This window comes from Aulonocara stuartgranti, assembly GCF_965226115.1.
Source record: "Aulonocara stuartgranti genome assembly, chromosome: 16".
Lineage (NCBI taxonomy): Eukaryota > Metazoa > Chordata > Actinopteri > Cichliformes > Cichlidae > Aulonocara > Aulonocara stuartgranti.
Window position 1 is genome coordinate 10,609,920 of NC_138952.1, and position 288,358 is coordinate 10,898,277.

A 288,358-nucleotide genomic window follows, 5' to 3' on the forward strand; every position below is an offset into this window, starting at 1 on the left:
GGCTTCACATTTGGCGCTGGTTTAGGCTTTGCGGATGTGTCAAGGAGAATTTTCCATAGGTAAATGTTTGGTTTCTCAACCAAACTTTACAGCTCCTACAGTGTATCTACACGTTTGTAGTGTAAGCAAAGTGCTACTTGTCTGGTGAAATCTACAACCAGACATTAATTAAAACCTAAAGCAAAGCAGTATTTTGTCGTGCATCTGAAACAGTATTTTGTCATAAACCGTTTAGCTTGTTTGCATCCATCTATTAAATTACTGCCATCTAGTAGGAAGTGTTGGCTGTTCTCCCTGGAAGCAAGATTAATTCTGTTTGACTCTGACCATGACCATGTCCCGTTTACACTGGCTTGAGCTTTTCAAGCCAAGTAGCATAGACAGTATAAAAGTAAGCATAGCTACCGTGATATCACTGTTTCCATCTTGGTTAGAAAAAAAATGATGTGATGAGAAGAGTTCAGTGTGAATGTGAAACCACTTGTGCATTGGTTTGTCAATGAGCATACCACAGATAATTATCCTGTAAAATGGTAAATGGCCTGTATTTATATAGCACTTTACTAGTCCCTAAGGACCCCAAAGCGCTTTACATATCCAGTCATCCACCCATTCACACACACATTCACACACTGGTGATGGCAAGCTACATTGTAGCCACAGCCACCCTGGGGCGCACTGACAGAGGCGAGGCTGCCGGACACTGGCGCCACCGGGCCCTCTGACCACCACCAGTAGGCAACGGGTGAAGTGTCTTGCCCAAGGACACAACGACCGAGACTGTCCAAGCCGGGGCTCGAACCGGCAACCTTCCGATTACAAGGCGAACTCCCAACTCTTGAGCCACGATCGTAAAGCCTGTATGACCAGGATTTACAAAATTGACCATTTCCACCCCCCCCCCCCCCCCCCATTAGTCAGAATCATTTTTCTGCAGAATAAATGCTTTCATCATTTATGTAAAGTTTGCCAGTGATATACTTTAACGTCGAGTGAAATGCTCTAAACGGTTCTAAAGACATTCGTCCATCACTCGTCAGTGTCAGTTAATAGTAAGCACTTTGATGATCCACACCAAGAAGACTTTCCATGAGGTTTAGGAGAATGTTGATGGGAATTTTTAACCATTCCTTTGGAATGGTCAGACACTGATGATAGGTGAGAAGGCCTGACTTGCAGTCGTGGTTCTAACTTATCCCACATATTGTATCAGTTTGGGTTGAGGTCAGGACTCTGTGCAGGCCAGTCAAGTTCTTCCACACCAAACATGCTTGTCCATGTCTTTATGGACCTTGCTTTGTGCACTGGTGCGCAGTCTCGGTAGAAGTGGAAGGGGCCATCCCCAAACTGCTACCCGAAGTTGGGAGTATGAAATTGCCCGAAATGTCTTGGTATGATGAAGCATTAAGAGTTTCTTTCACTGGAACTTCACTGAAAAATAGCCTCACACCATAATCCCACCTACACCAAACTTTACACTTGGCACAGTGCCAAGTACAGAGAAGACAAGTACCCCTCTCCAGGCACCCAAACTTGTCCATCAGTTTGGCAGATGGAGAAACGTTTTTTGTCACTCCAGGTAACACATTTCCATTGCTCTGGAGTCCAGTAGTGGCATGCTTTATAGTGGCATGGAAACCCATTCCACGAAGCTCCCTATGCTCTGTTCTCTGCTTGTCTTTATATAAAACTCAGCCCATTTTACTTCATGTTGATATACATAATACACAAAGAATGGAAGCCATGGTTTTTCCTGAGTGGACCTGAGATACACAGGGTGAGTATAAACAAGAAAAGGGTGTAGCCATTTAGGGAGCACACAAGTGAGTCAGGAATAAGAAAACTTTGTCATTTCATCTGTGGATTTGTTCTGTTCATTTGCAAAAGTGAACCGCACAACAGGAAATTGCAAAGAACAACTCCGATACGCAATTTTCACAATCATCAAAATGGTATTACAAACAATGCAGTCGTTTTTGAGTCCATCACTGATTGTTGCGGTAAATGCTCTCCAGCACCTAATTCGTTGTATTCCTGATTTGGATCCTTAGCTGGCCACCTACCACGGTACCTGGAATAGAGAGTCTAAAGCAAATATAAAAACATATTTTTTAAGTGCAAAAGTTTTCAGTGTAATGCCAGATGTTGTTTCTTTAAACATTTGTAGTTTTCATATGCAAATACAATCAGTTAATTGTTTTTTTTTCTTTGGTTATCATTGGAATGACTGCCCAAAACCATCTTCTTAAAACTGTAGTTGATGATTTGGACATTTCTCACTCTGTTACTCAGTTGACATCAAAGCAAACACTGAGTACAGAGACATCCAATAGATGGAGCTTTTTGGACAAAATGATAAAGCTGTCAGCCTTTTCTCTAAGGGAAGGCATCATGTATCCACATCTTACAGCTCTGCAAACTGCTTTCATTTCTCAATAAACAGACCAAAAAGAGCGATTTTCAACAGCCATTTTGAAGCATTTTCTGTCTCAACTGTACCTTGTATTTGAAAAAGAGAAAAAGCACTTTGTGTATGACTTGACCGTGATGCCCTACAAAAAGCCCCTGCTGATGTTGTTGCAAAATGAGACATTATTCATAGTGTCAAAAATAACTTGAAGGTCAGTGACATTTAATCCATTGTATCTCATTTTTAGGGCATCAGACACAAAGCAGGCCTGGGGTTTGGAGTGTAATTGACTCTGACAAACATCATGACAAATGTAATGCCATCTACTCCATGAATAGTTTTCATGTGCCAGATGTGTCTGCATGTTTTTTATTCACATTTGGTATTTAGTCATGGCGTGGACTGTGAGCCTTCATTCCCTCTGTGAGACAGTAAATAACCCCAGCATCCTCTGGGAGTGACTACATAAAACACTCTGTGGTTAGAAGGGCTCTGTGCCTGCCAGAGGCATAGCTAAACCGTGGATGCTTAACTTGTATCAAGTAAAAGCAATATTCTACATATATCTGTTTATCTAGCCGAAAAACACAACAATAAAAACAAATGTCTAAAGATCTGAAATGACAAAACAAGACATAAAGAGAGAAAATGGCAAAATTGGGAAATTCTTCTTTTTTTTTCAGTGTCTAAAGAGGAACATTGTTTTTATAACCAGCCAAACAGATTACAATTTTATTTTGATTATTTCTAGAATCTTATGTCAAAAATGATTCTTCTGTTGGTTTTCACATTTTATGTGAATCACAAGACCTCTTTAAGCTGATTAAGAAAATGCAGGGCATTTTTCTTTTCTTTTTTTTTTTAAGTCCCCTTATTTGCTCCTTTTGGTCTCTGGTGCTCTTTCAGACTTGACTTGGCACGTGTGTTTAGAGCGGTTGAATTCACTTTTAAATATGCCTTTTCTCTAGAGGTCCCAGCCCCTTGTGATGTGACCCGCATGACTAATTCCATTTAAAGGGGAATAACATGCATTAGGGCTCTCACTTTTCTGCCTTCCATTTGCATAATTTTGTTTGGCAACTTGGAAAAGGGCCATTAACAGCACTGAGACACGCACTGTAAAGGGTAGGGACGGAGGCAGATCGATACTCGATTTCAACGTCTTTAGCAGCATCGGGGTCCAGATCAGGATGCATTCACTAATTCAAATTCGTGCTGGAGTCTTGTGATGCTACTATTAGTTCCTGATAAGGAAACACCGTTGTACTGCCTCGCTTAATCTCTGACAGACACATTCGCTCGATCGATAGTCTTTTACTTTTTTGTTGCAAAGACAAGATTGATTGCCAGGGGTTAGCTCGTGCTCAATTCCACTGCTTGCACCGCTCATTATTGTTTCAATTAGGCATTCTCTAGAGACCTTATTCAGTGTGGCATGAAAATGCCGTGACCCTCTGCAATTCACATCAAACACCAGATGTTTGCCAGGAGAACCTCTGACACCAACTTTATTCAGGTTGAGAAGTGAAAGCACCATCCAAACAAGTGGATTAAGCAGGAGGTGGTCTGTCAGCGGGGAAGCATGGGGATGACCGGGGGAAGTTGCGACTCGCGCCAGTGAGGAGGAAATAATGACAATGTTACCTTCTCGTGAATTATTAAGTGCCCTGTTCTTATTTTAGCCCGACTCAAAATGCTGCATTTTCATCTGTGGGTCTGAGGCTGTGTGCAAGGGTATTTATTTTTTTTATTTATTTATTTTTTTGACAGCTGTATTACTGCTGATAAGCGAGACTGTGTGAGCTGATCAAGTAGTGAGACAAGCGTTCAGAGCAGTAGCAGCACAGCAGCAGCAGCGCTGTAGTCACTAGGAGCCGTGGCAGCAGAAGCAGCAGCAGCACTATCAGTCACAGCACAGGCAGCAGCGACAGCAGCAGCAACAAACTCTCTCCCGTCTTTTTCTTTTTGGAGTTGTTTCCTGCACAGACGACAAAAGGCGAGGAAGTGGGAGAGAAGTGATCCAGGGCTTATAGCTGTCATCAAAAACAAAACCAAAACGCAGACCTGGCTGCCCCCATGCCTATCGAATTTGTTTGCAAAATCAAATTTGCAGAGGAGGATGAGAAGCAGAAAAGCAAGCAGGATGGGGACAAGGAGAGCCTGATCGAGGAGAGCTGCACACCTCCGGCCAAGGACCTGGCCGGGTTTGCTAACTCCTGCTCCCTTCATGGGATTAACCATATCTTTGTCTCTGGTCGGCTGGGCATCCGGCAGACTCTCTGGGCTCTTGCCTTTTTGACTTCACTGGCACTCTTTCTGTACCAAGCAGCTAAGTGTGCCATCTCTTACCTGGAGCACCCTCACGTCACAGCTCTGAATGAAGAGGCGACCCCCGAGATGGTTTTCCCCGCTGTGACCATCTGCAACATAAACCGCTTTCGCTTCTCAGCGCTCACCGATGCTGACATCTACCACCTGGCTAACTTGACAGGTCTGCCCCCCAAAAACAGGGACGGGCACAAACCCACTGATTTAATGTATCCTGCTCCTGACATGCAGGACATTTTCAACAGGACAGGACATCAGTTAGAAGAGATGCTCATGAGCTGTAATTTTAGTGGACAGAACTGCTCAGCCGAGGACTTCACTGTGGTGAGTGTAAAAGTTTCCCAAAGTTTTGTGTTTTGCTCGCTCTTACAAAGTGACACCACTCAGTTGTGATTTATTGGCTTCAGAAAAAAGCTTTTATTGTTGTTGTTCCTGCAAAAGCAACCTTGTTAAACAAGTATTTGAAACATTAAAGGGGCCACAAGTGTGTAAGTGAACAATATCCTTGTTCACACAAAACTACCTGTAAGGATGAAAGCGGTAGGATCTCGTTAAGACGAGCGGTTTAAATTCTCTTTGTGTTTCTACTCATCTCTTGGGGCCATGTGGTTCCCACGGTACAGTTCTGCATGCAAGATTCATGTCTTTTGTTCAGTCATCGAGCTGTATCTCTTCTCACTAAGTTCTAAGCAGCAACAGTGTTTCTCTTCAGCCGTGCCTCCACTAGAATCTATTATGTCAAAGAACAAAGGCTGCTCCCAAAGAAGAAAAACAGAGAGCTGTTGTATGTGGTTGTGTACTTTTCCAAGGCAAACTGCGCTTTAGTGCTGCCTCCAACCCTACTAGCTGAGAGTGCATGGCAACAAAATTGCCATCAAAAATAGCCGAGTCTCTTCTTCCTCTCTTTTCCATCTCTCCCTGTCGCTTCCACTCTCTCTTCCTGACATTGCAGAGCAGCTCCCTGCCTCTCTCTCGCTCTCCCTCTCGCTGGGCTCTTGTACCTTTCAGGAGGGAAGGAAGGAGTAATGCTTCTTCAACGTTGTATTTCAATCTCGCTGCTGTTAAGATTAAATATTTAAAGACTGACATACATGATTTTTGCATTAGCCAGATTGACTAAAAGGAATGAAACAATTTCCATGAGAGGGAAAGTGTGTGTGTGTCTGTGTGTGAGAGAGAGAGAGAGATGGAAAGAGAGAGAGGATCAGGTGAAAGAGGGAGAGTTTGTGCCTGTGTTCTGTGCACTATTTATTAAAGGCACTGTCCTTGCAGGAGATGGATTTCCCCATCTCTCCTGCAGGAATAGGAATATGCAATTGCTTTAGTGATGATAAAGTGGGGATGTCAAGTCTTAATAGGGTATGTTGAACATTGATATGCTCACCTTTCTGAGACCTGAAGATTCTGTCTTATCACAGAGATGGCACTACATTATGTCTGATGTGCCAAATTACGCTGAAGAAATAATGACGTCTCTCTGCTTCTCATTTGATTTCTCCGACACTCTAGCACGGTATTTATTTTTTCTTTATTTTGTTGGCAAGGCAGCCTTTTACATATACACATAAAATTACCTGTGACATGAGCGTGGATTCCCCTCCAGAAAATGTTCTCAGTTGTTCTGTCGAGCAAAAGAAAATGTTGTGCTCCTCAGGGTACCCAAAAAGTTTTGCAGTATTCAGTCTGATGCAGCATCGCGACTCTAAAAGTTTGTAACGTGCTTCTGGCAGGTTTGACGGCAATATCCTCTGACACTTTGACACTCACTCCTCTCCGAGTACATTAATTAGCAGACAATTCTGACATCCAGGAAATGTCTGTTCCATGTCGATGAAACGTCCTGTAGCTCTCTTTGGACACTGGGTGACTTCATCACAGATTAGGATCCTGTTGGAAGTTCCCTAAGCTGCTGTTTCCTCTCTGTCAACTATGTGATCTGCATTTTCAGGGGCTGTCAGTTAGATTTGTTACAGACTACTTGCTGCCGCCACGCATGAAAAATCACTTACTCTGAGTCCTGGTGGGAATCTGCACTGGGAGTGCAAAGAGAGGAAGGACTGGGAGTTGTGGGATCAGACTGGTGGGCAGAACGCAAAACAGGACAATGCCAGTGAAGCTCATTTACATGCATGCGTGCCTCTGTTTTTATTTGTGCACGTGTATATTTCTAACTAGAAATTGCATGCAGCAAGAAGGCCATTATTACAGGTGATGTGCTATTAATCACATGCAAGCATGTTCAAAAAAACTAGAGTCCTGCACAAACTGGTCATTATTCTTCCTCGTATAGGGCCCTGCTTCAGGATCGAAATGTATTTTCTTTTGATTGATCATTCTGGGAGCTCCAGATGTTATATTTTGATAAAAGCTTCATGGATGCGGGACTCTTGGGAAAATTGTATGATGAAAAATAATTGTGACATTTTCTGACATTTGAGCTTTTCTGTAACCAGACCGTGTTCTGTGTAATAGACCTCCGGTTTCCAGTTTTCCTTTTATTTTTCTCTCAGAATCTTTATTATATCTTTTAGTTTTTTTATTTGAATTACTATAAAATCCCAAATCTAAATAGCCATGACTGAAACGGTTTCTGCAAAAACACTAAAATCTCAAAAATATATCAATATTTTTCTCTCTTTTTTTAAGTTTGTTTATTTCAGAAATCATGACTTGCCCTCTGTGCATTCACTGATGAAAGAGTCAAATAAATATGAGTCTCAAGGCCAGGAAAAAAAAAGGTCTGGCTTCTCTAATTCATGGCAGAAAAATACATAATCACGTAGCAGAGAAATTTGTTTTCCTCTTTCCAGCATCGTGGACCGGCGTGATTATTTGACGTAGGTAATAAGGCCATTCTTTATAATTAAAGATTACATTATTGACTTGGATTAATCACAGAAGATAAAGCTGATTCAACAAGCCATGAATAAATAGATTAATATTTTTCTTCCAGTCTAACTCTGAATAATTGTTCATCTATTGTGTGGTGCTGTCGCACAGATGAGCAGCGAGCCCTTTGGCTTTTTTTAAACAGAGCTCTGAATTGGTTTGCTCTGACTCTCAGCTGTGTTTGCTGCTGCATTATCAGATTTTGCTCTCAGCAAGGACAGATCCCTTCTGCATATATTCATGGAGATAACTAAACAGCTATAGGGTGGCATGCGAGGTGATCTATAAAAACCTGGGTTAACGGGGACAACACTGAAGAGCTCTCCGCCTGCAATTTGTCATTTCACTGACTGAAGCCTCCATTGTGTGTTTTATAGATAATTGAATGTGTAATGGTGTAAGCCACAGATGATTTTCACCCCCTTCCCCCGTCATATCCTTCATAGTAGAACAAAATCCGAAGCCGCATTAATGTAAATCAATATAATGTAGAAAATGGCACAAAAGAGACATAATTGGGAGTTGATCTCAATAACTGTACTGCTCCTGTGTGGGTCATGAGAGAAAGATGGGAGGCAATGAAAAATTATAGTGAGAGCGTAAATAGGGAAGCGAATTTAAGTCTCGATGGTAACAAGCTACAGAACTGGCATACACCTAGACTTAGAGTTTTATATGTAGCTGGCGTGGATTCACATAGAGCCGACTTTCAAAACAAGTTTTTACATTTTTCTGATATGCTGAAGCCGTGCACAGTCTCCACAATCTCCTACTTGGGCCTGATGTGTAAAATGTGTCTCCTGAGCCCTTGCATGAGTGTGACATTCCATGTTACAACAAGAAATACATCCCCGACCTTTGGCGTTGTCTTTGAGCCCCGCAAAAACTCAGTTACAGGATTTCATTCTCACTTATATATACGTGTGTGTGCATGTGTGTGTGTGTGTGTGTGTGTGTGTGTATGTGTTTGCGCTCGTGTGAAAATCTGTGTATATGTGCAGATAACTGTAGGAGTGACATCCGCTTCCCTAGAGGCTCCAAAGTGTAACAGCACATACACACACAGACACACACACACTCTTCTCCCCCAGCCTGCCGTCTTCCCTCCTGGTGGAGAGCGAGGAGTGTGGGAGCGTGAAAGTGACTGGCTATCTGGACTGGCTTCGTCTTCAACAGCCTGTCAATTAGCCATCTACAGTTCCACTGCTGTGGGAGTCCCTGCAGCCTAACATGCTGTCTGATATCGGATTCAACCCTAGAGGCCAGCGGTGAGCGTTATTACATCCTCCACCACCCATAAACAAACAACTCTTTTCTTGTCTTTTTTTATCATCTTTTACTCTTCTTGCAAAATGCAGGAGGGAAAAAAAAAACAAAAAACTGATCGCATATTTTTTCGAGGCTAAAGGGGGGACTGCTGCTTTTGCAACCCAATTCAGTGCCACTGCACTCCTTTCCCACCTTCTCCTCCTCTTCCTCCTCTTCCTCCTCCAGTGTATCAGAGGAAGATGAATTACAGTGCATTTGGTCTGTTGCTCCTCCTGATATGCATCACCACTGTCTAATCAGATTAAACCCACCTGTGACCAGCCAATGGATAACACCAATATGCAAACTGTTTATATTTGGGAAGATTTACCTTTTCCATCGCTCCCTGAGCTGGTTTTAAAACCTCTAACTGTGCCTCGGTTTAGAGCGCTCGGCGTGATGAGGAGAATCTGCGGCTCAGGGATGGCGGTGGCTTTTAACTCGACGATAAAGGCTTCCGATGTTGTGGTACAGCTAAACCCCCTTTCTCTAACCCCTGGGAGTCTTTTACTCACACAGACATTTGTCTCTTTCTGACAAGTCATAACACTGAGCTGTTGGTAGTGTTAATGTGGCTGCACACAACACACGCATGCACGTAGGCACCCACACACAAACATGTGTACCAAAGGGTGTATAGTGTAGATGGAATACTTCCCCACACAAACACACACAGGTCTCATCACAGATTGAGAGAGTTGGCTTGCAAGATTGATCATGACTCCTGACTGGGTGCCCCTCCCTCTCTAGAGGATCAATACATCCTTCAGTCAGATTGCTTCCCTGCCCTTCCTACTCCAAGCCTGGTGTGACTAATTATCTTGTGCTTGTGTTTTGGGCCCAGTCTCAGCTGCATTTGTTAATGCTGCCAGAGTTAGTGAAGAATCTGATCTTTGGAACAAGATATCTGTTTGTTTTAGCAAATATCCAACCCAAATCAATCAATATACACTGTCTACCTTTCCCCTAAAGGGCGCAGAAATTATCGAGCAATATAAGATGACTCACGACTAAAGCTGAGCTGAGATGAGGAGGAAAGAGCGTTTTGATAAAGCAATATAAAATTTACAGACATATCTGAAAGCCAAAATGCATATTTTTCATACAGCTATAGGACTCCCCCCCCCTACAAACGGGTCTTAAAACGGGTATCGCTCCTCAGGCTCCACCAGATTAAATGGAAGTCTTTTTCTTGAAAAATAAACCATGTGTTTACACGTTGTGCAGGTGATGGAGCATCTAAGCAAAAATCTTTTTCTGTCTACCCAATTTTCATATCGCAGATGTTCTCCATATTGGCAGGTGTGATATTTTCAAGTTGGGTATGTCCACATTACCAATTTAAAAAGTTTCTCTTGCAGCTCTTCTGCAATATGAACACGGTTTGCACCATCGATTTTTGAAAAAATGCCACAATTTGTGTAGTTTTTCCTCAGTACAGCACCACAGTGGTTTTAAATCAGTTACTCGAGATATGATTCAAATGCAGACTTTCGCTCTTGGGTTGATTTTGTGGTATGCTTTGGGTCTGTCAGATTAATTTTATAGCATTTGTCTGAACATGACAAGAGAGTGTGCTGCTTCTATCAGCAGTCAAATTCAAATTCAAATTCAAATTTTATTTGTCACGTACACAGTCATACACAGTACGATATGTAGTGAAATGCTTGGACAACTGCTCGTGACCTAAAGAAAACAAAACACTAGTCAATAAACACTAGTGGCCCAATTAAACTGGAAGCCATACATACCGATGCCATAACACAGCCTCTACCATGTTTGACAGTGAGGTATGCGTTAGACCATAACACTGCCTTTCCTTCTCCATACTTTTTTAATAAATTTCTTTTTTTTTTAAAATCGGCTAGAAGTTGATTCTGATTTCACCCGCTCAAAGAATTTTTCCCCTGAAATGTCCAGGCTGTTTTTAGATGTTTTCTGACATCATCTATTCTGGCCTTTGTGTTCTTCAGCGTAACCAGAGGTTTGCACCTTGTTGTAAACCTGCTGTATTTAAATCATGTAGACCTTGACACCTACCTCCTTAAGAGTGTCCTGGACTTGACTAGATATTGTAAAACGTTTTTTTTTTTTTTTTTTTTTTTTTAACCTTGGAAACAATTCTGTGATCATTCACTTTAGTTGCAGTATATGGTCCTTCAGGTTTGGTTTTTGCAGACCTGGTTAGTGCATTACTTGCTTTAAGAATTTACAGACTGCTGATCTGAGCAAGGTTTTTTATTTTTTTTATTTCAGTTTTTGTTAGTGCTGTCAGCGTTATTCTCGTTAAAATGACGTTAACGCCGTAACTGCATTAACGCGGCAAATTTCCATTAGCGAGTTAGCATGGATTGTCCAGTGCATGCACGGTGTCAACGTGTTAGCGTGGTTAGCTCATTAATGGATTAGCCCCGTGCGTTCGGTGCGAACTCGCTAACTGGGGTTTGCCCCGTTAATGCGGGTATGGCGTTAACGTCATTTTAACGAGATTAACGCTTACGGCACTAGTGTTTTGGTTTGTTTGTTTGGGGTTTTTTTTTTTTTTTTTTCCAGCCTAATAATGCTTCCTTTATTTGCATCAACATCGCTTTTTGGAGATCCAGCTACCAAAAGTTCAACACTTAAACTCCTGCTCTTTGTCTACTTATTTTGTCATGGAATAATGTGAGTACAGGCCTCACCAAAAATTTCCAATTACTTTAGAGCAGGGGTGCCCAATCCCGGTCCTCGAGAGCTACCGTCCTGCAGCTTTTAGATGCATCCTTGTTCCCACACACCTGAATCAAATGAATGGCTTGTTGTCAGGCCTTTGACAAACATGATGGCATGCTGAAGAGATCAAACCATTTGATTCAGCTGTGTTGGAGTAGGGATGCATCTAAAAGCTGCAGGACGGTAGCTCTCGAGGACCGGGATTGGGCACCCCTGCTTTAGAGACTCTGAAAATGTTGACTGTGTATAAAAGTAGCTCTAATTCCTAAACAGTTGATGCAATACTTTTGTTGAAACCCTCGAATTAAACCTGGGAGTCTGCACTTGAATTGCATCTTGATTGATTGTTGTAGTGTACAGAGGTAAAATTACAAACATTGTGTCACTGTCCAAATACCCATAGACTTACCCATACAGCTTAACCACAGCACTACCCTCAGTACTGCTGCTGCTGTTCCTCTGGGTTTTTTTTTTGTTTTTTTGTTTTTTTTTAAAGAACCCTCATTAAGTAGTGATTTTGGAAAAAGTTAATCAGTTATTTAAGTATGCATTTTCTTGAGTAAAGTTTAATGAAGTATTTTTGCACATGTGTCATAATAAGGCTTTTTAAAATACATTGCAGTAATGATGAATGGCATTCACTGTGAAGATAAGTATGATTATGAAAGTCTTTGGCCGAGACACTTTAAATCTACACTTGTCTTCCTAGCTGCCAATGTGAGCCTTTTATTTTGTCATGTTTCCTGGGCTCTGAATACATTAGTGGAAATTCCTCTGAAAAATTAACCAAGCTTGCTTTTAGGCCACCACATAATGGGTTGGTGCTTCTTCATCCCCCCAAGATTTAATTACTTTGAGAGAGATAGCACATGCAGGTAGACAAAACAAACAGAGACACCTTACAAAGTAATTCTGTTTTATACACTTGCATTATTTTAATCAGTAGAAAGTAACGTAGAGTTCTGAAAAAGAAAACATTGGTTTTATGAAAACTGCAATGCTACAGTGGTGGTAAAATAAACAACACAAAAGTGTCTTGGTTTTCTCTTTGTTCTTTTAAAGCCTCATCCTAAAACACTGGAAAAAAATGTCCCATAGGACTGATATTACTTGAGATCATGGGCTTGAGCTACCAAATTAAAGGTTTCAAAGAATTTATTTTTGTGGGATAATTTTAGTATGGACCAAAATTTGTATTTAACATAAGAGCATGCCTTCTGGCAGCCATTTGTGGATTGTAATTTAAACTGAAAGACTAACATAATATCTTTTAAATGCATCCCCACTCCCCCAGTAATGAGGTCTTAAAAGATTTTAGGAGGGGAAATACAAGACAGAAAACAGCTGTAGTGACTTTCTGTATAGTATACCATGGATGTCTAGCAGAATATATGAAATAATGCACACTGGTGCATTGGTTTAATGTTACCACTAAAGTGTAGATGGTATTTCAACCAGAAATGCAATTCAGTTTTTACTAAAAACTATTCAAAGTTTCCATTTCACTGTCAAATGATTGTGCATAGATATGGCAAACCTACTTTTTAATATAATTTAATAACTGTTTTACTATTTGAAGCCATCCTGACTTCAAAATGAAGTAAAACTGATGTATTTCCGAAATAAAACTTCATTGAAACAAGGGAGGAAAACTAAAAAGTAAATTAGATGAAATCTTTGAATACTAAATGAAAACTGCGGCTGTTTCTGAGGCTGTCGTTGCATTGCTACTTCTACTGTTAGGTGGTCTCGATGTGTGCAGTCCCATTCTGTCTGATATTTTAAATAGACAGAAGTGGAGAAATCGTGGCCAGCGTTACTTGGATAAAAATGTCAGTCGGCTACAATTCAGCCGATGGAAATCGCACGCAGCACAAATGTCATACCGAATATTTACCCCTGGCACAGTCTGAACATGAGGGCCTTGTCTATCCGCTTGGCTGGACACTTGGCCCTTATTCTGAATTATGTCTAATGTCACACACTTGGCTGTGCCCCTTGCTGCTTTTTAGAGTTTGCGTCCACATATGCAATGTTTTCTCAACAAGCATGCTTATTAATATCCTTTTGCTTTCTTTTTTTATTCTACACTCAGTTTCCCTCGTTACTGTTTCCTACAGTTAATGCAAACAAGGTTAGAAGTCTAGTACATAAACGCTAAGGTGTTATGACAGGTGTGATATTTTGTCAGAATCTGAGTTTGTTTTGTGCACCACCTGAGCAGCCCTTCCAGTATGATGATTTTTGGTATACCTTGTTGTTTCCTCTCAGGAGACACGAGCAATGATTAGTCAAACGGCTTCGGGGCCGGCTTTCCAGCAAAAGCACTAAATGCATTTTTTAACCTCGGTTAATATCGGTTCCTTACATTGTATATTGCTTAATAATGTACGCCCTGCCTATAGAACAGTATGCTCTGATAGAAAATGCTGAATTATTCAAGCTAATGCTTTCCTAATGCCAATAGCTCCTGGTGGCCATCTTTGAGACCATTTGCTGTGGAGGGACCTTTGTTAAGTCTTTATGCAGTTTTATAGGCTGCAGCTTGGAGGGAAAGATTAAAAAATTTCCACCAATATCACCTTTTCAAGAGCAACTGCACTGCTGTAGACACAGCTTAGACAGCTAGAACAGAGCCACTCGATTCATAATATCCAGAGATGAGAAGAATTCATCTGTACCCTGGTTGTCCAGTCGGCTACAGAGCCGAGTGGGAATCATCTGTCTGCAAATATGTTCTATGAAGTGAACCAGTGCACATTATGTATAAACAACACATTTAAACCAAATTTATTTCTGGATGAATATGATCAACTAAAACACCATAATTGCTGTTCAGATCCTCACAACCTCATCTTTTATGAACCAATCAGTCAACTTCTGTGCTCACAACCTTCGGATATAGCACTATACAACCATATTTGCTGAATATCATAATGGAAAAGCTGTTGGTTTTGCTGACAACTCACTGTTGACAGGTCTGCACTGTAGCCGGCTGAGCTGGCGTTACCTTCACACACTGACAGGAGAAGCTTTTTCACAGTTCCTGGAAGTCCTTATTCAAAACTTTTAAGAGGAGATGAAAGAAGGATATGTTTTTAAAAATTTAACTGAGATTTTCAACACAGTTCAGCTGTCACTTACACTTGGGAACTCAAGCTGGTTCCTAGCTGCTCAACCGTAATATATGTAAGGCCATGATCGATGTTGTTTACATTGTTTATGTATGCTGTAACAGAAAAGATACGGCTTTTATCACTTTGTTTTCTTTGCCTTTATCCAGTTGTTTATAATGCATGCACCAGCATACTGACAGAATGTTAATCAAACAACACCCAAGATTTCTATGGTTTTAAGCTAACTAGAGCAGTACAGTGTTTACATTTTCATTGGGTACATTTTGTGAAGATAGTTATGTGTCCTTATTTATATATAAAATTACAGTTACTGTTGCAGTGGTTGATGCCTGTTTTAAACATGGACAAAGTTTCAAATATTGAGGGCTGGTAGTCAAAAACCATTCTCTAAAAACACTTCTTTTATAGCTATTATCAGTTATATATGTGTATGAAATCAAAGCAAGGGGATGTCCTTAATATGATCAATTCAGACACCGGCTATTAACTTGTAATGACACTTAAATTACAATTAAATTGCAAGTTTCAATATAAAAACAAGGCATTGCCAATTTAATGTAAAAGAAATTGTGAATGCAAAGGGCAAAAATACAGTCATTCAAACATTTTCTCCACTTGTAGCACATGCTGCACATTAGTATGTACCTTGAGCATCCCCTTCTTTTTCCCTCAGTGCAGAAAAAGCAGCCGTCACCCAGCCAGGATTTCTTCTTAAACACAATACTTTCACGCCCCTGTTTTGGTAATATGACGACATCAAATCTTTCACCTGATGTTGGCAGCTTTATCATCTGGGTCTGTCCTCTGCTGACAAAACACTTGACCTTCAGGTGTGGTGAAATGTCATCTGATTTAGCACGGCCAGTTTGAATTGCCACCACTCGTTTTGTTATCCAAGCGTTGCTTTTTGGATTGCAAGTGTCAGAGCAAATGCATTACAGTGAAATAAGCCTGTTTAAAAAGGAGAGTCACGCCAATGGGGATTTCTAGTATCATTTCAACGTAGCATTTAAATAGCTGTTACTGTATATTTATGCATCTGCTTCTGTGTAATTTTAAAGAATGCGATGATGGATATTCAACTCACATTGTCTGGTAGCTTTGGTGATTTGTAAGTCAAGTAAATGTTGAAACAGCTCGACCTCTTTTTTTTTTTTTTTTTTTTTTTTTCCCCAGCACGACAGAGACACTAGATTTATGCACTACAAATCTTTGAAGTGGCGTTCAGGCGGAAACGCGTGATTTTATCCAAAATGACAGAGGGGGAAGCCATGATGCACTCAGGTCTTGAAACATTGAAGATGATATTGTGGATGGCGTGTTTTCTAAATATAAATGAAACATCGCTGCCTGTGCTCGTCCCTTTTTTCTTAATTTATGCTTCTCCTTCAGTTGGCACAGTAGTAGCTTTTTGTCCAGTATAATGTCTGTCAAGCTGCTTTTACCGATATTTTCACCTCGCCATCACCAAGTCACTCTTAGGCGTGTTTGCTTAAACAAGCATGTAACTGTCGTCATGTTATCCGATGGTGTTGTCAAGATTAATTCTGTTTTCTTAATGCATGCTAATGAGAAAGTTGTGTGCATTTGATTGTCAATAAAGTGAAATACGGCTCTGCTCCCTAAATGCTGGCTCCGTTCAATATCCTATTAAAGTTGAATCACAGATAACTTGGCGCGCATCAGGAAAGCAATCTGAAATTTGTGCTGACATTGATCCAGCAGGAAGGAGACCTATTGCTCCGATTAACACTGCTGCCCCAGGAGAGGAGTCCCTTGGCCATTAATAGCCCTCTGTCCTAGATTTTACTTAGACCATATAAAATGCTTTTATTTATGAGACAAATACTGCAAAGCATTATGGATGTAGAAGACGAGTACCAACCTTTTTGGCTATCCCTGGGAGCTCTGCGTTTCATTTCCAGGTAATACTTTAGCCCATATTATTTTTCTCATCTGTTAGCATGACATCTTTGCTGATTGTACAATGTTTTAAAGATTACTCTGGAGCACACATATAAATCTTAACCATGCTGTTATTGTAGCATTGGGAGTCATGTGTATTCTGAAAAATCTGTTGTGCTACCATGTTTGTCTGGTGTCGGTATGTTGCTGTTGTTCCTACAAAGTCATATTAATGTTGCTTCAGCACCTGACCAGCTTGAAAACTCGGGTGTGTGTCCCATTTGGTGACTCGGTGAACCTCTTATTTTCTGTTTACAAAAATATTTTCATTTTTCAGACGCATGTTAGTTATGCATAGCTACAAAAAACTACTTAACTTTTTATGAAATGGTTTGTGTTTAGAGAGATCCACAGTGTTTTTGGCTTGGCCTTCTGGCACAAAGCCCTGAATGCTTTGCGTGTGTAGTCTTTTTTTCTACCAGGTTTCAAAGCTATAACAAAAGCATGGCTGATCAGTTGTAGTGATGATACTGGGGCAGCATTGATTACGTTGCAGGGAGAACACCAACACAGGGATGAGCTGACATTTGGTGTAGCCTTATCCTCACAGTCAGAGTACGAGGCTGACCTCAACATAAAGCTAATGGCTCAGAGGAAAAACAGAATAGCAACCATCGTGGGACTAGGAAAAAAAAAACAGTGATTTCCTTATGATTGAGTTGATTGGGGGGTTTTGCATGTAGTGACCAATTCCAGGGGAGTTTTTGCAACCAACTGGTAGACAATAGGCAAAGATTTTAATTTTTGGGAACTTTTTTGTGTGTGTTTTGAAATTGATTACATTATGCATTATCAGATTTGTTTATAAACTCTTTTTTTTTTTTTTTCCTTTTTTTTTTGTCTCTATTTTTTATTATGCTTCAGAAATGTGGAATTGAAGGTGTGGTTAAAAAGGAGGCTGAGCATTTGCAGACCAGGATTTCTTTAATTCTCAAATAGATTTATTTTTCACGTTTAATCATCTCAGATCCAACTAATGGGTGTCTCGACAAATTTTAAATGGTTCACGAGAACATCTGTAAAATGCCACGCACCCTTTCTAAGTGTGCCAATTATTTGAATACCAGATGTCTGCGTGCGGCTGTAGTCTAATGCCAACTCAGGGGAGGCTGCGATAATTACACCCACTCATAATGTGATTGTCTGATCTTACGACACGACGAAATACATGTAACATGCATCGTGGCAGAAAAAGACAAATAGCTTATTCATTAGGCAAACCCCAGGAGCTTGGAGACAGAAAATGACACATCTTTGTCTTTCTTCTTTCTTTAACTGTGATCTCATCTGTTTAATTACAAACACTGTGATAAGGGCAGCGTCTTGGAATAAATATGACCAGTAATGAACTATGGCATCGCTGTTTATGCATGTCCTTGACATTCACTTGGAGAGGGGGGGGAGGGGAGAGGAGGGGGGGGAGGGGGCTAACAGCATCCTTCTAAACAAATCTTAAAAGTCCACTGGAAGGGATAAATGTCAGTGGGCCTCACTGAGAAATCGCCGTGCTTTTTTTCTTCTTGTTTGACCTTCACTTTGTCTACTCTAAAGAGAATTAGCAGGATATTAATAAATAATTGGTATGTGGTATATGAAAGTGATCCCCAGAGACAGATTGAATATGTCTTCCATAAAAGCATGCCCTTAAACTGACAATTAATTAGTGCGTTTAGGTAATGATAAATAATTAATTAGTATGACATTGAGGGACTTCTGGGACAGCGCGACAACTAGATAAATTACCAAGCTCCAAGATCGGCTAAATAAGCCTAAGACGTGAGGCCACACCACATAAATCCATTGTGTATTTGAATATCAGTGTAATCTAATTGGTGTCATCATATCTCTCTTGGCAAGTGCTTCGCCTAAGGATACTATTTGGCTGCTTCAGTGGAAGTGTGCTGTGAACAGATCAATAGATGTAGTGGGCATGATTATGTTACGATTATACACTGGAGAGAGTGAGAGAGAGAGAGAGAGAGAGGTGATTTGAAGAGAGGTGCCACACCTCTTGGCACAGTTCCTTCCGCTGAAAAAGCTCAGTGGGAAACAGAGCGGTCAGCGAGCTTGGCTGCAGCCCTGCTTTAGGACCAGCTGGCTGGAGAGCAGAATTAGAGCCTCCCCCCTTGTTTCCACCTGCCGTATGCTGCTCAAGTGTTCCAAATCAAGCCATTATTTGCTTCATTTCCTTGCTGTCTGACTCAGCTTGCAAGTAAGTCAGCTGCCCACCCCGTGGCATGACATGTGACTATTCTGAAAGATAAGTCTAAAAGAAATCTAAAGGCAAAACAGAGCACACTTATTTAACTACAAACAACAGGAAAAACAGCAGGATGAAGTGTGTTCTTTAAAGTCTGGGTAATAAATGTAATTCATGTTTGTCATGCCTCGAAAAAAGTATCGCAGCCTAATTCTAATGATTTAAAAAACTGCTATAAACTGTAGTTGGTGTTCAAAATTCTGCTTTGAGGCCACTGATCGACAGGTTGCAATCAGCCCAAATGAACAGCACTAACCTGCAAACCTGCAATAAATGTGCAATATTTGCAGATGTTTTCGAGTGTGGGACATGCAGAACCCTGAAAAATTAACTGCTGATGATGTCACTGGAAGATTTCTTGATATTTAACATTAAATGCATAAATTCTTATCAAAACACAGTTACTGAACCTAAAGAGCCACCGTGGACCTTGTTCCCTATGATACTGACTTCATGACTCCATAATGTGGTGGTTTACAGATTCATCTAGCTAGAAAAAAAAAACCCTGGTCGATCTTGGAAAGAGACACAAATTGGAGTTCATCAGGAAGTTCAGCTGACACAAAAATCTGCCAAATTAAAGCTGTGGCACATTGTTATGACCTCTTGTGGATAAGGGAGCAGCTAAAAGTAGCTTTTAACCTATATTTAACAATAAGGCGTCTTAGACTCATTAGCAGATGTGTAGTTTGGATGACAGCAGATAATGGCGGGATATCAGGATGTCGTTCAGTTTGTCCTGTTATGAAGCAGCAGTGGATTATTGATCAGTATCAGTATAAAATGGGGATGCTGGTGGAGATTTTCAACTCTCCATTAATTGTCTCATTTTTGGGAAATTCAATTCAGTACATTGAGTTGATGCAAATTCTAGCGTCATGAGAAAATGCATTTGCATTAAGAAGGCAAAGCTAGCAAGCGAAACTATATGTTACTGTATAGCACCAGTAGGTGTAGTAAGCAAGGACCAACCTCCAGAGCTGCAATGCGAAAGTAGCAAAAACTGCAGTGGCAAGGTGCCAGATGAAGCTACGCAAAAAGGAAAGTCAGCTCCGCAGACTTCTATGTAAATATGTGCAACTTTATAGCTTAATGCATTTTTACAGCCTGGTAAAAAATATAGTTTTAGCCTCTGTTGATAGTTTTCCCCTTTTATAACATCTCTACTTGGGCTATTTCTTTTTAAATAAATCATCCCCCTAATTGATTTATTTAATTGACTAGTCACTGGAGCAGGCTTTGTTTTCATGTTCAATTTTGAAGCATTTTTAATTGATTTCCAGACTAATATGTGGCTTTCTGTGTGGTACAGCCCACCCAAGTTTGTGCTACAGATTTGATTCAGTTCAGTTTTATTTATGCAATGCCAAATCACAACAACAGCTGACTCAAGGCACATTATATTGTAAGGTAAAGACCCTACAATAATGCAATTAAAACAGAGAAAACTCCAACAATCATATGGCAAGTGCATTGGCAACAGTGGGAAGGAAAGACTCCCTTTTAACAGGAAGAAACTTCCAGCAGAACCAGTCTCAGGGAGGGGCAGCTGTCTGTCCAACTGGTTGTGAGTGAGGGGAGGAAGATGGAAGAAAGACAATCTGTAAAAGAGAACCAGAAATTAATAATAACTAATGATTAAATGCAGAAATTATTATTGTTATTTTTGTTATTTATTATGGTTTGATGCTACAGTTCAGCAAAGTTGAAAGCCCATCAATTCCATTCACACAAGCCTTAAAGTTCTTTTTTTAATGGGACCACAACAGAGTCTGTTTTCATTCCTACGTCTCTGAATAATTGAAATCAGCACTCCTAAAAGCTACGGTGTGGAAAAATGAACCAGACCTGATCCTCACAGAGGTTGCGATGATCCTCGGAAGAGGTCACCTTTAACTGTGGCTCTTTCTCATGGCCAAACTCTGGTCTGATCTCACCAGACATCGCCTTTGTACAGAGTAGATGCCACTGAATAAATAAAACCCTCACTCTTTGAAACGAGAGTGTAAGATTCCCGGATTAGCATCTCATTAGACAGAACTTGCACTTGCACTACGTGGACAAAGAAGTGAGAAAAAGCGACTGTTTGTGCCAGTGTCTTTGCAAAAGATCAAATTTTTATGTCGAGCTTGTTAGAGGCTTGATCTCCTGTTCTGTTATACCAGCTGCATTATTTCAAAAATGCTCTGGGAGAGTTGTTGGCTCGGGGTACGAACCATTTCACAAAAGGAAAATTCACCCTTGTCATTCTTTAAAAGTGCAAGATTATTGCTTAAACCCAATCAGCTAAGAAGACAGTGCAATCTAGTTGATACTTGCGCTGAAAAACTTAGTGACAGTTTGCTTCTGAGATAAATTGGCCCCGGCAAAAGTGTCTCCTGCTGGTGGCCAGTCTGTGTTATCTGTGCCATGAACATGCAATTTCTCCTTGATTGTACTCCCCACGGATAAGTAAACACATTCAGCAGAGCAGTAAACTACAAAGGACAAGCATTCAAAAGACAGTAGTAATAATCTGGCTGAGGAGACAAATTCAAACCCTAATTCACAGAGATTCAGAAGATTTCAGGTACTCGGATTGTCAGCCGGCAGTAAACGCGATTTTATTTTTTATTTTTGGGACGATTCATTTATTAAGATAAAACTTGCTGTCAGTTTGTTCTTCCTGCATGGCTGCAGATTACGAAGCAAAGAACTTTTATATCGTTCTGATTTCCTAGATGTCTCTGAGAGATGGACTATACCTGACAGATATGAATGAAATATGAAATGCCTTGGCAGCCCGGACTATCCCAAACAGCACCTCAGTTTTGCAGTACAAACAGCACTTTGCAGTTTTACATGGCCGGGTTAATGTTGCAGACTTGCATGGAAAAAAAGTGCAAGAAGAAGGTTAATGCTAGCATGTAAGTCCCAGGTGTGCCGTGCAGCAGATTTAACCGGAGGGGTTTTGTCCCATATGGATTGTGAAACATGTATTTTCATATCAGAGGGGAAACGATAGTTACGGCACTCTATGTTGTAGCGCGTATTTAGATTGAAATGGCAACGGCATGTTTACCTCTGGCTGTTGATAGAGCCATAATCTCTTTCAAACTGTGAGGACTGTTCCTCGTTAGTGTGCAACAGTATCATAAAAATCTTTATGTCACCACGAGCAGCACAAGAATCATACTTTGAATTTCACTGAAGTTAAACTGCCTTCTCTTGTCATCCTGTAGGCAGTCTGAAATTAACTTTTTTGCTCACTTCCAAAGGCTGTAAACTAAAAGAATTACCTGCCAAGAATACCACCTCTTATCAGGCAAAATAATTATTTTTTTTTTTTCATCAAAGTACATCACCCTGTAACTTCTTTGCCTTTTTGAAGCGCAGCTTTAATACACACTCACATAAGCACTTGTTTCCTCACTTATTTTCCCATAATAATTTAATGTGTCAGACCTGCCACGAACAGTAATCGGTGGGATACTGTTAAGCGAGAGATGACATTAATTTAATAATATGACATTTGTACTCGATGGTTCACTGAACAGTAGGCTTTCAGTTGTTTTGATTTACTAAAATATGTCACGAGTTGATTTCGCAGAGAGAAATATTAAACCTCCCCTCCTGCTGACGGGTTGGAAAGGGTTTTGTTTGAGCACACAGTGAACAGTCCATTAAAGATTTTTGAAGCTGATACAAAAGGGCAAATGTGGCGAAGAAGAAAAAACCCCAGAATTACACAAAACACTGGAACAGCAGTGTGCACACTACTGTGTCTACCATGGAAAAGACATATGTGGTGTTTTAAAAATGTGTGCCATTTTATTTGCCTTGTAGTGAAAAAAAGATGATGTTCAGGATACGTTGGCTATTACTTTGTCTCTTCTGTTTGGTTTCTTTGGGCTGGAACAAAGGTTCAAAATAAGTTGTTTTTCACCAAAGACAGTTTTAGCAAATTTCCCTGCATCATGGTTGGTGCTGTGATGCAGGGACTGTTCCTAGGAGCCCGTTCAAGGCTGTTTTCAGGGGAGAAAAAAGTACCTACAGCAGTGTAAGTGCTCCTAAACAGCCCTGAAATTTTTCCAAGCAGGACTTTGTGTCACGGGCTGCGATGGCAGACCGTGGAGTGACAGTGAAAGCAGGGCCCAAACGCGAGACTCTAAGTGAAGGACAGTGGATTTATTTACAGGAGGTGAAAAACACACAACTATATACAAAATCCCAGCACTGTGGTCCCGTGGTGATTCTCCCTGAATCCCACACAGTGCAGATGTCCGTGAGAAGTGAAAGGTGGCGACTCCAAAAAACTCCAATACCCACACCGTGACTTTAGAGGCGTACTCCGCTCCCGATTCCTGGTAACACAAAAGGCAGAGGGTTAGCAGGGGATCTGTTTCCGCGGAGGTTACGTAAAAGCTCACGGCAGTACTGACGAGTTCTGACTCAAGGATCCAGCGTCGGCCTCAGCTCAGCTGCAGTCCTAAATGCCGTTCCTAGACGAGCGTAATCTGCTGCAGCTGGCAGAGGACGATGAGCGGCAGGTGCGGCCGTCTCTCGAGTAGACCACTTCCGGGTTCGCAGTCTCCTCAGCGAACCCACACCTCCGGAAGCTCACACAGAGACACATGGAGAGATGGAGAGCAAACCAATACAACACACGGAAAACATAAACATAAACATACACTGAAAATGCCTGAGCCCTGGGTCCCTAGACCCAGGCCATGACACTTTGTGCTGTATTATGTTTTTTTTAAAAAAAACACAACCCAAAAAACAGTAGCATATCAGAAACAAGATGAAAAATAGCAGACTGCTGGTCTCTCAAATAACTGCCATCAAAAACACAAAATTTGCCATGCACACCGATGCCAAGGTTTTATTTCATTCATTGTATCAAAGCAGGAGCAATTCAGAAGCTGAGAGTTTAGTCCGGAAAGGGTCTTTTATTTAGAAAATTGACCACATTCTCCATGCCTCCTCCCGACTTCCTCCTCTCCTCGTCTGTTTTGTACAGTCTGACCTATCTCCTATCAAAAATAGATTAATAGACTCGCTGTGTACTTTTAGCGACACAGAGCAGAGAGCTCTTTCTGAAGCACTTCCAGGACACGCTGTGGCACTTCTGGTGGAAAAGTATTGTCTTGAGTGGGAGCAGTCAGCCGTGTAGCAGCGGTTTTACGTCCCCCCCCCCATTTTCACAATTGTTTTGGTCTCAAATTAGAAATCCTGCACTGTTTTGGGATGTCCTAACTTGGTGTCGTGGCAGAACCTATTCGAATTATTCCACCTCACCTCTGGAACGCAGTGGATCCTTCATTGCCATGGAAACAGATAGCCTGAGAGGTCCGTAAATGTTCTGGCCACCGAAGAAGGCGGCTGCACTGTCGTCCTTGAGTTGTGTCCATTCTTTGGGTCATAGTGACGTATTACAGACCACATGAGCTAGACAGGAAGATACGCAGACTGCAGGTGACTCTTTTATTTGATAGTACTGGTCACTAATCACCTCGCTTTGTTAGGACCTGCAGGAAAAGCAGAAAACACAGTTTATTCTGGTGACTGACAGCGAGCCTGCACTCCATGGCTTCATTAATCTTCTGTGGTATTCGAGGAAGAATGGCAAACATACTAGAGCTTACATCTGTGACATGAAAACCACAACTTGCATCGTGTGTCATGTCAGCTTATTTGTAACTGGGGCGTCTTGACATCAGCCAAATAGTTTTTGTGCTTTAAAGTTGAACATTAGCAGCGTCAGAATAATTTCATCTGAATTACATCTGTAACAGTCATTTCATGTACACGGAAAATGAGTTTTTTAAGCATTTTTAAATAATCAGTTGTCTTTCTAAAAAATTGTCTTTTATCTTTTTTGATCAATATAGCTGAATGTTTCCTTCCTGTTTTTCATGTCCTCTTTCACTAGCAGCAAGTAACCAGTTACCAATTTCAGTTTAATCTTTTTTGTTTTTGTTTTCATATCTGACAAATACTGCAGGATCATCATGGAAATGCTGGAGATTATCCGTGGAATAAGCATCTCTTAATAACTGCTCTATTTTTCTTCTGTTTTGTATCCTTACCTAGAACTGTCTATTATGTTACTAATTATTCATTTAAAGCCTCTTGAGATGCACTTATTTTATGAAAAAAAAACATGGTTGCGTAAAGGCCTCATTGAAATTGTGCATCTGTAAGATTTCCTGTAAATGCAAGAAAGCTCTGAAGAAGAAGAATTACAGTGTAAAACTAGTAATAATTATCATCTCAGGTAGGAATCAAGAACGCTTTCAGCCTCTTACTTGTAACTATTTCACCCATTTTATCAGCTAATATTTGTGCCATCAGAGATGTAGAGATGATAATGAAGTTCTCCGCTTGTTTATGTGGTTAGTATTACTCGGGATCATGCTAGCTGGAAAATGTATTATTGTCATAACTCAAAAGGAAAGAGAAGGGCCATGATCATATGATGGGAAAGTGGTGGGAGGCACTATCATCCTCTCTCGAGGCCAGCCATGTAATTTCTTTTTTAGATTCACAGGCACAGTGAAACATTATCAAAGGGGACGGAACTGAAACCAAAAGGCTCCAGTTGCCGAGCAAAACCAGGCGGTGGAAAAGCAGAAGTTTAAACGTTGCGGTTTTGTATGGACTGAATAATAGAAAGCCACTCGGAGTCATTGTTTTGCTTTGATGTAACTAGCAGACAGTGCATGGAGGCAACGAAGAACAAAGAGTGAGAACAGAGACATTCAAATGCTGCTGTTCTTTTTACCAAGCGGTAATAGATACACCAGTTAGAGCTTTTAGGGTCATGATTAGCCATAATTGGCTAAAAAAAAAAAATTGACATTTTTGAATTTGTGTTTCCAAAAAGATAAAGGAAAAAAAAACAGTGCAACAGCATGGAGGTTTTAAATGAGCTGAAAGAAATGTCACTGTCTGTGCTTCTGATATCTCTTTCTTTTATGCAAGAGTTGCACATGAACACAATCTTTAAACATTTATTATTATATAGTAGAATTGTGTAAAGAGTCTGTATATATATAATATAATCTTCAAACCTCACTTTAGTGGGATCAATGTAGCAGGTGAGATTTAAACTATCTTAAAGCTGCACCATCCGCCTGTGAAACATTGATAATTGTGTCTGGGAACTGCTACTCCATCAGTCTCCCCATGCTGGAAAGTTAAGATCATTTGATCACCCACCTCAGAGACATCCCCGGCAGTGATTTACTCCCTGTATTTTATTTTATATTTTATCCGGCCGATCATCTATCTTGGCCTGGCACATGGAGCTTGGATTTGCCCTCTGTATTCTGTCTTCCAGATTACACCAGGTTCAGCAGCCTGTCTGCTGCCCACTGCTCAGCTGAAGCCTTCTGTGGGGCTTGTGGCACATGGCTTGGTGCCGATGATCCTGAGATGTTGCTTGAGGTTTAATCCCCGGCACTGTGAGAAATGAGGTTCTCTCGCCTCTCCTCCTTGCTCCTGCAACTTTGATCAAGCTCTAATGTGATTAGGCAGTGACCCTGACATGACTGGCCCAGCAACTTGTAAAAGAAGTGTGGAGAGAAGGGGAGAGGGGGCTGGGAGAGCATATGATATGACCAGTAAACCAGGAGAAGAAAGGAATTATTCTGAAGGTGTCTTTTCTCTGTTGCTGCTCTGCCTTGTGGGTAATAAAGGTTTCATGTATTCGTTTTACCCTGGCAAAAATTGCGATCTATAATGACCTGACATTTCTTTTTTAAAACTAGCCAAGAGGCTCATGATTTGAATGTTAACAGGGCTTTACTTGACGTAAGGTGCAGTCTACTGGGAGGAAGCTTCTTTTGAATTCTACACAATCCGGCCCCCTGTCAGACGAGTCGTCATGGACACTGATGTAAATCTCCCGCTTTCTGTATGACAGAGCAAAACATTTGCGTTCACTTCTTGTCACGAAGCGTAAATAACACATTTCAGCTACTCGCATAAGATTGGCCTTCGCTACACCCCTTACAGACATGTCTTGTTCCGAATCATGCACTGAGCCTGTTTACTGTGTCGTGTACTGGACTGCTCCCATATGTGCCGAACATTATTCTTGCCGTCAACTCGCTGATGATGTGTGGGGTGAAATGCAGTGCCTTAACATCAGAGGCCAAATGTGTCAAGTCTCGATATATTAACTTCACTCTAATGGACTTTATCAGCCATAGTGCAGAAAGTCATGGAGATTAGAGTGAGAGGGAGTGGATGCTTGATTATTTTTGCATTCTGTTTGGTTCCCTGCACCATGTCAGCAGCTGCATGCGGATAGTTAAAATGCCTCTTGGAAACAGTTGAATGCAGCATTACCTGCATTTCATCTGCTGATACAGAGCTGGGCCACAACCCCGATTGACTAAAACTGAGTTTGAAACCTGATACAATTTTGTGTATATTTTATTACAACTATGGGAAATATGTCAAGCAATTTATTGCAATGTGAGTTTCTAGAGTTCTTATGAGCTTAAAAGTCAATATTTGGTATGATCACCTTTATTCTTCAACACAGCCTGAACTCTCTGAGCAGCTTTCTTGTAATTTCTTTTAATGGTCTTCAGGAATAGTTCTCTGGGCTTCTTGAAGGACATTCAAAAAGCTCTTCTTTCGATGTTTGCTGCTTTTTGTTCTGATGCTCCCGCACTGCTTGAATAATGTCGCGATCCGGGCTCTGGGGAGGCCAATCCAGGACTAATAGTGTTCCTCTGTGTGTGTGTGTTTTTTTTTTTTCTATTCTGGTATGCTTTTACTGCATTGGCTTGTGTTTGTAATCATTGTCATGCTGAAAAATGAAGCCACTCAGATGTTTTCTAGATGATATTGCTTGGTGGATCAAAATCTGCCGCATTCGTAATTTCTTAAAGTTTGGAAACTAAACTGAACTAAAACAAAACTATTTAAATATACAAAACTATAAGAACTCGACACCCCCTCAACCTTTACATGCAATGGGATCACTGCGTTTTTCACTTTCAGTGTGCGTATACAAATGACTGTGTTCGAGAACTGTATTAATATTAAAGTCAAGGTAATATATTCTACATGTACACTTTTCCTTAATATGTATTTCAGTCAGACAGCCTAGCTTGCACCTATGTATTGTGCATTTCTTGCTTTCTTTGGCAACTCCAAAGGGACAATGTCAAAGAAGAGACAGAATGTGAAAGATGTCCTGTACAATTGGCAGTGAGATGGAAAAAGATGCAGCACCACCAGGGATCCTTCGCCATTAGTCTAGAATGAGAGAGCTGGTGTAGAATGGAAATAGGCTGATTTACAGCCACGATGGTGCTTTAGATCAAGAAAAAATGTGTCAGATAACTCCCACTGGTGATTGCATTCAGTGTCTAATTTTGACCAGGCATAAAACAGTAAACAGTATTTGTTCAACAATTAAATATGGACGCAAACCTGACAAAGGCCCATTTACTGAAATACATACAGATACAGCATATGCAGCAACCCTGTGGCATGTTTGGATTCAGTGCATTTATAATCTAACAGTGGTGTCTAAATTAATGCACAAATATCAATTATAATCATAATATGATGTGTATTTGTGTGTGCATGTGTAAACAGAAAGAGTAACAGGTGCATGTAGGACTCTGTTTTCTATGCATCAAACTAACTGTAATAGTTTTATTTTGACAACGGTACAGTTTCATATTATGTATGTTATTGAACTCTGGGGGAACCTGTGACTATAATAAACAAGAGCAGTCAGAGAGCACAAGTCCTCCCGAAGGGCAGTGACTTTACTAAAACTTTGATGTTTTAAGCTGGTTTTTATTAAAACATGCTGACTTCAGCCTCTTTTTATTATAGTATGATGACATAGATATTGTGGCATCATTGTGAGATTGTTTGGCATTATATTGGAAAAAATAGAAAAAATAAAAAGTGTGTTGTATATCTTATGCATCTGCATGTCTTTTTATGCTAAATGGTTTCTTCATATTTTTTTCAAGGCCAACTTTTGACCTTGTGGGCTGACGATGAAGGTCAAAGTCAAACGCTTAGTCACCTTAGGTACTCGTGTCTCTCAAGTCCTAGTAATATTGGTGTGGAGTTTGATGACTTTCCATAAAAACTGTGGGTAATATAAGGGCTTTACTGATTTTCACATTTGTGTGACCTTGACTTTGACCCAATTTTCAACAAAATTAAATCAGCTGAAGCTGTTATTGGTATCTTCAATCACACAAAATTAGAAAATCATATCCTGAAAATTCTGGATGCTAGACTCAATGTCTTTGTCTCATGTCTTGTTGCCCTCACTGAAACTCACTGTGCAACCATATGGCAGTCTGAAAACTTCATTGTGGTATCACTGCATGTTATAAAAAAAGAGTTGCGGTGCATTTGTTTGAGTAAAGAACATTGTGGATTTTGGCTTCTCAGATGAATTTGCAGTCCTGATATGTAAGCCTTGGATTGCATTGGCTCTTACACTTTGTTCACGTTGTGTTGTTCATTTCTTTACCCTGTACACACTTTATTTTCCATGTTGGAGCTCTGAGCTAAAAAATGAAATGCATGGCAGCTTTCCTTTTCTACCCAGAATAGAAAACTCGTTTACATCCCACACAGAGTGGGCCAGACATTTCACCTTCTCCTGTGTTGGCCTTTTGTTACTTCTATTCTCCAACATTACACGCACACACACACAAAAATATATACCTGCTTTAGCTGCATCATGGACCAGTATATAAACAGAGACCTCAAAGTAGTCCTAAGTCAGTGTCCTCCCCAAGGTAAGTCAATCAAAGCCTCCCAGCAGTGAGCCATTTCTCCTAGCTGATCATTTTCCCTCTAATATCCTCGGTCCCAGCAGCTCAGAGGCTGATCAGTGTTGTTGAAAACAGAAAGCTGTCCATTCTGAAAGTGAAGTGAAAAACACACTGAATTGATGACTTTGTAAATGAAAGCTGGGGTAGACTTTGTGAGACCAATATGCCCCCCACCCCCACGCCTCAAAACACGTCTCCCATCGCCCTCATCACAAACAAATTAGCAATTCAGAGCGTTGCCCTGGGGTTGCCAAGTGTTTATGTGGATGCCTAGTGTGATGAAGCCTCACATTTGTTTTCTGTCACTGACCTGTCACTCACTTGGCTATTAGACCCAAAGGCTACACTGATTTTAACCTTAAATAGTTAGAAAGACATTGGTAGTGACCAAAGAGGGGAGGACGGAAAGATAGAAGTGAGAGGAGAAATGTTTACCAACCCACTCCACTCCCCCTAATCATCCCGTCACACACAAACAAAGCGGGCGTTATATCATCAAGGCTTTCAGGGAGAAAATGCCCTTCACAAAACTGGTGAGCTGGCACACTTTCACACTAAATTATATGGTGTGAGACTTGCAGCCTGTTTTGTTTTTGTCTTTTTAAATATTGTTATATGGGATCAATATTTTTAATTAACACATCTAAAGAAGACTGAAGTACTTGTCAGGTTTTTTTTAGATTATGGTTTCCAGTGAGTGGATCAGTTAGCTCTTTGAAGTGCCATTTCACCTTGTGCATCGTAGTCTTTTAAAAGGCTGCTTAACTTTGCATTAACTTTACTGTAGTCGAATATGTGGCCCAGCCCCGACGCACGCACCTCTCATTGTGAAGTTTTGATTAGCTACATGAAAGTGGAATTTAATGCTGTACGTCAATCTGATGCAAATACCACCTACAGGTGTTAAATGAGATTCAGTGTGAGGAATGCTATAAAGGTATCGGCTTGTGTTATGCAGGAGGTTATTTTATGCATGCCATACCGTCGTTTTACAGTGTCTGCTCAATGTATGTTGGTTTTTGGCCAATAGTATGAATTCAAATGAGAGGTTTAAGCTTACGTGACAGTTGCCTCCCTCCTCTTTAATTTTTGTCCATTAAACCTGTTCATGATTAGAGGTAAAGCAGAGTCTGTCCACACACAGATTTTTATTAGTGCGCTTTTTTGACCTGATGGAAAGAAATCCATGTGAACAAAACAGTCTATATTTAGTGTACAATTAAAACAAGACAGCTACAGCAACAATTATACAAAATTATACACAAACAACATATTGCCTGCACAGAGAAGACGAAATACAACAAAATATCCTATAAAAAATGGAGAAAATACACGAGGACCATAACTAATTAATAATTGCTCTAGGTCCTGACATGGGAGGAGACATATAATTAAAGCAGGAAAATTTTAAAAGGGCTTTATGGCATATTATTAGTATTTAAACAGTGTGGCCTCACTGTGTGTGACTTGTATGAATCCAAAAAGAGTTTCTTTTCCTAGATTACAATCTTTAGGAGACTTTTTTCAAAAGCCAGTATAACTCTGGCTGCTGATTGCCGGGCCCACCTACTTGAACTGAGCTGTTTCTGATGACGGCAGCACAGCTGCAGCTCTGTATGCCCTGAAGTTTGTATTTTTGCACCCATAATGCAATGTACTATCCAAACAATAGTGTAAGCGCCTGGTTACTACTCCCAGCACAACAGTGTAGTAATATCGTCCAACAAGGAAAAAAATAAATAAATGGGAAATGTGTTTTCACAATCATCTGTATTTTGTATTAATGTTATGAAAAGAGCCAACAAACCAAAGTCAAACACATAAACCTGCAAGGCTGTGTGTTATTTATTTATTTTTCAGCTCAGTTTCTTGAGATGTTTTTAAATGTGTGCATAGAATGAATATGTAGTGTAAAAGCACGTTGAGTGCTCGGTAAGAGAGGGGGAGTGCAATTTATTTAAAAAAGAAAATTCAACATCGCGTCGCTAGTAATGACACTAAAAATGGCGGTTTCGGTCTCTTTTAAGACCTCTGCAAAGGATGGTCTCCTGTATTCTCACGCACGCCTCCACTCGAGCAGCCAACCTCTCACAGGACTGGAAATGGAGACATCCCTCATTGTAGCAGACCATATTGATTTCCAGGCCACCCGAGGAGCAAGGAAACGTGAAATAAAGCAAATTAGGAGAAGCGATTGTTTACATCCATGATTTCTTGCTAGCGGTTTTCTTCATCCTCGCCCTTCTTCCATGTTTTGCCATTTGTCGTGTATTACTTACACATTTCCATCTCCATCTTGCAGTGGAAATGCGTCAAACGAACGACGGGCCTGCATACTCTGCCGAGCGAGAGAAAATGCGTGTGTGCACGAGATATAAGAAAACGATTGCTCCACAGGGCTTTTAACCTGCATTAACAGCATATTTAGGCAGGATATGTGTGCAGCATCCGAGGCTTTAAACACATTTTATCACATGATAAAATATGCCGATGTGTTGAATTAGTTCTCAGAACTCTTACTCATCCAGCATATGACATTAGCAGATATTTACATTTCTTTTATTTCTTTTGTGTTTATTTGATTTTTGTCTCATGTCCTCTAACACTTAAAAAAAAAAATAAAATGCTGAAAACAGGAGGAAAAAATGAAAACACATAAATGGGCTCAACTTTTTAATTGTACAGCTTAGTTATTAAATGTTTCACCAGCTGGCCAACCGTTTTCAGCTTCCAGAAACATCACACGAGAGAGCAGTAAGAATTAACCAAAGCCCTTAGGTTAAAGCAATAAAGCCAAAATAATTAGCTGAAAGAAGCTAAAGCTCTGTAGGAACGCCTGTAGAAATAATAGGTGGGCAAACAGGGAGGCAGATGTGTGATTTTTCGTGAACAGTGGGACCTTGAGCTGTGTGTGCTGCTTAAACAAACTCTGGGGGAAGAAGGGGTGAACAGTGGGTAGCTCAGAGGCGGCTGTAGGCTGCACAATTGCATTTTTTTTTTTCTATTGGCTTAAATCGATCTTTTTAAATTTTGTCACTGAGACTCGTAGGTGGGCCTAGCTTGCTTGTAGCAATCTCTGGCTTAGCTTACGCATTAATTTGATCAGTTTACAAAACATTGATTTCTTTGACCACTTTAGTTGCTGTTTTCTTAAATCATTAACTGCTGTCTACCACACTTGCATCACCAGTTGTTAGTTAAAGGTTTGCACTCGTTTATTCACATTATAATAACAGAGCAATCCTTTTGCTTGTGTTCTGCTACTAAGTTATTGTCTGATAAATAGAAGGCTTTGCTGCTGAATTATTATCATATTAGACACCTTTAAGATTGTGTTCCTTTTAACATTCACTTGTATATTAATGGGATTCAGTATTTGTGGATCGTGATAAAACAGAGTGCTGCTTGCTGCAGAAAGAGCCTAATCAACATGTTGTTTCCTACCTCATTTTTATCCACCAGCTCCATATAGGATGACAGCTCATTGTGGCTGCACAGTCTTATTAAATTCAATAGCAGTCATATCAGCTCAGGGTTTATATATGTGGTGTTTGTCCATTGCTGACCCTAATTATTTAAATGTAGCATTAATCCTCAGAATCCGGGGGATTGTGAAGCTGAAATAGGGTCAGCCAGAGGTTAATGATGGTCAGAATTACCTGGGTGGTTCTCTGCACAGTCTTCTAAAAATCCTGAATTTAATGTGGCTGCTGTGTGATTACACCCCGCAGACTCGCTTTTCACCACTTTGTGTATGTCTCGTTTGTGTCCCTATTGTGTCTGTGTGGCCATTTTTAACCTTTACTTTGTTTAAATATCAGCTGTATTTTTAGGCCCACTTCCAGATTGTTCTTTCTGTGTTTGCCAGATGTTATCTGCCAAACAAATAGCCCGTTTAATAGTATAGATCTCTGTGGGCAAAGTGTCAAGGTTTGACTGTTTTTGATTTCTTTGAAAGCGTTGTGAGTGTCTGGTGTTTCAGTACGCTATTGCCTAATCAATAAGAACTTGGGTGGCCACTTACATGTTCTGCATGAAGCCATTCACTCGGCTACAGCTCTTTGAAAACAAAGCACCAAACGAATTGAATGAATTTTGGTAGGAAGAAAAAAACAGCTGCGATCCTGCAGGTGAAAAACTGTGAATATTAATTCAATATGCCTTGAAAGCCCTTTGATGTGATTTTGATGTGAGTTTTTCTTCAGGCCACACTTCACTCTGCGTGATTAGCAAGTGTTACTGGAAGGTGAGCAAGTCTATCAAGTGCTCCTTATGCAAGGTTTTTATAAATAATACAAATAATGGTATAAAAGACCTTCCAGGTGTTTTTCCATAGTCTGCTATCAGATAAAGTGGTTGTTTGCCTTTTGTTCATTCAGTATTAGTCTCTCGGCAGTGGCGAGATGTGCCTGTGTGTTGGTCAGATTACCACGAGACATAATGATGATGATAATAGTGAAGTTTTTATTACTCTGTGATGCATTTTAATATTCCCAGGCCGTGCTGGCTTAAAAGACTCCGCTAATTAATATAGACTAGATCGAGACTGCAGTGCAGCCATTTCTTACAGAAAGCAGCAATTTCCTGGACTTGATGTGTGCAGCACACTTCACTATAACCTATGGAAATGTAACCTGCAGTAGTTTTAGTGAAAGACTGCATCCTGCATTCATTTCTGTTTCTTCATCCCGTGTCTATTTGCCAGAATCAAGCTTTGGCTCGTCTTTTAAACTCTCAGTCTAAAGTCGTACCGCGGTTTGGATGCTAACAGGTGCTGCATGAAACCAAATTTCAATTGGAATATCATTACCCTTCATGTTTGTTTTTCTACTCATCTTGCATGTTCTTTTTGGCGGTTTCACCTGCACTCCTGAGTGTTGACCTGCTTTTAAACACTGTACAAAAACAACAATTACGTGACTCAAATATGCAAACAGAAGTCTGGATTCTGGGCTCATTATGGCAATACTTTAAAAAGTCCCCAAATCACTGCATTTTGAATTAAATTAATTTAATTCATTTTTTAATCTCCTACATAGTGACATTTTCATAAAGCTCAATACATTAGCTCACTGCACTCACCACTCCACGCTCAGAATAGCGGAAGCAGCCTGAAGCCTCACCTGTTTGTGATCCTAATAAGGCGATCTGGCAGCCTGACAAAAAAGGGCTCTAACTTAATTAATAACATGTCATAGCGTAGCTGGCATACATGTTGCATTAAGCACCCTACAGCTCCAATCAAGTCTAACATGACAGCGCTGGTTACCCGTGACTTGGCATAAGCAGTATCTAAGGAAGAGTGCATGGGACCCAGGGGTGCACTTGATTTGGTCATCAACATAATGAGGTAATTTTAAACAGATTGCCGCTGAGACAGATAATAGGCACATCATCAATGTGCCAGCCTGACCTTTACTAACAAACCATAAAACTGTCTTACTCTGGCTTGATATTCATGTTCTCAGTTAAGCCTTCAGACCAAGTGATGAAGCTTCAACGCGGCTTTTCCTTCTTTGATCTCTACCTAACGAATATGGTGATACTAATTAGTATGTTCTACCCAGCGATCGTACTTTATTATTTTGCTTTTTTTCCACAGTGAATTACGTTAAAAGTGTAATCTTTGATTTTTATGGAAACTCGTAAACGCTGACATTCCCAAATTGCTTTTCATGATCCAATGCCAAAACAAGCTTGTGTTTTTAGGACTTTTTTAGCAGCTGAAATTATGTTTCCAATCTGTATTCTGGGAGGGTTTTTTTTTTTTTTAAAGTTGCATAAACCTATTGATGCTTTAAATAACAACTGAACACTGTGCAGATTTTTTTTCAGAGATCAAATCCAGCTATTGAGAAGGAGAACAGGCTTATACAGTCTTCCATGTGAGTGAAACTTTGTTTTTCAACACAAATTGAATGCAGCGCAGAAAGCTGAGGAAAATTTCATTGAAATCTGTCCAATATGTGACAAAGGTATTTGAGTCCACAGAGAATTCCTGGTTCAATACACCAAATGAGTTTCAAAATACCATTTTTTTAAAGGTTTGTTTTATCCGACAATAAAATGTATTTGTGAGTCTTTTAATAAAGGTCACTGTTTCGTGATTGTTTGAAATGATTACATGTTCAGCGGCGGGAAGGATCCGGCTTCAGTCGAAGCCGCAGCACATTAAACGCCGGAGCTAGTGGTGTGTGAGCCTGTTATTTACTTTGTACAAATTGACAACCTCAAATAGAAACTCTGCTCTGACTGATGTTCTCATCTCACCGTCCTGCTCAGTGAAAGATGCACACTCTATCTCTGGTCAGTGAAAAATTGTGAGTGTTTTTGCATAGATATGTTAACTCTCAGCAGGGCTCCGACTGATCTGGTGCAGCTGTAGACTTTCATTTTGAGCGCACATGCGATTCTGTGTGTTTTCTTTTTTACCTGCTGCACTGACTTTCCACAGCTCTTGGGGACATGAAGCCTTCGCAGCCTGTTTTTCTGTTTTAGGAAGCAAAATGTCACACAGAGACAACGTGGCACTATTTGGGACGGACAAAGCGCAGGTTGAAACCAATCTGCCAATGAAGCAGCTCTTTGTGGCATTTTAACTGCGTGGGTAATTGCAGCTTTGACTTGAGACTTTTGAGAACAATAATCAGCCCATCATCTTGTAAGAAAATGTCAAATGCAGAGCAAAAGAAATACAAATGGACTAAAGAACAAATGTAATAATAGAGCATAATAGTCCCCATGCATCATGGCTTGTTATGATGCCTGTTATCAACATTCATGGCATTAGTCATCATAGACAAATGCTCACAATAGCTGGCAACAGACATTACAGAGATGGAAGCCGCCAGTGTGATGAAGAATGTGTTGTCCATATTTCTCTTGCATCCAGACCCTTGAATGATTTGTTACACTTTCTGTGACCAATTAAATCCGTTTGCATGTAAAAGCTGTGACATGTTTATGGCTTCCTCTTTATAAATCTATTGTGGCGTGTGTTTTACATGCTAAAATCTCATTAGATTGGCATGTTTTTCATAGAAGCAGTGAGTTATCTTGTGGTTTTTTTTGTTTTTTTTATCACTTACATATATTGGACAAAGAAAAAAAAGTTTTATGATGGGAACTAAATGTGTTTTCTTTAGATTAATGTCTCCCCTACCTCTCAGTTATTGTCGACAGTACAGTAGATCACATCACAGGGAGAGGCACTGCAGATTAAAAATGTCAATTTCAGACGTCACCCTCTGCTCTGTGATATACAGCCCAGGATTGGAAACGCACACAGGAATTTGAGCAAGGACTCTTCACTCGGATGTCACAGAGAAAACACCTGCTGGAGCCACATTCACTTGAGCACACACAGGACGTGACTGTCTTGACTCCTCGTGACACGACTATACACTCTAATCTCCGTCAGGGTTCGCCCAGCGTGCTACGCGCCTCAGCCTGAATAATGTTTCTCCATCCTCTGCCTCCTAAGCCACGCTGGCCTTTGACTTGTTTACACAGATTAAAGATGTGATGTTGAAACATGTGCTGGCTCAAACAGCGGCTCTGCCGAGGCGTAACAAATGTCAGCATGATGAAGGTGAGGACTCTAATGCTGTATTATCTCTGCTGCATTGGGAAGCAGGTGTGATGAATGTCCAGCAGAGACAGACGCACATTTCTACCTGTCTCCACCTGTCTCGGGAGGGGGAGGGGGGAAATCTATTTAGCCGTTGGGGGAGGGGGTGTCAGGCAATCCAATCTGAAGATGTTTGCTGGTTGACGGGGTGGAAGTGGTGAGCGGACATGGCACGGTTTGGCCCTGGGAGATTTCTGTCTGACACGGCCAGGGAGGATGGACAGGAGAGGGTCAAGAACAAAATGGGAAGGTCAGCACAGGACAGGCAGGTGTCACCTGATGTATTGTGGGTTAACAGCTTCCGAGTAATGTTGCCATCGGTTCAGACCACAACAGAGACATCAGTGAAACAAAGCTGAATTCCTCTGAATGCCTCTGATGTTACGGGACTGATTCTAGGAAATCCTGTCGTACTAATTTTCTGTTCGGCCGATCTATGTCCAGGCTGCAACGCAAGGAAACAAGACAACAAATGATGGCAGTAATTTACCGATTCATCTGGCTATTATTAAATAATCTGTTTTAAGCCATATGGTAAAGACATTAAAAAAAACAACCCTGTGTTTCTGAGAGTAAATGTTTCTGTTTCTGTCACTTGTCAGTCTCAATGTAGCATCAGTTTTGTGAGCTTGTGTTTAAGGTTTGATTACATTTATTGGGTCATTGGTGCAATGCTTAACAGTAAAAACGACATCTTGCCAGGACTGAAAACAGCCGATGTTTATTATGTCCGTGCTGGTCTGGTGGGAGGGGCTTATATAGGGATTGAGGAGCTGCAAGAAGACTCTGAGCTTGTTTTTAGCTAGGGGCCACCCAAAGAGGCATCTTGCTCACCCAATAAAGGAAGTGACCAGCAGCAATGTGGCAACCAGACACCACTGAAAGTTAATGACATTTGGTGACCTCAAGCGACTTTGGGTGAAATATCCACTGGCAGCACAAAGCGCGCAGGTCCCGAGTGAAACTTTTCACAGCTTTGAAACGAGCGATAGCAGCGGCCGAACACAGCGCAGGATGCATCTGATATATGACTGCTGGTTTTCAACCCGAGTAAACATAAAATATAGAACAGGAGAAACACTTGACCCCTTAATGCCTAGCGTGTCTTAGTTTTTGAAACATTATCAGTGTGATTTTTTTTATTTTATTTTTTGTATTTTAGCAATAAATAGTAAAAAATGTTGGACTTGGCAAATATGAGAGAAACTAAAAAGTTATAAATGTATTTTAAATTATTAATTACTATTATATACGTTAACACTTTACATGTTTTGGTAATTGTTTCATGGTTCAGGGTTAACAGAGTTAAGTCATGTTATTTATTGCTGATTTTTACCGATGATAGTTTAGGATCGTTCACAAAAGCAGTGATCTCAGAGAGAGGAGATGAACCTGCAGGTTCTCAACCTGATGCTAATCACAGGGCTTCATCTTGTTTAAGTTCCCCACCTGTTATTTCCAGGTGCTCTTTACTTTCAGTTCTGCTGTTTTTTTTTTACATTGTACGTTGCTTGTATTGCTTCTCTCTGCACCTTTAAGTGTGGCATTTGCAGCTGATATTTTCTGACCACTAAAGTCGTAGTGGTCTAACATAAGGAATATGGTGGGCAAGTTTGGTTTATGGCTTCAGCTGATGACAAGAAACTTTAAGCACTTGCTAATAGCGTGCTGTAAAACCACAACTTGTCATTTTTACACTTAGATGAGGTGGGATGAGTTTGCTATTTTGGGATAGAGCCATTCACGGGGTTTGCTTAGAGCAACGAAAGTGGTAGATTACCACTTATTGGTGGTTTTTGTTTAACCACCAGTTAGGATAAACCTACTGCTTTGCATTTAAAATAAGAGCTTACTTGCTATAATGACCATCTCCCCCTTACATTAACCTCCTTTGTCCCACACGCCATCAGACTGTTTAACTCCTCTCTGGAGGGGAGAGGGAGGGGAAACAGGAGGACAAAGGAGGGGGGAACAACTAAGCTGTAGTGCCTCTGCACCTCACTGTACAATACCTTGTGCAATACTTTTTGTAAATAGTCAACAGTGCAATAGACTCAATACTTGAAATGTGCAATTCACTTGTATTTTTATTTTTTATTCCTATTTATTCTATTTATCCCCTTTGTATATTTTATTTATATTTGTCTCTGTATTTATATATATATATATATATATATATATATATATATATATATATATATATATATATATATATAACAGTTCTGTAACTGTAACTTCGGTCGTTGCTGTGCTTTTTTTGGAAGTCGAATTTCCCAGAGGAACCCACCCGAGGGATTAATAAAGTTCTATCTTATCTTATCTCTTATCTTAACCATGCTGTAGTGGCCCTGTGCTATCTTTTTTTGCAGAGCTGTCAAATATCTTTGATCTTCTCACTGGGTTTTACCCTCCTGACCTCTACAAGTGTTTGTGACGCTTTGAAAATGCCTTTGCTCCAAACTGCCAAGGGTCATGCTTCAAACGGCAGCTGGAGGCAGGTTATATCGGGGCTTCTGAACGAGTGATAAATGCTGTTGTTTTTCTCTTAAGGATAATAAAATGAATAATAAGTTTCCATCAGTGGAATAATGAATGATGAATCCCATCGTGTATCGGTATACAGCTAATGTTTTACTCTCACTGAAAAGACATCAATCACTATGGCTGCATGAGTCAAGTCAGTCAACAACAGCTTCTCAGCCTCTTCAGATTCAGATAATGAATCGCGGAGCTTTATCAGCAGTCAGTGGTGGTGAAGCTTCCGTTGTATCAGATCATAGTGGTGTCTTATTCCTGTGGGTGAAAAAAAAAAAAAAAACAAGCTCTGGTTTCAACATGTTAAATAATTATAAAGTAGCACACTGACCTTTTCTCTGACCCTTTTTTTTAAAGGCTGTTCTGCTGACAGGCTCTAATTAACATTAGCCTCCAGAATCTGACTGCTGTCTTCTGGGAAGCGGAGAACAATCCTGGCCAGGCTGTAGTCCTGTAAAACACAGCAAAAGGCCATCAGTTCATCTGTTCATCCCCCACCACTCCTCCTCATCTCTTCCCACTCCCCCTCCTCCTTCTCATCTCCCACTCAAGTGAAAGAAACAGCTGGAAAGATGCTCGTAGACGCTGCCATTAGAGAAGCTTTCTATGTGTTGCGTTGCATTTAATCTTTTCACTCAGTTATGTAGCTGACTGGCAGCTCAAAACATGCTGATCATTTTGATGATTTTACAGCCTGACAAGCAGTAAATGTGTAAAATGCGACATGATGCTCACTGGGATTTACGACCTTTTGGACACTGGACGTCTTAGAAATGTCTTGTCAGTTTGGAAAGTAGATTTTGGCACCTGTTGCTCTCTTAAAGCCCCAGGCTGCCAACAGTCTGAGAGCCCAAATGTTCCAGAAACTTCAGTCTTTTAAAGATGTTTATTTAACTCACCACAAGCAGAACAAGTCAGCTTGTGAAAACAGTGCTATGACATATTTTATGGAAGCTTATTTCTGCCACTGAAGAGAAAAAAATGCCATCCATAACTTGTAATTTCGAGTTAATAAGTCAGAATTTCGAGTTAACTCTGCCAATTAAGAATCTCTGTGAAGGTACTTTATTTCCTTGTTACCCGAAAGCAGAAGGCAGAAGACATCAGCTCCCAGTGCGACAGCTGCAGACCATGATTTAAAACTGCAGAGCACGTTCAGCGGGGTTTTACAAATGATGGCATCCTTGTAACTAGGTGGATCGTGTGACATTATCTGGACAACAGCAATTTGTTCATGTTCACTATACATTGGTATCTCACTGATGCCATCTCTGCCTGATTTTGCGTGCGCCTGTTCCTGTGCAGTCTGCTTCTGGGTAACAAGGATGATGTTATTCACGTTGATTCCTGATTATAGTTAGAAAGTAACTAAAATTTCAAGATATGCATGGCAATTTTATTATTGTTTTTTTCCAGTGGCAGAAAAAAGCTTCCATCCTTTCCTGAATCTAAAGGTTTAAAACATGGCTATTGTATAATGATGTAATAGTGATGTCATCAGGGTCCATTGAGGCTTGGATTTGAATTTGTCAACAGAAATCTTCTCTTACCTTGAGGCGTAGGAACAAAATGGAGATGCATTAAGGCAATGATTTTAAAATCTGCATTCAACTTTCTGGCAGATGAATTCCAAATAGCTTAATGCGCCTTTTTTATGTCTTGTATCGAGAGTTGTGTGTAGTGTGCTGATGGGAAATGAAGCAGCATTACGCAACACACTCAGTATTTGTCCCTCTCCGGGCCCTGCTGCTAGCAGAGCAGGAGCTCAATTAAAGCTCAAACAGTGAGAAATTGTTGAAAGTGAGAAACAGTTAATGTTCTCTTTATACATTTTTCTTTATACATTTTTTTTAGTATTTTTTTTTAGCATTTTGTGTATAATGAATACCCAGAAGTGTGGCCAAAACTAGCAGAACTAGAAATCAATGAATGCCCTCCACTCCCTATTCTCCCTGTGAAGTTTTCTCTCCTTCATCTCAGAAGCACCTGAATCAGCGGCACATTGCTGGAACGTGGCCCCTTTCAACTTTTCGTCCTGATATTACCAGTCTTATGACAGTTGAGGCTGACATCACATAAGTGCTGTTTGTGTGCTGTATTTACTCAGGCATCAGTTAACCCTTGCTCGTGCCGCACTCTCTATATCGATTTGTTTTTTCTTCTCAGCTCTGAAGCTGTCGGCTAAATCATCGTCTCACTTTAAACACATTTACCTCTCCAAACATGATTTTCTGGCTTTTTCCCTTTTTTTTAAGTTCTATTTTTCCAGCAATAATTGCCTCTCTGAGTGTGTTTTCTAATCTGTGACTGGTTCAGATTTTTCAGTCAAGGTCAAACCACTTCTGCTCCTGAAATCTCAAAGCTTACAGTTTCCCCTCATTCTCCATGATAAATTCAGGTAGCATGAGAATACGTAGTGAAAACGATTCCCCATTCCTTCTGCGATTCGTGTAGTGCCGACAAGTACTCCCCACGCACCTGCCATTTTTCACTGAAAAAAATCAATCAGCTGCATCTGGGGGCTCGTTTTCATCATCACTTCATTGACTTTCTCCCCAGCTAAATTTTCTTTACAACTACCTAGTGATACTGCTGGAGGCCAGGGAGATCATAGCACGTCTTAATGAGCTTGTGTGTGCAAGCATTGCTTTTTCCTTTAGCCTTGTTAGCTGACATTTAGTGAAGGCGCTCATGTTGCTGACAAAAGCATTCCCAGTAATGCTCTTGGAAGGTGAGGCACGTATAGCTCTTTGTTTGATCTCGACAGCTCAGAGCCATGATCATCACACAAGCGGTCAGAGGAGCAAACCAGGTGAGACGAAAGCACCATGCTAGGATTTTTTGTTGATTTAGCAGTTTTGTGGTTTACATTAACGGGACATATTTCTGCTGGAAAAGATAAAGCTGCAAAAGGTGTTTTATTTAAAACTTTCATGAAAAAGCTACAGAAAGTGTTGATTTTCCCCATGCCGTGCCCCAGCATGATCTGGTATTGATCGTACGCATCTCTGAAGCTCTACTCAAGTCTCACAGGTGTTTAGTAGACTGAGATCCGGTGACTGTGAAGGCCACAGCATATGACTAACACCATTATCATCCTCATCAAATCTTTCAGCGACCTGTGTGCCCCGTGGATGGGGGCACTGACATCCTAGACCAGGCCCCTGCTATCAGAATAGAAATTTTTTCATCATAGAGTAAAGGTGATTACTCAGAACAACTCTGTATTGATTTGCAGTGACCCTTTCACCCTTTCACTTTTGCCAGCAAAATGTCTCCCCACAGCATAAAAGCGCCACAGGACTTCTTAATGTAGGGGTCAAGGGTCAAGGTTTTTCTTGGGTTATAATTGATGTAGTTGGGACAATAAATATTTGGCACATTTACATTTAATCGTTATTATTTTGCATCCTGTTTAGTTTGTTTGGGGACGTTTCAGGCCTGTAAATCATTAGAAATGTTTCCTGAAATCTTTTCAAAGGCCTCATATACCTCATGTACAGTCCTGTAAACGCAGTTTGAGTTGCCCCTCATTTCTTTATATGAAACTGTAAAAAGTCAGAAACACGTGCAGCAAGTTATGGTTTATAAGGTAAAAACTGTTTGCTTGAATGTATTGAATGTTAAGCTTGAAAGTTAGTTTTTAGTAGGGCCTCCTTTAGGCTTCACACAGCCTGAACCCTCTTTTCCAGGCTTCCTGAATGACATTTAAAGCTCTTCTTTGGATATTGGCTGCCTTTAAAAGGCTGGCATAGTAATAAAATATTACTATGCCAGTCAAACTGTGTTATCCTTTGCATGTTTCTTTTCTTTTATTTCTTCTTTTTTTTGTATATTTAAGTAAAGAAATTGGGGAGGGGGTGACAGGGTACTTGTAATGAATTACCTAAAATTTGTTGTGCTTAATTTCTTTGTATTTTTAACCCAAAATTACAAATTTGGATTACTAATACCTAGTAATGAGTCAGTCCTATACTACTAAAATTATTTTATAACCTTTGTTCATATTTCTTGCTCTCTTTCTTGTATGACTTTATCTTGGTTCACCAAGTCATGCAGCAACTGCATGGTCCAGAATAGCCCTGTTTTGTCTTGCGATCACGATAATTGCGAGAAATAGCAATGTTTGACTGTATTTTTTGTATTAGCAAATTTGTGTATTGTTAACTGAGCCGTGAAAGTGAAGAAAATCCCCTTTTTGAGTACATCTATATTTGGGAAGCTGCTGTGGTTTTCTAACAATAACCCATTTCGAGTCAGCTCCATCCTTATAGCTGTTCAGTTCTTCCGTGCTTTTCAGTGCTGACCTTACTCCCAGCATGTGTGATGTGATCCAACATGACATCGAGTATGTCTCCTCGACCATCGAATGGCTCTTAGTGCTGTGTGCCAGAAGAGGCCCAGCTCTCCGGTTCCCTCCGCTGTCCTACAGGGAACCAACCGATCGTCTCTTCTTTTCAAATGGAGCTCAGGTTTTTCACTGTCGCAGCAAGAGTGTCCCTACAGAGCTGCTACTCAGCTACTCAGGTATGTGGAAAGGTGTGAATGAATGTCACTGTGGGAAACAAACACATGTTTCACCCCTCCACCCCCGCCGCCCCTCCCAAAAGCACCCAAATGACTGTGCACAGTTGCTTATGCAGCGTTACCTGTCAGGGTTTGTAGTGGAGCTTATGTTCAGTTTCTCTCTCTGTTGTTTCTACAGCATTATTTCACCACACCCCACACATTTCAGTGGAATTATTTACCTGAAACCTGATTTGTTCTAGACATACATACAAAATATAGTTCTTCTTGGTCTTACCTTTCACAATAAAAGCCCCAGAATTTTACTGTGTGACTGTTATACTTTTGGGGTTCTAAAGAGAACTCTTACTAATATATTTAGAAGTATGTCAAAACAATTTAGGATTTATCTATATTTTTATGATTGTTTATAGTAGTTTTATATCTAGTAGTTGCTGTGACTGTAATTTTTAAAAATATATGAATTATATGATTATTTAAATTACTACAAATACATAATGTAGAAATGTATACAATATGATTTTTCTGGCCTTTTGCTTCATGACAGAAATTCCAGCCTCTTCTGAACAAATAAATGTATATTTTTCACATTAAGCATATTTTCTCCAACACATGTAGTCCATTTAGTAAATGGGCTGGTAGATATATAGTGTCCTGTTATATAGTCCTTTTCTACTCTAACTCGGCACTCAAAGCACTTTTCACAAGCATCAGTCACACATTCAATCAGGTCTTTATTCAACACCTTTTAGCGATTTCTAACTTTGATGCACACACTTATGAATGGATTTAGGGGTTCAGTATCTTTCCCAAGGACATGCAGACTGGAGGAGTCAGAGATTGAGCCGACCTTCCCATGGGTGGGCGACCCAGTCTGCTTCTGGAGTCACAGCCATCCCCTAAAAATGGCCCTGAGGCATTTATCAACATAAAGTCTGGCTTTGATTCACAAAAACAAATACATACACCAACACAAAGAGAGAGAGGTCTGCTGCAACAGCAGAAAACAACTATAGTAGAGTATGATGGGGGAAAAAACATATTTAAACAAATGAGCAAAAATATATAGCCTACATGTCTATAGACCACCACTTATCTAGCTGAGGGGTGCAGCTCCCACCGAGGCATTGTACACCATGGACAGGTCATTGCTCTATTGCAATTTAAGTCTCACTAATCAAGGTTCAAGGTTCTTTATTTGTCACATGCATAGTTATACAAGTATAACACACAGTGAAATGTAGTAATTATTTAACATATCAATATTAAATTATTACAGGTTTGCAGTATTTGATTTGACAGTGACAGTTAGTAATGGGCTCTTCTCCTTTTTTGTTCTTAATCGAGATGGAACAACAGCTTAAAGGTGCATTAATGGCACCTACTGTAGCATTTGTAGTGCCTAATATACTACAAGATATGGGTAAAAACAAGGGGAAATGTGTTTTCAAAGAAATAAATTACATTCATTGGCTTTTTTAAAAACTTGACATAATAAAGTAATGTGTACTATGACTCCTATGAGAAGGGAGCACTGAAGGTCACCATGACACAGTATGCTTACTCATGTCTAAAAGCACTGGTATCTATCCTAACCAGACTGATTATTGCCTCACCCACGGGATGTGAACTGTGTTAATGGAAATCAATGATATCAGTGGCATTTCAAATGTGACTTGATGACATGTCGGAAGTTACTGGGAGAAACCCATTGATCACGTGAATATTGCTGGCACTGGAAAATGTTTCGCAAAGGCAGGAGTTTGGTGACCTTTAGGCCACCTTCATCCAAACACCATTAAAGTCAAGTCCCAGCTTTAAATATTACCATAGGGAATTCCAACCAAGAGACATGGAAGACCAGTGCCTCAGGGTTAATAACAGGTAAATAACCATCGGGAAGGAGGAAAAACATTAGGCGAGAATCCTTAAAATGTTAGTCTATGATAGTACTAGTTAAAATACAGATCCCAAATTGACGTTATGTGGGTGTTGGATGTGTTTTAGATGGTCCCCCTTGAGGTTTACGGTGAGAAATGTTCTTTGCCGAAGGAAAGGTAGAGAGAAAATGCATTTCTGCTTCTTTGCTCCATGATACACAGTTCAAAGGTGAGCTGCCAGCCTCCTCATCCCACTTTCTCATTATTTTAGAACAAACAACATTCTTGCTATGTCAAAACACAAAAATAAAACATCTTATCTCTTGCTTCCTTCACGTTTGTGCCATATAAAACCAATGATCTGCATGCATGCGATGCAAACACTTGTTTGGTCTTTCTCGGCAAATAAATGACACAGAATCAGCCGAGACAAAGCTCAGGCTCAATGCCTATTTCCACCTGTTTATTTTTCAAATATACATTTCCTAAAGGCACCATTTCTATTTGTATTCTCAAGCAGAAGTATTATAAGAGGATGCAGCGAGTCTCATACATATAACTGCAATGTTTTGCTTTGCTTAGATAAAACCTTAAGTTATTTAAATGTAAATACAGTGATGTCTTGTTATATTTGCAGTCATTCATAATTATTGAAAACAGCTCTTATCAGTAGATTACTGTGAAGGAGATAACTCCTGATAAGAACAAAAAGGGGCATTAATGCATTTCATTAGCTTAATGTGCGTTTTGCTTGACTGCATGTTGAAAGCATGTCGGTGTGACTCTTCAGTCCTCTCTCATTGACAGGCCATGAAACAGTGAACGTCAGGCTTCTTGAGACCACTTTGATAGAAAAATTATGTAGTGGCTTCGTGTTCTTTAGATATTCTTTGCCATTAAATGAGGATATTGTTCCACTGGACAAAGAGAACGAAGTCAAAAAGAAACAGCGGAAAGAACAGAAAGCCACCCATTTGGCAGACAGACAGTTTCTGCAGCTCCCAGCAACTCTCTGTGGACTCTGCCTCTGACAGTCAGGGATAAGTGGCCATTAAAATCCCATGATCACTTAATACACCTGTCATTAGCCATCAACTGTGCATTAACACTGCAAGCCGGGACTTACTACAGAGGAAGAAATAGTCTTGCCTCAATTAAAAAAAAAAAAAATCATCCCAAATTTGTCGGCATGTCTGTATAATAGTGTGCACTGTTAAGTGCGCTCAGTAAAGTTAATTGATTTATCTGACTATAGAAGTGATTATGTAATTCAAGTTATTTTTTTATTTTTACTTTATAATATGCGAACACAAAACAGTTTTTATTACAAAGAGGATGCTGAAAAATGGTTTAGCACTCTCAAAGCAAATCTCTTCACTGCTACATCATGCATTTATTTAGATTGCACTGCTGGTTGTTAGTGGTCATTTTGAATTCATCTAATCTGCACTTTACCAAGAAAGACATTAAGAATTTTGGGTTGCAGGAGATGCACTTCATTCATGAAACAGAAAGGATGAAGGGGAAATGACTTGCTGCCTAACAAAATAAGGTCCAACAACTCATCTTCCACAAATTGCTAAAATTACTACTTTTGCTCCTTTTAAGGCAGACCTTCCCAAAGTGTGGGGCCCGCCCCCTAGGGAGGGCGCAGAGCCATTGCAGGGGGGCGTGGGAAAAAAAACAAACAAGGCTTGGACACTGCTAGCATGGGGTGCCCACAAAAACGCAAAGCAGGAGATGAAGCATAGCTGAATATGTTTCCAAACCAACTTCATTCTAAGCCAAAGACTAGAAAATATGGTGAAGCATATCTTCCCTTTGGTTTCACCTGCACAAGTGCCAAGGTAGGTCTCCCCTCCAGAATTGGTTTTCCCTTCGTCGGGAGCACACGCTGGGCTCTCCAAATCACGGACAAACAGTATCCCACATTCTTGATTTTTAGTTCACAAACATTTGTTGTAATGACTAACTACTCCTGACATTTTGGAGATGTTAGCTCTTTATACAGTAAAGTTACAGCGGGATACAAATAATATCAGGCTGATCCTGCCACGATTTGTTCCCCTGTCTAAATCACGGACAAACGGTATCCCACAGCTGTTTATGTTTTTAAACTCATTTTGCACAGAGAGGCATTTTTTGAAAAATGTATTGATAGCAATGTTGAATATTATTACACAGGAAAAAAACAACTACATGTAAAATAATCACACCGTGACGCCTCTGCCTTTCTAAATGAAGGGACAGTAACTGCGTGTGTGTATGTAAGCGTTTAAAATCTGAAGATAGTCAGATTAACAGAAACAGTATTTTGTCTCTATCTGCCATTCTGCAACTCATCTCATGTAAACAATAACGTGGCGCACAGCGTGACGTGAAAAAAGGCACATACCTTTGACGTTGCGTGACGAACTCTGTATTCCTCGTCCACAAGTAAACGCAAAAAAGGAGTTTTAAAAAATCTCAGTTTTCGGGGATTCGAAACGCCGTTTACGTGTGGACGAAACTGCTGCGTTTTCAAAAATACTTGTGTAGGTGTGGACGTAGCGTAAAAGAGTTAGTAGTTTATTTTCTTACTACCTGTAATTTATTGCAGATTACTTGTATTTGCTTAATTGTTTACTAAATGTTTGAGGTGTGAAAAAAAACGCAATGGAGCAAAATATGGGTGTGTGTGTGGTTGGAGGATGTGTTTGTGCGTGCATGCGTGTGCGCGCACGGGGGTGGGTGGGCGCGAACATTTTTCATGTAAAACAAAGGGGGGCCCAGCAAAAAAAGTTTGGGAACCACTGTTTTAAGGCAACCGATCATGCAGTGGGGATGTGCAGGGTAACCAAGAACAGGCAGACGGTTGTAATGTTCTGTATTAATGTCAATTAATACCCATCTAATAATCCCACACAGGACTTCAACCTTCTTTTCTGGAGAAAATTCTTGTCTTTTGTGCAACCACCATGACATTTTTTCTCCCTATGCAGATTTCAGCAGAATGAGGAGCTCTTTGGAGTTGAATTTCACATGAAATGTAATTCAGAATAAAGTTCAGTTGTATGCAAATGCAATCTTTTGGAGACAAGTTTGAATAAACATTAAGAAATCGAATTGGGTGATCGAACTGGTAGAATATCAGACACAAGCTACCACTGGTTTCAATGTCCCATGATTTGAACAGCCTATTCGTCCTTCTCAGTTTCCCTCCTATGATACATCGCAGCTGTGTAAATACTTTTATCTCTGTTGCATTAGAGTATCTGATTGGCCTGTGTTTTAATTTTTCTGCAGTCTTAGTCTTAGTGTTTTTAATCTTTCCAGCTTTCTTCTTCTTATTTTTGGAGATGACTTTGTGCTCAGAACTCAGTTCTCCTGATTCTGGCATTTAGATAACACAGACAAGTCATCAGTGTAAACAAAACCGGTACCGGCTTCAGCTTTCCCAAATCCCAGACATTTTGATGCACAACTTCTGTTTTAATTGCAGTTTCGTCTGTAAGCACAATTTCTGCCAAAACAATGTTTTCTACCATTTTACAAGGGGAAAAAGAACAGCAACAAAGCCGGGACCAAGGCCAGTCAATGAAATGTTATCATTAATAGAGTCATTAAAAGAATAGCAAGCTGTCTACGTATTAATGGATTTTCTGGTAATTGGTTTTGTTGCCTGAGGCCTTGGACGTAGATTTGTTTTGTTGGTCTGTTTGTTTCTTTCAGTATCATAGCTAAGGGTCGCCCATTTTCTGCATGGATATACTATTTGAAAAGGGTAAGCACCAGGCCATTTTAATTAGGTCCAAATGTCCAAAACAGGACTTTTTTTCTGCCAATATTTCCTGCAGATAGAAGAAGAGTCACAAATTGAGACTCAAAATTGGACTGTGTCAGAAGCTGCCCATTTAACCACCTTCTCTACCTTCTACTAAGTCATATCACTGGTTACAAGAAAAAGGGTTGCAGAAACGAGTTGTACAATATCATAATATTCACCTTAAATTGACAAGAAAAAACAGAAAATACTTTTCTCAATCACAACAAATGGCATGACAGAAATATTCTGGCATTAGTCTTGCAATGCCCATGCAAGCATCAGAAAATTGTGAAGAAATTTTAATGGTTAGTGCTAAGAAGTCTTTGAAGCCCTGTTGGCAAAGGATTTGTATCACCAGGAGACTTGAAGTGATTTGGAAACCGTCACAGTTTGTGTCCCGCACTCACAAGCGAGAACCCAGTTGAATTTATTTACATCTACGGTTGCCTGCCACAGACCTAAAATCATTATAAATAGACCGCAAGATAATAAGTTGAGCCAGTTGAAACACCCTGTGCTGCAATGGATCTTATCCATCTCATCATCTTTTGAGATTTGAGATTCTGAGATGGATCTGCACACTCCTGAATTTGCACCCAAAATGCTGTCCAAACTGTCATTTATAAATGCCAACGCAGCCCCCATAGCTCATGTTGGAAAGACACAGGAAAAAAGCTGTTGTGGGATTTTTACTAAGTTGCGTAGATGGCAGAGTCACACGAGATTACAGACGACATGCGCATTTAGTACTAATTGCTAGAGATCCCAATCGAGTAGGTCTTTGGAATGCAAAAGAAAAAAACAAAGAAAAGAAACTCAACAGTTTAGTTTTCCCACAAATTAATTATCTATGAGCTGAATGTAAAAGAGCTGCAGGGTTACTTGTTGGTGATTTTTTCCAAACAGGCAAACAATATAAGGTCACTCTCCATTTGCGGCCATCCAGGATCCTGTTATTATTTGGAGCCCTCCAGAAAAGTCTGCTGAAGCCGAAATGGTGGTTGTTAGGTCAAGTGGAAACTATCGTCAAAAGATTTTGAGATCCGAGTTCCTTTCACTCTTCCTGAAGGCAGGTCAGTTGTTTCGTGATGTTTTGTTGTGGAGATGAGCTTGCGGCAGACCTGAAGTAGTAGCTGAGATAAACTGTGGTGAGATGCTTTTGGTCTAACATGAATATCCATGTTTGAGTTAGCTAAAATGCAAGCCCATGTGGGATATTTTTGGTTGCTTTGCTGCCTGAGGGTAGCTGACAGCTGTTTGGTTTGCCAGCAGTGCTGTCAGATAACAGGCCAGCGAGTTCCAACGTTTCTTCGTCGACTTTTTCCCTTATTGCAGTTTCACCAAATAAATGTGAAAACGAGGCTTGTCGGCGCTCAGTCCCACAGGAGCAGAACTGGCGGCATCGGGCTCTCTGTGGTCGTCACAAAGCCGCACGACAGGGAGGGTGGGAGGTACGGCGTGTGCTTGTGGTAGCGCTGGCTCTTAATGTTGCTGCAGTTAGCTTGTGCTGTCTCTCCCCCTTCACCCCAGCAAATCCCCACCACCTAGCACTGAGTGATGTCAGACAGTCAGGAATGCTGGATGCTGAAGGAGAGCGCAACGGCAGCAGGCGGCAGAGATAAGGTCCCCCATACCTCCACAGATTAAACAGCAGGATTAACCTCTCTACTCCACCACTGCCACCACGGTGTCTTTCAGCCCCTTATCTACCCCCCACCTCCTCCTTTTCTCCTCCAACATTTGCCACCATACATTTATACAGTTGTCATGATGTGGGAAATTGCTTTTTAACCCTATGTGGCTTCGCTCTGTCCTTGCCAATTGAAACATAAGAAAATGGAGCAGGCCTTGCCAGGAAAAAAAAAAAACATTACTGTTTTGCCCCAAAAGGCTTTCTGGTCTTGTCCCAAGCCAGACATGAAATAGTATGTCTGCAGGAATATGGAGAAAAGGAAGAATCTGCTGAAAATGTCGAATATTACATCAATTTTGTCAATTCCTGTCAGCGTCTTTTCTTTGAGCCAGACTTAATAACTTGAAGATTCAATTGCTGCTTTTGAGTTATCATGTTCAAAGGAGTAAGGAAAGCACCAATAAATAGTCCAACAGATAATGTCCTCAGCAGTGGCACCCTGAAGCCACACTACAGAAACGATTTGCAGATATTTATTTCATGCTCCAGTGTTCAGGGCTCCAGCCACACTTCTCACAAAACATGTCCAGTTCTCAAACTTTACGGTTATTGGATAGCAATCAGAAAGTGTATATGTTTAACGAGTCCACTAAAATGGAATGGTGTATATTTACATAAAGTGTACGGCGCAGTATTGCTTCACCCAGTATCACCCAGTATCAATTCAGAAGACAGTGCATCTCAACTATCCTTGCCCACGGCTTTTACTCCAGTTATATAAAAACTACATTTGAAATACTAATAGTTTTGTTATTCTTACACAAGAGTTATTATGTTTTCTAATCTAATCCATTTTCTTTGTTTGTCCCAGGTTAGCCTGTGGGTTCCAAGTTGAGCTATTCAAAGGGAAATGAGATAGTTGGTATGCTCTGCGTTTTGCCTGGACATTTTGTCATGATAATGAATGCATGTTTACTCAAAATATAAAAGAATGCTCATAACTCGATATGTTAACAGTTTTTGTGCCTTTAGCCTTTTGTTCGGCTGCCAATAACTATCATCGGTCATATCAGATCTTCTTTTTGGTTTGGGCTCAGAACGATGGAGGAAATGTAGATCCCCAGCTCTCCAAACCAGGCAATTAGCATTGCATCCCCCTGTGTTAGGTACCTGCGATAAGAGGGCTAGTGACCAAGTGAGCTATGACATTCCATTGATCCAGAAAATTGCTGCGGAGCCAGCCTTGAAATTAGTTTAAATTGCTGAATCAAAAAATGTTATCCTGGGTTCTGGCAAGGCCAGCGTAAACCTCATGCCTCTAATCCCCAGACTGATGTGAAAAGTTGTCAGGGATCGTGTCACCCACCACCACGATTGATGGGGGACTTTGGATTACGCGTGACAGAGAGAGACACATGCAAGCAACTGGGATTTGACTTGGATGGCACTTATGGCTACCAGGGTCGTGACTTGGTTCCAAATCTGCAGGCTTTGGGAATTTCCAGTGTGATCCAACACTGGCTTTGTGCTTTTCAATTCAATTACACGCCATCTCTTTACTCTGTGACAATGTCAGATTGCAAGCTCTCTTAAATGCAAGTTGAGTCATAAATCTAAGCTTTGACGCTTGGTTCAAGGATTGGTGGGGGGATAATTTACCATCAGTCAGGTGCCTCATTTTATCCTCTTCGGATACTCTTAAAATAGCAACAAACAGCCACATTGGAGTTGCAGACTGATGGAAGGAGGGCGCAGGCAGGAATATGTCAACTCTAAACAGCTTTAATGTGGAATAACTTCTGGTAAGAGGATCACTGAAACAAACACAGAAGTGGATTAAAGTCAAATATATTCTGTAAGTATAATCACAAGTCAGTTAAAAGCAGGGTGTTACCCAGAATAGTAGTGTTGTGAATTGTAGGTGATGCTAAAAGTAAATAGACAATGATTGCTCACAATGGCAAACACAGCAGCATGTTAAACTTAGAGCAAAGTAGTGATTTGAACTTTAAGAACTCACTTGCGCTCCGGTTAGTGTATCATATGTTTTACGCAGTAATTAAACAGGGAGTAGACAGTCTTCTAAAACAATTTGAGCTCACTGCTTGGCTGCAGTGTGCTGCTGCCGCCGCTCAGGTGTGCTTCAACTGCTCACTAATAAACGGCTGAAATATGATTTTACCACCACTGCACAGCAGCCTGCCACAGTCAGATGCAGCAGATGCTGTTTTAATCAGTTCTTACAGGGAAAAACGTGGAGCTGTACAGTCGGTGCTTCCTCCAGCTGACATCGCTACACTCGGCGTGTCTTCTTCCCTTCTTTGCCACAATTGGCTTGTTGTGTATTCACTTTCACTGTTAAAGAAATTCACCCATCTTCACCACTTAGTTTTGAAAATGTCAACCACCAAAGAAGAAGGCATTTTTTTGTGCCAGTTTGACAGGGCAATCTTTGCACCACTCGTGTTTTTTTTAGGTTTGTTTATCACATCCCACAATGTCAGCAAATATAAAACTGGTCTCTGTTTCACTTTCTCTTTTTGACTTATGTGAAAAAAAGTTCTGCTCTAAGTGGGTGAAGCCTTAAGTATCATACATAATCCCTTTTGCTTCTGACAGGAATAAGAAACTTGCTCTAAAGACCACTCAACAGAGTTTTAAGTTAGTGTGTGAAAATCCAGCAGGATAAGAGAATGCCCCACTGGATACTCCCGGATTAGTATATCTATTGATTTGTGTCATCATGAGGAACACAGAGTATATTACAAGCACATTAAAAGACAGTATCTCCCCACATTAAAATGTGAAGCAAAGGGAACGAGGCAGGGGCACTTCAAATGGCTGCTTAGAAGCTTACTGATTTGCTGAGTGTGTTTCTTCCCAACAGGTATGTATTAATGTGCTCTCATTAGAACTCAAAGCCACAAAAGAAAAGAAAAGCTATTCTTTACTAGGAACAGCTGGGGACTTCTTTGCTTTCATTATAAAGCTCAAGAAAAAAAAACTCTTCTAACTTTAAAAAAAATAAAATAAAAAAAGAATGTAGGATGATGAAGAAAGTGCTACTGCAGCAGCCATTTCTCTACCTGAGCAATCATCAGTGATTTGTGTGCTTACAATCTCCCATTGGGCAGTGAAAAACTATAAGGCCTGACAGTGTGTTGACTCTGCAATGTGTTAAACCCGTCATGCATGTCACATCAGTACAGAGGCTGATGTGGTGCAAATATAGCCAACTATAGCAAAGTCAGTATGTGATGGTTGGCTATAAAGCTAAACAATGTGTGTGCTTATCCAAGCTGCAGCTTAAGACTTTTTATTTTCATTCAGTTTAAGCCACTTTTATTGAAATGGCTCCAGTTGACAACAATAGCTCACTGTAAGGAAGCACTTGGCAACAGTGGGAAGGAAGAACTCCCTGTTAACAGGAAGAAACCTGTGTGCTCAGCGGTAAACATCTGCCACAGCTCATTAGGGATGAGGAGAAAATGCTGAGAGGATGTAAACTATGGTATATATTAGATCACAACTACAAAAACTTAAACTAAAAGTAGAGACAGGGTATCGAAACAGGGCTCTGGTTCCAAGGGAGTGGGGGCTGTTACCTGAAGCCTCTGGCTCCCATTCTACTCTTGTAAACTCTATGAACTAGAAGGATGCAGGCTGAGTGTTCTATGGTCGTTAAGTGGGGCGATCGTGGCTCAAGAGTTGGGAGTTCGCCTTGTAATTGGAAGGTTGCCAGTTCGAGCCCCGGCTTGGACAGTCTCGGTCGTTGTGTCCTTGGGCAAGACACTTCACCCGTTGCCTACTGGTGGTGGTCAGAGGGCCCGGTGGCGCCAGTGTCCGGCAGCCTCGCCTCTGTCAGTGCGCCCCAGGGTGGCTGTGGCTACAATGTAGCTTGCCATCACCAGTGTGTGAATGTGTGTGTGAATGGGTGGATGACTGGATATGTAAAGCGCTTTGGGGTCCTTAGGGACTAGTAAAAAGCGCTCTATAAATACAGGCCATTTACCATTTAAGTGATGATGTGACGAATCCTACTTCCGGGCCTGAAGTAGTCTGTGTTTAACTCATTCACTGCCATTGACGTCTATAGCCGTCAATTGCAGTGAATGAGTCAATGGGTTTAACTCATTCACTGCCAATGGCTGGCAGTGAATGAGTTAATATGGCTTTTGTGTTGTTAACATGTTTAATGTTTTGTATTTTCTTCTATTTAATCTAAAAAAGCTCCTAAAACAGTCAGTGATCACTGTTGACCTCCCTCGGCTTTTATTACCGCTATTTATTTAAGCTCAGTTTGTAAAACCTTAGGATGTAACTACAGCCCAGCCCATGCAGCAGTATATGAATGACTAATCTCGTATTGTGGATGGATTATCTCAGTTGTTCTCCTGGCTGAAGTTTGGTCCTTTTACAGCATCCTGCCATGCGATTACATTTGTTCCTGACCACCGAGAACACTCACGGTAACTTTTATTGAGTGGAAAAAAAGTTAGCTTGTTTATATTATGCTAACATAGCTGTGTCGCTAGCGGTCACGTAGCACATCATTATATACCAGCTAGCCCAACTTCAGTAACCCTACAAACATCACTGCTGTTTAGTTTTCTGTCTTCATTTATGCTGGAAGTGATAGCAGAGCTGTACGTTTTAATTTGTTTCCAAAACCCCACAGTCAGGACATGCTATATTGTATTTAGATAGAAGCTAGAGAGCTAACTCTCTGCTAACTTCTAACTCCGTTAAATGTCATAAATTCCGTTTTCATGGATGCCTGGATGTTAAACTCAATTGTTACACCTGGTAGAGCAGAACGCTGATCATTTTATTAAAGATGAAAGACTTTAGACCGTTTTTCAACTCTCAGTAATGCCATAGTGATCGTTTGATATATGGACCTGCAGCGGAGTTTAGGCCTAGACACGGCTAGTGACGTCAGACTTAATGACCGGATTGGGATAATATGGTAATAAAAGGACTTTAACATATTATTTTAACAGCCACTATCATTGAAGAACACAAACATAACTCAATTGCAAGGCTGTTATCATAATGCATATTGTGCACTAATACATACCACAGGGAGTATCCCGCTGGCTTGTTGTATAATTTGTAACACGAAAATTGCTAACCATAAATAAATATCATGCAAGCAGACCAGCCCAGATGCTAATGTAGATTAATGCAAGAGCTTTGGCTGAGGTAGTGGATGCAAACACTAAATTGTTTTTGCACAGTCCTGCATTTTGTTCTGGAGGAAAAGATTTAAAAGTGCAGTTTAGAGTCTCAGTTGTTTGAAGAACAGCGTCTTTGACTAGAAATCTAAAAGGCTGAATAGTCATAATGACGAGAAGAGTACATGACCTTCTGGGTTATTTTCAGAGGATGGAGAACGGATAAAGTGCATTGCTCACCTCCGTCATGATGGACATCATCTAGTTCAAGCCTGTGAATCACAGTCTAATTTAAAGTCTTTGTCAAGACACTTGATCAGAGCTACTCATCAGCTGCTGCTTTGTCAGGCGGATTTTGGCCTTAGCACTGACGTGTACACTTTTCTAAATGAGCACCGGAACCTTCTTGGATGACAGTGTTGTTGATGTAATTGAACGACAAGGACAATAAATCCTTTTAGGTCAATGGTTTTACAAGCAAAGGTCAGACACTGAAGAGGAGATGTAAGGACGTAAATTTTAGGTGGTTCTTATTGGTTGCTGCTGTCATGAAGATGTGGGAGCTGAACTCATATTTGAGTGACATTGAGGAGACGTGTATTATGGACAGGGTGAGGACTGAGAGCAGCAGCTGCAGGCTTCCCATCACACCGCAGTAACAGATTATGGATGTGTCCTCAAACTGTGAGCTGAAAATGAAACAGAAAAGATACTGTCACAGCGTGAGGACCCTAATGAACCCTTATCCTTTGGATCTAACTTGACGTGTGAACGAACGGCAGAGCAACTGACTTGGTATCGAAGCATCAGTGTTAAAGCTTTCAAGGAAAAATAATCTAAGATGTCTTATCAGAAAAGGAAAAAAATGTCTGCGGATTTTTTTTCTTGTTGCTTATTATATTGATTGCAGCTTTATTGACATTATCAGCAATGCAAAATGAAAGCGATATTAAAGTAAGCACCTTGGAAGGCCCCAAACAAAGCTTCCACTGGAATTGACACCAGTATGAATACCAGATTAACTGGAGAGCACTTACGTGACTAACCTTGAATGTCTTTCAGCTGTTTTTCTTATTGGCTTGAAAAGATTTTAACAAATTCTCAAACTGAAACCTTGAAGGGGAAAATAAAAGTTCTATCCTTTTCTGTTTTGTTTTGTTTTGTGTTTTTTACTTTCAGCTGTCTGTTCATAGCCTGACCCTCTGGGAAATAGACTTATAATACACATCCATCTCCACATATTGAGTATTCTGATTCTGATCAGGATTATAATACTCTGAACATTCAACTATGAAAATCTTAACAATACCACTGTTCACTATAACAAAGTTGAAGGAACTCAAGGCCACCAGACTAAGGCTACTTATTACTTTAAAGTTCATTATGAAAATACACACCTATTCCTTTAGCTTTACATTATTAGCACTTGGAAAATGTGCTTGAAAACATTGTAACTAGTACAATTTCAACAAGAAAACAGCATATTGAACACTGAAAACTTGAAACTAGTCATGAAAGTTATATTGTAAACTTATTTTTCGTTTGTTTGTTTGTTTGTTTTAATTGCATTTCTTTAGTTGATGTAATGCAGACTTAATGGATTGGATTGCATTTATATAGCGCTTTTCGAGACCCTCAAAGCGCTTTACAATTCCACTATTCATTCACTCTCACATTCACACAATTGGATGTTAATTCAGTATAACTATTTATGGGATTGCCTAAATAGAGGTTTTTAATATCATTTTCATTAACCTTCCACACACACACATTAACACGCAGGAGAAAACAATTGAATTATCTCACAAAACGTGGCCTGTTTATACTACATAGTATATAACTAATATGGAATGCCTCCGAGTTAACACATTTGACCTGGCACTTGATCAGAAAGTTGTGTGAATAATGAAGTGAGCTGGGGATATTTGCTTTCTGCAGCCAAAACAGAATAAACTGTAAATTACAAAAACATTATGCAAATAAATGACATAATTTTTCTATGCTTGGATATTTCGGCATGAAAATGCATGAAAACCGCTACTGAAACAATACTTGTGAATTTTCAATGAATACATACATCAGCCACAACATTAAAACCGCTGACACATGAAATGAACAGGCTTGATTATATAGTTACAAAGAAGTATTCTGGTGGGAAACTTCGTGTCCTGTCATCCATTTGGATGTTACTTTAACTTAATATTTAATTTAATACCATCTCAGACCAAATGCAGAGCCGCATGGAGCGACATCCCCCGCAGAACAGTGCATGTTGTCTGCTCCACAATGTCCCAGAGAACATGACAAAGAGTCACTGATCCAGCCATCAATCTCCTCAGATCTCAATCTGATTGAGCATCTTCAGGATTTAATGGAAGAAACCTGATGCGGCACACGCAGGGGATCCCAATAGAACATTCCCAGAGGTCTCATATCCATAATTTGAAGGGATCAGTCCTCTTGGTGGTTTTGAAGGAATTATTAAGGGTGATTGGTGGACTGTAGGTAAGATTTCCAAAAGACATTATTAAGAATGTAGCTGATCATTATGAAACTATTGTTTACAAAGAACACAAAGACTTAATAAACAAAGTGAATAATAGTATATTTGATTTATTTTGTGGGATTTAAGGCGGTTATTTTATTTTTTTTCATATCACCTCTGTTTTAAAAAATGAAACCTACTTTTTGCATGAATAAAAGACTAAAATAGTTCAGAACTGCACTACGGTGCTTGTCCCATGCAGAGCTTCGAAGAAGATCAAGTGAGGACTGTGCATATAGGCAGATTATTTCATGCTAAGGTCAGTCATAACGACAATAGGAAAAAAAGCATACCTTTTAGTTTCATTCAGCCAAGCTGCTCCATCGTTAAATAGTTGCTGTGCAAGGACCTCCTGGGAAATTAAAAACATATTGTGCCACAATTTCCCTGTGACTCAGAACATCCCTCGGGAGAGAACTTTTAAAATTTCTAATAAAGGAGACTTCAAATTACAGAGAGGGGACCTGGCATTAATTAAACTGGGGATTTCAGTAGGGTCAACCTCTCATATTTATCTGTTTATATCCATGGTTTGGTGCTCTGTGAAGACTGTTTGGTGTATTGAGGTCACAGCTCATGGGTAAAACAAACATGTGGATGTTGTCACATGTGATACAGAGATTATTTATGTGTTACAATAAGCTAAAACCACGAGGTTGTAAAAATAAACTGTGCGTCGAACAGAAACGTGACAAAGTTTGCTTTTCTGTGAGCCACGCTCCATTCGCTTTGTAAAATTCTGCTGTGTGGGCCATAATTGTCAGACTGTAATGTTATCAACTCATCTGTCCAGCTAACCTTTTAGGAAGGTGTGCAGTGAGAGTCGTTTTGATGAGGCTTGCAGCATGCATCGCTCTGAATCTGTCTTTATTTCTGCTGCATCGATGATCCCTCATCAGCTACCTGCGCTTTCACAAAACTAAAAGCAACATTTCTTTGTGTCCTTCTGCTGAATATTTGCAGACTAAACTTGTGGCTGTTGTTGTTTCCAGCCTTGACCTAACTGGTTGAATTTCTGGCTGTCTGGCAATATGCGAGGAATATAAGATGTTGTTTTTCTCTGTGTGTTGTGGGTCCGTCTGAAGCAGAGCTGTGGTCGTGCATGACTGATATTCTACTTAACTGTTTTAAGAATGCCTTCAGCTTTTTTTGTCCCATAGCCGTTTAAACACAGCCATGTCAGACAGATTGCTCAAGTCTGATGATGTAAAATGAAGTAAAGCCAAACTGATGGAGACGGGTGGTGACATTTATGGTTCCACATGATTTAGGTGATTTACTTTCCCGAGGACTAAATTTCCTCGAAAGCACTAAAACTAAAGGCCGAGGCTGAGAAATTATTTGTCAGTAATTATGACCTTCAGAGGTTAAATCCTAGCACGTAGCAAATCCCTGACCTTTCCTGTAACAATGAACATCTCTCAACTTAAGAGTTTCAGTGCTCCCTGAATGAAGTGTTTATATTCAACATTGATGCCAGAGAGAGCATTGATACTGGGCGTTTCAGGGGAGGAAAAAGCCTGATTTACATTCAGTGACATTTTTAGAGCATTTCTAATCAGTATTTTCATATTTACAATGGAACAAATAAATGTCTGTAAAGTGAAAGGTGGCATTTGTGGTGACAAATCCTGGGAGCATTACAGGCGGACTCTGTCGGCTCCGTTTGGTTCTTTTATCTCTCTATTTTTATTTAATTCCCAACAACTTGACTTTTGGTTCATTCTCACCGCTCCCATCAGTGCCTCCTTGTTTTCAGCCACAGCAGGCAACAGAAAATAATATAATATGATCTATAATAACAAGTGACCTGCTAAAGGGACGGATACTTCCCTCGGGAGCTAGCAAATAGCAAAGCTGAGCTGAACGAGGGTTAATATTGCCCTTAATTAAACAAAACAATATCAAAAAATGCTCCATTTCTGCAAATCCAGTTGCTGTTCTTTCAGTTTTCTGAACCCTTTTATCCAGCTACAATCTGACCACAACCCACTGCCTACACTGTTACCACTGCTCTCACATTACATTGCAAATAGATTCATAATAGAAAGAGAAAAGAGCTTTTAGTGCAGCAGCTCAGTGCATGAATGTAAACACACTTGACAGGCGCATCAATAGCCGTATCAGAAGCTACTCGCTATCGGCCTCAGCCTTTGTAAAGAACCGTACAGCTTACTCAGGATCTTTTAAGAATTGTTTTTGAAATAAGAACACCTTTTATGTTGCTGTAAACAGTGTGCTGCGTCAAAATCCTCCTTATGATTTCTTTGGCTGCTCAACGATTGCTATTTTCAGCCATAGTTTGTATGTTAAACACCGATTTGTGTTCAAATACTCACCAAGTTTAGTGAAATTTAAGAGTGTAATGCAAATTGGAAACCCTGAATACTCGCCGTCAATTAAAAGTTGTGCCTTTTGAAACATGTTACCTGCTAAAGATTTATTTTGAAGGCGAATGGTCTCCCTTTTCTGTCTGTACTACAGTTTCATTATTACTCTGAGAATAGTTGGCAAGTGTTTGTGGACAAGTCGGCGTCTTCCATGTAAACTACCGCCTTGCAATCTGCTAACAACCAAAGCAATTGCAAGGCGGTTTTCGGTGCTGTATAAAGAGTATATCTTTATGACCAGTTTGACCTTACGACTTGCAGAAAATCCAGCAAATGCGAAATACACATCTTTCCCTAGAAATTCCCTCAGAATTTAACAATAAGAAATGAGAAATTAAAGCTTGTTGCGGTGCCCCCAAGTGGCCAAAGCAATAATCTTTTTTTTTTTTTTTTACTGTTGCTGCTATTATTGCTACTTGTATTTGTCTGTGATTAAATACATACATTTGTTAATAATGTTGTTAACTAGGTATTTTAATCTGTTCTTTAACTAGTGACTCCAGTCTTTTATTTCCTGTTTTAGCTTGTTCCTTCGTAATGTTACTGTTTATACTGAGTCTGGTTTTACTGATGTTCTAGTGTACTGGAAACAAACTATGTACTATGAATTCTTAAACTCTTTAATTAGTGCACCTTAAACTTCACATTAGCTGACTGGCTAAATAATCGATGGATACAAACTGACTCAAAAACACTGTCTCCTGGGGGGTAATTAGCTGTAAATGTTGAGATTACACAAGCATGTATTTGCAGACACACTAAAAACAAAACTATGTTAGAAGTCTGTGTCAGCACAGAATCTGAGAAGAAGGATGTGGCTACATGTGCTTCAGTTCTGGTACAAACCATGGTTGCATGACTTTAATTACATTGCCTGTTTGGCAGAGCTGTGGCACATCAATCTTATCTGCTCAGCTGCAAGCAACAATCCCAGATCTCAACAAAAACCTCTCAGCTGACACAGGGCCTGAAGAAGTACAGCAAACATTGTAATCCTCTTCAGTTTGAATGATTTTAGCATCTCACCTTGCCTTAAGATCTGTCATATTAGGTATGCTGAAACAACAACAAATGTTGGAAACCGTTTCCCCCGTCGAATCATAAATCATAGAGTAGTAAGGAAAACTGGAACAAGCTGATGATCGATAGTAGCACTAACACGACGACTGATGCAGAGGACATGAATGAACCTTAACAGCCTTACTGTGTACAGTTGTTATCATTTCATTATTTGATTTTTGAATTCTATGGGCATCATGTTCATCACTGCAGAATAATAAAGTGGCAATTGTCTGTTAATCAATATTGCAATGAAAATGTCTTGTATGCCTTGTGAGCCTATTTGTTGTGTTTAGCATTTCAGATTAGGTTTTAACAATGTTTGATCAAGCTTAATTGAAGATAAGGCCAACTTTATCTCCCCTTCAACAAACAGCAGGGTAGAGCCAAGTAGGAGTGATGGATGGCTCCTCCTAGCTTCTCTTGTTGTTTGTTTCATCCCTCGCTGTGTTTAAAAATGACCCTTCAAAATGGTACCAAGGGTGGAAACTAGTGTTCTCGTCTGCACCGAAGGAGGACATGCTTGCTTGGGTAATCCTTAACCATGGCTTTTACAAGGGCCTTTCTTGGCACCACGGCGCACTCCTTCAAACATCAATATCAGCTGCGTGCTATCCCCTTTGGGTAGGTTCAGTTGATGGCTTTCCGTCTTTGTATGAGGGCTTTCTGGCAGAGATGGAAGCGCCATGGGAGTGGACTGACATTGATTTCTTCATCCCAATGCACACGCTGATGTATTGACTGCCATGCTGATCAGTTAGAGACATTGTTTCTGTTTGGTGGAGCTGAAAGATGAGAACAGAATTGTATCAAACTATGCCACCATTCAAAGGCCATATTAATTTCTTTTTTACTGTAGCACTCTGATCTTTTCTGTTTCTTTCACGAGGAAAAATTCGACTTGTGTTTGTCTGTGAAATGCTGTCGGAGTCGGTTTAGAAAAGAAGCTTTGACTTACTCTTCGAGCTATGGCACCCAGTGTGATTATGATGAGGGTGTCAGGCACAAACAGTAAGGTCCCGATTCTCTCTGTTGCATTTTCTGTCATTCAATTAAAATCTGCTGCTCGTGTTTAAAATTTCTATAGAGTCTCTGAAGAGGAAAAAAGGTATCTAGAGTGGGGTGGGCCTTCCCTCTTTTGTCACAGCGAAGAGCCTGTGATTCATTTCAATTTGTAATCATAATTTAGTCATCTCACTGGAGCAGTTTCTCACTAATGATGTAGTCATGCACAACACAGAATTCACAGAATTCAGGATGTTAAGGCTTCTGATGTGTTCAGAGGTATATTTTGCAGCCTGTTGTCACAGTGCAGCTAAAATAAACATGCTCTGTTTCTGACATCTGTCAGAGTGAATTATAGATCTCCAGAAGAGTTGCAAAAGTCACAATTCTTCTTCTTGGTGTACGGCTTTGTTGTTTGTTATAAAAAAGAGGTTTTCAGTGTGCCTGACTTGCATCTAACTGATAACACATACTCTGGAGGCAGAATACGAGAGCAAAGCGCACTGCAGCTGCTTCCCCACCTTCAGGTAACGAAGCTGATTGTGTGCATGTGTGTTTGGTGGAAGAGTGCAAATGACCTTCTAGCAAGATAAATAATTCTGCACGCTTGTTGACCTAATATAAAAATGTAAAAGCTGAATTAATTGCATCTTAAATTCAAATAGCTGGTAATTTTCCAAATCCATCGCTTGCTAGATATGATGGATATGTAAAATGCTTACAGTGCGTCACCTCCGTCCTCAGTTCTGCCACTGAAAGTGATTGTCACTGGAAGCATTCGGGATGTCTTTGTGTCTGTTAAATCCAATGAAATTGCTCTGAGTTGTATTAATGGAACTCAGTCACAATTTGAGCAGCTAGGGACAAGGTCAAAGTCGAGCCCACCACCTTTGAAATTGATTTGACACCGATTCATCCATGTGGAGCAAATGTGTGTTAAAAAATGCATGCCTCTTGATATTTTTGTATTATAAATGTTGAAGCCACATTCACCTGTGACATAGAGGGGAAAAATATATCAGTTTCCTTTCTCTGAGTTAGCAATTTATCAGGCATACCTCAGTTTTCACTGGAAATGATACATAAATGTTTTTCATGACTAATATACAGGATTTTATTACGGATGAAAATAAAGTAATTTTCAGTCTTTCACCCAGCACAGTCCAACTGACTAAATAAGTATAAACACCAAAAGGATTGTTTACGTAGTGAAGCCTGCGTAACAAATGGCCAAAGTTCAGTGTGATTTTTATTTGTCTCTGAGTGTCTGAATCACAAGAGTCTTTCAAAACATTCTTTGCCCTCCATAAACATGAAACAATAAATCTGAGTAAAATGCAGCTGAGATATATATTATCAGAGTTTTATTTATTTCAGTAAATAATCATTTGGAAATGTTCTTGATATAACCTGAATATATATAATTCAAGTGAAATTCCCATCAGATTGCATTACATTTAGAGTTTTACATTGTACTCATGTAACAACATTACATGTAAAAATTTACATGTAATCAGATTATTTAAAGTCAGCGTTTTTAGGTTCAATTTCCTTTTAGTGTGTATCATGTGTGTTTTCTGATAGTGTGCTGGCTGATTAAACGTGTGAAGAATTGTGCAGGTCATAATAAATTACATATCCGTAGCTGTCATATATGCACAAATAGACTAATCATGTTTTCACTGTTTATGAGTGTTAGGGGTTTTGTTTACCAAGCTATAGAATGAATCACTGAGATTCATTGAGCAACAAGAATGTCAAAATCAAATTTCATAGCCATCCATCTCTTAGCTGAAAAAGAACTCCTAACTAAAAGTTGAAAATGCCAGGAGATCCCTTTAGAAACTTTGGTTAAACTTTGTTCTGTTGTTATTCTAGTGAATTATGTTGTTTAGGATCATTATTATTCTCATTATTATCATCCTATTCAAAGGCACAGGAGCTTGCTAGCAATGTTTAGCCTGTTGGTGACTTTAACAAAATTCCACCGCAGATAAATATTTGGATAACTATTAAATTATGTAAACTGAGAACGTAACACTGCATTTACAGGTCACTAGGCAACGTGATGACATCATGCATATAATGCATAAGTCAGCTTTTGTGGATATAAATAGGACGTTACTATCATGAAATTAAAACGATATGATGCTTCCACAAAGATGGTCTAGATGCATAAAGGCAAGAAGTAGGTGGTTGCTCGGCAACCTGATGATGTCATAACATCTGATGTAGATAGGTACCCCCAGGGGTCTATGATATATCTGTGTGCCAAGTTTTGTTGCTCAACCTCTGACAGTGTAGGAGGAGTTGGCGGACAAAGAAACAAACACACGGAGAGAGATTTGGTGTTTTATAGTGAGATTATAGTGATTATTATTAATGGTATTTCTAGTAGTAGTAGTAATTGTAGTAGTAGTGATGATGGTGGTAGTGGTAGTAACATAGCTGTATCTCTTGTGGATGTGTTTATTTGGTTTTAATTGTACTCTCAGCAATATTTAAAATGGAAGAATACTCTCATCCCTTTGTTTTAAGTTCTAAAATGCTAAATAAAACATTGAGTGTATGAATGCATAAAATCTGCCTCTGGGGACCAAAGCTCAGGGAAAGAGTTTAGGTTTTAAACAGGGAATGGCTCATTCATTGGTGCGAGCTGGAAACATTCATTTTTATTTCTTAATGTATGCAGTGCAGATGTTACAACATGTTTAAGTCATATTTAATTCATGTTTTTACGCTTAGTAAGAGGAATTTGCTTTCTTTGTAAAAACATTTGCACTTGTTTGACTCATTGTGAACTCCTAAACAGGGGGTTTAGATTTTCCCACCCAATGCTGTGGTATAAAAACTAGAAACACTTTAATGGAAGACTCAGTGGATCTGATCTAGGAGATTCTGAGAGTCGTAATTATCTATAGACACTTAATTGATATTCCAGCACTTTTACTGACATCACTGGGTTACTTTCATCTTTTAAATGCGTGGGATGTTTTAAAAAAAAATTAACTGGAAAGTTGAACATTTTCAGTAATTGTTTGATGTTACAGTAAGAGTAGGAGTGTCTTTGTCTTTCTCCCAGACTTGGTCAAGTTGTGGCTTTCCTGGTTCCAAATGTTTACTGTCAGAAAAGTCTGTTTATGTGCACATATTTAAACTCCAAGAATAGAAATCTTAAAATGTTTTGGCAGCTCACCGGTTGTTATTTTTTTAGCTATAACATGCTCATAGCCAGTCCAGTCTGAGCATTTTAATCAGCGTTCCGACATGGTGGGAAACTAAACTTCCCTGCTCACACTGTACAAGTCAAGACACCATGTGGAGCTCCTTCCGAACATAATCAGAAACTGTAGCCTTCTGAACCTTGACTCTAAAACTGAATTACATACAGAACCGAGAACTCCCGTTCGAGACTGCGGCCATCTGTCCACTTTGTGTGTCGAATGTTGCATATCTGTTGGTCTTTGTTCTAATTTAAAAACTGAGTAATGTGTTTCAGTAATGCACCACATAATTGCAGCAATCACCTTGGCCGGGTGGCACAGACTTACTCTGAGGCTTTGGCTGTAAATAACAACAAACAACTTCAGTGTGAATAAACTCCCTGGAAATCAAATGCACATTGACAGTCAGGGCTTTAACAACAGGAAGCCTTCCAATATTCTGAGGCCCTATCACAAGCAAGTTCTTTAACTGACAGTCAGAACCCAGGCAGCAGGCCTGGGATTGTCACGACTGTGGGATATACAGAGCCCAACATCAGCTCTTTCTAATCCACGCTGAGCTTGGTGGTCCCTGAAGCAGGATATCAGGAGAGCCTGTTAAGTTCACAGAAAATTAAAAACGTAAATGTGAGGCAGCCGTGGCATCAACCTTTTAAAGGTGTCAGGAGCAAAGTAAATTAGCTTGTTAGCAAGATGTGAAATTGATTTTATGAAAAAAAAAAAGATCCATTTCAAATTGATTAGTGTATAAAAAAAAAGTGGAAAGTTTATGGAATATTCCATAAAATTGCAACTATTTGCATTTAAAAAAAAAAAAAAAAAAAACTATGACTACAGGTTTGTCCTTGATGTTTGGGAACCTCAGATGCTTCCTGGAAGGCATCCTGTGGTCCCTTGATCCCCATTTGGCATAACTGGACTCCGCATGCCAAACATCTGGGCAGGTGGCAGCCAGCCACTCTGCTAATAGCAAGCCAGATATCTTGCCTGTCTTTGATGTGCAGACAGGGATTACTGTGGTTCTCAGCACTCACATTTAATAACCTGGTTTAAAAAGAGCATCAAATCATCTGTAATCTTTATCGACCTCCATTGACAAACAAAACGTGTCACAGCAGCAACGATAAATCAGCCCGAGGCACGGACGTGATAGTGAGGCAAGCGAACTAACCGATCAAAGATCGAACAAAAATGTCAAAAAAGAAGTGATGGAAACTGAACTAATCACACTGCGGAGTAATGTTATTTCTGAACGCGTTTAATATTCAGGAGTGAAATGTGTCGTTGGTGCTCATTTGTACTTCAGTGCTGCTCTGTGTGTGCATGTGGGTGGGTGGGTGGTTAAATGTGCCTGTGGAGTTTTTATTCCAGAATAGAATAAGTAGCGGAAAGCGAGTTTATAATGCCAGAAATGTCACCACCTCAATTGTAATCATTAATTCGCTGAAATTAATCATCAACTCTATCAGTGCCCTGCAGGTCCACTGTGCAGAAATATGGTCCTTTTGTCATGTAAAAAAAAGAAAAGGAAAGGAAAAAAATTTGACTTTTACTTTGATCAGATGCAGTCAAGGACAGAATCCATGGTCCAAGGTTTTCAATTCCTCTTTGATCTGCCTGCCCTTTGTTCCATTGCTGCATTATCTCCTTCCTTAACTCAGCCATTTGAGAGGCCAAATTAAACCGGGTGTGTTTAGGTGTGCAGTTTAAAACTCTGTGTCTGCCAAACTTCCTTGGGCTCCGGCTTTAGAGCCAGCTTAGTCTAACGGACTGTGAGATCTGCTTTTGACTCAGAACAAGCTCTTTCGCCTGAGCAAAAACACTAATCAGACTTGTTTACTTGAATGATTTATGTAGCATGAAAAACTTGAATTCCCATGCTCATAAATGTTACACGGTTGAAAAGGCAAATATTGTTTCACTGTTGCGCACACAAAAGGAGAAGGTTTAGATAAGTGAGGCAGTAAGTAGTAGAAGTGACTAAGTGCACTTATTGCACCATCTTGTGAATGAAGCAAGTGTTGCATGTCATTAAAGGTTCGACGACAATAGGCTTGTCACACTGGTGGAGGGAAAAAATATCTCATGCATAAGCCACGTTTCATAAAACATGTGCAATCACAAATATTTGTATATGCTCATATAGTTGCTCGGTTATGAATAACTTGTCACAAACTGACAAGAGCTAGCAGCTGATATTTATTTGCATTGCCATCACTCTCGTATCCCCGAAGGGACACCGTATATTAAATTGATGATTCACGTCAAGAGATAGTAGATCCTGCTTCTCCTTTCCGGAAGTTTCATCAACCCCAACATGTGGCTCCAATCCAGTAGATATCATTTCCCCCGAGTCGCCGGGAAAGAAAAACAACCAAGCAGGTGTCTTGGTTATGATGAATACTAAATAAAAGGTAGGCCAGGGAACTGTGCTGGCGTTTCTTCAGTGGCAATTGGGTGGGAGTGTTTGTGCTCTGGAGTGGGTGCCAGAGTCTGAGAGAGGCAGAGTGGCGTGAGATTGAGCGCTTCGGAAATTAAATCATGTGTTAATGACAGAGTTACCTAATTAAACCTGAATATCTAAATGACTGCAGAAAAACAAAGTCGACAGTTAGACAAATGCCTAAGGTGGGTCTGTGTGTCGGTGCAGCGCCCAGAGCAGGCTTCTCCTCGGCTTTATCAATTTATAACACACAGGAATGACTGATCCGAGCTGTGGGCAATATGAGGTGAAGTGGAAAAGTAAAGCACACTCTGCTCATGTATAGTGGGCAGTATGGTCCTTTTCCATCTCGAGAGCACCATTACACTTCACGTTCAGTATGACTATGCTCTACTCCTCTATTCTGAGCTGTGCCCTCGAGCTTTGCTGTGAAATATAAAGCCTAGAATTTCTCCGGAGGTCAAAAAATAAACACATTGCTTAAGCAGAGGTGCGGTTAAGGTGTGACAAGGAAGACGCTAAGTGACTCGGACGACTTTTGCAGGACACCTCGAACTTGTTCCTAGGAGCTTAAACATGTCGTGACTTAAATGGCATCAATTAGGCTGACCCATTTTAACGGTGATACATTTCAAATAGTGATAATTGTTCCCAGGAAAGCACAATTAATAGGTCCTATTTGACTTTTAAGGACAAGAATTATCTGTTTTTGTAGGACCCAGGCACAAGCTCTAGCTGCAGGAAATGATTCATAATTACGTGTAAAGACTGATTAGGGACCTGTCTCACTGTGGTGATCCAGATGAATTATCTCCCATTATGACAGTACTTTCTAATCACATTTATAAAACAAGGTCTTTATGGGTCCATGGCTGTGATGTTAGGGCAGACTGTACTCACAGGAAGCTTTCATGTCTCTGAGAGTGCTGGATGTTGTGGACTGCTCTGTTTGCGAGTTGCTGTATTGTGCTGGAGAGCCTGTCCATTTTCAACCGCTTTTTCAAGAGCATCCCTCACCGCTCCATTAGCTGAGTATGCTTGGATATGTGGAGAATTGCAGAGTGGGGTGAGTGGAGGGGTGGCGGGGAGGTGGCTGAATGCGTAGCTCCGGCTTAGGTGCTCAACTAATTTTTGATGCTCTGTCAGAGGCAACCAGAAAGAGGAGGGCAGCAAAGAAAGAGAAGAGATTAGTCAGAACTCCTACACTAATAACTGAAACAAGCCCCGCAGGTTTGCATCACAGTTCATCATTTTAATCTATGTTCTTTAGTCAGAGTGAAGGGCAAAAGATGCAGGCAAACTACTTAAAATGATCAAGTAAGATCATTAGTTTATAACGTAAACCGGCCTCGGTGTTTGCGAACACAGCGTGTAATCTGAAACCCCTCAAATTCCTTTTATCAAACATTCATTTGCATTTCTTTACAGAACTTGTCACATTTATAAAACATGCTATTCTACCCAACCACGGAGTAAGCCCAACCATGATGACTGAGCAGTGTTTACCTCACTTGAATGGCTGTATTAAACTACCATTGAGATCTCAGCACTCAGTTGTGTAATGAAGGTTGGAATTGATACACAATAACTGTAATGTGTTGAATTGCAAGCGAGCGCGGTGTCTCTGGTGGCGCGTTTACAGACCGACATTGCGATGGAGGTTAATGATGCAAAACTTGTGCGTTTCACATACCACAGCACTGTTTGGGCTTCATGTCTGAGCTCTGCCTGTGTTTAGTCAAGCTGTGATTCCCTCATATATAACTGAAAGGGGGGTTATGATGGGGCCAGATTTGTATTTACCCCCAATGGTTGAATGTAGAGATCTTAAAGCGCTGACCCTCGATAAAAGTAATCCGTCTGACATTTGATTGAGGATTATATATAAATTATACAGCTTAACCACAGCGCATGAGAAGAAGAAAGGTCTAGCAGTGAGTTCTTATCACTCCATGTCAGTTTTTCCACAAATCACTATCATTTTTCTTTCCTAATCTTGAGCTAAAATATGTTTAGAATTTCTGCAACCTTGATGTTAGCCTTGCTCGCGGCTTCTGAAGTCTCTTTTAGGCTGTGCTGCAGTCATGAGAAGGTACTCCCATCACATGAGCTGCATTTCTAAAGGAAATTGTTTGTTGGGTTTTGGATTAATTAGAAAATACAGTGAGATAAAACTTGATGTCCATGTCAGTGCCATGTGTTGAAATTGCAATAACTGACAAGGAATCATATTAAATACTGCATACTGTCATAAACACTATTGTGCATTTTTAAGCCAGCCGTTGTTTCTTTATATGTTTCTAGGAAACTAAGAAAATAGGTGCTGCAAATTACTGTGAAAAACATGTGGAAATGCAGTTTATGTTTCTGCAATTCTAGCAAGCTTGAAAGTCAGTATTGGTATGATCATCTTTATTCGTCAACACATCCTGAACTCTCTTTGCTTTTCCTGTAATTTCTTTAAGTAGTTCTCAGGAATAGTTCTCCAGGCTTGTTGAAGGACATTCAAAGCTCTCGGTAGCCTTTTGGTTTGTCTTCTGTCCCACAGTGATCAATAATGCTGAGGTCCCAGCTCTGTGGAGGCCAGTCCACGACTGACACTGCTCCATTGTGTTTTTTTCTATCCTGGTATCTTTTTGTATTGTAGGGTCTTTAATACTTTGCAATATAAAGTGCATTTAAGCAACTGCTGTAGTGATTTGAATAGAATAGAATAGAATAGAATAGAATAGAATAGAATAGAATAGAATTCAACTTTATTGTCATTGCACATGCACAGGTACAGGGCAACGAAATGCAGTTGGTGCTATAGAAATAAAAATTGAATTGAATCATTGCTTATGCAGTGCATTTGAAACCTGTGCCAATCCAGATGCTATTGGGTGGTGGATTAAAATCTGTCTGTTGACTCTTATTGTTGTACGTCTGTCTTAACCTCATCTGTAGATCCTAATGATGATGATGATGAAACATTTCTAATTGTCAGTCCAGTTCTTGTGTAACTCAGTCTTTTCTCCCCGTTTCCCTTCCTTAAGCTTGCATTCATGACAGTCACCCTTCCACTGCGATCATTTCAGGCTTTGGTGAACGATAGATGGATCAACTGAAGGGCCAGATGTGTTTCTCGGGTCCTGTGTCAGGTCTTTGCTGCATTTTATGTCTGTTTCTTAAGGACGTGGCTTTCAGATAGCGTTCATGTGCTGTGGACAGTATTTAGGCCTGCTACTTGTTCCATTGTCTTGTTCAGTTTCCTGTTTTTGTGATTTTTTTTTTAACTATTTATTTGTTTTTATGGCAGGGTTTTAGTAACAAAGTACCTAAAGATAAGAAAGAACTGCTTTTTAAATTCTAAGTTGTCTGTTATCTGTTGACAAAATACTGGTTTATCCATTGTCAGAGCTGCCTTTTTTATATTTGAATGATTCACACGTACGTGTTGAGTGACTTAACGAAAAAATAAAAAGATTCCTTTGAAAATAGTCACAGAGGAGGACCTGGGTGAAAATGAGTGAAAAAGCAGACAATTTCCAAAGAAAAACTTTGAAAGACCTTTGGAGAGCCTCAAAAGCTACTGCTCAAGAGCAGTTAAAAATGACAAGTCTGCCTCTTTGGAAGCAAACTACACTTTTGCACAGTATTGTTATTGCTCTCATAACTGGCTGCACTATAGTGAAAAGTCTTTTGGGGCAATCATGATGAACTCTGGGAAATTGTACAACTGCATCAAGAAGTATTTGGAAGAGCAAACAGGTGCTGCAGAGCATCTCGTTGAATTTTAGTGTGGGGACGAATTTCAGCAGGCTGTAGTTTTGTCCGTTATTGAATTAAACCAACACCAGAAAAGATCAAGACAACAGATTTTTCTTCCACTGTTCTTACCTGTGAATTGCTTCCCTTTTCTCCCTTTTGGGGGGAAAAATACAGAAAGCATACCAAAAAAATCCTTTTGTGTCACATAAGTGTTTTTTTTTTCCCGAGCAGTGCAAGACGGCAGGTGAAGGGTAGAGCTGAAAACTGCTTATACAAGTGATAAAGCCGTGGAGATAATCTCTTTTTCTCTACCTCTGAGTCGTTTAAAAGTAGATCACATACAATTTAAAGATATGTCACTACCCTTTACTGTTCTTTTCCATGCAGTCTGGTGGTGAGGGCTCCGTCTGTAGTGACAGTGGGAGACGAAAGCAGTTAGTTCATAGAGAAAAGTTTTGTGTAGGAAGTCCAAAAGGAACAAATGGGATGCTGCAAAAATGTGGTAGCTGGCTTTGTGCCCTGCACTTAAAGGCTATGTTCACTCTGTAAATTGTGTTTTATTTTTTTGAAGACTCATTCCTCACATTCTTCTTTGCTCTTCTGTGTTCAGAAGGAGCCTTGAGAATAAGACATTGCATTTCTAGTCTGCCTTCTGATGGCTGTTTACAACAACAGATTTAAAAGAGCTGAGTGGTCGCCACAAAGGCTTTTTAAAATGGCTACGTGACTTTAGCCTTTGACCATTAAAACACATCGCAGCGTTTGTAAGAAGGTGATAAAATGTGAACCGTTTGTTGTTGTTGTGCTGCACCAACATGTAACTTGTGTTGGTTGAAATAAATGTTGTTTTTCATCCTCTCATTTTGTAATTAGACTGAAAATCATTGAAATAGGATTTCATATTCAGCTTAAACTAAAATTATCCTTGATCCCTTAGTCCCTTCTGTACTTCTCTTTACAGGTCGAGAAACAGATTAAACATATAACATTTTAAGCTGTAGATAGACGTTTACATACACTCATTATATAGAAAGAAGCTCAGATTTATACATAGACTAAACCTTGGTTGAATGTCTTTTAGCAAGTTGCATCTCAACCAGAGACTTTTGGTAGCCATTAACAACCATCTGGTATTTTTCTGGTTGGATATTAGAATGCTTTTTAGGTATAATTCATTCAAATCGTTTGATTTTTGTGGCACAGATCCAGTTTTTAAGTGTAGTCCACAAGTTTTCAGTAGGCTACAGGTCGGGCCTTTGGTGAAGGCCATTCAAGACGTTTAATGTTCACCAGCTTTATCCACTCCAGAACCAGTTTTGATTATCTTTGTTATTGCATCCACTTTGTACAATGTATCAGTAGCAATGAGAAACAGAGCATGATGCTATCACCGCAATTCTTGACCGTTTGGTTTCAAAGCCTGAACTTTACTCCTCCAAAAATACCTCTTGTCATTGTGGCCAAATAGCTCAATGTCTTTCTCATCTGACCATAAAATCTTTCTTCAGAGGTAATTCGGTTTGTCCATGTTGGCAAACGTGGACAAATCTGAGTCAGTCTTGAAGGTTTTGGAGCTGGTGGCTATTTCTTGGTTGACACTTCCTCAGCTCGATGTAAAACTCTCTTCTCTGTGGACAGTGACACTGGTGTTCCAACAGTTTCCACTTCATGGCAGGCTTGAGCCTTGGTTGTTACGGAATATCATAATCAATTTCCTCTCATCTGAGGGTGACACTTAGGGTCTTGACAAAGTGATGACACAGCTGAATAACTTATACTTACATCTAACAGACCTTCTCAACTTCTCCTTGGAATTTTAAAAGAGTTCCTTTGACTCGCATTGTTCTGAGAATTGATCAATCAAATCAGTGCAGTCAAACAAATCCTTTTTATACTGGCAAAGAGAAACTCCTAATTGTAGTGAATCGTGATAACTAATGAGAATTTAACGTTTAACTGAGTGTATGTGTATATTTGAGCCTATATGGATTTTAAAAAATCCTAAATAAATTGTATTTTTTCCATTATAGATGTATTCTGTATAATTATTCCACCCTAGAAAAACAACCGTTCAATGAAATCCTTGAACTCCCCAAATTACTGTGACGTTCATACACACGATATATTTAAATGTCTGATCACAATTTTAGAACTATAGATGAAAATACATGAAAATATACACTGAATATACACTAAATAGGAGGATGAAAGAGAGAGACTTTTGCAGTGAACTGCCAGCCCTGTTGCATATACCATTTTTCCTGAAAAAACATTTTGAAATATCATGTAAATATTCAGTTTATGCCACACTGTGATCCAAGTCTTTCTGCTGGGAAGTTGTAATGAAGCCATTAAATCAAGGATCGCTCTGTCTCAACCTTAAGCCTTCATGTGCCAGCCTTAATGGTTTTCAACTGCCAATCAGCGCTCTGGCATATTCTACCACCCTGCGTAAATGAATTCAAATCCTCCTTCCTCGTACTCAGAGAGCCACCCGATGACACGCAGCCTGCCTGGAAATGGATGTCCTCTGGAGAAGCACTGAAGTGACTCCTGTGGGTTATTTAAAAGGAAAAGTTGGGACTGTCAGATCACAGTCATAAAGAGGGTGTTTAAGGGTTTAGCCCACCGGGGCTTATGAATTACATGGTAAGGGGTTGGTCTCTTAATGCATTTAGCATGGAGAGACGGAGACAGAAACAAGGCACTCTAGGCGGAAGAAAAACACTGGCAAAAGACACATAATGAATTGACATTTAAAGCAGATGCATTATAATTGGTGAGATACAGGATAAGCAAATGACATGATGACGGGAATCTTTCCAAACCATGTTGCAACTTCATCTTAATGCATTTGTACTTTTAGTGCTTAATCTATTCAAGTTGAGACAACTTTTTTTATTTATGTTGCCAAGAGAAACAGATTTGTGTCAAAGCCTTTATGGTGTGAACATAAGACAAACTATCCTAGAGAGAAAAGAAAACACAAAATCCACCTTTAACAGAAAACATCCCTCCTGTACTGGATGGACAATAGATGTTACATATATAGCCAGAGATAGTCAATGCAGAGGGTAAATATAGGGATAGGACGCCATATTCTTCCTGCTGTCTTTGTACTATTGATGTGTTCTCGTGCGCACAGCAGGCTCCACTTAATAGCTTTATTAAATTTTGCACAGAGACTCAGAAATGAGCCATTACTAATGTTCTGTGATGCTTTTCATGTCCGGGTTTGTGACCTCAATAAACACAATGCAACATGTATGGATAATTTCATTTATTTACTTTTGATCACAAATGTGGGATGAAGACATTAAAACGTGTATTTTTCAAGTACATTAGGTGACATCACTAAATGTCTTAACTTTATGCTTAAAGTTTGCTTAAGTATGAGGTTTTTGTGCCTCAAGGAAGAATATAGCTCGCTTTACTCAGTTGGTAATTCATCTCTGAATAGTCCAACTACTATACAAAGAAACAAGTTTAGGTTTCTCGCAGACATAACTGACAGGATAATGCAGAAACTGAGCACATGTTTTGATCAATTTTTCATTACCATCTAAAACACTGTCACATAGGTGATATATTTTGAACAATGCTGCATTGAGTGCTGCAAAATTTAGCTCCTGAGCTACTCAGAGGAATACAACGCTTCTTTTCATCTGGTTTGTAACTACAATGCCGCTGCACTGTTTCAGCTTGTCAACAGCAGTGCCAGGTCCCCACTTGGGATTTGCCCAAGTCAGTCCTGTTACCTTTACTAAATTTGGTGCAAGATTTAACAAGAGAAAAATGCTCCATCAATCACGTTGTGGATGCAGGAAGAGGAGATGGAGAAGGAGAGGGGAGGGAGAAGGGGTAGGTGGGAACTGAGAAATAAACCAGTGGAAGCTCTGCCAACATCCATTTCCTGGGTGAGATGATGGGAAAACTTTCTCATATTCTCTGGGGGATATCATTTGTGAACACACGGCGTCCTCCAGAGCCTGAAGTTTTAGAGCGTAACCCAGGCACTTGGTCTGGGTGTTTTGAGCATTTCTGAAGTGAAATCCTCCTTTGCCTCTGTTGCTTGCTCCATCAGATAAAGACTGCCAGTCGAGGCTTAAGTGTGTCAATGAACCCAGGTGGGGGCGGGGAATCAATGATAAGTGCAGCTTACCTCCTCAGCCGCACTGCACCAGCCAAACAGAGATTAAACCATTTCAGCCTAATAGCACATGTCAGTCAAAAGTCACACTTGAATACTTGAACCGTCTCTCCCACGGGCCTCCGCCCACACTTTGCCACGTCCCATTATCTAATCACACCAGCTGAGAAGATGCTGCAATTTACAAAAATGCATATTGGCTGCTAGAACTAACAGAGAAACCGTTTATACCACAACAGAGCGCGAACCGAGATCTGTAATTGTCCAAAAATTGTCTGACTCCTCAACCAAGATGCACTTTGAAGGTAACTATTTGAAATTCATTCAAAAAAGCACACACACACACAGACACTCAGTGCAAACTAGCATGTACAAAGAGCCAGATCAAAGGCCCCGAGGCCTATTACTGCATAAAATATAGCTGTCCGTCTAAACAGCTTTTGTAAACAGTACTCATTTCTTGCTCTAATCACTGTTGTGGACATTGCAAAATTGCCAACTGTTCCAGCGAATTACTTGACTGAACCCCACAACCATGGCTTTGAGTTGTTGTTCAACCATCTCAAATGTGGGTACACCCTGTGGTCTGTAAATGAGAGCTTGTGTTGTTCCGTCAGTGTCCCTTATTTAGACATCACAGCACTCATTAGGTGGATCAAGCTGATATCAAAGTCAGATCACAGGCATTCTATGTTTTTGTGCATGCAGGGACCGTCACTGTCTCTTTAATGATATGTCTGCTGTCTGCTCAGCTCAATTGTTATTTCACTGTCATTTCTCCAGTGCCTTGTCTGTTGACCTCTCCTGCCATGTGATTTCCTAAGCTTGAATACTTTCATCACTGTCCTCTTTTATTTGATGTTTGGATAAAACGAATCCAACAGATTATTTTTCGGCACTCTGAGTGGGGAAAAAAATGGGTGTTTTTCAGCGGGGAAAGCTGTAGTCTGAGAATTTTTTTTAGGGATCTGCATACACAGCAAAGCTTATATTACAAGTGCTGTTTGAATCCATCATTATTTCTTCATGAAACATTGAGTTCACACAAGTAGACAGAGACAGGCCTCTCATTTTTAGCTTGTGGTCTCCAGTTTTACTGGATGAAATGACAGCTGTGGTGAACATTTTCATCAGCTGCAGCGAGCTGGTTAATTTAAGAGCAGCTGCATGAGTTGGTAGGAAATACTGCTTTTAAATATTTCTAGCTGGCTTATTTTAAAAAAAAAAGGTCACTTTAAAGGATTCTCCCATTATTTGTTGCATACACGAATAACAGGTTTAGTGCAAAACAACCAAAGACTGTATATAAAGATGGATGTAGCCAAACTTTATGTTAGCGAGCGGTTTGTGGTGGTTTGAAGCCTTGAGTTTCCATCTGAATCTTTTAAAACCAAAAGATGTCATTAACGGAAAAACCGAAATTTGAATGTATTTTTGTACAACTGAGTGCTAAATTAGTGAGGCGTAGATCTAAATGAGAACCCAAAGACACTGAATGCTCGTAAGGTAACAGTTTATATGCCACAAGGTTGCCAAATCCTTAAGCATACCTTGCTTTACTCTAAATGAGACTTAAAAGTATATAATGATGAACCAAATTAAATTTCAAAAAAAGATGTATTAAAATCATAAATGAAAATCTGATGAATCCACCTCCTTCTGGCTATTAAAAAATGCAACTTTGAGCTACTTCTACACTGGCTTCAGTTGTAATAAGTAGCTTATTAACCCTTCATATGTCATGCTTTCACTGTATGGTAATTCTTAAAGAGCGCTTTATATAGCATGTCTCAGTCACCCATTCATACAAGCTCTCTTTTTACACCTAAGAACTTCACATACATTCACACATTTAGATGAGCACATTTGAAGCACCTCAAAGTTCAGTATCTTGCCCAAGGATACTTTGGCATGCGGAGCAGTAAAGTCAATTTTTCATTTTTGACTCAGGCCAGGAGTTAATATCTATATTAAATTTTCAACCACAGATCTATTTAGACTGTGGTTCAGATTTTTGAAGAAAAACTTTTATGAACACACATTCTCATTATGCCTAACATATGAAAATATAACATTTAAATATATTTTATTGCAAGTGAAACTGGGAGGAACTGTTGGGATTTATTATATAACTTTTAAAACCATTAAACACTGTCCTCACTGCTATACTTAAAAATCTGTATAGCTACCATCTATAATTATCAATATTAATTCAACATTTATTAACACATAGAACACGTAGAACACACTATCCCATGTAGTTTAATCTCCCTTAACTCAGAATAAATTGATTATTATTGTTGTATTATTTAGAGTTTTCTGTTGCATTGTGGGTGCTTCTGCTTGCACATCTAGGTGCAAATGTTATGTCATGTTCTTGTATTTCTATAGCACTTTTCTATCCTTACTAACCACTCAAAGCACTTTTAAATAGAAGTCACACTTTAACCATACATTCATACAGCTATACACTTGAAGCACTTTATCTGCCTCACATCCACGGTCAATTTGGAAGCACCAGTTAACCTAACATGCATGTCTATGGACTGTGTGAGTAAGCCAGACTGCCCAGCAGACATCTACACACACACGCAGGCATGACGTGTACAATTTCACAGTTTCAAGATTCCCTAAAACCAATCGTTTTCCTTGATTTGACCTACACTGGTGGATCTAAAATCCATCTGAATGGATACAACATCAGTTTAAAAAGATCAGTGTGAAGTTTTACAATATTTAATTTTGTGTATTTTGGGCCACTTGATGAAAAGCCGTTGAGATTTGACATTCAGAATATATGTACGTAGGGTTAAGTGAAAAGGTGCGATCAGACTGAATGTACCAAATATCACAAGTATCACTACCTTGGGTAGGATTAGTCTTGGTTTCTTACGTTTACCATTTTTTATTTATACAGATAAATGTTCCGTATCTTTTTTTTTCTTTGCCTTGGAGACGGCAAAAATTAGCCATCCTCAGCTCTCTTGACAGTTTCCCTCTGGCTATCGAACTAGAGCTTGACATCCTCTAGTTGAACGTGAGAAGAAATCCAAAGCTGGACACCTGCCATACCTGGTGACAGAGTTTAAGCTATGATTGTATCATCATTGTTCAGATGAAGGACTCAGCTTTTCAAGGAATAAACTGCCTTTAGAATCAAACCTTAATCAGTGTCTGTGAAAGACTTACAATCCTGGATATTGGTGGTGCTGCTACAGGACCATTTTCTTTGCATGTGGATCACGGATTGTGCCTTTAAAACTGGCTTCAGATAACAGTTAAATGACTGGTAAGAATTATATTTTCCACAGTGCAGCAGTTTAGATGAGAGGTATAAACAAAGAGATGATGTGTTCCCTACTGAGACAGCTCCCCTGATAGGTGGTGGTGTGATATCTTACTTAAAGCAGCCTCTCTCTCATTGTCTTTTGTTTTCTTTTGAAGAGAGATTAAAGAATCTCTTATGCCATTTGATATTTCAGTGGGATGGTGCTACTACTGAGCAGCATTGTGCAGGTTTTGTGTGGTGGGTGTTGGAAATTGATTCAAATACTGCTTATCAAAATCCGCGAGGGACTGAGCCGTTCACTGCATCCAGAGGTTTGTGGGTAATATACAGCGACTTGTCCAGGCAGAGATGCGGCTTGTTTATTTTTTGCTCCATATCTCTGATTTCATTTCAGTGCGCCTGTATGAGCGCGTCACGTGCGGCATCTGGACTTTGTCACGCTTATGGTGATGTTCATGATATCAATCTGTTCTCTCCCAGGTGTACACCAGATATGGGAAATGCTACACTTTTAATGGCAACAAGACTACATCCAGGAAAACCAAGCAGGGTGGAATGGGAAATGGGCTGGAGATCATGTTGGATATTCAGCAGGATGAGTATCTGCCAATCTGGAGAGAGACAAGTAAGCTTCAGAACTATTTGTCTATTGTAATCCTATCCTGTGCAATGCTGTGACATACCCTCTGCTGCAGTTTAAATCAATAACCGCCTGCATCTATTTGTCTTGGTCATGTACTGTAAATAATGCATTTCCTGATTGTTTTGCTCCACCTGCAAATGTGATTTGTAAAAGGGAATTCCTAAACACAGTACACTTCCTTTGATTTGTGTATGCATTGTACTTGTCATATAAAATTAATCCCTACGGGCCTATTTTTTAAACATGACTGATAAATGATTTGCGGTTAACATCAAACCGAGCCCTAGCTGTCAGATGAGGCAGCCATCTGAAATTCCCTTGTATTTTCTCTTTGCAACGATCCGTGCTCCATTTCATCCTGATGAGAAGATGAGACATCCCTGGAGGCCGGCATCCGTGTTCAGATCCACAGTCAGGACGAGCCTCCTTACATCCACCAGCTGGGCTTCGGTGTCTCTCCGGGCTTCCAGACCTTTGTTTCCTGTCAGGAGCAGAGGGTAGGTCGTCTTCATCTTAGCGCACCATCCCTGCCCCCGCTGACCCGCTACCACCACCCACCACCAGATTACTGTTCTCCCAGCAACCCCGGTGGCTCAGACTGGGTCTAATAAATCTTTGTGTGCTTAGCTGACCTACCTGCCCCAGCCCTGGGGGAACTGCCGCTCCACCAGCAAAGAGAAGTTCCCAGGATACGACACATACAGCATCAGTGCCTGTCGCCTGCTCTGTGAGACCAACGAGGTCCTACGAGTGTGCAAATGCAGAATGGTGCACATGCCCGGTAAGATCAGCCCCTACATTATCTTTACACAGAGCGGCACATGTTTCAGGGGGAAAGAGGATTGTGTGCATCATTTCAAATGGACACACAATAGTAATTCATTCTCTGACATGTTGTATAAGGTGCCAAACTGTGAACCGTAATGACTAAATGTATGATTGGAACTTAAAATAGTCATTCCAGGTCATGAAATGGCACACGACAACAATATGCGGAGGAAAAAATACTAATCAGAGTTGGTATTTTCAAGTATTTCCTTCTGTTTTTAAAATTGTTCGCCTTGTTGACCTGCTGTAATTGAAAAGCCAGTCTGCCCAGTATTTGCCTGAGATTTGATGAACCATTGTGCAAAACAAGTCATAATTTTTGGCCCACTTGAATCACTCCAGCATAGATATAATTTGGACTGCCACATGCCTGACCTTGATGCTTGATATCTGGAGTGGTATGCTCTTCTCTGCTGCCAGCACTTTGGCTACAGGCACATCAGACTAAAGTCTCAATGAGGTTTGGATACTTTTGCTCATCCATCTCCATCTGTCCTGGAATTGTTCTGTTGTCCTCCCACAGCCATTATTAATTATTATGATTGATTATTATTACTGGTATTGGTCCTGTTTGGTTTCTACTGGTAGGTTGCTTACAAACTGCCCTTAGTACTGCTGCTTATATTGAATTATTTGGTTATTTACTTACATCATGACATATTGCCTAAGGAGCACATATCTAATTTAAACTCGGTCTTGACTTTAATGAAGCACAAATTAAAATAAAGCTCTGTTATTTTTGTGTATGATTTTGTCTCTTTATTTTATCAACATTAAAGAAAAGAGAAAAAATTCCTGAATGTGTATGTCACTCAGAAATAGCTGAATTTAGAACTACTGTTAGTGTTTTAAGCCAATAACAAGAGTCTAAAGCCAAGTTAAGTTATCTGCATAACTACATAGTTCCATAGTGCAATTTTTCTTTTCTCTGTTAAGCACCCCTATACATCAATTGCAGACAGCTTCTGTTGAATGGGATTAATAGGAAGTGGCCAAAGTTAGCAGTTCATCTTGTAATTAGTTGTTTCACACAACACTTTGACACTGGAGGGAAAGCAGACCATGAATGGATGTACAAAACCTACAAATTTTTGAGACATGATGTAAAAATAGGTCTATCAGGAAACCGAGAACACTGGTTAGTAATATGTCACCATTTGAGCAGTTTTCCTCCCAGTGTGAGGATATGTCATAGAGTTGAGTACCAGAAACACAAAATGAGCTCTCTGGACTTTTTCAGAGTGTGCGTCATCATGGCTAAAGAGCAGGAAGTCACAGAGCTGAGTCACTGGATGCTGGCTGTTTGATGTGTCTAGCAAGTAGGCATGCTGAGAGTGGTCACATTTAAAGTTAAGACAAGAAACTTATCATGTATTCTTTTTCATTTCCACTTTTGCATTGAGTGCAGCTGACATTCAGAAACCGATTAAATAAACAAGTATGAGACAGCTGATTCGAGGCCGATCTGATTCATCACATTTTTTGACAGAGCGATGCTGTGGTTATCAGCCTACACATTTACATAGCAGTCACACATTTTAATCTTGGATTTGCAGACTGAAATGGCAAGACCAAAGCGGTGGTCTGATCTCGGAGAGATTGTGTGCCTTAAAGGAACTTGCTATGTCATGATTTGGGAGGAACCTGGTTATAATTGTTCCAGAAACATTTGCATTTGCATTTGCATACACTCTGTACTCTGAAAACCCAGCAGATGAGAAATCCACAGAAAAAAAAGTGCCTACAGAAAACTGTAATATACTTGGATAACACTGTGAGAAAACAGCTTTTTCAATTATTTATTGGATGCAATATTCTCCTGTTGGAATAGTAAGCATAGAAGCTGTGTTAGGACACTTGCAGGGTCTTTTTTTCATTTGTTTTTCTGTTTTTTACACTTTTTCTATTAAGAATTTTCAGTAGGATTTCAATCAGGTCTTTTTAAAACTTTAAACCTTAAACACTATGAGTTTCCCAGCTCCTGAGGCAGTAAAATAACCCCCAAATCAAAACATTTCCACTACCATGCTTCACAGCTGGTATGAGGTTCTGACCTCTTTTGGTCTGTGCTAAAAACATCTGCTGTCTCTGCGGCCAAGCAGCTCTATCTTTGAATCGTTTCTCTGCCACACAGGCCTGTTATTTGCTTATATGTTCATTGACAAAAGCCTTTTCCTGGCAAACCCCCCAGATTCTCAGATTCATTTCAGGTTTAATTTGTGGAATATGCGGTTGTAGACGCATGCACTGACACTAGCAGCTGCAAGAGCTCCCTTTAATGACGTTTTGCGGTTCTTAGACAGTCCTGGATAAATCGTTTGAAATCTCCACAGTTTGGTGCACATTGGAATTTCAAATGCTGCACTCAGCAGCATCTTTTTTTCCAAAGGCCTCGGAGAGCTCTTTAGATCTTGGCATGATGACACTACACACATCATTGGCAAAGACAACACCTGGCTGTCAGTGTCAGAGGTTTAAATAAGACAGGTTGTACCTGTCACTCTCTGAGGTGTATCTAATCTTTGGCACCAAATCTGGAGCCCCTAATTTCTGCTGTAATAAATGCAGCACGTGTTTACTTTTCTCACGTGGCTATTTTATTAATTTTAATAAATAATTAAAATGGGAATTAATATGCATTATATCGCCCTTTGTAATGTTAAATGTTTGGCCATCCAAATATGTAAAAAAGCAAAGAATATCCACATGAATTCTACTTTTTTTAAACTGCCAGAATAGCCCATATATGCAATTTAATGAATGACAACAGCAAAAGGGAAATCTTTAAATCAGTGAACAGGAAGGACAGAGCAGAGGTGGTTAGAAAAACCAGCAGAATCACATTGCTTTCTGTGGTGATGTATCACATCAGATATGATATTTATTATGTCAGAAATAATAAATGTGGAAGCTTTTCCAGGTCATTTGCTCTCAGAAGAGGCAGATGAGAGCTTTGCAAAGGTAGCGGCTAGCTCGCATTAGTTCACTGCACTTATCAATAATGAATAACATTTATTGTTGCTTATTAAATTTAATTCTGGGGTTGCTGGTTCAAAACTCATAAGGGAAGCTGAGGCGGTTCAGTGAACACACTCTGCTGTATCACTGAAAAATAAACAAACATGGCCACCATCTGTTGCATTTTGAGGTGGTCAAGTCGTGGCCAATTTTAAATCTCACGACTTTTGAACTGTGAACCGTAGAAGCAAAATTGTGTTTTGCTTGGATCTGTGTTAATATTTTAGTCTTTCAGTCTACTTCTATATTTAGAGGACCTCCCAAAAAAGCTATTAAGTTGTTCTTGATGTGACGACAGGACTGCTTTTGCTTTCAAAGTCAGAGCGTCTGAAAAAATTAAATACACAAGGCAGTTAAAAGGATAATGTTTAACAATGAATAATATTTAATGATGTTTTTTGATATTTCTGCTCCTGGAAAAGAGGCATATCTGTGAAAGTGTGTAAAAACACACTCCTCAGATCATCAGATGTAATTTTGCTTCCTGTCAATGAACATTTCTTAGCGTCTGGGAAGGAGAATTCCACAAAACATTAACCCCATGAACATTTCACAGACAGACAAACACACCTCTGCTAATTAATTGTGCTGCTGATGAATACCTGTCATTAATGGCCTGGGCAGCATGTTTTTCTGCCAGGAAGTGACTCATTGATTGGTTTTTAAAGACTTTCTAAATATGCCTCGCGGGTGGAGCCAGCATGCTCCATTTCTCAGTGCAATCAAGGACAGACTTCCAAGATGGCCCAGACTCCGTGGATGGAAGTCATCCTTTGTGTGCCTGCCTTCATTTGGAGATGAATGATAAGCTGTGGAGTGTTGTTCACAGCCACGCTTCCTCATTGCAGCAGACACGGGTCACTGATCATTTTGTTTCTGATTGATCAGACTCATTTTCTGTTCTCCTTTGCAGGAACCGCAGATATCTGCCCTCCCAGTAAAATCAACTGTGTTGACAAAGCGCTTGGTAAGAAACAATCTCCCTTCATTTCTTTTCTCATTATAATAGACTCCCCCGAAGGGAAATGGAAACACAATCAGTAAATATGATAAGGATTTTTTTTCCCCTGTATTACAAATACCTGGAGGTAGACTGGGTTTTAAAATGACTTTTCCTCATTGTGATTTAGTCACTTTAGAGCTTGATGACTGTTCTGCTTCCATTGTTGAACTCTTAATATGAAAACCCCTTCATTCCTGCATATCTGGACTCCTCAGCCTTGCCCCTGCAGCAGATACTGAACCTTGATTTCAAAGTAAGAGTATTCCAGTAAAAGAAAGGCTTTTTTTTATTGCCATAGTGGACATAAGTACAATTATCATGTATCAGCCAAATAAGCCAGAAATTTAATTAAGTCTCTCTCACCGAACTCATACCCAGCTTAAAACATGGCTGAATGAAATTGTAGATATAGCTTGCAAGAATGGACCATATTCATGGGGGTCATATTCCTGAATCAGACAGTACTAATAGATTCAGCCCCCATGAAAGGTAATACATTAAGATATAATTTATATATTTATATTATAAAGATGTTTTGTTCCCACATCAGACAAATGATGTATGCCACCATGCTCCTGCATACAAATAACCTAATTGTTTGAGTTATAAAATTCATAAATCATCAAATTATAATTATGCTTTCAGTGCCTCCCGTACCCGTTTTTGTCTGGACTGAATGCATTTACAATTTAAAGAGACAGGCTGGGAAAAGCTATTTACTCTCCTGCATGCACTGTGATGCTTTAAAGTCAGGACTATAAAAACGTATTTGCCAGTGTGCGAGCATTTCATACCTGCATGTTAATTAGGCCTAATGTAGCCCTTCTTCACCATTTATTCTCTAAGTGGATATTGCCACAGGATTACTGGAAACACCATTACTATAGTCACTGTCTCTTATGTAATTTGATTAGACTAACAGATAGTTTTGTTAAGATGTTTAGACAATAAGTCGTGTGAAAATGGCCAGCTGCCATCTTCTCTTGGCAAAATTAATTTTAAGTGGACTGAGGCAAAGTGGAAAAATTGTTCCGTGATTATAAGAATCAAAACTTGAAATTCTGTTTCGGTAAACATGGAAACTGCATCCTGCTTAGCTTTAAACATGTAGCTCTGATAGCACAGGCTCCATAGGCGCACTTTAGCGCCTATGGAGTTGGCAGCTTGAGCATTTGGAAAGGTACCGTCAATACTGAAAGGTAAATAAGACTTTAAAGCAACATGTGCTCCCAGTCAGATGATTTCTTGCACCTTTCAGCAAGGATGGTAAACATGACTTTGTGTTGCTTCAATCAAATTTAGAATGAGCTAATATTTCATTTAAAATGGTAAATTTTCTCTTTTTAAACGTCTCAAATGTCTTCTGTGTTCTACTGTGAATAAAATATAGGTTTATGAGATTTTCAAATCATTGTGTTCTGTATTTATTTACATGTTATACAGTGTCCCAACTTTTGGGGTGTTATGTTGTAAAAGCTATGATGCCTTCTGTCTGTCTTCCCACAGACAAGAGCAGCTTCTAAATTTCTCTGACTGGTCAGTAAGACTAATAAAGTGCAATGTTATTGCGAGTCTGAGCAGTCTGACACCACGCCTAAAATTCAGAGTGTGACTAAAACAGTGTGTAAACACAATGGCAGAATCATGCTAATATTTTTTTTCATCAGATTTAGAAATCCATGCATATGCAGCATCCACATTTAATAATCTCGGCTATTGTGGATTTTTATGCACATGCACGAGCCTCATTTCCACTCCTATCTTTATCCATGGAGAGGATGTGGGCACGCCCTTATTTCCTCATTGTATACAAATTTGCACCTGAAATTATTAGATGTTTGAATTAAGCCGGCAGCTAATAGGGAGCTCACATGTACCAGCGTGAAACTGAGACGCTCACCGGAGGAGAGGAAATGGAAATCTCAGTTCTGGAATCACAGACCACGACCAAGGAAAGGGATAAAAAAGGAAGGAAAAAAGCGAGCAAGAACAAATGTATGGATGCTCTTAGCTCTGTAAATGCAGAGTAAAAGGACCCTGGCAGAGGGCGAGGAGCAGGACGAGCACATTTGTAGCTGTTATATATAATAATATCTATAAAATACTAGATACATTTATAATAATAATGAAACAAAATACATTTGATTTTAAAAAAAAGAAAAAAGAACGCTAGATGAAATCTGTGGGTTTTTTTATACTACAGTGTGAAATACACGTGACGTCCACAGATTTTTATGCACATTCTTCCAGTTTACACATCAGCACTTCAATGGATGCCTTTTGTACATGCATCTTTTTTTTACATCCAGCCTCAATAAACCACTATGTACGATCTGGGCTTTTCACAGTGACATCACTGGAATGAATTGTACTAATGGCTTTTTTTCCTCCCACATAGCTGGTAGTTTTCAGTATTTACTTACACAAAAAGGCAAAAAGTTAATTGAATTAACTGTAACTTTGTATCAGTGTTCACAAACCACCAACAAGCTGCAAAATATCATCTTCTTCTTCAGTCGGATGCTCCCTTCTGTCACACCAACTGTCTGCAGCTTCTCTGTTGTCTTCCTCTTTTCCTCCTCCTCTTGCTCCATCTTCAGCATCCTTTGTCCATTATATCCACTATCCCTCCTCTGCACATGCTCAAACCATCTCAGCCTTGCCTCTCTAACAGTGTCAGTTGGGAGAAACATTAGCAAAGAGAAGTTTGCATGGCACGGGATTAATATGATCAAACGATGCTTAGTAGTGGCACAAAGTGTTGCTCTACCCAGTAAAGCATAAAAACAAGCCTATTCATCCATATCAGCCAGTATATACAAGTATATGTTGTACTGCATTAGCACACAAGTGCGCTTAGTCTTACTGAGTGTAACAATTTGACTCTGGCAAAACAAAACTGCACAAATGAATCAAATAGTGATTTATAAAGCAAGAACAAAGCTGTACATAATGATAGTTACCACCTGGTATCTGTGTTGCGGATCTCTTTTCTGAGGTGAAGTGAAACTGACCCAGTCTGTGTCTATTAAACAGCACCACTGCCATTTTGTGTTGCAGCACAGCTACAGAAGAATAGCGGGGACATCTGTCCATGTGAGACGCCCTGTAATCTCACCCGCTACGGTAAAGAGCTCTCCATGGTCAAAATCCCCAGCAAGGGCTCAGCTCGCTATCTCTCCAGGAAATACGACAAGTCGGAGGACTACATCAGGTACGGCAGGGAACCTTCAGCAGGACCTAACACACTTATGAGCAGTGATGTGGTGCTCAGTGCTAGTGCCATAAACAATGACCTCCAGGCTGCAATCACTGACAGACCCACACCCATAAAAATAAACAAAACTCAATTATATTTTGTACAGTATTATAAAACTGCTCGTCATGCAGTAGTGTGTAGATGTATGAGTATCTTCCTTTTTATTTAATCTGACAATGTGAAATATTTATTGTAGTATAAGATTCTAAGTTTCTGTGTCTGTATGTTAAAGACTAAAGGTGACCTCGGCTGCTTTTTGGTTTTTCTCTCATGTACAGTTATGATTTAAAAGAAAGAAAGAAAGAAAGAAAGAAAGAAGACCCTCTGTCAGTTCTTTTACATATCAGGACATAATAAAAATCATCTGGTTCTTAACTGGCCTTAAAATTAGATAAATAACACTCATATGAACAACAACACTTTGGATATCCGGATATTATATTATTATTATTATTATTATTATTATTATTTTGATAATATCCTGATGTATAAAATCTTTGAATTGACAAACCTTAAATATATAAATTTTACTTTATATATTTAAGTTACTTTGGGGTCTTTATGATGTCAATAAGAGCCAATGTCCATAAAACAGACATCCCAGGCCCTCTGCTCTGCCGGTGAGACCAGCCGCTGTCCCAACCTTTAGTTTTGGAAGGGCAGCCAATCGATCAAATCAAAACACGGAGCTGTGAATAAACATGTTTAGTCTCTGTTCCGCAGTATCTTATATAGATCATTTGCTAATATTTAAATTATAAGTAATTCATTGCAGTTCCTCTCAGTGCCTAATTGTTGGGGATGTGTAGAAAGTAAACATGGCTAAACAAATGCGCGTATGATGCCTCACTACATTTAATATTACCAGCTTTTCTAAATCCGCAGACATCGGGGACGTGGCAGTGACTAAGCATGCCGTCAGCGCACGTTCAGCTCGTCTCAGTTAAACCCTGTAACACCTCATTATCTCGCAAGCACTGGTTAGATCTGTGTAAAGCGCTGAAGGCCTGGCAGTTAACAGTGAGCATAAAGATGACTTGATTTTTTTCTTCTTCTTTTTTTTAAACTACGTTATATTTCTACCAGTGAATTTCACTGTTCTCTATGGTATTCACACTGTTTTTCCAGAGACAACTTCCTGGTCTTAGATATCTTCTTCGAAGCTCTGAACTATGAAACAATTGAGCAGAAGAAGGCATACGATGTTGCAGGTTTATTGGGTAAGTAATTTCTGCCTCTTTTTTCCTCTATTTTCAGAATATGAAATGCTCTCGCTGGAGCCGAGTGAAAGCTGTTTTTATTGCAGCGCTGCTTAGTTTTCATTATCATTAGCAGAAAATGGGAGCAGATTGGGTATTGTGTCCGCTGGGCCTCTCCTTCACTACTTAAGTCCTTTCTTTTCAGGTGACATTGGTGGACAGATGGGTTTATTCATCGGAGCCAGCATCCTGACAGTCTTAGAAATACTGGATTATATCTATGAGGTACAATGTGCATGCAAGTCCGCACGTATCAGCCAATCACAATATGAAACCAGACCTGCGGTAGCTGCGGTATAATTAGCGATAATTAACAGTTATTGTCCCGCTGGTTTTCAGAAACCAACCAACAGTCACTATTTATAAAACACATTAGTGCTTCATTGTTGCCTCTAATTGTCATCCTTTTTTTTAATTTCCAAATGTAACCACTGAGCATGTCAGTATGTTCTTCTGAGACAAAATCACCTGAAATTTTAAGGAGAGGCCTTGCAGTGCGAATCTTATCACTTATTATGCATGTGAGAAGTTTTATTTGATTCCCAGGCAGGAGAAACTAATATCCGCTCAGGTCGGTGCTGAGGACATGGTACTAACGCTGATCATGAAATGAACTCCTGCCTCATCTGTATCCCCTTTAAGCTTCACACCCAGCTGCCTGCTGACTGCCAAACATGTATGAATAAAGCAAAATCAGAGGCAGGGATTGTAATGCAGACGTCATGTCAGATGAACCTTTCACACCGCTGCGTGTCTTGTCTCATTCCTTCATCTGTTCTCTTTCACCCTGCCTGCCGCTGTGGTCTCGGTGAAACCAGGTGATCAAGCACCGGCTACAGCGTCTGCTGAGGCCGCAGAAAGAGGAGAAGAAGAACAAGCAGCAGGCCAGCACTGTTGCAACAGTGGGTCTAGAGGAAATGAAAGCAAAGGTACAGCACATGGTGCAATGTAACAAATGATGCTTACAGTGGTTTCATGCCGAGTGTACAACTTCTCCTGCAGCACTGGAACTGCATTAGAAAACAACAAAAGAGTGCGTAAGGGAGAAGCAAATTAATATTTCCCCCCCCCCCAATCCTAAAACAATAAAGAGTGTAATGTTCCTAATTAGTCCTAACCACTGCGCAAAGCACATCCTCCCCCCAGAGTTCATATTAGCTCTTCCACAACTTTATTTGGAAGTTGCTCATTTCTGTGTGAACAATGGGCTTCTTATCCGACTATGACTGTCTTACGTCCACGCTGCATGCCATGACAAACTGTGTCAGACGTTGACTAATATCGTATTTTGTTGTTGAGGTCAGTGGTACAAGCGGTTGTGAAACGGTTATAAATACAAGCAAAAATGCCACCGCATTAAAATCCATTAACAACTTACAGAAAATGAATCAACGCTGGCCTGGTGGAGATATTAGACATCTTACATACAGCTCTGAAAGTACTTTAAATTGGAGCTATTGTGTTTTCCTTTGCTTTTTCTGTAATATTTATACTGTTACAGCAAGAGATGCCGATGTTAATCATGCACCAGTAATCCCTGTGATCCATAACCTTAGGCTTCAGTCGGCTCTTAACACCCAGTTCCTGACAGTTTTTACTCTGTAAAAGGATGATGGGGTATTGTCAGCACCCTGCCAGGCGGACAGGCGGTAGGGCTGCCTGGACTCCCAAGTTTGTGAATGTGATAACTCCAGAACGAGGCAACGTATGATTTTGATACCATACGTGCATCTACTATAAATCTCGGGCGAGTGCAAGTTTCAGTAACTTTGAAATTAAGATCAAGGTCAGAGATCAACTTTTCTGAAAATCAACCAGGATTTTCAAGTTTACACCATAGTAGCACTGGCAACCACCTGTACTTTTTTACCCTACTTTTAGAGCTTTATCACTTCAGTGAGAGGGGATATTCCTAATATGGTCATCTTGGGACACAGCTCTGGCTGTTCAAACCTCATGGTTGCGATGGGCAGCACATAAGAAGAAAGTTGGGTTAAAGAGAAGGTGGCCTTTGAAGAAAGAAGAGGTAAAACAGCTTGTTTCAGGCTGCGGATGATGTGAATGACTGCATCAAGGCCCCAGTATAAAGTATAGCAAAAAAAATTATGGAGGTGGAAATGAGCATAATAAAACCCCCTTAACCTAAAGCTTTCCTTATGTGATGAGAAAGGCTAATCGCAGGACACAGAAAGCAAGTAAGGGTCAAGAAAATTGACCCAAAGCGGGAAGAAGTTCAAGGGCATTTTTGACAACTTGTAGGTTAACATCAGGCAGGTATGCTAGAGTGACTGACATGTGCAGCTAAAACAAAAAGACTAAGAAAAACTAAGAAGAATGAAACAAGAAGGTGGGTAAGCATGGCACCGTACATCAGACACAAGAGAATCTTATGATCTGACTAGCAGCAAGTATTTCCCAGGGATAAGGGGCTTTTCCTTTAAATCAAAATGACTTATACAGGGAGTGCAGAATTATTAGGCAAATGAGTATTCTGTCCACATCATCCTCTTCATGCATGTTGTCTTACTCCAAGCTGTATAGGCTCGAAAGCCTACTACCAATTAAGCATATTAGGTGATGTGCACCTCTGTAATGAGAAGGGGTGTGGTCTAATGACATCAACACCCTATATCAGGTGTGCATAATTATTAGGCAACTTCCTTTCCTTTGGCAAAATGGGTCAAAAGAAGGACTTGACAGGCTCAGAAAAGTCAAAAATAGTGAGATATCTTGCAGAGGGATGCAGCAGTCTCAAAATTGCAAAGCTTCTGAAGCGTGATCATCGAACAATCAAGCGTTTCATTCAAAATAGTCAACAGGGTCGCAAGAAGCGTGTGGAAAAACCAAGGCGCAAAATAACTGCCCATGAACTGAGAAAAGTCAAGCGTGCAGCTGCCAAGATGCCACTTGCCACCAGTTTGGCCATATTTCAGAGCTGCAACATCACTGGAGTGCCCAAAAGCACAAGGTGTGCAATACTCAGAGACATGGCCAAGGTAAGAAAGGCTGAAAGACGACCACCACTGAACAAGACACACAAGCTGAAACGTCAAGACTGGGCCAAGAAATATCTCAAGACTGACTAAGGTTTTATGGACTGATGAAATGAGAGTGAGTCTTGATGGGCCAGATGGATGGGCCCGTGGCTGGATTGGTAAAGGGCAGAGAGCTCCAGTCCGACTCAGACGCCAGCAAGGTGGAGGTGGAGTACTGGTTTGGGCTGGTATCATCAAAGATGAGGTTGTGGGGCCTTTTCAGGTTGAGGATGGAGTCAAACTCAACTCCCAGTCCTACTGCCAGTTTCTGGAAGACACCTTCTTCAAGCAGTGGTACAGGAAGAAGTCTGCATCCTTCAAGAAAAACATGATTTTCATGCAGGACAGTGCTCCATCACACGCGTCCAAGTACTCCACAGCGTGGCTGGCAAGAAAGGGTGTAAAAGAAGAAAAACTAATGACATGGCCACCTTGTTCACCTGATCTGAACCCCATTGAGAACCTGTGGTCCATCATCAAATGTGAGATTTACAAGGAGGGAAAACAGTACATCTCTCTGAACAGTGTCTGGGAGGCTGTGGTTGCTGCTGCACGCAATGTTGATGGTGAACAGATCAAAACACTGACAGAATCCATGGATGGCAGGCTTTTGAGTGTCCTTGCAAAGAAAGGTGGCTATATTGGTCGCTGATTTGTTTTTGTTTTGTTTTTGAATGTCAGAAATGTATATTTGTGAATGTGGAGATGTTATATTGGTTTCACTGGTAAAAATAAATAATTGAAATGGATATATATTTGTTTTTTGTTAAGTTGCCTAATAATTATGCACAGTAATAGTCACCTGCACACACAGATATCCCCCTAAAATAGCTAAAACTAAAAACAAACTAAAAACTACTTCCAAAAACATTCAGCTTTGATATTAATGAGTTTTTTGGGTTCATTGAGAACATGGTTGTTGTTCAATAATAAAATTATTCCTCAAAAATACAACTTGCCTAATAATTCTGCACTCCCTGTATTTAATGATAAATATACTTACTGACCCCCTTTGCTTTGTTTTCAACAGGAGCCCAATGACATGCCACGGAGTCACCCAGAGGGGGCCTATGCTAACACGATTCTCCCCAACCACCACGTCCCTCATCCTCATCCTCACCCCCATCCTCATCCTCACCACCACCATGCCGGACACCATGGGGTGTTTGAGGACTTCGCTTGCTAAAGCCAACCATTGTTTCCTGTCTTGGTGACAACAGAAGATAAGAGCTGTCTGTGTTGAGACCAATAACAGACCCTTGGCATTTCCGTCACTCCTTTGCTGTCACCAGTGAAAAGCTACAGCCAAAGTCAAACACCAAACTTGTGCTGCTAACAAACCACTTGTACGTACAGTATGTAGGCACAAAACGGACACGGCTTTTTCTCCTTTCCTTTTTTTTTTTTTTTTTTGCTCTATCTCTCTCTCTGTCTCTGGATGGGATCCCACTCAACATCGCCCCGCTTCATGTTATGATTCAAGACACTTTGTGGTTTCAGGACCAATTTTTTGGTACATGATCACTACGAGGGAACAAGAGGAGGACTGCATGTCACCTTGATCCAGTTTATATTCCAAAAAAAGAAAGAAATAAGAAAAAAAAAGATTTATTTATTCAGCTAGCATCTCAGATTTTTTTTCCGTCTGTATCCTTCCATGTATGTCTCTTGAAACTGTTTCTCTTACTTCGAGGAGAACACAGTGTACCATATCAAGTCATCTACACAATATATTATGTAATTATTTAAAGAGATACTATTATATGTTCTATATTGTATACAAGATGACAATAATTCAGTAAGCATACCTTATTCACCATCCAAAGTATGAAGGGAGCTATTTAGGCTGAAATATATGACCTTGGCTTAGAAGATCTATCAGCATCTTTCCACATGATACACTTTGTCTGGTTTGTGGTTAAGGTGTTAGAGAGTAGCATTGTACCTGTACATAAAGTCCAACGTAAAAATGAGAAAGTTCTAAAGGTTCTGTTTCGATGGTTGTTGTTTATTTTTAGTTAATATATATCTTATGTACTATTAATTTTAGTTATTTATACATTTTAGAGACAATTTTTATAAGAAAATATAGCGATCACGATTGTAGCAATTACTGTACACTTACAATCTGCAGATACGTAGACTGCCAGACATCGATACTTTCGTCCAGGTAACAAGAACGGACTGAATGCATTGTGACTATTATATCCATCATTTCCTTTAAGATGTCTGAGACAACACAAACATGCTTTGCTTACGGATGAGGATCGGGTTATGTTTTCACATATGACATGGTTGCGCTTTAAGTATTCCTCCTATTCGACTCATTTCTGCCCACCATCCACTCTTCATCTTGGTTAGCATCCTTACTTAAAGCTGACATAAGCAATAAGAGAATTTTTTACACATTTTTTTTGCAAACTCATCTCCTTCAGAACTACTGTAAAAGTACAGCAGCTATTTACAGTGGGGACCCAGCGTGTGTGTGTGTTTGTTTATGTGTTTGCATGCGCACTTTAACATTTTGCACACATGACTGAGCACATTAGACTGACACAGCTCAGATGAGCTGATCCATGAAAAAAGGAGGGATTACAATCAAAAAGCTGGAAGAGTATTACTGCGGCGGGAAGGTTTTATCAGCTGAAGCCACCTCTGGAGATGCAGATGTGGCAGCAACGTAAACAGGTACTGTGGCAGAGCCGGATATATTCTTATTGGTTTATGTAAAAAAGGACAGAGGACAACACAAATTTTTAAGAGCACAAGTAAGCAAAGGGAAATATAAACTGATTCACTGATTCACGACTAGTCTCTTTTTTTCCACTGCAGGAACTTACCAGACTTCCCTTAGCCACCTAGAAATGCATATTTGATTTAAGGCTCTTTCTTGCACCATTCTTTTCAAATAAGAAACTGGAACTTACAACAGCATTGTCTATGTTTTATCGTATAACCTAAAGTAGATTATTGTTTATGATAGCAGAGATGGGATGGACAACCTTTGAAGTATTGCCGATATGGATTTTTGTTTCAGGGAACTAGTAGGACCAACTCAACCAGAATGGGGTCCTGTGCTGTCAGCCACATCATAGTCAGACGTTTCATCTGTTTGGCCGTGTGTCTGTGCTTTGTTTTTAATGGTTAAATAGGAGCTCGAGTGTGATTTTGAACAGAAATATCCAGTTCTTTCTTGAAATATTTGTAGTAGTAAGATGGCAGATGCTGCTCACACTTTTTTATCTTGTGACAAAGAAATCTGTGTTTCGTTTACTTTAGCAAATCCTAAAGGCTGGAATTTGCTTTTAGTTCATTATAATAAGAGAAGAAAACAACCGGGGGGATTAGATTGTTGTTTTGCTTAAGTTCCTGCAGTAGAGTAGTGGGGGCTGTACATGAGGTTACCCAGTAGCCGGTAAAGACTAGCTGTGAGCTCCTCATTATTTTCTTTTGCAAATTAATTGCATTCTGTTACACCCAAAAGAGAGAATTATTCAGGACTGATACAAGTTTTTGTATGCTTTGCTAGTACAAGCCTCTAAGAAATTTTAGAAAGGTCAGCGTATATGCTAATCCAGATCGGTGACATGGGACTGCATGTTTTATATCACAAGCACCTTTAATCTTGAGTGAGGTTTTTGCAGATGTGTGCTCTCAAGCTGTAGTTTGGACTTACACGTGTCAGAATAGGTATCACGCAATGCGCTGGTGCAGAGTGTGAACCAAATTCGTTCCTACACAGAAGGTGGCAGACACTCCAGTGTCTGAGAAATGCAAGAATACCTTACACGATACAGAATTTCATGTTAACAAATGACAACATCATTTTTCCCGTTAATTTGATAGGTGTATTCTGTTGCCGCAATATTACCATACATCACTTTGGCTCACAGTGAGATTCCAGTCTCCATCTGCCAAATCCCCTCCTCCTTTCAAGTAATCATGGGCTATACATGGCTGTTTAATATTCATAATCATGTGTCACTTTGACATTTTCAAAAGGTTCCCAATCTGAGTCTCTGATGGCATCCTGTACAGGCTATGCATAACAATCTTCTCCTCTGTCATCAATAATTGTAGCTATCCTCAGAGAAGTCACACAGGGGTTGGTGTGTTGAGATGAATACAGGGCTGCTTTATTACTGTAGAGTTTTATTTAAACGGAAAAGCCTAAAGTGGATGTGGAAAGGCTTTTTTAATCCTGAAGACAGTGTGTTTAGGTTCACTGCAAAACACAACTTCAGATAATTCTGCATTCGTCAAAAAACACAGATAACTTTACAGCAGCAGCAGCCTGTGTGAGGTGCCACATGACCACACGGTGGGCGGCAGGTCTGTGCTGTAGCAGACGGGACAACTTCCCTTCTTAACAACATGTAGCTCACATTCCTGGGATTCCTACTCCGAGCTCCCTTTACATAGGGGACCTACCTATGTTTTTAAAAGCTTAAACTACCAATCAGCCTGTATGTGCTTGCTGCATTACCCATAAAAATTAATGTAATCTCACTAGCCACAGATGTTAGGTTTTGAATATCTGCCATTTTCCTGCTCATTTTATTTTATTTTTTTCAGCTGAGGCCTCGGAGAAAAATATAAGTGCAGGGTGATGCAAGGAGCTGTCAGGAATTCAAAAGGAGAAATTTCATCCTATATCTGACAGAAATGGAAATGGACTATCCCTGCAGTGACAAGGAACGCTTACATTTTGTATATAAGTGTGATCTTGTGATTATTTCTTCTGTTAGAACACATTTTATAAATGTTAAATATGGTAAATACAATGAATATTAAAGTTTAGATAAAAACCAGTGCCTCTTAAATCCCATTTCACTGTATGCCGTCTTTTTATTCCCCTACAAACCACACCATTGAATAGCAATTCAGACTCTGGCCATTTTTATTTCCTTTTGAATGACCTTTAAGGTTGCATAAAGACATCTCGAAGGCTAGCTCCTACAAGATGAGAGCAGGATTATTGATAGAGATGGTAAAAAATGTGTTATTCTGCTTGTTAAAAGGTGAATTGTTTGGGGTTTTTTTTTGATGGTTTAATTTTTTTACTGCTTTCTGGAGGACTTAAAACAACCTTGTCCTCACACGACAGGAGAAAGTCCTGGGATTGAACATAAAATAAAGTACAAAATAATGGCTTACAATTAACTCACAGCTGCTCTGTAGTTATGCGGTTTTACAGCATGCCTCGGGGCAGTACATATAGACCCTTGAAATAACTAAAGCTGTAATTAAGGTTGCGACGTTTTCCCTGTTTTTACCCAACCCAGACATCAGGAATACCCAAGTTCTAACGTGGGCAGCAATATTGCTGAGAAAATGTTGCTTATTTCTGTGAGATTAAAACAGTCTTCTTCGTATTAGAAATGTGATTTCTACACGTTCAATCCTCTGCTTGTAGCGACCAGTAGCCATTACTGGTCTGGGACCTGCGCTGCTGACAGCAAACGCATTCTTCTGCTGACACCTAAAGGACAAAAAGGATTCTGTTCCTGCATTGCCAACCATGTTATATCACAGCAATCCAGACAACAAAAGGACAAAATGTCATATTTAAACATCCTTTATTTAAAAAAAACAAAAACAAATAAAATTACAATTCACAGCTTATTGGTAATTACAGCACACATTTGGATGTGATGAACTTTAAATTGAAAAGTATTGCTTTGGTTTTACAAGTACCCACGTGCACTGAACACTAAACCAACAGGTTCAATCAGCAATGGAAAATTTTAAAGAAAAAAAATGTTTTATTTTAAATAATTTGCTTGATCCAAAGTGAATTTTGTTTCTGTTTGAAAGCAAAAGGACAAAGCAGATACTTGATTCCGTCACAAAATAATACAATAGAAACTGGAGTGTAAATAAAGCTTAAAAAAAAAAAAAAGTTTAAAAATAGAGTGTCTATAAAATATTTATAGATGCACAGAAAATGTCATGGAAGCCTCTGTTAGCGCTGAAGTGTTTAGAAGATGCATAATTTAGGAGATATGACAGATTGAATAAATTATGGACAAAATACTTAAGAGACTGCGCTCGGCGATGACGGATGTGATAATTAATCTGCCCGCTCCTTTAATTTTGGGCTTCTCGCGTCTGCAGAAGGCAAAGACGACGCAGATCACCACAATAACTTCATATTGTAATCTCAGCACTTTCAGCAATCTTTCACAGATTATATTTTCAATTATGCACATTATTAGCATCGTACTCTTCAAAGGATTGAGACGAACATTCATACAAGCTGGTGCACCGTAATGGTAAAAAGAAAGACTCATCTTGAAAAAAGACGCGTCAAGGAAAAATAAAATGTTCACATGGCAGACAATACAGAAAACACCTTTCAGGACCACCAAAGTGGATGTAGTGTTTCCAACATATACATCAAATCCAATTACAGTTAAATAACAGGACTTGCCTTGATTTTATGTATTTCCAAGTAAACCGGATGATGAAAAGTGTCTAGTGTCAGAGAAAATACATTAAAAGGTCTTGTCATAAGAAATTACAGTGTATTTACTTCGTATCAAACAGAAAGAATGAGTCACGTACAGTATTTTTGATATACACACTGCTTTCGAATGAAAAGTCCTCCATCAGACATATTCAGCTGTGTTATCTGTAATATTGCACATTATAATATACTCAATGACATTATGGTGTCCAGTACCGCTACCTCCACCAGAAAAGACCCCCATTGGGCAGCGTTACAACTGGGAGAAAGCAGCCATTTGTGTAACTGAGCACACCGCATGGGAGGACAATGATGCCAACCAGTGACTTACAATATCTTAACAACACAGTTGAAATTCTTTAAAAAAAAAAGCAAAACAAAAACAGTTTCTTTTGGAGTTCTCAGACTGCCTACACCTGGTGAAATGTCTTCATACATTCTTTATTTCAGCTGTTACTAAACTAATTCAATTCTAATTTAAAAAGTACCGTACATTTCAAAAGGGACTCTTGAAAAATCTGAGCAATCGCTACAAGCATTTAATAATGAGCCCTCGCCCTCATCTACTGCCTCATGCAAGCAAGTTTTCTTGGAAAACTTACAAGTAGACAACCTCTGAATAACTTAAAAACACAATGCTGGCCTACATAAAAATAAAGGTTTGTATCTATTATATAAAAGTTCCAGCAGCAATTTCTCAGAAGCTCCATTCCCTGCTTTGAGGCACATGTGCAGCCTGTGGATAGCTGGTGGTCTGACATTTCTGCGATAACCACCGCTGTATCAGGCTTCATGCACAGTGAAAGGTAACACCTCCCATTTATCCAAAGCGTTATTGATTTTATTCATAAATCTAAAAAAATATATAGATGTACAATACCTCGTGGAGTCATTTTTGTCAAGGCACATATGCAAATATGCACTTTTGATATTTACTGATTTGAGTATTTACCAAAGTGCAACACTTCAGTGCCCCCTTGTGAAGGGACACATAGGTTACCAGTAAAAAAAAAAAAAAAAAAAAAAAAAATAGACAGCTCCGCTTTAAAATACCTTTGATATCGACATTAAATTAAAGGACATTCCCACTGAAAAAGCAACAACATACTAAAAGTTTTTGCAACTTGTTTTGGTTCGTTTAGTTGAGCAGCTGCAGCCAGTACATCAGCTCAATCATGCCTGTTGTATTCAAAATAGTCAAAAGCACAAGCATTACATCCAAGTGTTGCGAACCAAAATCAAGGTTAGAAATCCCACTGAATGCATTGGACGTCTGAATCATAACAATCAAGTCAATACTGCAAAGTTTCTGCCCTCTAGTGGTCAAAGCCTGCTTGACGCAATCATTAAAACTATGTGAAAAGGTTTTATTGGGAGTGTACTGCACTTATATATATCCAAACTGCCCTTAATGCACACAGGAAGACAGAGACAATCACTTGTGTTACCTGACTTGGTGACTAAAAGTCACCTACACCCCTAAGCAGGAGTTGTACTTGGTAAAAAGTTTAAGCGATGGGTGGTGGCACAACGGTTGCCCGCTTCACCCTAAATTCAAGCCTCGAGACTTTTTTAGCGAACGTGCAGGAGCACAGGTTTCACTGCTATTTTTAAGTGCTGTTTCCGTGCTCTTGCTCAAAAAGCAGCATGGCAAGTTGGGAGCGAGAACCGATGCTCTCCAAGTTGCTCTGAACACATCTGTGATAGATGTCCTCACTGAGTCTTGGGTTGCAGACTTCATAAAGGTATTGCTGGCGTAACGCTGGCTCTATTGCCCTGAACACGTGCAGACCTGAATACTTTACGAACATTTCGTAGATATCCATGTTCTCTAGAATCTCCTCGTTTTCTTGGACGTCCGCCACCATCCGACTGCGCGTCGTCATGTAGTCCGAGTTGTAGAAGCACGTTTCATCAAACGACCTGCGGTCAAAAAGGCCCGCGTCCTTGACCAGATCAAGTGTGTCTGGATGTGGCTGGTTGTGATAAGCCACGTCGGGGTTGTACTCCTGAAAATGAATGGGGAAGAATACTTGCCAATTGTTAATGGCATTCATGCGACAGCGATTCAGAAACTCCGAATTGATGTTTGTGTTGACTTCAGCCAGGAAGAAGAGCGTGTCGACGGGGTGCTTCTTTGAGATGATGTCCATGAATTTGATCTGGGATGGCGTTTCCGTCTTAACACTGATCCACGGGATTTTAACTGCAGGGTATTTGCGTTCATAAACGGTTATCTGAGACTTCACGCTGGCAAATATATCATTCTGGCTAACTTGTTGGGCCTCCACTGGGTCATAAATAAACAAGAAGGTTAGGATTGCATTTTCGCTGGTCTCAAAGGCATTCGAGGCAAAGACTTCAAGAAAGTGATCGACGTAGCTCCGGTCCTGCAGAGTAAGCGGTATAATAATGTGGACCCTTGTAGCTTCAGTGACATATGGCATGGGAATGATCTCTATCTGGCTCAAAGGTCGCACCAGATGAACCCTCTTTGTGATGGAGCGGCTGTGACCTTTCTGATTAACAGCCTCCAGCTGAAGGTCTAAGGTGTACTCCATCCCCCTAATGGGGTCAAAGCGTCTGTAGCCATTAATCAGTTGCTGCTTCTTTAAGTGTATAATGGGCATGTACTTCTTGTTCAGCTCTCCTATGGCGGTGTCAATGACATCCGCCACGTCCATGCGGTCAATGCCGCGCAACTCGCACTTGGGTGAGCCATCAATGCACGAATAAATCTCCTCCTCTGTGAAGTATTCCCATTTCAGAACTTCAAACCGAGACTTTGGTTCAAAAGGAGGATTGATCCCCACTGGCCACTGGGCGCTTCGATTCCCCTCAAAAGCAACAACACTCACATTCTTTATTTCTGCCTGTGGAAACACAATAAGTGTTAAATAAAATAGACACATTTAACCCAGCTCGTACTACACTGAAATTGTGGTATTTTTGTGCCAACAATGGAGGCGAGCAGGCAGGTTTTTATTTGTGACTGATCCATGGGTGATTTGCGACACTTGAAAATCAGCTTACCTGCAGCTTAGCAATCTCATCATAAGTCTTCTGGAGTTCAATCTCAGTGAAGAATCTGTGCAGGCGGTACATCTGCTCCGGGTCAGACACTGGATGGACGGTCAGGGCTTTCTTAAACTCTTCACTCTGTTCTTTGCTTGGATCAGAGTTTTTTGCCAACTCATAATGGTGGTAGTGAAGTCCCTGAAAGGAATCACACAGGTCCTTTCATGAGGTGCGACGACACAAACACGCCTATTGTTATTCCAAGCTGTCAGCTGTTATGCAGCGCTGCTTTCATTCAAACAAACATTACATGCCATCCAGGCAGCATCTTGTGCTCGTCTGCTGCAAGGCTGACCATAATTGCACAGTGAACTGTAGACAGATTCTTTTTTTTTTTTTCGTTTAAATAAAACAAGACGGTTTATAACTGGAGATTTTTACAGTTAGACTTTTGGTCATTTTTAGGGATGTGTTTATTTTGGGCACTCTTAACGGTGTCTCTCACTTTAGTAACAGGCTTGAAGGAGGAGAAAAAAAAAAGGAGGAAACTAACAGAAGTGACTGACACAGGCGGCAGAATCCCACTTACAGACATGGTCACTTAAGCTGAAAACAAAGTAACCACCTAAGGAGCTTGAGTGATTAAAAAAAGTGAACCCAATCTGATCAAGCTATTAAAAGAACAAAGAACAGAGACAATGCTTAACTGAGCAGTGAAGCAATTCTGTTGGAAATGTTTGCCAACTTACACCCTGTAGCTGAAGACTTAGTGAAGCCTAATTGTCACCAGTGTTCTCTTTCTTAGCAGAAAAAAAATGCCTGGGTCTGTGTTCAAGCTATTTTCTTTAGCCATTTGAGGCCTTTTAGCTTGCCTCTGTTTCTCCCCTTATCTTGGGGGTGTGGGAGTGTGAGGGGACTCTGGTGGAGCTATTCTGGCTCAGGGCACTTAAGATAGCCAAGTTATTCACTCTCAGCTATGGTACAAGATGGTTTCCTGCTTTGGGGGAAGGCCAAGTAAGGGTAAATAGAAGCTAAAAAGATTTTTACATGTATGGAAAATAATACAAACAAAACCAAAACTTTAGTATGGGTGAAGCAGACTTCCTGAATGACACAACCAATCGCCTAAAGGGTGGTCAGACAGAGCTTGTTTGACCTTAAATGTTAATGACATTACAGGCGCAGAGCATGTTGACCCACAGGGGATTTTCACGCCATTGAATCTAAGCTGAACTGTGAGCTGTGCTTTCTTTGCCTGTTTGCTTATTCCACAGTGCTGCTGGAGATGCAAAAAATGCAAGGCTAAAGGGTATTAGCAAACCACTCTGTAACACAAATACCATCTCTGTACTTGCATGGTAATTACAGTTTTATATAGCTAGCTGTCCATCAGCTTTAAGTGCTTTCCCAGAGGCAAAGCATGATTTGTACTGTGAGGGCTAAACTAATAAAAAACTAAAAAGTTTTTTAAAATAACTGCTATGACCTATCACATGGCTGTTCTGAATGAAAGACTTTGTGCAAGTCTTCTTTATGGTTTGATACACAAATAAATGCACTATTAAAAAGGTGTTTGGTCTTTCAAAGACTGTATAAAAGTTTCTGTGTCCCAAACGTAGATTTAAGTGCTTTAAACCTGCATTACTTCGGAAAGCCAGCAGACAGCGACTTTTCTGGCTGTCAGTATGTCCTATTGCATAGAAGTCTATAGGGTCATAGGATTCTAAATCCACTTCTCAACCTACCTCATATTCGCCAACGCAGTTTATGCTGGTGTAATCAATGATGCATCGTCCAAGCCACTCATCAGGCCGGGCGCTCAGGATGTCGTTCCTACAATTTTCCAGGAAGGGCTGGAGTCGTAGCAGCAAGCTACGTGACAGCAGGTACCCAAACCCTCCATAGCAGTACCTCCCTTCCATCGCCCCACCTATGAACTCCTCAGGCCTGCCCATGTAAAGTTCTCGATCCATACTCAAGTGCTCCACCAGTGCTTTGATCCGGTCGGCTTCAGTGTAGGCGTCATCTTGGACAAAGTAGAACCAGTCGTATTCATTGATGTAATGGTCGAAAATGTATTTGATGGTCTGGAACATGTTCCATATCAGCCTCTCGTCTCCATGAGAAACCACAAACATGCCGTGAGGGATTTTGCGGCTGCGCGAACCAGTAAAGAAGATCACAGCGTCCAGATGATGGCTGATGGTTCGATTCACAGCTACACCTAAGGTGTTAATGGTGTTTTTGGAGGTCATGACCCCGACGAACAGACGCTCCCGCATCCCCAACTCCGTGCTGATGTACTTGGCCCTGAAAGAGATGTCAAACGGTGACTGAGTCGATGCTGCTTTGAATGAAAACTGCCAACAAAAGAACTAATGATCTAAATAGATCTTATATCATAATATATTATTTCGCATATGTAAAGTACTGTGTAATGACTCTTTGGGAATCACCTTGTTGTTCTTTTTAAATAAATTTAACTAAACAAATTTGGTGTCTAAAGATATAATTTAAAATTGGTTATGCGCCAAGTTGTCTGTTATGTGCAGGCACAAGACTGGTTTTGATGTCTTTTATTCTTGAATGAATGAATGAATGAATGAATGAATGAATGAATGAATGAATGACATAGGTCAGTGTCAAGTGGCTTAACAAACAAAAATAACATTGCTCTGAAAAATGCTCAAGTACGAAGATCAGATTAACTGCTCGTTAATTCACATTCAATGTTCAAATGAAACATTTAAAAGACCTTCAGAACGCCTTGAGAACTATTGCTCAAAATCAGTTAAAAAAAATGTCAAGAATGTCAGACTCCTTTGAAGTAAAGCAAACTATTGAGGTGTGGCTCAAAAACTGTTGTAGAGTCTTGTAATTTATTGTTCAGCTCATTAAACATCTAGAAATTATTAAATCATTAGAGAAAACAAGGACTAAACAGACATGATGTAGTGACCTATAGTGGTGGATTGTAAGTCTCAAAAGAGAATCACACTGGACTGCCTGATGACTTTACAGCATTTCTGACTAATTTTTTTTTTCCTTCCCCTTTCAAATCTGCAAGAAGATCCTCTAAACATCAGTGTCCAGTCAGGCTTTCGCAATATTTCCATCTTAACAGAAAACACCAAAACAGAGTTTGTTGATTAGATGATTTAAATATCTTGACACACAAGTAACAACTAATGTTCTTCGGAAAAGTAAACATGTAAGAACTTGCATTGTGTTTCATCATTTACCACAACGCCAAACTGATTTTCATTTCCTTGTTATGCTCCACATAGCATTAATAATGGCCTGTTGTTAGAGCTGCAACTGTTGGTCAATAGATCACTCAAGACAGTGGAACAAATTTTAAACAACATTTTTCCCCCAAGAGAATTTGCAGCTGTTCTCTTCACATGTGTGGTCCCACATTAAATATTTGCATTTTGAACTCTCAGTTGGACAAACAGTATATGTGAGAACATCTACATGAGCTCTGGATATCGGTGACCTGGGCCTGTACCGTGAAGCGAGTTCAAAATCCCCAGGGTATCTTTCTGTTATCTGGACTAATTTAACATAACACTGGTGATTGAGATAAGCAGTCACACAAAGCTGGTTATCAACTCACTAAGTTAACCCAGAGTTTCCTAATCTAGATATCAGCGTGTTCACATGAAAAAGGGTTTTTTGGCAACATCTGACCTGTCACACTGATTATTTTACTGGAAGCTGATTTCGCAAAGAAAGAGTAAACTATGATATTAGGAAAATATGAATAGCTTACACAGATATAACGGAATGAACAGCTGCTGCAGTGTGAGAGGAAAAGGACCGTGCAGTAGTTTAGTGTTATAAGTGATACATGATTTCATTAAATGTTTTGGTCCGTGAGACTGGAAGAGACCTACTATATTAACAAAGTTAAGCCTGTTTAAAGACAGAAAGAAAAGCTTGCAACAATACAAGTTGTGTGAGTTAACAGACTATATCATTAAGGATGAGGTATAAACGAGTATTCCATTAAATGAATGTTTAAATTTGCATAGGACAGTTTTGGTTTTTATTCTTTCAGCTCCAGCTTGATGATGGATAACAGTAAAGAATTGATACAAAGAACTGATTTAAAATGTAGGTTTTGTCTAAATGCAATTGATAGAGAGCGCACAAGTACAAACAGGTTTCCCGATTTTGGTATTCATGTTTGCAGAACAACAAAACTGTTGTAAAATCGTTTGCACCCAACAGAGAAAACATGGCAAGGACAACTGAACCTAGAAGTTTTCTTACTGACTCTTCGGGAAAACAAAGTCAAACTGGAGCCATTAAAAACAAACTTTATAACTTTATACCCTCCTGTTATCAAGGTTAGATATCTTCCAAGAAGGCTGGCGCTATTTTCAGAAAACCTGATTGGTCAGGAGGTGGCGACTTTGTACTTGCTGATCTTTAATGTGCAAGGTTCACAGCTTAAGTTACCATAGCAATGAACCTTGGTAAAAAGTGAACCACCTTAATAGTACAGACCAACCTGGGTTAACACCAAAGTTACCTTGATAAGTCAAAATCCTGCTTGGTAGTACAGTCCTCAGGAGTCTCACACCCTACTCTACATTATAAGACAGTGGTTCACATCTTAATTGGCTCAAGTTTACAAAAGTTAGGATGCAACTGAAAACTGAGGATTACCAGACGGAACAGAGTCTGTAATAACAATGGCTATAAAAGACAGTATCAACCTGATCTGGGAAAGCCTACTTCCTTTAGCCCCACATTTAGCTTCATTGGGATTAGGGTTAGGCATAATTCATAAGAACAATTATAAGATGCACCACCCTTTACTGAACAAACCAACGTTTGGCATAAGCTGCCTCTGAAACCTCGGCAATTGCACGTTTTCATCTGTAGCCTCAGCAGAACTTCTTTACGAGGAAAGACCCTTTCTTGGAATTGAACTGAAATTCAGCCACTGTGGGTGCAGAGGCCAGCACTTAAATAAGGTCTTTACTCAGAGAGGGGAAAAAAAATGCAAGTTTGGAGGCATACTGTAGCACAGAAAAAAAAACTAGCTCTACTCTGGCCAGGGTTACACTGGAAAACAGCAGAGGAAGTGGTGCAGACTTCACGTTGTTAGAAGGAAACAGGCTCTGAATCAGCTGTGGCTACCACTGGCTGTCTTATTAGCTTCAATGATGAGGATACTCAATTATAATCGTATAGCTACATGAGAATTAGTGACTGAATGTGTAAAAAAAAAAGTCTTTGAATGCAATTTTCTCAGCTCCCTCACTAATTAACACTCTTTGCAAACTCCTGTAATCACATTTCTCCATTGAAGTAACTGTTAAACCTGCAATTTCAGCAGCTTTTCTGCCTCTTAATCATGTTTGGTGCGCATCTACAGATGTGCACGTCTCTTGTGAGGCATCTTGTCCTCACTTTACTTGAGCCTGTAAACTTGCGCCAACCAAACCTAGATCTTTGTCTCCACTTATGGGACACAGGAACAATGGTGTGCACAGAAAGTAGGACACCTGGCCACGTTACCCGCGCAGGCGTTATGATGTGAAGTCACACAATGAGTGATTTCAACATCATCATAATCATGACCATCAGAGACCAGTCATCATTAGAGGGGATGATCTACACAGCGGCCTGCTGTGCTGTAGTGTATAGCAACGTGCTGTCAGGCTGTGCTCTCCCAGTCAAAGTGAACCAACAAACACAAGTTACCTGAAAACTTTCTTTGGGGCGCTCGGCTGGATCTGTTTGTACGGGACTATTCTTGGTTGAAAATCCTCTTCGGACGTCACATCGTTGACAGCAGAAATAGAGTTGGGCTTTCGGGCTCCTTTGAGCAGTCCATCCTTACCTAAAGACACAGCCTCCCCTTCCTTACTGTCCGGAGAACACGCGTCTTCCGACCAGCTCACGCTCAGTAAACTCAGCGTGAAGCCTAAAGAAATACCGATCACCACCGGGCCGAGCGACCGCAGCACAGAAATTAACAACGAAAATCTCATCTTGAGCGTCGGATCTCTCTGTCCGGTAGTCCCGCTTCGGTCGCTTTCAAGGCGTCCAAACAGGCCTCTGGACTGGGACAGCTCGACTCTTCATCGAAGTGGAGCATCCAGAGACAACTTGAGGAAAAGATGCAGCTTCTTCCTTTAATTTTACGCAGGACTCTTACGTGTCAGTCTAGCTCATGCTTGGCTCCGCCCCCTCCTGCTTGGCGTGTCACAGGCGGGACTACTTGCACATTTATGTGTGTGTGTGCGTGCTGAGCGGGGCGGAGGGATATTGGCCAATCGTATTTATCGATTCGTGTTTTGGGACACGGATTTCCCCCGCTTGTTTTAGTGTCTCTGAACACAATTTTAATCTCCGTGCCCATGAGCGCCAAATAGATATTTTCCACTTCAAAATAATGACACCCACTCCTGATATCCGATTACGAGTTCGCCTTGGGAAGGTGGGAACGACGCCTCCTCCTTAGCTACATGTTAAACACCAAAGAAACTAAATTAAATTAAAGTTTAGGATTAAAGCTATTTTTATTTTTAAGAACTGGGTATCCTTTTAGTGGTTGCCAGGGTGACCCTTCTCCAGGTAAAGACTCTAGATAACCTGCTACAGGGGCTGCAGACAGGAAACATGCTGAAATAGGGCCATTTGTGTTCAGGTGCACGTACAGATTTTCTTTTGGGGGGGGGGGCTAGATCACCTTTCATGGCCTTGGACATCCAGCATGACACGATGAGTTACGACTGACGACAGGTAAGACGCAGGTGAGGGAGAGCTGAAACACAGCCAAAGGTCCTGTCTACCTGGACCAGGTGATGGCCTCTTTTCACAAGCTCAAATTAAAGAACTTCAGCAGCTGCTGTCATCGTTTCACTGCCCCCCTCCCTTCCCTTCCTTTTTCAAATTCAGCTTACACCGAAGTAACAAACAGGTAACCTTAATAGCTGAAATTAAGGGCATAAGAATGAGAAAACAATGATTGTTTTTATTTTATTCAATCTAATTAATGATTAGATATTATTACAATAAAGAACAGTTAACCTTGCTGTGTTAATAGATAACAGTTTTGCAGTTTTCTGACCTTTTTACTTTTACAGCATACCTTTGCTAATTCATATAGTGTTCCAATTTTCTGAAATAAATTGAAACTGCCGTAAGTATTTGTGGCACAAATCCTGGAAAGATTCCTCTGAGATTTTGGTGCATATTGACACGATAACATCAGCTGCACGATGATGCCAATCTTTACCACATTCCAGTGCTGCTCTGCTGGATTGTGATCTGGTGACTGTGGAGGCCATTTGAGCACAGCAAAACTCACTGTCATGTTCAAGAAACCAGCGTGAGCTTTCCCCTTCTGGATGGCAATGCTCAGTTGGTGATACTGGGTGGAAAGTGTGCCAAAATATATATTAATTATTATTATTAATGTTAATAAAAACAACATGGTTGTTTCAGGTTGTTTACGCCGAGTTCCTACCTAACTATCTGAATGCTTTAGCAGAAATCAAGACTCATCAAATAAACAAACAACATGTTTCCAGTCTTATTTTGTCCAATTTTGTTGAAACCGTGTGAACTGTAGCTTCACTTTCCTGTTCTTATCAGACAGGAGTGTCACCCGGTGTGGTTTTCTGCTGCTGGAGCCCATCTGCTTCAAGGTTTGACCTGTTATAGTTTCAGAGATGAGTGATTATTCACGTTGCTGTTGCCTTCCTGTCAGCTCAAAGCAGTTTGTACATTCTCTCCTGATGTCTGGAATCAACAGGTATTCTCACACATTGGACTGGCGCTCACTGGATATTTTCTCTTCTTTTGGACCATTCTCTGTAACTTCTGGAGATGTTTGTGTTTGAAAATCCCTGCAGATCAACAGCTTCTGTTATAACCAGACCAGCTTGTCTGGCTCCAACAACGAGTCTGCATCCAAAGTCACGTGAATTGCCTTTTGTTCCTCATTCTGATGCTCGGTTGAGCTTCAGCAGGTCCACAATATGCACTGAGTTGCTGCCATGTAATTGGCTGATTAGATATTTAGGTAAAGTAGCCTTAGAATATATATAATAAGCTGAAATGTAACACTTACAAGAGGCATTTTTCTGCATCTAATAATAATATAATAATAATACTGAAGTATACCTTTATTATACTGATGTACCTTTATTTTCTAGAAGTCGTCATGCAAAACTTAGTTGTATGGAGAATTTTTGCAATGTAATATTTTTCCACTTCAAAGGGCAAACTTCCTCCACTGCTGTTTACACGACATGCAACTTCATGCCTTTCCCTCCAAACACAGGAACACCTTCATTAGCACACTGATACCACCCAGGTGTATCACTACATGCCACTGCAGGCCCTTTTTTCTTCTCACTAAAAGCTGCACACTAACCACTCATTAACTGCTGGACACCAACAAGGATTTTCAACCTCAAATTCAGGCGTTAAATCCTCATTTTATATAAGATAAGATAAGAGATAAGATAGAACTTTATTAATCCCTCGGGTGGGTTCCTCTGGGAAATTCGACTTCCAAAAAGCACAGCAACGACCGAAGTTACAGTTACAGAATTATTATTATATATATATATATATATATATATATATATATACACACACACACACACACACACACACACACACACACACACACACACACACACACACACACACACACACATATATAAATACAGAGACAAATATAAATAAAATATACAAAGGGGATAAATAGAATAAATAGGAATAAAAAATAAAAATACAAGTGAATTGCACATTTCAAGTATTGAGTCTATTGCACTGTTGACTATTTACAAAAAGTATTGCACAAGGTATTGTACAGTGAGGTGAAGAGGCACTACAGCTTAGTTGTTCCCCCCTCCTTTGTCCTCCTGTTTCCCCTCCCTCTCCCCTCCAGAGAGGAGTTAAACAGTTTGATGGTGTGTGGGACAAAGGACCCATATCAGATGCTACAGATATGGGCTCGCCTGTTTTTCGCTGTAACAGTGAAAAACATTACCAGCTGTATCTTAAGTTTCTCTCTGCCGCTGCCCCGTGTGCGTTTTATTAACAATTTCCGCTCATCCACCTGGTTCTGCTATTCTCTGTTGGCTTCTGTGCTCCTCGTCCAGATGTCGGACGCTCCGTGCTCTGTGGTCTGTGCAGTCCACCCTTCAGCTGCCTCCTGATTTCACCCTCCTCACTGAGACTTCCATTCTCTCCTCCTCTGACATCTGCTGATTAATTTTTAATGGGGGAGTTTAAAAGACATTAAAAGCCTGACATGATTCAATATGGTCTTTGTGCCACTGCTTGCACGGAAGCATGCAATGCTTTCTTTGTGTGTTATCATCTCTTGGAGTCATAGCTGTGGGCGTACGTTGTTTGAACAGACATTAATAGGTAAAGACAGACCAAAAACCCAGGTATCCCTTTAAAAAGTGAGACTTGTTTGATTATATAAGGCCTGATTTCGGTGACTGAATCTTGTGTCTTTACCTCGTGTCATTACTCTTTTTTTCTGTCATCACAGCTGTTTGTATCTTTTCTGATCCACATATTTGATTTGGCAAAGATTTTACGCTGCATACCGTTCTTTTTCTTTATCTGGGCTTGGGACCAGAACTAGGAAAACACTCACTCATGAGTCCCGCGTGGGTGTGTTGATAATATACTAAAGTAAAATACATAAACTTAAAGTCTCCTCTTTCAGTGTACTACATGCTTTACATCTTCTGTGATTTTTCAGGTAACATCTCCTGTTCATTCATTTAAATACCAAACAGAGCTCTGCTGATTTGGGCCCCCTGGTGGTAGCAAATATTCTCATCACTTCAGTTATATGGAATCTACTGTAGATCATAAGAGTAAATCAGTGGTAATAGAAGACATTATATCACAGCATTTAGCCATTGGTACTTTGCATTAGTTAATATATTTATTTGACCTTTGACCTTTAACTGCTAGTCTGATAGTCTGATTCTTTTTAGACAATCATTGTTGCCCACCGAGTAAATGAAGGGTGATAGGAGCATTTTTTGTGTTCGATTTCTTGGCATAAAGTTTAAAAAAAACATTACACAATACTGATGATGTTAACTACTGTCTGGTTAAGTGAAAGTTACATCATATTCTAGGGAGGAATGGCATATTGTTTGGCATCAGCAGTGACTGGAACAGAACATTTGATCACTGATGTAAGCACGTATATCATACTTTTTTTTTCATGCTCAAACTGAAGTGCTTTGTCGTTGAGAATTAAGATTGTGTGCTCATTCCTGAGAATCTTCATTACTCAAGGTTTTAATAATCAGTTCACAGTCTGTACACGATAACCCTGACCTTCCTCACCGTCACAATAACTCCCTCAGCTGTGGAAGTAGCTGATATTGTCATGGCACAGCTGCACATGTTTAAAGTACCCAGCTTTATTGGATGACTCATGTCATGGCCCAGAATGGAGGCTACATGATTACATTAGTTACAACTACATTGGAAAGTGAGCCAGTATGAAATATAGAAGCGCCAGGTTTGAGGTTATTGTGTCACCAGTCAAAACTGAGTCTCCAAAGCAGTATCTCACTCACAAATCCAGCTTGTCCTTGAACATTTATGTCATTAATTTCGAATCTGCGCTTAGAAATCACTGATATAGAGTATAAAGAACACACTGAATACTTTCGGCTGCAAGATTGAGCTTTTTTATGGTTAGCAAAGCCTTGCACACAGATGATATTGTCTCATTTACTCAAACACAGTTTAGATAAATGGTACAGAATATTAAATGATAAAAATCTATCCATCCGTCCATCGCACGATTTGATATCATCGTGTTGGTGGTGTTTCTGGATCAGAAACACCAAACCTTAACCTTAGCTATTGCCCCAATTATGTGTTGGACATCACTCTATCCATTTTCTTCTGCTTGTCTGTGTCCAGGTTAGGAGGCTGCAATTTAACCAGAGATGCCCAGACTGCCCTCTCCCTGTCCACCTCCCCAATCTCCTTCGGGGTGAAACTGAGGTGTTTCCAAGCAGCTGAAGGATATAATCTCCCCAACATGTATGCCCCGGGGTCTCCTCTTGGTAGGACATGCCTGGAACACCTCACTTAGGAGGTGTTCCAAGAGGCTTAGCCCAATAATTGAATCCCATCAACTGGTTCTTTTGATGTGGAGGAGTAGCAGCTCTGTTCTTAATCCCTCCTGAGTAACCAAATTCCTCACGCTTTCTTTAAGGGAGAGGCCAGGTACAATTTAGAAGAAGCTCATTTCTGCGGTTTGTGTCTCTGATCCCTCCGTTAGTACCCAGAGTTTAGCATCATAATCCTCCACCTGTCTGTTTGCTGTTTTGTGTTTTTCCCTTTGTCCAAAGTCTACATAGGGCTGGGCAGGTGAAGGTCTGCTTATAGGTGGAGTCCTTGTTTCCCACGCTTGGTCATCACACCTGCTGCTCATCAAGGCTCATTTTCACCCAGTATTTAAATCAGCTCTAACATCCACTCTCGTCCAGCTTGTCTTTTATGTCAGTGTGGTAATCAGGCCCTTAACTTCCTCATGTTCATTTAAGTGTTCCCGTTTCTACATTTCTCTGTTTTCCAGTGTTCCCCATCACACTGAGGGGTGGTTCCTTCTCCAGAATAACCCACCTGAGCTGGTCAAGCTGGTCTTCCCCTTCATCTGAGATCTCATCAACTCACCTGCCTGCCCATCCTCCTACAACTGTTCTTAGGATTCAATCAGACCAGTAGTCCCCCATTAAAAATCCTCCTCCGATTAACCAAGTTAGTTATTTTAACCATAAAAATAATAATTCAAAGTATGCTTAGTTTATCCATAATTATTCAAACCAAAACCTATTTTCAAATTATACATCCTACAATAATAATATAGTGAAATGACAGTGAAAACTATTCATTTTTCTCATATATGCCCCAATCAACCATATGTTGAACATATATGTTACATATGTTAAACAAGATTTTTCTGGGCTCTTTTTGTATTCTTGAAATTTTTGAACAAAATTTAAGTAGGCTTTCAATCATCAGTATATATTAATATAATTAATGTTCTCTGGAGATTGTGAAATAAATTTATTGTTTTTGCCTGTATGTGGCTGTTTCAGTTGTCTTAAAATATATCTATGTCTATGTCGATCGTTTATTTTGTGCAAAAGGTGTTTTCCTATCACATACAAAAAATAATCACTGATAAACTTCAGTCAACAACGGGAACCCCCTTTGTGTTTGCAACCCAGTTTCCCCACATTCCTGGTGAGTCTGTGAATGCTCCACTTAGGAGTCCTCCTAGCTGCCTGAAGAAAAAAAGCCGTAAATGTGACTCGGCAGCACAGCTGCTGTCCTTCAAAGCGGGACTTATTCCCCACATGCTAAGTTTCTGCTTGCTTCAGTCTGCCCTCGTCTTTAATACTGCTTTAGGGTAAAGTGAATCAGTCAGGTGTTTTTTTTTAAACGCAGGTCGACTATAATGGAGTGTCGCGTGTTGTCCATTCAGAGTCACGTTGTCAGGGGATACGTTGGGAACAAGTCGGCAACGTTCCCGCTGCAGGTAAGAAGAACCGGATCTAACGTTCAGGTGGTAGTTTCAAACAACCCTCTGTAGTCCAAAGAGAGAGAGACGGGGAGGGAAACAGGATCTAACTTGTAACGAAAACGAAAACCGGTCCACAGCGACACTTCCTGATTTATGAGATTTTGTAACATTTTCTGAGAAACATCAAAGGCCCTTTTTCCATTTTCCACCCTAACCCTAACCCTAATCCCACTAAACGACTGTAAACCTAAAAATACAACAACAAATGCTGTTTAATATTAGTTAAACTGGAGCTGAAATATTCCAGCATGATTCTCATTGTTACTAATATACCACTCATTGTCAGTGATTACATCACATTATAGCGTTCCCATTTTCATCTTTTTAAAAAAAATCTAATTTAACACGTTAGGGAAATGTATCTGATCTATATTGATATTTGAAAATAAATTAACTTTTGTTATTTAATAGAAATATGAATATATAGGAATTATTTGAAATCAAAGTCTTTCTTAACAAAACTGATAAGAAGAAACAGATAATCTCCTTCTTCACTTTCACTGGTTAATGTCTGTGTTTGCCCCTTACAATAGTGCATCCTTAAAAATGATCAGAATTCCCTGGTAACTTATTTAATTGTGGTTGCGTGATATCATCTTACATTATAATCCACTTTATTGTTCTGGAGTCAACAGTCCACAGAAGGAGCTATTTAGAAACTAAATTATGCAAAAGTTCTTGTCAAACATGCGATTTTGTGAAATGGAAAAAACTGTTGAAGCTGTCAGAAAGAGGGAGCTGAAACTTTGAAACTCTGAATGTTGACTTGTTCTCACAGTGGTTCACCTTCAGCGTGCTGTTCCCGCAGTGCAGTGTGATTCATTTAGACAGAGTGCAAGACGGAGCCCATTGTTCTCTGTTTTAACAGCTGCTTCATGTCTCTCTTCCCAGGTGCTGGGCTTTGAAGTGGACTCCATCAACTCGGTGCAGTTCTCCAATCACACAGGTTGGCTGAGTGATTTTAATGGAGCAGCAAAGTGCTTTTCATTCATTATCATAAAGTCGATTGACTCCTTTTTCTACTTGTGTAACAACTCAGCCTTTTTATGCTGGTTGGTTGGACCATTAACTTTTGTCACTGCTGCTATATTACATGGATCGGATATGGAAATCATTTATTGAAAGCTTTTGTAAGGGCGGAAAAACAATCGTCCGTTCTCATCCAGTTAGGTCTCTTGCATCCAGTTTGCCATAGTTGGTTAAAATATAACGGCTTAAGTTTAACAGAGTAGATGGATTTAAGTACATTTTAGGGGCATTTAAGGATACATGCAACTTTTTTTGGTTGGTCAAAAGATTAAAAGAAGACTTCTTTGCACGCATGCATTGGGACTATTTTGCTAGCTGTACAGGGGAGTTATCTCTGTCTGTATACTTTGGCTTGTTAGTATTGCTATATGCGACTCAGTGAAAGACAGTCACTGTGACCATCAGCCAGGTTTAGAGGGGGAGAACTAGAGAAGTTAATGTTTTTCTAGGAATCGCCTTCTTCAGCTCTCAGGTTACTCAGCTGTGAAAAAGCAGATAAATCCAAACTCTGAGCATATCCATGTGACGGCGCTGTGTGATTTGATGACTTTACCTGTATATTGTGTAAGGTTGGGGTAAAAATTGACACAAGATTGTTGTGAGTATTCTGTTTGGAGATATTGTATTGGCACAGAGACACAAATATCAATATTTTATTAAATCTCTGGGAATACTACAAACAACAGGGCTCATCTCATGCACCACTATCCTTAGATAACATTTGGCGAGTAAACTTCCATTAAATCATCTCAACCGAAAAACCATCCAACGCACCTATCTTCGCAAAACTACCTCCTAATTCCAAACAAGTGAATGGCTCAGTCACACGAGTGAAAATAGAACAGCAACTTCCTTGCATCCAGTTTTAATTTCGTTCACCAGTAGTTTTAGCCAGCAAGCTTTTTTTTTTTTCCTTACAAAAACAAGACTATGTATAAATGAAAACTAACGCACGAGGACAAAAGCACGTATTTTTTGGCTAAGTCCACACACAAATCTTTTTTTTTACACACACACAAATTCTTTTTACACATACAGATTCTGATTTAGAAGTACAAAATATTTATTTTTTTGAGGAATTTGAGCCCATACTATTGGCTCATATACAAGGACATCCACAATTTGATCTGTGCCCAACAAACAGCATTGCAAAGGGGGGGGGGGGGGGGTTCACCTACCGTATTTACCACACTAAATGGCGCACTTAAAATCCTTTAATTTTCTTCAAAAATTGACAGTGTGCCTTATAATCCAGTGCACCTTATGTATGAATTCTGGTTGTGCTTACTGATCTAGAACCGATTTTGTGGTACACGCTCAAAAATCTGTCAAAAAATGTTTTAGTACGACTTTGGTAAGCTATGAAGCCGCACCGCTTGATGGATTGTCGGAGCATTACGGCTACCATAGTCAGGAGCCTCGTGGAGTAATCTGGGTCCAAAACTCTGTCAGCTTCAGGTCTCAAAGTCAAACGAATAATGCGGCATCACTGAGAATTAAAACTGTCTAAATTATTTCATCTTTAATAAAATGATCAGCATTGCTGCTTTACCAGGTGTAACAATTAAATTTAACATCTAGGCATTCATGAAAACAGAATTTATTAAATTCAACGGAGTTAGAAGTTAGCAGGAAGTTAGCTCGCTAGTTTCCACCTAAACATGATATACCATGTTCTGACTGAGAGATTTCTGGAAAAATTAAGACGTACAGCTCGGCTATCACTTCCAACTTAAATGAAGACAGAAAACTAAACAGCAGTGACATTTGTAGGGTTACTGAAATTGAACTAGCTGGTATATTATGATATGCAACGTGATCGCTAGCGACACAGCTATGTTAGCATAACATAAAGAGAAGAATGAGTTGAGTAAAGTTTGACTTATCTGACTGTTTTGTTTTGCTTTTTGCGCCTTTTGTATGGAAAAAAAGACCCATTCATCGACAGTGCGCCTTATAATCCGGTGCACCTTATGGTCCGAAAAATACGGTAACCTTCATGCTTCCTGTTCGTCATAAAGTCCAACAAAATGTCAACGCTTAGGAGGAAGAGAAGTGCTGACATGTGGTATTAGATTTAGGATACTGTAAGTTTATACTTTTTAGGTGACTTATAAACTAAACTGAAAGAATTTAGATAAATTACCAAACCTAATCGATGTTTTAGTCTAAACATTAACTAAAACAAAACCAAAATTTGCTGATAAAACGAACACTTCTTGCATCTGCAAAAGTAAAATCTGTGTCTGCCCCTTGATTGTAATGAATTTATACATTATGTAACCGATTGTAACTTTGGGTGACTAAGTGGTTGCCCAGAGCTTGAGCTTGTTGCAAAGCCACATCCGATCACAAGGGAATTGCACAGGTTTCCTGATGGGAGGCAACCTTTCTGCAAACAGTTGAAGTCTGACTTGGAGTGACTGTAGTCACTCTCAGAGAGATTGTTGAAGGGCTGCAAATAATTGCTGTAACATTTGTAAATGCAGATAAATTGTCAGCATGTTGCCAGCAGTCTGAATAACTCTTTGTCAATGACCACAACTTTAGGGGACTCAATTCAACTGGCTGTCAACTATTTGTATTCTGGTTAAATTACTGTAGGACAGGAATTTTATGTCCACGCAGTAGTCCAGACAGTGGACACAGGGTATCGCTATACAAACTTTAAAGATGTTATATTTAGATGGCAGAAATAGATTTAGGATAGAAGGTAATTAAAGTACCTGCAGACTGTTTAGCATTATCTAGAAGATCATTGTAAAGATGACCATATCAATGTTGATTATCATACAGATATCTCCAGTCCAGAGACCAAATGGACACTGTTCAATTCGCTAAAAGGATCCCCAAAGTAACAGCTAAGAGCTTAAAGGAATCACTGCGGCTGGTTAGCACAGCAGGCATTACAAAGGAGACACACAGCACTCTGAGTCCTGAATAGACGTCTGTGGGAGAATTTCACAAAGGCAAAGACGACGGTTGTTTCACTCCTCTCGCCAAAGAGGCTTGATTGACAGTCCTAACAGGGAACATGTTGGTGAATGCAGACTGTAGAGATTCACAGCAGTTTTAACGGCTGGCATATCTTTTACTTATTGTTTTAAATAAACATGGTGCTTCTCAGTCTAGTTCGCACTCAACAACAAGCCGTTTGTGAAGCTATAATGTTGTGCAACTTACAGTGTGCACAGGTGAAACTTTTCAACCTTATTTTGGGACAAAAACAGAAAACCTTTAAAATGTCTTCTGTCTCTCCCACTGTTCAGTTAGAGAGCAGGTTCAAAATAACTGCCCACAGGCCTTACTTCTACCAGGACTCTCCCAGAAAGCTAATCATTGTATTGGCTTAATATCTGGTAGCCCCAGTCTGTATCCCTTATATATTAAACCAGAAATATGTTCTGCTAATATCATTTGCAGTACTGTGGAAATGTCTTGAGGCACACTCTCTTTTCTTTATATTTTGCTTCGAAGGAGCCGGACTTTCTTGTCATTTTTTGACAAATAGGTTTTGAGCAGCAGTTCTTTAAAGTTTCTTAAGAAGTTTTTAAAAGTTTTTCAAAGGGCACTGGCTGTTTTTCACTTATGTTCATTCCGTGTACCTGACCATTTTCAGACCGTTTTGTCTGTTCAGCCACTTAATAAACAGATAAAGAGATGAACATATTAATTCAATTATTTTTGTTTTTATTTAGCGCTAGTTCACATCAACAGTCTCATCAAGTCACTTTATATTGTAACACCAACAATCAGACAACCCCGTATGAGCAAGCACTTGGTGACAGTGGGAAGGAAAAACTCCTGTTCAACAGGAAAAGTATGTCCTTAAAAATCTGAGAACTTGCAGGTCTTGGAAAAACAAAAAAGCTGAACAGTATCTGAAAGCCATGGCCTTAAAAAATAAAAAAAAACACCCAGGAAAAAACCTGACACAGGACCCGAGAGATTCATCTGGACCTTCAGTTGATCCGTATACTCTTCACCGAAGCCTCATCAGAAATGGTCTCAATGGAAGGGTCGATGTCAAATTGCCAAATTACCCAATAACTAGACTGAAGATCAGTGGCAATGAGTCTTATGGTGTGATGAATGAAAATTCAGAACAAAAGCAAGTAAACCTCCAAAGAAGAGCTTTGAATGTCCTTCAAGACGCTTGGAAGACTATTCCTGAAGACTAGTTAAATTACAAGAAAGTTGCCTAAGAGCGTTCAAACTGTGATTGACTGATTTTCAAGCTCGTTAGAATTGTACAGACTCTGTTTTTTGCCTTCTATATTGTATTTCCATGGATGTTTGCACATTTCAATACCCACATCTCATTTTCCTTACCCCTAATTTCTTTATATTTTGTATCTCGAGATACTGTCTAAAGATCAGGATGTATTGTTGTTCAAATAGTATCTGTGGAGTCTTCAAAGACTCCTCTAAGCAGCTGGATGAAATAAAAAATCAATTTGAAAAATATTTTTGATTGACAGATTATAATGATTTTTACTTGTTTGACCCCAAAGCAAAAATGTGAGCATTCCTGATGCTATGGTAGAAATCTCAGCAATGGAAAGTAAATGGACTGATTCTTATTGAGCACTTTTCTACCGGAGCACTCAAAGCACTTTATATGACATGGCTGACTCATACACTTAAGTGTTTTTTGTGAAACACTGGCACTCTGGTGGATGCATCAGACCAACTTGGGGTTCGGTATCTTGCCCAAGGATACTTTGGCATGCAGACTGAAGCAGCCAATGATCAAACCTTTAACCCTCCAATTAGTGGATGACCCACTTTTCCTCCTGAGCCACAGGCATCCCAAGTCAATGTTTACTTGCTTGCAATCGCTACTGATCTTGGAGATTACTTCAAGCGAGTGATTCTTAAGCAACTGGTGTGGGGTTTTTTTTTTTTTTTTTTTTTTTTTTCCCCCCAACCACTGTCTTTTCATTTACCTTTTAAAAAAAATAAATCTATTTGTGAATACATGCATGTTCTCACAAGTATATTGTGCAATAGTCACACAATTAGACAGTGAAAATGTCATTAAGAAAAGAAATATGGCAGTTACACTAGTGGGCTCAAGGCTAGAGTTACTTTTTTTTTTTTTTTTTTAAGTCAGCACTGCAGGACAAACACTTAGCTGTTAAGAAAGCAGCAAAACCTGTCACAATTTTTTGCTGCCTAAGATGCACTGAACCAGGAGTAGCCATAAAGTCACAAGCTGTGCAGACTTCAGCAGATTACAGTGAAAGCTATCACAAAGAAATGAAAATGCTGGAAAAGAGCAGGAAATGTGTGTTACTGGTGGAAGCCGATGCTCAGAGAGGTTATGCAAGTTAATTTTCAATTATGCATGAAGGGAAAACGATGAGGGATAAAGCAAGTTAAACAGGGCACATGTGACTCTCCACATGAATCATGTGGCTCAGGAGGAGACGGAAGACAGTTTGGACAGATATGATACATGAGCCTATGATGACAGTTGCATCCTATCACAACAAGCCAGAGTAGTTGCAAAACCTGTAACCTACATGACTTTTTTTTTTTGTTTTTTTTGTTTTTTTGTTTGTGAAATTTCTCAAGGTTTCAGTTTACACCTCAGCATTAGTAAATTACCCCATACAGATATAACCTTTGCCCCACATTTAGTTTGTTGGCATTTCTCCCCCCTAATCAACACACCTGCTGAGATGATGGGATTATTAGTTGGGGTTCATGTGTTGAAGTATGCAAAGAATGCGCTTTTCTCTGCAGGAGCAGGAGGCCTACACAGAAATCACTTGAACCAATACAAATGGGAAGCTGATGAGTTTTGAACATTCGATCATACTTTGAATGTGACCCTTCATCTTATTTCCGGTATGTTTAAAGATTAAAATTCCGAAATGTTCCAGTTTCAGTGGAAGCGCCCCCAACCACAGCACAAACTGCTGCTTTGCTGTGAGCTTTCTGTTAAGTCCTCTCTGCAGGAGGCTAACTCGCTGGCTCGTGTTCAAGTTTGGGCTCTGTGTGAGCTCTTATATTTTTTCCTCTGGTATACAGGAGTGTTTGTGTGTCCATTTTGTGTGCAGTCATTTGTAGTCAGAACAGCTTTTTAGGGTTTATTCTAGTTTAATAGTGAAAGAGGGACAAAGAAAGGCGAGCTGGCAGCCAGGATACAAGCTTTCCATTCAGTAGCTGCGGAGGCCCTGCTAAGTACAAAGGGGAGAGGGACCTCAGCAGAGGGAATTAGGTCGATGGAAAAACAGAGAAAGGATGGCAATGTCTGCTAAGTTGATTTATGCACACTAGGGCTAATGCAATATATGAGCCCTTCTATTAGGTTAAGTAGTGCAAATGTGTGTCCTCCTTCCTCATTTATCCTCAAAAGGTCTAAAATCATGGTTTTAGACTTTAACACAAAACATCCTTGAAATAAGAGAGTTAACCAAATCAGATCAGATTTAGCAATGGAAAAATTTCATCAGTTTTATTTATTTATTTTTTATCTCTGCCCAGGCTACGGCCACTGGAAGGGGCAAGTACTGACAGCAGAAGAACTGAATGTGCTCTATGAGGGTATTAAGCTCAACAATGTGAACCATTATGACTACATCCTCACAGGTGAGTTTAAGGAGTGTCTCCTTTCAGTATTATTTTATTAGTATAAGTTTATTGTGGGCGGCATTGATCTGATAAGGCTGGGTGGAACATTACGTTACAACACACCTGATGGAGGTAGGCTTTATCACTGAGGGGTCAGAGAGGGTGCTGTACCAGGAGCCTCCTTGTGATTGCTTTGGTTGCTAGAAGATTGCCATGGTCACCCACTGTTTGCATGGAAAAATGCTGTCTTGTCTGCAAATACTTCCCATTTGCATTCAGTCATAGCGAAAACTACAGACGTCCAAGCAAGCTATTAGCAACTACAGCAGTCTACTAGCGATCAAAGCACCTTTTTGGTGCAACAGCATATACCTTTTTGTGACCAATTTTGCACTAGCAACCTCCAGCAATCACTTGCCAACCCGGATGCGAGTTTTCTCTAGTGCCTGGCAGTCACCAGAAAGAGGTAGATTCTGCTGAGGTGAATATCAGAAAAAATTTGGATTCACTTTCACATTTTGCTGCACTTGTATTTAATTTTGTCATCAGGATTAACAAAGCTTCAGAAAATTTGATTTTTTTTCTATTCTCCAGGTGATGCACTTGCTTCATAAAATGGTTCCAGAGACTGCGGTCCTCATTAGTACAGACTTGGTCTTTGGCCTTCATTACTGGGACTTTAGATCAGCTTACAGTTCAGTTACACAGCAGGTGTCACCAACAACACATTTTTACCTTATGACCAGTGGTTGTTGTCTGTGTGACCGAGGTCCAAAAATCTCATACCAAACTTTAGGAAGCTCAGAAACTAGAAATTGTGTGTGTGTGTGTGTGGCAATGCTGCAGTTCAGGTTAACCCAAAATTTCTTCCCAAAGGATACAGCAGGGACATCTCCTTCCTGGTGACAGTGGTTGATATTATTAAGGAGCTGAAGAAGGCCAATCCCAGCTTGGTGTACGGTGAGTGTCAGATTGGATTTTCCATTTTAAAAAGTGAACTTTTTTTTAAGCCTCATTTTTAAAATTTCTTCTTTCCAGTTTGTGATCCTGTTATGGGAGACCAGGGTGCTATGGTAAGCAGTTATCCACACACATCCAACTGCTGACAGTTTAATGAACAGTGTCATGTTCTTTTTGTGCTCTTCAGCGCACTCTTGAATTACAGTGTAGGATTTGTTTAGTCATTTTGGACTGTATAACAATTTCCATTTGTTACTTGTAGACAGGTTGGGAAATCAGATTTATGTATTTTGTTGTTGTTGCTTGCTCAGTATGTTCCAGAGAACCTGCTGCCAGTCTACAAGAACAAAGTAGTGCCTTTGGCTGACATCCTGACTCCCAACCAGTTTGAAGCAGAGTGAGTGCATTTTAAACAGTTTTTACATCGAAGAATAAAAGAATAATGATCTTTTTTTTATTTTTATTTTTATTTTTTTACAGAAGCTTAAAAATACGCTGTAAAAACTAATTAAAAGATGCAAAATGGCAAGCATTGTTGCTTTTTTGTGACATTATTTTTCATAGGCTCTTAACTGGGAGGAAAATTAACACTGAGGAAGATGCTATTGAGGTGAATATCAGAAATATTTTGTTTGGCTGTGTTTAGATTTAATTTGTGGCATCACGAATGACAAAGTTTGAGAAAATGGGATTTTTATCTGTTCTGCAGGTGATGGACCTGCTTCATAAAATGGGTCCAGAGACCGTGGTCCTCACTAGTACAGACCTTCCATCGAAACAAGGGGACCAGTTCCTGGTGGCTCTTGGAAGCCAAAAAATAAGTAAAGTATCAGGCTGACTTTGTCAAAATGGCTATAAACTGTGGGGATGCAGTCCTCGTGTAGGATCAACAGAGTAACCTATAAAATTAGGATAACGGCTCCGTTTGTCCTCGTCACTGCAGAGAAACCAGATGGGACCAACACAGATCAGAAAATCTGCATGGATATCCCCAAAGTCGATGCTGTATTTGTGGGAACAGGAGACCTTTTTGCTGCCCTGATGTTAGCCTGGACTCATCAACACCCCAAGGACCTGAAGGTCAGCAACACATAAGTGTTTTCAGTCAAATGCAGATAATATATGAATCATAGCTAAACTAATCTTCCTTTTTAACAGACTGCCTGTGAGAAGACTGTTTCTGTCATGCACCATGTCATTAAGAGGACCATTACTTATGCCAATGGTAGGGTTTGTGCGTGTATCCAGTGACTTCAGTTTGTCATCAGGTTTTTTTACTTTGTCTTCAAGTTGTTTACTGGGGCACTTTTTGCTTCTGTTGTTTATATTTAGTAAAAGCTTTTTATATTTTGAAACAAATAGCTTTGTGACTGTGTATAACCTATCCTTTGAGTTCTTGTTTGTTTAGTTCACCACAGGGCAAAAACCTGTTTGTTTCCCTTAAATGTCTCCCTCTTTTTCAGAAATGGCTGGCCCCGGGAAAAGGCCTACCCCTGCACAACTGGAGCTGAGGATGGTTCAGAGCAAAGCAGACATCGAGAATCCTGCCATTGTAGTGGAAGCCAAGGTTTTACAAAAGTCTTCACAGTGAAGACTGTAATGTTCTCTGTGAACTTTTCACTTTAAGCTGGTAGAAATCTGGGCAGTCCGCCAGACAAACATAGGATTTTCACATCAAAGACTGTCACGTGTCTCTGCCTTACAGAATCACTGGGGGGGGGCGCGTTACTACTGTTTTTAATTTTTTCGTGAGTGGTCAGCAGGATTTCTGTTTGTTCTGCTCACAGACACTGAAATAACTGCCATAAGTGTCTGTTCTGTGGCTAGCAAAGGCAACATCTACCCTTGATTCAGAACAAAAACAACACATCAGGCAGTTTTGAACCCTTTCCAGACACGGGATGCGAAACATTACTGGCTTCATCAGCCTCTCGGCTGATTGCATTGTGGCATTCTGGCATGGGTTAATTTTAAGTTAATGTCACTAACAATTGAATTCAGACATACTCGGGACTGTGACAGACACAGCTACGCTACAAACACGATATTTGTGGGTCTGGTGAGAAGGCTTCACGCTGCCCCTCTTAGACATGAAAGAGATCTCTCTTCTGGCATAGCAAAAATGCATCATGTGGAAATGTTTTAATCTCATAACAAATTTAAAATGGTTGATTAAAATGGCTGCTTTTTATGTCATCCTCTGGTGAGTTGAGAGACCCACTGAGATGCACGAGAGGCATGCACAGTTCTGGTCTAACAAACCTGTCCATTAATGTGACTGCAAACCTTCATAACTATGCCAAGTTCAAAGCGATTTGTAAAGGTAACTGCTGCAAAGCACTCTGTATTGTACCGATTAGACCCTCAGAATTATACAGAGAAACCCAATGACTTTCTTTGATCAACTGGCAATATTGAGGAGAAAAAGTCTGTTTTAATAGCTTTGCCCTCACCCCAAATTTCTTCATATAAGTAAAAAGTGCAACAAGTGACAACAACCAATATTAAAATAGGCAAAATGCAGGAAGCTATAGAAATGGAATCGATAATGGGATACAGATTTGTGTTTAGCCATGAAGCGATTGCAGCAGATTAATCGAAAGACGTGCATGTCTGAAAGGGGCTCGTGTTTATATTAAAGAATCATTTGTGAAAATAATTTATTAAGCTGAACAGAAAACGCACAAAACCAGCGTTACATGCATGGCCATTCGTCTTCTTGTTTTGAGACTAGAACATCAGTAGACTCTGTGATAACATTAAAACACGCTGGGTTAATCCACTATAAAATTATTTTTAACTGTTAAGAATGCATGCAATGTGCTTAAAATGCACTTCATTTCAAGACAAGTGTTGCCACCTTATAGATCAAGTGGATAAGTGCTGAAATGTGTTTCAGTAGGTTGTAGTCTTGTTCTCATTTTATTCCAACTCTATTTTAGAAAACTTGCAACTTTAACGATAATCGTAATAGCTGATGTCAAAAATGTTCTTTTAATCAATTTTCCTAAAAATGACGTTTTGACGTCCTTTTTTTTAATTACGCAATGCTTTCTTGCAGGTGTGTAACATGGTAGATTCATGTCTTAAGCATCTCAAATTGAGGTATTTGCACAGATGATCTTTAATATATTTACTAATGGTCACTGTTTTCTTTTATGACTGTTGTCATATCTCTAGAGGAGCGTCTATGAGAGACCACGTTATACTGTAGCCTTAACAAGGTTAGGAAAGCAAAACAGTGGTTGTGAATGTTTTTGTGTGCTTATATCTGATTCTCGCACATAATGTTAGAAAGTCAAGTGCCAAACCTTGAGCTGCTGCTCTGTTATAGAGCAATACATAAACAATTAAAATAATAATAATATTTTTATTGAAATTGTCATTTCATTTGTGTTAATTTATTTTTTTGTCTGTTGGGTTTCAAGATAAGTGTTCTAAGAGAACTGAGATCTGGTTACTGTAAAGTGAGCTCCCTGTCGTGTTCAAGAAACCAGTTTGAAATGATTTGATTTGTAACATGCAGCCAGAAGATGGTCACAAAGGACTGGACATGCTCAGCAACAACACTCAGGTAGGCTGTGGTGTTTGAACGATGCTGAAGTACTCCACCACCCTCAGACTAAGCAGGTGATAGAAGCCAGGATCTGTGTTTTCATCTTGTTTTTGACAAATTTTGACCATCTGAATGTTGAAAATCAAGACTTGTCATAACAGGCAACTTTTTTTTTCTAGTCTTGTCCTGTTTTAATGAGCCTGTGTGAACTGGCTGACAGGAGAGGTGTGGTCTTCTGCTGCTGTAGCCCTTCTGCTTTAAAGTTGGACATGTTCTACATTCATACCTTTGTTGTAGTGAGTAGTTATTTGACTTACTGTTGTCTTCCTATCAGCTCGAAGCAGTCAAAGCATTATATTATAGCTCAGGGAACAACCACTCATTTTTCAGACCATTCTGTGAACTCTGGAGATGGTTGTTTCGGTAAATCTCAGCAGATCAGTATATTCTGAAATCCTTAGACCAGCCCATCCGGAACCAACAACTGTGCTATGCTCAAAATCACTTAAAACCCTTTCGTCCCCCTTCTGATGCCGAGTCTGAACTTCAGCAGGTCGTCTTGATCATTTCAACATGGCTAAATGCATTAAGCAGGTGCCATTTGAATGGCTGATTTCTTATTAATGTTAATGACCAATTAAACAGACGTACCTGATGAAGTGGCCAGTGAGTGTAGTTTTTCTCTGTTAAGTCTAAGTAAAGGAGGACACTGGAGCCATTGTGGAGAGGTAATTGCTCACCAGCTTAAATCAGGTACCACAGTTGAACTGGATCTTATCCATGTGCTTCAATGAGAACACATTTTAATATGAAAAGAAATAAGGGAATATGAAAGGAAGAACAAAGACAAAGATGTCAGCACGTCTTGGCAGGTGCTTACTATATTGTGTGATTAGGGCTGGGTGACAGGGCTGTATTTTGTCACTAATCCACAGTATGAATAGCCAGCATTAGCCCAGATAACCAGACAGGCCAACATGTCTGTAACCTGATCACAGCAACAAAGAAAAGGAGTTCTTATTCGGGGCCAGTATACACTAGAGAAATGAGAAAGTACAGACTAAAGCTGGCTAAAACAAGCTGTGATAACCATTTTTGGGAAGCTGGCATAAATGCAACAGAAGGCAGCTTGTAGATGAATTTGATTCATTTTATCAATGCAACAAGGACTCTGGTGCATGTGTTTATTAAGCTTGTCCTGACAAAGACCCCACAGTTAAAACTAATGCTGAAGCTATGACTGTAAAATACTTAACAGCTATGAGCACACTTACACTGAAATTAATCTGAAAAATTAAAAATAAGAAAATAATATTCCAGATATGACTGAGACAGAAGGTTTAGATTCCCACAGAAGTGCGGAGTAGCTGCAGGTATGGGTATGCACCAGCAGAGGGCTAAAGAGGCTTAAAGTTAATCGAGCATGCACACTTGCTGAGGAAATGAAAAAAACCAGTGACATGACACTGCAAAGCGGGAATCTGTACGTGAATAAAATGCTTCATGTAGTATTTTGAATGCAAGGCCAAGAAAATGGTAGAATTTTAGATAAAAGGTGTAGAAAAGCTAGATATGGGACAAAATTGTAAAGTCGACTAAGATGTACTGAGAGTATAGGGCTGATATGTAATAATGTAGGCAGTTAGTAATAGTAGTCATGTTAAAAAAAAAACCCCAACTAGTTTAAAAACAGTGACTTTCTTTTATTTTGATGTTACATTATGATATCATTTTTTTTAAACTGAAGATTCAGGTTTTCTTCCCGAAACAGAAAATTTAAGGGGGTAAAACCTAAATTTGATTGGCCAAGAAATCGCTGCACTAGTCTGCTGCGCTGTATGGAGTAAACATATATTTGCAAATGGTAGCAAAAAATCAATAAAAACAGACATTATATGCCTTTATCTGCTCTTACCTGTAACCAAACTTGCAGCAGCGGCGGGAGTGCGCTGCAGTACGTCTGTGCATGTTTTTGTGTATTTTTGTGCATCTCTGTGAAAATGAATGAGGGGCTGGACCGGATGTAGGACAGGCCACCTTCAGATGGGTTTGGAGGAAATGTGGGGCTTTAACCGACAAACAATAGAGCTCCTGCAAATCCTATTGCCTCAAGTCATTTTTATTGCGTCTCTGGAAACCGACGGAGTAGGGCAACGTTTGTTGACAGGCTCATTTTACGCCCCCAGAAGGCCAGAAAGCGGCGAAAAAGTGTAACTAAACCCACCGAGTCCCCAGCGAATAATCTTCAGGTAAGGCTGACACTGGCTGCTAACGAGAACTGGCTAACTAGCCTAAGATAATAACGGGTACCTATTAACAAAGGATGGGGGGAAAGTTGGCAGGGATTAGCAGCTAAAGAGTCAATCTAATAGACGCCATCCTGTCGCCAGAAAACATTTTTTAGCCTCGCTGTGTGGATGTTGCTTATATAGCATGCTAGCTTGTACCGTTAGCACCTGTCTTTCCTGTGCCGCTCGGCTCATTTAGTCGAACCAGTGTTCACACATTTACTATCTCTATTGGCAGTAGCTAAGACAGTTGGGGTGGCTTTTTCTTTAATGTCGTCTTCTTCTGAGGGAATTGTGTGTGTGTGTGTGTGTGCGCCTGCAACTTTAACTTCACAGAGCAGCTAGCTTAACGGCCGCAGCCGAGCCATGTGTGACAAAAGATAAGCCGTGTCAGTGGTAGGATTGAAGGGACCTGCTGGCTAGTTGGTCTCTGAGAATCTATCAGCCCAGGCATGCCGCATTTGGTGCATACAGACATCTTAAGCATTTGCATTCAGATACAGTAGGTTGGGCTGCAACACTTTGACACTAAGGTATGATATGCTAGAGTTCATGGTAAACTATGACTGGGTTCATTTTTCGTAGTTAAATGTTGCTATATTGCACCCCCGCTCTGTCACGCTTTACGTCGTATGCGCCAGCTGGCTCAGAGTTGACCTGCGTACAGATCTCGTACGACTCTTGAGGTTACTAAAGTTCATTGAAGTCTGCGGCTGTTTTAACCCGTGCTAACTTTATTCTTGAGCCTCACTTTTAACCAGCTGGACGAGCAGTGCGTGACAGGCAAGTAACTCTCAGCATTTTTATACCAGAACGGGGATTTTTTTTTTCCCTTTTTTAAAATAAACCAGTGTTGATAATGTGACTGCTTGGTGCAAGAGACAGCTTGGTCTCATACTACTAAGAGTAAAACCAGAAGGGCAAAAGGGAAGTCCGTTAATAAAACTTCACTTTTTTATATTAAATATTGAATGGTAAAGTGTGCACCCACTGCTTCACACTGCCATATAGGGCCACTTGTTGGTGTTTATGCATGCCTTTAATTGACCTTGAGAGGAGGATATGTGGACTGGATCACTGCTGCTATTCATTATTTAGTAATTTTACAAGATCAATGAATCCTGTATAAGTCTTGAGCTGCCATTTATATTTTTAAAGAGCAATAGTGCTCCAGGTCTTTAAGTTTTTCTTTGGACATTGACTGCTCCCCCCCTCATTCTCAGTCCAGTCCTTGTACCTGATGATTTTCAGAGAAATGATATTTTTTGTTTTTGCTTTATAAGTCTCTTAACACTGACACAAATCATTTAGGAATGGGGGGGAAAAAAGAGGAACCTAAGGCTGGAGAAGAACCAGTGTTGTTTATTCTACTAAGTTGTTTTGTATAACAATTTTAAATAGTATCTTTAGGCACTTTGTTACTAGAACAAGTTACACTTGTTTAGTTGATTCTACAAAAAATTTGTCAGCATGACCAATGATCCCAAACACGCTGACAATGCAGTAAAAGTGTATCTTCTACAAGCACTAGTGTCATGTTATAGAAATTTTAAAAGAATCACTAGTTCTGCACTAAAATGTAATGGATTTTCTTCCTTTTTAATGGAGGCAATGGTGCTTTTTGTTTAGATGGTGCAGGAGGTGAATGCCAGACTCGATTTGATTTCAGTGTGGGAAAAGGTGGATTTTAAAAAAGGGTAAAAACACTAGTTCCTAGGATTTAAGACAATGGTACAAAGAAAGAAAAGGGAGAAATTCATAAATCCTACCAAAGATAACGACAGTAAGTCAATAAAAGAAGGCTGGGGTAGCTAGGTAAAATATAGCTCTGCCCACTGCTACAGTCAATGCTCAAAAAAACGATATCTCCACATCAGAGTCGTTGGACATCAGATCGGACTTTGTGCTAGGGAGCTGGCAGGTTAATATCCAAAATGGCTGCATCCGGCACATTTACCTGTTAGGTGTATTCTCACTAAAGTTAAAAATAAAATCAGCCTTTTCATAGTTTAAACAGAGTGGGATGCTCAATAAAATAGTGCTACGCTTTTCCCTGCAGCACGCTGTGCAATAAATACTCAAAAAGACAACGGCGGCCGTTACAACTTATGTCTAAAAATTAACACTCGATTCCAGGTACACGACGCCCAGCTGGAAACACTTCACGCAAGTCGAGCTGCCCGAGATTCACAGAATTTACAGAAAATGTTAAATTTTTGTGATTTATATCGTTATCGGACGATAGATGTCTTATATCGGGATATGAGATTTTGGTCATATCGCACAGCCCTATACCTAAAGGCATCGTTGACGTATATATGCTATTAATAATTGAACCAGCTGTTGATCCAAAGTGCAGTGACTTGCTCATTTACAAGTTGTAACCTATTGATCTCCTTTATCTAGTAATCAAGCATAGTATTGGACTTTGAGACATGTGTTAAGACTTTATCTAAGCAGTGTCATCGGGGTGAACAATGTCAAACTTTTGTAGCATTCATTACCTGCATTCAGATTCAGCCTGGTGCATTCATACTCAAACTGTCTAAGAATTTCACATAACTCTCCCTGCTCTTACTAGTTGACCCTCTTTTTGTTAACCTTTGTAGTCTTATACAGAACAGTGAGGGGAGTAGCAGTATAATATTCCCACCTTTAAATGGTCTTGTGTTGAAGGACCTAATGTTTAAATGATCCAAGGCTCTTTACATCAGCCAGCTTTTCACCTAACCTCAGTGATAAACCCATATGTAGAAGCTTTGCATAAAATGTTTGACTAGATTTCCATAATGCTTGCTGTGATTATTGTAATACTGACACCATGCAAAGGTGAGATTGCTTTATTTTCATAGTTTTAAATGGTCCCAGATGGCTACACAGCCAATACACGTTAGTAGGATCATAGTTTTTTTTTTTTTTTTTTTTTTCCCCCCACACATAAACAAACCAGTATAAATATGCTAATATGATCATGAGCTCAACCGGCAGGTTCACATTTGGAGCCACATTTTTGGCAAATACAGCAGGTTGAGTTCACCTTTTAATCTTCCTTGCTGTATTATTATTATTATCATTATTCCAGCATATGCTCTTTCCTGTGCGTGCATGATCATAATTAAAGAAACTAAATGCACTTTAAGTGTTCTTTTACCTGCCAAGAATTACATTTGTCTCTTGTGTAGTAAGTGTTGTGGCTTTAAAACACACTCAGTAGTGCTGTGCAGGGATTTAGAGCTCTTCATGCTTTGAAATATGAATGACCTTCATTGTCCAGCTATCACCATGTATTTTTATCTCCGTTGGTATTTGGCTTTAACACCCGGTGGTAAGACCCTAGAACTGTACTGTAACGTCAACCTACTCGCTTCAGCTATCACTTGACAGTTTATTTATGCCTCTGTCTGCTAGTTTGTCCGGACCACATTAACTGTGTGCAAGTATCCGAAGCCTTTGGTAACTTGCCCGCTAGCCCTGTGTGCTAGCTTTGTGTGGGTGAGTAATGGAGATCTGTAGTAAATCCTTTCCTTACCCAAGGTACTGTCAAGGAAAGAGGATGCTGGCATGGCATATAATATCTCTATATTCAGGTTAGAGTTGCATATGAAATTAATGGGCAACCAGCTTTGACAGGTGGACAGACTTGCCATTGTGTAGACAGAATTGACTAAATGTTTTATTTTATATGAATGCAGTTTACAGAGGTGTTTCATGCTAAGTCTCAGAAAGAAGGATTGTCCATGATATCATTATTTTCACATGACTTGTGATCAACAGGTTTTTAGCTACTGAGCATGTCGCGATGTTAACTGCATCCATCTTTGAAAACTGTCTGTTTTCACTACCAACTTGTTACTGTTAACCGATTCAATAGCCTGAGATTGGTTGTTACAGCAATAAGTTATTGCTGATGTTTCACTGTTTGAAACAACATAAGCAATAGGTGATTATGTGCATTTGTTTGGGGGGGGGGGGGGGACCTGTATCCCCAAGGCATGGCAATAATCTGAACTCTGATTCAGGCTTTGTGGTCATTTGTTACAGATCCCATCAAAGAATTTTGTGCTTCCATCAAAGAATACCCACTAGGGCTGTAATAAATATACTTAACTAGTTGACTGGTTTTATTAAGTGGAATTTCAGTTAATCAAGATTAAATATATATTGATTTGTTTTAACAAAATTACCAAAAAAATACCAGAAAATTCATAGACGTCTGTTAAGTAAGGTAAATCAGACTCGTTGACAAATTGTGGTAACGCAAATAGCCATCCTCTGAAGGGTCCATCTTCAGCCAGTAAAAAACCAATAAGAAAACACGACTAGATATCACATGAAGAGATTTTTCAAGGATATTGCTGATCATTTCTTTGAACCCATCACTTTCATGATGCAAGATGTTAGTAACAAGCAGCTTATGGCAAGGTCAATCACAATACAGTAAATTATGATTGGTTACTTTAGCGTAACAATGCTATTCTCTTTACTTCACTATGGTTGGGCAGAGACTAGGCCTTCTCTTTGTTAATGTTAATTGAATGTGACATATCCAGGGTACCCATAGCCTGCTAATCAGCACTAATCTGATACACTGGATTAGAGGATGGGAATGCTTGTAAGACACTGCAAACAGTATGTGTGACTCCTTCCTTTCTGAAGTGAGCTGTCTGTCTTTCTAGACTTCCTTCTGATATTATTTAGCCAAATCTGATAACAATTCATTGAGGTGTTTACTTTATGCTGATTTAAATGAAGATTTATGCTTTTTAATAACTCTCGAGTTCATGGGCGAGTTCATTGGTCCCTGGTAAACTCGTGTGCTGATTAGGTAGTTCCTCCTACAGGTTCTTGGGATCTGACTGTGTTCTCGCTGTCATCATCATAATCTCCCTCTTCCCTTCTGTGGGATTATTATGGCGACAAAGCAGGGCAGCTTGTGACTATCCTCTGCTATCTGCAGGCCTTTTCTTTGTTTTGTTTTTAGTATATATTTTTTCTGGCTGTGAACTGGTGGAATACCAGAAGCCAAAATGCTGAACCAGAGTGCTGTCATGATCTTCACTGGGATCTGTGGGGCGATGGTGTTCATGGCAATGGCCTACTATGTCTACTGGTAAGTTGAATGTGAGACAAGCGTTGTGTCCTGTTTCCCCAGCATATTAAGACGTTAATATGCTGCAATGGTACAACTTAATATGCATCCTACCATTTTTAGGTATATTTTCATGACCGCCAAAAAGGTTTTGGCCTTCCACCAAATATTGAATATTGTTAGCAAATGTGGGGCTTTTTTTCCTTAAGCTTAAAATGTTTATCAGATAGCCAAAAAATAACAGGCAGTGCACAGACTTCTGTCAGGTCAGATTACTTGTGGTTACTTCACCCACCATAGGCAAATTTAGTGCCAGGAAAACCCCAGGTGTTTGCTAGAGACTAGTAGCTGTTGAAGTCCAGCCTAGGCATCATTCGGCTGTTCCCTGCTGTAAGTGGAGCGCAGACGTTTGAAAGCCAAAGTAAGTTTTTATAATTAAAATGCTTTGATAGAGGAGCAGTTCCTGCCAAGATGTGGTTGAACTTTTCCATAATTTAACTAGTGTCTCTAAATGTACATTTCTCATTTTAAAAACTTATAGCAAGCAGCTGGTATAGAAGTTATATTCAGGTAATGTAGAGCAGCAGCAGCTGTCCAGCCTTAAGCAGCTTTAACACAGTCAGCAGTACTAATCTTTCCTTCAGGTTGTGTGGGCTTACAGGTGGGCCCATTACCTTCAGGGAGCTGGACATCCACCAGCTGTTTTTCCTCTATTTTTCTGGATGTCTTGTATGACAGACCAACTTCAATTTCCAGAGTATTTCTATGTTAGTATGTTTGGTTTTTGCACAACAACGTTTTGTTTGACTTAAATCTATGTTGGTGTTTTAAGCTCAGTATTGTTGAGATTCTCATCCTATTGAGGGAAAGGGTGAATGTGAGCATTAACCCTTTAAGACCTACCATAGAACCAAGGCTGCCAGAGCTTGCTTTATATTTTTACATGCTGTAGTGCCATTTTTGGGAGCATTTCAAGTTGCTATACATCAATACAACTGTTATAGCCCAAATTTTAATAATATGTATGCATTAAGTCCATAGTAACTACATAAATTGCAAAAAAAAAGTGCAATAAACTACAAAAAAATTGAAAATCGTTTTCGGTTTTTTTTTTTTTTTTTTTTCTTACATATATTTCTACTTGGAGAAATTTAAGAGGTTTATCCCTCAAAACTTTAATACAAAAAAGTTGCAAGAAATAGTTTACAACAACAAGAAATTTATTTTGAGTGTCTTCATAGTTTTATTTTTGAGATACACCAATTTTTATATACTACAGAAAAAACGAAAAACAATCCTATGATGCAAATTTGCAAAGAAAACAGCATGTGCATCAAAATAAACTATTTTAAGCAGTGCAGTTCGAGTTGTAAGCATCCCAGCAACTATTCAGAAAAGCATAAAGTCAAACATGACTTATAAAAACACCAGTATAGGCTTTTAAGGCCTACAAGTAAAAAACTACATTTTCCACGAAAATGACATCACTTCCGGTTTCGGGCAGGTAATGGCGGACATGCGATCGTTCGCACTGACGTCTATTTCAATGTGGGAAGTGCTACGAACAGCTGATTGGATAAGCAAAGCGTGTTTCTGGAACATTATGTTTTTGTTCCTGCAAGCTCTTTTTATGCAATTTTTGCAAAGCTATATGTGGAAGGAAACCGTGACCTAGGACAAGCTGATGGCATAAGATGCAAGTACAACTCCTCCGGTTTCATATGCAAAAAAAAAATAAATTATTGCGCTAGCTCAGCGGTCCCCAACCTTTTTTGCGCCACGGACCGGTTTATGCCCGACAATATTTTCACAGACCGGCCTTTAAGGTATCGTGGATAAATACAACAAAATAAAACTAGTACCGGTAACCGAAAAAAGAAGACCCAGGAAAACAGAGTTAACCATAAAAACGATAACAAAATAAAAGGGTTTAAAGGGTTAAAGCAGTAGTCTTAACACTGAACTACTTACCTAAATAGCTGACATCGAACACTGATCCAATCAGGCACTTGGCCGGCTCACCTGACAGAATGAGTTGCCTTGCCATGGTTTTATTGCAGTACCAATACATTACAGTAGCCAACAGGAAAAAAAGTCCAAATAGAGTGAACATATATGTTGTAGAGGACTCGAAGTCATCCTGTCTGTAATGCCTGATTTAGACTTCAGGCCTTTTATAGAACCTACGATGTAACCTATGTGGCTGATGTTAATTACCTTGTGGCGGTGTCTCGGCGTTTAACATCCAGTGCTAGCTGTGATAGATAAATAAATAAATGTGACTTTCTCTTTCAAATGTATTTGTCTCAAATGTTTCCACTTCTTTATACATTGTTTCACATCCGTTCCACTACTTTTAGCAATCTCCCTCCAAGAATCATGCTGACCTTTGTGGTCTTATATTGATGCCATGATTATTATACTGTATATAGACATTTTCACCAATTAATGTAAATCTGCAGTGCAAAAATAGCTAGAAATGTACAGAATGAATTGTGGTTCCGCTCACAAAAGTGAGCTGTGTTGATCTAACTTGTAGTTACATTTCCAGTGAGGTGCACGTCATCTGTAGATTTCTCACTGAATACAGCCTTAGAAGACCAGGTTTCTTACCACAGAACACCGTATGATCATTGTGTTGTTTGAAAAATAAAGTTCACTGCACAAAGATGTTTGAAAAAAATGTAGAAACCATTTACTGTGTCAAGAGTACATGTCTTGTTTACTGGCATGTTTCAAGTCATCTCCTTAACATATTTGTAGAAGGTAAGTTAGATTTTTAGTGATGATCAAGGCTATACAAGTTTATAACATTTAATGCAGTTTAAAAAAGTCTCCCTTAAACCATCTTTGAACATTTAACTGGAACAAAATTAAAATAACACAATAGAAAAACACTTAGTGGCTACCAATGTTAAACCAATTAATTGGCTCCATAAAAATGTTAAATAAAAACTGCATGGAAGTGAATGTGTAAATTATACAGTTTCACATGTTTAGCTTTAAAAAGATCTGCTTATGAGAAAAAGTTAGGGAGTAATAATAATGGATTGCATTTATATAGCGCTTTTCGGGACCCCTCAAAGCGCTTTACAATTCCACTATTCATTCACTCTCACATTCATACACTGGTGGAGGCGAGCTACAGTTGTAGCCACAGCTGCCCTGGGGCAGACTGACAGAAGCGAGGCTGCCATGTCGCGCCATCGGCCCCTCTGGCCAACACCAGTAGGCGGTAGGTGAAGTGTCTTGCCCAAGGACACAACGACCGAGACTGTCCGAGCCGGGGCTCAAACCGGCAACCTTCCGATTACAAGACGAACACCCAACTCTTGAGCCACGATTGCCCCATGAGTTTCCTTTTCTTTTTTTTCTTTTTTTCTTTTTTTTTGGCCAGTTAATTCTTAAATGTGCTGTGTGTCTTTTGATTGCTGGTGTGTAAAATTGAGTTTGTCCTGTGAATCATGGCCGCGAGTTGGAGTTGAGTGAAAGTTTGAGGTGACTCAGTTTGATTCCAGCGCTGCACGGGGAACATATGCTGTGTGTGGAGTAAAACTGGGACAAAGTTCATGATGTGTGTAGAAGTAACTCGCCTGAGCTAACATGCACACACACTCATAGTCGCTGCGGGTTGCCAACGCAAATTAAGGTTGGGGAACTTCTCCCATCGGCAGCTTGTGGCCAAACATTACACTCAGCTGCTATCAGTGTGCAAAGTTAAATCTTCCAAGAAAAGGTTAAGGCGTTTAGCTGTAAAAACATTAACAAAAGTCTCACTGATTTGGCTTGTAAACCTAGGTTTTTTGTTTTGTTTTGTTTTTTAACATGGACTCACTATTTTACATAAAAAAACACTGTGCTTTCATTTGTTCAATTATAAAATTAGCAGTTAGAAGTTAAAACAGAGAAATAAAAATAATCGTATAAAAATCCTCTTTCGTGCTTCTAATTTGACTGACAGTCACAGGTAAGGTATAAACTTCAAGCTTGAATTGCAGTTTATCAGTAAGCCTATTATAGACTACTTGTGTAGTTGCTATTAATGCTTCGTGGCGACTTATTCTGGACTTCCTCATTAACCACAGTGTTTCTTAACCCATCTCAGCCATAAGACAAATATGCAGTATTTAACTTCACCCTCCCTATCATGCTGTATGCATGACCAAAGGTCACATCTGTAACATAATGCAGAGTTAGTGCATGCTTGGAAAAGTTTAGGGTGATTTCATGTCCAGAGATTTGTAAACACGTTTATGTTGATGGTCTGATGGGACTGAACCAAACTTCTGCAGGTGTGCATTTAAGATTTAATTTTCTTTACACCCAGACTGCTAAATTGATATATATGGTTGCAGTGTGTGAGATAGTGAGTACACCAGATAAGACTTGTTGCCTACACACTGTAATCTAGGTTTGTGTCCGCAATATGGTTGTATGAAAAACTGGTTGGATTGCTCTTCACTGTGATGGTCGTTGAAGAAGTCTGTTGCAGTCTTGGAAAAGGGCTAATGCAGTAGATTGGGTTACTTCATAATTTTGCCTCTTTTAGTACAGTTGTATAATTTGTTGTAATTGATAAAGTACTCAATTTAGAATATAGTTTGTTAGCCCTCTTAACTGATTCACACATTGTCTTCAGTCTACGTTATTTGTGAAGGATGGGTACTGGTTACTAGAGATGGACCGATCCGATATTGCATATCGGTATCGGTCCTATACTGACGTAAATGACTGGATCGGATATCGGAGAGAAATTTAAAAAATGTAATCCGATCCATTAAATATCAAAAAAGCACCTCACAAAACTTGCGACATGGCGTAACTCAGCTCATAACCGTAGCACGTAGGAGCAGTGTGCTCACGTGATAGAGCGGCTGTGTGTATTTGGAGGCTCTCTACCAAACCAGCATATCATCTCCGAGGAAGTTATCCCAGAGAGAAGTAAAGCAAGTGTGTAAGTTCATCTCTGAATGTCTGTAAAGCATTCCCGCGTTAAGCTTAACAACCGATATATGGAGCGACTGCCTCTCTCTCCCTCCCTCTCCTGCTGCTACTTCAATCACGAAACTGATTAATGATCAGCTGATCGGCTTTTCTGTCGCGAGTCCGTCTGTCTTTGTTTTTGGCCCACTTTGCACCAGAAAGAGGAAACCAGCGGCTGAATAACAGCAGCACGTTTAAGCTTGATAATCTGTTGTTAGAATTTATTTAATATAACTTTCTACACCAGGATCTTTTTCTATGTAGCTGACGGCTGGTAACTGTGCAGGGGCGGATCTAGCAAAGTTTGTGTCTAGCTTTTACTAAATAATTATCTGAATCTTAAACCAAAGTTTTAATCTGATGTAAAATATATAGAAGTCCATTACTGTATATAGTAACTGTTAAGTCTAATATACCCTAGTAAGCTAGTACTTTTTCCTTTGGGAAGACACCACCTGTGCAGTCTGCAAAGATGTTGAATCTATTTAATTATTCTCGAAAAATAATTTATTTCTGTGCATTTTTTTTTTTTTTTTTTTTTCACGCTGCATCAAATTAAAGTTGATTAAGTCGATTAAGCATCATGAGGTGGGGGGTGGTTCCCTATTTTATTTTATTTTATTTTATTTTTTTGCTGGGAAGTTGCAACCCTATTAGTTAGGTTGCTTAATATTTCTGCTAAGTACTCTTTAAAATACCAGAATAGGAAGGATGGAGTAGGTTTAAGTTTATTAGATTGATCAGTATTGCTGAACTATGAAATATTTTGGGTGCAGTGTATTTTTTTACATACAGGTATAACAGAATAGCTTTAGTGTTGTTTATTTAAACTTGAGTATGAACTTATACAAAATGCAGCAAGATATAAAAAAAAAAAAAACTGTTTTATTGATTAAAAAAACACTATCAGATTCATATCGGTATCGGCCGATATCCAAATTTATGATATCGGTATAGGGCATAAAGTGTTATCTCTACTGATGTCTCTACTGGTTACACATGCTTTGTATATTTAATGGGAACAAGAAACAAGTCGTTTCGGATAACATGTTGAAGACTGTGGTTGAAGACTGTTGTCATTTGGACGCTCACCAAGCACACAGTGTTTTCTTGTCCCTTGTTCAGCATGCAGGCAGACAGTACACGGCTTCCCTTTTTGCTTGTTTTCTGACACAGTTATGTTAGTTTATGCAGTTGAAAACTCATGTGGATGTTGCTGGCACAAATAGTTATGTTTGTGAAAAACAACTTTAGTTTTGATAATGAGAAGAGTTTTACTTTTACTGCTGAATTAATTCTTTCAAGTTCACTACTTGATTCCTGATTAACTTCAGTTATACACTGAAATTATTTATTCAATTATTTTCCATTGTATCTTTAGAAAGTTTTTTTAGTTTTATTTGGTTCTATATGTTTACATTTAATTTAACTTGGCTTATATGAGGTAGCACTGGAGGTAGAGGATTGCAAGGTTGGTGGTTTGATCTCTGCTCCAGTCTGCATGCCAAATATCCTTGTGCAAGATACTAACCCTAAGTTGCTCTCAGAGTGTGACTGTGTGAATGTTAGAAAGCACAAAAGTGCTTGTGTGACTAGGTGAATGAGGCAAGTTGTGTAAAGCGCTTTAAGTGCTCAGAGTAGAAAAGCACTATGTAAGAGAACAACATCTGGTAGCACACAGATTAATGTATTTACATCTTCTGTGAATAATACTGAGTTCAATTCATTTTAATCAACTGGTTATGTGTATTCATAAAGACTTGCATACAGCAGCTCAGAGCTAACTATCGTGCCCTAACCTCAGGGCAATCAGATGTTCCCACTTCATCTACTGAAGGAAAATGGAGAAGCTACAAGAAAATTACAAGCCCAGACAGGACTCAGTAACCCGGGTCTCTGTGTGGGCTTCTGGCTCGTAAACTTAAATTATGTTCAAGGTTGATGATGTCTTCAAAATGCTGACTACTTTATCATTTTTATTTGATTCACCATAGAAGAAGAGATTTGAAGCTGTCAGTTCAGTTTTATTTGTTTAAAACATTTTTTAAGATGTTCTCTGTTGAAATATTTGTTTTGCATTTAAGGTTCCTGTCTAAAACTTTGAAATTTGAGGGCTATGCAGCTTTGTACTCCTGTGACTATTGCTGAAAATTCATCCATGATGATGATGATGATATCAGCTCATCTTTGACATCAATTATGTATGAATAGTGACACGTTACTTTGCAAGACTTGTCCTAAAGTGGTTCACATGCATATTGGCATACTGTGCAAGCTCTGAGATACATACATCCACGTAGATGCAATTTTTGAAGCTACATTCAGTGTCGAAACTTGTCTGTAAATACCCGGGTTGGTCAGCCAGGTTTCATAGCCTTCCCCTTTTGATTCGCCTTTCACCCACACTGAAGAACAATATCTGTCTCTGGCCTCCTTATGTTATTAGCTAAAATAATTCATCCTGTTTGAAACGGGCATTATACATTTATTAAATTCTGCTGTAATGGCTCTGCAGTCTAGTCCGACTCCCATCACTGTTGCCTGAGCCTATCCTCTGCTGTTGTTCACAGGTCTGTGGTGCTGGCAGAAGGGCCGTGTAAACGGGGCTTGTAAAAGGACTCCACCGTGGTAAGAGTCACTGTTGCCCTTTTGAACATCTTAAAGCATGTTTGCCTGAGGATCACCTGACACAAACACCTGATAACCTTGTGTTTACACTGATCTGTTCCTTATTTAGTACCCTGCATGTCTTTTTTCCTTTTGCACTCACTGTGCTCACCTTCTTTTTCTGCTCCCTCCTCAGGTTGGTCGTAGTGTATAGAGAGGAGCCCACTCAGCCCTCCAGGCTCCTCAGCCATGGCTCTGCTGGCCTACCTGAAGAGCCTGTTCATCTTGCAGTTGCTGATGGGCTTTGTGTTTGTGGTGAGCGGCCTCATTATAAACTTCATTCAGCTGTGCACCTGCATCCTCTGGCCGATCAACAGGCAGCTCTATCGCAGAATCAACTGCCGGCTCTCCTACTCCCTCTGGAGCCGTGAGTATAGATGATTCTCATGTGTTGCTGCAGGTTTATGTAGAAATGCTAATTGTCTTTTAAATATGTAAACAAGAAAAGGTGTCAAGTGTCGATTCTGAAATTCACAGATTGCAAATAATTACAAATCTGGCAATGGTGTCACATACAATGAGCTGTGTTTGGGCCATCTGTTGGATATTATGCTGTCTACATAGAAAGGGTTTCAGCTGCATTTTCCACTTGAATGTTTGAAACACTTTCTGTGTAGAAGGGCTTTATATTCAGTCTCCTTTTAGCTAAATTAAATGAGTCCTAAGCAGCTACAGCCTCCACAATTTTCACCAGTTACTCATTAAAATTGTCTGTCAGCTGCTTTCTAGAGTCAGCTTTTTGCTGTTAATGACTTCAGCTGCTTTTATTAACCCTATGACAGACATTAAATGTGCTCCAGAGTAATTATCTAAAATTACACGAATCCTAAACGCACAAAGATTTGCTGATAATTCTCTGCAGTGTTGGTAGACTGTTTTGAGGGATTAATATAAATATAATGTAACACAAATATACTTCCATTTAGTACATTGTGTATGGTTTACACTGAAAATGCTCCAAGTGATGAATTTTCTCCTCTAACTTTCTAATGTTCCTGCTGCATCATCGTCACTGTGCAGAGCTGGTGATGCTGCTGGAGTGGTGGTCGGGCACAGAATGCACCCTATACACCGATCAGGCTACGGTGGACAAGTTTGGCAAGGAGCATGTCATCATCATCCTCAACCACAACTTTGAGATTGACTTTCTGTGTGGATGGACCATGTGTGAAAGATATGGCGTTTTAGGGGTCAGTTGAGCACCACACTTTAAATGATTAACATTTATCAACAGTATTTGCTTTTTTCTTAAGAGTGAAGTCAGAGTTGTATAAAAATGTCTTTCCTCTTTCTTTAGAGTTCAAAAGTGCTAGCCAAACATGAGCTCCTGAAGGTCCCTCTAATTGGCTGGACGTGGTACTTTCTAGAAATTGTTTTCTGCAAAAGAAAGTGGGAAGAGGACCGAAACACTGTCTTCAAAGGCCTAGACAGGCTCAAAGACTATCCTGAATATATGTGGGTAGGTACAGTCACAGTTTGTCTGTCGCCTGGACTGTGGTTTAGGTGTAAAAGTTCATCTTACAGACAACTACTTGTCTCAATTGCAACCCAGTTGCTCAATCAAGATTGTGAAATATCCTCTTCAAGATACATAAGTGTTGTGATTCTAACAGTTCAGACAAGGTTGTAAATTCTTTTAAGTTAAACCAGTCGTTGCATCAACTGTCACCTGCAAATTGAGTAATCACTGCACAGCCAAACTAAGATAAGATGGAACATACATAACAAAACATTTCTAGACTTTTAAAGGGAATGATCTATAATCTATCTGATGCTGTAGTTTCTGCCCTTTGCCCCAGTTTCTCTTCCTACTGAATTTATCTTGGCAGTGATACACGAATAGTTCTGAGTACAGCAGCGTTATTTGAAGGGCCTCAACATGAGTTTGTATGTTTGTTTGTTTTCTGTCAGACATCATGAACACAAGTATCCACTGTGCGTAAACAGACTGAATAGACATTCATTATGCTTCAGACCACAAATGCCTCTTTTGTCTTTAAAATAAATAAATAAAACGTACATTTTCTCTACATCCATCACGTTTTACCTGGTGACAGCTTAGGCCTAGAGTAAAAAGCAGGATTTGGGTTTAGCAAGGAATTCCACGTTGGTTTTTTTTTTTTGTTGGTTTTTTTTCGTATTTCCATGGTTTGGGTGGTTTTGGTAAATGCAGAAGGTCCTGCTTGTGCAGAGCCACTCTGTGGCTTCCCTAACGACCACAAATTAGCGATACAGTTGAGGAAACAAATGCCTTCCTTGTTTCATCTTCAAATTACTTTTGTTGTTCGATATGGCTTTGTATAGCTACATAATACTTGGTGATGTGAAATAAGATTTGCAAATCAGCCAATAAGTATTAATTATCTTTGTTTTTTTTTACCTGGCTCTTCACACCGTTTAACACTGTCAGGGTTGTAGCTGAAAGAAAATTGTCTTACACAATATAGTAATTCCAGTCGGATCTGCGCCTGCCTTCATTAAGGAGGAATGCTAATGACAAGTCTATAAACTTGTAAAGATCTAATGTTTTCAACTGCATCTACTGTAATACTGGCTGCAGTAACATAGCTGCACCTTGCTGTTAGCTATGATGATTATCTTGTGCCAAAAACTGCACGTTTTTAATGGACAGATTCAGAAAACCCAGACTGACACAACAAGTTGATGGCACAAACGGGTATCCTGAGTTGACTGTATTTTAGCGTACTGTTAAATTGAGTTGACCTTGATTTGTACTCCAGCTAACAGAAGTAGGGTAGTGGATGGGTCAGGATAAGAGGTCACCTTAAGCTGGAGATTTTTTTTTTTTTAATTTTGGTGTGTGTGTGTGTGTGTGTGTGTGTGTGTGTGTGTGTGTGTGTGTGTGTGTGTGTGTGTGTGTGTGTGTGTTAACACAACTCTTCCTCCTTTCTCTCTGCAGTTTCTGCTGTACTGCGAGGGCACCCGCTTTACAGAGAAAAAGCACCAAATCAGTATGCAGGTTGCAGAGAGTAAAGGCCTGCCCATACTCAAATATCACCTATTACCCCGAACCAAAGGATTCACCACCACACTGCAGTGTCTTAAGGGCACAGGTGGCATTCACGCGCAAGTCACACAAAAACTATGTTCAGAGCATTTCTTTTATTTTGTATTTTGCTTACAGCCTGCTCTTCTTTCTCTCAACAGTAACTGCTGTGTATGATGTGACTCTGAATTTCAAAGACAACCAGACTCCCACCCTCCTGGGCATTGTCAATGGCAAGAAGTACAAAGCTGATATGTCTGTAAGGTAAGCACCGCTGATGCCCGCTCTCTACTTTTGAACAATCACTTTTTGTAATATGGCACTGCACGCTCAGCTGTTTCTTCAAGTAAACTAGAATAAATGAGTTTTAAGCATTTTGGCCTCCTCCCAACTGCATTTTGTCCTGTAATAATCAAAGAGGCACTGAGACTGGCTAGACTCCAGGACATTAGCTTTAATGGCCAGGGTGCTCCCCTGAGCTCGGAGCTTGTTATAGACAGACAGATTGGAGCACTAGTGTGATTTTACTTAAATAAAGCTGAAAGCAGGAGGGTGGTGGACACTTTGTTTTTAGTTTCAAGGTCAGGTTGACTGAAGACGGGTAAAAATACTGTTTTAGTGACCTGAAATCACTTAGTATGATAATGTTCATGTATCAGAGGGAATTGTGTTTGGGAAGAGGGAGGCACCTGGTGGCAAGAAGCTGCTACTACAGACCAAATGTCTTTGAGTTTTTTTCTCTCTTTCGTGTGTGTGTGCGTGCGTGCGTGCGTGCGTGCGTGCGTGCAAACTGCTCAGCAGATATGTTTACATTTTTGAATTAACCTGATGGGGTTGTTTAAAAAGTGCCTGAGTGCTGTTTATGTGAATTTATCTCGACAGTGATTATTTTGGTGTGGCTGGCTATGATTGTGGTTTGCTTTTTGTTGTGCTGAATGTGTAGTGGCCTTCAGACACACATTAGCTGCCTGTCATTCCATCAACCAGAATCACGAGCAAAATAATTAACAGGTGGAAAAGGAACAAAACTGGAAAACAAACACATTTTTTGTGCCATTAATAATCTAATGCATCTTTCCAATGAAACCTGATGGACTATAAAGGTCACAGCAATCTACATATTTTTATCTCCTGCTTCTCTATTTCAGTTCAATTTAATACTTTTTGCTTTGTCCATTCCTCCGCAAAATGCTGCGTAAATTAGCAAGGTCTTTTTGAAGTGGTCGACTCTAGCTGCAGGATATCGTCTCATTCATAACTTTATTCATTATTTGCCTGTTTCCAAATATTGAGACACTGAAGGTAAACTGTATCTGCTTCCAATGGTTATTTGCTGTTTTACATCCAGGCGGTTTTCTGTGGAGGATATACCAGACGATGAGCAGGAGTGTGCCAACTGGCTACACAAGCTGTACCAGGAGAAGGTAATCTCACATTAAAGACTCCTAAAATGCCAGATCACTGTTAATTTGGGTTAACAGCTTTGTTGTTTGGGGGATATGGGGGAAGGGGGGGGGGGGGGGGGTTAGTACCCAGTGTCATGGAAATTTTCCTTCCACTTCCCATTGTTGCTGAAAGAATTCACTGACAAGTTTTTTATTTTTGTTGTTTTTTTTTTCTCTCTAATTTGATATCAAGCCCAATCTATTTTCCCTCCCAAACATTACCAACTCTTGAACTTGTTAACGTCATTAAGCTACAGGAGGTACACTCAGACACCATAACCTGTGGATACTGAGCAGGTGACAAATTAAAGGATAAACTAAAGTATCTTAATTAGGTGTTGGGTCATGAGAACTCATCTCAGAGTGTGGTAAATTCCTTCCTTCCAAGAGACGTTACCTCAGTAGGTGTTTTGAAGATCGTGGTGGAAAACTGCTCTATTACTTTGTATGTCAAAAACACAGTTTGTGACTCTGAAGGCCACATAACTGAAGCCCTGTTTACACTCAAAACCATTCATTATCCCATAATTTTGCCTGTTGATAGTATTGCTATCCTGAAAAAGACGTTTCTTATGCAGGATGTGAAAATAAAGGTGGTGACGACCATTAGAACTATGTACCATATCAACACACTGCCCCCCACAGCATGACTAGGGTCAATTTGTTTTTTTTATTTTCTCCTAGAATTCATATCCTGATCTTTATTTTATTTTTAATCAGATGTCAAATTTATCAGCAAATCCTGTCGTTTCAAATCAAATTAAGCACAAAGGTAACCACTATCTTTCCCAACTCCCAGGATGCTTTACAGGAAATGTACAATAAGGAAGGCAAGTTCCCGGGACCCACAATTATCCCACCGCGCAGGCTGTGGACGCTGCTCAACTTCCTGTTTTGGGCAACACTGCTGCTTTCACCACTCATCAATTTTGCCTGCGGAGTGGTCGTCAGTGGCTCCCCTCTCCTCATTATTGGCTTTATACTCTTCCTCATCGTAGGTAGGTCAAACCTTACCTTTTAGACAGTTTGGTGCTCATGTCCTGTTAGTGTTTTGCACTTTTCAAGGTTCTTTTTTGGCACTAATTGTACTTGCAAAAAGAGTAAAGTCTGAGTTCTTTAGCTCCTGTGGTTTTGGGTATTTGACTGTTTTGAAGTTGGTCAGTCATGGATGTATAATTCAACCAGTCACCTGCCCAGAATGAAAACTGATGTAGCTTGTTTCATTTAAAGCTCGTGAGGTTTTTTCCTGACCTGTTGTGTCCCCCCCCCTTCTCCTTTGTTCTCTCTGCAGCCTCTATAGCGATCCGCCGCCTCATAGGGGTCACTGAGGTGAAGAAAACAGGTTCCAGTTACGGCAACCAAGAGGCCAAGAAACAAAACTAAAGTGTCACTCCCTCCTGTGAATGGCCGTTTCTGTTGGCCACCCTGCGGTGTCTCACCCCATCCCAACTCCATTCTCCTCCTACTGTCGAGTCAGTTGGTAGGCTGGGGAGGAGTCCCAGCTGTGAAAACATTATAGAAGCCAGACCTAACATTTCTAGTGGCACTAGAGTGAGGGAGTATAGAGGGTCTGGGGTCCAAGTTCTCTGGTGTATCACAGATTATAACGAGGGGGAGATGCAGCACTGTATTCTCCTGCATCTTTCTAAATCCAGTTAGCCACCACCTCCCCCTCAATCCAGATCCCATTAAATCTCAGTAACACCCAACATTAAGCTTCTAACATGTCTGAGCTCACATGAACTACCACTTCCTACCTCGTTTCCCTGTCACAGTCATCAGCCAATGGGTAGTGGGTGACACGCTGTTTCTTTTTTGTCCACAGAACACGAGTCGATACATATTTCTAATCTCTAACCTCCATCCCAGCGGAGGCGCATTTCCACAACAGCAGTGTGTAACATACAGGACGTCTCCCTCCCTTTTCTCACTGAGTGGGACTTGTAATGGGAATCGGTGCCTTGAGGCCCAGCCTGGTTTTCCTTAACAGGGTCAACTTCACCCAAAATCATGCAGAATTGACCAGTTTTAGCTGTATATAGCCAGCCACATACTTAAGGTTCTTATATGCCTTTGAGCACAACTATACCAGTACAGTGAAGGTGAAAAAGTTGTTTTTTTCCCCCCTCTTGTAATTTGTAATTATTTTGACACAAACAATGCGATACAGTTCACCTTGATTGTACTGGGATAGCAACAGACGTGCGTGGGCGGAGAATCAAAATTCCACATCATTTTTAGTGGTGTACATGTGGTAAAATCACTGTTCCATCTTACTGCTGTGATTATGATGGTCTGACCCCTTTTACATCCTGGTTTGGAAAGGCTGGTGTCAAACTTACATCAAGGGCTCTGAATGTGAAAACCGTCCTTATCAAGGATACCTACCATCTGTTACAGGTCTCATTTGTACCCCTCAGAACCCAAACCCACAGACACTTTTCAGTTTTTGTTTTCTGTCTTTTTACATTTACTAGCTTGCATACATGTTCTCATTCATTTTCAATTGACCTCCTAAATGTGATGTTAATTGAACCAAACACTGGCAAGGTTCAACATGCCACCCACGCCGATTACCAGTCATGACTCACCTGTCAGTGGAGCCAGAATCCAGGAAAAGGTCACCAACATGTAGCCACACATCTGAAAGCATATTGATTTGCTCTCCTGATATTTAGACTGTAGTATTGATATTTTAACCTTTGCCTTAAGTCAGGCTTGCTCAGGCAAGGGATTGCTTATCCGCCACCCCTTTAAAACAAGCACCAACATCTCACTTGCGTCTCCACCCTCTCTCCCTCCCTCCATTACAGTGATGCATGGTGGAGCAGCATGCATTTGTTTGGTTTGATCCCCCAAACTGAGTAAACAACTTACAGTCCAGTTTTCGTTTTTTTTGTTTGGTTTTTTTTTTAAAGGCATCCTGTGTACATCAGTTAAAGACAGCTGCTTAAGCACATACAGTTCTGGATTTTAGCATCCCAAACATGACTGCTTGTAGTTATATCTCAGATTATCTTTTGGCTGCTACAGTACAATACAGTTTTTGAGCCATGTTTCGAGGTCCAACATAAAAGCTAATGGTAGAAAAAGATGGGGAGGGGGTATTTTTATGTTGTGTGCTCTCCTTACCTTCCCGTGCCACATGTAGTGTTTATCCTACTTTTTTTTTTTTTTTTTTTTTTTCATAATCATAATGTCTCAGCAGCTAAATGTCCTATACCTCCCTTTTTCTTTAGTTAACTACAGATTTCATGCAAGCCTTAATTAGTGCTGCTTATGTTTTTGTGTGAAAACATAGACGCTAACCGCTGTGGTAGTGAAGGACTGAAAGTTTTTGTTTAAGTACATAAACATATGTACTAGTAGAGCTGGGAGGTTGGCATGGATGTAATCAGCTCTTGTGAGGAAACCTGTTTTTAATTAATCCACATTTGTACACAGAGATACTTTGAGATTACTTTAAATATTTGTAAAAGCTTTAGGATCCTCACTTGTCTCTTCTATTTTCCATCAAATCAAAACCAACAACCGGATAGAAATTCAGCCCATCAAATCCTCTTATTTAGTATGAATCAGTTTCTTAAGCAGAAGACGCTGCTGAGAAGTGCAAACCAGTATTTGCAAAAACGTTTAACACTGGATGCTTTTTTTTTTTTATTATTCAGTAAAGAAATATTACAAATGTCTTTTCTTCCCTCCCCATTTTCTTAATTCCTAAATGCGATCAAATGTGACGTTAAAATTTACAACACTAGATTAGCTGCACGATTTTCTGAAATCTCAAAGATAATCCAGTTAGTGGAACCTCTCGCCTCAGCTTTTGTTTTGTTTTCTACAGCTGTTTTTATGTTTTCTTCAATTTTAAACACTTGAGAATATTAAAGAATTTGATCACAAAGCAACTCCTACTCCTTTGACTTATTTGGATTTGTGAGTTTCTCTGTGCATGCAGCACTTCAGGTGAAAGGAACTCAGTTTTGACACCATAGACGACGGGAGGGGTCCACTAGAGTCAACACAGGGATCTGATTTAACCATTTCCACCTTCCATCACTTCTCCATAAGAACTTTCACACAGGCATCCATCCACCGTAATTCATCATAACACATCCACAATTTTCATTTGACATGCAGTATTAAGTCACAAGTGTGACATAATGTGAGGACTGTGTAAACTGAACATATGTATATAACACAAATGATGAATGTCATGCTCACCTTTAGATATTGTAGAGATGTATTTAGCTGCTCTTTAGACCTTTTGAATGACACATTAACAATCGGATGTCCAAGGTGTGACGGGATATCGAGTCTGTATAAATATGTACATTATGTAAATGATGACTATGAGATGCTCAGCTTTAGAAAAGGTATAGATGCACCACAAGTTTATCTTACTAAACTGTGAAGAAAATGCTACAGCAGATGAAGATTTAAACCCAGCTGTCCTGGGTGCAGTTTACAAAATTATCTGCAAAGGTCACACTCAACACTCTGGAGCTGTAAATAGCATCAGCGATGCCTCACTTCTAATTAAACCACAGATGGAACGCTGTACTCACAGTGGATGCTTACAAAGCATTTTTCACAATTTGTAATTAATCATTGTTTCTTACTGTAGTCAGTTACTTTTTGCATGATGTACGATATTGCACAGTCACTGAATCGAGTTAATTCTGACTCAGGGACTCTTACAGACTGGCAATACAGCAGCTGTGGCATTAACTCTGCATTGGAATAATTAATAAAAATGGGTTTCTGAGGAAGCAAAGCTGAAAAAGTGTCATTTTTGCTTTTGTTAAAAGCTGTCTTGTTTGATCAAAAGCCCCTAAAACATTTCGAAGACAACTCGGAGAAGGCAAGACTAATAAATAGTTTTTACAATTTTACAAATCTGATTAAAAAAATGTTTGACACCAGCAGCGACATGAAAATGCGTGTTAACATGAATGACATGTGCTCTGTGCTAGTAGAGAACAAACAGTCAGGAGCTTAGGATTGTCCTCTTAGGAAATGATTGAACACCATCCTTGGCCGAAAGATGGTTGACACCAGCAGAGATGTGAAGATGTGACAAACTAGTCTTGATAACGGACTTGGTAAAGTGGTTGTGGTCAGTACCCCTGAAAGACGGGTTCACTATTCTGTTCAAGACCCCAGGCCGGTAAATATGAAAACAGCAGGCTGCGTGGCCATGTGCCCACCAGGACCTCATGGTTATTTATTTATTTTATTTTTTTTGCCTGTCCCGTTTGGCTCTTTTGCCATCAGAATTGTTGTCTAAAGGCAAAGAAAGATGCCCAACGGATTTACTTTACCAAATTGACCATCCCAGCCTTGCCGTAATGGTCCATTTGATTCACCTTTTATTGTTTATTTTATTTTCACTTGCTGAATGCGGGACAGACTTGACTGGGGGAAAGAAGGGGAGAAAGAAAGAGGGAAAGAGAAACAGCTGAGAAGAGGGACGGGGGAGAAGGGCAAAAAACAAAAACCAACAGAATGATCAGAAAAATAAGAAAGAAAAAAATGCATATATCAATCACCTGGATCACCTGTTGAGAAAGAAAAAAGAAAACAAGCAGAAGAGAACAAGAGTAATAGAATAAACAACATCACAATGATATATGGGAATATGACAGTAAATACTAAATATTAAACATTATTGTGCAGCACATAAGATCAACAGAACACAGTGTGCTTTGAGGTAGGAGCCAAAAAGGGTGTAGTTTGTGGGTGTGATCACCCGTGTGTACACCTCTGAGCATGGACGCGCTTGTTTTTTGTTTTTTTAAAAGGTTCCTTCATGTAATACTCTGCTAGAGGGTGTGGGGGGGGGGGGGGGGGGGCACAGCCCCGTCCTCCAGGGCATGAAGCAGGTATGGAGGAGATCAAAACTCCAGACATCCAGAGGCCCCCAGAACACAAGAGACCAAGGAAGACCAACAGAGGGGCAGCCGCGCCACTGTCCCAGAAAGAGCTGAGGAGAGTCCCAGATGAGGGGTCACTCAGCAGCCGCGGAGCAGAAGCCAGGGGGAGTTGCAGTGACGCGCCCGTGAGCTCCGCCGGCAGCCAGCTGTGCCTGAGTGACGAGCCGCAGGCCGAGGGGCCGGGGGCACCCCACCTCCGGAGTGGCCCGAGCGAGCCCCAGGCTCCAGGCCCCGATAAGCGGCCGCCAAGGAGTGAGCCGGTGTGTACCTGGACGCCCATCCCCAGACACAAAGAACCACCAACGCACCGATGTCTGAGGGAGTCCGCCACTGGCAGGGGAAGTGGTGGTGGGGGGAGATAGGCCTCCAAACCTTGGAGGGCCTGAGATGTCCCCAGAGAGGTGGCGCCTGATACCCAACCTGACATATAGACACAGACATACAGGCACACACAGATACAAACATCCATTCCCACCCTCATGCTCTCATATGCACTTACTCCACACTCAACCAAACATAAAGAGACGCTGTACACACGATCACACTCCCCAAGCGTACTCTACGAACCGGGTCTAGGTACCCTTGCCCCTGGAGGGGGGAACTGCACCCAGACCCAGGTGGTGTTACCCTTTTCCCTGCGGTGGGGAGAGGCAGACCGCCCCGACTCCGCAGCAGCAGGGAGGCCCCACACTCCAGACCGCAGTCGGACGGCCAACTCCTCCTCCTAGCCTAGGACCTCATGGTTATACTGATCAGCCCACATAGAGGTCGGGAATGGAAGTAGAGGGACCTCTGGAGGAATTAAATGACACCCTGTGGAGGAAAACAATACTGTGGATATTGTGCAATATTGTGGAGAGGGTGATTTTAAGCCGAATGAATGTGCAAATGGTCAAAAGAACCCTCACATTTCTACTGGGTAAGAATCATTGAATGTACCTACCATTTTCTTTTAACCCCCTAGAGATTATAATTGAACTTTCCTCCACCCACAGGACAGACCAAAACAAAATATGAAAATCATTCCAAATGTGGGAAAAAAGGAAAAAATAAGAAGGATTAAAATTAGAACACCCCCAAGGACCATAACTGCCATTGTCACCAGCTGACAAGAGAATCATAATGAAATTAGTGTAAAGGAAATAATTTGCAATCATTAGCACTCTGCACTACACATGTCTATATTTGCATGCACTAATCACACTAATCAATTACCTACCTCAATATTACAAATACGACTGTTTTTATTATTTAACCTGTCACTTTTAAGGATAAACCCTTTAAATAACTTTGTAGGTCCTCTCAGATCAACTCATTTATTGATGCGTCAAGCATCTCAGTCAGATTCAGGTCAGGACTTAAAGTAGGTCACTCGAATTTCTTCATTTAGTTTATCTTAAGCCATTCGGAGGTAAACTTGCTGGTGTGTTTTGGATTATTGTCTTGCTGCAGAACCCAACTGTGTTCCGTTTGAGGTCACAAACAGATGGCCAGATATTCTCCTTCAGAATATTTTGGTAGACGTCAGAATTTATTGTTCAGTTTACCTTCATTTAGGTCCTGAGGCAGCAAAACAGCCCCAGACCATCACACTACCACCACCACCATATTTTGGTGATGGTCTTTCTGAAGTGCTGTGTGATGTTTACACTGAATGTTATCAGACACGCACACTCCAAAAAGTTCAGCTTCTGTCCCATCAGTCCACAGAGTTATTTTTCTAAAAGTCTTGGGGATCATCATGATGTTTTCTGGCAAAACTGAGACAAGCCTTCATTTTCCTTTTGCTCAGCAGTGGTTTTCATCTTGGAACACATTTTTGGCCAAACTCTTTCTTACTGACATTAACTGAAGCAAGTGAGGCCTGCAGTTCTTTGGATGTTGTTCTTGGGTCTTTTGCGGTCTTCGCTGCATCCTCGGGGTAATTTTGGTCAACTGGGCACTCCTTGAAAGGTTCACGACTGTCTCAGGTTTTCGTCATTTGTGGACATTTTCGGCTTCTGGCAAAAGAGAATCCAGTTACATGGACAAATATAAACAGCAAAGAGAAGGAAAACTTCCACTAATAGCCAGTCACGTATCCCCCCCCCAACCAACAGAGGTTGAATTCCCAGGTGTGTGTTTTTTGTTGTTGAGCCAAAGGCAGTAATTAACAGGAGGCGTAGAGGAAGAGCAGATATTGTTAGGGGTGTAGATACAGCAGCTCTTTCCTCTGTACACTCATGTTGTTACACTAAGAAGGTAGATGTTTCTCTGATCATGGATAATGTGTCTAATGTAAGAAGTTTCATTCTGTCAGGATTTAATGAGACGATGAATTTCAGAGTGCCTCTCTTCGCATTCACTTTACTGTATTACTGCATGATTTTATTTTTCAATATCTCTCTTGTGCTGCTTATTTTCTTGGATGAAAATCTGCACGAACCTATGTACATTTTCCTGAGTAGCTTTTGCATTAACACAATTTATGGGACCACAGGTTTCTACCCAAAATTCCTTTCAGATTTACTAAGGTCTTCTCAAACAATCTCCTATGAAGGGTGCCTTTTACAAGCTTTTGTCATATATTCATTTGTCTGCTGTGATTTGTCCATTTTAGCTGTCATGGCCTTTGACAGGTATCTGGCAATATGTCGACCTCTGCACTACCACTCTTTCATGACTAAGAGGAGGCTTTCACAGCTGGTGTGTTTCTTCTGGCTGACACCTTTATGTATTTTTGCCATTAATGTCCTGCTAACATCAAGACTGAAGTTATGTGGTATAAACATTCGGAGAGTCTTATGTGTAAACTGGTTAATTGTTAAACTTGCTTGTCCTGAAGCTGAAACCTTTACAAACCACATCACAGCATGTGCAACAGTTATCATTTATGTGTCTCATGGCTTTTTTATAATGTGGACTTACACACATCTCATTAAAACATGTGCGAGGTCCAGAGAGGACAGAGAAAAGTTTATGCAGACCTGCCTGCCCCACCTGACCTCTTTGATCACATTTATAGTTGTGATTGGTTTTCAGTTGATATATGTGCAATTTGAGTACACAGGTTTTTCTGAAAGTCTCAAAAACTTCATTACAGTTGAAATTCTCATCATTCCACCTTTTATGAACCCTCTCATATATGGATTCAAACTCACCAAAATACAAAACAGAATCCTGACTTTACTTAAATCTTACAAGAAACTAACTTACATCAAGTTTAGTTTACTTAAAAAAACAAGCGTAAAATGCAGCATTTTCCTTAGAGTAAAGAATTTACTATGTGAGCCATTCTGTTGTAGATGACTTATAGGGACAAGGCCACACTATGTTTTACTGTTTTTGACAAAGATCAATTGATAATGTTCCATGTTCTGTTTTCTCAGGAAATGTGCCATCGAGTTTTGTATTTTTAGTTTTTATATTCTACCTTTTACTTCTTTTTTAATTTATGCACTTTGTAGATAAATGGTAATAGATATATAAAACAGCGTCTGTGGTTAATATTTCCTCCATGTTTCAGTCAGCAAAGCCTATGGCTCATCCCAGAGCAATAGCATTGACATGCTCTTATAGAGTATAATCATGCTAAAAGATCATCTCTTGTTGCTTACATATCTTCTTTTGCAAAATTTTAAAAACTTGCATCCATAATTCTCTGCACATTTACAAATTAATTATGTTATTATTGAATAATGATCAATCATCTATTATACAGCATGGAATCCAGTCACTCGCAACCCTGAACTAGATAGGCCAGTGGACTGATAGATGAGCCTTCATTTATTTTTCATCTTTAATTCTTTAATCCTTTCTGTCTTATTATTTGAACTTGAGGTGTCGTTGTGTCTGACTCTAATCATCACATTCATTACGATGTAAATTTGCGTTGCTGTTTGCTGTAGAGGGGTAGGAAGTAGAATGCTATTCAAGTGAAAGCTATTTTAGCTACATTGTTACCTGTACATTGTTACATTGTACACTTATATCAAAAATCTAATCAGCTGTTGCATAAACCTTGCATTGGGTGGTTGTATAATCAAGTTGTTGTGCACTTTAAATTAAATATTTAAAACATAAACAATAAAAACAAATAAAAAATCCAAAACTATGATAACAAGTGGGTTTTTCAGGTTTACCGAAAAACAAAATATGAAGCATTGATTTTTATCAAAAACTTGAGAGTAAAACCAAAAGTATATTGAGGGTCCACATGTCAACTATGGATTTTCTGGACACTAATCTCATGAACTACAATAGCTAACTGTTGTTTAGTAGCTTATATTGTGTGCTGTGGCTACAACTGTAGCTTGCCTCCACCAGTGTGTGAATGTGAGAGTGAATGAATAGTGGCATTGTAAAGCACTTTGGGTGCCTTGAAAAGCGCTATATAAATCCAATTGTTATTATTATTATTATTATTATTATGTTAAAATATTTTTGCAGCCTAATAATCATGTTTTTCAGGCTCCGTGGTCTCTCAGCCTCAGACACATCACATACCAATAAAACATCTCAGTAAGCCAAACTAGATAACATGAACATTTTGGATTTTACTTTTATCAAACAATGCTGCATTAAGTTTCAAGCTGCTACTGATGTGGTTGCTAGACAACTTTTTAAGCTAACATTTGGCCTTAGCGGTCTTCTAGTGATCAGGTAGGCCAGACAGAGAGAGAGAGGATTGGCTAAGGCATAAGGTCTCAGAAGGTGAGGGAGAGGGAAAAAGTGAAGTATTCTTGTCTAATCTACTTAGTGCAATATACAGCATACATAAATGGAAAGCAGTAAAGAGCATAAGATGTAAGTAGATGACAAAATTCACGTTTCTTAGTTTAGAACAAAATCTTAATCTTAACTAGGGCCCCAAAATGATTCACCCTGGTCCTAACAGCATTGTTAATCTAATGTGAATATCAGGGTTCGGCTGTGTCAGAAGAGCTGATCCACTCAATCATCAGTAATGCACATGTAAGAAAACTAGGTTTATCTGGTGTTAATCAGGAAGCAAGGGTGTTTAATGCATTTTAACAGTTTTAGATTTCAGATTTCTCAATGAAAATGAACTGACCCGAAAACATACAAGGAGACACTACAATACTGCCCTTTACCAAGATTACAATTAAACGATCTATTTAATGTATTGATTTTGCTAAATTACGGAAATGATTATCTCACAGCAATCAATCAAATGCTAAAATATACTTCAGTAAACTTTAGATTACTGGAATTGCACACATATTGGCTTTTGTATGCAATATATTATGTATACAGGACGTTGGGGTTCTGCATACACAGATGTCTTAAAAGAGTTCCTCCCTCAGTAGTTTGGACCTTTTTTGGAGGACTAACAGCATGTTTAACTACTATGTAAGAACACAGAAAAGATCCTCAAATACACTCACTGAACTTAGGCCTTGGCTTCCTTGGCTCCTTGATGTAATTATACTGTTACAGAAATGTTACCTGTGTGAGCTAATTAGATGATATCTTCCACTAGCAGAGTGGTACGGGCTGGACTTTGACCTTTCATCAGACAGAGAGCTGAGTCAAGCATTAAAGCTCAGGCTGACACTGGGCTGGACGATATTTTTCCACTTCGCTTTGTTTTTGGGAAAACAGGGTTTTTAACTGTAGTGAATCATCTTTAAAGTGACTGATAAAGTTTTAATGGCTCACAGACACCATAAAGGTATGTTCCCGACTTATACTTTTATATGTCTTAAATGTATCCATACAACATTTGCAAGGCTGATTGATTTTAGTATATTAAATCCAATTTGTTCTATTTTCTTATTCTGTACATAATTCATTGCAGTTAAGAGAATTTCAGCATTTTGCATAGTTCAGAGGAAAGTTGTGAAACCAGTGGGAGGGCTTTGTCTCACATCAGCTGCTTGCATGCCAGAGTTGTGGTAATTCAGTGACATGTTGTCCTCTCTGCTGGCAGAGAACAAACACATTCTCCAGGAGCTCAGGATTGTGCTCTTGGGACACGACTGGCTGGAGAAGAGTTTGACAGGAAACACTATCCTCAGCAGACAGATGTTTGACACCAGCAGAGATGTGAAGATGTGTGTTAAGAGACAAACTATTCTTGATGAAGGACTTAAAGTGGTTGTGGTCGGTACCCCTGAAAGATGGATTCACTATTCTGTCCAAGACCCCAGCCTGGTAAATATGAACACAGCAGCCTGCGTGGCCATGTGCCCACCGGGACCTCATGCTTTCCTCATGGTTATACCGATCAGCTCGCACAGAGGTCGGGAATGGACAGTAGAGGGACCTCTGGAGCAGTTAAATGACACCCTGTGGAGGAACACGATAGTAATATTCACGAGATATGAGCAGCTGAGAGGGATGTCTGTGGAGAGTTACATTGCAAAATACAAGTTTCTGAAAAGCCTTTTGGACAAATGCATGTATAGATACCACCTTTTAGATACAAGCACTTGGGGAGAAGATGATCCCACTCAGGTTAAAGAACTTTTGGAGAAGATTGATGCAGTGGTTGAAGAAAATATAAAAGCAGGAGGAGTTGGTTATGTGACTAGAAATGACAAACTGTCCAGGATAACAGAGAGCCAAAGGAAAAAGGTGGAGGAGAGGGCGACTTTAAGGCGAATGAATGTGCATATGGTTAAAAGAACCCTCACATTTCTACTGGGTAAGCGTCACTTCATGCACCTATCATATTTGTTTTTTCAAGACATAATAATAATTGAACCAAAACAAAATGTGAAAATAAAAAAAAAAGTAGAAAAAAAAGGAAAATAAATCAAAATGATTTAAATTATACCCCCCTCCCAGGCCCATAACTGCCATCTTCACCAATTGTGAGGCATAACGGCATTAGTGGAAAGGGGAAAAAAATACAATCATTAGCACTCAGAGATTCAGTGATATTTATTTACACATATCAACATTTGCATTCAACAGACTAATCATCCATCCACCACAAACTGTGATGTTATTACTTATGTAGCTCAGAAAATTAGATCGGGTACAATCATTTTTATAATACTACAAACATTAATGTTTGTAATATGATAAATTACCTGGACTCATTTCTCCTTAGCCCAAGTAAAACATTTTTGCTGTTGTCTCTCGTTCCAGGTGTTTCATTGTGGTTGTACTTACTGTTTTATTTTGTTAGTCTTTTGTGTCATTTATATTATGTTCAGTTTTCTTTCCCCCATTTCTCCCTCTAGCTGTGTCTTTCTTCCTGCTCCTGTTTTCTCTCAGTTTGGATGTTTTAATCCTGATTCATGATTCACGGCAATAATGCTCTTTTTTGCGTGTTGAGACTCCTCTCAAGACTGCATTCAGTGTTGCTTGTGCACTTTTCTTACCACGCTTTTCCCTTCTGGTCAACTTTCCATTAATATGCTTTGATTCTGTGGTTGTCTTTTTGTTTGTTTTTAATAAGAACAATGCAAATACTGCTTTAAATACCAAGAATCATTTAAATACATAAAATGCCAAAATGTTTATTTATATGTATGACACTAAATTAGATCATTTGAATGACAAAATTGCTCTTTACTGCTGGATGTGTTCATACACAACTTTATGCTAACAGTGTCATGATATCAAAATAAGTCAGGTATTCAAAGGTTCTCTTTGAATACCTGAAGCTGCTGAAAATCAGCTATTATGGTTCTACCAAGTACTAACAGTAGTAAAATCTCTAATGAAGGAAACTTCTCATTCAAACCAGCATTGTGGAAACATCTAAAATTCATCATTCTCATTTACCTGAAACAACTGCAAGATGGAAATATACATTTGCAAAGCTAACATCATTACCTAAATCTTGCATTTCTGCAATACAGGAGAGTTTCCCCCAATTTTAGCGCTTCGAATTCTGGTAGTGGGACCGAAGCAGGCTGGGAAAAGCTCAGCTGGAAACAATCTTCTTGGTGGTGAAGTCTTTGCTGTGGGACAGTCAACATCACAGGTCACTGAGAGGGAGGGTGGTGCTGGCAAACTGCAAATAACTGTTGTGGACACTCCAGGATGGCATGGACGATACTGTTCCGAGGACACTCCAAGGGAAGTACAGGATCTAATTACTAGCAGTGCATCCCCGTGGGCTCCTACTCCTCATGCTGTCCTGGTGGTTGTACGTGCCGATGAGACCTTCACTGAAACCGACAGAATTAGAGCAGAGGAACACTTAAGCTTGTTCGGTCTCTGGGTGTGGATGCGAAGTATTGTGTTGTTCACCTGGGGAGACAAACTGGGAGTCACTCCCATTGAAGAGCACATTGAAAGATGGCCAGCTCTGCAGCAGCTTGTGGACAAATGTGGAAACAGATATCATGTTTTTGATAACTTAAACAGGGTCGGAGACATCCAGGTTAGAGCACTACTGGAGAAGATTGAGGAGACGGTGGTGGAGAACGATGCCAGATACTTGGTACAGAGTTTCATGAATCTCCAGGAAAGCAACAAAAAGCTGGAAAAGAGCTCCAAAAAGACTGTGAGGCAACTGAAGAAGGTTAAAGCAGAGAATAATGTCCTGAAAAAGACAGTTGAGGAGAGGGAAAGGACAGTAGAAGATATGATCAAGATAGCTAAAGAGGAAGATGGACAGGTTCGGGCTTTGAAGGTGACAACAGAAGATGAGAAGGAGTGGTTAAAGAAAGATTATGAAGAAAAGATAAGCATTCTAAACACTGAAAACACTCAACTCAAGAAGGACATTATGGAAAAAGACAGGGTGATAAAAGAGCTGTGTGCAGTGAAAAGACATTTCATAAAGTCTACAAAGCAAAGGAGTGAAGGGGACAAAGAAAAGCTTGAGGAAAAGATGAAGGCACAAGAGCAAGAAATTGCAGGCTTAAAGAAATTGTGTGTAAAGAAAGAAAAAGACACGGAGCAAATGCTGATGGATCACAGGCAAGAAGTGATGAAGCTCAAAGAGATGACGGAACAGCTGAAAAAAGAAAATGAAGATGCAAAGAAAATGTTGAAAGTGGCGATCAGTAGGATGCAGAGGCACTACAAAGAGACGGAAACTAACGGGACAAATAAGATGAACACCGTGCACTTTAATAAAGGTGATCATGGAAAAACTGTGGCAGACCTAAAGTTGCTGGAGGAGCTTAGCAGAAGACCAAAATGGGCATTCACAATACCTTCAAGTCATCATCGACATGTCATCAACCACTGTGAGTATGAGAAAGTGATCCTGAGTGTGGTTACACAATAATGAGTATACTCTGTAAGAACAAAGTCAAAATGTCACTCATTAAGTTCCAGAAGCAGAGCAGAAGAGCCTGGCTGTGCCGGACAGTGGTGCCAATGTCCAGTACAAGGTGAGTAAAAATGGAGTTGACAGTCCGACCATGATGAACGCACAAAACGCTCTAGATAAGACTAAGTTTCTTTTATGTGAACACAAAGGTCTTTACAGCTTTCCTAAAATACATTCCTAAAGTTTTTCATGCATCTCAGCCTCATTTATATCCATAACACATCAGTTTGATTTATTTATTTGTGCTTCATTTGAAGCATCAGAGTGGAACATGTATGACAATTCATTCAAATTATGATAAGGATTAATTCATTGGGCCTCCCTAATTTAATGGCAATCAACCAGAAGTAAATTATGTAAATATTTCACGCTGGGTTGAGGTATTTGACTCCACAAATACAATTTATTTCACTAAATTCACATCACTTACCTGAAAAAGTTATTTTAAGTTTCAGGAATATTATACGCATCCAAAATGTTTTGCAGATGCATTGTCATCAGGATTTTTTAGATTAGCTGTTTTCCCATTTTCCCAAACTACTGCCCAAATCCATTTAAGTGTGTTTACTCCAATGCTACTACGTCCTTTACTTATTCTTGCAAAAATCAAGTATGCTAACACACTGTACTGGAATACAACCCACAGTGTATTAAATAACTGAAAGATTGCCTAGTACAGTCCCTTTTTTCCCCAACAGAAAGAGTCTGCGAACCCAGCAAGCAGACATGAAGCAGGCTTGACTTCATCATGGCTCAGAGCCGGAGGTGCAGCCTTCGGAGCAGCAGCTGGAGCCTTTGTGGCCTCATCCAGGGTGGGCACAGGGATGAATGCCAGGTCAGCTGGCTGGGCTGCAGCTGGGGCTCTCCTGGGCAGCTTATTGGTCCAATAAATTAGATACCTGATTCAAGAGACCTAAGATCTATTATATGACCATGTTCAGTGTACAGACGAAATATGGTCTTGGCTTCTACTGCTTTTGTGTTCTGTACGTGAAACTCAGTAACCCAAAGTGCATTTATTTGATTTTTTTAATGCCACATTGGAAATAATGTCAGCTGTACACTTTGATCTGCTGAATGTTAACAGCAACTGAGTAACTAGATGCAGATGCCAAAATTATACTCACATCACAACAGTTTTTGTGCTTTATTTTGGCTTTGAATAACTGGTAGTTTGAACATAAGTCCTCTGTATGGAAATAGATGGTAAAATAAAATATATATTGTACAGGATATGGCAGAAATGTTGGGGCATCTTAAACTATCAGACTTTTAGAAGATTTTCTGCTCACCCAACTCTGTGCCTGAAAATTGTACGTTCCAAAGTTTGACTTATACAAGGTCTTTTTTCACACATGGAAATCTAAAGCAAAGTTTGAATTAATATGAATATCTCAAAAACTATTAAAGATAAAAGCCTGAAATTTTCCTTAGTCTTACTGATTCAATTGTATGATTGTATGCTTCTAATAAGGAAACCTGATCTCTGACCTGACACATGCCTGACAAAAATCCTATTGATGGAAAAAATGTTTTTCCAAGAACATTTTAAAATAAAATAGTAAAATAGTTCCTCAAACCCTTTTCCGTTCTATTTATGCTATGACACAAAAAAGCTTCAGTTTAAGACAAATGTTTTTAATTCTCTTACATTCCACATGTGTATTTGTGTGTCTATTTTCAATTTGATTTGCATACAGCAGCAGAAAAACATCTTGTACTTCATATAACAACAAATAATTTCAATAAAAATGAACAATGAGCTGAAACAAATCCCCATTATTTTCCTGGATAAATGATGGGGCTCAGGGATGTATCCCTGACAAAATACTGAAACATGAATTTGCACCCTGTTTTGTCACTGTCTATGAACAAAGAAATAATGAGAAAAACATTGAGTGATTAAACTTTATTAAAGTGGTTATTTTTGTTTACGGTAAACAAAACTCAGAATTTTATTTCGTATTTTGGTAAGTTTAAATCCATAAATGAGGGGATTCATAACTGGAGGGATGACGAGAAATTCAATAGCGATGAAGTTTTGGAGGCTTTGGGGTAAATCTGCAGAGCCAAATCGCATATACATCAAATCAAAAAGTATTACAATCAAAAATGTGATTAAAGAAGTCAGATGGGGCACACAGGTCTGCATAAACTTCGCCCTGTCTTCTTTGGACGTTACAGATGTTTTAATAAGATGCATGTACGTCCACATTATGAAAAACCCATGCGAAATATACACGATAATTGTTGCATATGAAACAACACTATTTAAAAGGGTGTCTGTGTCAGAGCAAGCAAGTTTAACAATTACCCAGTTCACACAGAAGACCTTCTCAATTTTTGATCTGCATAAGGTCAGTCTTGATGTTAGCAGAATACTGATGGAAAAAATGCATAAAGGAGTCAGCCAGGAGAAACACACCAGCTGAGAGAGCCTCCTCTTAGTCATGAAAGAGTGGTAGTGCAGAGGGCGACATATAGCCAGATACCTGTCAAAGGCCATGACAGCTAAAATGGACAAATCACAGCAAGCAAATGAGTACATGATAAAAGCTTGTAAAAGGCACCCTTCATAGGAGATTTCTTGAGAAGACGACAGCAGATCTAACAGGAATTTTGGGTAGAAACCTGTGGTCCCATAAATTGCATTAATGCAAAAACTGCTCAGTAAAATGTACATAGGTTCATGGAGGTTTTCATCCAAGACAATGAGCACAATCAGAGACACATTGATTAATATGATCATACAGTAATACATTAATGTGAGTGAGAAGATGGTAAGTCTGATATTCATTGTCTCATTAAATCCAGAGAGAGTGAACATTCTCACAACAGAAACATTATCCATAATCAGAGAGCAATACTCACAATTTCAAATGTTCAGATTATACCTGACGAGTGTTCAAAATGCAGAGTGAGCAGCTACACTGTGCTGTGTATTCTCACTCCGCTCTCATTCAGCACCGTCTATTAATAAACGCTTTGATGATGACAGCACAACAGCTGGGAATTCAAACTCATATTGCCGGTCCTCTAATAACTCGTTTCCGTACGTATAAAAAAAATTGCATTCAGTTTCAGTAATTGAGTATTTTTGATTGTCTAAGGAGCTTGGAAAGAAAAGCTTCTGGACTTCTTTAAGTTGCTTGAAGACGTTGCACCTCTCATCCGAGAGCTTCTTCAGGTCTAGCCTAGAACTGAAGAACCTTCACAGATGAGTGTTTTTGATATTAGAAAACTTTAAGAATTTGTGAATTGTTAACTTGTTAAGTAATATTTTTTCTAACTATGAATTATGTAAAAATTGCTGTAAAAATTAGATTATGTTAACTCTAGATGTCTGGCCTGTAGTGTTTTATAAATTTGATTTTTGCAGTGTACAGTGGTTAAGGTGTTCTGGTCCTGGGTTCAGTGTATAGAATTTTGTTCTGTTATTATTAAATATTCTTTGTTTAATGCCTAGTTTGTTTGTTTACATTTTCATCTTGTATTTTTTCTTGTATTAGTATTTTAAGTATTGAGTTAATTGTTCCAGTTACTATTTAGATCAGTTTATTATTTATAGTTTATACTTTTACTTTGTGTTTCTCAGTTTAGTTATTATTGCTAACTTCCTATTTTACTTAGGCCCTGTCTTGTGTTTTGTGCTACTTTCCCTCCTATGATGTGGTGATTATCCGCACCTGCAACTTATTTTGCACTTCCACTACACATAACATCTGGACTAATGGCGAAACAACTGGTTGCTCAGTGTTTCAACATCTGGAAGAAAAAACTGCTATCACAACTAAAGATCGACAAGGTACAACACGAATGCTACACCAGGGGGGAACAAGGTCGTCAGGTCAGGGGGGTGATATCATCTCGACCCTCCGAGATTGGGTATCAAGTGCCAAGGCCAACTGATGTGTGTGAGGTGTTTATTGTAAGAACACCTGACTTGACAGATATGATCATTGCTAAGCTGGAAACCTGGACCCTCTATGGCTGATTACAAAGCCCATATGAAGAACCATCTGAAGGTTATGGAAAATCCCTACTGTGACTATCATCGAAACCAACCAGCTGATCTACACTATGGCAGCAGTGATCAGTGAGGTGCTTGGCTACAAGATGAACAGCTACAAGGAGCAGTACCCTCCTTGTAGAAGGAGACTAGAAGCCAAGACAAGATGGAGGGAAGTGAGCCAAACATCGGAGCTGCAAAAAGGTGTGACGAAGAAATAAAATCATACTTGAGGCCTTGGAAATAGGGATGGGTATTAGGTTTTATCCGAAACCAGTGCCAAACCGGTACTTTTGAAATGGTGCCGGTGCTTAAACGGTGCTCGAACTGGTGCTCGAACCGGTGCTTAAAGAATGGAAAACACAAACTTTGTCCAAAAACCTCTCATGTTTAGCTGTTTTTTGTAAAAAGATAACAATGTTAGCCCTTTCTGCAGCTATAGGGCATATATGGTATCGTTCTTGGCTGGAGGCAGTGCTTAAACAATGGAATAAACACAAACTTTGTCCAAAAACCTCTCATGTTGTTGTTGCTGTTTCCCACTTTTTCTTTGGTCATTTTAGCCTTTTTGGCCAGGGTGAAGGGAGTACCTGCCATCAAACAAGAAGACAGCCTCATGTAACTACGACAGTGTTTGCTAGTTCACCTTACATGCATTGATTTAATAACATGGTTAGTCTACACAACGTAAATTAAACACGAACTACATTAAGCTACTGACCCAGAGGAGAACGGCTGCTGCTGCCATCATCATCCGTCATCATTTCTGCTACACCGGCAGGGCTAGGGGCCTGGACTCTCCTCCGCGGGTTCTTGGGGGATGTTGCTAACCCCGGGTCCGAGGCACCATACCCGCAGTAGATGTGCTCGGTGTGAGGTCTCGCAGCAAGCTATCAAATACGGTTCATTTCTCAGCTTTTAACAAAACACTATAAGTTGCCAGGTTCGTCGTCAGATTCAAGGAGTTACCTCCTTTGCACAGTATCACCTTAAAGTACTTGTTGCAGGCTGCTGAGTTTGCATATTTTGCTGTGAAGTACAGCCAGACTTTTGACTGCTTCGCCTTGGGCATTTTTAATCTGTAGCTCTGCTCTAAAAGAACGTACGTACCTGGGCCCGCCTACTATCCTTGGAAAGGTAAAATGATTGGCTAGAATCTGAAGTGTATGACATCTCAGGAAAAAAAAAGCACTGAAATAAAGCACCGAAATGTGTTCTACTTTTCGGTCTGGTTACTACCGTTTATGTCACAACCTGTGCCATCATGGCACTGGATACCAGTACCCATTCCTACTTGGTAACTGCCAAGCAAAGACTCACAACCTTGGCTTGCCGTTTGAAGAGGTATGCTAGAGAGATCGGAGTGAAGACCACACCAGCTTCCCTGAACAGGCTCCAGTAACCATCACAGTGGCAGATATCCAAGGCATAGTCTCAAGAATAAAGAGCTGGAAAGTAACAAGTCCCTGGGAGGCAGCAAACACCAAATATCTGCAGAAAGTAAGGCAAGTCCTGAGGAGACAGCTGAATGGGAAGAATGCAAGATTTAGGCAATCAACATCTCATCAAATACCCTGTTGGGATAATCAGTGAGACAAAGGAGGAGAAAGAAGTCACGGACCCCAAAACATCGAAGCTCCTAACAAGGCATGAATGGTTTCACCACAAGTCCACCCCAACCCTGAGACTAAACTAAGTGAAAGGAATTAGAGAATTACAGGACCACTATCCAGGATGAAACAACAAAGATCCAGGAGTACATCAGGAAAATGATCACGACCTATAGAGTGCTTAGTGAATACTTCAGGCAGCAGAAACCCGAGATAAAAGAAGAGGAATCATCATGGAAGCAAAGGTCCCTGAATGGTATGTACCACTGGAAGATAGAAGAGGTGACTGGTATCAAGAAATCCTATAAAGCGAGACTGAAAGACAGCACAAAGGTACTAATCATAGCAGCACAGGAACAAGCCCTAGGTACAAGATCCATAGAGGCTGAGGCTACCACACCAGCAAATACCCTAAGACCAGGTTGTACACTCTTGGCTTCCTTCTCCCCTCAGGCCATTTAGTGCTCAATACTAGACTAAATACTAGTTCAGCAACACTAGTTAGCAGAGGTTAGCAGATACTGTTGCTCAGGCGCTCTCGGGCTCTGTTGTTAAACTGGATTGTTTATCAATTGGAAGATCGATGGATTGTTCCCTGATTCCCCCAGATTCCTCCCGAGTTGCCCCCAATGGATCCATCAGAGTGTGTAATATCCATCCATCCATTCGCTTCCGCTTATCCTTTTCAGGGTCGCGGGGGGCGCTGGAGCCTATCCCAGGTGTCATAGGGCGAGAGGCAGGGTACACCCTGGACAGGTCGCCAGTCTGTCGCAGGGCCAACACACAGGGACAGACAACCATTCGCACTCACATTCATTCGCACATTCACACCTAGTGACAATTTGGATTATCCAATTAACCTATCCCCACAAGTTGCATGTCTTTGGACGGTGGGAGGAAGCCAGAGTACCCGGAGGAAACCCACGCAAACACGGGGAGAACATGCAAACTCCACACAGAAATGGTGGAATTGAACTCAGGACCTTCTTGCTGTGCGGCAACAGTGCTAACCACCGTGCCACCGTGCTGCCCTAGTGTGTAATATTAATATTTATTTATTTATTTATTTTTTTATTATGTTGCTCTTTGTTGTTTGCTTTCTCTTCTGTTTTTTTTTTTTTTTTTCTCCATACAGGTGACCCAGACTGGTACTTTTAAATGGACTGGTACTTACATAGTGGCTTTCTACTCAATTTGAGCACTCAAAACACTTTGTACTCATCTCATTCACTCAGTCATACACACAGAGTGTTTTTACCTTTTTTTTTTTTTTTAGTGTGTAATATTAAAAAGGTAAAAACACAAGTACCAGTCCGGCATTTTTGTTAGTGGGTCTGAGGCGAGGCCCACTAACAAAATTGTGAAGAATGCTGATAGAATAAAATAGAATAGAATAGAATAATAATTTATTGTGAGTCTCATCCAGGACATCAATGAATAAGTTAGCAGGTGAACCAACTGGAGAACTGTAATAACACCTTAACACTAAATACTGAATAAAAAAAGGAGATCAGCATGAGCCAGCACAGTCACATATCACTTCTTTTCAACAACACCACAGTGAAGATGGCCAGCAGCACGAAACTCCTGGGCGTACAGATAGACCTGTCCTGTTCACTGCACAGTGGAGCTCTTGTAAAAGAGAGCCTTTTGCCCCAATTAAGAAAAGGTCACCTTCCCTTTCCCATCTCTACTACTCTCTTTGCATCTCTGATTGGTCAAGAGCCTGCTTTGCTTTAGACTGGCAATCCCTGAATATAGTGGTGGGGACAGCAGAGAATACTTATGGGACTCCACTTCCCCACATCTGGGATGATGCCTGACCAAAGCAAACAAACACATACGTGACCTCTCCCACCCCTACCACACACTGTTCTGCCTGCTGGATTCATGTTTAACTTTTGGACCTTCAGGCCATACTCAGTGCAGATGTTCCTGTATACTATACTGGCTACTTGGTTATAGGATTTCGTGCTATACGTCTATATCCTTCTGCAACAGCACCCTATCTGAAAAAAGGGAGGCAGCTTTTAAAGCAGCAGCCACCCACTGTGTGGATTCCAAATTCATAGAAAATATTGTTCTATCTATCTATATATATCTATATATCTATATATATCTATATATATATCTATATATATCTATATATATATATCTATATATATATATAGATATATATAGATATATATAGATATATATATATATCTATATATATATCTATATATATCTATATATATATATCTATATATATATCTATATATATCTATATATATATATATATATATATTTATATATATATATATATATATATACATAAAATCACTTATTAATAAATTGTTGAAAAAGAAACATGTGTAGCTGTAGCAGTAAACAGTGTGTTAAGTGGATGTGTTGTACAGGGAGATAGCCACAGGCTGGTGCTTTTCGGTAATCTCAGTCTCTCACTGAACGTGCTCCTCTGACTGACCAGCATGTCATGGAGTGGGTGGGAGGTGTTATCCAACATTGTCTTTATCTTGGACAGCATCCGCCTCTCCGACACCACCTTGAGGGAGTCCAGCTCCATCCCCACAACATAACTGGCCTTACGGATAAGAAGAGGGGTATTATATTCTCACTGTTTCATTAAATCCTGACAGAATGAAACTGCTTAGATTAGACACATTATCCGTGACAAGAGAACACATCTATCTTCTTAGTTGAATAAAAATGTGAGTGTACAGAGCACACATCTGCTGGATCTACATCCCTAACAATGTTTGCCCTCCCTCTACATCTCCTGTTAAGTACTGCTTTAGGCTCAACAATAAAACAAACACCTGGGAATTCGTAAACTGTTCCTTTGATTTTCCTCTTATAAGGTTTCATCTGAATCGTTCTTTGCCTGGCCCTTCAAACAGCCAGCAGGCAAAAACACAGCCAGGCACATAGCCCCTGAAGTCAATGGGACACACAATCCACTTCACCATAGTAAGGTGGAAATTCTTAAAGAGGATAGATTTTTTATTTTCAAATTTGAAAAAAGATAATAAGGTTCAATGTCAAAAATTGACATTACTCTGTTGCACGAGTGATAAGAGCAGGCCTCATAAGATACACTAAAATGCAGCATCTTATAGCATTTTATTAGCATGTTGTATGTGTAAATATACCACCTCAGATAATGTATGCTATATGCTTTGTATGTTTCATTCATTTCATTTTTTATTTTTTTTACTTTTTAAAATGCCATTTTTTGGTTCATTTCCAGTTTGCTTTCTCCAGTTTTATTATTATCTAATTAAAAGCTTGGGTCTATTATTATTAGTGGTGGTGTTTCTCAAGGGGAAAATGTTTAAACTACATGCAACAATAAAAATATAACTCTTTCTGAAGACACAGACTCTCAGTCAACAACATTACTGTTCAATTAATTTTGACTAAATTGTCAATTATCTCAGTTTATAGTTTATTTTTAAACTACCTACGGTAAACAAATATGAACATGAACCCTTTCTGTGTCTAATACATCACATCTCCATTTTATATAAAATGAGAGCAATAAAACACACACAGACACTTTTTAAATAAGGGAATATATAGATAAACCCTAGAGTTACCCTATAAACCCTGGTTTGTCTGTGAAGGTTCTCAGTCATCCAGGTCATCGTAGTCTAAGGAGCTTGGAAAGAAAAGCGTCTGGACTTCTTTAAGTTGCTTGAAGACGTTTCACCTCTCATCCGAAAAGCTTCTTCAGTTCTAAGGTCAAATGGTGTTGCATCTCTCCTCTTGATAAAAACCTTTACAAAATAATATTAATACAAAAGCTAACACTGAAAGAATTGACCACACTAAACCTAAGCTTTTAATATACAAAAGTCTATTGTATTCACACATATAACATGTAAAACAGTTCTATAAGATGTTGCATTGTTAGCTGGTTTTGCGAGGCCCGCTCTTATCAGTCATATTCAACAAAATAATGTACATTTTTGTGATTTTGCTGTCTTTTTATTTTTGAAACTCTTAACTCTGAAGGTGTTTCATTTTCTTTTAAAACAAACTAAACCCAAAATCCTATTTCGTATTTTGGTGAGTTTGAATCCATATATGAGAGGATTCATAAGTGGAGGGATGATCACAAATTCAGTAGCGATGAAATTTTGGAGGCTTTGAGGCAAATCTGTGGAATCGAATCGCATGTACACAAACTGAAAAACAACTACAGACAGGAATGTGATCAAAGAGGTCAGATGTGGCACACAGGTCTGCATAAACTTTGCCCTGTCCTCTCTGGACTTTGCACATGTTTTAATAAGATGGGTGTAAGTCCAAATGATAAAAAAGCCATGAGACACATAAATGATAACTGTTGCATATGCTGTGATGTTGTTTGAAAAGGTGTCAGCTTCAGGACAAGCAAGTTTAACAATTAACCAGTTTAGACATAAGACTCTCTGAATCTTCGTACCACATAACTTGAGTCTTGCTGTAAGCACAACATTGATGGCAAAAATGCAGAAAGGTGTCAGCCAGGAGAAACACACCAGCTGTGAAAGCCTCCTCTTAGTCATGAAAGAGTGGTAGTGCAGAGGTCGACATATAGCCAGATACCTGTCAAAGGCCATGACAGCTAAAATGGATGAATTGCAGCAGACAGATGAGTACATGATAAAAGCTTGTAAAAGGCACCCTTCATGGGAGATTGTCTGAGAAGGCGACAGTAAATCTGAAAGGAATTTTGGGTAGAAACCTGTGGACCCATAAAGTGCATTAATGCAAAAGCTACTTAGAAAAATGTACATAGGTTCATGCAGGTTTACATCCAAGACAATAAGCAGCACAAGAGAGACATTGAAAAACAAAATCACACAGTAATACAGTAAAGTAACCGAGAAGAGGGGTACTCTGAAATTAATCGTCTCATTAAATCCTAATAGAATGAAACTTCTTACATTATGCACATTATCCATGATATGAAAAACCACGTACTTTCTGACGTAGACTTTCTGATGTACACTCACAAGTAACAACTTGTGAGTGTACAGAGGAAAGAGCTGCTGTAGCTACATCCCTAACACTATCTGCTCTTCCTCTACACCTCCTGTTAATTACTGCCTTTGGCTCAACAACAAAACACACACCTGGGAATTCAGCCTCTGTTGGTCTATGGAACAAGAAAAAAAATGACTAAAGGACAAGACAAGATGGATTTAAGTTCAATTTTGTAGTTGTTCATGGTGCCATGGTGATGACAGCAGCACACGCCTTACTCTATAGACTTTACTTACTGGTTAGATTGAATAATACGCAGTTGCTCTTCACCATGTGAAATGCTTAAAGTGCTGCATTTTACTTCAACCATAAGTATTAAGGGGTGAAGCTTTTCATTATTTCAATGAGCAGAGAAATAAAATTCTCTCATGTTCCTGGGTCTTGTATCCAGTGCTTTCTGTTTTGGAAAACACTGTTTTACTGTTTGATTAATTTCCAGTTCATTCCAGTTTATTTTTTGTATTTCTTAAGTCCAGCAATGAAGCCGCTTTTTAATTTATTTTTCGTATGAGAGTCTGCACTTTAGATCCTCCATCCTGCCCACTTCATCCAGCCTCATGAGAGAACCACAGACTGTTGTTAATAAATTATTTTATATGACGCTACATAGAAGAATGAAGTCCCTGTAAAGGTAGGGAGTAGGACACCCTTAAAGGGAACCCTATTAACACATGTTTGCGCTAAAATATGCACTGTGCTTTCAACAACATATATGTGGCATTAAAATACGTCAAATGTTTTCCTTTTACGCACATTTTATATAAAACCGATTTACCAGTAGGCCGCCATTGTCATTTACTTCTCAATGCATTCTGGGTAGTGACGTCACACGGTTGTACCGCACCGAGTTCACAGTTAGCAGTGCACTGGAAATGGCTTCTTTTCAACCTTTCCAGTTTGAACCAGAGCAAGCCGAGAGAGAGGATGAAAATAGTCAACCAGTATGTAGTTTAGATGAGGATGATAACAATCCATCACACGAGAACGTGAGAGTGAGGGAAAGCTACTGGTGGCTATGTGGCTACTCAGTCCAAATTCCATTGACTCTTAGAAATGACTCTAGACTCGTACCAACAGTAACACCTTTAGTTATAAAATGTTTTAATAAATGTGTTTTAGGTGTCTTAAAGGAAAATGTATACAGAAGGCAAGATCCATTATAGTTTACAAGGATAGGGTACAGCTGATGTTATAAATAGCATGACATTTTTGTTTTTAAATTACCTTGAAGACCCACAAGTTATGCTTGGCTGCTTTTTGTTGATCTTTGCTCTGTGGTTAGGACGTTCCAGTCTTTATTTATTAATTTATTTATTTTTATTCAAAAGCAAATCAAATTGAGTGGAGACATTTCAAATAAATGGTATCATTTGTACAAATCATCAGCTGGAACAGTATTATTAATTTTAATTGATTAAGTACCAGTGCTCCTTAAGGTCGTGCCAGGGACAGGGCAGGTTACTCCTTTTCACAATTTGCTTCACAAAGAAGAGAACATAACCATTTACTTTTTTGATATACAGGGAGTGCAGAATTATTAGGCAAATGAGTATTCTGTCCACATCATCCTCTTCATGCATGTTGTCTTACTCCAAGCTGTATAGGCTCGAAAGCCTACTACCAATTAAGCATATTAGGTGATGTGCATCTCTGTAATGAGAAGGGGTGTGGTCTAATGACATCAACACCCTATATCAGGTGTGCATAATTATTAGGCAACTTCCTTTCCTTTGGCAAAATGGGTCAAAAGAAGGACTTGACAGGCTCAGAAAAGTCAAAAATAGTGAGATATCTTGCAGAGGGATGCAGCAGTCTCAAAATTGCAAAGCTTCTGAAGCGTGATCATCGAACAATCAAGCGTTTCATTCAAAATAGTCAACAGGGTCGCAAGAAGCGTGTGGAAAAACCAAGGCGCAAAATAACTGCCCATGAACTGAGAAAAGTCAAGCGTGCAGCTGCCAAGATGCCACTTGCCACCAGTTTGGCCATATTTCAGAGCTGCAACATCACTGGAGTGCCCAAAAGCACAAGGTGTGCAATACTCAGAGACATGGCCAAGGTAAGAAAGGCTGAAAGACGACCACCACTGAACAAGACACACAAGCTGAAACGTCAAGACTGGGCCAAGAAATATCTCAAGACTGATTTTTCTAAGGTTTTATGGACTGATGAAATGAGAGTGAGTCTTGATGGGCCAGATGGATGGGCCCGTGGCTGGATTGGTAAAGGGCAGAGAGCTCCAGTCCGACTCAGACGCCAGCAAGGTGGAGGTGGAGTACTGGTTTGGGCTGGTATCATCAAAGATGAGCTTGTGGGGCCCTTTCGGGTTGAGGATGGAGTCAAGCTCAACTCCCAGTCCTACTGCCAGTTTCTGGAAGACACCTTCTTCAAGCAGTGGTACAGGAAGAAGTCTGCATCCTTCAAGAAAAACATGATTTTCATGCAGGACAATGCTCCATCACACGCGTCCAAGTACTCCACAGCGTGGCTGGCAAGAAAGGGTGTAAAAGAAGAAAAACTAATGACATGGCCTCCTTGTTCACCTGATCTGAACCACATTGAGAACCTGTGGTCCATCATCAAATGTGAGATTTACAAGGAGGGAAAACAGTACACCTCTCTGAACAGTGTCTGGGAGGCTGTGGTTGCTGCTGCACGCAATGTTGATGGTGAACAGATCAAAACACTGACAGAATCCATGGATGGCAGGCTTTTGAGTGTCCTTGCAAAGAAAGGTGGCTATATTGGTCGCTGATTTGTTTTTGTTTTGTTTTTGAATGTCAGAAATGTATATTTGTGAATGTGGAGATGTTATATTGGTTTCACTGGTAAAAATAAATAATTGAAATGGGTATATTTGTTTTTTGTTAAGTTGCCTAATAATTATGCACAGTAATAGTCACCTGCACACACAGATATCCCCCTAAAATAGCTAAAACTAAAAACAAACTAAAAACTACTTCCAAAAACATTCAGCTTTGATATTGAGAACATGGTTGTTGTTCAATAATAAAATTATTCCTCAAAAATACAACTTGCCTAATAATTCTGCACTCCCTGTACAGTGGTTTGTAGCCTGGTGTGATGACAGCCACTTAATTTTGGATGTAAAGAAAACCCAAAAGACTGTTTTCAAAGTAAAGGTGTGCAGAGGCCTAGGTCAGAGAGTTTTTCAACTCCCACCTCTGGCAGAGCTTTAGTACCATTTTGATACTTACCTGAGAATAAAATTTTAGACCCAAGGATACTATAATTAAGTGTAACAAAACTAGGTGAGTAAAAACATTGTAGTCAACCAGAAAAAGAAGCTAAACATCAGAAAAAGATGTAACCACATGAAACCTTTTTTTTGTCCATACAAGACAGAAACTAATAATGTACAGGAAATGTGTTTAATTTCAATGTGTGTTGTTTTCTTTTTTAAATTTCAGAACCAAAAGGAAATTCTACTTATATTTCAATTAATGAAAACAGTCTGGAAATGTGTATCTGTCATAGTATCTATTCATTTACACTACAGATCACATTTCGCTTAAATCACATATGAACATATATCAACAGATTTCTTTGCCCCTCTCTGCGGAAACACTCATGACTTTAGTCTCAAAGCTGAACTTTTACCACATATAAAATTCAAAACTCTGTTTCTTATTTGTGTCAATTTAAATCCATACATGAGAGGATTAATAATTGGTGGGATGAGGAAAATTTCCATTGCCATGAAATTCTCAAAACTTTGTGGTATTTCCTTTGAGCCAAATCGCATGTATAACATATCAAAAAGAAAAGACAGAACAACAACTGTTAAAGAGAATAAATGTGGTACACATGTCTGCATGAATTTGTTCCAGTTGTCTTTGGATGACTGACATGTTTTGATCAGATGTACATAAGACCAGAAAACCAAAAGGACATGGCCGATATAAAAGGTGTAATTAAAAGCAGGAATAACAATTCTTGCTACAGAGGCAGAGCAAGCTAGATTATTAATTAACCAGTTTACACAGTAGATTCTTGGTATGTGTGAGCCACATAACCTCAACACTGCTGTTGTTATTGTGCTCATGAAGAGAAGGTAAATGGGAATAAGCCAAGCAAAAAATACTAAAATACAAATTTTTTGTGTAGTCATCAGAGAGTGGTACACAAGAGGTCGACATATAGCCACGTATCTGTCATAGGCCATGAGAACTAGAAGAGAGAAGTCAGCACAAACTGAAGAGTGCAATACAAAACCCTGTAAAAGGCATCCTGCATAAGAGATGACATGAGTAGTGGACAGAAGATCATAGAGAAACTTGGGATAAAATGCAGCTGTCCCATAGAGTCCATTGAAGCACAGATTGCAGAGGAAGATGTACATGGGTTCATGAAGTTTTTTATCCACAATGACGGTCACAATTATCGTCAAATTTACCAGCCAAATCACACAGTAACACAGTAAAGTGAGAACAAAGAGAATGACCCTGTAGTTTGCAATATCACTTAAACCTGAGAGAGTAAAAACAGTAATTACTGAAACATTATCCATAATAAAATATTAGTTTACCTTACTAGGTGTCATTTCAAACTGAGAGCAAATGACATTTTTCCAAGTTAAAGTCAGGGTGAAATGAAGTCTGTCTGTGTACTGTCTAAGTGACAAAGTATGTCACCAGAGGTTTATATACTCTGTGTGTCAGCCACAATTACGTGGTCAGCATGATGTAAGTGGTGCTTTCACTTGTTGAGCTGAATAATAAAAAAAAAATGAAATTCACTTTTACGAATAAAGTTCTTTGTGTCTTATGTAACTGCTGTCGAGAAGGGAAATTATTTTACTGCTATAGTTAAATAATTGTCATCATTACCATTGCATTAATAATAAAATCTGGAGTTTATATTGCATTCAGGGGTTAAACAGTGTCTCTTTCAGAAAGACTGAGTTGCAGGCTGACAGGAAGTTGTATGCAGAAGTGAAAGCAGATAGTTATTTTGAGCCGCAGGCTAAGACGAGGCTTTAACAATGTAACAGATAGCTTTAAGAAGGCCTTAAGCAGTTATGACTATTTCATACACAATGCATATCTGTGCTTATTAAAGAGTTGGAGCTCGGTCAATTAATTGGGGGTCGGAAGCTTTGTTCGGCGCGATGTTCGGACAATCTATTGTGCAAGTGACTTGGAGCCATAGAAGGAATCGCAATACATGCTTACAAAACACTTATATATCAGATCATTTTATATTAAGGTTTTAGTAGAGGTTCTTGGTTAAAACATTTATTTAGTAGAAGACATACACATAGTCTCAGTGAGCTTCTGGTCTGGTAAAAGGTCAGAAGTGCAACAGGTGAATTGAGAAAGAGTATTTGAGGACGAGACACAGACAGTAGGTGAAGAGGTGACACAAAGAGCATGTGAGGTCGTGACACACACACATAGAGTTAAATTTATTCAGAGGAACCGTCCTTGTTGTCTCGGCAAGAAAGAGGAACAATTCATTTTAAGATAAGAACGGAAAGTACCAAGCCATGAAAATAGAAGATGGTTTTCTGGGTGAAAAGTCATGATGATGTTGATCTGATCTATGTATAAAATGTACCGGTGACGCATGAAGGGGCGTCAGTAAACAAACCCTGATGCTATAAAATATCTGTTCATGCTTTGATTAAGTCGAGGACTACTGGCTGTCTGCGTACAGAGTGTCTTCCCACGCGTGTATTCATTAAAATCATTGTTTGACCAAAGACCTTCTGGACCATGGGTGGTGTGTACTCTCCTTCCTCAACTTTGAATCTTAACACTGCTCTCTATAGAGCTTTAATAGATTGTCTATTAGGACCTTTGTTTTGAGTGTAAAACATCAGCACAGTGACTAAGGTTATTATATGTTTGATAAGCAACATACTTTTCCCTTCCTTCAAAAATACACAATATAGCTGTGTTATAATGAGTCTTCCTTTGGTTTTTAGATTGTAAAAGATAAGAATATTTAAATATTTTGTAAATGAGAATGTATTTCACACTAACAACCTGGCCTCTGTATAATGTTTAACCCTAAAAGAAGCAGAAAAAATGACTTATTCCCTGAAATTTTCAACAATAACCTTAAGAAAAATGTGCAGGAAATGTGCTTAGTTTTTATTTTAATGTGTAAAAACCAGAAGAACGCACTGATGCATATGCTTGTTGAGACTGATGTCTCTATGATTTTAAGTGTTTATAGTTTAACATATGTAACTGCCTGACTGATTAATCAGTTGTCATCTGTATTCATTCGCTGATCCCTCTTGGTTGGCACAGAGACTCGCTCTGCAGTCGCTTAGTTGGAGCTTAGCACGCCCTTGTTGGAGGAGGGTGCTCTTTTCACCCCTCACTCTCTCGTTCCAGCACAGCTTTATGGTTATTGCTGTGGTTCCTGAATCTTCTCATGATCACTAGTAGGACCTTTGACCTCAACCACTGCTTGGGCTGTCAGCTATGCCATGAATATTTCCTACTTCTCGCTGGGTCTCTGAAGACTTCTGATCAGCACCCAGTCTCAATCTCAGTCTGGAGATTCCACCCTTGGGATGATTTTTTTCCAGCAATACTCTGGCCACTGCACCTGTTATTGTCATGGTCTGGGTGGGTACCTGCAGGTCTCCAACAGCGGCTCCTCCTCCTTTAGGCGGAGATTGGTTGCTCCTCCCTGGCTGACCACCTGTGGGCAATTATTCCGGCAGCATATAAGACCTGCGCACTCAACCGTTCATCGCCTGAGTATCTGCTATCCCATGTTAGTCAAGTGGTGTTTGAGTGCTTTGTCCAGAACCCGTGTGAAGACTTACCTGTTTTTCTTGTCCTCAGAGGTAGCTCCTGGAGTGGGGGTCTTGGCTCCCTCATCCCCGCTTTCCTGGACCTGGGCCACCTGCTGCTGGTACGATGTTGCCAACTGGCCCGCCACTCACTTGCCTGCCTCCCCACGCCTCGACTGTATCCGGGCCTTCCGCCCCACCTGTCACCTCCACCTAAAACCAAGTAAGGCAACTCAGTTTAACTGTGGAGGATCACTGATTGTCTGCCGGATCCAGTTGACTGTGCTCTCCTCTCATTACAGTGCCCCGGCCAGTTTCCACCTCCCCACTGCCTCAGCTGTTCAGCTGCATCCTAGCGTTGTCTAGGTCACTCTTAGTTGACTTAGTTTTTACCAATCGTTGCTGATAGTGGAAAACCGCGCCCTAATTTAAGTATCCACTGACAGCAATATTACGTCATTCCAAAAATAAAATCAATTCTTTTTGCTTTTGAAATGGATTGAATTGCTACAATCCTTTTAAACACAGGTCTTACCATCTAATATGGTCAGCGCCCCTTTAGGTGAATTTCCTCAGAAGCCCATTGTAATTTAAAGAGAAGCTCACCATATATTTGCTCTCAATTAAAGTGTTTTATAGCGCTTTTACTCCCAATCTTGCAAGCCTGCTTTTAAATCATCAGCACACAAAATATCACCACCAGAGGGATAATACCTGGCAGGTTTTTTCCTAAGTGCACTGTTGCAAAAAAAAAAACCAAAAACATATTAGGCACAGTTCCAGACATGTCTGAGTGTAAAAAACAAAACAAAACAGTCTTTCTCTTAGAAAAAGAAAACAAACCTAACTGGCAGAATCAGCCTGGTACTAAAACAAAACCCTAAAATCAGCCAGAAACATCACAGGAAAAGTTTTGCTTTTAGGTGAAACAACATGCTATAGGGATTAGAACTTGCCACGCAGTGCTGCAGTCACTGCTTCTGGCTTTAATTAATAACTGATGCTTACATCTAGGGATGGGTATCGAAACCCTGTTCTTGTTGAGAACCGGTTCCCACTGTTTCAATTCCTTGGAATTGTTGGCCATTTTAACAAACGATTCCCTTATCGATTCCAGTCGCCCCGAATGATGTCACCACGTTGCGGAGCTTCATTTACCTGGCAGGAAACACGGCGCCTAAGTGGCTCAAACACTCAAAAGTTTGGTTATACTTTACGAGAACGGATGACAACAGGGCAACTTGCAATATTTGCAAAGTAGATATTTCATTTAAGGGAGGAAACACTACGAATATGCAAAAGCATTTGTTCACAAAACACGCGATAACCTTAAATGAATGTTGTGTTTTTAATTCCGCTCCGAACTCATGAAACTCAACCCAGCAGCAGCGGTAACGTTTGCACGTCCTCTCCCGTTAATGCAGCAGGTAAATAATCAACTAACAGTGCATATTACAAAACCTGCCATTACTGTGCGCTGCATTTAGGTGACCATGATGAGAGAGACAGACAGAGTGGCATTGCAGCCTTTGCTTTGGTACAAAGTGCTAAAAACAATAAACCCAAGGACAGAAGAGTCCTTCCCAAGGACGGGGGTGTATACCTTCTCCCTCACAGAGAGAATTATAACCTTGTTTTCTACTTGGCTGTCACCTAAGGATTTGCAGCCGGATTTACATCCCTGATACTCTAGATATAGAGTCCCTCTATATATTTAATGTCTCCCATTACAATGGCCTCATTGTGCTAACATTCCACATGCACCTGGTGACAGGAGTGCTCTTACTATAATAAAGTGAGAAAGTGATATTACTGTAACTAATGTGATATGATTAAATATGTGACTAATACATGAGAAAAGAAATCTGCCACCACAAACCTAAAAAAATGTGCAGGAAATGTGCTTAGTTTCACTCATTTTTTATTTAATGTGTAAAAACCAGAAGAACGCGCTGATGCATATGCTTATTGAGACTGATCTCTATATGATTTTAAGTGTTTATAGTTTAACATTGTGGCGGAGGTGTGGTCCGGGGCGCGGCTGCAGGGGAGGAGTGGTGCAGTGAGCTCAACGGGGCGGTGCTGGTAAGAACAGCTGATGGCGATTTTGGACTGATGGTGGTTTTCCTTTCCTTTATATAGTGAGGTGGAGAGGAGCGGAGGAGAGAGACGCTGGGGAAACCGACCGCTGTCAGACGGTGTTCTGTTGTAATTCAGTGCACACTCTTAATAAATGTGGGATCTGATGACAACGACCTGTGTGTGGGTGTATCTGTGCCTAGCGTGTGTCACAAACATATGTAATGAATTTATGTAAACTAATGAAAGGTAACACATTATAACACAACCTGCCACAAAGGTGAAAGTACCCTGTATTTAAGTTCAATTTGAGGACATCAAGTCAGGCTTTTGCAACAAACAATGAAACAAGTACACTGTAAGTACCCTGTACTTTTCTGGGGTGCGGGTCTTGTTATGGAGTGACTAAGGTGCAGTACCCTGTACTTACTTGCGTTTTGCAGGCAACAAGTCAGGTTTTTGCAATAAACAATAAAACAGGTGCACTGTAAAGGTGGAAGAGTGATGTGTGAGCAGTAGTATGACTTCAGGCTTCATGACAAGAAAGAGCACTTTAGATGCGATGTATAGTATGCATATGTATAGCATGTATAGAATACATGTGTGTGAAGGAGCAGGAGATAGATATGACTGTGAAGATGGAAGGAGTAGCGGTAGTGATGGTTTCATTCTTTTTGAGGGAAGTCTTACATTTTAAGCGTTTTAATTGTTCAAAATGATTAAAATTATTACATTTTTAAAATGAAACTATATTTACAAATAATAGTTCCTTGATGATCTGGTTTGACCTCTGATTTATCTTTGTACCAAACAGTTTGGAAATAGTATAATACAGCAGGTGAGATGAATGGATCATATCAGATCTTTATCCTTGTAGAAGCTTTATTTAGCTCATTAATTGTTTCTAAGGTATTTCATGGATTATCGCCCTTTCGTACCTTTCTGATATTTTTAATTTGTACAATTCTTCAAGATCACTGAGGTCTGCAGACCACATGCTCCTACATTTCCTGAGGTCCAGATTAAGGCACAGAGGAGATCGGGCCTTTGCTGTGGCTGCTCCTAAACTGTGGAACAAAATGCCCTTTCACATCAGGATCACCCCAACATTAGACATTTTTAAAACCCATTTGAAAAGCCACTTTTATTTTTTGTCTTTTAAATCAGAAGATTTGATTACTTTTTTTGTGGTATTTCTTACTCATGTTTTCTCTTTTTATTTTTCCTTCCTTAAATTCTGTCATTTTGTCCCGTGTTTTTTTTTGTCATTTGATTATTATTATTACATGATAGCACATTAGTCAAAAGCTATTGTTTTAAACGTGCTTTAGAAATATATTTCACTTTGAATTTAGAGGATCTGCTATTAGAAAGAAGATATGATAGAGCTGAGGGTTGGTTGGAAGGATAAGGCGAGGAAGGAGTAGAAGAGAAGGGAGTTACTGTTAAAATACTATTATTGCATTGTTTTTTTGTTGTTTTTTTTTTTAATTTAATGCTATGGGATTGAAAAATACAATTTTATACTTGATATGCTAAACAAAACTTTAATTGTTAAAGTAGTAAATACTACAGTATGTCAAGCAATGGGGATATATGATCAGATTTCAAAAAGTACAGAATTATGGTGTCATTAATTAATGTACAGACGGAAATTTACATATAAATTTAAAAACAACAAAAAACTGCCAAAATAAAAGTAGGTAACAGTTCAATTACTATTACTATTTTTCCAAAATAATAAAAACCCCTATATAAATAAATAAATACTACTGAAAAAATTACAACCTAATAACACTGATCCTTATATTTATACATGTAACGTGTTATATATCAGCTAATATACCTTGATCATCACGACACAGCAAGGCAAAGAAATGAAATATCAATTTGTGATGATTTCTGAATGGTATATTCAGAAATCATCAGAAATTTTACAACAGTACTTAAACAATCATGCAGAATCCTTTTTAAAATGAAATTCTTAGTCAAAAACATGAAAAACAATGTTGTTTTCATTTAACGTTCGTGCTGGATTGAACAAATATGACATATATGACAAATATGTGTCATATTATGACAAATATAACAAAGAATATTAGTAAAATTAGTCTAGTCCAAATATATGTTTGCCTTAGACAAGGCAAACATGACTAAATGTTTCTGAATCAAGTGCCTTCAGAAAGACTTGTATTTATATTGCTGCATCTGTTTTGAATATTTTTGAATTATTTTAAATAAGGAAATCTAACCTTAATGGAAATCATTTCCCTTTCAAATAAATTAAACTCAAGATTCTGTTTCGTATTTTGGTGAGTTTAAATCCATACATGAGAGGATTCATAACTGGACGGATGATGACAAATTCAAGAGTGATGAAGTTTTGGAGGCTTTGGGATAAATCTCTGGAGCCAAAGCGCAAGTACATCGCATCAAAAGCCATTACAGTGAAATTTATGATCACAGAAGTCAGATGGGGCACACAGGTCTGCATAAACTTTACTCTGTCCTCTCTGGACCTCACACATGTTTTAATAAGATATAAGTAAGTCCAAATTATGAAAAGCCAATGAGACACAATAATGACAAGTATCACATATGCACTTATGTTATTTGAAAAAGTGTCAGCTTCAGGACAAGCAAGTTTAACAATTAACCAGTTTAGACATAAGACTCTCTGAATCTTTATACCACATAACTTGAGTCTTGCTGTAAGCAGGACATTGATGGCAAAAATGCAGAAAGGTGTCAGCCAGGAGAAACACACCAGCTGTGAAAGCCTCCTCTTAGTCATGAAAGAGTGGTAGTGCAGAGGTCGACATATAGCCAGATACCTGTCAAAGGCCATGACAGCTACAACAGACAAATTACAGCACACACATGAATACATGATAAAAGCTTGTAAAAGGCACCCTTCATAGGAGATTCTGTGAGAAGACGACAGTAAATCTGAAAGGAATTTGGGGTAGAAACCTGTGGTTCCATAAAGTGCATTAATGCAAAGGCTACTCAGTAAAATGTACATAGGTTCATGGAGGCTTTCATCCAAGACAATGAGCAGCACAAGAGAAATATTGAAGAACAAAATCACACAGTAATACAGTAAAGTAACTGAGAAGAGGGGTACTCTGAAATTCATCGTCTCATTAAATCCTGACAGAATGAAACTTCTTTCATTAGACTGATTATCCATGATCAGAGGGCACATCTACCTTTTTAAAATAACAACATAACAGAGCACTGAGCTGCTGCGTCTGTACCTGACTAATGTCTGCTGTCCCTCTTCACCTCCCATTAATTATAGAATAAAATAAAATACTATATACAGTACAATAAATAGAATAAAATATACAATAGGATAGAAATAGAATGCAAATGCTTTATACAACTGAGTAAAAATACAACTTTGTCAGAAAAAGAGTATTGCACTCAGTGTGTGTGGATGTGTGTGTTTGATCAGTTAAAGTCTTTGTTGTGGAGTCTGACAGCAGTGAGGAGGAAAGACCTGCGAAATCTCTCCGTCCCACACCGTGTGTGCCGCAGCCTGCCACTGAAGGAGCTGCTCAGTGCTGTCACAGTCTCCTGCATGGGGTGGGAGATGTTGTCCAACAGGGATGAGTGTATGTTTCTGTTCTGTGTCCTGTTTGTTTCTATATGTGTCTTTCTGGCTGCTGTTACAAGCAAATTTCCCCTTGTGGGACAATTAAAGGATTATTCTATTCTATTCTAATGCTGTTTCTATCAAACTATTTTTCTCCTACAGTTACACAGAGGCCTGACAACAATATTATACATTCACATTATAATGCAGCCACCTAATGTTATCACATCATATCACAACTCCACACTGTGTATCTAAGCCCTCAGTTCCCAGTCTTGTCATTCCGTCCATTCCTCATGTGTGTTTTCAGTTCAGTCCATCCAGTCAGAATTAATTTATTAATTCACTCACTTCCTCACTCATTCATTCATTTATTCAATTGGTATAGTCAGTCCGTCTTCTCATGTTCTGTTCATCCTGGCTTCACAACAAACATCATCCACATCCTTCACCAGCCTGCGAGTCCTGTGTTTGAGTCCTCTCTTCCTTCCACACATCACATTGTGTCACATATATAGAGACTGTTTATACATAGGGCCCAGAATTCTGTGCTAACATGAACCTTGTACAATCTGTGGTGCCAACTCATAAACAAAAACACACTTGCTGTGTATATAGTACTGTCAGGCCTTTATTTTTTAACAGCAGCTCTGTGGAAAGAAGGTAGTTTTAAAGCAGCATGAATCTATAACCTACTAAGCAATCACTTCTTTCTTCTCCTGTCTTTGAATTAATTTGCAAACTGTGAAACTGATATTCTCTTAAATATAGACATCATCATGTCAGTTATATTTTCTGAATTAGCCTTGTGATATAAGTGTACAATGAGCGAGACTACAGAGGCACCCGAAAAACTGGCTAAACTTTGAGCCACAGTAAACACGTCACTCTTGAGACTCAAACATTTTATGCTTGAAAAAAGGATATAAATATGAGTCTGTTATTTGAGAAACATAAACCTATTTACTGTAAATGACAATAAATTGACCAATTTACATCTTAATGGAACGTGTTAGAGATATGGCATTATGACACCTTAAGTTCAAACGATAAGATGACCTGGATTAAACCTAAAACCAGAAGTGGAAATGCATTTTAGTTTACATCTGAAAAAATGTAAAAACAAGAAACAATAATAATAAATTTTCAAAAGGTAAAATATGTGTTAGCTGTCTTTAGATCTTTGATAGTCTAAAGGTCAAATTTAAGTAAACAATAATGCTTTTTATTGAGACTTGGTTGTCTTGGTGCATTTATAGTTAATGTTATGAGGCCTTCATTTGCTGTCATGTACAAGAGAATAATGTACATTTTTGAAATTTTATTTTGCTCTATTTTTATTTGGTGAACAAGGAGCTCTTAATTTCGAAGTTCTTTTAAAATAAAATAAACCCAATATCCTGTTTCATATTTTGGTGAGTTTAAATCCATATATGAGAGGATTCATAACTGGAGGGATGATGAGAAATTCAATAGTGATGAAGTTTCGGAGGCTTTGAGGTAAACGTGTAGAGCCAGATATCATGTACACTGGATCAAGAAAAAACAGGAAAGTCATCAAAGAGATCAGGTGGGGCACACAGGTCTACGTAAACTTTAACCTGTCCTCTCTGGACCTCACACGTGTTTTAATAAGATATATGTAAATCCAAATTCTAAAAAGCCAATGACACAGATAAACAATAAGTGTTACATTTGCACTGATGTTTTTTCTAAAGATGTCAACATCAGGACAAGCAAGTTTAATTATTAACCAGTTTAGATACAAGACTCTCTGAATGTTTATATCACACAACTTGAGTCTTGATGTTAGCAGGACATTGATGGAAAAAAGGCAGAAGGGCGTTAGCCTGGAGAAACACACCAGCTGAGAGAGCCTCCTTCCTAGTTAAGGCGAGGAAGGAGTAGAAGAGAAGGGAGTTACTGTTAAAATACTATTATTGAATTGTTTTTTGTTGTTTTTTTTATTTTTTAATTTTATGCTATGGGATTGAAAAACTTCAAACAACAACAGCACAATTTTATGCTTGATATGCTAAACAAAACTTTAATTTTTAAAGTAGTAAGTACTAAAGTATGTCAAGCAATGGGGATATATGATCAGATTTCAAAAAGTACAGAATTATGGTGTCATTAATTAATGTACAGAGAGAAATTTACATATAAATTTAAAAACAAAAAAAATGCCAAATAAAAGTAGGTAACAGTTCAATTACTATTACTATTTTTCCATAATAATAATAAAAAAAAACTATATATATAAATAAATAAATACTACTGAAAAAATACAGCCTAATAACACTGATCCTTATATTTATACATGTAACGTGTTTATAGGAAAAAAAAAACATTAAGCATTGTTAACTGACCTTTGTGATAAACTGAGATGTAACACACAGGGATGCCTGCACTAACCAGCCCTTTACAACAGAATATTTCATACAATATTTTGTTTACTTTAAACCTAAAACACTTTGAAATAAACCTGTTTAATCAACTTGCACATATATCAGCTAATATACCTTGAACATGAAGACACAGCAAGGCAAGGAGATGAAATGTCAATTTGTGATGATTTCTGAATGGTATATAGATGAATTTTACAACAGTACTTAAAAACTCATGCAGAATCCTTTTTAAAATGAAATTCTTAGTCAAAAACATGAAAAAAATGTTGTTTTCATTTAATGTTCGTGCTGGATTGAGCAAATATGACATATATGACAAATATGTGTCCTATTATGACAAATATAACAAAGAATATTAGTAAAATTAGTCTAGTCCAAATATATGTTTGCCTTAGACAAGTTTTGAATATTTTTGAATTATTTTAAATAAGGAAATCTAACCTTAATGGAAATCATTTCCCTTTCAAATAAATTAAACTCAAGATTCTGTGTCGTATTTTGGTGAGTTTAAATCCATACATGAGAGGATTCATAACTGGAGGGATGATGAGAAATTCAAGAGTGATGAAGTTTTGGAGGCTTTGGGGTAAATCTCTGGAGCCAAAGCGCAAGTACATCGAATCAAAAACCATTACAGTGAAATTTATGATCACAGAAGTCAGATGGGGCACACAGGTCTGCATAAACTTTACTCTGTCCTCTCTGGACCTCACACATGTTTTAATAAGATATATGTAAGTCCAAATTATGAAAAGCCAATGAGACACATTAATGACAAGTATCACATATGCACTGATGTTATTTGAAAAAGTGTCAGCTTCAGGACAAGCAAGTTGAACAATTAACCAGTTTAGACATAAGGCTCTCTGAATCTTTATACCACATAACTTGAGTCTTGCTGTAAGCACTACATTGATGGCAAAAACACAGAAAGGTGTCAGCCAGGAGAAACACACCAACTGTGAAAGCCTCCTCTTAGTCATGAAAGAGTGGTAGTGCAGAGGTCGACATATTGCCAGATACCTGTCAAAGGCCATGACAGCTAAAATAGACAAATCACAGCAAGCAAATGAATACATGATAAAAGCTTGTAAAAGGCACCCTTCATAGGAGATTCTGTGAGAAGACGACAGTAAATCTGAAAGGAATTTTGGGTAGAAACCTGTGGTCCCATAAAGTGCATTTATGCAGAAGCTGCTCAGTAAAATGTACATAGGTTCATGGAGGCTTTCATCCAAGACAATGAGCAGCACAAGAGAAATATTGATAAATAAAATCACACAATAATACAGTAAGGTGGTTAACAAGAGTGGTACTCTGTAATTCATTGTCTCATTAAATCCTGACAAAATAAAAATTCTTACAATAGACACATTATCCATGATCAGAGAACACATCTACCTTCTTTGTGTAACAATATGTAAGTGTACAGAGCACAGAGCTGCTGTATCTAGATCCGTAACAGTATCTGTTCTCCCTCGTCACCTTCCCTTAAATGCTGCCTTTGGCTCAACAACAAACACACACCTGGGAATTTGACCTCTGTTGATTGAAGGGCAAAAAAGTTATAAAATTGATGATGGCACAAGTTAATATAATATAATATAATATAATATAATATAATATAATATAATATAATATCGTCTTCATGCATGCTCAATCGTCCAGGTAAGTAAATCTCCAAAAGTAGATTCTGTTCATCTGGACGTTGCGTTTTCAGTGGGAGAAATGTTTTGTCAGTTGGATGAATGAAACATTTCTCTCATCTCACTTGGATGAGGCTGGACGGGCAACTCGGGCCCTCTAGCAGACGACACTTGAGGCTGGACGGGCGACTCGGGCCCTCTACACAGCAAATCCAGCATGTCCAAATTAACACTGTCGGATTTGATTTCAACACTATTAAAGTGTCTATATGGGTCCACACCAGAGAGTGTTAATTTAACTCTTTTTGGAGAGTTGGTACGTTAACTCTGATTTAGTGTTAAACACCAAATCTGTCTGGAGTTGATAATTTAACACTTGGTGTTAAGAGTTTATATATTAACTCTCAAGAGTATTTTAGTTTAACTACGTAAGAGTTATCTTCTAATTCATTCTAAAAAGCGGGAATTTTACTGTTCTGAACTTCTAGAAATTTCTTTTGGAAATAAACATTTACTAAAAAGACGCAATGGTTTTTGAAAAACATTTATTCTGAACTGTGTTCAGTGTACATGTTCTCACTTTCATTAGAATTGTGTTTATCAAAAGGTCTGACATAGGTGAGCTGGTAAATGCAAATAACAGCATTCTCATCACTTATTTCTTCAATACAATATGCATGTCCTTCATTCATCCCTTTGTGGAACTTCAACGCACTTCTGCTCTCCCCCATATTCCATCTTCACAAGCATATCCTGTGCGGAGATTGAATAAAAATTAGTTGACACTAATTAATGGCACAAATAATCCAGTAAACAATTGCAGCACAGTAAAAAAAAAAAGAAAAAAAAAAAGGAATCCTTTTTGAGCCATTACTTGTGTAAAGTATTTTCCCAAAGGACAAGGACGCAGGCAACAGGTAATACTGAACTAAATGTAAAACCTCAACCTTTTTCATTTTTATCTAAACCGTGTGCACAAAACTCTGGAGGGATCTAAATGCTAACGTAGAATCCAGTCAGGACGTCTGCTACTGCTGTTTGCTCGTTTTTTTTTATGGGCGATCGTTGTCAGACTTCAAGTAGCACCATTATACTAACATTTCACATTCTAGACATTGTTTTAGGTGTATTTGACCAAAGGTTTGACTGAAAATTCACATGCAAGCTTTTTTCAAGGCTGTGGTATTTGCCCACAAACAATACCTTTCAGCTAGCTAAAACAGAATATTATGCTATCAGCGAGCAACACGGCTAATGCCTTTCACACAGCTTTGTCTCAACTCCAAAGAGCCACAGAAGTAAAAGCTCATAATAATAATTGAAACAATCTTTGAAAAAAATGACTTACCAAGCATGGCAAACAACTCAAATATGTAGAGCAAAATGTTCTGAAACGGCTTCACTTCAGCTTCGACTGGAGCCGTGCTGGAGGCGGAGTCTGTGAATTTACTCTGTTGGTGTCATAGCCCCTGTCGGAGTTCAGAGTTAAGAGGTCAGGAGTTAATGTTTCCATTGTAACACCCCCAGATTTGACAGAGAAACACTCATTTTTAACACTCGATTTTAACTACTATCATTTTACACCTCAGAGTTACATTAAAAGAATGTGACTCTGCTTAGAGTAAAATTAACTCTACTTTTGCAAGAAGACTATTAACACCAAAACATTTAACACTTTTGAATTTGCTGTGTAGCAGACGACACTTGAGGCTGGACGGGCGACTCGGGCCCTCCAGCAGACGACACTTGAGGCTGGACGGGTGACTCGGGCCTTCCAGCAGACGACACTTGAGGCTGGCTGGGTTCACCTGAACCCCCAGCTAACATGGCTTGAGACTGGACGGGCTCCTCTGGCCCTCCAGTGGAAACAGACACTGAAGCAGCAGGTACAGAGACCTCTGCCAGTGTGGACCCTGGCTGGGACTAAGCAGTCCTCAGAGGGCTGAAAGTGTTCCCCAATACACTCAGCAGAGGACGGAGGCGGACGGGTGAACTCACTTGAGCTCTCAGGGGGTGCTGAGAGCTGACACTGTTCTGGTGAGTTCTCCGGTGAGGCTGCTGGCGCTGGCGTCTTGACCTCTAGGGGTCCAGAGTTGGCTGGTGACTGACACCCAGCCTCTGGGGAGGCCCTAGAGGAAGCAACTGTCTCTGACATGGCCAGCTTAAGAGAACCAGCAGATATTCTGGTGAAGTGTGTTCCCTGCTTTGAATGAGACAGTGAGGATGGTGGCTGAGTAAATGAGCGGGCAGACAGCTGAACTGGTGGGGACAGTGCAATAGGCAGCGAAGCGGCTACAGACTGACCTACAGGTAGCGGAGACGATTGTAGTGGAGTTGTAATAAGTGGTGGAGTGGCTGACTGAACTGAGGGCAGCGCGGCTGCTGACTAAATTGAGGGCAGCGCGGCTGCTGACTGAACTGAGGGCAGCGCGGCTGCTGACTGAACTGAGGGCATCACGGCTGCTGACTGAACTGACTGAACTGAGGGCAGCGTGGCATTTGACTGGGATGGAAGTGAGGATGAGACAATGGAGCGGACACGGTCATAAACATGGAACGAGGGTTCAGAACAGGCAGTCTTACAAGCTATGGCCATGGGTGAGAAATCATTGTTATCCTCAGTAGAAACACAAAAAATAGCTCCAGAAAACACAGTCACAGAGTCTGACGCAGCAGAAAAAGCTTTCCTTTCACTCACCACAGCCGATTGCTTACATGTCCCGACATCCGGCTGTGGGGTGCCACGCCGACGGCGCAAACGTCGCTTCTTTCTTGGAGATGGCTCCGACAGGCCGGGTAATCCCTCGTCCGGCGATTCGGACGGCACGTCCTCCGTTGAAGCGAGCAGGCAAGCGGTAGCGGCGGGGGGGTGTAGGTGAAGCTCGTGGAGAACGAAATTCTGCACGAGCGGATGCAGAGAGTCCAATAGCCAGGGATAACCGGAAATAAGGTATTGTAGGTTGGCTTCCACAGTGTAAAGAGAGGCTTCTCCCTCATGCTCTAACCACTGGTTAATTAATCTAGAAGCAGAGTCGATAACGGGTGCCCGAGGGCGAGCATCTGGTGGCCAGGCCTTAGTCCATGGGGCCCGGCCGGGCACAGCCCGAAAAGGAGACATGGGCCCATCCTCCCGCAGGCCCACCACCCGCAGGAGGCGCCATAGGGTTCGGGTGCATTGTGTGCCGGGTGGCGACCAGGAGCGGAGGCCCTGGCGGACTGACCACCGGCTGCCAAGACTGGCAATAGGGACATGGAATGTCACCTCTCTGGTGGGGAAGGAGCCTGAGTTAGTGCGTGAGGTTGAGAGGTACCGGCTAGATATAGTTGGGCTCACCTCTACGCATGGCTTGGGCTCTGGAACCAGTCTCCTGGAGAGGGGCTGGACTCTGTCTCAGTCTGGAGTTGCCCCTGGTGAGAGGCGACGGGCTGGGGTGGGTATTCTAATATCCCCTCGGCTTGCTGCCGGTACGTTGGGGTTTTTCCCGGTGGACGAGAGGTTTTGTTCCCTGCGCCTTAGGGTTGGAGAATGGGTCCTGACTGTCATCTGCGCTTATGCGCTGAGTGGAAGTTCAGAGTACCCAGCCTTCTTAGAGTCCCTGGGGGGGTGCTGGAAGGTGCTCCACCTGGAGACTCTGTTGTCCTGCTGGGAGACTTCAATGCTCATGTGGGTAACGACAGCGAGACCTGGAGGGGCGTGATTGGGAGGAACGGCCTCCCTGATCTGAACCCGAGCGGTGTTTTGTTATTGGACTTCTGTGCTAATCACAGTTTGGCCATAACGAACACCCTGTGTCCATAAGTGCACGTGGCACCAGGACGCTCTAGGCCGTAGGTCGATGATCGATTTTGTAATCGTATCATCAGACCTGCGACCATATGTTCTGGACACTTGGGTAAAGAGAGGGGCTGAGCTGTCAACTGATCACCACCTGGTGGTGAGTTGGATCAGGTGGCGGGGGAGGATGCTGGACAGACCTGGTGCACCTAAACGCGTAGTGAGGGTGTGCTGGGAACGTCTAGCAGAGGCCCCAGTCCGCGAGATCTTCAACGCACACCTCCGGCAGAGCTTCAACAGCATTCCGAGGGAGACTGGGGACATTGAGTCCGAATGGACCATGTTCAGCGTCTCCATTGCCGAAGCTGCTGCATTGAGCTGCGGCCGCAGGGTGGTTGGTGCCTGCCGTGGTGGTAATCCCCGAACCAAATGGTGGAGACCAGAGGTGAAGGGAGCCACCAGGCTGAAGAAGGAGTCCTATTGGGCTTGGTTAGCCTGTGGGACTCCGGAGGCAGCCGACAGGTATCGACAGGCCAAGCGGAATGCGGCTCGGGCAGTGGCTGAAGCAAAAACTCGGGTGTGGGAGGAGTTCGGAGAGGCCATGGAAAAAGACTTTCGGACTGCCTCGAAGAGATTCTGGAAAACTGTCAGGCGTCTCAGGAGGGGAAAGCGGTGCTCTACCTGCACTGTGTATAGTGCTGGCAGAGCGCTGCTGACGTCGACTGAGAAAATTGTCAGGCGGTGGAAGGAATACTTTGATGACCTCCTTAATCCCACTGACACGTCTTCCGAGGAGGAAGCAGAGTCTGGGGATGAGGGGAATGACCTGCCAATTTCCGGGGGTGAGGTCACTGAGGCAGTTAAACAACTCCTTGGTGGCAGAGCCCCTGGTGTTGATGAGGTCCGCCCCGAGTTCCTGAAGGCTCTGGATATTGTAGGGCTGTCCTGGTTGACACGCCTCTGCAATGTTGCATGGAGATCAGGGGCAGTATCTGTGGACTGGCAGACCGGGGTGGTGGTCCCCATCTTTAAGAAGGGGGACCGGAGGGTGTGTTCCAACTGCTGCGAGATCGATCAACTTTAGACCAGACAACAAACTACGGAGGCTCCGGAAAAGTGCAATCAAACGATGAGTTTTATTATCACAGGAGAACAACCAACCGTCAGCATACGGAATGGGTTGCTCTGACAAGAATACATTGGGTTCTGGTTTTATAGGACAAAATATCACACCTACGTCAATACAGTTCAAAAATACATGGTGACAGATGGGCAAAAGTTCAACTCGTGCAGACAAGGGTACATCACGTACATATAACCTTACACCGACATATAACTTCTCCTTTCTACATTACTTGCCTTTTAAGGTAATAACTTCAGGTCTTAGCATCTCTGAGAGCTAATAATGGACCCTCGTCATTAATCACTAAGTAGAGTACTTTGCAGCCAGTCTCAAACTGAAGCAGAAGACGCTTAGGCCTTCGCTCAGACCTGCTACTAGATTAATATGTGTATCGTAAGCGTGCATGCAATTAACCTGCTATGTTCTCATCTCCCCTCAGCATGTATCATCTGGACACTTTCACCAGTGAAGCTTAAAACCTTCTAGAATGGAACATCAACTCTAACCAAGCACATTTATGCATTATGTATAAAATGAACTCAACCTATAAAAATAGAAAGGTCAATGTGATGACAGTTTGCCCAACCAGTCTACATGTGTTTTGTGGACTTGGAGAAGGCATTCGACCGTGTTCCTCGGGGTGTCCTGTGGGAGGTGTTGCGGGAGTATGGGGTGTCTGGCCCATTGCTACGGGCCATTCGATCCCTATACAACCGTTGTAAGAGCTTGGTTCGCATTGCCGGCAATAAGTCGGACTCGTTCCCGGTGGGTGATGGGCTCCGCCAGGGCTGCCCTTTGTCTCCGGTTCTGTTCATAATTTTTATGGACAGGATTTCTAGGCGCAGCCAAGTGGCGGAGGGCTTTCGCTTTGGTGGCCTCAGAATCTCATCTCTGATTTTTGCAGATGATGTGGTTCTGTTGGCTTCATCGGGTGATGGCCTCCAGCTCGCACTGGAATGGTTCGCAGCTGAGTGTGAAGCAGCGGGAATGAGGATCAGCACCTCCAAATCTGAGGCCATGGTTCTCAGCCGGAAAAGGGTGGAGTGCCCACTCCGGGTCGGGGATGAGTTCCTGCCCCAAGTGGAGGAGTTCAAGTATCTCGGGGTCTTGTTCGCGAGTGATGGGAGAAGGGAGCCGGAGATCGACAGACGGATTGGGGTGTTCCGGGCATATGACACCGGGAGGAGGCCCCGAGGCAGACCCAGGACACGCTGGAGAGATTATATCTCTCAGCTGGCCTGGGAACGCCTTGGTGTTCCCCCGGATAAGCTGGAGGACGTGGCTGGGGAGAGAGAGGTCTGGGCCTCTTTACTTAGGCTGCTGCCCCCGCGACCCGGCCTCGGATAAAGCGGATGAAGATGGATGGATGAATGGATAAATACTACAGTATGTCAAGCAATGGGGATATATGATCAGATTTCAAAAAGTACAGAATTATGGTGTCATTAATTAATGTACAGAGAGAAATTTACATATAAATTAAGAAAAAAAGCCAAATAAAAGTAGGTAACAGTTCAATTACTATTACTATTTTTCCAAAATAATAATAATAAAAACTCTATATAAATAAATACATACTACTGAAAAAATAAATACAAACTAATAACACTGATCCTTATATTTATACATGCAACATGTTTATTGAAAAAAAAAGAAACATTAAGCATTGTTAACAGATCTTTGTGATAAACTGAGATATAACACACAGGGATGCCTGCACTAACCAGCCATTTACAACAGAATATTTCATACAATATTTTGTTTACTTTAAACCTAAAACACTTTGAAATAAACCTGTTTAATCAACTTGCACATATATCAGCTAATATACCTTGAACATGAAGACACAGCAAGGCAAAGAAATGAAATATCAATTTGTGATGATTTCTGAATGGTATATAGATGAATTTTACAACAGTACTTAAAAACTCATGCAGAATCCTTTTTAAAATCAAATTCTTAGTCAAAAACATGAAAAAAAATGTTGTTTTCATTTAACGTTCGTGCTGGATCGAGCAAATATGACATATATGACAAATATATGTCATATTATGACAAATGTAACAAAGAATATTAGTAAAATTAGTCTAGTCCAAATATATGTTTGCCTTAGACAAGGCAAACATGACTAAATGTTTCTGAATCAAGTGCCTTCAGAAAGACTTGTATTTATATTGCTGCATCTGTTTTGAATATTTTTGAATTATTTTAAATAAGGAAATCAAACCTTAATGGAAATCATTTCCCTTTCAAATGAATTAAACTCAAGATTCTGTTTCGTATTTTGGTGAGTTTAAATCCATACATGAGAGGATTCGTAACTGGAGTGATGATGAGAAATTCAAGAGCGATGAAGTTTTGGAGGCTTTGGGATAAATCTCTGGAGCCAAAGCGCAAGTACATCGAATCAAAAGCCATTACAGTGACATTTATGATCACAGAAGTCAGATGGGGCACACAGGTCTGCGTAAACTTTACTCTGTCCTCTCTGGACCTCACACATGTTTTAATAAGGTATATGTAAGTCCAAATTATGAAAAGCCAATGAGACAGATAAACGACAAGTATCACATATGCACTTATGTTATTTGAAAAAGTGTCAGCTTCAGGACAAGCAAGTTTAACAATTAACCAGTTTAGACATAAGACTCTCTGAATCTTTATACCACATAACTTGAGTCTTGCTGTAAGCACTACATTGATGGCAAAAATGCAGAAAGGTGTCAGCCAGGAGAAACACACCAGCTGTGAAAGCCTCCTCTTAGTCATGAAAGAGTGGTAGTGCAGAGGTCGACATATAGCCAGATACCTGTCAAAGGCCATGACAGTTAAAATAGACAAATTACAGCAAGCAAATGAATACATGATAAAAGCTTGTAAAAGGCACCCTTCATAGGAGATTCTGTGAGAAGACGACAGTAAATCTGAAAGGAATTTGGGGTAGAAACCTGTGGTTCCATAAAGGGCATTAATGCAAAGGCTACTCAGGAAAATGTACATAGGTTCATGGAGGCTTTCATCCAAGACAATGAGCAGCACAAGAGAAATATTGAAGAACAAAATCACACAGTAATACAGTAAAGTAACTGAGAAGAGGGGTACTCTGAAATTCATCGTCTCATTAAATCCTGACAGAATAAAACTTCTTTCATTAGACTGATTATCCATGATCAGAGGGCACATCTACCTTTTTAAAATAACAACATAACAGAGCACTGAGCTGCTGCGTCTGTACCTGACTAATGTCTGCTGTCCCTCTTCACCTCCCATTAATTATAGAATAAAATAAAATACTATATACAGTACAATAAATAGAATAAAATATACAATAGGATAGAAATAGAATGCAAATGCTTTATACAACTGAGTAAAAATACAACTTTGTCAGAAAAAGAGTATTGCACTCAGAGTGTGTGAATGTGTGTGTTTGATCAGTTAAAGTCTTTGTTGTGGAGCCTGACAGCAGTGAGGAGGAAAGACCTGCGAAATCTCTCCGTCCCACACCGTGTGTGCCGCAGCCTGCCACTGAAGGAGCTGCTCAGTGCTGTCACAGTCTCCTGCATGGGGTGGGAGATGTTGTCCAACAGGGATGAGTGTATGTTTTTGTTCTGTGTCCTGTTTGTTTCTATATGTGTCTTTCTGGCTGCTGTTACAACCAAATTTCCCCCTGTGGGACAATTAAAGGATTATTCTATTCTAATGCTGTTTCTATCAAACTATTTTTCTCCTACAGTTACACAGAGGCCTGACAACAATATTATACATTCACATTATAATGCAGCCACCTAATGTTATCACATCATATCACAACTCCACACTGGGTTTCAGCCCCCAGCTGACTCTGGACCCCTGGAGGTTAAGAAGCCAGCTGAGGACTGCACCCGGCTGTTGCTGCCTGAGCAGAGTCAATGCTCTGTGCAGCTGCAGCCTGCTATGTGCCTGCCAGAGGCCCATGCGCCTGCTGGTCCTGTTCTGTGCCTGCCAGGGGCCCGTGTGCCTGCTGGTTCTGTTCTGTCCCTGCCAGGGGCCTGTGCACCTGCTGGTTCTGTTCTGTGCCTGCCAGAGGCCCGTGCACCTGCTGGTTCTGTTCTGTGCCTGCCAGGGGCCCGTGCGCCTGCTGGTCCTGTTCTGTGCCTGCCAGGGGCCCGTGCACCTGCTGGTTCTGTTCTGTCCCTGCCAGGGGCCCGTGCGCCTGCTGGTTCTGTTCTGTCCTTGCCAGGGGCCCGTGCACCTGCTGGTTCTCTTCTGTGCCTGCCAGAGGTCCCTGTGCCCACTGGTCCTGAGACTGTTCTTGCTGGAGGGCCCGAGGAGCCCATCCAACCTCCTGCCTCGTCAGCTGGAGGGCCCGAGGAGCCCGTCCAGCCTCCTGCCTCGTCAGCTGGGGGGCCCGAGGAGCATCGTCAGCGTCGCCAGCTCCGGCTTCATCCTCCGCTTCAGCTGCTTCATCCTCGTCTGGCCCAGCCTCCGCTTCGCCTTCGTCTGGCCCAGCCTCCGCTTCAGCTGCTTCATCCTCGTCTGGCCCAGCCTCCGTGTCTTCGCCTTTGGCGTCGCCTGGTCCAGCCTCGTCTGGTTCTGTGGTTTATTGGCCGCCTTCCAGGCCACTGGTCGGGCGTCATCTCCGTCGTGGGCGGCCCCCAGACCCCCTTCGCCTGAATCGCCGCCGCTGCCTTCCGCTGCCTTCCGCTGCCTTCCGCACGACCGGCCCCTGGACCCCCTTCGCCTGAATCGCCGCCGCTGCCTTCCGCTGCCTTCCGCTGCCTTCCGCACGGCCGGCCCCTGGACCCCTTTCGCCTGAGTCGCCACCGCTGCCTTCGGCAGCCCGGCCCCCGGATCGCCGCCGCTGCCGTCCGCATGGCCGGCCCCCTGAACTGTTTCCACGTCGCCGCCGTTGCCGTCCGCACGGCCGGCCCCCTGAACTGTTCTTTTTTGGACTCCTCTTTTGTTTTGGGGCTTTCTTGTGCTTCGGTGTTTTGTTTCGAGCCCTCCTTCCTGGACCCCCGCTGCCCGCCCTGTTCGGGTTGTTTTCTGTTTTGGGCGGTTTTTGTGTTTTTCTTTCGTTTTCTTGTGTTGGGCTGTCTGGTGCCAGCCCTTGAGGGGGGGTACTGTCATGGTCCTGGGTCGGTGACCCAGCGCTTTTAGTTTATTATTATGATGATTATTATTGTTCGAGTTCTATGTGTTATATTCGGTCTGTCTGTCTATGGTGTCACCCCGTCTGTTTGCGAATCTGTCTGTTTAGTTCTGTGTCTTGTTTGGTTCCGTGTCTGAGTTTCCTGTCTTATTGTGAAGGTCTCTGTCTGATGTGAGTGTGTTCAGTTTACGTTTCCTCTGTCCCGTCAGCTCTGATTTCTCCCAGCTGTGTTGCCCTTCTGTCTCTCATCCCCTGATTACTGGTGTGTGTATTTAAGCCCTGTGTGTTCTCCTGCCTGTTGCCGGTTCGTCTGCGTTACGCCGTGTCAGTCTGCGTTACTCTGTGGTCCACGGTGTCCTGTCCCTCGTCAGTGTCTCTCTGCCTCTCACCCCATTCTGGTACCCTCTCAGGTTTGTCATTTAGCTTTCCCAGTTTAGGTCTTTAGTTTTGTCTTCCCTCTTGCCTGTTTTGTCATCTCACCACTGTGTAAATATAACATCACCAGCATTATCATCTACTGCCTGCGATTTGGGTCCTTTCTCCCGTCAATACCACATGGCTCGCCTCGACAGCCGTGACAGAATGTTTATATCACACAACTTGATGTTAGCAGGACATTGATGGAGAAAAAGCAGAAAGGTGTTAGCCTGGAGAAACACACCAGCTGAGAGAGCCTCCTTCCTAGTTAAGGCGAGGAAGGAGTAGAAGAGAAGGGAGTTACTGTTAAAATACTATTATTGCATTGTTTTTTGTTGGGTTTTTTTTTTTATGCTATGGGATTGAAAAACTTCAAAAAACAACAACAGCACAATTTTATGCTTGATATGCTAAACAAAACTTTAATTCTTAAAGTAGTAAATACTACAGTATGTCAAGCAATGGGGATATATGATCAGATTTCAAAAAGTACAGAATTATGGTGTCATTAATTAATGTACAGAGAGAAATTTACATATAAATTTAAAAACAAAAAAAATGCAAAATAAAAGTAGGTAACAGTTCAATTACTATTTTTCCAAAATAAAATAAAAAAAACCTTTTATATATAAATAAATAAATACTACTGAAAAAATACAACCTAATAACACTGATCCTTATATTTATATATGGAACGTGTTTATAGGGAAAAAAAAGAAAGAACCATTAAGCGTTGTTAACTGACCTTTGTGATAAACTGAGATGTAACACACAGGGATTCCTGCACTAACCAGCCCTTTACAACAGAATATTTCATACAATATTTTGTTTACTTTAAACCTAAAACACTTTGAAATAAACCTGTTTAATCAACTTGCACATATATCAGCTAATATACCTTGAACATCAAGACACAGCAAGGCAAAGAAATGAAATATCAATTTGTGATGATTTCTGAATGGTATATAGATGAATTTTACAACAGTACTTAAAAACTCATGCAGAATCCTTTTTCCTTAGACAAGGCAAACATGACTAAATGTTTCTGAATCAAGTGCCTTCAGAAAGACTTGTATTTATATTGCTGCATCTGTTTTGAATATTTTTGAATTCAAATCATTTCCTTTTCAAATAAATTAAACTCAAGATTCTGTTTCGTATTTTGGTGAGTTTAAATCCATACATGAGAGGATTCATAACTGGAGGGATGATGAGAAATTCAAGAGCGATGAAGTTTTTGAGGCTTTGGGGTAAATCTCTGGAGCCAAAGCGCAAGTACATCGAATCAAAAGCCAGTACAGTGAAATTTATGATCACAGAAGTCAGATGGGGCACACAGGTCTGCGTAAACTTTACTCTGTCCTCTCTGGACCTCACACATGTTTTAATAATATATATGTAAGTCCAAATTATGAAAAGCCAATGAGACAGATAAATGACAAGTATCACATATGCACTGATGTTATTTGAAAAAGTGTCAGCTTCAGGACAAGCAAGTTGAACAATTAACCAGTTTAGACATAAGGCTCTCTGAATCTTTATACCACATAACTTGAGTCTTGCTGTAAGCAGGACATTAATGGCAAAAACACAGAAAGGTGTCAGCCAGGAGAAACACACCAGCTGTGAAAGCCTCCTCTTAGTCATGAAAGAGTGGTAGTGCAGAGGTCGACATATAGCCAGATACCTGTCAAAGGCCATGACAGTTAAAATAGACAAATCACAGCAAGCAAATGAATACATGATAAAACCTTGTAAAAGGCACCCTTCATAGGAGATTCTGTGAGAAGACGACAGTAAATCTGAAAGGAATTTTGGGTAGAAACCTGTGGTTCCATAAAGTGCATTAATGCAGAAGCTGCTCAGTAAAATGTACATAGGTTCATGGAGGCTTTCATCCAAGACAATGAGCAGCACAAGAGAAATATTGAAGAACAAAATCACACAGTAATACAGTAAAGTAACTGAGAAGAGGGGTACTGTGAAATTCATTATCTCATTAAATCCTGACAGAATGAAACTTCTTTCATTAGACTGATTATCCATGATCAGAGGGCACATCTACCTTTTTAAAATAACAACATAACAGAGCACTGAGCTGCTGCGTCTGTACCTGACTAATGTCTGCTGTCCCTCTTCACCTCCCATTAATTATAGAATAAAATAAAATACTATATACAGTACAATAAATAGAATAAAATATACAATAGGATAGAAATAGAATGCAAATGCTTTATACAACTGAGTAAAAATACAACTTTGTCAGAAAAAGAGTATTGCACTCAGAGTGTGTGGATGTGTGTGTTTGATCAGTTAAAGTCTTTGTTGTGGAGTCTGACAGCAGTGAGGAGGAAAGACCTGCGAAATCTCTCCGTCCCACACCGTGTGTGCCGCAGCCTGCCACTGAAGGAGCTGCTCAGTGCTGTCACAGTCTCCTGCATGGGGTGGGAGAGGTTGTCCAGCAGGGATAAGTGTATGTTTCTGTTCTGTGTCCTGTTTGTTTCTATATGTGTCTTTCTGGCTGCTGTTACAACCAAATTTCCCCTTGTGGGACAATTAAAGGATTATTCTATTCTATTCTAATGCTGTTTCTATCAAACTATTTTTCTCCTACAGTTACACAGAGGCCTGACAACAATATTATACATTCACATTATAATGCAGCCACCTAATGTTATCACATCATATCACAACTCCACACTGTGTATTTAAGCCCTCAGTTCCCAGTCTTGTCATTCCGTCCATTCCTCATGTGTGTTTTCAGTTCAGTCCATCCAGTCAGCCAGCCAACCATTAATTTATTAATTCACTCACTCCCTCACTCATTCATTCATTTATTCAATTGGTATAGTCAGTCCGTCTTCTCATGTTCTGTTCATCCTGGCTTCACAACAAACATCATCCACATCCTTCACCAGCCTGCGAGTCCTGTGTTTGAGTCCTCTCTTCCTTCCACGCATCACATTGTGTCACATATATAGAGACTGTTTATACATAGGGCCCAGAATTCTGTGCTAACATCCCTGAACCTTGTACAATCTGTGGTGCCAACTCATAAACAAAAACACACTTGCTGTGTATATAGTAGAGATGGCACGATACCACTTTTTTATGTCCGATACCGATACCGATATCATAAATTTGGATATCTGCCGATACCGATATGAATCCGATATAGTGTTTTTTAATCAACAAAACTGTTTTTTAAAATATCTTGCTGCATTTTGCAAGTCTGCAAGTTCATACTCAAGTTTAAAACAACAACTACACTAAAGCTATTCTGTTATACCTGTATACAAAAAAAATATTTCATAGTTCAGCAATACTGATCAATCTAATAAACTTAAACCTACACCATCCTCCCTATTCTGGTATTTTAAAGAGTACTTAGCGTAAATATTAAGCAACCTAACTAATAGGGTTCCAACTCCCAGCAACAACAAAAATAAATAAATAAAAAATAGGGAACCACCCCTCACACTCCACCTCATGATGCTTAATCGACGTAATCAACCTTAATTTGATGCAGTGTGAAAAAAAAAGCACAGAAATCAATTATTTTTCAAGAAATATTAAATAGATTCAACATCTTTCTTCAACAAAATTGCAGACTGCACAGATGGTACCTTCCCAAAGGAAAAAGTACTATAGCTTACTAGGGTATATATATTAGACTTAATAGTCACTATATACAGTAATTGACTTCTATTCATTTTACATCAAATTAAAACTTTGTGTGTCAGATAATTATTTATTAAAAGCTAGACATTTTAAATGAGAATAAGAAAGAAAAGTATGTCTTTGTGCCCCCTTTTCCCAGTTAATGCCCTATCGGCCCCCCTGGCTAAACTTTGCTAGATCCGCCCCTGCACAGTTACCAGCGTCAGCTACGTAGAAAAAGATCCTGGTGTAGAAAGTAATATTAAATACATTCTAACAACAGCTTATCAAGCTTAAACGTGCTGCTGTTGTTCAGCCGCTGGTTTCCTCTTTCTGGTGCAAAGTGGGCCAAAAACAAAGACGGACTCGCGACAGAAAAGCCGATCAGCTGATCATTTAAGCAGTTTCACGATTGAAGTAGCAGCCGGAGAGCGAGAGGCAGTCGCTCGTTAAGCTTAACGCAGGAATGCTTTACGAACATTCAGAGATGGACTTACACACTTGCTTTACTTCTCTCGGGGATAACTTTGTCGGAGATGAAATGCCAGGTTGCTAGCGAAGCTCCACATGCTATCCAGACCACCGACAGGTCCCACATGCCACAGCCGCTCTATCACGTGATGCATACTGCTCCGACGTGCTAACGTTCTGAGGTGAGTTACGGCGTGTTGCAAGTTTTGTGAGGTGCTTTCGTGATATTTAATGGATCGGATTACATTTTTTATTTTTCTCCGATATCCGATCCAGTAATTTAGGTCAGTATCGGACCGATACCGATACGTAATATCGGATCGGTCCATCTCTAGTATATAGTACTGTCAGGCCTTTATTTTTTAACAGCAGCTCTGTGGAAAGAAGGTAGTTTTAAAGCAGCATGAATCTATAACCTACTAAGCAATCACTTCTTTCTTCCCCTGTCTTTGAATTAATTTGCAAACTGTGAAACTGATATTCTGTTAAATATAGACATCATCATGTCAGTTATATTTTCTGAATTAGCCTTGTGATATAAGTGTACAATGAGCGAGACTACAGAGGCACCCGAAAAACTGGCTAAACTTTGAGCCACAGTAAACACGTCACTCATGAGACTCAAACATTTTATGCTTGAAAAAAGGATATAAATATGAGTCTGTTATTTGAGAAACAAAAACCTATTTACTGTAAATGACAATAAATTGACCAATTTACATCTCAATGGAACGTGTTAGAGATATGGCATTATGACACCTCAAGTTCAAACGATAAGATGACCTGGATTAAACCTAAAACCAGAAGTGGAAATGCATTTTAGTTTACATCTGAAAAAATGTAAAAAACAAAAAACAATAATAATACATTTTTAAAAGGTAAAATATGTGTTAGTTGTCTTTAGATCTTTGATAGTCTAAAGGTCAAATTTAAGTAAACAATAATGCTTTTTACTGAGACTTGGTTGTCTTGGTGCATTTATAGTTAATGTTATGATGCCTTCATTTGCTGTCATGTACAAGAGAATAATGTACATTTTTGAAATTTTATTTTTCCCTTTTTTTATTTGGTGAACAAGAAACTCTTAATTTTGAAGTTATTTTATCCAAATCCAAATTCTAAAAAGCCAATGACACAGATAAACAATAAGTGTTACATTTGCACTGATGTTTTTTCTAAAGGTGTCAACATCAGGACAAGCAAGTTTAATTATTAACCAGTTTAGATACAAGACTCTCTGAATGTTTACATCACACAACTTGAGTCTTGATGTTAGCAGGACATTGATGGAGAAAAGGCAGAAAGGTGTTAGCCAGGAGAAACACACCAGCTGAGAGAGCCTCCTTCCTAGTTAAGGCGAGGAAGGAGTAGAAGAGAAGGGAGTTACTGTTGAAATACTATTATTGCATTGTTTTTTGTTTTTGTTTTTTTTATGCTATGGGATTGAAAAACTTCAAAAAACAACAGCACAATTTTATGCTTGATATGCTAAACAAAACTTTAATTTTTAAAGTAGTAAATACTACAGTATGTCAAGCAATGGGGATATTTGATCAGATTTAAAAAATTCAGAATTATGGTGTCATTAATTAATGTACAGACAGAAATTTACATATAAATTTAAAAACAAAAAAAATGCCAAATAAAAGTAGGTAACAGTTCAATTACTATTACTATTTTTCCAAAATAATAATAATAAAAAACCCTATATAAATACATAAATACTACTGAAAAAATACAACCTAATAACACTGATCCTTATATTTATACATGTAACGTGTTTATTGAAAAAAAGAAAGATTAAGCATTGTTAACTGACCTTTGTGATAAACTGAGATGTAACACACAGGGATGCCTGCACTAACCAGCCCTTTACAACAGAATATTTCATACAATATTTTGTTTACTTTAAACCTAAAACACTTTGAAATAAACCTGTTTAATCAACTTGCACATATATCAGCTAATATACCTTGAACATCAAGACACAGCAAGGCAAAGAAATGAAAAGTCAATTTGTGATGATTTCTGAATGGTATATAGATGGATTTTACAACAGTACTTAAAAACTCATGCAGAATCCTTTTTAAAATGAAATTCTTAGTCAAAAACATGAAAAAAATGTTGTTTTCATTTAACATTCGTGCTGGATTGAGCAAATATGTCATATATGACAAATATGTGTCATATTATGACAAATATAACAAAGAATATTAGTAAAATTAGTCTAGTCCAAATATATGTTTGCCTTAGACAAGGCAAACATGACTAAATGTTTCTGAATCAAGTGCCTTCAGAAAGACTTGTATTTATATTGCTGCATCTGTTTTGAATATTTTTGAATTATTTTAAAAAAGGAAATCTAACCTTAATGGAAATCATTTCCCTTTCAAATAAATTAAACTCAAGATTCTGTTTCGTATTTTGGTGAGTTTAAATCCATACATGAGAGGATTCATAACTGGAGGGATGATGAGAAATTCAAGAGCGATGAAGTTTTTGAGGCTTTGGGATAAATCTCTGGAGCCAAAGCGCAAGTACATCGCATCAAAAGCCAGTACAGTGGCATTTATGATCACAGAAGTCAGATGGGGCACACAGGTCTGCGTAAACTTTACTCTGTCCTCTCTGGACCTCACACATGTTTTAATAATATATATGTAAGTCCAAATTATGAAAAGCCAATGAGACAGATAAATGACAATTATCACATATGCACTGATGTTATTTGAAAAAGTGTCAGCTTCAGGACAAGCAAGTTGAACAATTAACCAGTTTAGACATAAGACTCTCTGAATCTTTATACCACATAACTTGAGTCTTGCTGTAAGCAGGACATTAATGGCAAAAACACAGAAAGGTGTCAGCCAGGAGAAACACACCAGCTGTGAAAGCCTCCTCTTAGTCATGAAAGAGTGGTAGTGCAGAGGTCGACATATAGCCAGATACCTGTCAAAGGCCATGACAGTTAAAATAGACAAATCACAACAAGCAAATGAATACATGACAAAACCTTGTAAAAGGCACCCTTCATAGGAGATTCTGTGAGAAGACGACAGTAAATCTGAAAGGAATTTTGGGTAGAAACCTGTGGTTCCATAAAGGGCATTAATGCAAAGGCTACTCAGTAAAATGTACATAGGTTCATGGAGGCTTTCATCAAAGACAATGAGCAGCACAAGAGAAATATTGAAGAACAAAATCACACAGTAATACAGTAAAGTAACTGAGAAGAGGGGTACTGTGAAATTCATCGTCTCATTAAATCCTGACAGAATGAAACTTCTTTCATTAGACTGATTATCCATGATCAGAGGGCACATCTACCTTTTTAAAATAACAACATAACAGAGCACTGAGCTGCTGCGTCTGTACCTGACTAATGTCTGCTGTCCCTCTTCACCTCCCATTAATTATAGAATAAAATAAAATACTATATACAGTACAATAAATAGAATAAAATATACAATAGGATAGAAATAGAATGCAAATGCTTTATACAACTGAGTAAAAATACAACTTTGTCAGAAAAAGAGTATTGCACTCAGTGTGTGTGGATGTGTGTGTTTGATCAGTTAAAGTCTTTGTTGTGGAGTCTGACAGCAGTGAGGAGGAAAGACCTGCGAAATCTCTCCGTCCCACACCGTGTGTGCCGCAGCCTGCCACTGAAGGAGCTGCTCAGTGCTGTCACAGTCTCCTGCATGGGGTGGGAGATGTTGTCCAGCAGGGATGAGTGTATGTTTCTGTTCTGTGTCCTGTTTGTTTCTATATGTGTCTTTCTGGCTGCTGTTACAACCAAATTTCCCCCTGTGGGACAATTAAAGGATTATTCTATTCTATTCTAATGCTGTTTCTATCAAACTATTTTTCTCCTACAGTTACACAGAGGCCTGACAACAATATTATACATTCAAATTATAATGCAGCAACCTAATGTTATCACATCATATCACAACTCCACACTGTGTATTTAAGCCCTCAGTTCCCAGTCTTGTCATTCCGTCCATTCCTCATGTGTGTTTTCAGTTCAGTCCATCCAGTGTTATGAAATCAGTTTTACCCCGGTTCTTTTATTAATCGAAACTTCCAGAGACGCCACCGGAACTCAGTAGTCATTTCACAAAACCTGTATTCATCTTTATTCATCTTCAAGCATGCATTTCTAGAAGGGAAGACGAGGCCCGTGTGTCCCTCTGCAAGAAATCTTCACTCCTTTGTCTGTGAAACACAGTTTTGTAGGGGCGACCCTATCATAAAACCCCCCACGGTGTGCTGCAAACTCTGTGTCTTTGTCTATGTGCACGAGCACATGAATGCCTACATGTGCGCGTTCCCACGTGTCTATGTGAGTGCTCGTGTGTGACTGTGTACGCATACCTGTGTGTATGTGTGAGTGCACATGAGTGAGTGTGCGTGTGGATGTCTGAGTGCACATGAGTGAGTGTGCATGTGGATGTGTGTGCGTGACAGTTAAAACACTGTGGGTGTAGGTGACTCCCTAGGTCATAAAACCATGTCCCTTCCAGACCACAGTTATCCAGTTACAAATGTTGAGACCCCCACCCAAACATTCTCTGGGGAATTTCCACTCAGCATTAACTCCTCTCTGTTTTACTTTCACAGTTGAAGTGGGGGAGGGGTCTCCTACAATCTACTCCTAAGTTCACGACACAGTGAGGCCTTTATTATATTGACGGCAGTGTCAGTATCTCTACAATAGTTCTACATTCTATGTTAACACATTTCTAAACTCTAAAATAAGCTAAACACTCCTACAAATCCCCCTTTTTATCTGCCATATGGCAGATAAAACTAAACTAAATCTCTCACCATAATGTTTTCATACTGTGACTCCCCATTTCCCAAAAGTGGCATCATGGTGTCTGCCTTTGTATCAGATTCTCCCACAGCACGATTGATGAGTCTTACGAACAAGGCTCTGATACAAAGCACACAACACCCACACGTCACTAATACTGCAATAAAAACAGACAAAGAAACCATAATTGACATAATGAAATCTTTCCATTGCCCAAAGACAGAGGTCATCCACGCTTCCAGCGGGTCATCTAATCCCGAATGCTCATACATTGCGGTGGACAAAATCTTTAGGCCTTCCAGAACTCGGGTCACAGAGCCGTCGGGAACTGTGTTATTTGGAATGAAAGTACAATACATATCCCCAAACATCGCACAAACGCCCCCTTTTTCTCCCAACAACATATCTAACGCCATCCGATTTTGTACTGCCATTAAAGATGTTGGACTCAACTGTTCAGCAAGCACTTGCATTTAATGACAGCACAAAGATCAAATGTATACGAGATTGTGGACCCTTTAACGTAGTCCAACTCTATACCGCCATAATAATCAAAACACTCATCTGATTTACCTGTTTCACTACGTTTGGTTTGCTTCACCGTGGCCTGTGACGTTGGAGTCGCTGGAATGGATTCAGGTCTGTCTCTGGGCAATTCACTTATAAAAAAAAAATCATAGTTACAATAACCACAGTCACACCTAACACTACCGTTTCTCTCCAATTCCGCCTCAACCAGCCTAGAGAAGTTGACATAAATTAAATGTAGATAAAAGGCTCGTCTGTTTACATCTCTCCCTCACAGAAGGCTTCTCTGCAGAGCATCAAATCTGCATGGCAAAGTGACACACTTTAGGTGATCTTCATCCTTGGGAAAAGTGGTGTCAACTATTTCCCAGTCTCCTAGTATTTGTGCCTCACACAGAATCACAATTCCATCGCTGGAGTTCCCCTGCGCTGTCACTTTTAGAGCTTGGCACGCTCTCTCCATCCCTCAGGTTCTCATGTTCCAACGCTGCTGAAGATTTAAGGCAGAGCACGTCATACACCTTAGTTGTCTTCCTCAGCGTCAACATTGAATCTTTCATTTTATTTAAAATCTTGCTGTGGGAAGTCTCCTCTTGATCTCCTGGAAGCTCAGCAGCACAGCTCTCTGTGTGATGTTTGCTGTGCTGAAGATGATCTCTGATCCTCCTGAAGCCTCTCTCCTGGCCTCAGCTCCCATCTTTTGGACGATCCTCTCAGCCACTCCTTCTCGTCATGGCACCTCACGACATCTACAGATGAAAAAATAACACTCCTCTTGCCTCATGGCTTTCACCATGTGTCAACTCCCCAATGAGACATGCACAAGAATGTTGCACATTCTCTCTAAAACAATCTCCAGGGTTTCCCACTTGGAGCAGCCATACTCCAACCTGTAACCCTGTGTAAAAACATTAACCAGCGGTCACATGTTAAGCTTGTTTAATTCCCAGCTCCACCTGGAGCCTATAACCTGGAAGACAAATCTGTTAAATCAAACTTCACATTTGCAACCAACTATAGATCATAAGAGTGATAAAGTACTCAGCATAACAGACAAGTATCATGTGCAGGTTTTCTCCAATCATTAAATCACTATTATTACCATAATTTGTCCCAAATCATGAATCATCCCAATTTATTCCATAATTTAATCTGTGACTTTCCTTAAACAATGTCACTCCACCCATTTTATCACTATGAGTTCAATAGTGGCAGGCTAATGAGCCCATATTCAACTATTCCATAAACACTGCATCCCTTATTTGTTTTTCTCATGTCACTTGTCCGCTTCTGCTGAATCCTCCACATGCACTCTTAAAGAAAAAACAAACATTAGCAACACACATGGATCGTGTGGTGGGCAGGCGTCGGCCATCCACATTCCAGAGGTGCTGTAAAAGGCCATAAAATTAAGCCTGCTGTAAAAAGAATGACACTGGTTTCAACACAGGAAATTTCTCACATTATTCACATCGTCAAAGTAACTTTCAACATTTTCCCAACAACACAGTGTAACAGCATCACCAACTCATAACCTGTAGTAGAGAAACAAACATCCACCAATTGTTCTGTTAGAAATCACATCATCAAATCACATGAAGAACTGTAATGCTGTAGAAAAGAGAATGCAAATGTTAGCGCTGCGCAGGTGTGTACACACTTTCTCACAGTAACTTCTGTGAGCAACACACCCCTGGTAGATTCACAAACATAGAAAATTTAAAAGGTTAAACCGTCACACAACCTCAGATGTTGCTGTCATCTTTCTGCTCCTGTAAAAGGAAACAGATAAATTTATCCACCCTTTTATCCTGTCTAGGTGGAGGTTAACCTTGAGTCGTGGTCAAGTCTTGTCAGATTTTACCAGTCAGTCAGTTTGTTTTTATTTCCATTCATTCATTCATCCATTCTTTCTTTCTTTGCTGATAGTGGAACCTATCGTCGCATTTAGTTTCCACTCTCAGCAAAATGACGTCATTTCAAAAGAAAAGAACTTTAGATCGGATTACTACGCTGAATCCTTTTTAGGCAGGGACTGTCATTTTCTAATTGTCCCAAATAAGTGGCTTTCTCCAGAGCCCATTTTAATGTGGAGAAACTCACTTGCAACAATTTTCTCGACGACGTGTAGCACTTTTAATTCTCGACATGCAGATCTGCTTAAAGAAAAGAGATTCACAAACAGAAATCAGTGCACTGTTCAAAAAATAAAAATAAACTGAAAAATGACAAATAAAACTGAAAAACAAAAGAAAATAAAAAATACAGAAGCCCGGTCTTAAGACTTGTCACAGAATATTCTTTCTCTTATAGGTGAGAAAACACCAAATCTAAAACATGGTGCCATGGTAAAACCTTCCCCATACTTCAGAAACAAAAACAAAACAAAACAAAACAAAAAACCCCCCAAAAAATCTGCTAGTTTCACTCATTTAAACTCTGGCTGCAGGATTCTGTTCACCCCTGCTATCATGTTCCCCAAAATAATACAAATTCAGTCATCTATGTATCAGTTCTCAACCCACTCAATAAACCAGACAGGATGACGGTAACAGTGTCACCTACTTAAAATTGTGTTTGATCTTCATTACGTGTGTGTGTGTCTGTGTGTTAGTCGGGTTAATACATTTTCTGTTTTTATGTATCCTTTTATGTACCTTCCCCCTTTTTCTGAAACAAAACTCCGTTCACTCCAAATTTTGTTTCAGAAACATCTAAATGAAAAACTCTGTCATAGGCAGGCACAGCTAAACCCCAAATGCTTGCAGGTTACCATAGGCAACCACGCTGAGTGTTGTCAACCCCTTCTACAAATACCATCTTTTAATGTGTAACACTTTGTGTATGATTTTTTGTTATCTCTGGTGCATATTATCTGCATGTGTGGTGTCACCTTTCCATTTTTCTAACAGTACACTTGCATACCTCAGTGCTTGTCTTCCTCCCCCTTTTGTGGTGGTCTGGACACTGTGTCAATCCTCCACTTCCAGGCAGTCGCTTGTCTCCCCGGATGCTTTAACCCAATTTGATTCCCCACACTAAAACCGCAGCCTCAGCCCTCTTCTGCTCCTTTTCTTCTCTCCCACTTTTCAGTCCAATGGCAGTCAGTTTTCTTCAGCTTTGTCCCGTGTATCTCTTTGTCCCACTATCTCTTTCATTGCCATCTCACTCCAAACATGGCAAATGTCAAACTCAGACAGTCTTCTCAAAAGTCCTTCACACACAGTGAGGTTGCAGCTTGCTGGAAACGCATCTCCATCCAATCTAGATGGTGGGTCTTCTCTTTCTGATGCCGTTTGCCCATAGTGCTGCTGGAACTCTCTGCTCAGAACTCTGGTATTGTCTCTTGGACTCCTGTCCACTGTTGATGTTCATGCTCGTGCTTCTGAAACTGCACTCTGTGTCTTCAGGGAGAGATTAGCTTCCCTGGAGCTTGCTCGTTCAGGATGAGAACGGGAAGCTACAAAACAATTCAGCCAAAAATTCTGGCTGGGTGTTTCTATTTTTTTTCTAATAATTTTAACCTATAATTTTCTTCCGACTGCTGCCCATGGAGAATTGATCCAGGTCCGTTCCCCACCTGTAATCGACAGACTGAGAGACTTTCATTATTCACTGTGACTGCATATGTTTTCATCACTCCTAAAGCAACACATCTCTACTTATTTTGTTTTGAACTCTACTGACTTTAAACCCCAAAAATGAAATTTTTATTTGGTCTTAACCGCAAACACAAAAACCTTCTTGATGTTGCTGTTAATTATTTTCATCCACAACACTCCAAATTATGTTTTCTTTTGTGTCCAGCAGGGGAAGAAGGTGACCTGTAGTGTCACTGCTTCCCCCAGTTGGAGACAATTTCCCACTCACACTTCCACACTTTTTATTTTCTTTGTTTTCACGATTTTCTTTCTCTTTTTTTATTACCCCATTGTTTTACACCCACACATTAACCTGTTAACTCACTCCTCCAACCTCATTTTCCTTTCACCCCAACAGCTCTCATACCGTCAACAATCAAATTCTCCATTCATCCTTGAGTACTTGATCACCTTTAAATGGCACTGTTAATTTTATCAATTTATTTATCATTACTTTAACACTAATCCACTGTTTATTTTTTATTTACTTTAGTTCATTTTTCTCCTATTTGATCACTATGATTTCTTGACTATTTATTATTTCACAAAAAATCAACTAATGTACTTTGTCTCCCTCTTTGTCATCAATTCACACACACTCACAGGCTGGTCACTAGCCCTCACCTTTTCTTTCTCTCTCACACACACGCACATTTTACTCTTCATTCGTTCTACCTGTGAACCCGCCCCTCGAGGCTGGCTCACACACACCTCATGCTTCTAGCAGTCCCATTCAAACTTTCTGCGAGACACTTCTGCTGATTCAGGACAACGCCCTAATCAGAAAAAAGAGCGGGTGCCGTCCGCTCTTATACACCTCAACCTAACTAGGATAATTTAGGCTCACGATCTTCAGATCGCGCCACATTTTCCTCACGAATTATTCAAAATGCGCCACAGACTGGATACCGCAGTTTCTCTTCCCCATAAAAATAAAACCAAATTAAAACCCCCAATTGACTTCACAGTTTGCAACAATTCGCGACACGGTCTCCTGCCGCAATTTCTGCACACCATACACACTTTTAGACACAAATTCTTTTTGTTACTTTAATTGACTCCCGTACTTCAGACAAGACGCCGACTCTAACGGCACTTTCACACACACTACACCGTCCTCCTTCTGCATCAGGCACTGGTTACACTCAGCTCGGAATCTAACCGGCGAAAGCAACCGATCCTGCTTTTATGCATACTTCAGACTGTGACAGGGAACTCTCCCCGACTTAGTTATTTAAGGAGCCACGAATCCCCAGGTCACCACCCTGGATCTCCTGCCTACAGGTCCTAGCCCCGCGTCCGAGACTAGGTGGGGTAACCAAACCCGTGACACACACAGCCCTCAGCTGGCGACGAGACCTTTCAGCCCCGCTTTCTAACTAATAGTAACACAAGTTTCCTGCTTTAACGCACGGGGACGGATCACACACTGCCACTTTTTCCTAATAACTAAAGACGGATCACACACCGCCACGGATGAAACACCGATGCTATTATTTACACTGAGATACATTCAACTTAGCGAACAGATAATTTAGGCTTTAAACAATATGCACAGGGCAGCACGGTGGCACGGTGGTTAGCACTGTTGCCGCACAGCAAGAAGGTCCTGAGTTCAATTCCACCATCAGGCCGGGGTCTTTCTGTGTGGAGTTTGCATGTTCTCCCCGTGTTTGCGTGGGTTCTCTCCGGGTACTCCGGCTTCCTCCCACCGTCCAAAGACATGCAGCTTGTGGGGATAGGTTAATTGGATAATCCAAATTGCCATTAGGTGTGAATGTGCGAGTGAATGTGAGTGTGAATGGTTGTCTGTCCCTATGTGTTAGCCCTGCGACAGACTGGCGACCTGTCCAGGGTGTACCCCGCCTTTCACCCTATGACAGCTGGGATAGGCTCCAGCGCCCCCCGCGACCCTGAAAAGGATAAGCGGAAGCGAATGGATGGATGGATGGATGGATGGACAATATGCACGGTTCGAAAATAATTAGGTCGTGCTTACCTGTTCGCCTCGTTTCACGATCTCAGCTCTGCCAATTCATCCTCTCTGGGCCTCGAACGAATCCCGGGTTTCGGCACCAAAACTGTTACGAAATTAGTTTTACCCCAGTTCTTTTATTCATCGAAACTTCCAGAGACGCCACCGGAACTCAGTAGTCATTTTACAAAACCTTTATTCATCTTTATTCATCTTCATTTAAGCATGCACTTCTAGAAGGGAAGACGAGGCCCGTGTGTCCCTCTGCAAAAAATCTTCACTCCTTTGTCTGTGAAACACAGTTTTGTAGGGGCGACCCTATCATAAAACCCCCCACGGTGTGCTGCAAACTCTGTGTCTGTGTCTATGTGCACGAGCACATGAATGCCTACATGTGCGCGTTCCCACGTGTCTATGTGAGTGCTCGTGTGTGACTGTCTACGCATACCTGTGTGTATGTGTGAGTGCACATGAGTGAGTGTGCGTGTGGATGTGTGTGCGTGACAGTTAAAACACTGTGGGTGTAGGTGACTCCCTAGGTCATAAAACCATCTCCCTTCCAGACCACAGTTATCCAGTTACAAATGTTGAGACCCGCACCCAAACATTCTCTGGGGAATTTCCACTCAGCATTCACTCCTCTCTGTTTTACTTTCACAGTTGAAGTGGGGGAGGGGTCTCCTACAATCTACTCCTAAGTTCACGACACAGTGAGGCCTTTATTATATTGACGGCAGTGTCAGTATCTCTACAATAGTTCTACATTCTATGTTAACACATTTCTAAACTCTAAAATAAGCTAAACACTCCTACACCGGTCAGCCAGCCAACCATTAATTTATTAATTCACTCACTCCCTCACTCCTTCATTCATTTATTCAATTGGTATAGTCAGTCCGTCTTCTCATGTTCTGTTCATCCTGGCTTCACAACAAACATCATCCACATCCTTCACCAGCCTGCGAGTCCTGAGTTTGAGTCCTCTCTTCCTTCCACACATCACATTGTGTCACATATATAGAGACTGTTTATACATAGGGCCCAGAATTCTGTGCTAACATGAACCTTGCACAATCTGTGGTGCCAACTCATAAACAAAAACACACTTGCTGTGTATATAGTACTGTCAGCATAGCTGGACTGGCCATCGGGCATACCGGGCACTTGCCCGGTGGGCCGCTCGCGATTTTTTTTTTTTAGGAAGGGTATATATAATGAAAGGTGTTGGATTGGCGAATTGGTCATGATCGACTCTGGGCTGGACCAATTACAGCCGAGGAGGCCGAATGCACCCGCCCCCTTGTTTAGCAATCACATGATTTTCGCGCATTGCATGCCGGGAATTAGTGGCAAAACAATCCAAGTACCGCATCAAATGCAAGCATTTGCAGCACCGCAAAACGTTCATTCTCCGGTTCCAATACCTTCTTGTTTTTTCTTTGCCGCACAAAAAAGGAATGTACAAAACAAAAGGAGAACAATGCCGGTCCGTACAAAGACAGACTCGACGAAAAGACAAAGAAAAGATACGAGGAAAAAATCAAAGGAGTGAAAGGGTCAGACCCTTACGAGCACGCAGAGTGGACAAAATACGTTAGCGTGCTGCCCAACTTTCACCACGCGCAGATTTATAATTATACGGTTCTTGGAGTGAGTGCATACACTCATGAAGTTTAGTAACTTCATGTCACTGCAACAAGCCCAGGTACAGTTTACCGATGGATGGGTGCAGGACCTTGAAACGCACCGTGTAGAACGACAGACCATCGTACGAACAAAGGTAAGTTTACCAGTCTCACAAATCGTCGTCATTAATACACATTCGTTAACCGTTTATTAATATAACCTTTGAGCTCAACGGTAATTAATTAGTAGTGGCAATAATATTGTATGCTGTAATCGCACTGGACAGTTAGTGATACAAAACAACTTTTTTATCCTGTGAATAAAAGTATATGTTTTTGTCAATGTACCATAATAACAGAAGCGAAACGCAATATTGTGTCAGGACAATTCACTATTTATGCACAATAAATAAAGGAGCATAGAGCGACAATTTCTGTTCAGCGCCAGACTTGCTTGTAACCTATATCACCAATTATGTTAAGAAAAATGACGTATTAACTACTACAAAACTCTGACCTTTGTGGGAATGCTTGGAGCAGACTAACCTGTGAGCTGGAGTGTTCTGGGATGTTATATTTGGTATATCCAGACCATCCGTTGGCTCTTACTTCGGAAACATGGCTTAAAAAATTTCTCTTCAACGATGTAATCCGATAAAAAAAAAAAAAAACGATCGGCTTCCCGTGGCTGTCATGCGACCGGCTATTGCAGTTAATAATACAACAGCTTCTTGCCATTTTTTGTGTTTCTTTTTATCGCTGTGTAACTGAGTTCAATTGAAAGCCTGCGTGCGCTAGTACCTCTTGCCACAAGTTCCCAGAATCCTTTGCGGTTTTACCCCTGAATGACGTCACATTTTCAATCTTTATCCTGGTGGGCCGGTCTCTAGTCAAAATGCCCGGGCCGATTTTTTGTCCCAGTCCAGCCTTGACTGTCAGGCCTTTATTTTTTAACAGCAGCTCTGTGGAAAAAAGGTAGTTTTAAAGCAGCATGAATCTATAACCTACTAAGCAATCACTTCTTTCTTCCCCTGCCTTTGAATTAATTTGCAAACTGTGAAACTGATATTCTGTTAAATATAGACATCATGTCAGTTTTTTTTTTTTTTTTTTTGAGTCAAGATGGCGCCGAGTATGGCAGCCTCGTCGCGAGCTCCCCCAAGCAACAGCTTTTTTCTGTGTTTAATTTTACTTTTCCTTCATTTTTTCGCGAGTAGCACATGTCTCCTTGTGTACGACCGACAAACCTTACTGGACATAAAAGACGGTCTTTCTTATAACTTTCCGTAGTTCAAGTTTTGCAACACGGACGCTCCGTTTGCAGACCCCCCATTCATCTCACCTGAGACGCCTTTGTTCTCTGGCCCTGGAGGCCGCAAACGCCGACGCAGAGGGAGAAGATCTGGCGTTCTGGTTCAACTGAGACGGCGCACTAACAGACCACCGTTACCCAGTTTATTACTGGCTAATGTGCAGTCTCTGGAGAACAAGCTGTGCGAGCTTCGGGCACGGATCTCATTCCAGCGAGATATGCGGGACTGCTGCGTGATCTGCCTCACAGAAACCTGGCTATCGGACAAGGTACCGGACTCCGCAATACAACTACCGGGGTTCTCCGTGCATCGCACGGACAGGTCACAGGATCTTACTGGGAAAAGCAGAGGCGGTGGTGTATGTTTCATGATCAACAACAGCTGGTGTGATTATGCGAACGTGCACCCGGTCAAATCCTTCTGCTCACCGGACCTGGAGTACCTGATGATTAAGTGCCGGCCATTCTGGCTACCGAGGGAATTTACAGCAGTGATTATTACGCCTGTTTACATTCCCCCACAAGCCGACACTGACCGAGCACTCAGGGAACTGTACAGCGCGATCAGCAGCGAGGAAACCGCACACCCAGAGGCAGCGTTTATCACAGCCGGAGACTTTAATAAGGGAAACCTGAAGAAAGTCTCACCCAAACTCCACCAACACATCCATTTTAACACTCATGGAGACCAGCTACTTGACCACTGCTACACCTCTTTCCGGGATGCGTACAAAGCCCTCCCCCACGCCCCATTCTGCCAATCAGATCACCGCTCCATCCTGCTCCTGCCCGCCTACAGGCAGAAGCTGAAACAGGAAGCTCCAACCCGGAGGGCGGTGCACTGTTGGACGGACCAATCAGAGTCTGCGCTGCGGGACTGTTTTGATCACGCGGACTGGGAAATGTTTCACGTGGCTGCTAGGGACATTGATGAGTACACAGACTCAGTCTGCGGATTTATCAGGAAATGCGTGGAAGATGTCGTCCCATCCAGAACAGTTAAATCCTTCCCAAATCAAAAACCCTGGATTAACGGAGATGTTCGCACGGCACGGAGCACCGCCTTTGCCTCCGCGAACACATCGGACTACAAACACGCACATTACCAACTCCGGAAGACGATCAAAGCAGCCAAACGTGAGTACAGGGACAGGGTGGAGCAACAGTTTGACAACTCTCGGAGTATGTGGCAGAGACTAAACACGATCACAGACTTTAGAGGGAAAACCAGCACACCGCAGACCACGGCCTCTCTGTGTGAGGATCTAAACGTATTCTACGCTAGATTCGACACAGCGAACACCATGAAACCGGACAGTGTGCGCACCACGGATGACATCAGTGCGCACACTGTGTCTGAGGAGGATGTGCGGAAGTGCTTCAGGAAGGTGAATGCACGCAAAGCTACAGGTCCGGACGGGATTCCCGGCCGCGTCCTCAAGTCATGCGCGGCTCAGCTGGCTGGAGTGTTCACGCACATCTTCAACCTTTCCCTCTCTCTGTCTGTAGTCCCAGCCTGCTTCAAAATGGCCACCGTCGTCCCTGTACCCAAATCCTCCACCATCTCCTCACTGAACGACTGGCGACCTGTAGCCCTGACCCCCATCGTGAGCAAATGCTTCGAGAAGCTGGTCAGGGACTTCATCTGCTCTGCACTACCCGACTCACTAGACCCTCTACAGTTCGCGTACCGCCACAACCGGTCCACTGATGATGCCATAGCCCTGACACTACACACTGCCCTGTCACACCTGGAGAAGAGAGACACGTATGTGAGGATGCTGTTTGTAGATTACAGCTCAGCATTCAATACCATCGTTCCCTCGAAGCTGGACAGGAAACTGCAGGATCTAGGACTGAGCAGCTCCCTCTGCAGCTGGATCCTTAGCTTCCTGTCTGACAGACGCCAAGTGGTCAGACTGGGCAGCATCACCTCATCCCCCATCACACTGAACACTGGTGCTCCACAGGGGTGTGTACTGAGCCCTCTCCTGTACTCACTCTACACCTACGACTGCACAGCCACTAACAACTCCAACATCATTGTGAAGTTTGCGGACGACACTACAGTGGTGGGTCTTATCACCAACGGTGATGAGACGGCTTACAGGGAGGAGGTCAGCGCCCTGACCCACTGGTGTCAAGACAACCATCTCACCCTCAACGTCGCAAAGACAAAGGAGTTGATAGTGGACTTCCGGAGGTGCAGAGAAGTACACACCCCCATCACCATCAACGGCGCTGCTGTGGAGAGAGTGAGCAGCTTCCGGTTCCTTGGTGTACATCTGGCTGAGGATCTTACGTGGTCAGTACACACAAACAAAACAGTGAAGAAGGCGCAGCAGCACCTCTTCTTTCTCAGGAGACTGAAAAGATTCGGCATGAGCCCCCACATCCTCAGAACCTTCTATCACTGTGCCATTGAGAGCATCCTCACTGGATGCATCACCACCTGGTATGGCAACAGCACCGCCTACAACTGCAAAGCTCTCCAGCGAGTAGTGCGGTGCTCTGAACGGATAATTGGAGGTGAGCTTCCCTCCCTCCAAGACATCTACAGGAAGCGCTGCCTGAGGAAAGCGGGGAGGATCATCAAGGACTCCAGTCACCCCAGCCATAAACTGTTCAGACTGCTTCCATCAGGAAGGAGGTTCTGCAGCATCCGGTCCCGTACCAGCAGACTGAGAGACAGCTTCTTCCACCAGGCCATCAGACTGCTGAACACTTCATAGACACCTCAGCTTCACTACTGGAACTTTAACATTATGCACTCCATACTGTACAGTAATGCCACTGTTTTTGCACGTCTCAACTTTGTATATTTTTATATATTGTATTTATTGTTTACTCTATTTAATTTGTAAAATATGTGTACACACACACACACACGTAGAAAAATATTTAGTATACACATCCAAAAATGCATATACTATTATATATTGTACATATATTTATTAGTTTCAGATGTAGCCATTCTTGTATTTTGCTTGTTTACATTATTGTATTTTGCACAACTCTGTTGCTTGTGAAGCTCGCACACAAGAATTTCACTCACATGTGCTGTACCAATGTACCTGCACATGTGATGTGACAATAAAAGTGATTTGATTTGATTTGATTTACATTTTCTGAATTAGCCTTGTGATATAAGTGTACAATGAGCGAGACTACAGAGGCACCCGAAAAACTGGCTAAGCTTTGAGCCACAGTAAACACGTCACTCATGAGACTCAGACATTTTATGCTTGAAAAAAGGATATAAATATGAGTCTGTTACTTGAGAAACATAAACCTATTTACTGTAAATGACAATAAATTGACCAATTTACATCTTAATGGAACGTGTTAGAGATATGGCATTATGACACCTTAAGTTCAAACGATAAGATGACCTGGATTAAACCTAAAACCAGAAGTGGAAATGCATTTTAGTTTACATCTGAAAAAATGTAAAAAACAAAAAACAATAATTTTTAAAAGGTAAAATATGTGTTAGTTGTCTTTAGATCTTTGATAGTCTAAAGGTCAAATTTAAGTAAACAATAATGCTTTTTACTGAGACTTGGTTGTCTTGGTGCATTTATAGTTAATGTTATGATGCCTTCATTTGCTGTCATGTACAAGATAATAATATACATTTTTGAAATTTTAGTTTGGTCTATTTTTATTTGGTGAACAAGAAAGTCTTAATTTTGAAGTTCTTTTAAAATAAAATAAACCCAATATCCTGTTTCGTATTTTGGTGAGTTTAAATCCATATATGAGAGGATTCATAACTGGAGGGATGATGAGAAATTCAATAGTGATGAAGTTTTGGAGGCTTTGAGGTAAACGTGTAGAGCCAGATATCATGTACACTGGATCAAGAAAAAACAGGAAAGTCATCAAAGAGATCAGGTGGGGCACACAGGTCTGCGTAAACTTTAACCTGTCCTCTCTGGACCTCGCACATGTTTTAATAAGATATATGTAAGTCCAACTTATAAAAAGCCAATGACACAGATAAACAATAAGTGTTACATTTGCACTGATGTTTTTTCTAAAGGTGTCAACATCAGGACAAGCAAGTTTAATTATTAACCAGTTTAGATACAAGACTCTGTGAATGTTTATATCACACAACTTGAGTCTTGATGTTAGCAGGACATTGATGGAGAAAAGGCAGAAAGGTGTTAGCCAGGAGAAACACACCAGCTGAGAGAGCCTCCTTCCTAGTTAAGGCGAGGAAGGAGTAGAAGAGAAGGGAGTTACTGTTGAAATACTATTATTGCATTGTTTTTTGTTGTTTTTTTGTTTTTTTATTTTATGTTATGGGATTGAAAAACTTCAAAAAACAACAACAGCACAATTTTATGCTTGATATGCTAAACAAAACTTTAATTTTTAAAGTAGTAAATACTACAGTATGTCAAGCAATGGGGATATATGATCAGATTTCAAAAAGTACAGAATTATGGTGTCATTAATTAATGTACAGAGAGAAATATACATATAAATTTAAAAACAAAAAAAATGCCAAATAAAAGTAGGTAACAGTTCAATTACTATTACTATTTTTCCAAAATAATAATAAAAAACCCTATATAAATACATAAATACTACTGAAAAAATACAAACTAATAACACTGATCCTTATATTTATATATGGAACGTGTTTATTGAAAAAAAAAAAGAAACATTAAGCATTGTTAACTGACCTTTGTGATAAACTGAGATGTAACACACAGGGATGCCTGCACTAACCAGCCCTTTACAACAGAATATTTCATACAATATTTTGTTTACTTTAAACCTAAAACACTTTGAAATAAACCTGTTTAACCAACTTGCACATATATCAGCTAATATACCTTGAACATCAAGACACAGCAAGGCAAAGAAATGAAATGTCAATTTGTGATGATTTCTGAATGGTATATAGATGAATTTTACAACAGTACTTAAAAACTCATGCAGAATCCTTTTTAAAATGAAATTCCTAGTCAAAAACATGAAAAAAATGTTGTTTTCATTTAATGTTCGTGCTGGATTGAGCAAATATGACACATATGACAAATTTATGTCATATTATGATAAATATAACAAAGAATATTAGTAAAATTAGTCTAGTCCAAATATATGTTTGCCTTAGACAAGGCAAACATGACTAAATGTTTCTGAATCAAGTGCCTTCAGAAAGACTTGTATTTATATTGCTGCATCTGTTTTGAATATTTTTGAATTGTTTTAAATAAGGAAATCTAACCTTAATGGAAATCATTTCCCTTTCAAATAAATTAAACTCAAGATTCTGTTTCGTATTTTGGTGAGTTTAAATCCATACATGAGAGGATTCATAACTGGAGGGATGATGAGAAATTCAAGAGTGATGAAGTTTTGGAGGCTTTGGGGTAAATCTCTGGAGCCAAAGCGCAAGTACATCACATCAACAGCCATTACAGTGACATTTATGATCACAGAAGTCAGATGGGCCACACAGGTCTGCATAAACATTACTCTGTCCTCTCTGGACCTCACACATGTTTTAATAAGATATATGTAAGTCCAAATTATGAAAACATAATGAAAATAACAAATAGCAATTATCACATATGCACTGATGTTATTTGGAAAAGTGTCAGCTTCAGGACAAGCAAGTTTAAGAATTAACCGGGTTAGACATAAGGCTCTCTGAATGTTTATACCACATAACTTGAGTCTTGCTGTAAACAGGACATTAATGGCAAAAACACAGAAAGGTGTCAGCCAGGAGAAACACACCAGCTGTGAAAGCCTCCTCTTAGTCATGAAAGAGTGGTAGTGCAGAGGTCGACATATAGCCAGATACCTGTCAAAGGCCATGACAGTTAAAATAGACAAATCACAAAAAGAAAATGAATATGCGATAAAAGCTTGTAAAAGGCACCCTTCATAGGAGATTCTGTGAGAAGACGACAGTAAATCTGAAAGGAATTTTGGGTAGAAACCTGTGGTTCCATAAAGTGCATTAATGCAAAGGCTACTCACGAAAATGTACATAGGTTCATGGAGGCTTTCATCCAAGACAATGAGCAGCACAAGAGAAATATTGAAGAACAACATCACACAGTAATACAGTAAAGTAACTGAGAAGAGGGGTACTGTGAAATTCATCGTCTCATTAAATCCTGACAGAATGAAACTTCTTTCATTAGACTGATTATCCATGATCAGAGGGCACATCTACCTTTTTAAAATAACAACATAACAGAGCACTGAGCTGCTGCGTCTGTACCTGACTAATGTCTGCTGTCCCTCTTCACCTCCCATTAATTATAGAATAAAATAAAATACTATATACAGTACAATAAATAGAATAAAATATACATTAGGATAGAAATAGAATGCAAATGCTTTATACAACTGAGTAAAAATACAACTTTGTCAGAAAAAGAGTATTGCACTCAGTGTGTGTGGATGTGTGTGTTTGATCAGTTAAAGTCTTTGTTGTGGAGTCTGACAGCAGTGAGGAGGAAAGACCTGCGAAATCTCTCCGTCCCACACCGTGTGTGCCGCAGCCTGCCACTGAAGGAGCTGCTCAGTGCTGTCACAGTCTCCTGCATGGGGTGGGAGATGTTGTCCAACAGGGATGAGTGTATGTTTTTGTTCTGTGTCCTGTTTGTTTCTATATGTGTCTTTCTGGCTGCTGTTACAAGCAAATTTCCCCTTGTGGGACAATTAAAGGATTATTCTATTCTAATGCTGTTTCTATCAAACTATTTTTCTCCTACAGTTACACAGAGGCCTGACAACAATATCATACATTCACATTATAATGCAGCCACCTAATGTTATCACATCATATCACAACTCCACACTGTGTATCGAAGCCCTCAGTTCCCAGTCTTGTCATTCCGTCCATTCCTCATGTGTGTTTTCAGTTCAGTCCATCCAGTCAGCCAGCCAACCATTAATTTATTAATTCACTCACTCACTCCCTCACTCATTCATTCATTTATTCAATTGGTATAGTCAGTCCGTCTTCTCATGTTCTGTTCATCCTGGCTTCACAACAAACATCATCCACATCCTTCACCAGCCTGCGAGTCCTGAGTTTGAGTCCTCTCTTCCTTCCACACATCACATTGTGTCACATATATAGAGACTGTTTATACATAGGGCCCAGAATTCTGTGCTAACATGAACCTTGTACAATGTGTGATGCCAACTCATAAACAAAAACACACTTGCTGTGTATATAGTACTGTCAGGCCTTTATTTTTTAACAGCAGCTCTGTGGAAAGAAGGTAGTTTTAAAGCAGCATGAATCTATAACCTACTAAGCAATCACTTCTTTCTTCCCCTGTCTTTGAATTAATTTGCAAACTGTGAAACTGATATTCTGTTAAATATAGACATCATCATGTCAGTTATATTTTCTGAATTAGCCTTGTGATATAAGTGTACAATGAGCGAGACTACAGAGGCACCCGAAAAACTGGCTAAACTTTGAGCCACAGTAAACACGTCACTCTTGAGACTCAAACATTTTATGCTTGAAAAAAGGATATAAATTTGAGTCTGTTACTTGAGAAACATAAACCTATTTACTGTAAATGACAATAAATTGAACAATTTACATCTCAATGGAACGTGTTAGAGATATGGCATTATGACACCTTAAGTTCAAACGATAAGATGACCTGGATTAAACCTAAAACCAGAAGTGGAAATGCATTTTAGTTTACATCTGAAAAAATGTAAAAAACAAGAAACAATAATAATAAATTTTTAAAAGGTAAAATATGTGTTAGTTGTCTTTAGATCTTTGATAGTCTAAAGGTCAAATTTAAGTAAACAATAATGCTTTTTACTGAGACTTGGTTGCCTTAGTGCATTTATAGTTAATGTTATGAGGCCTTCATTTGCTGTCATGTACAAGAGAATAATGTACATTTTTGAAATTTTATTTTGCTCTTTTTTTATTTGGTGAACAAGAAACTCTTAATTTTGAAGTTATTTTATCCAAATCCAAATTCTAAAAAGCCAATGACACAGATAAACAATAAGTGTTACATTTGCACTGATGTTTTTTCTAAAGGTGTCAACATCAGGACAAGCAAGTTTAATTATTAACCAGTTTAGATACAAGACTCTCTGAATGTTTATATCACACAACTTGAGTCTTGATGTTAGCAGGACATTGATGGAGAAAAGGCAGAAAGGTGTTAGCCAGGAGAAACACACCAGCTGAGAGAGCCTCCTTCCTAGTTAAGGCGAGGAAGGAGTAGAAGAGAAGGGAGTTACTGTTGAAATACTATTATTGCATTGTTTTTTGTTTTTGTTTTTTTTATGCTATGGGATTGAAAAACTTCAAAAAACAACAGCACAATTTTATGTTTGATATGCTAAACAAAACTTTAATTTTTAAAGTAGTAAATACTACAGTATGTCAAGCAATGGGGATATTTGATCAGATTTAAAAAATTCAGAATTATGGTGTCATTAATGTACAGAGAGAAATTTACATATAAATTTAAAAACAAAAAAAAATGCCAAATAAAAGTAGGTAACAGTTCAATTACTATTACTATTTTTCCAAAATAATAATAATAAAAAACCCTATATAAATACATAAATACTACTGAAAAAATACAACCTAATAACACTGATCCTTATATTTATACATGTAACGTGTTTATTGAAAAAAAGAAACATTAAGCATTGTTAACTGACCTTTGTGATAAACTGAGATGTAACACACAGGGATGCCTGCACTAACCAGCCCTTTACAACAGAATATTTCATACAATATTTTGTTTACTTTAAACCTAAAACACTTTGAAATAAACCTGTTTAATCAACTTGCACATATATCAGCTAATATACCTTGAACATCAAGACACAGCAAGGCAAAGAAATGAAAAGTCAATTTGTGATGATTTCTGAATGGTATATAGATGAATTTTACAACAGTACTTAAAAACTCATGCAGAATCCTTTTTAAAATGAAATTCTTAGTCAAAAACATGAAAAAAATGTTGTTTTCATTTAACATTCGTGCTGGATTGAGCAAATATGTCATATATGACAAATATGTGTCATATTATGACAAATATAACAAAGAATATTAGTAAAATTAGTCTAGTCCAAATATATGTTTGCCTTAGACAAGGCAAACATGACTAAATGTTTCTGAATCAAGTGCCTTCAGAAAGACTTGTATTTATATTGCTGCATCTGTTTTGAATATTTTTGAATTATTTTAAAAAAGGAAATCTAACCTTAATGGAAATCATTTCCCTTTCAAATAAATTAAACTCAAGATTCTGTTTCGTATTTTGGTGAGTTTAAATCCATACATGAGAGGATTCATAACTGGAGGGATGATGAGAAATTCAAGAGCGATGAAGTTTTTGAGGCTTTGGGGTAAATCTCTGGAGCCAAAGCGCAAGTACATCGCATCAAAAGCCAGTACAGTGGCATTTATGATCACAGAAGTCAGATGGGGCACACAGGTCTGCGTAAACTTTACTCTGTCCTCTCTGGACCTCACACATGTTTTAATAATATATATGTAAGTCCAAATTATGAAAAGCCAATGAGACAGATAAATGACAATTATCACATATGCACTGATGTTATTTGAAAAAGTGTCAGCTTCAGGACAAGCAAGTTGAACAATTAACCAGTTTAGACACAAGGCTCTCTGAATCTTTATACCACATAACTTGAGTCTTGCTGTAAGCAGGACATTAATGGCAAAAACACAGAAAGGTGTCAGCCAGGAGAAACACACCAGCTGTGAAAGCCTCCTCTTAGTCATGAAAGAGTGGTAGTGCAGAGGTCGACATATAGCCATATACCTGTCAAAGGCCATGACAGTTAAAATAGACAAATCACAACAAGCAAATGAATACATGACAAAACCTTGTAAAAGGCACCCTTCATAGGAGATTCTGTGAGAAGATGACAGTAAATCTGAAAGGAATTTTGGGTAGAAACCTGTGGTTCCATAAAGTGCGTTAATGCAAAGGCTACTCAGTAAAATGTACATAGGTTCATGGAGGCTTTCATCGAAGACAATGAGCAGCACAAGAGAAATATTGAAGAACAAAATCACACAGTAATACAGTAAAGTAACTGAGAAGAGGGGTACTGTGAAATTCATCGTCTCATTAAATCCTGACAGAATGAAACTTCTTTCATTAGACTGATTAACCATGATCAGAGGGCACATCTACCTTTTTAAAATAACAACATAACAGAACACTGAGCTGCTGCGTCTGTACCTGACTAATGTCTGCTGTCCCTCTTCACCTCCCATTAATTATAGAATAAAATAAAATACTATATACAGTACAATAAATAGAATAAAATATACAATAGGATAGAAATAGAATGCAAATGCTTTATACAACTGAGTAAAAATACAACTTTGTCAGAAAAAGAGTATTGCACTCAGTGTGTGTGGATGTGTGTGTTTGATCAGTTAAAGTCTTTGTTGTGGAGTCTGACAGCAGTGAGGAGGAAAGACCTGCGAAATCTCTCCGTCCCACACCGTGTGTGCCGCAGCCTGCCACTGAAGGAGCTGCTCAGTGCTGTCACAGTCTCCTGCATGGGGTGGGAGATGTTGTCCAGCAGGGATGAGTGTATGTTTCTGTTCTGTGTCCTGTTTGTTTCTATATGTGTCTTTCTGGCTGCTGTTACAACCAAATTTCCCCTTGTGGGACAATTAAAGGATTATTCTATTCTATTCTAATGCTGTTTCTATCAAACTATTTTTCTCCTACAGTTACACAGAGGCCTGACAACAATATTATACATTCAAATTATAATGCAGCAACCTAATGTTATCACATCATATCACAACTCCACACTGTGTATTTAAGCCCTCAGTTCCCAGTCTTGTCATTCCGTCCATTCCTCATGTGTGTTTTCAGTTCAGTCCATCCAGTGTTATGAAATCAGTTTTACCCCGGTTCTTTTATTAATCGAAACTTCCAGAGACGCCACCGGAACTCAGTAGTCATTTCACAAAACCTTTATTCATCTTTATTCATCTTCAAGCATGCATTTCTAGAAGGGAAGACGAGGCCCGTGTGTCCCTCTGCAAGAAATCTTCACTCCTTTGTCTGTGAAACACAGTTTTGTAGGGGCGACCCTATCATAAAACCCCCCACGGTGTGCTGCAAACTCTGTGTCTTTGTCTATGTGCACGAGCACATGAATGCCTACATGTGCGCGTTCCCACGTGTCTATGTGAGTGCTCGTGTGTGACTGTGTACGCATACCTGTGTGTATGTGTGAGTGCACATGAGTGAGTGTGCGTGTGGATGTCTGAGTGCACATGAGTGAGTGTGCATGTGGATGTGTGTGCGTGACAGTTAAAACACTGTGGGTGTAGGTGACTCCCTAGGTCATAAAACCATGTCCCTTCCAGACCACAGTTATCCAGTTACAAATGTTGAGACCCCCACCCAAACATTCTCTGGGGAATTTCCACTCAGCATTAACTCCTCTCTGTTTTACTTTCACAGTTGAAGTGGGGGAGGGGTCTCCTACAATCTACTCCTAAGTTCACGACACAGTGAGGCCTTTATTATATTGACGGCAGTGTCAGTATCTCTACAATAGTTCTACATTCTATGTTAACACATTTCTAAACTCTAAAATAAGCTAAACACTCCTACACCGGTCAGCCAGCCAACCATTAATTTATTAATTCACTCACTCCCTCACTCCTTCATTCATTTATTCAATTGGTATAGTCAGTCCGTCTTCTCATGTTCTGTTCATCCTGGCTTCACAACAAACATCATCCACATCCTTCACCAGCCTGCGAGTCCTGACTTTGAGTCCTCTCTTCCTTCCACACATCACATTGTGTCACATATATAGAGACTATTTATACATAGGGCCCAGAATTCTGTGCTAACATGAACCTTGCACAATCTGTGGTGCCAACTCATAAACAAAAACACACTTGCTGTGTATATAGTACTGTCAGCATAGCTGGACTGGCCATCGGGCATACCGGGCACTTGCCCGGTGGGCCGCTCGCGATTTTTTTTTTTTTTTAGGAAGGGTATATATAATGAAAGGTGTTGGATTGGCCAATTGGTCATGATCGACTCTGGGCTGGACCAATTACAGCCGAGGAGGCCGAATGCACCCGCCCCCTTGTTTAGCAATCACGTGATTTTCGCGCATTGCATGCCGGGAATTAGTGGCAAAACAATCCAAGTACCGCATCAAATGCAAGCATTTGCAGCACCGCAAAACGTTCATTCTCCGGTTCCAATACCTTCTTGTTTTTTCTTTGCCGCACAAAAAAGGAATGTACAAAACAAAAGGAGAACAATGCCGGTCCGTACAAAGACAGACTCGACGAAAAGACAAAGAAAAGATACGAGGAAAAAATCAAAGGAGTGAAAGGGTCAGACCCTTACGAGCACGCAGAGGGACAAAATACGTTAGCGTGCTGCCCAACTTTCACCACGCGCAGATTTATAATTATACGGTTCTTGGAGTGAGTGCATACACTCATGAAGTTTAGTAACTTCATGTCACTGCAACAAGCCCAGGTACAGTTTACCGATGGATGGGTACAGGGCCTTGAAACGCACCGTGTAGAACGACAGACCATCGTACGAACAAAGGTAAGTTTACCAGTCTCACAAATCGTCGTCATTAATACACATTCGTTAACCGTTTATTAATATAACCTTTGAGCTCAACGGTAATTAATTAGTAGTGGCAATAATATTGTATGCTGTAATCGCACTGGACAGTTAGTGATACAAAACAACTTTTTTATCCTGTGAATAAAAGTATATGTTTTTGTCAATGTACCATAATAACAGAAGCGAAACGCAATATTGTGTCAGGACAATTCACTATTTATGCACAATAAATAAAGGAGCATAGAGCGACAATTTCTGTTCAGCGCCAGACTTGCTTGTAACCTATATCACCAATTATGTTAAGAAAAATGACGTATTAACTACTACAAAACTCTGACCTTTGTGGGAATGCTTGGAGCAGACTAACATGTGAGCTGGAGTGTTCTGGGATGTTATATTTGGTATATCCAGACCATCCGTCGGCTCTTACTTCGGAAACATGGCTTAAAAAATTTCTCTTCAACGATGTAATCCGATAAAAAAAAACAAAAACGATCGGCTTCCCGTGGCTGTCATGCGACCGGCTATTGCAGTTAATAATACAACAGCTTCTTGCCATTTTTTGTGTTTCTTTTTATCGCTGTGTAACTGAGTTCAATTGAAAGCCTGCGTGCGCTAGTACCGCTTGCCACAAGTTCCCAGAATCCTTTGCGGTTTTACCCCTGAATGACGTCACATTTTCAATCTTTATCCTGGTGGGCCGGTCTCTAGTCAAAATGCCCGGGCCGATTTTTTGTCCCAGTCCAGCCTTGACTGTCAGGCCTTTATTTTTTAACAGCAGCTCTGTGGAAAAAAGGTAGTTTTAAAGCAGCATGAATCTATAACCTACTAAGCAATCACTTCTTTCTTCCCCTGTCTTTGAATTAATTTGCAAACTGTGAAACTGATATTCTGTTAAATATAGACATCATGTCAGGTTTTTTTTTTTTTTTTTTTGAGTCAAGATGGCGCCGAGTATGGCAGCCTCGTCGCGAGCTCCCCCAAGCAACAGCTTTTTTCTGTGTTTAATTTTACTTTTCCTTCATTTTTTCGCGAGTAGCACATGTCTCCTTGTGTACGACCGACAAACCTTACTGGACATAAAAGACGGTCTTTCTTATAACTTTCCGTAGTTCAAGTTTTGCAACACGGACGCTCCGTTTGCAGACCCCCCATTCATCTCACCTGAGACGCCTTTGTTCTCTGGCCCTGGAGGCCGCAAACGCCGACGCAGAGGGAGAAGATCTGGCGTTCTGGTTCGACTGAGACGGCGCACTAACAGACCACCGTTACCCAGTTTATTACTGGCTAATGTGCAGTCTCTGGAGAACAAGCTGTGCGAGCTTCGGGCACGGATCTCATTCCAGCGAGATATGCGGGACTGCTGCGTGATCTGCCTCACAGAAACCTGGCTATCGGACAAGGTACCGGACTCCGCAATACAACTACCGGGGTTCTCCGTGCATCGCACGGACAGGTCACAGGATCTTACTGGGAAAAGCAGAGGCGGTGGTGTATGTTTCATGATCAACAACAGCTGGTGTGATTATGCGAACGTGCACCCGGTCAAATCCTTCTGCTCACCGGACCTGGAGTACCTGATGATTAAGTGCCGGCCATTCTGGCTACCGAGGGAATTTACAGCAGTGATTATTACGCCTGTTTACATTCCCCCACAAGCCGACACTGACCGAGCACTCAGGGAACTGTACAGCGCGATCAGCAGCGAGGAAACCGCACACCCAGAGGCAGCGTTTATCACAGCCGGAGACTTTAATAAGGGAAACCTGAAGAAAGTCTCACCCAAACTCCACCAACACATCCATTTTAACACTCATGGAGACCAGCTACTTGACCACTGCTACACCTCTTTCCGGGATGCGTACAAAGCCCTCCCCCACGCCCCATTCTGCCAATCAGATCACCGCTCCATCCTGCTCCTGCCCGCCTACAGGCAGAAGCTGAAACAGGAAGCTCCAACCCGGAGGGCGGTGCACTGTTGGACGGACCAATCAGAGTCTGCGCTGCGGGACTGTTTTGATCACGCGGACTGGGAAATGTTTCACGTGGCTGCTAGGGACATTGATGAGTACACAGACTCAGTCTGCGGATTTATCAGGAAATGCGTGGAAGATGTCGTCCCATCCAGAACAGTTAAATCCTTCCCAAATCAAAAACCCTGGATTAACGGAGATGTTCGCACGGCACGGAGCACCGCCTTTGCCTCCGCGAACACATCGGACTACAAACACGCACATTACCAACTCCGGCAGACGATCAAAGCAGCCAAACGTGAGTACAGGGACAGGGTGGAGCAACAGTTTGACAACTCTCGGAGTATGTGGCAGAGACTAAACACGATCACAGACTTTAGAGGGAAAACCAGCACACCGCAGACCACGGCCTCTCTGTGTGAGGATCTAAACGTATTCTACGCTAGATTCGACACAGCGAACACCATGAGACCGGACAGTGTGCGCACCACGGATGACATCAGTGCGCACACTGTGTCTGAGGAGGATGTGCGGAAGTGCTTCAGGAAGGTGAATGCACGCAAAGCTACAGGTCCGGACGGGATTCCCGGCCGCGTCCTCAAGTCATGCGCGGCTCAGCTGGCTGGAGTGTTCACGCACATCTTCAACCTTTCCCTCTCTCTGTCTGTAGTCCCAGCCTGCTTCAAAATGGCCACCGTCGTCCCTGTACCCAAATCCTCCACCATCTCCTCACTGAACGACTGGCGACCTGTAGCCCTGACCCCCATCGTGAGCAAATGCTTCGAGAAGCTGGTCAGGGACTTCATCTGCTCTGCACTACCCGACTCACTGGACCCTCTACAGTTCGCATACCGCCACAACCGGTCCACTGATGATGCCATAGCCCTGACACTACACACTGCCCTGTCACACCTGGAGAAGAGAGACACGTATGTGAGAATGCTGTTTGTAGATTACAGCTCAGCATTCAATACCATCGTTCCCTCGAAGCTGGACAGGAAACTGCAGGATCTAGGACTGAGTAGCTCCCTCTGCAGCTGGATCCTTAGCTTCCTGTCTGACAGACGCCAAGTGGTCAGACTGGGCAGCATCACCTCATCCCCCGTCACACTGAACACTGGTGCTCCACAGGGGTGTGTACTGAGCCCTCTCCTGTACTCACTCTACACCTACGACTGCACAGCCACTAACAACTCCAACATCATTGTCAAGTTTGCGGACGACACTACAGTGGTGGGTCTTATCACCAATGGTGATGAGACGGCTTACAGGGAGGAGGTCAGCGCCCTGACCCACTGGTGTCAAGACAACCATCTCACCCTCAACGTCGCAAAGACAAAGGAGTTGATAGTGGACTTCCGGAGGTGCAGAGAAGTACACACCCCCATCACCATCAACGGCGCTGCTGTGGAGAGAGTGAGCAGCTTCCAGTTCCTTGGAGTACATCTGGCTGAGGATCTTACGTGGTCAGTACACACAAACAAAACAGTGAAGAAGGCGCAGCAGCGCCTCTTCTTTCTCAGGAGACTGAAAAGATTCGGCATGAGCCCCCACATCCTCAGGACCTTCTATCACTGTGCCATTGAGAGCATCCTCACTGGATGCATCACCACCTGGTATGGCAACAGCACCGCCTACAACTGCAAAGCTCTCCAGCGAGTAGTGCGGTGCTCTGAACGGATAATTGGAGGTGAGCTTCCCTCCCTCCAAGACATCTACAGGAAGCGCTGCCTGAGGAAAGCGGGGAGGATCATCAAGGACTCCAGTCACCCCAGCCATAAACTGTTCAGACTGCTTCCATCAGGAAGGAGGTTCTGCAGCATCCGGTCCCGTACCAGCAGACTGAGAGACAGCTTCTTCCACCAGGCCATCAGACTGCTGAACACGTCATAGACACCTCAGCTTCACTACTGGAACTTTAACATTATGCACTCCATACTGTACAGTAATGCCACTGTTTTGCACATGTCTCAACTTTGTATATTTTTATATATTGTATTTATTGTTTACTCTATTTAATTTGTAAAATATGTGTACACACACACACACACGTAGAAAAATATTTAGTATACACATCCAAAAATGCATATACTATTATATATTGTACATATATTTATTAGTTTCAGATGTAGCCATTCTTGTATTTTGCTTGTTTACATTATTGTATTTTGCACAACTCTGTTGCTTGTGAAGCTCGCACACAAGAATTTCACTCACATGTGCTGTACCAATGTACCTGCACATGTGATGTGACAATAAAAGTGATTTGATTTGATTTGATTTACATTTTCTGAATTAGCCTTGTGATATAAGTGTACAATGAGCGAGACTACAGAGGCACCCGAAAAACTGGATAAGCTTTGAGCCACAGTAAACACGTCACTCATGAGACTCAGACATTTTATGCTTGAAAAAAGGATATAAATATGAGTCTGTTACTTGAGAAACATAAACCTATTTACTGTAAATGACAATAAATTGAACAATTTACATCTTAATGGAACGTGTTAGAGATATGGCATTATGACACCTTAAGTTCAAACGATAAGATGACCTGGATTAAACCTAAAACCAGAAGTGGAAATGCATTTTAGTTTACATCTGAAAAAATGTAAAAAACAAAAAACAATAATTTTTAAAAGGTAAAATATGTGTTAGTTGTCTTTAGATCTTTGATAGTCTAAAGGTCAAATTTAAGTAAACAATAATGCTTTTTACTGAGACTTGGTTGTCTTGGTGCATTTATAGTTAATGTTATGATACCTTCATTTACTGTCATGTACAAGATAATAATGTACATTTTTGAAATTTTAGTTTGGTCTATTTTTATTTGGTGAACAAGAAAGTCTTAATTTTGAAGTTCTTTTAAAATAAAATAAACCCAATATCCTGTTTCGTATTTTGGTGAGTTTAAATCCATATATGAGAGGATTCATAACTGGAGGGATGATGAGAAATTCAATAGTGATGAAGTTTTGGAGGCTTTGAGGTAAACGTGTAGAGCCAGATATCATGTACACTGGATCAAGAAAAAACAAGAAAGTCATCAAAGAGATCAGGTGGGGCACACAGGTCTGCATAAACATTAACCTGTCCTCTCTGGACCTCGCACATGTTTTAATAAGATATATGTAAGTCCAAATTATAAAAAGCCAATGACACAGATAAACAATAAGTGTTACATTTGCACTGATGTTTTTTCTAAAGGTGTCAACATCAGGACAAGCAAGTTTAATTATTAACCAGTTTAGATACAAGACTCTCTGAATGTTTATATCACACAACTTGAGTCTTGATGTTAGCAGGACATTGATGGAGAAAAGGCAGAAAGGTGTTAGCCAGGAGAAACACACCAGCTGAGAGAGCCTCCTTCCTAGTTAAGGCGAGGAAGGAATAGAAGAGAAGGGAGTTACTGTTAAAATACTATTATTGCATTGTTTTTTGTTGTTGTTTTTTTTTTTTTTAATTTTATGCTATGGGATTGAAAAACTTCAAAAAAACAACAACAGCACAATTTTATGCTTGATATGCTAAACAAAACTTTAATTTTTAAAGTAGTAAATACTACAGTATGTCAAGCAATGGGGATATATGATCAGATTTAAAAAATTCAGAATTATGGTGTCATTAATTAATGTACAGAGAGAAATATACATATAAATTTAGAAACAACAAAAAAAGCCAAATAAAAGTAGGTAACAGTTCAATTACTATTACTATTTTTCCAAAATAATAATAAAAAAAACACTATATAAATAAATAAATACTACTGAAAAAATACAGCCTAATAACACTGATCCTTATATTTATACATGTAACGTGTTTATTGAAAAAAAAGAAACATTAAGCATTGTTAACTGACCTTTGTGATAAACTGAGATGTAACACACAGGGATGCCTGCACTAACCAGCCCTTTACAACAGAATATTTCATACAATATTTTGTTTACTTTAAACCTAAAACACTTTGAAATAAACCTGTTTAATCAACTTGCACATATATCAGCTAATCTACCTTGAACATGAAGACACAGCAAGGCAAGGTAATGAAATGTCAATTTGTGATGATTTCTGAATGGTATATAGATGAATTTTACAACAGTACTTAAAATGAAATTCTTAGTCAAAAACATGAAAAAAATGTTGTTTTCATTTAACGTTCGTGCTGGATTGAGCAAATATGACATATATAACAAATATATGTAATATTATGACAAATATAACAAAGAATATTAGTAAAATTAGTCTAGTCCAAATATATGTTTGCCTTAGACAAGGCAAACATGACTAAATGTTTCTGAATCAAGTGCCTTCAGAAAGACTTGTATTTATATTGCTGCATCTGTTTTGAATATTTTTGAATTCAAATCATTTCCCTTTCAAATAAATTAAACTCGAGATTCTGTTTCGTATTTTGGTGAGATTAAATCCATACATGAGAGGATACATAACTGGACGGATGATGACAAATTCAAGAGTGATGAAGTTTTGGAGGCTTTGGGGTAAATCTCTGGAGACAAAGCGCAAGTACATCCAATCAAAAGCTATTAAAGTGAAATTTATGATCACAGAAGTCAGATGGGGCACACAGGTCTGCGTAAACTTTACTCTGTCCTCTCTGGACCTCACACATGTTTTAATAAGATATATGTAAGTCCAAATTATGAAAAGCCAATGAGACAGATAAACGACAAGTATCACATATGCACTGATGTTATTTGAAAAAGTGTCAGCTTCAGGACAAGCAAGTTTAACAATTAACCAGTTTAGACATAAGACTCTCTGAATCTTTATACCACATAACTTGAGTCTTGCTGTAAGCAGGACATTGATGGCAAAAATGCAGAAAGGTGTCAGCCAGGAGAAACACACCAGCTGTGAAAGCCTCCTCTTAGTCATGAAAGAGTGGTAGTGCAGAGGTCGACATATAGCCATATACCTGTCAAAGGCCATGACAGTTAAAATAGACAAATTACAGCACACAAATGAATACATGATAAAAGCTTGTAAAAGGCACCCTTCATAGGAGATTCTGTGAGAAGACGACAGTAAATCTGAAAGGAATTTGGGGTAGAAACCTGTGGTCCCATAAAGGGCATTAATGCAAAGGCTACTCAGGAAAATGTACATAGGTTCGTGGAGGCTTTCATCCAAGACAATGAGCAGCACAAGAGAAATATTGAAGAACAAAATCACACAGTAATACAGTAAAGTAACTGAGAAGAGGGGTACTGTGAAATTCATTATCTCATTAAATCCTGACAGAATAAAACTTCTTTCATTAGACTGATTATCCATGATCAGAGGGCACATCTACCTTTTTAAAATAACAACATAACAGAGCACTGAGCTGCTGCGTCTGTACCTGACTAATGTCTGCTGTCCCTCTTCACCTCCCATTAATTATAGAATAAAATAAAATACTATATACATTACAATAAATAGAATAAAATATACAATAGGATAGAAATAGAATACAAATGCTTTATACAACTGAGTAAAAATACAACTTTGTCAGAAAAAGAGTATTGCACTCAGTGTGTGTGGATGTGTGTGTTTGATCAGTTAAAGTCTTTGTTGTGGAGCCTGACAGCAGTGAGGAGGAAAGACCTGCGAAATCTCTCCGTCCCACACCGTGTGTGCCGCAGCCTGCCACTGAAGGAGCTGCTCAGTGCTGTCACAGTCTCCTGCATGGGGTGGGAGATGTTGTCCAACAGGGATGAGTGTATGTTTTTGTTCTGTGTCCTGTTTGTTTCTATATGTGTCTTTCTGGCTGCTGTTACAACCAAATTTCCCCCTGTGGGACAATTAAAGGATTATTCTATTCTAATGCTGTTTCTATCAAACTATTTTTCTCCTACAGTTACACAGAGGCCTGACAACAATATTATACATTCACATTATAATGCAGCCACCTAATGTTATCACATCATATCACAACTCCACACTGGGTTTCAGCCCCCAGCTGACTCTGGACCCCTGGAGGTTAAGAAGCCAGCTGAGGACTGCACCCGGCTGTTGCTGCCTGAGCAGAGTCAATGCTCTGTGCAGCTGCAGCCTGCTATGTGCCTGCCAGAGGCCCATGCGCCTGCTGGTCCTGTTCTGTGCCTGCCAGGGGCCCGTGTGCCTGCTGGTTCTGTTCTGTCCCTGCCAGGGGCCTGTGCACCTGCTGGTTCTGTTCTGTGCCTGCCAGAGGCCCGTGCACCTGCTGGTTCTGTTCTGTGCCTGCCAGGGGCCCGTGCGCCTGCTGGTCCTGTTCTGTGCCTGCCAGGGGCCCGTGCACCTGCTGGTTCTGTTCTGTCCCTGCCAGGGGCCCGTGCACCTGCTGGTTCTCTTCTGTGCCTGCCAGAGGTCCCTGTGCCCACTGGTCCTGAGACTGTTCTCGCTGGAGGGCCCGAGGAGCCCATCCAACCTCCTGCCTCGTCAGCTGGAGGGCCCGAGGAGCCCATCCAACCTCCTGCCTCGTCAGCTGGAGGGCCCGAGGAGCCCGTCCAGCCTCCTGCCTCGTCAGCTGGGGGGCCCGAGGAGCATTGTCAGCGTCGCCAGCTCCGGCTTCATCCTCCGCTTCAGCTGCTTCATCCTCGTCTGGCCCAGCCTCCGCTTCGCCTTCGTCTGGCCCAGCCTCCGCTTCAGCTGCTTCATCCTCGTCTGGCCCAGCCTCCGTGTCTTCGCTTTCGGCGTCGCCTGGTCCAGCCTCGTCTGGGTCTGTGGTTTATTGGCCGCCTTCCAGGCCACTGGTCGGGCGTCATCTCCGTCGTGGGCGGCCCCCAGACCCCCTTCGCCTGAATCGCCGCCGCTGCCTTCCGCTGCCTTCCGCTGCCTTCCGCACGGCCGGCCCCTGGACCCCTTTCGCCTGAGTCGCCACCGCTGCCTTCCGCACGGCCGGCCCCCGGATCACCACCGCTGCCTTCCGCACGGCCGGCCCCCTGAACTGTTTCCACGTCGCCGCCGTTGCCGTCCGCACGGCCGGCCCCCTGAACTGTTCTTTTTTGGACTCCTCTTTTGTTTTGGGACTTTCTTGTGCTTCGGTGTTTTGTTTCGAGCCCTCCTTCCTGGACCCCCGCTGCCCGCCCTGTTCGGGTTGTTTTCTGTTTTGGGCGGTTTTTGTGTTTTTCTTTCGTTTTCTTGTGTTGGGCTGTCTGGTGCCAGCCCTTGAGGGGGGGTACTGTCATGGTCCTGGGTCGGTGACCCAGCGCTTTTAGTTTATTATTATGATGATTATTATTGTTCGAGTTCTATGTGTTATATTCGGTCTGTCTGTCTATGGTGTCACCCCGTCTGTTTGCGAATCTGTCTGTTTAGTTCTGTGTCTTGTTTGGTTCCCTGTGTCTGAGTTTCCTGTCTTATTGTGAAGGTCTCTGTCTGATGTGAGTGTGTTCAGTTTACGTTTCCTCTGTCCCGTCAGCTCTGATTTCTCCCAGCTGTGTTGCCCTTCTGTCTCTCATCCCCTGATTACTGGTGTGTGTATTTAAGCCCTGTGTGTTCTCCTGCCTGTTGCTGGTTCGTCTGCGTTACGCCGTGTCAGTCTGCGTTACTCTGTGGTCCACGGTGTCCTGTCCCTTGTCAGTGTCTCTCTGCCTCTCACCCCATTCTGGTACCCCCTCAGGTTTGTCATTTAGCTTTCCCAGTTTAGGTCTTTAGTTTTGTCTTCCCTCTTGCCTGTTTTGTCATCTCACCACTGTGTAAATATAACATCACCAGCATTATCATCTACTGCCTGCGATTTGGGTCCTTTCTCCCGTCAATACCACATGGCTCGCCTCGACAGCCGTGACAGAATGTTTATATCACACAACTTGATGTTAGCAGGACATTAATGGAGAAAAAGCAGAAAGGTGTTAGCCTGGAGAAACACACCAGCTGAGAGAGCCTCCTTCCTAGTTAAGGCGAGGAAGGAGTAGAAGAGAAGGGAGTTACTGTTGAAATACTATTATTGCATTGGTTTTTGTTGGGTTTTTTTTATGCTATGGGATTGAAAAACTTCAAAAAACAACAGCACAATTTTATGCTTGATATGCTAAACAAAACTTTAATTTTTAAAGTAGTAAATACTACAGTATGTCAAGCAATGGGGATATTTGATCAGATTTTAAAAATTCAGAATTATGGTGTCATTAATGTACAGAGAGAAATTTACATATAAATTTAAAAACAAAAAAAAAAGCCAAATAAAAGTAGGTAACAGTTCAATTACTATTACTATTTTTCCAAAATAATAATAAAAAACCCTATATAAATACATAAATACTACTGAAAAAATACAACCTAATAACACTGATCCTTATATTTATACATGTAACGTGTTTATTGAAAAAAAGAAAGATTAAGCATTGTTAACTGACCTTTGTGATAAACTGAGATGTAACACACAGGGATGCCTGCACTAACCAGCCCTTTACAACAGAATATTTCATACAATATTTTGTTTACTTTAAACCTAAAACACTTTGAAATAAACCTGTTTAATCAACTTGCACATATATCAGCTAATATACCTTGAACATCAAGACACAGCAAGGCAAAGAAATGAAATATCAATTTGTGATGATTTCTGAATGGTATATAGATGAATTTTACAACAGTACTTAAAAACTCATGCAGAATCCTTTTTAAAATGAAATTCTTAGTCAAAAACATGAAAAAAATGTTGTTTTCATTTAACATTCGTGCTGGATTGAGCAAATATGTCATATATGACAAATATGTGTCATATTATGACAAATATAACAAAGAATATTAGTAAAATTAGTCTAGTCCAAATATATGTTTGCCTTAGACAAGGCAAACATGACTAAATGTTTCTGAATCAAGTGCCTTCAGAAAGACTTGTATTTATATTGCTGCATCTGTTTTGAATATTTTTGAATTATTTTAAAAAAGGAAATCTAACCTTAATGGAAATCATTTCCCTTTCAAATAAATTAAACTCAAGATTCTGTTTCGTATTTTGGTGAGTTTAAATCCATACATGAGAGGATTCATAACTGGAGGGATGATGAGAAATTCAAGAGTGATGAAGTTTTGGAGGCTTTGGGGTAAATCTCTGGAGCCAAAGCGCAAGTACATCACATCAACAGCCATTACAGTGACATTTATGATCACAGAAGTCAGATGGGCCACACAGGTCTGCATAAACATTACTCTGTCCTCTCTGGACCTCACACATGTTTTAATAATATATATGTAAGTCCAAATTATGAAAACATAATGAAAATGATAAATGACAATCATCACATATGCACTGATGTTATTTGAAAAAGTGTCAGCTTCAGGACAAGCAAGTTGAACAATTAACCAGTTTAGACACAAGGCTCTCTGAATCTTTATACCACATAACTTGAGTCTTGCTGTAAGCAGGACATTAATGGAAAAAAGACAGAAAGGTGTCAGCCAGGAGAAACACACCAGCTGTGAAAGCCTCCTCTTAGTCATGAAAGAGTGGTAGTGCAGAGGTCGACATATAGCCATATACCTGTCAAAGGCCATGACAGTTAAAATAGACAAATCACAGCAAGCAAATGAATACATGACAAAACCTTGTAAAAGGCACCCTTCATAGGAGATTCTGTGAGAAGATGACAGTAAATCTGAAAGGAATTTTGGGTAGAAACCTGTGGTCCCATAAAGTGCATTAATGCAGAAGCTGCTCAGTAAAATGTACATAGGTTCATGGAGGCTTTCATCCAAGACAATGAGCAGCACAAGAGAAATATTGAAGAACAAAATCACACAGTAATACAGTAAAGTAACTGAGAAGAGGGGTACTGTGAAATTCATCGTCTCATTAAATCCTGACAGAATGAAACTTCTTTCATTAGACTGATTATCCATGATCAGAGGGCACATCTACCTTTTTAAAATAACAACATAACAGAGCACTGAGCTGCTGCGTCTGTACCTGACTAATGTCTGCTGTCCCTCTTCACCTCCCATTAATTATAGAATAAAATAAAATACTATATACAGTACAATAAATAGAATAAAATATGCAATAGGATAGAAATAGAATGCAAATGCTTTATACAACTGAGTAAAAATACAACTTTGTCAGAAAAAGAGTATTGCACTCAGTGTGTGTGGATGTGTGTGTTTGATCAGTTAAAGTCTTTGTTGTGGAGTCTGACAGCAGTGAGGAGGAAAGTCCTGCGAAATCTCTCCGTCCCACACCGTGTGTGCCGCAGCCTGCCACTGAAGGAGCTGCTCAGTGCTGTCACAGTCTCCTGCATGGGGTGGGAGATGTTGTCCAGCAGGGATGAGTGTATGTTTTTGTTCTGTGTCCTGTTTGTTTCTATATGTGTCTTTCTGGCTGCTGTTACAAGCAAATTTCCCCTTGTGGGACAATTAAAGGATTATTCTATTCTATTCTATTCTAATGCTGTTTCTATCAAACTATTTTTCTCCTACAGTTACACAGAGGCCTGACAACAATATTATACATTCACATTATAATGCAGCCACCTAATGTTATCACATCATATCACAACTTCCAGACACTCTAAACCAAGGCACAATGCACATTTCAAATTCCTTTAAATTTAAATATGTTTATATTAGAGATGGCACGATACCACTTTTTTATGTCCGATACCGATACCGATATCATGAATTTGGATATCTGCCGATACCGATATGAATCCGATATAGTGTTTTTTAATCAACAAAACTGTTTTTTTTTTTAAATATCTTGCTGCATTTTGTATAAGTTCATACTCAAGTTTAAAACAACAACTACACTAAAGCTATTCTGTTATACCTGTATGCAAAAAAAAAAAAATTTCATAGTTCAGCAATACTGATCAATCTAATAAACTTAAACCTACACCATCCTCCCTATTCTGGTATTTTAAAGAGTACTTAGCGTAAATATTAAGCAACCTAACTAATAGGGTTCCAACTCCCAGCAACAACAAAAATAAATAAATAAAAAATAGGGAACCACCCCTCACGCTCCACCTCATGATGCTTAATCGACGTAATCAACCTTAATTTGATGCAGTGTGAAAAAAAAAGCACAGAAATCAATTATTTTTCAAGAAATATTAAATAGATTCAACATCTTTCTTCAACAAAATTGCAGACTGCACAGATGGTACCTTCCTAAAGGAAAAAGTACTATAGCTTCCTAAGGTATATATATTAGACTTAATAGTCACTATATACAGTAATTGACTTCTATTCATTTTACATCAAATTAAAACTTTGGGTGTAAGATTCGGATAATTATTTATTAAAAGCTAGACATTTTAAATGAGAATAAGAAAGAAAAGTATGTCTTTGTGCCCCCTTTTCCCTGTTCATGACCTATCGGCCCCCCTGGCTAAACTTTGCTAGATCCACCCCTGCACAGTTACCAGCCGTCAGCTACGTAGAAAAAGATCCTCGAGTAGAAAGTAATAATAAATAAATTCTAACAACAGCTGATCAAGCTTAAACGTGCTGCTGTTGTTCAGCCGCTGGTTTCCTCTTTCTGGTGCAAAGTGGGCCAAAAACAAACCAGAGAGACGGACTCGCGACAGAAAAGCCGATCAGCTGATCATTAAGCAGTTTCATGATTGAAGTAGCAGCCAGAAGAGGCAGTCGCTCCATATATCGTTTGGTAAGCTTAACGCAGGAATGCTTTACAAACATTCAGAGATGGACTTACACACTTGCTTTACTTCTCTCGGGGATAACTTTGTCGGAGATGAAATGCCGGGTTGCTAGCGAAGCTCCACATGCTATCCAGACCACCGACAGGTCCCGCATGCCACAGCCGCTCTATCACGTGATGCATACTGCTCCGACGTGCTAACGTTCTGAGGTGAGTTACGGCGTGTTGCAAGTTTTGTGAGGTGCTTTCGTGATATTTAATGGATCGGATTACATTTTTTATTTTTCTCCGATATCCGATCCAGTAATTTAGGTCAGTATCGGACCGATACCGATACGTAATATCGGATCGGTCCATCTCTAGTTTATATTGTCTCCTGTAAAATAGTCAGATGTCTATTCATATTAATGTACAGAATTCACCTGCTTGCTGCTACTACTGCACATTCACCCAGTGTATATATATATATATATATATATATGTATATGTATATATATATATATATATATATATATATATAAATAATGTTTTTCCTCTACACCCCCCCCCCCCCCAATTTTTTTGCACATGTCGAGGAGCGTGTCAGGCTACATTTCACTGTGTGTTATACTTGTATAACTATGCATGTGACAAATAAAGAACCTTGAACCTTGAACCTTGAACTCCACACTGTGTATCGAAGCCCTCAGTTCCCAGTCTTGTCATTCCGTCCATTCCTCATGTGTGTTTTCAGTTCAGTCCATCCAGTCAGCCAGCCAACCATTAATTTATTAATTCACTCACTCACTCCCTCACTCATTCATTCATTTATTCAATTGGTATAGTCAGTCCGTCTTCTCATGTTCTGTTCATCCTGGCTTCACAACAAACATCATCCACATCCTTCACCAGCCTGCGAGTCCTGAGTTTGAGTCCTCTCTTCCTTCCACACATCACATTGTGTCACATATATAGAGACTGTTTATACATAGGGCCCAGAATTCTGTGCTAACATGAACCTTGTACAATCTGTGGTGCCAACTCATAAACAAAAACACACTTGCTGTGTATATAGTACTGTCAGGCCTTTATTTTTTAACAGCAGCTCTGTGGAAAGAAGGTAGTTTTAAAGCAGCATGAATCTATAACCTACTAAGCAATCACTTCTTTCTTCCCCTGTCTTTGAATTAATTTGCAAACTGTGAAACTGATATTCTGTTAAATATAGACATCATCATGTCAGTTATATTTTCTGAATTAGCCTTGTGATATAAGTGTACAATGAGCGAGACTACAGAGGCACCCGAAAAACTGGCTAAACTTTGAGCCACAGTAAACACGTCACTCTTGAGACTCAAACATTTTATGCTTGAAAAAAGGATATAAATATGAGTCTGTTACTTGAGAAACATAAACCTATTTACTGTAAATGACAATAAATTGAACAATTTACATCTCAATGGAACGTGTTAGAGATATGGCATTATGACACCTTAAGTTCAAACGATAAGATGACCTGGATTAAACCTAAAACCAGAAGTGGAAATGCATTTTAGTTTACATCTGAAAAAATGTAAAAAACAAAAAACAATAATAATAAATTTTTAAAAGGTAAAATATGTGTTAGTTGTCTTTAGATCTTTGATAGTCTAAAGGTCAAATTTAAGTAAACAATAATGCTTTTTACTGAGACTTGGTTGCCTTAGTGCATTTATAGTTAATGTTATGAGGCTTTCATTTGCTGTCATGTACAAGAGAATAATGTACATTTTTGAAATTTTATTTTGCTCTATTTTTATTTGGTGAACAAGAAACTCTTAATTTTGAAGTTCTTTTATCCAAATCCAAATTCTAAAAAGCCAATGACACAGATAAACAATAAGTGTTACATTTGCACTGATGTTTTTTCTAAAGGTGTCAACATCAGGACAAGCAAGTTTAATTATTAACCAGTTTAGATACAAGACTCTCTGAATGTTTATATCACACAACTTGAGTCTTGATGTTAGCAGGACATTGATGGAGAAAAGGCAGAAAGGTGTTAGCCAGGAGAAACACACCAGCTGAGAGAGCCTCCTTCCTAGTTAAGGCGAGGAAGGAGTAGAAGAGAAGGGAGTTACTGTTGAAATACTATTATTGCATTGATTTTTGTTGGGTTTTTTTTATGCTATGGGATTGAAAAACTTCAAAAAACAACAGCACAATTTTATGCTTGATATGCTAAACAAAACTTTAATTTTTAAAGTAGTAAATACTACAGTATGTCAAGCAATGGGGATATTTGATCAGATTTTAAAAATTCAGAATTATGGTGTCATTAATGTACAGAGAGAAATTTACATATAAATTTAAAAACAAAAAAAAAAGCCAAATAAAAGTAGGTAACAGTTCAATTACTATTACTATTTTTCCAAAATAATAATAATAAAAAACCCTATATAAATACATAAATACTACTGAAAAAATACAACCTAATAACACTGATCCTTATATTTATACATGTAACGTGTTTATTGAAAAAAAGAAACATTAAGCATTGTTAACTGACCTTTGTGATAAACTGAGATGTAACACACAGGGATGCCTGCACTAACCAGCCCTTTACAACAGAATATTTCATACAATATTTTGTTTACTTTAAACCTAAAACACTTTGAAATAAACCTGTTTAATCAACTTGCACATATATCAGCTAATATACCTTGAACATCAAGACACAGCAAGGCAAAGAAATGAAATATCAATTTGTGATGATTTCTGAATGGTATATAGATGAATTTTACAACAGTACTTAAAAACTCATGCAGAATCCTTTTTCCTTAGACAAGGCAAACATGACTAAATGTTTCTGAATCAAGTGCCTTCAGAAAGACTTGTATTTATATTGCTGCATCTGTTTTGAATATTTTTGAATTGTTTTAAATAAGGAAATCTAACCTTAATGGAAATCATTTCCCTTTCAAATAAATTAAACTCAAGATTCTGTTTCGTATTTTGCTGAGTTTAAATCCATACATGAGAGGATTCATAACTGGAGGGATGATGAGAAATTCAAGAGCGATGAAGTTTTTGAGGCTTTGGGATAAATCTCTGGAGCCAAAGCGCAAGTACATCGCATCAAAAGCCAGTACAGTGGCATTTATGATCACAGAAGTCAGATGGGGCACACAGGTCTGCGTAAACTTTACTCTGTCCTCTCTGGACCTCACACATGTTTTAATAATATATATGTAAGTGCAAATTATGAAAAGCCAATGAAAATGATAAATGACAATTATCACATATGCACTGATGTTATTTGAAAAAGTGTCAGCTTCAGGACAAGCAAGTTGAACAATTAACCAGTTTAGACATAAGGCTCTCTGAATCTTTATACCACATAACTTGAGTCTTGCTGTAAGCAGGACATTAATGGCAAAAACACAGAAAGGTGTCAGCCAGGAGAAACACACCAGCTGTGAAAGCCTCCTCTTAGTCATGAAAGAGTGGTAGTGCAGAGGTCGACATATAGCCAGATACCTGTCAAAGGCCATGACAGTTAAAATAGACAAATCACAACAAGCAAATGAATACATGACAAAACCTTGTAAAAGGCACCCTTCATAGGAGATTCTGTGAGAAGATGACAGTAAATCTGAAAGGAATTTTGGGTAGAAACCTGTGGTCCCATAAAGTGCATTAATGCAAAGGCTACTCACGAAAATGTACATAGGTTCATGGAGGCTTTCATCCAAGACAATGAGCAGCACAAGAGAAATATTGAAGAACAAAATCCCACAGTAATACAGTAAAGTAACTGAGAAGAGGGGTACTGTGAAATTCATCGTTTCATTAAATCCTGACAGAATGAAACTTCTTTCATTAGACTGATTATCCATGATCAGAGGGCACATCTACCTTTTTAAAATAACAACATAACAGAGCACTGAGCTGCTGCGTCTGTACCTGACTAATGTCTGCTGTCCCTCTTCACCTCCCATTAATTATAGAATAAAATAAAATACTATATACAGTACAATAAATAGAATAAAATATACAATAGGATAGAAATAGAATGCAAATGCTTTATACAACTGAGTAAAAATACAACTTTGTCAGAAAAAGAGTATTGCACTCAGTGTGTGTGGATGTGTGTGTTTGATCAGTTAAAGTCTTTGTTGTGGAGTCTGACAGCAGTGAGGAGGAAAGACCTGCGAAATCTCTCCGTCCCACACCGTGTGTGCCGCAGCCTGCCACTGAAGGAGCTGCTCAGTGCTGTCACAGTCTCCTGCATGGGGTGGGAGATGTTGTCCAGCAGGGATGAGTGTATGTTTCTGTTCTGTGTCCTGTTTGTTTCTATATGTGTCTTTCTGGCTGCTGTTACAACCAAATTTCCCCTTGTGGGACAATTAAAGGATTATTCTATTCTATTCTAATGCTGTTTCTATCAAACTATTTTTCTCCTACAGTTACACAGAGGCCTGACAACAATATTATACATTCACATTATAATGCAGCCACCTAATGTTATCACATCATATCACAACTCCACACTGTGTATTTAAGCCCTCAGTTCCCAGTCTTGTCATTCCGTCCATTCCTCATGTGTGTTTTCAGTTCAGTCCATCCAGTCAGCCAGCCAACCATTAATTTATTAATTCACTCACTCCCTCACTCATTCATTCATTTATTCAATTGGTATAGTCAGTCCGTCTTCTCATGTTCTGTTCATCCTGGCTTCACAACAAACATCATCCACATCCTTCACCAGCCTGCGAGTCCTGAGTTTGAGTCCTCTCTTCCTTCCACACATCACATTGTGTCACATATATAGAGACTGTTTATACATAGGGCCCAGAATTCTGTGCTAACATGAACCTTGTACAATCTGTGGTGCCAACTCATAAACAAAAACACACTTGCTGTGTATATAGTACTGTCAGGCCTTTATTTTTTAACAGCAGCTCTGTGGAAAGAAGGTAGTTTTAAAGCAGCATGAATCTATAACCTACTAAGCAATCACTTCTTTCTTCCCCTGTCTTTGAATTAATTTGCAAACTGTGAAACTGATATTCTGTTAAATATAGACATCATCATGTCAGTTATATTTTCTGAATTAGCCTTGTGATATAAGTGTACAATGAGCGAGACTACAGAGGCACCCGAAAAACTGGCTAAACTTTGAGCCACAGTAAACACGTCACTCATGAGACTCAAACATTTTATGCTTGAAAAAAGGATATAAATATGAGTCTGTTACTTGAGAAACATAAACCTATTTACTGTAAATGACAATAAATTGAACAATTTACATCTCAATGGAACGTGTTAGAGATATGGCATTATGACACCTTAAGTTCAAACGATAAGATGACCTGGATTAAACCTAAAACCAGAAGTGGAAATGCATTTTAGTTTACATCTGAAAAAATGTAAAAAACAAAAAACAATAATAATAAATTTTTAAAAGGTAAAATATGTGTTAGTTGTCTTTAGATCTTTGATAGTCTAAAGGTCAAATTTAAGTAAACAATAATGCTTTTTACTGAGACTTGGTTGCCTTAGTGCATTTATAGTTAATGTTATGAGGCTTTCATTTGCTGTCATGTACAAGAGAATAATGTACATTTTTGAAATTTTATTTTGCTCTATTTTTATTTGGTGAACAAGAAACTCTTAATTTTGAAGTTCTTTTATCCAAATCCAAATTCTAAAAAGCCAATGACACAGATAAACAATAAGTGTTACATTTGCACTGATGTTTTTTCTAAAGGTGTCAACATCAGGACAAGCAAGTTTAATTATTAACCAGTTTAGATACAAGACTCTCTAAATGTTTATATCACACAACTTGAGTCTTGATGTTAGCAGGACATTGATGGAGAAAAGGCAGAAAGGTGTTAGCCAGGAGAAACACACCAGCTGAGAGAGCCTCCTTCCTAGTTAAGGCGAGGAAGGAGTAGAAGAGAAGGGAGTTACTGTTGAAATACTATTATTGCATTGATTTTTGTTGGGTTTTTTTTATGCTATGGGATTGAAAAACTTCAAAAAACAACAGCACAATTTTATGCTTGATATGCTAAACAAAACTTTAATTTTTAAAGTAGTAAATACTACAGTATGTCAAGCAATGGGGATATTTGATCAGATTTTAAAAATTCAGAATTATGGTGTCATTAATGTACAGAGAGAAATTTACATATAAATTTAAAAACAAAAAAAAAAGCCAAATAAAAGTAGGTAACAGTTCAATTACTATTACTATTTTTCCAAAATAATAATAATAAAAAACCCTATATAAATACATAAATACTACTGAAAAAATACAACCTAATAACACTGATCCTTATATTTATACATGTAACGTGTTTATTGAAAAAAAGAAACATTAAGCATTGTTAACTGACCTTTGTGATAAACTGAGATGTAACACACAGGGATGCCTGCACTAACCAGCCCTTTACAACAGAATATTTCATACAATATTTTGTTTACTTTAAACCTAAAACACTTTGAAATAAACCTGTTTAATCAACTTGCACATATATCAGCTAATATACCTTGAACATCAAGACACAGCAAGGCAAAGAAATGAAATGTCAATTTGTGATGATTTCTGAATGGTATATAGATGAATTTTACAACAGTACTTAAAAACTCATGCAGAATCCTTTTTCCTTAGACAAGGCAAACATGACTAAATGTTTCTGAATCAAGTGCCTTCAGAAAGACTTGTATTTATATTGCTGCATCTGTTTTGAATATTTTTGAATTGTTTTAAATAAGGAAATCTAACCTTAATGGAAATCATTTCCCTTTCAAATAAATTAAACTCAAGATTCTGTTTCGTATTTTGGTGAGTTTAAATCCATACATGAGAGGATTCATAACTGGAGGGATGATGAGAAATTCAAGAGCGATGAAGTTTTTGAGGCTTTGGGATAAATCTCTGGAGCCAAAGCGCAAGTACATCGCATCAAAAGCCAGTACAGTGGCATTTATGATCACAGAAGTCAGATGGGGCACACAGGTCTGCGTAAACTTTACTCTGTCCTCTCTGGACCTCACACATGTTTTAATAATATATATGTAAGTGCAAATTATGAAAAGCCAATGAAAATGATAAATGACAATTATCACATATGCACTGATGTTATTTGAAAAAGTGTCAGCTTCAGGACAAGCAAGTTGAACAATTAACCAGTTTAGACATAAGGCTCTCTGAATCTTTATACCACATAACTTGAGTCTTGCTGTAAGCAGGACATTAATGGCAAAAACACAGAAAGGTGTCAGCCAGGAGAAACACACCAGCTGTGAAAGCCTCCTCTTAGTCATGAAAGAGTGGTAGTGCAGAGGTCGACATATAGCCAGATACCTGTCAAAGGCCATGACAGTTAAAATAGACAAATCACAACAAGCAAATGAATACATGACAAAACCTTGTAAAAGGCACCCTTCATAGGAGATTCTGTGAGAAGATGACAGTAAATCTGAAAGGAATTTTGGGTAGAAACCTGTGGTCCCATAAAGTGCATTAATGCAAAGGCTACTCACGAAAATGTACATAGGTTCATGGAGGCTTTCATCCAAGACAATGAGCAGCACAAGAGAAATATTGAAGAACAAAATCCCACAGTAATACAGTAAAGTAACTGAGAAGAGGGGTACTGTGAAATTCATCGTTTCATTAAATCCTGACAGAATAAAACTTCTTTCATTAGACTGATTATCCATGATCAGAGGGCACATCTACCTTTTTAAAATAACAACATAACAGAGCACTGAGCTGCTGCGTCTGTACCTGACTAATGTCTGCTGTCCCTCTTCACCTCCCATTAATTATAGAATAAAATAAAATACTATATACAGTACAATAAATAGAATAAAATATACAATAGGATAGAAATAGAATACAAATGCTTTATACAACTGAGTAAAAATACAACTTTGTCAGAAAAAGAGTATTGCACTCAGTGTGTGTGGATGTGTGTGTTTGATCAGTTAAAGTCTTTGTTGTGGAGTCTGACAGCAGTGAGGAGGAAAGACCTGCGAAAGCTCTCCGTCCCACACCGTGTGTGCCGCAGCCTGCCACTGAAGGAGCTGCTCAGTGCTGTCACAGTCTCCTGCATGGGGTGGGAGATGTTGTCCAGCAGGGATGAGTGTATGTTTCTGTTCTGTGTCCTGTTTGTTTCTATATGTGTCTTTCTGGCTGCTGTTACAACCAAATTTCCCCTTGTGGGACAATTAAAGGATTATTCTATTCTATTCTAATGCTGTTTCTATCAAACTATTTTTCTCCTACAGTTACACAGAGGCCTGACAACAATATTATACATTCACATTATAATGCAGCAACCTAATGTCATCACATCATATCACAACTCCACACTGTGTATTTAAGCCCTCAGTTCCCAGTCTTGTCATTCCGTCCATTCCTCATGTGTGTTTTCAGTTCAGTCCATCCAGTCAGCCAGCCAACCATTAATTTATTAATTCACTCACTCCCTCACTCATTCATTCATTTATTCAATTGGTATAGTCAGTCCGTCTTCTCATGTTCTGTTCATCCTGGCTTCACAACAAACATCATCCACATCCTTCACCAGCCTGCGAGTCCTGTGTTTGAGTCCTCTCTTCCTTCCACACATTACATTGTGTCACATATATAGAGACTTTTTATACATAGGGCCCAGAATTCTGTGCTAACATGAACCTTGTACAATCTGTGGTGCCAACTCATAAACAAAAACACACATGCTGTGTATATAGTACTGTCAGGCCTTTATTTTTTAACAGCAGCTCTGTGGAAAGAAGGTAGTTTTAAAGCAGCATGAATCTATAAACTACTAAGCAATCACTTCTTTCTTCCCCTGTCTTTGAATTAATTTGCAAACTGTGAAACTGATATTCTGTTAAATATAGACATCATCATGTCAGTTATATTTTCTGAATTAGCCTTGTGATATAAGTGTACAATGAGCGAGACTACAGAGGCACCCGAAAAACTGGCTAAACTTTGAGCCACAGTAAACACGTCACTCATGAGACTCAAACATTTTATGCTTGAAAAAAGGATATAAATATGAGTCTGTTACTTGAGAAACATAAACCTATTTACTGTAAATGACAATAAATTTACCAATTTACATCTTAATGGAACGTGTTAGAGATATGGCATTATGAAACCTTAAGTTCAAACGATAAGATGACCTGGATTAAACCTAAAACCAGAAGTGGAAATGCATTTTAGTTTACATCTGAAAAAATGTAAAAAACAAAAAACAATAATGATAGATTTTTAAAAGGTAAAATATGTGTTAGTTGTCTTTAGATCTTTGATAGTCTAAAGGTCAAATTTAAGTAAACAATAATGCTTTTTACTGAGACTTGGTTGTCTTGGTGCATTTATAGTTAATGTTATGAGACCTTCATTTGCTGTCATGTACAAGAGAATAATGTACATTTTTGAAATTTTATTTTGCTCCATTTTTATTTGGTGAACAAGAAACTCTTAATTTTGAAGTTCTTTTAAAATAAAATAAACCCAATATCCTGTTTCGTATCCATATATGAGAGGATTCATAACTGGACGGATGATGAGAAATTCAATAGTGATGAAGTTTTGGAGGCTTTGAGGTAAACGTGTAGAGCCAGATATCATGTACACTGGATCAAGAAAAAACAGGAAAGTCATCAAAGAGATCAGGTGGGGCACACAGGTCTGCGTAAACTTTAACCTGTCCTCTCTGGACCTCGCACATGTTTTAATAAGATATATGTAAGTCCAAATTATAAAAAGCCAATGACACAGATAAACAATAAGTGTTACATTTGCACTGATGTTTTTTCTAAAGGTGTCAACATCAGGACAAGCAAGTTTAATTATTAACCAGTTTAGATACAAGACTCTCTGAATGTGTCATGGTCCTGGGTCGGTGACCCAGCGCTTTTAGTTTATTATGATGATGATTATTATTGTTCGAGTTCTATGTGTTATATCCGGTCTGTGTCTCTGTCTGTCTATGGTGTCACCCCGTCTTTATGCGAATCTGTCTGTTTAGTTCTGTGTCTTGTTTGGTTCCCTGTGTCTGAGTTTCCTGTCTTATTGTGAAGGTCTCTGTCTGATGCGAGTGTGTTCAGTTTACGTTTCCTCTGTCCCATCAGCTCTGATTTCTCCCAGCTGTGTTGCCCTTCTGTCTCTCATCCCCTGATTACTGGTGTGTGTATTTAAGCCCTGTGTGTTCTCCTGCCTGTTGCTGGTTCGTCTGCGTTACGCCGTGTCAGTCTGCGTTACGCCGTGTCAGTCTGCGTTACGCCGTGTCAGTCTGCGTTACGCCGTGTCAGTCTGCGTTACGCCGTGTCAGTCTGCGTTACTCTGTGTCAGTCTGCGTTACTCTGTGTCAGTCTGCGTTACTCTGTGGTCCACGGTGTCCTGTTCCTCGTCCGTGTCTCTCTGCCTCTCACCCCATTCTGGTACCCTCTCAGGTTTGTCATTTAGCTTTCCCAGTTTAGGTCTTTAGTTTTGTCTTCCCTCTTGCCTGTTTTGTCATCTCACCACTGTGTAAATATAACATCACCAGCATTATCATCTACTGCCTGCGATTTGGGTCCTTTCTCCCGTCAATACCACACGGCTCGCCTCGGCAGCCGTGACAGTACGAACCGGCCAAACATGGACCCAGCGGCATTCGCACCTTCCAAGGAGGTTCGGGAGGAATTAACCGATTCAGTTTCAAGATGGACTAATCTGTGGCTAGAGCATGAGGGGGAGGAACTTCGTCATGCTCTGGAGGCCCGACTACAGCGGCTAGTTTCCAATCACCCCTGGCTGCTGGATTCACTTCATCCTCAACACACTTCATCTTCACCCCCCAACTGCGACAGCTGACCTGCCTGGCTTACTGGAAGATCCTCTCCCCAGTCCACCAGAGGACTCTCAGCCGGACAAAATGCCGCCCGTTCAGTCGGCTTCTCCCTCCTTCCGGGCAAAACGGCGGTCACGCCGCCGTCATCCTTCGCTCGCCAAGCAAGCCCTCGGGGTCAGTGAGAGTGACTGTTTCATTTACATGCAGCCCCCCAGTGGCCAGCTCACACCAGCCCAGGCTTTTTACAAAGCACTGGGAATCATCCTCATTCCACCCAGCCTATCCACCCCACAGCAGGAGCAGCCACTTCAGAGCTGGCTCATATCACCGCCCGCTTCCCCTGCCGCTCTTGCCCCTTCTCCCAGGTGGAAGCGACGTCCACGCGGCCGTCAGTTACCGGCAGATTCTGTGAGTCAGGAACACAGTGTTTTTTCTGTTCCATCTGAGCTTGCATTCATGATCACTCTGTCAGTTGATCCTGAGTCTAGTAATTCAATGCCAGTCAACTCAGGTTTATTCAAATGTGAAAAGATTAATTCAGAAACGGTTAATTCTTTGTCAGATACTCCAAGGTCCGTTAACACATGCTCTGAGGATTTAAAGGACTGCTTTCATTCTGCCTCTTCCGAGTCCTGTGTTATGCTAACCAGGACTTTTAATCCGGAATCTGAAAATAAAAAAGACTATCTACTAGAAGCTCGGTTAGCCGCCCGGCCAGAAGCTCAGTCGCCACCTCCACCACATTCAGCCTCACCACCCATAGCTCAGTTACAGTCACAGCCAGACTTACTGCAAACTATGTTGCAATCCCTAGCCCAGTCAGAAGCCCAGTTGGCAGAAGAATCATCAGCCTTATCATCCATTCAGTCTCCCACTCCACCACCATTGTCATCACAACCATTATGTCAGTCACCCTCAGTTCAGCCTCCTGTTCAGCAGCCACCAGCCCTGCATCCTGTGTCAGTTTCTCCACCTGTACAACAATACAAGTCAATTCAACCTGAAAAACACTGTTCTTCGCCCATCCATTCCAAGCAGAGAGACAAATCTAATAATGTCAACATTCCTCAAAGGCTGGCCAGTTCTGAGACTGAGATGCACTCCAGGGCCTCCATTGAGGCTGGGTTTCAGCCCCCAGCTGACTCTGGACCCCTGGAGGTTAAGAAGCCAGCTGAGGACTGCACCCGGCTGTTGCTGCCTGAGCAGAGTCAATGCTCTGTGCAGCTGCAGCCTGCTATGTGCCTGCCAGAGGCCCATGCGCCTGCTGGTCCTGTTCTGTGCCTGCCAGGGGCCCGTGTGCCTGCTGGTTCTGTTCTGTCCCTGCCAGGGGCCCGTGCACCTGCTGGTCCTGTTCTGTGCCTGCCAGAGGCCCGTGCGCCTGCTGGTTCTGTTCTGTCCCTGCCAGGGGCCCGTGCACCTGCTGGTTCTGTTCTGTGCCTGCCAGAGGTCCCTGTGCCCACTGGTCCTGAGACTGTTCTCGCTGGAGGGCCCGAGGAGCCCATCCAACCTCCTGCCTCGTCAGCTGGAGGGCCCGAGGAGCCCGTCCAGCCTCCTGCCTCGTCAGCTGGGGGGCCCGAGGAGCATCGTCAGCGTCGCCAGCTCCGGCTTCATCCTCCGCTTCAGCTGCTTCATCCTTGTCTGGCCCAGCCTCCGCTTCGCCTTCGTCTGGCCCAGCCTCCGCTTCAGCTGCTTCATCCTCGTCTGGCCCAGCCTCCGTGTCTTCGCCTTCGGCGTCGCCTGGTCCAGCCTCGTCTGGGTCTGTGGTTTATTGGCCACCTTCCAGGCCACTGGTCGGGCGTCATCTCCGTCGTGGGCGGCCCCCAGACCCCCTTCGCCTGAATCGCCGCCGCTGCATTCCGCACGGCCGGCCTCCGGACCCCTTTCGCCTGAGTCGCCGCCGCTGCCTTCCGCTGCCTTCCGCTGCCTTCCGCTGCCTTCCGCACGGCCGGCCCCCGGATCGCCGCCGCTGCCTTCCGCACGGCCGGCCCCCGGATCGCCGCCGCTGCCTTCCGCACAGCCGGCCCCCTGAACTGTTTCCACGTCGCCGCCGTTGCCGTCCGCACGGCCGGCCCCCTGAACTGTTCTTTTTTGGACTCCTCTTTTGTTTTGGGGCTTTCTTGTGCTTCGGTGTTTTGTTTCGAGCCCTCCTTCCTGGACCCCCGCTGCCCGCCCTGTTCGGGTTGTTTTCTGTTTTGGGCGGTTTTTGTGTTTTTCTTTCGTTTTCTTGTGTTGGGCTGTCTGGTGCCAGCCCTTGAGGGGGGGTACTGTCATGGTCCTGGGTCGGTGACCCAGCGCTTTTAGTTTATTATTATGATGATTATTATTGTTCGAGTTCTATGTGTTATATTCGGTCTGTCTGTCTATGGTGTCACCCCGTCTGTTTGCGAATCTGTCTGTTTAGTTCTGTCTCTTGTTTGGTTCCCTGTGTCTGAGTTTCCTGTCTTATTGTGAAGGTCTCTGTCTGATGTGAGTGTGTTCAGTTTACGTTTCCTCTGTCCCGTCAGCTCTGATTTCTCCCAGCTGTGTTGCCCTTCTGTCTCTCATCCCCTGATTACTGGTGTGTGTATTTAAGCCCTGTGTGTTCTCCTGCCTGTTGCTGGTTCGTCTGCGTTACGCCGTGTCAGTCTGCGTTACTCTGCGTTACGCCGTGTCAGTCTGCGTTACTCTGTGGTCCACGGTGTCCTGTCCCTCGTCCGTGTCTCTCTGCCTCTCACCCCATTCTGGTACCCCCTCAGGTTTGTCATTTAGCTTTCCCAGTTTAGGTCTTTAGTTTTGTCTTCCCTCTTGCCTGTTTTGTCATCTCACCACTGTGTAAATATAACATCACCAGCATTATCATCTACTGCCTGCGATTTGGGTCCTTTCTCCCGTCAATACCACATGGCTCGCCTCGACAGCCGTGACAGAATGTTTATATCACACAACTTGATGTTAGCAGGACATTGATGGAGAAAAAGCAGAAAGGTGTTAGCCTGGAGAAACACACCAGCTGAGAGAGCCTCCTTCCTAGTTAAGGCGAGGAAGGAGTAGAAGAGAAGGGAGTTACTGTTGAAATACTATTATTGCATTGTTTTTTTGTTGGGTTTTTTTTTTTATGCTATGGGATTGAAAAACTTCAAACAACAACAGCACAATTTTATGCTTGATATGCTAAACAAAACTTTAATTCTTAAAGTAGTAAATACTACAGTATGTCAAGCAATGGGGATATATGATCAGATTTCAAAAAGTACAGAATTATGGTGTCATTAATTAATGTACAGAGAGAAATTTACATATAAATTTAAAAACAAAAAAAAATGCAAAATAAAAGTAGGTAACAGTTCAATTACTATTTTTCCAAAATAATAATAAAAAAACCTTTATATATAAATAAATAAATACTACTGAAAAAATACAACCTAATAACACTGATCCTTATATTTATATATGGAACGTGTTTATAGGAAAAAAAAAAAAGAAACATTAAGCGTTGTTAACTGACCTTTGTGATAAACTGAGATGTAACACACAGGGATTCCTGCACTAACCAGCCCTTTACAACAGAATATTTCATACAATATTTTGTTTACTTTAAACCTAAAACACTTTGAAATAAACCTGTTTAATCAACTTGCACATATATCAGCTAATATACCTTGAACATCAAGACACAGCAAGGCAAAGAAATGAAATGTCAATTTGTGATGATTTCTGAATGGTATATAGATGAATTTTACAACAGTACTTAAAAACTCATGCAGAATACTTTTTCAAATGAAATTCCTAGTCAAAAACATGAAAAAAATGTTGTTTTCATTTAATGTTCGTGCTGGATTGAGCAAATATGACACATGACAAATTTATGTCATATTATGATAAATATAACAAAGAATATTAGTAAAATTAGTCTAGTCCAAATATATGTTTGCCTTAGACAAGGCAAACATGACTAAATGTTTCTGAATCAAGTGCCTTCAGAAAGACTTGTATTTATATTGCTGCATCTGTTTTGAATATTTTTGAATTATTTTAAAAAAGGAAATCTAACCTTAATGGAAATCATTTCCCTTTCAAATAAATTAAACTCAAGATTCTGTTTCGTATTTTGGTGAGTTTAAATCCATACATGAGAGGATTCATAACTGGAGGGATGATGAGAAATTCAAGAGTGATGAAGTTTTGGAGGCTTTGGTGTAAATCTCTGGAGCCAAAGCGCAAGTACATCAAATCAACAGCCATTACAGTGACATTTATGATCACAGAAGTCAGATGGGCCACACAGGTCTGCATAAACATTACTCTGTCCTCTCTGGACCTCACACATGTTTTAATAAGATATATGTAAGTCCAAATTATGAAAACATAATGAAAATAACAAATGGCAAATATCACATATGCACTGATGTTATTTGGAAAAGTGTCAGCTTCAGGACAAGCAAGTTTAAAAATTAACCAGTTTAGACATAAGGCTCTCTGAATGTTTATACCACATAACTTGAGTCTTGCTGTAAACAGGACATTAATGGAAAAAAGACAGAAAGGTGTCAGCCAGGAGAAACACACCAGCTGTGAAAGCCTCCTCTTAGTCATGAAAGAGTGGTAGTGCAGAGGTCGACATATAGCCAGATACCTGTCAAAGGCCATGACAGTTAAAATAGACAAATCACAAAAAGAAAATGAATACGCAATAAAAGCTTGTAAAAGGCACCCTTCATAGGAGATTCTGTGAGAAGACGACAGTAAATCTGAAAGGAATTTGGGGTAGAAACCTGTGGTTCCATAAAGTGCATTAATGCAAAGGCTACTCAGGAAAATGTACATAGGTTCATGGAGGCTTTCATCCAAGACAATGAGCAGCACAAGAGAAATATTGAAGAACAAAATCACACAGTAATACAGTAAAGTAACTGAGAAGAGGGGTACTGTGAAATTCATCGTCTCATTAAATCCTGACAGAATGAAACTTCTTTCATTAGACTGATTATCCATGATCAGAGGGCACATCTACCTTTTTAAAATAACAACATAACAGAGCACTGAGCTGCTGCGTCTGTACCTGACTAATGTCTGCTGTCCCTCTTCACCTCCCATTAATTATAGAATAAAATAAAATACTATATACAGTACAATAAATAGAATAAAATATACAATAGGATAGAAATAGAATGCAAATGCTTTATACAACTGAGTAAAAATACAACTTTGTCAGAAAAAGAGTATTGCACTCAGTGTGTGTGGATGTGTGTGTTTGATCAGTTAAAGTCTTTGTTGTGGAGTCTGACAGCAGTGAGGAGGAAAGACCTGCGAAATCTCTCCGTCCCACACCGTGTGTGCCGCAGCCTGCCACTGAAGGAGCTGCTCAGTGCTGTCACAGTCTCCTGCATGGGGTGGGAGATGTTGTCCAACAGGGATGAGTGTATGTTTCTGTTCTGTGTCCTGTTTGTTTCTATATGTGTCTTTCTGGCTGCTGTTACAAGCAAATTTCCCCTTGTGGGACAATTAAAGGATTATTCTATTCTAATGCTGTTTCTATCAAACTATTTTTCTCCTACAGTTACACAGAGGCCTGACAACAATATCATACATTCACATTATAATGCAGCCACCTAATGTTATCACATCATATCACAACTCCACACTGTGTATCTAAGCCCTCAGTTCCCAGTCTTGTCATTCCGTCCATTCCTCATGTGTGTTTTCAGTTCAGTCCATCCAGTCAGCCAGCCAACCATTAATTTATTAATTCACTCACTCACTCACTCACTCACTCACTCACTCATTCATTCATTTATTCAATTGGTATAGTCAGTCCGTCTTCTCATGTTCTGTTCATCCTGGCTTCACAACAAACATCATCCACATCCTTCACCAGCCTGCGAGTCCTGAGTTTGAGTCCTCTCTTCCTTCCACACATTACATTGTGTCACATATATAGAGACTGTTTATACATAGGGCCCAGAATTCTGTGCTAACATGAACCTTGTACAATCTGTGGTGCCAACTCATAAACAAAAACACACTTGCTGTGTATATAGTACTGTCAGGCCTTTATTTTTTAACAGCAGCTCTGTGGAAAGAAGGTAGTTTTAAAGCAGCATGAATCTATAACCTACTAAGCAATCACTTCTTTCTTCCCCTGTCTTTGAATTAATTTGCAAACTGTGAAACTGATATTCTCTTAAATATAGACATCATGTCAGTTATATTTTCTGAATTAGCCTTGTGATATAAGTGTACAATGAGCGAGACTACAGAGGCACCCGAAAAACTGGCTAAACTTTGAGCCACAGTAAACACGTCACTCATGAGACTCAAACATTTTATGCTTGAAAAAAGGATATAAATATGAGTCTGTTATTTGAGAAACAAAAACCTATTTACTGTAAATGACAATAAATTGAACAATTTACATCTCAATGGAACGTGTTAGAGATATGGCATTATGACACCTTAAGTTCAAACGATAAGATGACCTGGATTAAACCTAAAACCAGAAGTGGAAATGCATTTTAGTTTACATCTGAAAAAATGTAAAAAACAAAAAACAATAATAATAAATTTTTAAAAGGTAAAATATGTGTTAGTTGTCTTTAGATCTTTGATAGTCTAAAGGTCAAATTTAAGTAAACAATAATGCTTTTTACTGAGACTTGGTTGTCTTGGTGCATTTATAGTTAATGTTATGAGGCCTTCATTTGCTGTCATGTACAAGAGAATAATGTACATTTTTGTGTTGTGAAGTAGTGGACCCTTTAACGTAGTCCAGCTCTATACCGCCATAATAATCCAAACACTCATCAGATTTACCTGTTTCGCTGCGTTTGGTTCGCTCCGCCGTGGCCTGTGAAGGGGGTATCCCTGGAGTGGACTCAGATCTGTCTCTGGGCAATTCACTTTCAAGAAAAATCACAATTACAATTACAACAGTTATCACTCCTAACACTACCATTGCTCTCCACTTTCCCCATAACCCCAATTTGGTTATTTCTGTCATCGCTTTTTATCCAATTTAATTTCACTTGTTCTTTTGTTCTTTTGCTTTTTTATTTACTTTAGTTTTTTGTTGTTATTGTTGTTATTGTTTTAACCCTTTATCTTCTGAGTCGGGTGATTCTCTCTTTCTCTTCTTTCTTCAACTTCCGGGGTAGACTACCCTTCAGTCGTTGCATGGATCAGGGATTTATTCTGTCCCTGGGCTGGGATCCATGTGGGGGGTCTCAGCCGAGTTCCCCCTCTTTTCCTTTGCAGAGAGCCTTTCCGACCTCTTAGGCTCTTCCGCTACAGCACACTGGCTCCAGTGGTACCAGGTTTCGCCTTTCCCTTTCAGTCGGACCGCGTGTGAGGTCCTGGTTTCCACCTCGAATGGACCTGTCCACCTGGGCTCGTTCCACTTTCGTTTGTAGACCTTCAGTCACACTCACTTTGCCTCTGGCACCGTCTGCTCCTGTCCTTGGCCTGCAGTCACCGGTGATGTAAAACTTAAGACAAGAGCTTTCAGTGTTTTAAATTGCTTTAAATGTTCAAATGTAGGCATTTCTTGTCTTAAAGCTGGCACCCCTGCAGTGGGGCCAGGAAATTGTCTCCCAGTGAACAACTCATAAGGAGTAAACCTGGTGGACTGATTTACTGAGCATCTAATGCTCGTGAGCGCTATTGGTAATGCATCAACCCAATCCATTTTAGTCTGTGCACAGATCTTAGCCAATTTATTTTTTACATTTTGATTCATTCGCTCAACCTTACCTTGAGACTGTGGATGATAAACTGTCCCAAACCTGTGTTGCAACCCTAACATGGATTCCACTTCCTGCAAATGTTTATTCTTAAAATGTGTCCCATTATCTGATCTAATTCTCTCTGGGAATCCATGCCAGGGAACATAATTATTTACCAAACACTTAATGACTGTTGTGCTGTCTTCTCTCCGGGCTGGCCACGCCTCTGGCCACCCTGTCAAACTATCCACACATACCAGCAGGTATCTAAAACCCCTCACTGGTGTCACCATGTCTGTGTAGACAATCACTATTTCCTGACCCGGCCTCTGTGTCAGGGGAAACTTACCCATCTCTGGTTTCACTGTAGGTTTAGGATTGTGTTGGCCACAGATAAGGCAGGTTCGCACATGTTCCCTCAACATGTCCTTCAGGAATGGGTGCCACCAATGAAAGAGATTCCTCTCCATCTGGGCGACACCCACATGCCCAAGGCCATGAGCCTCTCTGATCTTTTTCTCTGCCAAATCTGCAGTCAGCACTGGTCTTCCATCTGGCCCCCTCCAAATGTTGCTTACCTTTATGGCTCCTCTCTCCTTCCAGAGTGACTTTTCTTCTGGAGAGGCCTTCTCTTGTTCTTTTATGATCTCTTCGCGTTCCAGCCCTGGATTTTCTTCCCAATCCATTCCCACACTTACCATTTGTCTGATCCCCGTGTAGCCAACCACCTTTTTGGCTGCTTCATCCGCTGCTCGATTACCCCGAGCAACCCAAGTGGCTGAATCATCGTGTCCCTTGCACTTTATGATTGCTACCTCCAGGGGTCCTTCCAGGGCTTCTTCCAGGGCCTTCATCTCCTTCTCATGTTTGATTGGTTGTTGATTGGTAGTGAGGAATCCCGCTCTCTTCCACTGACTCAGCTCCACATGTGCAGCTCCAAAGGCATAGGCTGAATCAGTGTAAATGTTTATCCTTTTTCCTTGAGCATATTTCAGAGCTTCAATCAGTGCAACCACCTCTGCTCTCTGCGCTGACTGCTGCCCTTCCAGCTTTGCTGCTTTGATCACCTCCAGCTGCTCCCCTCTCTTACTTACCACTGCATAGCCTGCCTTGAGCCCCTCCTTCTCATCCCTAAAGCAGCAGCCATCTGTGAAGAGATCCTCTGCTCCTTCCATGGCTTCCGCTTTGAGATCTGGTCTCGTTTTCTCTTCTCTCCAGACCGCCTGGGCGCAATCATGCGGTTCCCCTGACCCCATTTGGTCTGCCATGTTTATCCCTTCATGTATGAAAGTCAATTTTGGAGCCTCCAGCACTTTGCTGAGCCTCTGTTGTCTAAGTGGGGTCATGGTGAAGGCCTGTGAGTTAACATAAGCCGTGGTGGCTTATGTTAACAACACAGTTTTAACAACTGTGTGTTGTTAAAACTCTCAGTGGGTGTCCTCTGACTATATGTGCTACTTTCTGGATGGCCTTTGCCACTCCAGCTACATGCTGAGTGCATGTAGGGTGCCTTTTCTCCATGTTGTCTAAACATACACTAATGTACATTAAAACCTGTCTGCCTCCCCCTTTTTTCTGAAACAAAACGCCATTCACCACCCCTTTTGTTTCAGAAACATCTAAGAAGAAGTCCCTGTTGTAATCTGGCACAGCTAAATCTACTGCACGAGAAAGGTCCTGTTTCAAAGAAATGAAGCATTGTTCAGCTTCAGTAGTCCAGTTCAACTTAGCAGTCAGGTCCCTCATGCCATGCTGCTTCACCAAATCACGCAAAGGCTTAGTACGGCCCACATAGTCTGGAATGTACTGCCGGCTGTAGCCTGTGAGACCTAAAAAAGAAAGCATCTCTTTCACAGTCTCCGGTCGCGAGAGGGAGAGAATGGCACTTCTATGAGCAGCCATCAACCCCACCATATGCTGTTTCACCTCTCTCCCTAAAAAAGTCACCTGTGGTCTCACCAACTGTAATTTGTCTTTACTCACTTTAAAACCCGCCTCCGCCAGTCTCCTGAGCACGGTCATGGTGGCCTGAAAGCAAGCATCTGCCGTGGGAGCGGCAATCAGGAGGTCGTCCACATATTGAACCAGAGTGCAGCCAGCCGGCATCACACACGGTTCCAACATCTGCTTCAACACTTGGTTAAAAATCCCCGGTGACAGAGCAAATCCCTGTGGCAACCGAGTATACCTTAACTGTTGACCCCTGTAAGAAAAAGAAAACACATCACGCAGAGAGTGGTGCAAAGGTAAACAAAAAAAGGCATTTGCCAGGTCAATGCATGTAAACCAACGCTGCTATGGGGAGAGATTAGTCAATGCAGTAAATGGATTAGGAACTGCCACAGTTTTAGTTTTCAAAATTGCATTAATAGCCCACAAATCATGAGCCATACGGTATTTACCTGTGCCATGCTTTTCCACTGGCAAAATGGGCGTGTTCCATTGAGACGTGGAAGGCTCCAACACCCCCACCTTTAACAGCCCTTCAATAGTCTCTGCAATGCCTTCCTCTGCCTGTGGTGAATGTCGGTACTGCGGACGCCATATTGGAATGTCAGATTTAAGTTCAAAGGTCACAGGCGAACAGGTGGTTAAGCCAACATCCGTAGGCCCCTGTGACCACAGTGTGTGAGGCAACTGTGAAAGGCCTTTAACCGCCTCTGGATGATCTGTCAGTTCCCTGCCATGTGTCCTACGTATGTGACGATGTTCCAATATAGTGTCATCTGTGTGGGATGTTGAAATTCTGTAAGTTTTAGTACTTGGGGAGAAGGAAACATCAGGAATCTGTGTGAGTTGCCAATCAATTGCTCGTGAAGCTACACGTATCATGGGACCCAAGTCCTTTGCTTGATGTCCAGAATGAACCGCTAGAGACACATGAGGCACAGATTCATCACCCATTCGGAACCAGCTCTTTTGTTCCTCCGCCAAGTGGACCAGGGCTGCTACCCCCTGCGGTCCAACATAAATACCCCTGGTAGAGACCTGCCATTGTTTCCCTTCCAGGAATTCATGGAACAGGTCTTCGTACCACTCAGTATTTTCGCGATCGTAAAAAAGTGTCACGTGGTATGGGTCAATAGGTGGAGCATACACGTCCAGGGCCATGATCCAGGGCCGCCAGAGCTGGAAGTGTGCCAGGATGCCGTCAGAGGTCGTCAGCCGGGCCCAGTAAATTTCTGCTGTACGATCAATGTCCTCAGACAGCAGCCACTGTCCTCTCGTACTTGTGGCCACACAAGGAAGCTGTGTGCCATCCTTCAAAGTCATTGTTAAACCATCGGGCCCACAAATGATCACAGCTCCCAGTTTGATGAGCAGGTCTCGCCCCATCAAGTTCACAGGCACCTGCGCTGAAATAACATATGGATGAGCCACTGCTTGCTTTCCAATTTCAGTCTTTAACGGAACAGTCACTGGCAATGTCATTGGAACCCCAGAGAAGCCAACCACGCTGACCTCGTCCCCAGATAGTTTAATGTTCTCAGGAACTTCTTGGATGGTTGAATAAGTAGCTCCTGTATCAACAAGGAATGGCAGAGTCAGTCCATTCACCGTCAGTGAGAGTAAGGGGTCTGCCTTTCCCCCCTCTCCTCGGCATCCCTGTGGGGTGTGTCACTGCTGCCAGTCCTGGCTGCCCCAGCCGGCCCCCCAGGTCGGCATTTGAGGTCTTGATCCGGGGACCATGTGTGGGTTTGGAGCCTGATAGTATGGACCACCCCTTCCTGCTTGAGGCGGGCCCATTTGCTGCTGTATTTGTGGCTGCTGTGGACAGTCTCTGGCCCAGTGCCCAGGCTGACAACACACCCAATAGACACCTCTAGGCCCACGACCCGCTCCAGGTGCTCCCCTTCCATACCCCAGGGTGCCTCTCACACCCACCGAGCCACCACGACCTCTTGCCCTTCCTCTACCGGCCCACACATTACCTCCCCAGCTGGCCATGGGTGCACTCTGCAAACCATCATAATATGTCCAGGGATTCATTGGATAAATATTTGGGTTAAAAATCCCCCAGGGCGAGCTGTGTGCCTGATGTCACTCTATCAAGTTATCTCAGCCAACCCGCGCCTCCATCAATGATGGGTGGGAGCATCTGCCCCAGGGATGTAACATCCCCTACCCCGTATGGTTTATATCTTCTTTCACCTCCTGTTGCAACCACTAGGGGCATTCCTAATGCAGAACTGGGGTGTCGCAGGACTTCCCCCTGGGGATTTTCTGCCGCTTTCATTTGACTTCTTCTCCACATCGGATGACCTCCAAGCTCTCCTCCACTGCGAAGCCATTGGTCCTCCATCTCCTCTCGTTCTCTTCGAGATCCAAATGCGGGCCATCCTCTTGAGTCATCTTCATCCCCTCCTGCACTCTGAATCACACTATACTCATCTATATCCTCTTCCAGAGTGCCCTGTATCCATCCATCCCAGGTGTCAACAGCTCTTACCTTAGGTGTTTGCGCCTTAAAATACACCTTCTTCCTCACATCTGGACCTAAAACACCACTCCCTTTAGCTTTTACCTTTTGCTTCTTAAATTTTTCCCAAAATTGTTCTTCATCGAACCGTGTACTCACCATGTCCACCAGTTTCTCTACCTCTTCAGGTAATAATTCCAGAGGAGTCCTAGCTGTTGCTCCGGCTGCACCAGGCTGTTCTTCCTCTCCTTCTTCGTCCTCCCCATCTTTTTGTTCCAAGTTGGTCTGAGTATGACCAGCAGGTAGCACTGTCTTTGTAGGTCCTATTACTATATTTTGTTGCTGCGGCTTAGGGCGGTGCTGGTCCTCATAATCACACTCCGCCTGCCCTCCAGTTAGGCGCAGCACCGTTCCCTCTTCATTCTCCATCCTGCCATCCTCAATACTCAATGTTGGATAATTACCACAATATGGTGGAGGACGTGCTGAAAAAAGAGGGGATGTGGGGTGAGGGTGTGGAAGACCACCAGGTCTCAACTTACCTTCCTCTTCCACAGGTTCCCTCATCCAGTGCTCCAGTCCTTGGCAGCTGATTCCCCATACAGCCAGCCTGGCTCGTTTCTCCTCCTCCTCTTTTATTTGTTTCTTAACTCCCCTCTTCTCCAAAGTATGTGCTCCATCCAACTCTCTCCTGAGTTTCTCCTCCTTCTCCTCGGATGCCTTGGCCGCTTCCAATAAAGCCTTTGCGAGAGAACATCGCATATCACCTTTTATTCCAGCTTGATCACATACACTCATTATTTCCTTCCCCATTTCCAGTATTTTATCATTCTTACCTGTCAGATGTCCAGTCATGGTGATCTTCAATGCTTCCCCTAATTTCTCTTTTTGCTTATCAACAGTTTTCCATTGCATTTCTCCCTCTGTTGGACTCCTCACTCCTTCTCTAATTGTCGCGCTGACCTAGTAGGTGTGGCTGTTATTCCTCTTTTCCTCCTCCTGCCCTCTACCTGTTCGGTGCTGCTGCTTACCCATGGCCGCTGATTAGACCTTGGGTGCAATCAACAACTAAGCACGGCCTGGTGTGCGCCGCCCTGCCAGGTGAGCCACATTAGAGCAATCAAGGGTGGGCGTGCCGAGTAAACCTTTAAATGCATGCAGCAGTCATTTGACCCGGGTGCAACATACTGAGAGGACGGCAAACAAAGCACTTTTCCACTGTGAGGAAGACTTTGAACAAGACAGGCTATCGGTAAGCTCTTGAGTTCACATTTTGCTTTTGCAGATGTATCTGGGACTATGGAAGCTCAGTTGTGCAAATGTTTTACGCTTAGGGAAATAGTTGCTGCATTTAAGTTTAATTATATTGACAAAAATGAATGTTTAAGTTTGAATAAATTGTTTGTGCAGTTAGTGTTCCCACATATTTATGTTAATTAATATTAAAAATAGTTACCCCAAATCCTTGGGTGGATTGTAAAACTAGTGAATAAATGTTTGGTTTTGATTTAAAGAAAATAATTCTTTGTAAAGAAAATCCTTAGTTAAAGTCTATTAAAATGTTTGTGAACTCTAAAATGTATACTTTAAAATACAATTGTTTATAAAAAAGTGTTAAATGCAAAGAAGACACATTGTGTATATTTATTTAAGAACCACAGTTAAATTAACACAGTTAACCACATGGTAAATGGCTTTACTGAAGTGTATTTTGTTATTTCATCTGTCTTCTGTGTAATTTATCTGAATGGTTAATGAAATGTTCTTTATTTTTGTGTTGAAAGGTTTTTTACCTGCTGCTACCTACCAGCTATCAAACTAGTTGGTCTAAATAAAGTTGAGTGAAATTCAAAGTCTGGTCTTTTTCAAGTGTGGACACCTCACAGTCAGAGGAACACTTGGCACTAATAATCTCCTTTTGTTCAGCCATTATTTTTAACTCACCTGGAATTCCGTTACTTACCACCAGATGTCGTCGTTTGTTTTCATCGGGACCCTCCGAGCTCCTCCTTACTACTCCTCCTTCGTTTCACCTACGAGCCCACCCCTTAAGGCTGGCACTCACACACCTTCTACTTCTCACAGTCCAGTTCTCAACTCACAGCAGGACACTTCCTCCTCTGCTTATTCCGGACAACGCCCTAAGCGGTACACAGAGCGGGTGCCGTCCGCTCTTGTACACCTCACAAATTATTCAAATTGCGCCACGGACTCGATACCGCAGTTTCTCTTCCCCTAAAAAATATAAAACCAAATTAAACCCCCCAATTGACTTCACAGTTTGCAACAATTCGCGACACGGCCTCCTGCCGCGATTTCTGCACACCACAAACACACACTTTTAGACACGAATTCTTTTTGTTACTTTAATTGACTCCCGTACTTCAGACGAGACGCCGACTCTAACGGCGCTTTCACACAACTACAGTCTACACACACTGCAGTCAGTGGGCTGAGCCAAGCAGTCGTTCTCTCACTAACAAAGCAACTTGCCCCCACTCTCATGCATGTTATCAACCGTGACTAGGATCCAACACCTAGCTTTAGTTATTTAGGGCGCCCCCGGTGCCCAGGTCACCAACCCGGCAAATCCCAAGGACGCGTCCGACCAAGGGTGGAGTTGCCAAACTCGGAGCGCACATGGCCCTTAGCCGGCGACAAAGCCTTTCAGCCCCGCTTTCTAACTAATAGTAACACAAGTTTCCTGCTTTAACGCACGAGGACGAGCACAGCACCGCCACTTTTTTCCTAATAACTAAGACGGATCAGACACCGCCATGGATGAAACACAGATTCTATTAATCCGTAACAAACGTCTCCTGCTTTAACGCACCGAGATGTCCTTACGGGGCGCTAAACATCAACCTGAGTTCTTATCAAAAGTCTCTTGCTTTAGTCGCTCACAGTACGCTAAACATCAACCTGAGTTCTTAGCAAAAGTCTCTTGCTTTAACGCACTGAGGCGGACGCTAGCCGCCTTTTTTTCTACTGAGTGAATTTACACTGTGATACGTTCAACTTAGCGAACAGATAATTTAGAATTTATTCAATATGCACACTTCAAAAATAAACAGGTGGTGCTTACCTTTTAGATGATTGAGCCGGCTCTCTGTTCGCCTCGTTTCACGACCTCAGCACTGCCAATTCGTCCTCTCTGAACCTCGAGCGAATCCCGGGTTTCGGCACCAAAACTGTTACTTTTTCACAGTTTCACCCGGTTCGTAGATTCCTCAGGCCTCCAGAAAGAACACTGGGGACTCAGTAGTCAATTCACAACACTTATTAATTCACACTCATTGACCACACTTATTGATTATACCTATTGATTACACCTTCTAGAAGGGAGATGTACAGGACCCTGGAACTCCTCTGCAGATCTCAACTCCTTTGTCTGTTACATGCAGTTTTGTATCAGTGACCCCCCTTCTAAACCCTCTACAAGGTGCCATAAAACTAAGTACTATGTTTACATACTTTCACTTGTGTGTGTGTGTGCGAGCCTGTGAATGCCTACATGTGCGCGTTCCCGCGTGCCTATATGAGTGCTCGTGTGTGACTGTGTACGCATACCTGTGTGTATGTGTGAGTGCACACGAGTGAGTGTGCGTGTGGATGTGTGTGCGTGACAGTTAAAACACTGTGGGTGTAGGTAACTCCCTAGAGGTCATAAAACCCCTCTCCCTTCCAGACCACAGTTACCCAGTTATAAATGTTGAGACCCCCACCCTAAAACATCCTCTGGGGAATTTCCACTCAGTGGGGGAGAGGCCTCCTACAATCTACTCCTAAGTTCACAACACAGTGAGGCCTTTATTACTTTAAATTCAAATTCAAATTCAAATTTTATTTGTCACACACACACAACCATACACAGTATGACATGGGGGTGAAATGCTTGTAGCTGTACAATGCCCGACCATTAAATGACAGAAGAAAAGTTTTACAATATTTACAATTTACAGTTTACTACAAAAATTTACAAATTAACTTAGGAATTTACAGTAAAGAATGTGCAAATAGCAGAAGAGATTATAAAGATAAGGATGATAAATTATAGGAATTATAGGATTATAGGAAATGTGTGGTGGTGCGTGTGGTGACGTGTGTGAGAGTCCAGTCTTATAGTGACGTGTTTGGGAGAGTCCAGTCCTACACCTGGTTCAGGCCCCGAATAGCCTGGGGGAAGAAGCTCCTCCCCTTTAAGGGCAGTATCAATGTCTCTACAATAGTTCTACATTCTATGATAACACATTTCTAAACTCTAAAATAAGCTAAACATTCTACACTATGTACAAGTCTAACACATTGAACATACACAAATAAAACCATTTTCAGCATGTAAACCAGAATAACAACAAACTTCATTTTTACATAAACTAATCACCCTGTCCTTAACACCCGCTTACTCTCTGAGCTTATTTTATATCTATGTGAAAGCGCTATATAAATGCAATCCATTATTATTATTATTGACAAACACCTTAATGAACACTTAAGCTTGGGGTAATAAGGCCTTGATCTATAAAAAATGAGGACACAATTAGACAACTCAGTCACTGAGAGGAAGATTTCCTATATTCATGCAATTTATTATTTTTGAATAATCGTGTGAATTTTTGTATTGATGTACTTGTCTTGATTTCATCTGTACAGGTGTTCCACACACTAACTCTGACTGCAATGCTCTGATATTTTACATTTGTCCTTACTACTGGCTTGCTGAACATAAGGATTTCTCTCAGGTCATGAGTATTTGGTCTTATTTGGAACAGGTTCTGAATGTTGTGGGGCAAAGATTTATTCGCTTCTTTGTACATTGTTTCCGCAGTTCTGAGGTCAACCAAATCTTTAAATTTGAGAATATTTAATTTGATAAAAAGTGGATTTTAATGGTTCTCTTGAAGTAGCTTTATTTATTATCCTTCTTGCTCTTTTTTGCAGAATGTATATTGGATGGGTGTGTTGTTATTTTCTGTTAAGATAAACTGAAGTCAGGATTCTGTTTCGTATTTTGGTGAGTTTGAATCCATATATGAGAGGATTCATAACTGGAAGACTAGTGAGAAGCTCAATAGCAATCAAATTTTGGAAGATTCGAGATGAATCTGTGGAGTCAAATCGCCCATATATCGACTGAAAAACCATTACAAAGAGAAATATGATCAAAGAGGTCAGATGGGGCACACATGTCTGCATAAACTTTACCCTGTCTTCACTGGACCTCATGCATGTTTTAATAAGATGCGTGTAAATCCAAATTATGAAAAAGCCATGAAATATATAAACAATAAGTGTTGCATATGGACCAGTATTTTTTTTTAAAAAGGTTTTCAGAATCAGAATCAGAATCAGAATCAGAAAGGGTTTTATTGCCAAATGTTGAGCAGGTTTACAACATTAGGAAATTGCTTTTGACTTCAGGACAAGCAAGTTTAACAATTAACCAGTCTGGACATAAGACTCTCTGAATGTTTATACCACATAACTTGATTCTTGATGTTATTGGGATATTGATGGAGAAAATGCAGAAAGGTGTCAGCCAGGAGAAACACACCAGCTGAGAGAGCCTCCTCATAGTCATGAAAGAGTGGTAGTGCAGAGGTCGACATATAGCCAGATACCTGTCAAAGGCCATGACAGCTAAAATGGACAAATCACAGGAGGAAAATGAGTACATGATAAAAGCTTGTAGCATGCATCCTTCATATGAGATGTGATGAAAAGATGACAGTAAGTCTGAAAGGAATTTTGGGTAGAAACCTGTGGACCCATAAAGTGCATTAATGCAAAAGCTACTAAGAAAAATGTACATAGGTTCATGGAGACTTTCATCCAAGACAATGAGCAGCACAAGAGAGATATTGAAAAACAGAATCACACAATAATGCAGTAAAGTTATTATGAAGAGGGGTACTCTGAAATTCATCGTGTCATTAAATCCTAATAGAACAAAACTTTTTACATTAGACACATTATCCATGATCAGAGAACTCAAATGCCTTATCATTTTAAAAATATGTGTGTGTGATTATATGTGAGTGTACAGAAAATAGAGCTACTGCATCTACATCTCTATCATTATCTGCTGTGCCTCTACACCTCCTCTTAATTATTGCCTTTTGTTCAACAACAAAACACACCTGGGAATTCAACCTCTGTTGATCTATTTAAAAAAAATCCCCTGAAAATCAACAAAGCAATACTCTGGTAAGTGACTATAGTAAAAGTACCTTTTGAATTTACAGAAATAAATAATAATAAATGTGTTTTGGGTGTCTTAAAGGAAAATAAATGTAAACAGAAGGCAAGATCTATGCTTCCGGCATGATGGCGCCTGTGTTTGGCTTCGCCGCTGCCGGGTGTAGTTGGTCTCGCTCTATTGTCGTGTTTTTTCTTTCTACTCTGCTGTTTTTTTAACTGTTTTAATGATGTACTGGCTGCCTTGGTCTACGATCGTCTGACGCTGTTATCCATCCGTTCGTCAATGACGGCCAAAGATGTTTTTTCTCCTTCCTTTTGTGGGACTTTCCATTCTCCACACTTTTCTCCGCACTCCTTTGGTACCTTCCACCCTTTGCCTGTGACTGGATCTTCGGCCAGCGCTTTCAGCGTTCCCCGTAGACTACGGAGAAGAAGAGGAAAGAGATCGGGCATCCAGGTGAAGCTTAGGCTCCTCTGGCGGCGGGGACGAATTGGAAAGCGATGTCGGGCGTTTTCCGTTGCCTACGCACATGACAGCTATATGGAGAGGAATCTGTCTCCCAAGGCCCTACTTGGATATAGGGGGCCCGGCTCTCCAAGGCCGTATTATCTCAGAAGGGTTCATCCAGACTCTCCTGCCGACTGGCTCTTCATCCCCTCGGTGAGTGGAATATATGAACGTGAAGGGTCTGGTCCCGAGAATTTACGCCCTTTAATTCGAGAAACTCTAGCTTCTTCCAACAACAATGTTTTCACCCCGCTGTCTATGGCGCTCTTTAATGCCCGATCTTTGACGAATAAATCGTTTGTGCTTAACGATTTTATTGTTTCTAAAAATCTGGACTTCCTGTTCTTGACTGAGACCTGGCAACGGGGGTCGGATTATTCGTCTACTATTGAAATGTGCCCAAATGGCTTCTCTGTCATTAGCCAGCCTCGAGGATCTGGTCGTGGAGGAGGCCTCGCGGTGGCATATCGGAGCCGTTTTAACTGCCGTTCAGTGAAAGTTGGACACTTTCTGTCTTTTGAACTGCAGCTCATCAAAATTGGAAAGAAGGATCCTTTTTACTGTGCGTTGGTCTATCGCCCTCCTGGCCCAAACAACTCGTTTTTAGCCGAGTTTAGTGATTTTCTGTCCTCTACTATGAGGTTGTCTAAATTGCTTCTTTTGGGAGATTTTAATATGCATATTGATGATGAGTCCGACCTCTTTGCTAGGAGTTTTACCAGTATCATGGACTCTTTTCATTTTATCCAACATGTATCTGGCCCCACACATAACAAAGGCCATACACTGGACCTTGTTTTTTCTTTGGGTCTGAATATTGATTATATCTGTTCTAAGGACATTTTTATTTCTGACCATTATTGTGTCTTTTTTAATATGTCTTTTTATGAGCCTATGTCTCCTGTTCATCGGACAGTTATTTCCCGCACTTTAGACTCCTCCACAGCACAGAAGTTCTCTGATGTTTTTAATTTAACATTATCCCCACAAAACGATGTTGATTTTTCTATAGATCTATTCAATTATCATTGTCTTTCGATCTTAGATGAAATCTGTCCGATTAAAATGAGACCTGTGCCTGTTTCCAAGTCTGTACCCTGGTTAAATGACAACATTCGTCTTATAAAACGTAATTGTCGTAAAACTGAGCGGTTATGGAGGAAAACTCACTTAAATGTTCATCTCCTCTATTTAAAGGATCTTTTAGCCTCCTTTAACAATGCTATTAGAGTTGCGAGGGCTGCTTACTTTTCTCAGTTGGTTGCAAGGAGCAGAGGTAATCCTAAAGTTTTATTTGATACTATTACTAATATTATTACTCCTGCTCCACCTGCTGCTATTATTTCTTCTGTTGAAGATTGTGAAACTTTTCTTGCTTTCTTTTTAGAAAAAATTAGCAACATAAGGAAAAACCTGTCTTTTTCAGCGTCTGCGCTGTCTGCTCCCACGCCAGCTCGGCCTGTTGTTTTAGAAGGTTTTTCACTTGTTTCACTACCAGAGCTGGGAAAAATAGTTAGTGCAACAAAATTATCCTCTTGCTCTCTTGATTTTTTACCTGCATCATTATTTAAAAATGTCTTTTACTCTACTGGTCCCTGTATTCTTACTATAATTAATACCTCCTTGGCCTCGGGCATAGTCCCTGCCTATTTCAAAACTGCTGTTATACATCCCTTGTTAAAAAAGCCTATGCTGGACCCATCTCTCACTAGCAATTATAGACCGATCTCAAAAATTCCGTTAATTGCTAAGATTCTAGAGAAGATCGTGGCTAAGCAGCTTACAGCAGTTTTAGATAAATATAGTATTTTCGACAAATTTCAATCTGGCTTTCGTAAAGTTCATTCCACTGAAACAGCCCTTCTTAGAGTTTCTAATGACATTTTGTTACAAAGCAATGCAGGTAAATGTTCTGTTCTCTTAATGTTGGATCTTACGTCGGCCTTTGATACTGTTGACCACTATATTTTACTTAACAGGCTGAAACACTGGGTCGGTGTCTCTGGGACTGCATTGAAATGGTTCTCCTCGTATCTCTCTGAACGATATTCTTCTGTGGCAGTTTCTAAGTATAGATCATCTTCTGCGTCCCTGTCTTTTGGTGTGCCACAAGGCTCTGTGCTAGGGCCATTACTGTTTTTAGTTTATTTACTCCCTCTTCAGCACATTTTGAGCCCTTTTGAGGATATTTGTTACCATTGTTATGCAGACGATATCCAACTCTATATATCTTTTAAACCGGAAGAGGCTTCTAAGCTGCGGCTTTTAAATGTGTGCTTGGAAACCATTAAAGGCTGGATGGCTGAAAACTTCCTCCAACTAAATGACAGTAAAACCGAAGTCCTCTTATGTGCCCCAGATAGACATATACCCAGTATAATAAATGCTCTTGGTCCTCTTTCAACGTTTGTAAAACCATCTGTCAGGAACTTAGGGATTATCCTTGATCCTGCTCTTACGTTAGATAGTCATGTTAAATCTCTTGTTCGGTCTTGCTTTTATCATTTAAGAAATATTTCTAAATTGAGCTCTATTATATCCTATACCGAACTGGAGATTGTTATTCATGCTTTTATCTCTTCACGACTGGACTATTGCAATTCCCTGTTTACTTGTTTAAATAAAGGTTCTTTGGAGCGTCTGCAGATCGTTCAGAATGCTGCAGCAAGACTTTTGACGAAAGCTTCTAAATTTTCACATATAACACCGTTGCTCATGCAGTTACATTGGCTTCCTGTTGAATTTAGAGTCCAGTTTAAGATTTTGGTTTTAACTTTCAAGGCTCTTCAACAACAAGCACCACCATATATCATTGAACTTTTACAGCCCTATGCCCCTAGTAGGTCTCTGAGGTCGAGTAGTCAGGGCCTACTTGTCATTCAGTATACGAGACTGAAAACTAGGGGTGATAGAGCTTTTGCTACTGTGGCCGCCAGACTGTGGAATTCCCTTCCTCAGGACTTACGATCCGCTGATTCATTGATTACTTTTAAAAAACAGCTAAAAACACATCTTTTTAAAACTGCCTTTTGCTAACTTTGTTTGTATTTTGTCTTTTTAATCTGTTATATCTTGTAAAGCACTTTGTGATCTCTATCTAGAAATGTGCTATATAAATAAAATTTTACTTACTTACTTACTTACTTACTATTACAGTTTGCAGGGGTAGGGTACAGCTGCTGTTGTAAATAGCATGACATTTTTATTTTTAAATTGCATTGAAGACCCACAACTTATGCTTGGCTGCTTTTGTTGATTTTTGCTCTGCATTTGGGACTATCCAGCCTTTTGTTTTTCATTTATTTGTTTATTTTTATTCAAAAGCAAATGAAATTGAGTGGCGACGTTTCAAATAAATGGTATCATTTGTACAAACAGAACTCATTGCTATCAGCTGGAACAGTATTACTAATTTTAATTGCTTAAGTACCAGCGCTCCTTTAAGATCGTCCCAGGCACAGGTCAGGTTACTCCTTTTCACAATTTGCTTCACAAGGAAGAGAACATAAGCATTTGCTTTTTTGATATACAGTGGTTTGTAGCCTGGTGTGATGACAGCCACTTAATTTGGGATGTAAAGAAAACCCAAAAGACTGATTTCAGAGTAAAGGTGTGCAGAGGCCTAGGTCAGAGAGTTTTTCAACTCCCACCTCTGGCAGAGCTTTAGTAGCATTTTGATAATTACCTGAGAATAAAATTTTAGACCCAAGGGTATTATAGTTAAGTGTAACTAAACTAGGTGAGAAAAAACATGTTAGTCAACCAGAAAAAGAAGATAGTCGTCAGAAAAAGATGTAACGAAATTAAACCCCTTTTAAAATGCAAGACAGAAATGAATAATGTACAGGAAATGTGTTTAATTTCAGTGTGTGTGTGTGTGTGTGTGTGTGTGTGTGTGTGTGTGTGTGTGTGTGTGTGTGTGTGTGTTTTTAATTTAGACATGTACAAACCAAAAGAAAATTCTACTTATATTTCAATTAATGAAGACAGTCTGGTAATATGTATATTGATTAACACTATACTGTACATATGTAAACAGATTTTTTGCCCCTCTCTGCAGAAACACTCATGACTTTAATCTCAAAGCTAAACTTTTACCACATATAAAATTCAAAACTCTTTTTCTTATTTTTGTTAGTTTCAGTCCATACATGAGGGGATTCATGATTGGTGGGATAAGGAGAAACTCCATTGCCATGAAATTCTCAACATTTTGTGCTATTTCTTTTGAGCCAAATCGCATGTATAACATATCAAAAAGAAAAGACAGAACAACAACCGTTAAAGAGAATAAATGTGGTACACATGTCTGCATGAATTTGTTCCAGTTTTCTTTGGATGACTGACATGTTTTGATCAGATGTACATAAGACCAGAAGATAAAAACGGCATGACCAAAATAAAAGGTGTAATTAAAAGCAGGAATAATAACTTTAGCTACAGAGGCAGAGCAAGCCAGATTAGAAATTAACCAGTTTATACAGTAGATCCTTTGTATGTGTGAGCCACATAACCTTGATGTTGCTGTTGTTATCGTGCTCATTAAAAGAAGGTAAAAGGGAATAAGCCAAGCAAAAAATACAAAAATACAAACTCTTTGTTTAGTCATCAGAGAGTGGTACACAAGAGGTCGACATATAGCCACGTATCTGTCATAGGCCATGAGAGCTAGGAGAGAGAAGTCAGCAGCAACTGAAGAGTGCAATACAAAACCCTGTAAAAGGCATCCTGCATAAGAGATGACATGAGTGGTGGACAGAAGATCGTAGAGAAACTTGGGATAAAATGCAGCAGTCCCATAGAGTCCATTGAAGCACAGATTGCAGAGGAAGATGTACATGGGTTCATGAAGGCTTTTATCCACAATGACTGTGACAATTATCGTCAAATTTACCAGCCAAATCACACAGTAACACAGTAAAGTGAGAACAAAGAGAATGACCCTGTAGTTTGCAATATCACTTAAACCTGAGAGAGTAAAAACAGTAATTACTGAAACATTATCCATAATAAAATATTAGTTTACCTTACTAGGTGTCATTTCAAACTGAGAGCAAATGACATTTTTACAAGTTAAAGCCAGGGTGTAATTAAGTCTGTCTGTGTACTGTCTCCCTGACAAAGTATGTCACCAGAGGTTTATATACACTTCTTGTCAGCCACATTTATGTAGTTAGTATGATGTAAGCGATGCTTTCACTCCTTGAGTTGAGTTAAAAATTAATTTCTTTGTATTTTATGTAACTATTGAGATCTGGGAAATGACTACAAACAGGTTTGAGCAAACGATGAGCAGTGAGATAAATTAATGCATTTAGTTTAAGAAGAAGAGCTTGCAAGAAGAGCTTTAGCAGCATCCCGAGGAATTTTAGGGGGTGATTCATGAGTTTCAAGCTTGTTGTCACAATCTATTCAAGCTCTCTATATGCAACAAGACCTTAATTTTCAGTGTAAAAGACAACACAGTGATTAAGTCTATTATACATTTGATAAGCAACGCATTCTTCCCTTCCCTCAAGAAAACATAATACAGCTGGGTTATATTGAGTCTTGCTTTTCTTTTTAGATTGTAAAAGAAATGAATCCAGTGAAACATATTTTGTAAATGAAAATGTATTTTACCCTAACAACCAGGCCTCTTTATAATGTTTAAACCTGAAAAGAAGCAGAAAAAAACATACTTACTGCCTGAAATTTTCAACAATAACCTCAGAATACTTTTGAATACTGTTTACACAGTGTAAAACAGCGACTTTGGACTGAGAGTATTATAGGTAACTACAAGTAAACTAGATGCAACAAAACTTTTCAGTTTTCAAAAGGAGATATTAAACTTAATGTTTGCATTTACAAAACAAACAAACAAAAATAATAATGTGCAGGAAATGTGCTTAGTTTCACTCATTTTTTTTATTTAATTGTGTAAAAACCATTGAGTCTGTGATGTCTATATGATTTTAAGTGTTTATAGTTTAATATACGTAATGAATTTATGCAAACTAATGAAAGGTAACACTTTATAACATGATCTGCCACTATGGCGGAAGTACCCTGTACAAGTGCAATTTGAGGACACCAAAGGTAGGTTTTTGCAAGAAACAGCGAAACAAGAACACCGTAAGTACACTGTACTTTCTGGGGCGTGGGTCTTGTTAAGGTGCAGTACCGTGTACTTGCGGGCATTTTTCAGGCAACAAGTCGGGTTTTTTGCAAGAGACAATGAAACAAGTATACTGTAAGTACTAGTAATGTGTGGATCGATACTGAAATATTGATTCCTCTGATGCCAGTCATTTATGTTCTAGAATCGATTCTCATATTAAAATATCGATATTTTAGTAATTTAGGGTAGATTTGTAGTTTATCATTAACAGGAACACAGTGGAAAGAAACTATATCATTAGGACTGTCTACATTGGAAGGAACTACTTCCTCTTCCGCCTTTTTATAGTCATGTGCAAATGTGGTTGTATAAATGTGTCTGCATGCAGACAGGAAGCTGAGACAGCGTACTTGCGTCGTCTCAGCTTCCTGTCTCTGCTGAGAGTTCAGGCAAGCCATCTCAGCTGTCTACGGCGGCCTCCACTTGAAGCTCTATCAAACCATCTTAGCCTTCTGTCTCCACTGAGATCTCGGGCGAGCCACCCCCATCCTCTGCTGGAAGCTCCGGTGAGTTCATTGAGCCAACTGAGGACTAGTGATGCGCAAATCATGAACAAATCACTTTACTGACTCATGAATCATTCACAAGCCCAACTGACTCACTGACTCATCCCTGTTGCTGTTAGCAGCAATATATCTAGCTTCTAATTAAAATTGTGAAGAAAAACACAACATCCAGTATCTGAACAAAAAAATTTCTGCTCTGAACTGGAAGAAAAAACCCTGAGTAGAAGCTCACATCAAGAAAATAGCTCCTCGGTTCACAGTAGCATCGCTCTGCTAACATGCTAACAGCACATTCGAGCTACTCACCCCCTCCCTTCTTGTGTTGAATCGTAAGCGAAAGCGAATCACTCAGGACTCGCTCACCCCCTCCTTCCTCTGCTGAATCATAGAGCTAACGAATCACTCACTCACTCACTCACTCACTCACTCACTCACTAACCCCCTTGCTTAATTGCTTAATTTTAGAAATGTTTTTGCTCTTTTTTGCTCTATAAAATAGTTGTTTTCTTTTAGAATCATTCATCTTAGCAGTAGGATTTACATGAAAAGAGAAACAAATTAAGTTTGAGTGAAAATGTACATTTTTTGCACTTTGGTGAGTGACTCATTAAAACTCGATTCAGTAAAAAGAATCAAATTTACCATCACTACTGAGGACTGCACCCTGCTGTCGCTGCCTGAGCAGAGCCAATCCCCTTCACAGCTGGTGAAGGGGATTGGCCTGGTGTTAGTGTTCCCCTGTCTCGTCAGGTTAATCAGGTCCAGCTGTGTCTCCCACCTGTGTGTGATTTCCCAGTGTCCCTCTGTGTATTTATAGTGTGTGTCTGCCTGTGTTCCTTGTCGCGTCATCTGTTTCTTGATAATTCCAGCATCTCTCTGCCCTTTATTCCAGCTCTCCATTCTCTGCTCGTCATCCCTGGTGTCACCTCCTTATGTTTTTCCCTGTGCGTTATTCCATGAGTTATGGTTTCAGGTTTTGTTTGCTATTAGTTTCCCCATTTTAGGTTAATGTTTAGTTCTGTCCTGGCTTTTCTTATTTTCACTGTCCACAAGAAAGCTCCCATGTATCACAGCAAGTGCCAGCATTTTGGGTCCTTCTTGACAACACCACACGACTGCTGCCCCAGCCGTGACTGTTGTGCCGTCGACCTTGGGTTGCCACCCTGAAATGCATTGTTTCAGCCGGTGTTCTCGCAACTAACCTCCTGAACTGTAGAGGAGCAGCCACTTTACTATCAGCCCCTCCCGGATGGCTGAACTTCTCACCCTATCTCTAAGGGAGGAAACCCATTTCCACTGCTTGTATCAGTTTCAGTCACTACCCATAGCTCATGACCATAGGATGAGGGTAGGAACGTATATCGATCGATAAACTGACAACTTCGCTTTTACATTCAGCTCTCTCTTCACCACGATGGAGTGGTGCAACATCCGCATCACTGCTGCTGCAGCACCAATGCATCTGTTGATCTACCACTCTCTTCTCCCATCATTCGCGAACAAGACCCCGAGATACTTAAACTCCTCCACTTGGGGCAGGAACTTATCCCTGACCCAGAGTGGGCACTCCACTGTTTTCTGGCTAAGGACCATTGCCTCCGATTTGGAGGTGCTGATTCTCACTCCTACCGCTTCACACTCAGCTGTCAAGGTACAAGGTTCAAGGTTCTTTATTTGTCACATGCATAGTTATACAAGTATAACACACAGTGAAATGTAGCCTGACACGCTCCTCGACATGTGCAAAAAAATTGGGGGGGGGGGGGGGGGGGTGTAGAGGAAAAACATTATATATATATATATATATATATATATATATACACACATATAGTATATACATTGGGTGAATGTGCAGCAGTAGCAGCAAGCAGGTGAATTCTGTACATTAATATGAATAGACATCTGACTATTTTACAGGATAGACAATATAAACATATTTAAAATTAAAGGAATTGAAATGTACATTGTGCCTTGGTTTAGTGTCTGGTAGAATCCTGTCTCAGTCAGTTATAGATGATGTGAGAGGGCGGGTGTGTGTGTTTAGGGCACGGATGGCTTGGGGATAGAAGCTCCTCTTGAGTCTCTCTGTCCTTGCATCTCCTGGTGTAGGTGTCCTGAAGCGGGGGGAGAGCAATCCTGCAGCAGCGTTCTGCTGTACGGATCACTCTCTGGAGAGCTTTTTGGTCCTTCACACAGCTGTTCCCAAACCACGATGTCATGTTCTGTGTGAGGATGCTCTCCACAGCGCCTGTATAGAAAATCCTGAGGATCTTTGGAGAGACCCTGAACTTCCTCAGTTGTCGTAGGTGATACAGGCGCTGCCTAGCCTTTTTGGTCTGGACCTGAATGTGGGCAGCCCATGTCAACCATTCCATTGTGAGCTGGAGCCAATAACCTGATGAAGCCAACAAAACCACATCATCTGAAAAAGCAGAGATGAGATTCTGAGACCACCCAAGTGTAAGGCTCTGTCACTTGGCTATGCTTCCTCCGCGAAATGTTACCTTGTTTGGTTGAAATAGTTAAATGCTGTCATTGCTTTACTTAAATTTGTAAGTCTTAGTTCAAGCTTTAGGATAAAAGACATTGTTCTGTTTCTGTTCCCCTCCCCAGCCTGTTGAATGGTGAGGGGGGGGGGGGGCTATAGTGTAACTGTAGGAACATCCTATGTGCAGTGTTGGGAAGGTTACTTTTAAAATGTATTCCATTACAGAATACAGAATACATGCCCCAAAATGTATTCTGTAACGTATTCCGTTACGTTACTCAATGACAGTAACGTATTCTGAATACTTTGGATTACTTAATATATTATCATGCTTTTTACAACAACGTGAATGTACTATTGCTGTGTGATTTATTACTATTACTGAAGGTCCACGACTCCGAACTGTAGTAAAGGGACCTCTGACTAATACAGCGGGGTCCCTGTCGGCTTGTAGCCGAAAAATAGCTTTACTTTGTTGTGTGGGTCAACTTTTCTTGCGAGAGACAGAGAGAGGCGTTGAAAGGCTGCTCCAACGGAACTTATTGTTTTCGGAGGAAAACACGAACACGGTGTACAGTCGAGTCTTAATAGCTTACTTACAACTGGGCTCGTCAGACACTCTTCTTGGCTGAAGTGGTTATTATTATATTTACATGCTTCCAGCTCCCGTTTTTGCTCGATGACAACTCGTACCTTTCCACTCCCCTTTTTCTCCCTCCTCGCGCTCACAGACCCATAACGTGTATGGCAGTCCATTCTCCCTGCAACACGGACTACACTGCCCATGATGCTACATTCTTTAGAGCTATGCTTGTAGCATTCTGCCTGTTAGCTTAGCACAACAACAACAACAACAACGAAAAGGCACTCTCTCACCCAGGAAACACACAGTCGCAGAGAGAAAGAGAGCGTCACCCTGTAACCATGGCAACCGTAACGCTGCCGCCTGGAACAACAGAACATAGCTGTCAAACAAAACCCAAACAGTCCTGACCCGCGACGAAATGAAACAGGAAAGTACCGCAGTGTAATCCATTTATTTCAACAAAGTAACTGTATTCGGAATACCACCTTTTTAAACGGTAACTGTAACGGAATACAGTTACTCATATTTTGTATTTTAAATACATAACGGCGGTACATGTATTCCGTTACTCCCCAACACTGCCTATGTGTGTTCTGCTTTGTTATTTAGTGGGGATGTTTTAGTTCTTACTCTTTATCCCCTCACCTGCGTTTCTGTATGGTAGACCGTTACAGGAATTGAGCCATATACATCGTAAGGGGAGATGACCCTTTTGTGAGCAGGAAGTCCAACAGAAACACCCACATTCACACACACTCACTCACTCACTCACTCACTCACGTGCACACACTCATTCACGTGCACATACACACACACACACACACACACACACACACACACACACACAAACATACACTGAATGCCTTTGTTTTATGATGCACCATAGGGGGGGTTTTACAGTGGGTTATGTGTGACCACTGAGTTAATAAAAGAGCTGCGAGAGGGGGCCGAGGTTTTTGGAGCTGTCTGGGATCAGGTGAGGAGCTTGCAGCTCCAAGACCCTGGTCTGATAAGCTCCCCTTGCAAGTTAAAATGGATCGAGCTCTGTCTTGCTTTGTTCACGGGAAAGCAAGACAGAGTCTCTAAACCAGCTGGGCCTGCAAAGCGCAGACCCAACAACCTTATCGTGGTGGAGGGGTTTGTGTGTCCCAAGAATCACAGGGCTATGTTGTCCAGGGGCTTTTGCCCCCTGGTAGGCTCTCCCATGGCATACTGGTCCTGGGTGAGGGACCAGACAAAGAGCAATTTAGAAGAGCCCTATAAGTACAAGACCAAGGGAACAGTTCACCCTGCCCGGAATAGGGTTACCGGAGCCCGCCTTGCATTTTCTGCACAATAAGGCGCACTTAAAATCCTTTAATTTTCTCAAAAATTGACAGTGCGCCTTATAATCCAGTGCACTTTATGGTTTGTATCTGGGGGTGCTTACTGACCTCAAACCGATTTTATGTGGTACACAGTGCTCAAAAATCTATAAAAAATGTTTTTTGTACAACTTTGGTAAGCTACAGTCAGAGCATTACTGCTGCCATTGTCAGGAGCCTCACTGAGTAATGGTAAATGGGCTGCATTTGTACAGCGCTTTTCTAGTCCCTATGGACCCCAAAGCGCTTCACACTACATTCAGTCATTCACCCATTCACACACACATTCCCACACTGGCGATGGCAAGCTACATTGTAGCCACAGCTGCCCTGGGGCGCACTGACAGAGACGAGGCTGCCGGACACTGGCGCCACCAGGCCCTCTGACCACCACCAGAATCAGAATCAGAATCAGAATCAGAAAGGGGTTTATTGCCAAATGTTGAGCAGGTTTACAACATTAGGAAATTGCTGCGGTGCTTCAGTGCAAACATAGTGTCATAAATAGCACTTAAATAGACATGAAAAAAATAAAAGTAGGGATAAGAATTAAAAGTGCTACGTAGAAAGATATGTGCATGAGCTATACATGAGATATATACATGAGAATAAGAATTAAGAGTGCTACGTTGAAAGATATATACATGAGTGCAGGTGGTGATCAGTGCCAATCATGGAATGATGCAGTGAACACAGCGTAGGGTCATGTGTTAGTAGCGGGAACAGTCATATGGTTATTGTTCATGTGTCCAGCAGCAGAGGGGAAGAAACTGTTCTTATGGCGAGAGGTTCTGGTGCGAATGGACCGGAGCCTCCTGCCTGAGGGGAGCAGGTCAAACAGACTGTGTCCAGGGTGAGAAGGGTCAGCTGAGATCCGAGCTGCACGCCGCAATGTCCTGGAGGTGTACAGGTCCTGCAAAGATGGGAGTCTGCAGCCAATCACCTTCTCAGCAGAGCGCACAACACGCTGCAGTCTCTGTTTGTCCCTGATAGTGGCTCCAGCGTACCACACGGTGATGGAGGAGGTGAGGATGGACTCGATGATTGCAGTGTAGAACTGCATCATCGTCCGTGTTGGCAGGTTGAATTTCTTCAGCTGCCTCAGGAAGTACATCCTCTGCTGGGCTTTCTTAATGACGGAGGTGATGGTGGGCTCCCACTTCAGGTCCTGGGTGATGGTGGTACCCAGGAGGCGGAATGAGTCCACAGAGGTGATGGGGGTGTCAGTCAGGATGATGGGGGGGAGTGGGGCTGTGTGCTTCCTGAAGTCCACAATAATCTCCACTGTCTTCTGGGCATTCAGCACCAGGTTGTTGTGGCTGCACCAGGACACCAGACGTTCAACCAGTAGGCAAACGTGGGGTTAGTATCTTGCCCAAGGATATTTGGTATGCAGCCAGGAGGCAGCCTGGGATTGAACCACCGACCTTCTGATTAGTGGCTGACCTGCTCTGCCACCTGAGCTACAGCCACCCCGGGTAATCCGGGTCCACACTCCGCTTCGGGTCCCAAAGTCAAACCAACACTGCAGCATCACTAAGAGTTACTGTCATGGCTGTGTGCAGGCAGGCAGTAGAAGGATCCAATATGCAGGACCTTCAAAAGCAAATAGTGCACTTTAAACAGAAAGTCCACAAGAGACGCTGGAGCTCAAATCCGATCAAGTCAGATCAAGTCCAAATCCAAATGCTCACCAATGATGCCGGGGCTCAAAAACAATTTAGGAGGCCAACACGGAGGTTGACATCACAGGAACCCATGGCAGAAAAGTTCAGGGGGACAACCCCGAGGTCGACAACACAACAGTCCATTACTGAGCCAGTCCGGAGGCTGGCCGCGTGGAAGACAGCGGTAGCGACACAGGCGACGCAAATCTGGAGGACGACCATGCGGAAGGCAGTGGCGGCGACACAGTTCAAGAGGCCGCACATGACAGCGATGATGTCCAGCCAGCGGCCTGGAAAGTGGCCGGTGATGTTGAGGTGGCAAACGTGGACAAGCTGGCCGTGCTAGACGTGGACAAGCCAGCCGTGCTAGACGTGGACATGCTCTCCGAACAGGACGTGCCTGGATAGCAGCGAGGCAGCTGCAGGACTAGACGAGGCAGGACCAGACGGGGCAACCACAGGCGACAGAACTGGCCCAGACAGTGACTTGGCAGCCGCAACCAATGGAGCAGGTGGTGGCGCTGCAGGTGACAGTCTGGAAACCGTAGGTGTTGGTGCTGGAGGCGACGGTGTGGAAGCCACCGGCGATGGAGCAGGTGGTGGCGCTGCAGGCTGGATGGACTCCGTGGAGCCTCCAACAGGAACGGATGACTAAACGGGCCCCTCAGACCCTCCAGCCAAAGGCAGAGGATGGCTGGAACGGCTCCTTCAACCCTCCAGTGAAGACGGACAATGGCTGGCGCAGTTTTCCAGAACCCCCAGTGGGAACAGAAGCAGAATCAGCAGCCACAGAGTCCTCTGGCAGACACGAAGTAGAACCAGCAGGCGCAGAGTACTCTGGCAGAGACAAAACAGAACCAGCGGACACGGAGTCCTCTGGCAGAGATGAAGCAGATGGCTGGAATGGTTCTCCTGAACCACCAGTGGAGACGAGGAACGGCTGGAGCGGTTCTTCTGAACTCCCAGCACAGAAGAAAAATGGCTGGAGCAGTTCTCCAGACCCCCAGTTGATGAGACACTCCGTGGTATGGGAGCCGCAGAGTGCTGGAATTGCTCACCTGAGCCACCAGCAGGAGCAGATGCAGGCCAGAAAGTGCGAAGACCCCTGGCTGAGACGAAGCCGGGGTTACCAGCTTCGGTAGGTAGCTGAGCAGGTGGTGGAGCAGATGACAAAGCTAATGGCTGAGCTGCAGGAAGAGTTGGTAACTGAACTAGAGACAGAGCTAGAGACTGAACAGGAGACAAAACAGATAGCTGAACTGTTGACCAAACAGATGGCTGAGTTGA

At 40.4% G+C, this 288,358-nt stretch overlaps 24 protein-coding genes and 1 long non-coding RNA gene across 35 annotated transcripts; 7 read left to right on the top strand and 18 right to left on the bottom strand.

Moving 5' to 3' along the window:
• The first annotated feature begins 4,298 nt into the window (after positions 1 to 4,298).
• On the top strand, positions 4,299 to 99,023 carry asic4a (acid-sensing (proton-gated) ion channel family member 4a). The gene is made up of 10 exons (XM_082508631.1): positions 4,299 to 5,062; positions 81,346 to 81,490; positions 81,878 to 82,005; positions 82,136 to 82,289; positions 86,268 to 86,321; positions 89,418 to 89,571; positions 90,745 to 90,836; positions 91,021 to 91,100; positions 91,694 to 91,804; positions 94,941 to 99,023. The coding sequence occupies exons 1-10, from the start codon at positions 4,487 to 4,489 to the stop codon at positions 95,094 to 95,096; spliced, it is 1,650 nt and encodes a 549-aa protein (XP_082364757.1). The 5' UTR covers positions 4,299 to 4,486; the 3' UTR covers positions 95,097 to 99,023.
• LOC309691115 lies at positions 23,162 to 23,694 on the bottom strand. Its single transcript, XR_014271888.1, has 2 exons — positions 23,431 to 23,694; positions 23,162 to 23,352 (listed from the first exon to the last, which is right to left on the bottom strand). It is a non-coding gene; the product is annotated as an uncharacterized lncRNA (long non-coding RNA).
• A 1,188-nt stretch (positions 99,024 to 100,211) lies between the features above and the next one.
• Positions 100,212 to 109,580, bottom strand: LOC309691261 (chondroitin sulfate synthase 2-like). Its single transcript, XM_082508858.1, has 4 exons — positions 109,119 to 109,580; positions 105,143 to 105,707; positions 103,413 to 103,595; positions 100,212 to 103,252 (listed from the first exon to the last, which is right to left on the bottom strand). Exons 1-4 carry the CDS (start codon positions 109,406 to 109,408, stop codon positions 101,990 to 101,992), a joined length of 2,301 nt encoding a protein of 766 aa, XP_082364984.1. The 5' UTR covers positions 109,409 to 109,580; the 3' UTR covers positions 100,212 to 101,989.
• Positions 109,581 to 109,590: 10 nt separating this feature from the next.
• On the top strand, positions 109,591 to 115,533 carry LOC309691263 (uncharacterized protein; the record flags this gene model as incomplete). Of its 10 annotated transcripts, none has more annotated exons than XM_082508861.1 (4): positions 109,591 to 109,857; positions 111,018 to 111,070; positions 114,345 to 114,490; positions 114,779 to 115,533. In XM_082508861.1, 4 exons carry the CDS (start codon positions 109,591 to 109,593, stop codon positions 114,799 to 114,801), a joined length of 489 nt encoding a protein of 162 aa, XP_082364987.1. In that variant the 3' UTR covers positions 114,802 to 115,533. The 10 variants fall into 10 exon arrangements, 2 of the variants coding, with proteins under 2 accessions (XP_082364987.1, XP_082364986.1); XM_082508860.1 differs by having other exon boundaries at positions 115,006 to 115,533; XR_014271932.1 differs by having other exon boundaries at positions 109,663 to 110,162; positions 114,345 to 114,880; positions 115,006 to 115,533.
• A 151-nt stretch (positions 115,534 to 115,684) lies between these two features.
• LOC309691262 (pyridoxal kinase-like) lies at positions 115,685 to 127,954 on the top strand. Its single transcript, XM_082508859.1, has 11 exons — positions 115,685 to 115,971; positions 116,908 to 116,962; positions 123,541 to 123,645; positions 124,504 to 124,587; positions 124,666 to 124,700; positions 124,899 to 124,984; positions 125,152 to 125,197; positions 125,297 to 125,408; positions 125,531 to 125,667; positions 125,746 to 125,812; positions 126,051 to 127,954. Exons 1-11 carry the CDS (start codon positions 115,891 to 115,893, stop codon positions 126,176 to 126,178), a joined length of 936 nt encoding a protein of 311 aa, XP_082364985.1. The 5' UTR covers positions 115,685 to 115,890; the 3' UTR covers positions 126,179 to 127,954.
• Positions 127,955 to 130,151: 2,197 nt separating this feature from the next.
• On the top strand, positions 130,152 to 151,527 carry agpat3 (1-acylglycerol-3-phosphate O-acyltransferase 3). 2 transcript variants are annotated; one of them, XM_082508642.1, is made up of 10 exons: positions 130,152 to 130,392; positions 143,074 to 143,131; positions 143,307 to 143,537; positions 144,191 to 144,360; positions 144,468 to 144,629; positions 146,091 to 146,244; positions 146,339 to 146,441; positions 147,526 to 147,601; positions 148,422 to 148,620; positions 148,914 to 151,527. In XM_082508642.1, the coding sequence occupies exons 3-10, from the start codon at positions 143,360 to 143,362 to the stop codon at positions 149,003 to 149,005; spliced, it is 1,134 nt and encodes a 377-aa protein (XP_082364768.1). In that variant the 5' UTR covers positions 130,152 to 130,392; positions 143,074 to 143,131; positions 143,307 to 143,359; the 3' UTR covers positions 149,006 to 151,527. The 2 variants fall into 2 exon arrangements, with proteins under 2 accessions (XP_082364768.1, XP_082364767.1); XM_082508641.1 differs by lacking the exon at positions 130,152 to 130,392 and adding an exon at positions 135,049 to 135,541.
• Positions 151,528 to 155,159: 3,632 nt separating this feature from the next.
• On the top strand, positions 155,160 to 156,985 carry LOC309691097 (olfactory receptor 4B13-like). The gene has a single exon (XM_082508643.1). The coding sequence runs from the start codon at positions 155,815 to 155,817 to the stop codon at positions 156,841 to 156,843; it is 1,029 nt and encodes a 342-aa protein (XP_082364769.1). The 5' UTR covers positions 155,160 to 155,814; the 3' UTR covers positions 156,844 to 156,985.
• A 7,650-nt stretch (positions 156,986 to 164,635) lies between these two features.
• On the bottom strand, positions 164,636 to 165,656 carry LOC309691114 (olfactory receptor 6N1-like). The gene has a single exon (XM_082508662.1). It carries the CDS (start codon positions 165,648 to 165,650, stop codon positions 164,721 to 164,723), a length of 930 nt encoding a protein of 309 aa, XP_082364788.1. The 5' UTR covers positions 165,651 to 165,656; the 3' UTR covers positions 164,636 to 164,720.
• Positions 165,657 to 172,440: 6,784 nt separating this feature from the next.
• On the bottom strand, positions 172,441 to 177,983 carry LOC309690444 (olfactory receptor 4B13-like; the record flags this gene model as incomplete). Its single annotated transcript, XM_082507476.1, has 2 exons — positions 172,441 to 173,330; positions 177,944 to 177,983. 2 exons carry the CDS (start codon positions 177,981 to 177,983, stop codon positions 172,441 to 172,443), a joined length of 930 nt encoding a protein of 309 aa, XP_082363602.1.
• A 6,586-nt stretch (positions 177,984 to 184,569) lies between these two features.
• LOC309691101 (olfactory receptor 10Z1-like) lies at positions 184,570 to 185,514 on the bottom strand (the record flags this gene model as incomplete). The annotated part of the gene is made up of 1 exon (XM_082508647.1): positions 184,570 to 185,514. The coding sequence occupies one exon, from the start codon at positions 185,512 to 185,514 to the stop codon at positions 184,570 to 184,572; it is 945 nt and encodes a 314-aa protein (XP_082364773.1).
• Positions 185,515 to 187,312: 1,798 nt separating this feature from the next.
• On the bottom strand, positions 187,313 to 198,042 carry LOC309690445 (olfactory receptor 10Z1-like; the record flags this gene model as incomplete). Its single annotated transcript, XM_082507477.1, has 5 exons — positions 187,313 to 187,437; positions 191,960 to 192,220; positions 192,270 to 192,464; positions 192,677 to 192,860; positions 197,122 to 198,042. The coding sequence occupies 5 exons, from the start codon at positions 198,040 to 198,042 to the stop codon at positions 187,313 to 187,315; spliced, it is 1,686 nt and encodes a 561-aa protein (XP_082363603.1).
• Positions 188,768 to 189,764, bottom strand: LOC309691108 (olfactory receptor 6F1-like; the record flags this gene model as incomplete). Its single annotated transcript, XM_082508656.1, has 1 exon — positions 188,768 to 189,764. Exon 1 carries the CDS (start codon positions 189,710 to 189,712, stop codon positions 188,768 to 188,770), a length of 945 nt encoding a protein of 314 aa, XP_082364782.1. The 5' UTR covers positions 189,713 to 189,764.
• Positions 198,043 to 201,523: 3,481 nt separating the features above from the next.
• On the bottom strand, positions 201,524 to 202,549 carry LOC309691107 (olfactory receptor 6F1-like; the record flags this gene model as incomplete). The annotated part of the gene is made up of 1 exon (XM_082508655.1): positions 201,524 to 202,549. Exon 1 carries the CDS (start codon positions 202,466 to 202,468, stop codon positions 201,524 to 201,526), a length of 945 nt encoding a protein of 314 aa, XP_082364781.1. The 5' UTR covers positions 202,469 to 202,549.
• A 4,317-nt stretch (positions 202,550 to 206,866) lies between these two features.
• On the bottom strand, positions 206,867 to 207,943 carry LOC309691103 (olfactory receptor 6F1-like). Its single transcript, XM_082508648.1, has one exon. It carries the CDS (start codon positions 207,859 to 207,861, stop codon positions 206,917 to 206,919), a length of 945 nt encoding a protein of 314 aa, XP_082364774.1. The 5' UTR covers positions 207,862 to 207,943; the 3' UTR covers positions 206,867 to 206,916.
• A 9,242-nt stretch (positions 207,944 to 217,185) lies between these two features.
• Positions 217,186 to 222,036, top strand: LOC309690446 (uncharacterized protein; the record flags this gene model as incomplete). The annotated part of the gene is made up of 3 exons (XM_082507478.1): positions 217,186 to 217,281; positions 218,417 to 219,709; positions 222,025 to 222,036. The coding sequence occupies 3 exons, from the start codon at positions 217,186 to 217,188 to the stop codon at positions 222,034 to 222,036; spliced, it is 1,401 nt and encodes a 466-aa protein (XP_082363604.1).
• Positions 222,037 to 222,086: 50 nt separating this feature from the next.
• Positions 222,087 to 223,390, bottom strand: LOC309690447 (olfactory receptor 51B5-like; the record flags this gene model as incomplete). The annotated part of the gene is made up of 2 exons (XM_082507479.1): positions 222,087 to 222,649; positions 223,387 to 223,390. The coding sequence occupies 2 exons, from the start codon at positions 223,388 to 223,390 to the stop codon at positions 222,087 to 222,089; spliced, it is 567 nt and encodes a 188-aa protein (XP_082363605.1).
• A 304-nt stretch (positions 223,391 to 223,694) lies between these two features.
• LOC309691099 (olfactory receptor 4B13-like) lies at positions 223,695 to 224,639 on the bottom strand (the record flags this gene model as incomplete). Its single annotated transcript, XM_082508645.1, has 1 exon — positions 223,695 to 224,639. One exon carries the CDS (start codon positions 224,637 to 224,639, stop codon positions 223,695 to 223,697), a length of 945 nt encoding a protein of 314 aa, XP_082364771.1.
• A 3,003-nt stretch (positions 224,640 to 227,642) lies between these two features.
• On the bottom strand, positions 227,643 to 228,636 carry LOC309691105 (olfactory receptor 6F1-like; the record flags this gene model as incomplete). The annotated part of the gene is made up of 1 exon (XM_082508650.1): positions 227,643 to 228,636. The coding sequence occupies one exon, from the start codon at positions 228,634 to 228,636 to the stop codon at positions 227,692 to 227,694; it is 945 nt and encodes a 314-aa protein (XP_082364776.1). The 3' UTR covers positions 227,643 to 227,691.
• Positions 228,637 to 230,476: 1,840 nt separating this feature from the next.
• LOC309690449 (uncharacterized protein) lies at positions 230,477 to 236,415 on the top strand (the record flags this gene model as incomplete). The annotated part of the gene is made up of 3 exons (XM_082507481.1): positions 230,477 to 231,058; positions 232,195 to 233,330; positions 236,361 to 236,415. The coding sequence occupies exons 1-3, from the start codon at positions 230,945 to 230,947 to the stop codon at positions 236,413 to 236,415; spliced, it is 1,305 nt and encodes a 434-aa protein (XP_082363607.1). The 5' UTR covers positions 230,477 to 230,944.
• Positions 236,416 to 237,423: 1,008 nt separating this feature from the next.
• LOC309691098 (olfactory receptor 10Z1-like) lies at positions 237,424 to 238,368 on the bottom strand (the record flags this gene model as incomplete). Its single annotated transcript, XM_082508644.1, has 1 exon — positions 237,424 to 238,368. The coding sequence occupies one exon, from the start codon at positions 238,366 to 238,368 to the stop codon at positions 237,424 to 237,426; it is 945 nt and encodes a 314-aa protein (XP_082364770.1).
• A 3,446-nt stretch (positions 238,369 to 241,814) lies between these two features.
• LOC309690450 (olfactory receptor 2B11-like) lies at positions 241,815 to 280,480 on the bottom strand (the record flags this gene model as incomplete). Its single annotated transcript, XM_082507482.1, has 4 exons — positions 241,815 to 242,181; positions 242,404 to 242,698; positions 279,115 to 279,265; positions 280,471 to 280,480. 4 exons carry the CDS (start codon positions 280,478 to 280,480, stop codon positions 241,957 to 241,959), a joined length of 681 nt encoding a protein of 226 aa, XP_082363608.1. The 3' UTR covers positions 241,815 to 241,956.
• Positions 247,573 to 248,599, bottom strand: LOC309691109 (olfactory receptor 6N1-like; the record flags this gene model as incomplete). The annotated part of the gene is made up of 1 exon (XM_082508657.1): positions 247,573 to 248,599. Exon 1 carries the CDS (start codon positions 248,515 to 248,517, stop codon positions 247,573 to 247,575), a length of 945 nt encoding a protein of 314 aa, XP_082364783.1. The 5' UTR covers positions 248,518 to 248,599.
• LOC309691104 (olfactory receptor 6N1-like) lies at positions 251,370 to 252,355 on the bottom strand (the record flags this gene model as incomplete). Its single annotated transcript, XM_082508649.1, has 1 exon — positions 251,370 to 252,355. The coding sequence occupies one exon, from the start codon at positions 252,353 to 252,355 to the stop codon at positions 251,411 to 251,413; it is 945 nt and encodes a 314-aa protein (XP_082364775.1). The 3' UTR covers positions 251,370 to 251,410.
• On the bottom strand, positions 259,398 to 260,539 carry LOC309691100 (olfactory receptor 4B13-like). Its single transcript, XM_082508646.1, has one exon. The coding sequence runs from the start codon at positions 260,455 to 260,457 to the stop codon at positions 259,513 to 259,515; it is 945 nt and encodes a 314-aa protein (XP_082364772.1). The 5' UTR covers positions 260,458 to 260,539; the 3' UTR covers positions 259,398 to 259,512.
• LOC309690409 (olfactory receptor 4B13-like) lies at positions 272,554 to 273,568 on the bottom strand (the record flags this gene model as incomplete). The annotated part of the gene is made up of 2 exons (XM_082507443.1): positions 272,554 to 272,890; positions 272,982 to 273,568. 2 exons carry the CDS (start codon positions 273,566 to 273,568, stop codon positions 272,554 to 272,556), a joined length of 924 nt encoding a protein of 307 aa, XP_082363569.1.
• Positions 280,481 to 288,358: the final 7,878 nt, after the last annotated feature.

Bases quoted from the DNA above. Each gene is read 5' to 3' on its own strand.
- asic4a (XM_082508631.1), top strand. From the start codon at position 4,487: ATGCCTATCGAATTTGTTTGCAAAATCAAATTTGCAGAGGAGGATGAG. The intron at 81,491-81,877 runs GTAAGCTTCAGA...CCTGATGAGAAG, and splicing joins GCCAATCTGGAGAGAGACAA to ATGAGACATCCCTGGAGGCC. The intron at 82,006-82,135 runs GTAGGTCGTCTT...TTGTGTGCTTAG, and splicing joins TTTCCTGTCAGGAGCAGAGG to CTGACCTACCTGCCCCAGCC.
- LOC309691103 (XM_082508648.1), bottom strand. From the start codon at position 207,861: ATGTGCCCTCTGATCATGGATAATCAGTCTAATGAAAGAAGTTTCATT.
- LOC309691097 (XM_082508643.1), top strand. From the start codon at position 155,815: ATGGATAATGTGTCTAATGTAAGAAGTTTCATTCTGTCAGGATTTAAT.
- agpat3 (XM_082508642.1), top strand. From the start codon at position 143,360: ATGGCTCTGCTGGCCTACCTGAAGAGCCTGTTCATCTTGCAGTTGCTG. The intron at 144,361-144,467 runs GTCAGTTGAGCA...CTCTTTCTTTAG, and splicing joins AAAGATATGGCGTTTTAGGG to AGTTCAAAAGTGCTAGCCAA. The intron at 144,630-146,090 runs GTAGGTACAGTC...TTCTCTCTGCAG, and splicing joins ACTATCCTGAATATATGTGG to TTTCTGCTGTACTGCGAGGG.
- LOC309691100 (XM_082508646.1), bottom strand. From the start codon at position 260,457: ATGTGCCCTCTGATCATGGATAATCAGTCTAATGAAAGAAGTTTCATT.
- LOC309691114 (XM_082508662.1), bottom strand. From the start codon at position 165,650: ATGGATAATGTTTCTGTTGTGAGAATGTTCACTCTCTCTGGATTTAAT.
- LOC309691262 (XM_082508859.1), top strand. From the start codon at position 115,891: ATGGAGTGTCGCGTGTTGTCCATTCAGAGTCACGTTGTCAGGGGATAC. The intron at 125,409-125,530 runs GTAAAGTATCAG...TCGTCACTGCAG, and splicing joins TCTTGGAAGCCAAAAAATAA to AGAAACCAGATGGGACCAAC. The intron at 125,813-126,050 runs GTAGGGTTTGTG...CCTCTTTTTCAG, and splicing joins GACCATTACTTATGCCAATG to AAATGGCTGGCCCCGGGAAA.
- LOC309691261 (XM_082508858.1), bottom strand. From the start codon at position 109,408: ATGAGATTTTCGTTGTTAATTTCTGTGCTGCGGTCGCTCGGCCCGGTG. The intron at 105,708-109,118 runs GTAACTTGTGTT...CATCTCTTTCAG, and splicing joins GCCCCAAAGAAAGTTTTCAG to GGCCAAGTACATCAGCACGG. The intron at 103,253-103,412 runs GTAAGCTGATTT...GTGTTTCCACAG, and splicing joins ATGAGATTGCTAAGCTGCAG to GCAGAAATAAAGAATGTGAG.